This window comes from Scatophagus argus, chromosome 15 (assembly GCF_020382885.2).
Source record: "Scatophagus argus isolate fScaArg1 chromosome 15, fScaArg1.pri, whole genome shotgun sequence".
NCBI classification, from domain to species: domain Eukaryota; kingdom Metazoa; phylum Chordata; class Actinopteri; family Scatophagidae; genus Scatophagus; species Scatophagus argus.
In genome coordinates, this window is record NC_058507.1 from 10,537,749 (window position 1) to 10,826,106 (window position 288,358).

The following is a 288,358-nucleotide window of genomic DNA, read 5'->3' on the forward strand; positions in this document are numbered from 1 at the left end:
CATATGTGCATAAGCTATTTATTTACCTAACTCACGCAGCATTCAAAGTTTTTGTTTATTTGTGACATTTTTACTTATTTTAAGTACACCCTTGATCTCATACGCTGTGAGTTATTAGTGTTTCAAACAGCATGCCTGGCAATGTATTGAGTTTTTATATTAGCCAAACTATCCACTGAGCAATATTTGCAACAGTGCCATCAACAAACAAGACAAATAAGCAAAAATAGAGGGTTGTAGTTTGTGTACAAGATATGAAATTAAAGGAAGGTTTTGGTTCCAGTTGGGTGCTTTTAATCAGAGCAATGGCATACAATATTCAGTCTATATTAATATTCATGCAATGAGTTATGTGGCAGTTGTAAAAATACATTTTCATTGATTATTTAAAAAAAATATATAGAGGGAGACAGTGTGCATTTTTTTTCTCTGTCCTCTGTTGAACTAAATCCAGGACTGTAAGACAATCTCCACCCAGTGGATGAAAGATGTACTGCATTGTAAGAATTTCTTTAAGTGGGATGTAAAGTTAGTCGCTGAGGCTGCTCCATAGGCCTGATTTTGACTGGAGTTGCATTGTCCTAGATGGAGCACAATACCAGGGCTGCAATATTCAGTGAAAACAGACTGTGCTCCTGTTCAAAAGGTGTAGACATATACTGTAGACATATATCTAAGCTAAAATTCATGGAATAAAGGTGAATGTTTCAATGTTCTGTTGGTGGTCCAAGTTCAGCTTTTGGCATATACAATATTAACCAACACTAGGTATCACACTAGAGTTGTTAATTCCACAGATAAAATAAATACTGAATAAATACAATGTATGACTTGTTATTTCTGCAACAAGAGAGGGAGAGGGAAAAAAGAGAAAAAACTCTGCGTGTTTTATGACCTATGAAAATTTCATTTCATTTGTCGCATCAGTTACACTTCAAATATACCATATCACACACTGTTACAGTTACAACAGAAGAACATCACTAGGAAAGGCAAAATGCTTAAGCAAGACATCAGATATTGAAACTACACATCAGTTTTAACTGATGTTTTTAAGGGATATTTATATGGACTGAACCGCTGGGGAATCATATAACTATATTATTTTTCCTTTTGGGAAATTTTGAAATCTAAGCAGGGAATTAAACGTGGTGGTGAGGACTAAACACACTGGCATATAATGCTGAGCTTAATTAATTGACAGTTTTGCTGTGACATGATTATCATTTAAAAATAATATATTGTTTAAACACATAAGACATGATAAATTAATTACACTTGGCAACAATATGACAAAAGCAAGACACTACATACTAGTTTCATGACATTTTCATTTTTGTAAATCCTCTATGGTTTAGTGCCATGATTAATAGAAGTTGTCTTACACCCCTGGCTGCTATTGTTTGTGTTTTTTTAGGCGATGAGTCCCTCTAAGAAGAGGAATTTGAATATGCATGAAGCACTTCTCCTAATAAAGCACATCACCAGTCCCTTAAGAAATGAATAATTAATGTTGAGATGAATTATGCATTTAATTGACCAGGACTTGTCTGGCATAAACCAATTAGGTGCCATTGTTGGTGCAATCTCTGGTTACCTTTGTGGTAAACAATTTAGACAGCTCTGTCTAGCAGTGGACAAGCAGATAATCTGTGGGTAAAAAAGAAGGCCTGCAAATGAGAGATATGGCTACAGTGCAAAAAAACAAAAAACAAACCAAAAATCAAAAAACCCACACCCGGCATCCAATGCAGCTTCTGCAGCCACCATGGAAATACCATTTACCTATCAGAACAGCTGTGTTTTAGGTTGAGGTTAGGTTTAGGTTTAAGTTTAACTTCCACTAGACAGGAAAAGTAAACATTTGGAAAGGCATGCCATAAGAATGGCGACAAGAAGTCATGTACAGAGAAAAAGGAGACAAAACATACACATCTGTAAAAATAAACTAAGTGGACGCATTTTCTCGTGTCTCTCCACAGTATGACACATTTTTATTTCATGAAAACACCATATGTTATAGATTCTATGGGAGGGGATGATCAAAGATGCTGGAGAAAGGTGGTGTTGACTCATCACTATATGCAATAAACTTTGTCAGGCCATATGGGTGCGTGCTAACGGCGCTCATCAACATCCACAAATCAATGAACAGCCTCTGGTGAAGAAAGCTTAAATTCTAATATGGAAAGATCCATATACAGACATTTTTATATTACATAAATGTCTAAGGAGTCAGTGAACCAAACACAGGCTAAAAATGAGCCAATATTGGACTCCAGCGTGATTTTCTTTCACTTTATTGCCAGATGCAGAAAGCAGTCGCTTGCTTAATAAGGCGATATATGGTACACTGTATCAGGGCTTGTTGCTGCAAAATTGTTAGTCTTTACGCTCCAGAAAAGTCAAAATTATTTATTGCAAGATAGCCTTGTTATTACAATAACAAGGTTATCTTGAATAGGAAAACTCAGCCCATACAAAAAGCCACTCTTCAAAACGCAGGTCATCCAGGACTGTTTCATAATCTGTTTCATTTAATGAAAATCCCAGACACATAATCGAATTTTCCCAAACCACACATTAAGACAAACAAATAAACTAAACACTACCAAAACAAATTCAACAAGACTCAAATGTATATGTCTTAGATCTGATATGACTGCTAACAATGCTGACTGCCTTGGAAACACTTGAATTTTGGAACCAAACACTAAAATAACGTTAGCTAGCAGTTTGCAGACAAAGGGAAGAAACTAATCAGCAAACCACAACACAGAAGTTGGATAGGTTTCTTGATGATACACCTCTCAAGTGTGAGAATTGGTTTCCATATCAGATGTTATCTCCAGTTACGTCTCCGGAGGCTCAACAACACCTGCCACTGACACATTCACATTGACACCAAGCGCCATTATCGTTTAAACTGCTTCTGTTTGAGAGCTAAATATGGCGGCCACAGCATACGGAGGTGACCTGCCGCCGACAAAAACAATAATTGTCTACAGGAACGGAGACGCTTTCTTTCCCGGAAAGAAAGTCGTTGTGAACCTGCGGCAGGTGGCGACCTTTGACAATTTACTGGCGTCTTTGACCAGAGGGATTGAAGCTCCGTTTGGCGCCGTGAGGAGGCTGTACACTCCCACAGAGGGCCGCAGAGTTCAGCGTTTGGACGACTTGAAACATGGAAGTGTGTATGTTGCAGCCGGAAATGAGCAGTTCAAAAGGCTGGAGTAGGTACCATGCTGTAAGGTGTGTCTGTATTCGCGTGTCTCCGTGTGTGGCGTGTTAATAGCACGGAGGTCAGGTCACTTCAAACGAGGACAAACTCCACCCTGGGCTGCGACAGGGATCATTTATTTCGGCCTGTAAGCTAGCTGTAGGTGGTATTCTCTGTAATGTGTGCTTCTTGTGTTTGGTGGGCATTTGACCGACTTGATCCTGCGTAGGCCTTGAAATATGTGTCAATATCATTAGCCTAAGTGTTTAAAGGTTTGAATTAACTATATTTATGCACACAGCCCCTCAAACAAATCTAAATGTGTGCTTACAGTCTCCTGTTGTTGCGGTTTAATGAGCTTTCTTTTGGACCCTTATTCTTAGAGGTAGTTTAGGCTAATGTCTTAAGCACTTTCTATTCAACCCTCAGCTGTATTTTTTAATAAGTGAATGTTATGCTAACTTTGATAATCAGGTCTAGAGATGTCTTCCCTGTCTTCTTTATATTTAACTGTTCTAGGTTTCATTTAATTGGCTTTTATTGTCTTCCAGCTATTCTGAGATAACGAGTAAGAAGCCGCAGAATAAGAAAAAAGAACAGGTAAGACCACTCTTTGTCTCAAATGGTTAAACTAAGTGTAACCTTTATTATAACTTTCATTATATTACTGTATGTGTGACCATTCTGTGTATAGAGAGCAACTCTTTAGTGGGAGGTTGCAAGTGACTGAAAGCTAAAGCTAGGCAGTGCTGGCAGGGTTAAAGTTGAAGATGTCCTCCTATCACACATAACAGGCTCTTAAAAATGCCTCATTCCTTATTTCCTACTGCTCCATGTTCATTTTCTGACCGCTTGTTTTGTAAATTTTCAGATCCGACCTGTTGTTCACAGCAGAATAGTAGTGTCTGCTCGCTGGAGGAAAACCACTGATGAGTCTTGCACTATAAAGTGAGTGTTGATTTTAAGCTGGATGCAAAATTATCCTGAGGTACAAAGGAGAATATTCTTTTTCTGGATTACGTAGTAAAGAGATAGTGTTTTCCTTCTGTTTTGTTTTCACTAATTCTTTCTGTCACCGTTTTTTTTTTGTCTTGCTTCAAAGTGTCTTTACCAATGGAGAGATCTTGGTTCCTCCAGCCCGAATACGGATCCCAAAATATACTCTTAGAAGTTGGGAAAATGTTTTAGCCATGGTGACAGACAAAGTGCGTCTTCGCACCGGTGCTGTGTACAGGTAATGTTCACCATCACAAAATTAGGACCCCTCAAAGTTCATGTACTACTGAGGACAGTTTATACAAGGGTATAAACTGTACATTTTTGCATGAAGAAACAAGTACTCGACTTAAAAGAATATGTATTTTATGTTTTGTATTTTTTGTTTCAAATACACTACAAATAATAGCCTTAATTATGTTTTGCTTTGTAATCAACAATTATGCAATTATTTTTTTGGAAAATATGGTACAGAATATGCAAGAATTTGAAAACACATATTTGGGTGGATGCTTCTCACTCAGTTTATTGGCAACAAAATTAGTGAAGTGGATGGATTTTTCTAACTGATTAGTAATTGTGACCGTGTCTGGTTGTTATGTCCTCAAAGAAGTTAATTCAAAACTTTCCAGGCGAACAACACTTTCATGAAGATATGCAACACATTAAATTTAACCTCTTGAACAATATCAGAGTTATCGATGTCTCTTCAGTATCCAAGTATAATTTGAACTGTCACATAGCATCGCCCCAATTTGTGGTATTTCTTTGCTTTTCCAGGCTTTACACATTAAATGGGCGTCCTGTGTGCGGTCCCACTGAATTGGAGAATAACCGACATTATGTTGCAGTTGGTGCTGAAAAGTTTAAAGATCTACCATATGAGCAGTGTGTTCCCTGCAGGGATTTAATCAAGGAACACAACATATTGGAAGGGTATGAGACCTGTTAGTTTTTTCATCAACATATTTTAAATAAATGCTGCATCCCTATTTTGATTTGAGAAGGAACGAGAAATTATGTTTGTCAGTTTTATTTCTTTTTTGTCCCTCCAGCCAAGACATCCAGCCTGCTGTTAGAAAGACAAGACATGCAAAAGATGTGGTGAGTACCATCGCTCCGGTGTTGGGTGCAGTTTGCCATCTGGCCGCTCACTTTCTCACGACATGCTAAATCCTCTCTAGTTTATTGCTGTAACACCTTGGTAGCATCACAGTTGAAAAGCGTATCTTTGCACACACAGCATTTCAATTAACATTTCCCATGTGCAAGACTTGTTGGGGGAGTGCAATTCGTTATGAAATAGCACTATCATCAATCACTGTCTGCGAGAGGCATCGAGTTACCTTTGGTTTTCACTTTGATGGGTAATCCCCACAGAGACGGACTGGCCCACTTGATCAAGTGCAGTGAGCCTCATAGACAGATCATATGCACAAGGGGGACTTCACCGACTTAAAACCAAAAAAAAAAATCTCTTATTCAAACCAGAACCGGGACAATTTGTATTGTGATTAAGTAGACAGTGAAGTGCTTTGAATCCATATGAGGATTGTGCTGCTGAGGGCCCGAGATGAACACCAAATCACACAGTGAAGATGAGAACATGCACCGTCAGCAGGTTGAGGTGGAGATGGGGGGTCCTGTGAGAGATGTGTCTGACAACTGATTTTTCTAACCATGAAAGATGACAATGCTGTGGCAGATGCCAATTTTTTATTTTTTATTTTTATACAGATTGAGAAAAATGCCCTATGCCTCATCTCTAGCTGTGTGTTTGACAACGTTTATATTCAGAAACATGTTGAATATTTATTAGTGATATATTAGAAAGAGTCTGTGGCTTTCTTGGCTTTTCTTGCTTTCTTCATCTTATTAAAAAGCATGAAACAGTACATGGAAATCAGACTGTTATCAAACTTTACTTAGCCGAGGTACAGTCTTTAGGTCGGAAAATCTGAATCGACACTGTGAAGACCACAGCCTTTGCCATTTCATGCACCACCATGAGGTGGAGACAGAGACAGAGCTATGACTGTTTTTTGCATCCACCAGCTCATTGTAGTATTAGTCATTCAGTGGACATGATTCTGCCGCATTTTACTCCCTTTGCATCTGTGCCTGATCCTCATGAATTTGTAAACATGATTTGACCAGTTAATAAGGATCGTTCAGAGGGGAGAGGTACATGTGACAAAAATTGCCCACTCTGTCTTGATCTGTCAGCTGTTTAGCTTACTGATGGCACATGCATTTATAGGGTCATGTCCATCATTAATTTCAGTTTGACCTCACAAAACAACAGCAGTCTTGTCTGAAATGCCTGTAAAAATATCCTTTAAACATGCCCACTCAGGCTGTGTAAAATGTAACCTTGCTCTTGCAACAACGCTGCATGGGAAACTGTGTCCTGTGCTGTCTGCACCAGCAGTGGAGCGTTTCTCCACTGCTGAATGGGACATCTGGTCTGGAGCAACCACTGAAGTCTAAACTGACGGCTCCGCAGAGCGCTGTGTTCCCATCGGAAGCAAGCATATATGCTGAGTTAGGTGTTCACAGACACATGATGAGGTAGAAACCTTTGAGGTAGACATGGCAGAAGGAGAAGATTAATATGGGGGAGAGGAATGCAACAGAAACAGAGAAAAAAGAGAATAATTATGTGCATCAAAGCAAAATACTTTAATATGAGAGTAATAATAATAATAAGCGGTGCAGTTGTGCGTCACGTGTGCTTCACACAAACAGCCCAGAAAGGCTGACTAAACCTTTTATTAGCTGCTCCCCCTGACATCAGCGATGACTCGCTACTGCTCCCCATCTCTCTGCTGTTTCTGGATGATCTCATTGGTGACGGGAAGTAGCAATGCCCTGTGGAAAACTATACCTCCTCACTGCTGCCAGCATGTCTGCTCAGTGAGGACCCGGCCCTGGGAGAGGCTCCTGCTGATACCACAGCCTGGCTGGAGGCTGGTCCGTCCAAATGGTTGGGACCCCCGTTTCCCCCTGGCTATCATATCACTGTGTCCTCCTGTTGACTCCTGTTCTCTGCCACTTGAGAGGGCCGCAGATTACTTGCTGCTCGGTCCCCCTGAGCCCCCTTCATACCAACTCTCTTTCACTCTCCTGGTCTCTCTCTCTTTTCTCTCTGGGGCCTCCTGATACACACAGTTTTCTGCTCCCCCAGGACACGGTACTATAGATATGTAATTCAGAACGAGAGGCAAGATGACCTCAGATTTTCCACTGACTGTGTTTCCAGTTGTGCTGATACTTGTACTGTACTCTCCTGGCTCCAAGGCACCCCTTGTCCTCTGCTTTCTCCTCCCTGAGTGAGACAGTCTTGATTTAAGTTTGTTGATTTAAATAAGATCTATTTACATCTCACCACCAGGCTGTACGCGTGGAAAACAGGCTGTTCAATTTTTGATTGCCCAGATGTATTTTGACTCTGAACTTTATTGCAAAGTTGTTAGACATCGCTCACTCGCAGACGAATCGAGGTTACGAGACTGAATTAACAACTTACCGCTGTGACAGTGCCACTGCTCCTCTGTCTTTGATCTCGTGTGGTTATGTGGACACTGCTGCGCTAGAGTGTGAACTCTGTTTCAACTCCCCCTCGCTGAATACACCAGGCAAACTTCACTCCACTTTTTGTTGTTTTATTTTTCTCCCTTGGCCCACCAACGGCTCCAGAAATTCAAAAGAATATCAACAGAGTTTGCTTCTGCATTGAAGAAAGCAAACAAGTGAAGAAACAACGCCGCTATTCCCCGGAGTCCATGTTAGTGAGCTTGCAAACACCACTGCCAGAAGTGTATTCTGGTGGAAGCCCGAGATCACTACACTATCCCCCCAGCCAGCCCAGGGATCCAGCCAGGCAGCTGCACTAAAGAGCACTGTAGCTGAAAAGAAACATTAAGTCTGCTCTCTCCTGCTCTCTGTGTCTGTGTCTCTCATTCTCTGTAAGGGAGACATACCTCACCTTGCTACCTACAGAGGGGATGAGGAGCCTGCGAGGAGAAAATTGCCTTTTGTGGAAGCATTAATTCAGATGTGCACCCTGCTGTCTGAACATCATTCTGAACTCCCTTCACTGCTCTGTCTTTTTCTCTCTCTCTCTCTCTCTCTTGTTGTCTCTCGCTCCTTCCCTCTCTCACCATGCAACCAAATCCCAAGCCTCTTTTTTGCTTCCCTCCCCTCTCCATCGATAACCTTCTGCTGTCTACTGTTGAAGAATAAGTTATTCCCTATGACCCCCCCCCCTTTTCCTTTAAGCTTGTTTGGATTTTCATTGTTTGATCTGGCTTGATAAATAAGACAAATGCAGTTAGAAATTCATGGCTGCCCCATTTCATCAATAAATGATTAGTTTGCCACGCTCCCCAGTGATTGATAGGTTGTGCACGGGATGTATTGGAACCAGATGAATTCAATGCAGTAGGAGTCACGGGGGAGCTACAAAGCATATCAGCTCATGAAAAATTGAGGTCAAAAAAAAAAAAAAAATGTTGAAAAGAGAGGAGAAACAAGTTTTGCCCTGATGTGTTTTGTCTTTTTTTTTTCTTCTTCTTCTTTACAAAACAACAGCAAAAAGCTGATGATGAATCACAGAGAAATCTGAGGAAATATGCCTTAATCTGCGGCCCTGTTTTCCCCTCTCTTTTGTCTCTTCATGTAGTTTGCTCGTACAGGCTTTAGAGAGGACCTTGAGCACACAGCCAGGGGCCAGATGAAGAAACACGCAGCCAAGCTGGAGAGAACCAAACAACAGAAGCAGGTGTCCAGAAACCCAGTTCTCTTCTCAACAGGGGGTAAGCAGAGCACTTCTATAGGACTACCTCTCTCCTCATCTCTCTTTCCAGCCTCCCCCCCTCTCCTCCATGTGTTTTTTTTTTGTTTTTTTGTTTCCTACCAACATCTTCACTCTTACTATGATGATATGAAGAAACCTGTTGGTGTTCGAAGACAAATTTATATGTGTGTACATATGTAGGGTGACATTTGGCCACACATAAAAGCATTTCCATTGTATGTGTGTGTATGTGGAGGAGACAGAAGTTTAGTGTGTGTTGGGAATATAGAGAAAAACAACCATTTGTTTGGCAGGTGAAGGAGGCTTTTTTTTTTTTTTTTTTTTTTGATTCTGAACTTGTTCAAACAGGACACGGTTTCCTGCTCCTTAAAACAAGCACTAGTCTTTTCTGTGAGTATTCAGCAGAACAAGACTTCAAACACTGTCAAGGAGGTTTAAATCATAGATGAATTTAACCAGGCAATTTTGTTGAGTAAGTATGGAGAAAGCCTTGGTAAATACATGGAGGAAAAACAAAATGCTGTAATTTTCTCATGATGTTGGGATAAAAACAGTATTAAGTTACTAATTGCAAATAACGCAAACGCAAGATCATAAAAGTGACAAAATACTCCTTTAAATTGATGGGTTTGAACATAATGGCAGTTATGCTGTTTAAAAGTGATCATTAATACACAGTAATTGGGTGTTTGCTTCCTCTTTCAAGTTATTCAGTAGTTGTCTTTTCATGGACGTTCGTTTTACCATCTGCTTGGGATGATTCAGCCAAGATAGCTGACATAGTTGACATTATTAAGCCAAAGTGACTTTTTAACATGCTTATGATGACGGACAGGCGGACAATGTTAATCCATCATTGAGCTTGAATTGTTAACAGCCTGTGTTGATAAAATAAAGTCCAAAAGTAAAATGCGCTTTGCTATTAAAAACAAACTTTATCCAGTGAGCTCTTCTGTCCTCTGATGCTGGGAAACAATGGGACAATTTGTTCTGGTTATTTGACATTGTGTCAGTTAGTTTGGCGCAGAGTAAATGTTCAGTAAGTCAGGCCCAGCAGTCTCCATTAGGTTGGGTGTATTCAGAGTTGGTATAATTCCTATCTTACAGTCATATAGTCTATGAATATAGACAAGTTATTTAAACAGAAAAAATCTATTAATTTTTTTTTCATTATCAATGTTATTTCTAAGACAATTATCATTCAAAAATAAATAAAAAAAACATTAGGTTGACGTAAGCCCCTCCCACCCTGGAAAAATCTGAAATTTTGAGGCACTTTCCCGCTTATGAAGGGAACACCAGGGATTTTCCAACCTATTCCAACCTAACAATTTGGTCAGACAAGATCGTATTGCCCGGCCACTTGAGAATGATCTGGTACATGATCAGCTCTTTTGGCACCAGATTCCCCTCATAATTTTACTGGAGATGGTCTAGATAGAGATCATAATGAAAGTCTACCAGTTTTGTAGCTGTATAATTGCCTCTTTGAACTAAACCTATTAACCAGGTACATTTTCCCATCCGCTGCTCCTTTTTGTTGTCACTAATTAATCTTCTATGGTTTGTTATTTATTATTTAAATTAAATTACGTAAGGCTGTTGAAGTAGATTCAAGCTCAGTAGTGTGTTTAATTATTCACATTCCACCCCGTAACAGATCCAGCAGCCACCGATAAAAAAAGAAAAACAAAAAACGTTTGTTTACAAGGAAAAAGAATATGCTGTTGCCATATAGGGCAGTCCCCACATGCATCAAGAGCAACCTGTCACTGTCAGAAGCTAACCCTGGACTGAAAGTTCACGCTGGCTGGCCATTTTCGGGTCAGGACAGCTGTGGCTTTCTGTGGCCCTTTTCGTCTGTGGGACCACTCTAAATAAATAAATGGCTTGACAGCAACATTGATCTCTTGTGAAGTTGAACAGGAAAAGCAGAGGGAGAGCAGTGAGAGATGGGTGGGTCTAGAGAGAGGGAGAATGAGTGTGCAGAAGAATGAGACGGTGACTGCCAGCAGAAGAGGTAATTGTGATTAATCACTTTTCTCAGAGGGCAGTGTGTTTAATGCACAAAACAAAAGACGTGAGATGGCGGGAGCAGCAGAGGTGCAGGAAGATTGTCATCTGATCGTGGACCTTCCAATTGACCAGGTGAAGCACAACATCATACTGCTCTGCTGCCAGATGAGGTCTGTTGCACTCAGGCTTTTAACATCTCCTGTTTATCTGACGGAAAGTAAAAAATGGTTCCAGTCTAAAAGCAGTATTGACAACATAAGGTAAAAGAGATAAAAATATACACCACCAGGGCAGGTGCTGATTACATTTTACCTGAACATATTCTACTCCTCCAGTAGTTCTCATAATTTTAGAGCTCATCAGGGACGACAAGCAGTGGGACAAAAGATAGGTATAAAAGGTATTGAAACATCAAGTAAGCGTAGCAGCATAAGCCTTAGCAAGCAAGCTAATACTTACTAGCTCAACAGTAAGAAGGCCAGCTCAGCTTCTGTTTTGCAGCCTTTTAAGTTGAAAAGCTTTTTACAATGTCCATAGAGGCTGCTGAGCCTGGTTCCATTACTCACTCACCCAATCTCCACCAGCGTCCCCCACTCTGGGCCTGAAAACCTTCTCTTCCTAGCAGCCCAAAGCTCCTGTCCTGGTGGTGTGAACACCAACAGGCACTGCTCCAAGCTCCCAGCCCAGTCATTCATCTATCTGCACTGTTAACTGAGCCGGCTAGCCCACAACAGGTGCAGTTAGCGGTTACTTAATCAAAGTTATCTGGAAAATTATTAGGAAACTCCATAAATTTGAGAGTTGAGGGCATTAGAACGAAACCAGAAAACATTTTCTGATGTAGTGCCGTGAAGTGTTATGCAGTTCCCGTGGGGGATGAGTTTGAAGCTGTTACATTAAGGGAAAATAGTTACATAATTATACATTTTTCAGCTTCAGAAGGAACAGAGAATATAGTACAGTATAATATTTTCCACTCAGAATAAGGCTTGTGAATGCTCAGCTGAACATGTTACATAAATATATAAATATTTAGCAAAATCAATATAGCAGTACGGCACAGTGTACGCCAAGGGAGATCTTGTTTTTTCCTTCCCTGCAGGTTGAGGCCAAGATAGTTGACGAGGAGTACGAGGATGGGAGTTGTTGTGCAAGTCCCTGCAAGGCCTCCCTCCATGATTCAGACCACTTGTGTCTGCAGAGGTCTTTGTCTGCAGGTTCCAGGAAGGATGTAAGTACCCCTATTATGGGGCTCATGTAGTTACTATTTCACATTTAGTTCATTTTTACTTTATTATTATATCCAATTTTTGGATTAGGTCACATGAAAATGGTCCAACCAGCAATTATGGTAATCACGATTTCCATTATTGCAAGAGCATCACGTGGACTTGCTTACAGCAACTATACTTTTATATAATGTGTGTGTTACCTGTTTTTCTGTCTCCATGGTTCTCTCTGTGTATTGTGGGCTGTGTATTTACCAGCCTTTCTTCAGGGCTAGGAAAGTCAGTGACAGGTTCAAGGCATAGTACTGGTACTGGAGACACAGGATTACAGATGCTTGAGCAACATTTACAACTCTGTGCAGTTTATAGAGCTTAGCTGTAGCCACTGAGCTTAGAAAATACACAGTGCTGTGGTGCATACTTGTGATTAGAATAGAGTCCCATAATGGTATGTGGTTGTATTTGATGTCTGTCCTTTACTCTATTTATTGTAAATGTTCACGGTGATGAAGTGAGGTTGAGATGTGTGTACAGATGTTTCTGCATGGATCTGTGGTTCCTAGAAATTACACTCATTTAAATACACTTATTTTGCTCTAATAATCCTCGAGGGACAGCAATATGAAGCAGTGTAACTGTGATGAATGCACACAATAGTTGGGTGATATTACTATTCCAAGCAATTTCACTCGGCTTTGAAATGAGAAGATATTGAGCCTTATTTAAGCAATCAATAACCTTGAACATTTTGTTTTAATGAAAACTATAATTTCAAGCAGTGGCAATTACACCATAGGGGAATGTTTTGGTGTGGTGATGATTTTGCTGCCGTATGCACTTTTGCAATAGAGATATTCTTATCGGGGTAATTATTGACTTCTGGGGGCCAGTTATGACCCTGGCTAAAGACCTCATCAATAGCTTAATTCATTACTTATCGCTTTTAGTCATACATGAATGTTGCTGATTCAGATTGGCTGCGGATTGCAGGGAAAGACAATTAGATAATGGAAAATAATAATAATAATAATAATCCCTGGTACAGACTCAGCAACTTTACACAATCAGCTCACTAAACAATTTTTGATTTGTCATCTATCGAAGACTGACACAAATGGAAGGTAGTATTTTTTTTTTTTCATTGCAAGCTCTCCAGCTGACAACAACAAGACTTAAATTCACCAGAATTGTCAAATGGTATCTTACCACCATGTTACTTTACAGCAGTTTTGTTGCATGCTCATTCATGTTTTATTTCTTTCTAAAAGTTGTCATCACACCTGAGATAATATTGCTGCAGGTGAGACTTTCCTAACTTAAAATCATTCATGCATACTCTCCTCTTTTTCCCTTTGAGGCCAAACAGACTGCCGCTGTCTCGTTGTCACCAACCTCATCATTTAGAGGGCTGTGAATAATTATGAGAGATAACTGTACTGCTATGACTCATACTGTGAGACACCCCACACAAACACACACACACACACACACACACACGCACGCGCTCTTGTGCTTCAATCCACTTGTGAAATGCTAGGCGCACGCCGTATATGTGCGCGTCTATAGTACATATTGATGACCAAATTCAATTACATGATTACATTTTCAGCCGAAGCTTTAAATGATTTATTGCATTGAATTTAAATAGTGAATACATTTACAGACAGTACACCGGTGTGGCGGTTGTGTGCTCGCGATATTGACCTGTGTGGTCCAGGCCAAATAAAGAATAACGAGATTCAGCATCTCTGCCAAGTGGAGATGTCCGCTGGGAGTGAAGGCAGGCTATCTCGGTGGACGAGAGCGGAGGATGGCGGGCTGCAGCCTGATGCACATTTATCAAAGCTTTTCTTATAATCACTTGACTGACTTTTGTGGGGCTTTTTGAAGGTTGGGTTTTCCTTTAGAGTGCACTCTGTTAAGGAGTTGATTGATTTCATGGGTTGCGGGGGGGTGGTTGTCCATGCTTTAGATGTCATACACTTTGAGGAAACGTGGACAAGGGTAGAGTTGTACTCACTGATATGGTTTTGTGTTTACAACTATCATTTGTTTTGATTTAACAATATTGGCTGATTTATCAACCAGTCAGCTAAGCATTTTTTCTTAATTAATATTGTTAGAAATGCCAATACGACTAGGGATGTTTGATCAATTGTCTTCCTCTTTGTAAGAATTTTGTGATAAAAAATCGAATCGTTATTGACCACGACATTGATCCATCCCTTTCCTTTTCCAATGCGAGTCCATTTCATTTGTCTTTCCAGTTGTTTTTCCTGTGCTCCTATTCCCCGAAGCTTAGGTTAGCCATTTCAAAGGCCTTATTCTCCCCATGCAAGGTCAACTATAATCAACTCAAGACAATGTCACCGCCTTGCATTTCTAGAGAGCTAGACTAGCAAGACGACTCCTCTGGGCTTTTAAGGACCTACTGCGTTATACCATTCAATTACTGTTCATTAGACAGTGTACAGCCATTAATCAGACGGAGATGTTCCGCTAGTCCTCAGCAGGGACGATGAACTGGGGAAATTTATTCTGGCTTCCTGTCTAGGATACCGTTTAGTGTTATTCAGAAGGATGACGCTCTGAAATACACTGCAGCTTTCATTGCAAAAGACATCCTAAATTGAACTGCTGCTCCTCTCGCTTTGTCTGTTTTCAAGCGAAGTTCTCTGCTTCACGTGGCCCCGTCTTTGAATTTTAAGAAACATAAGCTTTGTCAGAGATTTACTGCATGTGTGAGAGAGTATTACGAATCTGATAGATCACTAAAAGGTGGGAAAGCTGACAGATTTACCGATTAGAGCTGCATATGCATTGAATATGACTAGATGATGATATGAGAAACTGATTTATGTTTTTCAGGAGGCTAAAGACAGGGAGGTGTCTTCCAGGCTTCCCAGAGTACGGTCACGGATGTCCCGGTTTTTCAAGGGTAGGCTCATCAAAGCGTAAAGCCTGGTAGTAGCTCACTGGCAGCAGCGGCGGCCCCCGCGTTCCCCTCCACAGCACCTAATGCACCCATAAAGAGACCACTAATACACTCTGCATTACCAGTTCCTCCCTCACATTGCATGTCACCAGATCCGCAACCACCTCTCAACATCTGGGAGAGCTTAACGCCACGCTTTATGGAGACCATCTGGTTGAGTGGGGTTTTTTTGCCTCTCCAATCTCAGATGACTTATTCCAGTATTAAAGGCACCTGCACATCAAGGTGTGCCATGCTGTGAGCCTGGGATTATTCACCGCTCTTTATATTTCCCATGTCGTTTGTAATTTGGAACCACTCAGACAGAATGAGAGGGATATGTACTGTGTTGTTACTGTGAAAATCCTTTTTTTTTTCTTTTCTCGGCGACTTCTTAGTCTAAGTAGAATTGCATGGTTTGACTTATTTGATTGATCTGGAGAAGAACACATCTGAAAAAAAAAAAAAACCCTAAAAAAGTTCTATACGCATTTGATTATGAGGGAGGAAAAGGTAACATAGTGTTAAAACGCAAACCAAAGCACTGATGTAAACTAGACATTCTCCTTTGTTTGGAGGGAATGTGCCTTTCAGCAGGTTCAGGCAATTTCAGTCTAATTGCCAACAAAACATAGTCTTTCATAGTGAGGCCCATTCAGTGGTTTCCCGGCATCGTCAATTGTTCCGTGTCAAAATTCCAAAGGTGTCTAAATGGAAACAGGGTGTGAATCCCTGCACGTGGTTATCACCGTCTGCCCTTCAATCTGAGGTTCGCCCTGTCGGTGTGACGCTGGGAAAATCACTGCATCCTGAACTAACAGCAGGGTTCCTGCCTCACTCTCGCGTCATCCATGCTTTCACAAAAGTACAGCAATTGCACATACATGTATATGCACAGAGAGAATCAAACAGACAACAGTTTCTTTTCTCATTCACTTGTGCATTATTTGTACATGGATACAAGTATTCTCTTTCAATTATCCTCATATTGACGGTGCTGGAGGTTGAGGTACAGCCTTGCACGTCCTAGCACTGGCTGTGATTTCCCTGCAGAATATCAATGGACACTGCAGGGGGCATTTGAGAAAAATGACAGGACATTATTGCTTGCGGACTCCAGACCAACGTACTCATTTTTCTGTCCCTATCACATTATATTGTTGCTACTGTTTATGAATGGTTCTGCATCATTCATGCCTCATATTCCCTGGCTGTCATAGTGGATGTGCAGATGCAAAGCTTAACAGGAGACTGAGAGCCGTAGTGGAGGGAAATGGCATATGAAAGGAAATGCAAGTGATCTCTAACAGAATCAAACTCGCCTGCCGCCTGCTTTGCATCAAAGTGTCAATATCTGGGCCAGTTTTTATCCTTGAAAGAATCAGCTGAGGGAAAATGGGAGGCCTTTTTCTAAAAGCAAATCTACGATCACTGCACTTACCCTGCTTCCTTCATATACGTTACCAGTGGTATTCCTTGACTACCATGTATAAAAGTGAGAGATACTCCTGGGTTCAGTTCGGCTGAGATTCTCCTTCAAAAGTTATTGGCATCGTGTACAATGGCCTTGTAATTTATGAGAACTGTTAGGGCCTTTGACAGAAGTTGTAAAGCATCTTGACTGATTGGGTAGATGTGGGATGTGTGCAGTCATGGCATATTGTTGCCTGTATGTGCGGACGACATGCAGGGAGTTGCATGGCTCGCTCTGGCGCAGATAAATTACTCCGCACAGTCAAATTAAGTTGTTGTAAATCACCTTACAGACCCGAGACTAGTCCTGAGTGACGACCTTTACGCCTATTTGACTTTAAGTCTTATTTATGTTAATCACATCTGTATTATACCGACAGTAAAACTGTGCCATATTCTTAAAGGTCATTTGTTTTGCAGCACAACATGTGACAGGGACAAAAAAACACACTGGTTTTGTTTACTGCAAATTGTTAAACTTGACTGAAATAACTTTCTTTCTATCCTATCCTTTTCTTTTTTCTTTTTTTTTTATTTACAGAAAAATGTAAACATAAACTACTTTGACCTGCATTACGTTTCAGAAGGTATGTGCTATGTAAATAACATAATTAGATGTCTCAGTGGTTCAACTTGTAATATAAAATACATTAAACATAATGAAGACTGTAGTAGATCTCCTTATAAAGCACAGCATGGCTCTTCAACCATATGGGGATACAGCATGTTCCATGTTACTGTAACAAAATATTCTAACTTGTGAGCATTACAAATGATTGGCATGGATATTGAATGCTCATGACACCTCATGAAATCCCTCTACAAAAAGCTGCACGATACTTACAACTCTAAAGTAATCAGATGTTCTATGTACTCCACTACAATACAAATTGTGGCACAGAACATATATTGGCATTTTTTTTGAGCAAATGGTATCCTTGGGGACGGCTTCCACTGAGGGAGAATGAGAGCCTTTGTTAACTACAGTAAAGTTGGAAGAAAATGTATGCTTTTCTTCTCATTCATCATATACATGTCATGAAAGGCCTTCAAAAGGCAGCAGCTCCCAACAGCAATAAGCCTCTCCTTATATATATATATATATATATTTTTTTTTTTACATTTACATGGTAAAAAATAATAAGTTCCAAAGACCGCGCGTCGAAAATCAGCCATTATGATGTGAGAGAGGCGTCTGTGTGTGATCTCCCCTGCACTCAAGTCGACAGGCTCTGTGAAGTGCACCACTGCCCAGTTGCACATTAGCTTTGATTGCCAGTTTGTTCTGTGCGTAGCCCGTAGCTTTGAACTGCGTCTCAAGATGAAAGCCAACCTTGTCCACAGTGTGTCCACTGTAGACTGCTGCTGTTGCTTATTTGCTTCAGGCACCATCAAGGGCTTCTGGACTATTTTTTTTTTCTGTTCTATAGTTCTGTACCATGCTGGATTGAGCATTATGTATAATTTATCATACAATGCATCCCAAGACAGCAGCCTGTCTCAACTCCATTTTAATTTAATGCCTGTTCTTTCTTTCTGCATCATATATTGAGTGTGGTCAATGTGTGATACCACTAAGGTATGTCTTTGTTGTGTCCACCAGATATATGTAACCTATATGTTACTTGATTTATAGTACAGTTGAATATTAAGCAACAGTTATTTAATTGTTGAGTTATTGGGCTAGTGTCAGAAGTCTAAATTCAGCTCTAGGAGAGGAGAATAAAAAAGAGGCAAGAACCAGGAATCAGTTTTTTTTATTTGACACTTTGCCCGTATCCCGGGAGCGCGACGCAGTTCAACAAAATTTTAAATTAGTGGCTCCCATAGTGAGAGCATCACCACTCAGTGCTTCTCTCTCTCTCTCTCTCTCTCTCTGTCTATCTCTCTCTCTCTCACTCTCTCTCTCCCTCTCTCTCTCTCTCTAAGAGCCAGACCATAGAATACAGTGTCAGACTGCTAAGAACCAGACGTCCTTGTTCTCTCCTGCCTCCAGAAGCCAGCTGCTCATGTATAAGATGAAACAGTGTTATAAACCAAATAAAAATGTCTTGCCTCTTGACAGCCCCATCGTGAATATATAGCCTCTTATTTCAATGAATATATTGCATAATTATGTATGGTTATGAATATTACATGGAGCCTCACACTGAGTGCATGGTAAGATGCCTAATTGCAGAGTTTAATTATTAAGAAGCAAAGGTCCTGTGCGGGTTTTGTTAGAAGCACTTTTGATAAATTATTTTTTTCAGTTTTCTGATGAATTATTTTGGGGGCCTTGTGTCTAATCAGCAGGCGTAGTGGACGGCGTAACTGCTCTTGAGAGAGACTTATCTTCCCATGGAGAGGAATTACTATGCTGATTAAATCCACTGAAATCAACTACTAACTTAATGATATTGGAGTGGATCAAAAGAATGAATCACTGCCTCTCATAGTGGTGGCTATGAAGAACACAAGGGCACAGTGATGGGTAGAATGAGGGCTGTTGCCATTGACCTCGGGGCATGGCTTTAATATTTCTGTGTGACATGAGAGAGGAGGACGGAGAAATAGGAGCGTGTGATGGTATGCACTAAAGCAAACCAAAGCACCTCATATTAAACACATTGTAGTATTGCTTTACTTTATACTTCATATGAAGTACTTCAAGGAAAAAGTCCAGAGAGGCTGACTAAACAAGGAATAATAAACTAGATCCCCCTCAAGTACTGCCACACTAGACACAGCTGCTTGTATAACTCCAGTACTATTGCTTCTCTTCCTCTACAGCATGTTCTATAACTGAGGCGCCCACACAAAAATATTCCACCATAGTTATGTATTCAGTTCAAGTGCACTTAGTATGCAGAAAAGTTTAAGGCTTGACCTCAGTTTTGTGTCGACAAGAAATCTGCAAATGAATAAAACAGGCTTCTCTGCATGTTGCTTCAAATATAGAACTGGCGTGCATGATGTATCCCTCCATAAAAGCTAATGGCTGTAATACAGACAATAAGAACCATTGACCCACTTAATCGCAGTTCTATGCCACACTGTCACAGTGTGCAAAGTTAGTTCACCACAACTGTAAGATCAAACACAGGGTAATAGCTGGGCCTCCTCCGTTCCCCCTCCTGCAAAATGCATGTCGGTCTAGCACTTATGAAATGCAGTCGAGCTGCTTTTCGCGAGCTGGCACAAATATGTGAATAATTGATCGATATCGATGAGAGGACCACATTGGTGTATCCAGTAGTTGTTAGGTTTAGAAGTCTCCCATGGAGGAAGGCAAGAGTCCGACCATCTGTCAATAACGCATCGGTTTTCTCACATGGCGGGCACACTGATGTGCTCAGATGATTCAGTAAGCAGCTAAGCAGTCATTCTCAACATGATGTTAATTCAGCTGTTCTTTTCTGAAAGGAGACTTGAAGTTAAAGTGTTGCAAATCTGCCTCAAAAACTGGAAATAATGGCCATAATAGTGATTGTAGTAAACATTTCCTTTTTATGCCTTCTTGCTGGAAGTAGCCTTCGTTGGAGGTGTTGTGGTTTTGGACTGTCTGTATGTCTGCCCGTCCTTCTGTGTGGATTCACAAACTTGGACTGATTGGATTTTAGTGATCAGAGGTCAACGTCACTGTGACCTCACGTCCATCCCATCCGCATGAAAGTGATACTTCAGGAACACGTAGAGAGAAGGTCATTCTATGTCAAAAGCAAAACGTGTTTTTGACCATAACCCAAAAATTCATATGCTAATTATGACAAAATTTCAAACAAATGTCTAATAGAACAAAAGAATGAAGCGATGACATATCCAACAGGTCAAAGGTCAAATTCACAGTTACTTCAAAATATTCGGAAAAAGCACCTTTCTGGCCAATATTTAATATAACTCAGGAACAGAAGATGACCATATTTTGCATATGGTCAGATACTAAACTGATGACACTAATTTTCAGTGTCCACCTTGAAACTTCTGATCGTATAGATCTTCTGTGCTGCCGAGTTGAAGACGTGTGTGACGCATCCACATTTTTGAATTTGTAGCTACTTTACAGCAACATCCATATCTGAAACATTGTAGTCCAAAACACACTCATTGATTTTTCTGATATTGAGCCGAATGAATGAATCTGGACAGACATGGACGTAAAGTGCAACTTGGTTGATGTGTGGAGGCATTCAGCTGGAGGGCGTAGTTCTAGTTTCACCCAGATAAATTTACACCTCTCTACAACAATTGAAAAAAAAAATCTTTTGATGTATAACAGCTGTTACAGCCTTTTGGACCGCTCTTGTACAGTTGAAGTACGGTGCCTTGCTCAAAGGCACAAGTGACTTGCTATAGAAGTGTTATAGGACTCTCCAGTCGCAGGCTGAACAGAACAAGACTCAATGAACTTTGGTATGTTGTGTAGGTGGAATGAAAATTGTTGAAGGTCATTTTATACAGAGGCTCCGCATGCCTTGAAACCTGTGTTGAGCCTCCATGCAGACAAGATGGACAGGTGGTGTTATAAAAGGACCTCTTTCACCATCGACATCATCTAGAGCCACCAGGAGGCCATTCCCGTGCGTCCCTCCACCCCTTCACCCCCTCTCTCACTCTCTCGCTCTCTCTCTCTCTCTGTTTCTCTCTGTTCCAGCCTAGTAGGTACCCACTGCCTGACACTAATGGCTGAAAGCACAACTAAAAGCTCTCAGTGTGATAAGGTAATGTGGAGTCAGGGAGTGAGAGAGAGAGAGAGAGAGCGGGGGAAAAAGCGTTCTATCAGTGGGACCATATATACTGATTATACAGTGATGAGGAAATGGTCTAAAAATAAAAACAAATGGAGAATGCTCGATGATATCACTGCACCCAGAACGCTGACTGCAGTGTTTGGACTCATATCCAGATGGTTATGAAGCAGGGATGACGGTGGGAGCTGAGACTTACTGCTGTCCTCTCAACTGACCTTCCTGATGTCATGCTTGATAGAATAAAAAAGAACCGCAATCTGTTTAGCATATAATGAATTAAGAACAAATGTGTGAATATTGAATTGAGAACTTTATTCACATAAGGTTCCTATTGTGCTTTCATCTGTAGTAAAATTGTCACAGTGATGCTTTAAAGTAAAGCTGGCTCATTCATTTAGTAAGATTTCAGCTTTTTTATTGACTACATACTATTGTCTTGTTTATTATCCACTGTGGGTTTTTGACTGATCACAGCTGTAGGAGAGAAAAAAAACTTGCTTTTCATGCTTGTTTAATTTGTTCAGCATTCACTGTTTGCAGATGGTACCACCGGTCTCGATTACAGTTAAACCGACTGCTCCCTTCTCTCTTCCCTCACCTTGTCTTCACTCCTTCATAGCTACCCTCCACCACCAACTTTGCACACACACATCCAAGTTTGTTTTTCCATTTCTTCCCTACTGCTTCCTTTTCTTACTTCCTCTCTTTCTCTCTCCCCCCTCCCTTGTTTTCCTTTATCTGTTCCCAGACTGGCTGTCCCTAGTAAGATGGATATGTGCATTCCCAGGGCAGATGGCCCTGTTGTTACACTGTGTACCCGGCTCACACTTTAACACCCAGCCTCCTCGTCTGGCCTGACGGGCCAATGCCTGGGGAAAGGACTCTACTTCTACACTGTGCAGCAAACATGTGTGTTGTGCAGCTAACCGCATGGGTGCTCACACCTTTTTTGTAAGGGAACAGACTCCAGCAGACCATGTGCCAAAGGCACAGATGGGTTCTTTCTTAAAGGATCACAGATTTTTTTTATTGGAAAGCTTCAGTGTACATTAATTTACATGAGTAATTGATTTTGTTGACATACACCGAGATGTTTTCAATATATTTATTTCCAACCTTACGTAAGTGCTTAGCTAGTCTAAGTAGAGGGGTTGGTACTGCCGTTAGATGGTGAAAAGTTGTATTTTGAACTCTGTTTACTTTACCCATGAGATTAGATTAGTGACACCTGCTGGAAGTTCACTGTAATAGTCCTTTTTGTTTTGTTTTCTGTGAGATAATGGAGTCCTCCAAGATGCAACCTGAGCCCAGTACCCCAAATCAATTATGTTTCTGTCAGTTGCTTAATTCATCAACTCCTTGTGTCAGAAAATAGCTGTGCAGGTGATACCTCCCAGGGAGTCACTTTCCTGTGTTCTTCACTCGGTGGTAAAAATACATTTTTAATGCGGAAAAATAAAACATTTCATCATATATTACAATAATTTAACTTGTCACAGTTACCCCACATTGATTTAACACTTTGTTGGCTGCTTAAGGTTAAGGTCTTAAACAAACTGCTCTGACCCGAGCAAACTGCATAGATGAAAAAAAAGATACTTTCTTACTTGGACTGCTCTTACCAGATGTGTTCAAATGCCTTTCTTTACTAAACAGTCCCTAATTCAAGATTCATGCCTCCATTGAATAGCCTATGCTCCAATGCTACCTGTTGATATTTCAAATTCTCTAACTGCCTTTTGTCTTTTTGTGGGTTTAGTAAATGTCATCTTATCTCTATGGTTGTTTAGCTTGTGGGACAGCTGTGTATGAACATTTTTGATGCCACTACATGTGCGTTATCCTTCAATTCTCAGCACATCTGGGATGGTTCTTTGACACTAAATTGTATGAAACCTCCCGTTTCCTTTTTTTTTTTTTTTTTGAAATTGTAACTGATTCTGTGATTGTTTTTTAACAAAGAGTGCTGTTCCTGCGTGCATGTTCTACAACTCACACCGGATAACTACCTCTGATTGGACCCCATTTTGCAAGACGGCAACCTGTGCCTTTTTGATTGATTCGTTCCATTTCATTGCCATGATAAACTTTTATAACACCTATCATTTACTGGCAGCATGTGTGGACCTCTTTAGGAGATCAGTGCTTGATTTCTACTTGGTGATCTAAGGATGATAAATCACTGGGCACACATAAATTATATCAGTGAAATCACATGCAGTATAAGCCTTCTGTGTGCACATATGTAAATCCAGCCAAGGATGTACTGCTGTGCGAAATTGCAGTCTTTGTCTACCCTCTAACCATACAATTTCTTTCATTTCAATCTCAGCACGCAATTGGAATATTGTCCCTTAGCTGCTCCTATCATATGTAATGAATGTGCTGCCCCAAAGGTGGGAGCCATAATTGATTAAAAACCATAATGTTTTTCCATGCCTCACTGTAGTGAGTGATAAGGATGTCTGTGATGTGAGTATGTAGGAGTCCTGTATGTGTGTTTGTGTGTGTGTGTGTGTATGTATGTCTGCGTGGACTGGACGGGACATCAAAGTGTGCTGTGGCTCTATGTCATCCTGGCTAATGAAGAAGCTGCGAGTGTGCTTCTGGGTCACAGTGGGAATATGCACAGCGAGGTCACTTCAAAGGCGGGATAATGACGGATTAAGTCTAAATCACGAGCGCGCTTTAGTTGCTGTCTCACATCTAGCCTGTCGCTTTGCATTTTATTAACAAATCATTGCAATATGATCTGGTAAAATGTGCCTGCCTTAATTTCCCGTGTCCATCTTACTCTGCGCAAATCCTCTATAGCCAGATTAGTGGATCGTGGTGGGCAGAGTGGTGGGCCTTTTATAAACCCTTGATGGCGAAATATTCTTTCATTAGCGTCCATATTTCTCCCCATGTATTCATTTTTTAATGCGCTGCTCTCTCCGCAGTTCCTTATTGCTTTGTGTTGAGACCATGACAGTGATACAGCTTTTCATTTATGGCAGCCCTACAGCTTGCAAGCAAGGTATTCTATCCTTGGCTGGTTCTGTTCTGCATTTTAAAATTAACCTACCCACCCACGGGCCTTAGCTCTTAGTCAATGAACAGGCAAAGTAGAAATGTCTGAATCATAAAGCAAGGAGTCATAATACTCCAACCCTTCGAACTGTATGTGTACTGGAAATGGTTTGGGGGGGTGTCAACACGCCGAAATTATTGAGCTCTTTGTATGCTTATGTGTAAGAGGATGGCACATGGATATACTGTTCCACAGCTATTCATCTTGTTCAGAGTGTAACCCTCATGATCTTTGCCCCCAAGCCTGCTGTGCATGGGAAGTTACAGGTATGTAGGAAGCACTCAGGGAGGTCTAATTGCCCCTAGAGTGATTTATCCTCCTGTAGACCCCCGAAGAGCACTCAAACACCCAGATACTCTCATCATCAACACTTCCAAGGGCAGACTGACTGTGGGCCAAGCACCAGAATGCCTGTTTGTGATGGAGAGGTGCAATGTCAGTAAATATTTGATAAATTTCAGCAAAAGTTCGGACGAAATGGGTCTGGTGTTCAAGGTTCAAGGAGACTGTGTAAAACTTTTCCTAAATATTAACAACTAACAGCTACTTAAACAGTTATTTTTCAGTTCTGAAGTTGTTCTCGACAGCATGGAATGTTCTGGACTAAATGGGCAACAATGCACGTAAAAACTTTTGGTCTTATTTATTAATGATTTAAGGCTCAAAAACTCTGTCTTGGTGTGGTTTGATCTGGTGGCATAACAAAGCAGTTATAATGAAATTTTGGTTAATATTTGTATGTATGTGATGTCAACTTTTCCCATCCAAGCGATGCACGCTTTTAAAACCAGTCTGAAGCAAAAGTACAAATACAAAATCTCTTGAAATAACCAAAACTGTTCATGTAGAACCCGAGAGTAAGAAGCTGATAGAGGAAATAGATTTTCAGGGACTTTTAAATCATTTATCAAGCAAAACTCCTCTTAAAGTGAGTGAAATGAGTATTTACTGCTTCTCTGTTTTATATTACTGAAACTGAATATTATGAAAATATATTTATGTTTGAAGATTTCACACTGGCCTGGAAACTTGAAACATTATTTTTTTCACTATTTTCTGACATCTAGTAAACAGTATACTTAATTACTTGTAAAAATAATCTATGCATTAATGGATAATAAAAATAATCGTTCGTTCACCCTAATTCGGGCTATCCTGGATCTAAATGTACACATTCCTTCTAAATTAATTCACCCAATACAGACACATAATCCAGTACACTGTACATACATTAATAAGATATACTGTATAAGTGGTGAAGTGAATACTTAGTAGAGGATTACTGGAGCTGAATCTGGGTTGTCCAGCCCCTGTCCAGAGAGGGAATCAGCAGATCCCCATTTGTTGGAGGCTCTGGCAGCTCCCATTTCACCTGTGTTCTCCCATGTTTAATTGGCCTCATTATGTGATTAACTTAGCAAATTTACCCCTTACCCTCAAGGCACGGCTTTGAGCGCTGGCAGACCACAAACCTTCCCAGAGTCATTCCATCACTGAAACCACAATGTCAGCATTTGGACCGACCATCACATTCCACTGGGAAGTTTTCATTTTCCAGCAGAGATGCCTGTTTGCCTATATTAACCTCTACACCTTTGACTCAACACACCGCTTTTAAAAATGCAGTAATTCATTCTAGGATGATTACCAATATATCATTGTTTCCTAAGAAATGCTCAGTATGCATATTATGTTGCTTATCACACTTAATATGCTTAGCGTGATTTCTGCAAGCCCTGTAAATTGTTTTATAACCTACGTGCCTGTGTCGTATCATTTGGTTTGGTGTTTGCATTCAGACCTTAGCCTCACACTTTGAAAAAGCAAGACGTTTCTATATATGAAACGTAAATTTATTTAATTTCAGGGTACAAAAAAAAAAAAAAAAAGAGCACAGTGCAACGCAGCAGTCTGTTCATCTTTAGGTGTTTGCTTCTCAAATCAAGCACGATCATGGAGTTACTGGAAATAAACAACAGATTGTCCAATCCAACACGCAAAATCTAATATTTTGAAAGCTCCATTCATGTGTTTGTGGGTTCATAGATATTGCTTTCATTTTGGTGATGTCCATGGAGAACAGTATGGAAAATGAAAGAAAGATGAAAAACAAAGTCCATGATGATAATCTATCCTGTCATCACTGAAATCTCACTGGTCCTCTGTGGGTTCCCTGACAGTCACTTGAAATGACCAGTAAAGTGCCAATTTTACCAGACCACTTGTTATTTGCCAGCAAAGTCATAGGTTTTCTTCCTTGTCTAATAAACAGTGGTGGAGTCTGTGATGCGCAGGGAGGTGGGGGTGGAGGGTGTGTATGTGTGTGTGTGGGGGGGTTCTCGTGTAGGTAGGTAGAGGAGGGGCAGTAGGCTAGAGGAGAAGTTTACAAATGGGATCCATCATTTTTCATGCACAGAGGTGACATCCCTCCGTCAGCCAATTTCGCTCCGATAGCCCAGTCCCTTGGTTCATTGATATCTGCATTAGGGACCTTTGTTAAAGGTCTCATCTAAATGCATTGAAAAACGCCTTGCTCCCTCTGTGTACCTCCTACTGTTAAAAGTGTGTGCGTCCATGCATGTTGCTTGTGCAAAGATTTGCCGACTTGGCTTTGTCTATATTAAGGTTAGTCTTTGTGGCACAGCAGTGTGGTGTCACTGAACCTGGAAAGGGGTGAAAAAACACAACTAGAGAGAAAACTGTCAACAAAACCACAACAGAAGCCAGCTGCTCAGATCGCTAGGAGTGTTTTCTCACTCTGTTGTCACTTAGTAACTCTTCTCTGTCTGTTCATGTTAATAATGTAACGGATTTAATGAGTCTATCCAAATTAACAGCAGAGAACAGAGCACAACCTTTGAACTTGTTTCGAGAATAGGGCAGAAGGCATTATGAAGGAGCTTGATTCAAATTGGTCTAAATATGACAGTGCTTTCCGTATGAAGTTGGTTGGAGTAGGGCCATTAACCAAAACACTTCATAGCCACTTCATTTTATCCCACTAAAAACACCACCCTTCATGTCCTGCTCTTGTACAGTCCTGCAGTTCAAGCCAACCTGACTCTATATCCCTTGCTACTATTAAGAAGATTTAATTTGCTATTCCTGTCCGTCTATTTTACAGAGCCATAGTGTGATACAGCAGAGGTGCTGAGAGGGTAATGTCACTGTCAATCCACCAGCCCCTTAGCCACAATTCTCATGGCTTAATTTCCGCACGGATCCAAGTACCCTTGTGCCTCAAGAGGTCTCATTCTCACACTCGAATCAAATTTGCCCCTAAACTCTCTCGTCCAGTAATTTCACAACACTTTGGTTATAAGCAATGTTGCACTTTGAACAGTTTCAGCAGGTATTACTTCATTTTGGTTCGTCAACTTTCAAGCACGAGGCGAGCTACGCGCACACATAGCCAATCTAGTATTTCATTAATATATTTAATGTATGTAGAGCATTCCATTTGCAGCTTTTAGGTAGTTAGGCTGTATCTCCTGGCACTCTCATAAGATATATTAAGAAAAGTAATTAATAAATTTGATCATCTAAAATTGACTAATAATTTGGTGCTTGAGGACATCCTCGCAGTGTGGTCCCATAGGGATCCCATTAAAAGTCCTACTGACTGTAACCTATAGTTGTGCAGTTGTGTTATATGATTCAACCATGTCGTCCTTGCAATAGTATTGAAATCCACTTTCAAATGACTTTGAAATGAATAATTTATGTTAAGTTTATAGACCTTGTGGTGCATCGCAACAACTGCTCCTAACATGAATGTGTCCCAGAATGTTTACAAAGAGAATTGCACTGGGAGCATCTGTCACTGCCTGTCACTAGTCTGAAGAGAAAATGTGAATGTTTGACACATGCTGTTACTGTTTTGTTGTTGTCCCATTTGCAGACGTTGTCCAGGAGAGTACAGGTCTATGTTAATGTTCTTCGGTGAAAGCTGTTTGGTTTTCTTAAGATGAATTAAAGTGCGATTAACAGCCCATGGGCCTTGACCCTTGCTTGAATAATGCTCTGTGAATCAAAGGGAACGGTACCCATCCTTAATGCTCATGGTGATGCCGCTCATGTTCTCCTTTAAATAAACTCAATGCCGCCGTACTCTTTTATCATGTGAGACGGAAATGTCAGCGCCAACTCAAACAGGCTCAGCCAAACCTCCCAAACATGGTGAGATTGGATGTGAAATCAGTGCAAGGGTCACTGACAAAAGAAATTGGGTTTTATGCAGAGCGTGCCTCAATAGACAACATTCCCAAACCTAAGGTAAATGCAAAGCCCTCACCGGCTATTTTCGACCCATCATTATTTCTCATAAATCCCAAACTAGCCCAGACCAGTGCCTTTGACAGCATGACTGATGAGTTTGCCGTCGTGAATGTCAAGAGAAATGGTCTCCTGCACCTTATCTCGCCTATTTCTCATTGTGAGTGAGACTTGGGGTTTTTATGGAGAAAAGCCATGGCCGTTGTGATGAGCATTACCCGGTGATAATGAAGGGCACGCTGCTGTACTGTCAGCCTCTACAGACAGACAGGCAGGCAGGGACCTGCTGGCTGCTGGGAGGCGTTGTCCATTCATGCGTTTATGTGCCCTTATGTCTTTATCTTGAGACCAGGATAAATGAACATATTTATATATTTACACTGTGTCAGCGTAGTGATTGCCTTATCTACTACTGCCTTCATTCATGGAGGGAAATGTCAAGAAGTAATCAAGTCAAATGTGCCTTTTGTCAATGCTATTCATGGATCTCAAATTGTATATTGAAAATATTTGGGTGATGGGTTTGTAAAGTGCTCCTTTCTGACATATTCGATTTATCAAGAGATATTTCCATACTGTTTGACTATTCATATGATCACCTTTAAACCACATATAGACCATACATACTGGGAAAAAATAGAAACCACCATTCATACTTAATTTTTCACTGTGGAAGTTGCTCATTGAACAATTATGGTTTGATTGTGTGTATTCAAAGTTTAAATCAAAACTCACAAGTCAAGTATATGTGTGTTTGTGTGTGTGTGTGTGTGTGTGTATGTGTGTATGCATCGTACATATAACATATATATATTTGCCCCCCCAAAAAAACATGCATATACATATATATATATATATCTATATATATATATATATATATGTATATGTATATACATGTGTATACATGTATATAGGGGAAAAAAGGGAAAACAAAAATAGCCCTCTCCTTTGATGAGTAGGCTTTGTAATCCCAGAAGTGAGCCCCATATCCCACTGCGGTTAATGTTAAGGGGCTTTTAGTGATCCCGCTTGTGACTTGGCGTGCAAACCTGCCAGTGCAGACGAAGGATAATGAGCTCGGACCTGGGTCTGAGCAGCGTCTGTGTGAGGCAGGAAGCTGCATATTTATGATGGCTTAAAGATGCATTTATTGCCCAGTTTCCATCAGAAACGCAGTCTGCAGAGACCTGACAGCTTTCCTTAGAGATTATTCTTAGATACCCCCTGTTAGGTGGCAGTCTGGCCAGTTCGCTCTCCCTGCTGGTCTGCTCTCTCTCTCTCTCTCTCTCTCTCTCTCTCTCTCTCTCTCTCTCTGTTTTTCTTTCCCCTGTCTTTATCATTCTTCTTCTTCTCGCTCAATTCTTTTCCTCCTCCCCACTTGTGTTTCTTTGCCTCTTTCTCCCACCCCTTTCAGAAGTTTTCCACACTTTATGTCATGGCATGTACTCTGGCTCCACTGATACAAATCAGGGTTAAAACATTTGTTTAGTGTGAAGAAGGGAGAGAAGCAGCGCCATGCTAAATGTCAAGGATGATGAGGTAGGTTCAGGCTGGCAGTGCTGTTGCGATTATGGCTGTCTTCACACGGCATCATCACAAACTCTGACAGCTGCGCATCGGCTGCACAATTTATGCTCGGGAGGGCTAAGTCTTCCAGTTGTGCTGTTTCACCAAGAAATTAAATTCACATGTTATCTTTGAAAACATCCTTCCTCTCTTCCCTCCAATACAAGTGTCAGGGGTAAAGGAATATGTGGTCTCAAACTGTGCCATTTAAACCAAAGAAATAATGGATTCTGGCATATGGATTCATTTCTGTCTTTCTGGGCAAAGCCACTTCCACAAAAGCACATTTATCTGCTTACCGCTGATGTCTGCTTCCTTCAGCAGTTAACCAGATATGTAGGTACTAATAGGCTTTCAAAATACATAAGAAAAGTTTGATGTAATTTTTATGATTTGTAACCCGCAGAAAACCAAGCAGGTTGTCAGCTGTTTGGCTTGTGATATGACAAGCTCGAGTATGCTCACACCTACACTCCACGCCTGTGTGTTTGCTGAGCGCCTTGTGTATGAGCTATATGATTCTTTCATGAGCTGTGTGGTGGCTGGCCTTTCATAGGCGTGCTCTCATTGAGCACTTAATCAATACCTGTCATCTTGAACTCATCCTCTAAAGTGGGCCCCTGTTCTTTGTCTGCCCCATAATCCATCTCCATACAGCTATTTGAATTTGTATTACACACTAAGAGGACCTTTTTCACTATCAGAAGACTTAACAGATTGTTTAAGGACCCTTGGTAGGTATTTTCATAAGCACAAGACTCAGTTTATAAAAATCTATGCAAGGGACTGAGGACCTGGGGCACTGTGGCAAGCAGCGTAAGCCAGGAGCGTGTGGAGAATCTTAGATTTGGAGGAAGGCAATTTCATTGTCTTGGTTTTTCTGATTGTTTTGTTAAAGCTGGTTTTATTGCTGTTGCTCAGCTCTTCTCTCTGTCTATTTGCTTTGGGTTTAAGGAGTCGCCAAAGGTAATTTATAGTATTTCCCCCCTAGGAGAGTATTTGATAAGACACTTCTAAAACCACCAGGCTACAGGCTCAAAAAAAAGGGAGAAGCTCGCTTTGGAGTCGGCACAAGTATGGTTTCTAAATCACTGACAGCTTCTTGTGATTGTACTTTTGTGAGTCTATCTGCAGTAAAGACTGATAGTACTCTGGGTGCAAGGCTAGAGCGATTGTAGTTTGTGAGTTTATCTGAAGCAAACATTGATAGCATTGGAAGCACAAAGACACTATGCATTTGTTTTTTTGTTTTTTTTTTTTCCCCTTTACTTAACTTCTGTGTTCCAGTCTTGCAGCTCAGTCTTCTCAGGAACAGATGTGCAGCGATCCATGCTCTTAACACAGTTAAGAAAATAGTTTTTCGAAAATTGGACCTTGAAGAATTCAGAGTGGGTGAGTAATTGGAGGTCAATGGAAAGCAATGCTCCACAACAGAGCTGAACCCTCAGAGAGAGAAAGTGAGTGAGCGAGTGAGATAGAAAGAGAGAGGAGGAGAGTGAGTGGGGGGGGGGGCAGAGCCAGCAGAGTGTCAATCAGTCTGCGTTTTGCCCGCATTGCCCCTTAATTTAATCACTGTTTAATTACTGCTGTCCCCTGAGGGGTGCTCTGTTAGGTTCAGTTACTGAGCCTTTTCCCTTCCTCTGCCTCCATCTCTGGGTGCGTATTTAGCCCTTGGACACTCTCTCTAAAGCAGGCCACTCTCTCAGAAGCCTCAGCAGTATTTCAACCTTACCTCCAGGCCCCTTGCACAAATCTGCTGATGATAATGTCAAGGGCAAGCACATATGCATATGTGTAATGAAAGCTGCCTGCAGGAGGAGAGACACCGCCAAACACACAACTTTATCCAGCAGAGCAAGGGCAGGAATAGCTGGGAACATCTTGAAGAACCAACCACCCACCTGCTGCCTACTCCCTCAGGACCGTCCCCTCCCCCGTGTAAATCTCTGCACGCAGGTTTGGATGTAATGTGAAATCCAAGAGCTGTGCAACTCATCTTTGAAAATCACTGCTGGAAGGGGTGGTCAGGTTTACATAAATGCTCCCTGGCACAGTATAATGCGTACTGTCATATCTATGGCCAAGCCCAGAGCGCACATGATGTGGTTTCTCTGGATTTCTGGCGGACCACCACCAACAATCCAACACAGGGACCACGTCGGGGGAATAACTCACATTTAGCTCTTAAGCTACAGCAATCAATATAAATTTAGCATGGTAATAATCAGGTGCAGGGGGGTGTAAGTCTCCTGTGCCTCCCGCCCTCTCTCTCTCTTTTCCTGGTACTTGCCACGGAGCTCTGGCTCCCAGAGGCCCATGGGTAACACGGCCAAGGCTCCGAGCTGCACGTCAAACCTCAGCTGAGGATTACAGCAGGGGAAACAAACAAATAAGGCTGTCTCAGAGTCTTAACGGCAGGCATAGGGAATAGCAGGGTGCCAGTAATGAAGCCAATGACTTACAGACAGACTCACACACACACACGCACACACACCTGAGCAGCCCTGAACCCGCCACAGTTCCCTTCCTGGAGCAGCAGAGGTATTTTAGACTGTGTTAGGGATATAATGGGACAAATAGAGATGATGTGATGAGGGGGCTGTGTGTGCATGTGTGTGTGTTTGTGACTGACTGATAGATGAGATGCTGTCTCTCAGGAGAGTGTCCGTGATGATGGCTATCGCCAGGGGAGGAGAGTTGAGGCAGTGTGGCTCCTGGGTATTCAGATTGGAGTGTTGACAGGTTTATTATTGAAGTTTGTCCCCCCGCACACACATCCTTTCTTTCACTGGACGGGTAGTGTCAGGGTGTGATAGTTACTGTCTTCTTTTGTAGTTTCCTTCTTGACAGACAACAAGTCCGCTGTCTCTACACCAGTCGGTCTCTTGTCTCTCTGGCAACCATTTCGAGACACCAGGAGGAGACCACATCAGAATCAGAATCAGAATCAGAATTCCTTTATTAATCCCTGGAGGGAAATTCTTGTAAAAAAACAGTGAGAAAGATCGGGAGCGTCTGTAACAGGCTGCACACGTATCGACGCATGCGCACTGTCTCATGAGACGTTGTTGAGACAACAACAACCTAGATTAATTAAACGGCTTAATGTTTTGTCTATTTTTAAACTTGAAGTTGTAAAGTATTTTACAGTGTGAGATGCAGATCTGATCCAAAATTGGCTGGAGGATTGTGCCAAATATAATCCCTTTAAGATCGCTTGCTGGCCTCGTTTATGTCAAACAGGATGCCTAGCCAGTGTACCAAGGCCTGTAATGCAATTGACGACCTGCTGCCTCTGACATTAATAAAGATGGAACATGTACAGGAAATTAAACTCTCACTTTCCTATTGTAATGAGATCTTATCCATCATGATACTGTTTACCTCACAATCAGATAAAATGATCAAATTGAAGCTCAATCAGGGTCTCACGCAATGCCATCGCTGTAACCTGCTGGCATTACTCTTCTAAATGGATGGAAAAGTGAATGAGATTTAAATAAAGAGTCTATATGTTAATGGGCAGGGTTTAGCTCCCCTGGTGATCCACTTTCTACAGAGAAAGGGAAGAAGTGGTGGGGGAGGGAGGATGGAGTCGGCGCTGAAGATGAATGTCAGTAGAGTGTTGTTGTGTTATACACATTTCTAATCTCCCTCTTCTTGCTTTAAAAAATGCAGGAAGGAGGAAAGTGAACATGGTGACCTCGGCAAGTGTCTCAGGCATCTCTGTGTCCCAGTTGGCCACAAGAGGGAAGTAGCTCGCTACAGAGACAGAAGGCAGGCCACAGGTTCATAATTGCACAGTAGAGATGTGAGATATTTTAACTAAAAGATATTAACATCTGCTTTACTTTTATAGATCACTTTCTTCTTGTCATACATGAGCCTGTGATCTTTGATATAGAAGATGGGGAAAGTGCTGCGGACGAGGAGATGAGGCAGGCAAAACGTAATGGTACTGGCTTTTATAGGTAATAAGGGGACCGCTGATCAAAGGTTCACAGTACTCAGAAGCAGCTAGGTTGCACTCAGGAGGGGGACCAAGTGCTCTCCAGCCAGATCAGCTAATCAGAATTCAACTGGAAGATGTAAGTTAGTGGAGACTAATTGAAGACAGATTTAAGGGGCATCTGTCTCGATACGGCAACCTTCTCCCGCTCTCCTTAGTAATTTCTGGTGAATATTAATAATGTTTTTTATATAATAGTGTATGTGTGGAGAAGGGAGGGGAGAAGGGTTTTCCAAATGAAGCCCCTAAAAAGCCTCAAACGTACATGGTAAAATTACTCAGAGGGTATCTCAAGTAGACTATCCATTTACTTGCCTTCTTTGCTTCTCTTGAGCACGGGGAGGGTGATGGTGGGGGAGCCGCGCACTTGAAAAACATTGCATGTGGGATGTTATCAGCACCTGCTCAACATGGGTATATGAGCCAATTAAACAAGTATGGGTGTATGTTGTCCTCCTCTGCATGATTAGAATCACAATCCCTGGCTGTGTGGTCCTGCTTGACCTGGTTCACGTAAAGATTGAATATTTCCTGGAAAAAAAAGGTTCACTTAATGAAGAGTATTAAGCCACAGCCTGATCAAGAAGTAGGATGCAACTGCAGATTAATGAAGTGGCAGAGATAAGAGTGGCTTGCATTTGCATAAGACACTCAACAAGAATTAATAGCATTTTACAGTATATGTGCTATAGGCAGTGTAAATGCTACAGAATAATTGGACTGGTCTTAGACTGTGAATAGTGAGGTGCACTACTGCAACCCTCATTTGCACTAAAAGAAATAAAAGTACTGAACTCTTTGGGTTGATAGTTGATAGTTTTCACATTAAGGTCAAACAGCAGTAACAACATCTTTATCTTTGGTAACGTGACATTTCTGATGAACGTGAGAGCATTGTTTAGACACGATTTAATTCAAATTCTTGAAGGTAGGGTTGCACAAAATGGTTTCTTTTCAGCTGATAAGATAACTTCATAACCTGTAGTTTGTGTACACCTGAGGGTGCAAAAGGCTAAGATGTAGTGAGCAAACATGGATGATTTAATATTCTTTAGTTTGAATGAAATCTGTTGAAATTGTGGAAACTTTTTCATCCTCTCTGAACCCTTGTGGAACACGTTTTGCAAATTGCAATTGTTTTGTCTTCCTCTGAAACATCCACACTGGCGATGATATGTTGGGCTCTCTAGTGTACAACTTACGTTCTAAGCTCTACTCAGGTGCAACAGTTTGATTGTCTTGAGTGGAGTGTATAGATGCTGCTCAGTGAAAGAAGTTGGGCTTCATATTTGTGATAACATAAATATCCCACTGAAGGGGCCATTATTGGGCTGGCAATACATGTTGTGCACCCCTTGTTGAAATTTGATTGGACTGAGACAAGTGAATGTGATTTAACAAATAGAGTGCAATATGGAGCTGTGCGGTGATTCATTCATGATCACCAACACTGTTGTTATGTAGATCAGGATGAGGAGGATAAGGCTGACATCAATACATTCTTTAGAAACGTAAACAGCATACCATAGTTTTGATCTGCCAACTACAGAAGTGCATTTTGTAAGATGGGAGGTCATGAGCTCAAGGTGACTCATCATATAAAATAATTTTACATTTGCTGCAAAGGTTTTTGATAAAAATCATTTGAATTTGACTCATATTTAGCATGTAACGAACAATGCCGTTTTTCTTCACATGGTCTTCACATGATCCATGTTTTCAGTTTTCATGGACGCAGTTCTGTCATCCTACCACATAATTCCTTCCTTGTGTTTCCGATCTTACAGTGACAACACTGGGGGAAAAGAACGTCGTCAATATGGCATTCACAACTGCTGTTATTTCCCCCAGGACTTGGAATCACACATTTGAAACAATCCTCCAGGGACACATTTAGACAACAAACCGATTCAAACTGCTGGTAACTCACACCTTGCTGTCACACCGCTGCTTTTAACACACTTTAAAAAAGGAGAAAGATAGATGTATAGACTCTCAATCTAGTTGAATAAATACAAATTTTATGTATGTTTAAGACCTGAGGGTCAACTGAAAGAAGAAGTCTGTTTTCATTGTTTTTGAGAGAGACATGTTCCTTTTTACTATTCCTCAGATGTGATCTCTGTATCTGATAGAAAACTGTACTGAAAAACTGAGGAACATGCTGCAGATGTATTTAGACAAAATGATAAATCCACAAAGCTGTCATCATTGTGCTGATTCCATTTAAGGTATGATTACTGTCCCAGATGTCAGTGATGATGGAGGTGACAAGGAGGAGCGTTATATTAGTCCCCAGTGCCTGACAACCATAATACCTTTCTCATTTTACAACCTAACTTTCTCTTACTCCACAAGGAGACATTTTCACTCTGCTGCTTTGATATGCCTGGCTGCTTGGTGGCTCTTGTTGAAAAAAAAAAAAAAAAAAAAATCAAAAACCCACCGTACCGACAGGTGTCTGATTTCTATTCCCATGGCAAACACACGCCACAGTTGGATGCAGATTGCATGTGGAGATCGCCGTTTGTGCGAAATAATAGTGTATGTGGAAATACTGGCCCTGGTACAGTCTACAGGCCTTCAGATGAAATGTATTTTTGAGGGGAAATGATACAACAGCGAGAGAGTGATTACCGTAATGACAGATCCCTAACCAGACATTTTTCATAAATGGAAACTTGCGTTTAGGACTGAAAAGAATCAAAAAAGGGTATGTCAAAGTGTGAAACAAATTTACAGAAAATGTTTTTGCACTAAATTGCTGCATCATGGATGCTCGGGATGCTTGAAGGTAACAGAGTTTATGTCTGGGCACAATCAGTCCATCCATGAAAGTTTGGAAAGATTCTTGTTGACAGTCTTGAAGAAGTTTGATCAAGTTTTTCATCCGGCTTATCTTACTTTCTGATTGATGACTTTATATGTGACATAATGCACTGCTGAAGCATGAATAAATGGAATAATTCTTACATATATTTAACACTTACAGCATATCAAGGCTTTCTTTCAATGCCATTTTTTTTCTCTGGTATGCAAAATGGAAGGTCTAACCTGAGGGCATGACGATATGATTAGAATGGGAAGTCATTCCCCTCTATCCTCACGGCCACTGTGATAAAAATATAAGAAAGTGATTAGGGGTGTAGAAAAAGCTTTGGTTCATTTATATTTCATACATTTGAAAAAGTAATCTGACCTACAGACACTGTGCATCATACTGGATATGGAAGTAAGGAAGTCGACATCTGTGTAAGACTGCTTAATTTCAATGGAATTACTGCATTATTTACGTCATTAAAAACCAACCGAGTACAGTATAACCCATATTCAGTGGACAAATGCATTAATACAAGGTTGGAGATGAAAATAAGGTGACAGCATGGGCACTTTGCAGAAGAATATCTTAAATCAGCCTGATCAGTCTAGCATAATGCGATGGTTATTACATTTGGGCTGTATATATCTGTCAGAGGATATGGCATGCTGTTAGTGCGAGATCACATCAGATATAGCTTGAGAGTTTGACATCAGAAAGACACTGGTTGAATTCCATACATTATTAGTGTCGGGATGTCATTTTCAGTTTTCACTATAGTGCCCTGGTGCTTTTTTTCATTCAGTTACCAACAATTGATTTCAATTCAACAATTATCTTTTAATCAATAGTTATGAAACTTAATTTTGAATTTTTAACTCTGAACTTACTATTACTAGTAAGTAATACTATTATGCTATACTTACACTATTAATGTAAGCATTTTGTTTACAGCTGCTTTAAAGCATTCACATACACTCTTTTTTTTTTATACCTTAGCATACATATATGGAATTTTTTTTCCAGTTTTTGCTGTGAACTACTTCAGCGGTAACACACAGTACAGTCCTGTTTTATGTAACCTCCACAGTGTTCAGTATTCCATTTTAGTGTTGCTACCCCCCCCCCCCGTGCATATACTGCTCTGCATCACCAAACCAAGGTGAAGCAGGATACTGACATGCATTAACTCTGACCCTGCCCAAACATTTACATACACAAAACACAAACCATGTCTGTTGATGCCCCCATAAACATGACACATATGTGACGTGCCTGTCACACACAGGCCATGTCACTGTGACAGTGTGACATTGTGACGGAGCTTGTGTGGCTGTGTGCAATTCTGTGTACAAGGGAAAGGTGGAGACATGGGGAGGAGGTTGCATTTTTGGGCTTTGATGAGTGTGACTGCATGGGCGCATTTATGCTGCCTCACTTTGACAGCGCTGGTCTGGCTCCATCCTGCAGGTCAGCTGGGGTTTAATTGGCAACCTTAAATATTCATGGGCACATTGAGTAGATAAATGAAGGTATAAGCACACTGTAAAATTTTCAATAGGTCAGGTGTCACTGACTTCAGCGGATACAATTTACTGTATGATCTGACATTCGCTGTAATGCCAATTAATATGTTAAGAGCATGAAAAGAAACCATAATGGCATTTTCCATTTATGCATTATGAAGTAATCTACAACGAGATGGATACCTTTTAGACTAAAGGTGCACGGCAATAAAAAGGAGCACTTTATGAGGGTGTTTTATAAGGGTATGAATCTATATAATTCTAACATAGACTCAAACCTTTGATGCTTCCAGTCATTACTTTTTACCTGAACATGTGTACCCTCTTGATAATCTGAGCACAGTGGTCAAATTATTTTACAGTTTATCATTATATTCTTGGACAAAAGTGATCAAAGCAAACTTTAGTGCAAGCAGGAGAGATTTTTCGTACACCCAATAACTAATTTGACCGAAAAGTGACATGTTAATTAGAATATAGTCAAAATACTGGACTGACCCTTCATCAAAATGTTAAATTATTTAAAGTGAAAATATTGTAAATTACATTTCACGCACACAAAATACAACCAGCTATTGGTTATCACATATTCCCTACTCTTTCAGTGCATGAATATTACTATGTCAGAAACACATACACAATATAGTAGGGTATTGGGAAAGTATTGGGACACCTGCCCATTACACCACCAAGGACATCTTTGCAGCAATAACAGCTTCCACTCTTCTGGGAAGACTTTCCACAAGATTTTGGAGTGTTTGTTGCCCATTCATACAGTAGAGCAGTAGTGAGCTCAGGCACTGATGTTGGACCAAAGGCCTGGCTCACAATCTCTGTTCCTGTTCATCCCAAAGGTGTTTGATGGGGTTGAGGTCAGGGTTCTGTGCGGGGCAGTCAAGTTCTTCCATACCAGACTCATCCAACCATGTCCTTATGGACCTTGATTTGTGCACTAGGGCACAGTCATGCTGGAATAGAAAAGAACCTTCCCCAAACTGTTGCCACAAAGTTGGTAGCATAGTATTGTCCAGTATTGTCTGTGGAATGGTATGCTGAAGCATTAAGATTTCCCTTCACTGGGAGTAAGGAGCCCAGCACGACCCCTGAAAAACAGACCCATAAAGAGGTGTGTCTGGATACTTATGTCTATATAACGTCTTTCTTCATGCATGCCTAACAAAGTTGTGCGTATATTAATAAACCGTTGGCAGCTTAGTATATTGTTTGCTCACCTAAAATAGTCTCTTATTTAGTCAGTTATGTTGATGCTTGTGATTTTACAGTAGCTTCCTGTTTATGTAGTCGATTATTTTTGATGGAAAAGCACAATTATTTCCTTGCATTTCCAGTACATTTCTTTTAAGGCCAAAACCTACTTTAGTAAATAAGTATTTTAAACAGAATGTAGTTTTTTTGTCGCTGCTTAAACTTAACACATTAAATTGGATGGTTCTACATTTAACTGTTGCAACTCAAGGGTCCAAACATAGTCAAATCATGTGATGTGAGCTGAAAATGTGAATTTTAAATATTCTTCAGTCTCGTCAAAGTGATATAAAAACACAAATAAAAAGTTTTTTCCAGAAACAAAATTTTTTACACAAATGTCAACATGTTAGAATCAGTAGCTTAGCAACACAAACAGAGCCAGCCTAACCGAACTCAACCACCCATCTGTCCCCCTCTTGCCAAGGTTAGCATCCCCTCATCCTCTGTGCTTCCATCTTTCTCCTTAATGGCTTATTTGATGATAATTAACCCTGAATCCTACAGAGACAGGCCAGTGAGAGATTGATGGCCTCGTCGGCTTGCTACACCTGTTCTGCTGCAAGGCTCACAGTTACCAAACCATGGCCAAATATGACTGCCCTGGAGCCCCTCGTGTTGATGTCAAAGACAAACACAGGTCCTCCCCAGTGGCCTGGGTGTTCTGTATAGGGCAACATTGTGACCACAACCTCTGATTGCACTCATTATTCCACGCAAGGCTGGCTGCTATAAGAGGGGCGTCCTGTGGTCCCTTTTGTCCCAATTAGTTGCACTGTCCCTTGTAATGTCTATTCATCTACAGCTATCTTCTTGCATACAGATGTTCTGACTTACTGGAAGGCATATTACACCAGACCAGTCAGTGAATCTATTTAGGGCAGGAAACAAGTGTGCATTTGGGAATTTTGCAGCACATGGGGACTGTATAATTGACAGTTGAAATGAAATAGGGTCAGAAGTTCTTTGATTTTAGCAGTTGTTGCTGTTTTGCAGACCCCTCTCTTGATTTTATATTGCGTTAATATGAACATTCTTTTGCTCTTTTGACGTCTCGCTTTCAAACATGGATGTGAAACCACAGCTCAGATAAATATACTAACACATGTAGCCCACTTGATTTTGTTGTCAGTGTTTATCAAACTGTTCTTTGCTGTGGTAGATTACTGCTGTGAAAGCAAATCATCATGCCAATGCTGAATGGCATTTACAGGCTTCACACATGTGCTTGCAATTACCATGAACAGATGTTAATTACTGCTTCTTCGTTTTTTTTTTTTTTTTCACTTTACTTGAGATGTTCCTCACCCCCATAGATGGAGGCCCCGGTCTTCTTCTCAGCATGTTGGGGTGAAGCATGGGCCTCTGTCATGTTTGCTGCAGAGGGGCTTTCGGGAGTTGGGGAATAATCGAATGCAGAAAAGTGTTTAATTTTTCATAAACAGAGGAACCACTGAATGCACACAACTAACAATGTACCCCAAAGCAGATGTAGAGCGTCTTTAATTTATGGAGAACTGTGCGAAATGGGCAGATGGAGCAAGAGGAGGTGGAGGCATGCTGAGGGACTCCACTTTTCTCTCTTCTCACCTCACAAACAAGAGAAGCCTGTGAGCGTGTGCCACAACGCACACAAACACACTCCCACACACACACACACACACACACACACACACACACCACTCAAAGACTCGAGCACAGGCACAAACGCAGACATGTACCACCCCCACCATTTACGTGCAGACTTTGCCGCTATACCTCCATCAATACCACCACACACTGATACACAAACACACACACACACACACACAGATCCCCTCTTATTCCAACAGAACCCCCCTCTCCCCTGCAACCCACAACAAAACACACACAAATTCTCCCACTCTCATGCGCATATACAAGTAAAAATTATCCCAACCACCATCAGCCCCTCACAGACACACACACACACACAGGCAAATCCTCCGGGTTTGACTGGACCTGTTTGAGAACGCTCAGTAATGAACTGCCTCATGCGCTCTACAAAGTCTGCAGCAAGTAGACAGGCTTCATTCTGGCGGGCCATATGTAGGTATGAATATGCATGGGAATCTGTCATACAGGCAACAAGCACTACATATATATGATGCCAAAGGTCACCAATGTGAGGAGTGAAATATTAGCTATCTGTTAGGCATTTGGAGACATGAGACTGGAAGGCGTGGGTGGACTGTGAATCATGCAAATGTGTGAATATAGTCCTTGGCTCACATTTAGAGGACGACATTGATTGAGAAGTTTGGCCACTTTGTAATATCTGCTTTATTAGAGGTGGAGGAAAATGTTAGTTGGTTGTAATTACACCAAGGCTACACTAGAGATATGATGATCCACTAATTTGGATGTGGTCCGTGTCTTCTTGTTTGTACAAGCTTATTTGCTGTCTTGAAAGCCAAGGTAATGCTGCATTTAAAATCTTTATGTTGTGGTTAAACAAGTGCTTAAATTGGAAGTCTCTACTGTATGAAAATCACAAACACAGAACCTCAGGCTAAAAAATATCAGAACTCAGAGGCATAACACGGTCTTTCAGCAGTTGCTCATCTGTTTAATGAAATTAACTCACCTTTTGGGTATTGACTATGTAGGCCGACGGATAGTGAATTTTTAAAGGCTAATGCAATGATGGTTTGTTGCAGGAAAAAGAAGATAGCCAATTAGTCAGCCATTATCAACCCTCACAAGAAAAGTTTAACACCGTCCCTTATCTAAATGCATATACAAATTGGTGATGTGCATCCCCACTGTAAACTTATATGATGCTTTATGAGAAGAATGATTCAAGGTCATTGATCTCAGTCCCTCCTCTAAGATGGTTGATAAATATCAAATTATAAAACTTGTATTGCCTTTCTTTTGAAACAAACGTGCACTGAGTACAATATCCTCACCGTATTGACATGATGCCAGTCACACTGACAGAGGCTGAGTAGTAGTTTTGCTTTATCTCAGCATCTTTTTTCTTTTATTGGCATTTGATTGAACAACTTCTCTCGCAGGCTCTGCTACTTGACATGGTTTTGTTGGAGTAAAATTTGGCCCTATTGTAGACGTGTTTCATGTCTCCCAAATGACTTGTCGCTGTATTTCTAAACCCCAAGTTCTTCTGATACAAAAAAAAAGACAGAAAGATATTTTTGTGGGCTAGACTCCATTTCCAACAAGCACAACTATCTCCAGCTTGTTAACTATTTATTTGCAGTGGCATTAGACTAGCATTATGCTTCACCAAAACACATGTGTCCCCAGGCATGGCCCAGACGGCCTCACTGTCCCACAGTCTTTCTGCTGTAAATTCCCCACTTAAAATTTCATGATCTCCGCTCGGCAGGATACCACTTCCATCATGAAAGAGTTCTCAAACCTAATAACCGTTACTACTCTGGCGGAGCCATCAAAAACCTATTTGTTTCAACAAAAGCCCTCTCCCCCATGCAATGCTGCTGGGTAATAATGCCAGATAGGTTTTAAGGGCAATGAATTGTGGAATTACCATTTTCTCCTCTCTCTGTCTCTGTCTCTCTCTTTCTTTCTTCTTTCTTTCTCTCTCTCTCTCTCTCAAGATCATTATATTAAACACTTAATTATTCATTGGTAATGCCTGTCATGGTGAAATATTGTCCTCTGCCAATCTGAATGCATCATACTGCCGAGGCCTGCCTCTCTTCCCGAGGTTAATGGCACAGCCCTCACTTGCATTAGCTTGGCTAAATGCAGTGCACCTCATAAGTCAAAGTTCCCTAAGTGAGTGGAGAAGTCATCACCTCGAGCGCTCTCTTTTTCTTTCTCCTTCAGCACATGGGTCAGTGAGATCATCTCCACACAGGCACTGGCTCTGAATACACACACACACAAACACACACACACACACCAATACATATGTGTCCACACTGGATCTTTATTGTTTTATCTGAAGGATCGTTTGGGCTTGATAGAGCGGTCGCAGCTGAATGGGGCTTGCCATCAGGGCTTTTAAAGGTGAGGGGTGAATGGATCACTATTCATGCAGTGTGCTCATGGACTGAGCATCCATAGATGGCCCCTATAGGGTACAGAGTGTTATGACTAAATTATGAGACTGACATTAGTCATTCCATACCACATGTTCAATTTGGATGGATATAAACAGTATTAAACAGATTATGGGAGATACTGGTGACAAGGATCTCTCAGGTTTGATGCGAAGATGCATGGCATCCTGCTTGTGTTAATACACTCTGGCATGCAATGTTTCGTCAACAAATATGCAGTGCTAACAAAAATTATAGTTTTGTGCACTTAAGCAAATTACATGTTGATTACATCTTCCTTATATCAGTAAAATGAAATTCCACTTTATCATTGGTTAACAGGGTATTACACCTAATAAGAAATCCTTCCGGAATATTAAAAAAAATGTTTAGTTTTGTGCCAGTAATGGAAAATGCTGACATATGGGTAAACATTTCACAGGCGTTGCAGCATTTCTCTGTGGCAAATACCAAAAAACAATTAATTTTATTTGAAGGGAGGTCAATCTGTTTTAACCCTCGCTGAATGAAGTGGCAGAGAAAAGGGGGAAAAAAGGATGCCGGAGATTAATACCTTGTCTTAAAAGCCAATATGTATCATTATTTTACAGCCTTCTATTACCTGGTTAAACATGTATGACTTTATGTCAGCACATTATTAAAGGTGCCTCCTTTGCTGCCCTGATGCTTACCTCACCATCCCAGAGAGACTGCAGCTAGAAAAAAAAAAAAGTTATTGGAAAAGCTTGCAGTTTTTCTCAGCAGATTGTGTACCCACAATAATGAATGCAACGTGCTTGCATTTGTTATGGATCTGCAGGAAGTATATAAATTACTTGTGCATTGTTCATTTCCAGGTATCGTTTAACATCTTTACACTCATAATATCAACATAATTTTTTGTGCATATGTGGATTTCTATTGCAAAACACTTGACTGGACACATTGTCCAAAAATCAAATCTACTTATAAAATGCAGCAACTCAGTATTTTGCTTTCACTTTCATACTTTAGAGGCTCATTAAAGCAGAGGGGGGGAAAAAGAGTGGAAGTCTCAAGGGGCCAACCGAAATACCATAGCTGGTTCCTTTAAATCATTTGTTTGTTATTAGTTAATGACTCCTGAAATCCAACAGCACATTTGGGTGATGAAATTTCTGACCTTCACTTCACAGTTGACTTTCCTCACTGTAGAGCTCATTAGTGAACCATCTAATCTCATTAGACAATGCTGGGGTAAGGTGGCACTGCAACAAAGTAACCACCCGCTCGCTCTCTCTCTCTCTCTCTTCCTCTCTCCCTTCCTCTCTCTCTCTCTGGTTTGGACCCAGAGCAGAAACAGGTGTGGGAGCGGGCGTGCGAGTCTGGGCCGGCGGAGTCCTTGCTAACCCTTCTCCTCTAATTGCTGCCGATGCCAGAATGCTCGCTCTCCGCGCTGCGTTTCATAACAGTTGGTGTTTGGCAAGAGGCTTTTATGTTTGTTTTAGCTGATGGTTTGCTACTTATTGTGTCTTTGTCAAAGGAAATACTTTTGCATCCTTAGTTGAACATAAATATGTGCGCGTCCCTCGTGGATGTGGATGCCAACTGCTCATCGACTCATTGCAGTGAAACTACCACTTTTGAAACTTCCAGCGACAATCTGATGTTGATTTAGCATTTTTCTGTAACTATTTACAAGAAACTTCAGCACATAGAGACAGAGAGGGAGGCACTGCAGCACCAGCTGTGCTGATTAAACAATGTATGAGCAGCCCTGCCAGTTTTACCAACTCCTTAGGCCTTAGGCATACAGGGCCAGTTATTTCCATGTTGACAACAAAGATAATCAAATTTTGGCTTGCTGCAACATGTTAAAGTCTTAAATCAATCACATCATTTCCTGTTATATTATACTTGAGCTTTGTTCTGGAGCTCTAATCTCATTATAACAATGAGCTGGTTTTCTGATATACCTTATTGATATTTTTCATTCTCAACATCAGAAAACCGCAGCTCCAAACTTGGAATTTACTCCTCCGTCTGCACATTTTCTCTGTGAGGCTCGTATTCCAGATCATGTGCAGCCATATTTATTGTCTCAGCTTATTTAAATAATCACCGGCATGTCAACGCACATTATGGCCCTCTGTCAAGGTAATAACACATTGTCATTGCTGTTGGGAAGCAAATATTAAACCATAGATCAATGTTTAACAATGCATAATGGACTGAATCTGCATGTTCCTGCTTCCATTTCAGTTGGCCTTTGGCTATATTAGAATAATTTAATGCTCCAAATAATATGAAAAAAGCTGTTGTTATTATTGCTTTTTTTTGATAAATAGTTAAGGAAATCAGTGTTACATGTATTATAGAATATGAGGTTGTTTGCACGTGACAGTCGTTTGAAGGTTTGTGAGCTGTGCCTTTGTAGAAGCATCAGAGTAACAAAAACAGTGTAAAGCAAAAGCTCATATATAACCTGTATATATGAGTTATTCTCTCTGATTTATATACGTCTGTGTACAGTGTTGCATGAAAGTGAAATGAAAGTGTTTTTTACTATTTGTCCTGTGGAGACCATAGAGATTTGCTTTTTGGTAATGTCATACTTTGGGCACTCTGGCACATGCTGCACCAGATCCCTGGAATCTTTAATGTTATTATTTTATATGAAATGACCTTTTTCTTGGTCAGCAGGAACAAGCAGTTATTCAGAGTTGTGTTTCTGGCCACCTGGGGAATGTATGTCTAATTGTCACTCTGTTGTAACCATGTTTTCACTGAGAGCTGAAGGAAATATCTGGCTTTATAAATATATCCTCTCACTTCAGCAGCTAGTTAATAACTTTGTGCGGACTGGTTTAATCAGAACTTTTTCTCTGAAAACAGTTACCTGCTGCTTCAAAACAAAAAAAAACTTTTCTGTGAGAGAAGATTGAACTAGGAGAGCAAAGTAGCTGACTGGACAATATAAAACAAGTAGTTGGAATTAATAACAGCTCATCAGGGAACTGATGATAATTCTCTGTTACCTCTTACACACATAATTAGTCATGTGATCCTTGAAAAAAACATGGAATATAGCTCCTTTAAGTTAGCCAGTTACTTGGGAGGAGAAAAAAACCCCATTCATTAGAGTACAAGGTAGGATTGTACCAAAAGCTACTTCTTTCTTTATTTCTCACCTATTTTATGCGTACTTTATTTCATATTTGGAAATAAAAATGTATCACCTGTGATTTTGTACATGCGTAAATGTTTATATGCTACCAAAAGAAATTTAGATGCTGTATTTTTTGTCTTGTGATCCAATATGGGTTGGACCAAACTTTAAATTTAATACTAATTCCAGATGCGTATGCACACACATACATGCTCCCCACTTCTTTATTATTGCTAAGTGGTGATTCTGCTTGAGATTCAATGAACCATCAGTTGGAAAATCTCCCCCCCTGGCTGAGAATGAGTCAGTGTGTGTTGGGTGCCAGGCCTGCGGCATTCGCCCCAGGGATTCCTTTTCGGATCAGCTGTTGCTAGCTGAGCCAGCAGCTAACAGAGCCCTGGGGAGCTCCAGGTGGGTCTGATTAGCTCTCCACGGAAGAGAAGGGGTCAAGGGAAGGCATCTCGGGTTACCTTCACAGAGGAGGGAAGGAAGAGGGGAGGGAAAAGAGGAAAGCACCGTGTCGCGGACAGGCAAATGAGTGGTTGTGGGGCACAGAGTGGGGAATTAGACACATGTCGGCCTGAGGTCTCAATTTTCCTGCAATCAGCATGACACCTGGCCTTGTCTTAATTGGTCAAGATACCTCACCTAATCCATCGCCTGTCCTTCTCAGTGTCTGGAGCCCTCTAAGCTCCATTCGGTGCTGAGGTGAATGGACAAAAGCCAGGGATGAAAAAGGGGCCTCCCTTTGAGGCCTAATCCAATTAGGTAACTGTTAGAAAACCATGAGGAGAGTTTCATGTCCCTTAAAGGTAGACCTGAACTCTGGCAACCTCTATGACCTCAGAGAATGCCATCTTGAGTCGCAGCAGGGACCCCTATCCCCTCTCCCGATCTCCCTGACCAGAGGGTGTGTGTGTGTGTGTGTGTATGTGTGTGAGAAAGAGACAGCGAAAGACGGCTAAATGGTCCTGACTCATATAGCAGCTAGTCTACATCTCATCCAAGTCTAAAATAAATCAGTATCTGAAGGATTTCTCCTGATAGTTGTGTAATCGAGCTTCTGTTTACTTTTAGTTTAAACTTAATTAACTCTTTAATACTCTTAGGTAAACACAATCAAACAAAATAAGACAAAACAACACAAGCCAGTCTCGCATATAAAAGTGCAGAAACTGCACTACTGGGACCTATTTGATTTATTCGTATTTACAGAGTGATTATGATTGCCTTAGGTGATCTCTTTGCCAGTAAATATATGAATATGTATCGCTGCTGTTTGAGACATACTATGACTTACACATTTCCCACACAACTCATTTTTATTCATGCAGAAAAGAAAAAAAAAAGACATAAACATTTCTGGAGCTGCATTACAAAGCCAGCATTTTCCATTTCTGAAACATATCTAAGTATCGTAAATTTGTGATGTGCCCTGGCAAAGTGGCGCGGCCTCAGAGAATGCCCCTAAATGTTTGCTAAAGGGGTGGGGGGGCACCGGCTGGTCCTCGTAATACCCCATAATGTCCCTGCATAGTGATCAAACAATGAAATTTAATCAGTGGCCTCCAGTCTACTTCCCATAAAAATGTGTTCTCTAATATAAAGTTCATTTCTATGAATATTAAAGCAGCATATCATCTGTTGAATATTTCATTTGATCTCCACCTTTAATAATGCAAAATGAGGAATTGAACATTTGCCCCTTTTCCAATAGATGATGACTTTGTCCACTATTGTATATATCACATATTGCATTACATGTGCTGGTACCTTTAATATAGGTTAGCTAAAAATGGTACCTTCAGCACTGGATATTACGCCACAGCTTAGGGCATTTTTGCTGTCAATGAAATGTAGTGAGTCAGAATGATGAAGGTTTAAGTAAATGTCTAAAGTGAAGCATTGCTTGACACTCGCTCACTTTGAATATTAACTTTGAATTAGCTAGGTGGCAGGAGACAGGCAGAGGATATTGAAGGTGGTGTAAGAAATAAAGATACTAAAATAGTTATGTAAGGGCTGCACAAGCGATGTGTGCTGCTTTGGATGCTAATCTGGTATAATTGTGTGACATTATAAGGATGCAAATGAAGTGTGTAGACATGGCAACCCTGTTGGAAAAAGCCTTGAGGCTGTCTCCCCTTTGTTTCCTTCCCCTCTCAGCCATGTTCTAATTGTATTATCCCCGTCATTTTAGTTATTTGCTTCTCTCTCGTTTTCTGTCTCCCTCCTCTGAATGTCTTTGTATGGCACCATCATCAAGGTGATAATTGCATTGCCAGTCCCCAGTAAGAGACATTCTTAATTATTTCAGCATTAGGCGGTAGTTATACAGGCTATTAATGCTTGACTTCGCAATTATATACTTTGTTTGATTGGCTTTTATCAGCAGGATACAATGGGCTTATTTGCGGCTGACAAGAGGAGCACCACAGTTTTATACAAAAGATAAGTGATGTGACATTCCCTGTATGGCTTCCATTCACATGCAAACATCGCATGTTGCGTTCAAGTGCTTTTAATCTCACAAACACCCCACACATGAAAATAGTTGCATGGAAATGAGTGGCCGCTGAATGAGCTGTCAAAGCCATGAAAAGCAGTTTGGGTCAGTCTATGCTTGGGAGGACTTGGTGCCTCACTCGCCAGTCTTCTCCTTTCAAAATCCCAAAGTCATTATCCAGTTGAGTATGCTCTAAATTGTTGACACATCCCTTTGAACATGTGTTTCTTGCTCATATGGTTTACTCAAGTGCAATGCTTTTTATGTGCGGAGTTGTTTGACCCTTTGTACTTTATTGCTAGCTGATGTGGTTTCTCTATATCATTCCTTGAGTAGCTGCGATCTTAGTAACAGTAACACACTTAAAGTATGTTGCAAATAAGTGACATTGTAGTTTATATGCTGCTTTTTAAATTGATTCAGGCCTAATTACACTGTGGTATACACCTGGCACTAGCCCCCACTAACACATTCCACTGTCTTTAAAGTCTTGGCCCAGGCATCAAAGCTGCCTGGTTTTGATGATATTTTGGCACTGGTCTGTGTTGGCTGCAACTTAAATGGGATTAGAGTGTTGCACGTTAAAAAAGGCCGCTGCTCTTCATCTCAGCATAACAGGATATTATAAGCACTTTCCAATGTCAAAACTTACAGGAGAAATTAAAGGAAACTGCAGAACAGAAAAAGGTCCACAGAGCTTCTAAATAAAATACATTCAGAAGCATGTCATCAGTTCCTTCACCCTTGATATTGTAGACTTATGCACCAGACTAGATGTAGCACCATGTCTTTATCAGACCAGTCCAGCAAATGTCCAATCAAGTGTACCTCTTTGAACAGCACCTTAACTGAATGCTGTTTGTCGGCCAACATTATTACAAGCTAAATTGGGTTCATATATTGCTAGTCAGAACACCACATGTCTAATTCAATGCAAACACTTTCCATGACACCGTGATGGCATGGGCAGAACAGATAAGTGAAGGGTAGAAGCCAGTATTCTAATGGAAGTGATTTCAGTACACGCTGTTTGCTAACCGCCAGTTCATTGCTTTAATTATTGTGTGTAACTGCCAAGCTGGGCTAGTTTTTGGGTATCATATTGATCAACGATGAGGCTGGAACAGCAAAACGGAGCCAACATGAACTACTCTAGATAAAAACAAACAAACAAAAAAAACAAACAAACAAACAAACAAAGAAAAAAGATCTTTTTAAAGCTGCATTTGGTTATTTCTGACCAATAGAGGGCAGCAAGGCCCCAAAACGAGAGCTCAAGCACAGCTTGATGCAACTTAACTCAACTTATTATTGCAAAACTGATTAGGGATCAGGCTAGAACAGCACTACTGATGCAACTTGAGGAATTTTCTGTATCATAATCATTAAACAAATGTTTTCTTTAAAGCTGCAATAGATGATATTTGACCACCAGAGGCCACAAAGACAACTCTCAGAAACACAGCCTGATGGACCACTGGCTCGTCACGCCGTTATGTTATGCCAGAGCTGTAAGAAATCAATGAAGCAGCCAGGAGACAACATGAGCATCCTATTGCAGAAGCATTGTAGTCTCCTAACATCGTAGTTCTTATCTGTTCCACCAACTCAAAAAAAAAAAAGCAAAAAACAACAACAACAAAAAAAAACACACACAAAAAAGGCCTCTTTGGTAACACTGTTAATATTAGTACTTGTATTCTTATTTTATTATAGTTACAGTTTTTATTGTCATGCTTAACACATGTGTCTTGATGAAGAAATTGTCATAATGATTAAGTAAAAGCAATACACAACACAGTAGCGATGCTTCTGCTGGGAAAGCCAGAGATGAAATAACCACAGATCCTGTAACTGCATAAGTAAAACGACTTCAAGAAAGGAATGCTTGACTCAAATGTCTCTTCTGTAATTTAATGGGGAAACTTTTTTTTTTTTTTCACATAACAGGATCTTATGCATGCTTTATATTTACTGTCATCATTTAGTCTGTCAACAAATTTTTTCCAGAGTGATAAGAGGCAAATAGGCCAATCAGTAGTGAAACATTTTTATCGTAATTATTATGCAACCCATAGTTTATGTAAGCAACAATTAATGTGATTCATTATTGATAACAAAGATCAACTAGCTTCCTGCTGTTTTTGAGATGTTCTGTTTTAAAGCCAGAGTGGATAAATTGTTGTGCTACAGACATTTCTAATCTCTCTGATATAATTATCGTGGAAAGCTAAGTGATTACACTGATCTGTAAACATTTAATTCTGAGGTAATTGATATTTGTCACTACTATAAAAGCAGTATTGCAGTTGTCATTGGACTAATGTGATCTTCTGAAATGAACTTCGTTAACTGAACTGAACAAGCACACCAAAAGGACACATGCAAAGGTCACTGTAAGGAGGAGGTTGGAGTGAGTGAAGGGCTCAGCAAAACATTGCACTTTAACATGGGAGGCTGCTCTTCATTTTCAAACGATAGTCGTTGTTTTTTTCACAGCATTATCATGATTGGTCCAAATCTTAACCACGTGTTTATAGATGATGACAAAGCTCCTCCAGTGCTATTAATAGTAATTAGTGCCAATATCATTACTGTTTATTTACATTTTGGACTGGATGTCAAACAGGGCAGTTGCTTGAGCCACAGTAGCCACTATAATCTGCACCTTTCTGCCTGACATCTACCCATAGACAAGCCCCATGCACACTGGCATCCACCCACCCACACACACACACACACGCTGCTCTGACAAACACATGCACAGCAGTCATTGCCCATGCAGCAGGACATACATCAAGACCACCGTGTGGACATCAAAGATCAAATTACACCTCCCAGTATGAGACACATTGATAACCCCGATGTCAGTAGGAATCCAATCAAAATCTAAATTGTGCCCCACTAAAACGGCCCCCTTGATTAGTTCTCCAATAAAATCCATTTCCTGCCCTCGTGCCTATTTTAGGCAGTTTATTTCCCCTGTGGCATCAAGCAATAGGCCCTACCCAGGACTCCCATCTCAGAAGGCCTGGTGTGATGTGTGTCTGTCTGGAGTGCTTTACAGGAGCTTGATGCTTCTGTCCGCCCCCCGACCATTCCCAGTGATTATACAAACCCTACTGTTAGCTTTGCCAATATTCACTGTTGGCTCAACCTTTTGTGTCCATCCTGAGCAGAACTAAATGGGCAGAGCTTTCAGAAAATTGTGATACTTTTATCTTGCGGTCCTGAATTGTAGAGCTATCTTGCAGAGAGGGAGAGAGAAATGGTACAGATGTAATGCAGATCCACCTAGTCGCTCTATCACAAGGATGGTGCTGTGATTCATTCACCTACAAAAAAGTCTTATCTCTTGAAAGGTAGTTTTATATTTTAAAAAAATGAACAGAAATTACATCTGGAGCTGTATTGCCATTACTGCATGCTGCAAATTTTATGTAACTTCAGCTACTTCAAGTAGTATTTCTCTTTGGTGTGTTTTCATATTTATTACACTAACTTTACCTTTGTTAGTCCTCTGGTGCCTACATTATGTTTTCCTTGGAGAGTGTATTTACCATTGATGCTTCTCTTCATTCCTGACTGTATAAATCACTGTTAAGCACAATTTATGTCATGAAATGACCCCAGAGCACAGATTGACGGTTCAATCATCCTTCTTTCTCTGGAAGTAAAAAAAAAAAAGAAAACAAGATGTTAGAGTGCTTGAAAAGTGCTTGACTGTTTTTAGTCTGTGTTATAGTGTATAAGTCGGGTACAGTTCAACAGTGAATACACAGTATACTGCAGCTTCTCAGGATTACAAGTTACACACGGTGCCAAACATACTTTCAGCTAAACTAAATTTATTTGATTAGGCTTCAGTTTCCTTATCAGTTGCAGGGTACGACTATGAAAACAAATTGGATGATCTGGAGAAGGTGGTGCTTTTTTTTAATGTGGGCATTTAGAAGGCTAATGGGATACATTAGTAAGATTTAAAGAATCCAGTGTTAGAGATTTACCAACACTAGTAAATAAAAGTCACGTAATTTTTGCCTCTGCTGCTTTGATTTTGACTGCTCTCTTTTTTAATCCAAGTCCCTCACCTTTATGGTAGTGTCACAGTAATTTGGTAACACTCACACCAGACCTTTAAGATGCATTTACCAATGCTCATGTGCATTTTCCTTTCTGTATCTCTCCTTCTTCTTCTTCTTCTTCTTCTTCTGTTATTGGGTTTGTTCATTAGACAACTATGTCAAGCTGGTTCTGGCTTCTAATTGACCCCAAATATAAGTAATGTCACTATGTAGGATAACTACTTTTTTGCCATTTGTTCATGTGTAGCTCTTACTAAATACAAAACATAAAATATTTGTGATACCCGAAAGTATGAGGAAGTAAAGCCAACGTCATCAAAACGCAGGATTTGAAAATGTTTGATTAAACCAAGTTGTTTGAGATGATTTAACACCTGAAAAAAGACCAATTACCAGACCAATCCACTAATTTCTGTTACTTTGCCCAGACTAAATTTATTTTGACTAAAGACAGAAATACAGTTTTCTGTCAAGCATCACCAAATACAGTGTCCTATTGACTCTTATCTCTTTAGAAGCAAGGTAGTAAAGGGTTAAATGCCATTAATTTTCCATCTAGGGGAGTGATTTATCTTTGGACTTGACAAAAGGTGATTTGTTTACTCATAGATCCGCCCCTTTAGTTATACATCCTGTCGCCTGGTCCAGATTCAATCACTCTCTGTCCGGTGAAAGTATGTGACAGCTTGACATGTTGACGCGTGGATGTAATTGTGTGTCACGCATATAAAGTTTACTAAAATGGAAATTGACCATCCAGGGATGTTTTACAGCAGAATTACCTAATTTACTGTATTGACATTATTGACCCCTTTACAGGCTTGAGAAGAGATTCTGGTGACCTCAGCCAGTAAACACATTGGGGGAGATCAATACGACAAAGTCAGAGTTCACTTGGCTCCCCCGACCAGGCTGATTGCAGAATGAACTCCATTAAAAGTTTCCAAGGCTCAAAAGTCAAACATCATTTGGCTCAGACGTCACAAAACGTCCATAGGAATACCAGAAGACATGCTGGTGGTAATGGATTTTGTTTTTGGGGCTTTAATTGCAGGTGCACTCATGCCAATAACTCAAAGAGTTCTGAACAGCAAGAATTTGTTAAAGGGAACAACTGTGTCTGAGATTAAAGTCAAAGGGCTAAACTTCACTAAGCCCTGTCCAAGCCACAGATTTCTGGGCCGGTGACATCTCCATCTCCATTGACAGCTGTCCTCTTAGATCTGTGGCTGTGTCGCTGCAGCAGAGCACAAAGCTCTGAGCCCATCAGCACTCTGCAGCTCAGTGTTTTACCCGTCATAGCCTTCACACTTAGAGTGAAGTTTTTTGGTGACACCGTTTTATATGGGAACACCTGCCATAGTCATTACTCTAATTGTCTGTTTTGTCTCACGAATGAAGGGCATACAGAATGAAATTAGGCACTTGAGTCGCCACCTTAGTGTTGATTCGATTCAGTAGTCAGACTTGGGAGGTCTACAGTAATTGCATTCACAAATTGAGCTACCCCCTTACCACCACCGCCCCCCTCACCCACGCACACCCTGCCATCACCTCCTGATTTCTGGAGCTATTCCCCCTCTGCTGCCACTCTGCGTATTCTTCCCGTTTTTATCCACCAGCCACAGTTCTACATTCCCCTCATCAGTCACCTCACCCACTTCCTCCCCTTTCTTCTCTCTGACTCCTCCATCATCCTCTTCATCCCTCCGTCTGCAGCCGGGACTCACTTTCCCCTCTATTTACAAAGATAAAGCCGTAATGGCTCTCTTTGTGCTACTGACGGCCACTCGGCCGTGGCAGCCCAGTCAACAGATAAATATTTCTTTTCTTCGCTCTCCTTTATCATGAGCTTGCTTCAATTAGCACAAGTTACAGTCATTTAATGAATTCCCTCTGTGACCCTTGCTCTGCTCGTCTCCTTTCAGGGATCTGACTAATTTAACTTTGTCTGAAAGGTTTGCCTGTGGATGTGTGCGTGTGTGTTTGTGCAGAGCTGGTGGGATTCAGGATAGGGGGCGTGACATGTTTTGTTTGCTGACTGATAAATGGATGTATAATGCTAGTAGATAAAGGTTTGCAAAGGGGATGGGGCAGGGACTGGAATGGCAAGAGGCAAGGAGAACATTTATACCCCTCCACCACCACCTCCACAACCAAGCTGTCCAAAGCCGTGACATGTGGGCTGACACTCTGTCCCACTCTTCGTTTCCCTCTCTCTGTCTCCTTTATCCCCCTTTCCCTCCCCCTTTTTCTGTAGATAGATATTTTTATTCCTTGGCACCTTAGTATAGATAGGCCATTGGGCTCCTGTCTGCTGGGGCAGCTGGCTGGGGGTTGGAAAGGGATGAAGGATAAGTAGATTCAATCGGGCGTTGCAAATCAACTTTTCCACCAGCATCCTGGGAAGACCTGATAATACAGGTTTCTAATATCTGACCTGTCTGGCAGAAAGAGAGAGAGAGAAAGTGAGGGGAAATGAAGAGAGGGAGGGACGGGAGGAGACCGATAGAGGCAAGAGAGAGCAATGAACACATTGATTTGATGCGGCTAATAGTTATGCAGTTGATAAGCGCACTGGCGCCAGTCACAAAAATGAAAGGCTTTCAGCGGAGTGAAATAAATTGGGTCTAGCTTTTTTGTCTCAGTCCCGTCAGAGTTTGGACACGTATCAGAGGGGTTTGGCAGACAGGGCATCAGGAAGGTTTCCTGTTTGTGTCTCTCCACCTGTCAGCCTTCATCCGCTCCCCAATCGGAACACTGTTATCATCGCTGTTTCAAAAAAAAAAAAAAAAAACTCAAACACATTCAGGGAGTCAAACTCAGATCTGTGAAGGAGAGAAACAAGACAATCTGAAACATTTTGTAGGAGCTGCTGTTGACAAGATGGCAACCCCGTTAGTATGTGAGGGACACTCTTTTTCCAACAGTTGCCAGAATAACATGCATGTCACATTTTACATTCATGAATTTGACAAACATGAGGCCATACAATTCTTGTATACAGTTCTTGTATGGCCTCGCTCAGACAAGATTCATAAGATCCTGGGCTTGTGGCGTGATGTTCAGATATATTTTCAAATGGTTTCATATTATCAGTTAATGATAAAGATACTGAAGGAACGAAAATGCCTTTCTGGACATCCGAGTACAGACTGTTGTCAACACTGATTCACTTTACAGCAGTGATTGGTAGCAGTTTTAGACATCATGTAAGAAATGATATTGTCCTTCTGATAGAGACATCTCATCAGAAAATGTTTATATGTGTCACTCTGGAGGGCATGGACAAGTGGCTTGTTTGTGGCTTTAAATCTGTGCTGTTTTTCGTGTAACCTCATAATTTTTCTTATATATTTTAGAAAAAAAGAATCTTTCTACAACAACATATTTGTGAACTTAAAGTTATCATGCTGCCCCCCCCCCCCCCCACAAATTTACAGCCATATGCTTTGAAATGATTTTTGAACCCCATTTCACAAGCTCTCCCTTTATGTGAGCCTATACATTCATCCTGTCTGTTAAAAAATGTTTTCTTCTTTAATATTTTATGTTTACAGCTGACAAATTCTAACCTAACAAATTCGTTTCTCTACGAGGTGTTTGTTTGAAATGGTTCAGGCCTGTCCAGACAGACCTGGCAGAGCCTGCTGTGTCTGTCCAGTCTGTGCTCAGTGTGACAGTGCAGACACTGCCACTCTGACCTTTCCTGATGCTACCAGCTACGACTCAGCCAATACCTAGCGCTAACGAGACACTGACATGGCTTGACAGCCAGGGGTGGCACGCAATTATTCTACCGAAGAAAACTGGATGTCGGTGTCTTTGTGTGTGTGTAGGTGAGGTGTCTGTATGTGTGTGTTTGTGAAGCCAGGGAGAAAGACTCAAAGAGTGCATGTTTGTGTCACCATCTCCTGCAGGTCCCTGTCAAGCCAACAAAGCCGCGTTCTTCTTATTAATGATTGATGCGTCCAAATCTCGGTAGAACTGCTCTGTCAGATCCCAACGCAGGTGAATTTCATCAGCATGAACTCAGTCACCTAGAATGCCTTGTGTTGGGTTAGGGGGTTCTAATCTCAGAAAAGCCTGGCCTTGTCTGCACCCAGTATTGCCTGATGTGACCCATTTATTGACTTTGTTGTCAGCTGCGCTGTTTGAAGTCAGGGTTTTGGCCATCTTTTTTTCCACACTATTACAAAAAGCCCCAACCTTGAGGAGAATGATATGTGAGCTCACTGTATCCACGTCAGTGTTTAGATCAAGAAGGATGTGAATGGAAGGGCTGGTTGTACCGGTAACCAACACACGCTTGTATTGTTATAAACACGAGTCATCAGAATTCACTTTTTGTTGTGCTTTGCTTGATATCAGCCGTTTTTGTCAGAGGATTATTTCATGATTCATCTTCATCTGATTAACAGTAGTTAATTAGCTGGATAAGCTCCTCATCTGCGACACGCTGGTGTTGTTCTTCTGGAACATTTCAGATGAGGTGACTTTGAGAATAGTGTCAGTAAATCAATTAAGTCCTCAGTCAATAAATTAAAGTGGCAGATGATAATAAGAGAGACTGTATATACAGTAGTGCCACCACCTACTCCAGAATTTGACTTTGACAAATTGATTGAATGGTAAAATCCATACCTTTAAGCAGATGACAGTGTGCAGGGCAGTTTGTTTATTTGTATTATTTCTAAGTTGCTCCTCACTTGATATATTCAAGGTTATCATTAGCAGCAGTGGATAATTTGTATAATTTACAACACACAGCTCAGTGTTATCACTGTGCAAGTACAGCAACTTGATGTGCTGCAAATAACAGTGACTACAAACGTTTTTTTTTTTTTTGTCTGTAAATTTGATAAGAACAAAAAAGAGGAAAACGAAAAGCTTTGTGTTTTCACAAATTCCTATAAAGAATTGATGCTTGTTTGACATATCCAAAGCACAGATACATTTGACACAAGCTGTCTGTTGCGCTTCCTCATCTGTCAGGTCATTGCTCCATCAAATTCCACACTGACTACAAGTTGCACATAGTTATTACATCAAAGCAAGTGCATAGAGTGTTACAATCATCCGAGAGAGGGGGAGGCGAGCATCAAACATGGAGGAAACTGCAATAGGGAAGTGGGGTCAGGACCTTATGTTGCTGCCTGGATAATAAAAGAAGGATTTGTGCTCAGAACAAAGGAAGAGAGGTGGAGGACTTGGAAGCGACGAGGCCTGAACAGCATCCAGCTTTCAGTCAGCCTGAGATGACTAAAATACAATACATGACAATAAATGATTTTAAGAAGACAACAGAGTTAAATTGCTTCCTATTGACGCTACATCTGGCGGCACAGTGTGCAGCCTGATAAACATGGCCCCTCTCAGTCTCTGCGCTAAGAATCGAAATTGAGTTTTATCAGTTTGAAGGAATTATAATCAAATGCAGAATAATCTGTCTCATATACTTTGATGTGTAACTCTTTGCAAATTAAGGATAACAATTTTGCCTCACATCAGGCACTTCAATCAGATAGTTAGACACTCTTTGGTGGGAATATGAGCCAACTTCCAAGGGCATAAATCAAAGGAATAAGAGGGAGTTGCTATTCCTTTGTTGCAAAGGCCACTTGGCTCAGACACATCAGTGGCTGAGCTTACTGCAATGCCTTAGAGGACTCAGTGCTCGGCGTTGTTATTGATCTGTCTGTGTAAAGTTTCTGCAGAGTGATTCCGTGTATAAAACAGCTATGCATTTTTAAAGGCATGCTGGAGTCCAGACTGGACACGTAACATTCATCTATACCCCATACCCTAATTATAGCAATTCCACACTTGACAAATTGTCGTTTTTTTGAACTCACCTAGTTTATTGGTGTTCTCATATGTCCAGTTCTTGATGCTCTCAATTTGCACTCATGCGTTTGTGATTGATGAAAATTTCAGCTTGTGGAATGGGACAGGACTGATGGGCGGCAGAGGTCACTCCATGGATTGTTATTTCAAATACAGCGTGAGCTCTTAACATTCCTTCCTCTCCCTCTCTCTATAAGTGCAGTATATTCTTAACAGTGATCCATTGTGGTGCCTATGACAAGAAAATAATGTATTTCTACCAGAGTCTATCAGAGAAATGACTTTGGAGGTAGAGGGAAGAGGAGCTAGATCAATATGTTTCAGGCAGCTGTGAGTGTTTTTTGAAACTGAATTTCCACCTTCCTTTGAGTTGTTTTGACCTTGATCTCCAAGAAGATATGTCTCTGCTGCTCCCCAGCTTTCACCACTCTGTGATTATCCTGTACACTATGAAAGATAACCTGCGTGGTGAGCTCCACTTTTCCTGGCCCCCCTCACAGCAGCCTGCACCATTATCTTGCCAATCCGAAAGGAACCGAACAAAAGATGTCACCATGCGGCCATTGCACACCTTCATCCTGTGCACACCCCTCATTATTATTATTCCCTTGCTGTCTAACTGTTATCTGTGATAATTGAATTTAAATGAAGAAAAGGCAAAGGAGAGTGTTCTTTTTGTGCCACGTTAACATGCTGCCATTAAAAGTGCTGGTTGTTTTAATGGGCCAGGTCTTAAACTATCAAGACTGTAGAGAACAGGAGCGAGAGAGGTAGAAAATAGCAACCAGAATGAGAGAGAGATTAGAAAATTGGATTATAATTAGTTTACTGCAAATTGCTCAGGTTCTGTAGCATTTTAAAGCTGCAGGGATCTTCAAATCTTCTGGCTTGTGCGTGGTTCAGGCCTCCGTGTGTGCATATTCTATTTTCAGTCTAGTTTATGATGACATGCGGGGATGCTACTCGGACCAAAGGAAATGGGCATGAATGCATGATGGGATTTCTGCCAAAATAAACATCCGGCGTTGTCCCCAGATGATTGCTCAAAGAGAGGTGCTTGTTGAGGCATCAGCAGACAGAAACACATGTTGTGACAGTTCACACGGAGTGATTCGATGCATGCAAAAATCAAATGATATGCCACAGCCAGGGAGCCCTTCCAGTGAAAACAAAATCAGGGCATTAGCATGTTTCAGCTGTGCTTCAATCAATGTTGTCTGTGGTCTCTGGTTTTCATGTCCCTCAGTAGGACTGGAGACAGACAGAGCAAAAAGAAATGTGGATATTAGATGGGGTTTTTTTTGAAAGAATTCTCCCTCCTCAATGCACGCTCTTTTCAACCTAACTGGTTAGCCAAGCAAAAAGGAAACATCTACGGTTCCATATGGTCATGCTGTGCGAAGATACAGGAAAGAGCATTAGTCCGACATGGACTTTGATAGATGCATACCACATATTGGCCTCAAGGTTGATAGACATTTGGAATTTAGAAGATACACCTACAGTAGTTTTTCTTTACGGTAGTATTTCAAGTTCAAAATCAGAACAGCCATGATGTGCTCATATGAAAAACTTACCAATGCAATAGAAACCTGCCCTGATGATGCAGCTAAGATTGAGTCGAGAAGCTCAAAAATAGGTTGAATTGATTTTTTTTTTTTTTTTTTTTTTTTTAAGAAATCGGGAGAGTCATTTCATACATAACAAATGCTGGAATTTCTCCTTTGTATGTGCATCATGTCTAGGAACAAATTGGGCAAGTTATACAAGTAATATTAACAGAATCAGTTCTGTGTAGTGTGGTAGTGATGGCAGCTGGAGCCCAAAATGCATTACATTTTCATTATGACCAGAGCAACGCAGCACATAGTAAGGTGCACTCTTGGTGCACCCCATTTATTCTGAATGAAGAGGTGGCTGCTGCAGTTCAATGACCTCTTATCTGATGGTGTGCCTCTGTCATTGAAGCCATCAGAGTGAAAGGATTAAGCTTGGCTTATATCGATATAAGTCCTGAATGGACCTAAACACACACATACATACATGTACATTGCACACAAACACACACACACAGATGCAATATAGTATGTCCTTCTGAAAAACATTAGAAAGGCATATTAGGTCAGAGCTTCTGGGTAGGAAGATATGTTTTCATCTTGGGAGCAGATGAGGAAAAAAGGAAAGTCAATAGATTTCTCTCAGCTAGATATTAAACAAATCAGCCTCGGCCGCTGGTCCATCCCTGGATGTCAATAGTACAGTGACATCAAATTAAATGTGCACCACAGAGCATTTACATCATATGTTGGGAAAGAACTGAGCCGGCGCCTGCTTTGCTGCACTGATGGAGAGGTTAGGGGACAGCTAGTATGCATTGATCACCATTTGCAACTGGATGCAAATAGCTATTATCCTTCTACAAGTGTGAACACTCAAGTGCATACTGTAGATATGTGATGTGTCAAAACAAACACATCTTCACAGTTGCTTAAGACAGAAAGTGACTGTTCTGTCAATATACATGTTGCAATTCCGTTGGCTTTTCTTTAGAATACTTGACCCGAATGCCCTTCTTTTTGCTTTATTTTCAGTAAACATGAACATGTGCTGACAACACACTGTGCTATTTTCTTATATCGGGCTTCCTGTGAACCTTGGGGGGATTTGTTTCAGCAATGAAGACTCAGTCTATCTGACAATTAGATCTGATGACCTTCAGACTGCGTGCTTCTCAAGCACAATGTAGCCCACATGCATCACTCCAGCAGCATATCAAACATTTATGTGCCCTGAAATCCTGAAACCCTTTGAAAGCAGAAATGATGAGTTGACCTGATTTTAATATTCGGTTCAAAACCTGCTTTAATGCTTTGCCATTGTCACCTCGAGGCCTAATAACACAAACAGTCCGGTGATTAAACCAGCGCACTGTAATGCTATTTGAAGTAACCAGGAGCTTGTGCTTCCTTGTTGATCTTTTCTGTTTCAGCATGCGTGGTCATAGTTGCGTGTAGACCTGCCTTTGAACCTACCTGCTTTAATGTTCGCTAATGCAGAGTTTCATCAGATAGGGCCAAATTACCTCTCTAACATGCATAATGTATTGTTATGTCTTTACACATCTTGCTCAAGATCAAGCAAATGTACGTATGTGAAAGAAAAAGGGTCAGCCCTTCATGCTGACTTCCCAATTTCTGTAACCTATTGTGTTCCAGTCCCTAATACACTTCTATTTCTGATAGTAAAGTGATTAAATGACTTAAAATCTTACAACTGGAGTTAATCATTCAGTATTTTGAATTTTAACTTGTTGCAGCTATTCTGCACAGGTGCTGTATTGTGATTTACGTGCATATACTCCAGCACTCCAAGTCCAAGGTTTGTGTTGTCGTCCAAAATAACTATTAAACCAACCCTATTCTAAACAGGATTTAAGAACAGGTTTGAGTTAATCGGGCAATACTATTTGACGTCCACCTGTCTGTCTCTTCTACAATTTTAGACATTGTGGTCTTACAGTGCTCACAGTGGTCTTAGTTAACCGTGAATCCTATTATAATGAATTTTGCTCCTTCACTTTGCTGTGAAATCAATTCAAAAAAGCTGACATCAGGCATTGGTTCCACTGGGTTCCAACTATACTGATGCCAAGTTTGTGATTCCCGTTTTATGATACTGCGCTGTGGATCATGTTGCCTGTAGATTAGGTGTAAAGTTGTGTACCTCAATCAAGATTGCTCATCAGCTTGCTAGTTCTACATTCCCCACTTAAATTATTCCACTTTCAAAGAGAGACATATTGACTAAGACAGAACCTTATGGTGTCATAACTAATAAGTCAGCGTCTTGATTTACCATCCATAATTCACTCCAGCAAGGCACTTACTGTCTTGGAATAAATTGGAATATTTAAGCAAACAGATATATGCCTTGTGGCATTTAAATAAGTAATACATCTCCCTCCCAAGTGTTCTCAATTCTGAAAAAGAGTGCAATCCAGTATACAAGTTTGATGCACCGCGTACCAGAATGAGTGTTTTATTTTTCATGCTTTTGCCATCCATTAGCTGTGTTTTTGAACCAGGTTGACACACTTTGAAATCCAGTTATTCAAAATGTTGGAGTCAAATTGAACATTCATTTGCCTTACTAAGATATGGTATGCAACGATGCATATGGATGCAGCGCGTCACGAGGCCTGCGGAACAAGTGAGTGGTTAGATGCTACTTTCCATCCACTTGGAACAGCACATGTTAGCATGCTGTCGGAAAAGCCTCACTGAATATAGGACTTTCTTTAAGGATGTTATTTCTGATCACCCATTATATAAACAGACATTATAGCCATCACTATACTGTAGTGTGTTCAATTTCTTGACACACTCCGTTGACCTTTGCATAACCATCCATAATCTAAAGCAGCAATAATGCAGATTTGACTCCACAACATGTTCCATCCAACAGACCTCTGCCTGGAAGGTGCTTAAGCCTTTGGCCTGTGTGAGGTGGGGGCCTCCACCTCCTCCAAGCTCTTAAGTCACTCTCCTGCTCAGACCCATGAGTTACTCACTGAGCTGGCTCCTGCCTCGCTTTTTCAAATGCTAATGACGAGCAATGCTGAAAGCCTCAAATTGGGCCAAGCAATTCAGCGTGTGTGTTTGGTGAGGCCCTGCTCATGTTGGAGACCGTGGTCTTTCCCCTGCACCCCCCTTCCTAGTCTTTTGTGTGCTGCAGTAATAGGCACAGATGTTCCTCTTGCCTCACACAGGGCCACTTTCCCCTAATCGCCACCTTGTATGCGGACGGCTTTCACCTGCCCCCAGCAGCTCTCTCATTTTTCCCCTCCCTCTCTCTCTCTCTCTCTCTCTCTCTCTCTTTCTCTCTCTCTCTCCAATTCTCCCCCCCTTACTCTCTTTCTGTGTTTTTTTCTTTCTTTCCATCACTTCCCCTACCACTGTAAGAAGGCCTTCCTTGATACCCCCTAAAATTCAGACGCTACTTCTCGCTTGCCTGATTGTTTAAACATTGAATTGTGGTGTTGGAGAAAGGGGAAGGCTAGAGCCGCATGGATGAAGAGTGCAAAAAAAAAAAAAAAATGAAGCCTGGGGTGATTTTTTTTTTTGTGATTTAGAAATGGGCCTAAAAAGGAGAGGGGCGAGCCTCCCTTCACTCCAGCTGGAGAGAATTTGGAACATAATACTCTTGTAGCAGCTCAGCCAAACCTCAGTGCTGATGGTGCATTTAGGCTGCCTCCCTGTATTGGGCCAGTGGATTGAGGAGCAAGAGGGGAGAGGTGCAGGGGGTTGTAGCCAGGCTTAAAAATTGGACCGAAGTGCAGTTTGCTTCATGGCCCCTGTGGTGTAGTGTGATTTATTATCGTGCTTTCAAACTGAGTGTGGAAATGTGTCAAAATTTGGTCTCTGTAGGGACCCCAGAAAGAAAAGTATCATACCCTCTCACCGATGTTTTTCCATTTTTCCAGCAAAAATAAATTTGATAAGTATCTTAATCAGCTTGAAATGAGACCATGGCAGGTGCTGGTGAAGTGTAATGGCACATTTGCTGTGCATCGTTAGCATTCAAAGTGGGAAAAGGACACATTTTGTGGTACCGTTTAATAAATAGCAGCAGTAAAATAATAATAATAAAAAAACAACAACAACACCTTATTACTTCAGAAGATTGTATTATATCATATTTTCTTTTCACTCTGTATGTCATATTCTCACTCGTGACAAGGCCTCACAAGCATTTAGATTTTCAAAGCTTCACTTCCTAAATGTGCAGGCTTCTTTTCACAGCTTCATAGCACTGCCTGTATAGCACAGCACGAGTGCTACAGTTAAAATCAGTTGTTATCCTCAGTCTGCAGAAGGAGCCTGACTCTCCCTCAGTTTGGTAGATGACGGGAGCATTAATGCATAGATGAGGAAGAGCTGCAGTTGAACAGCTGAGGATTAAATCACAGGATTGTCTTTGGTGGCTTAGTATAGTCAGTATCGACTTTGTACTGTATTGCTGTTAGGGGAAAGAGGCCTCTAAGAAATGCCATTCTGAGGCCAAATAATTGATCATTACTGTGCATGGCACTACAGCAGAACCAAGGGATTTTAAAATCAATGTAGTTTTTCTGTCCTCCAACACATATTCATTAAATGAAACATTCAGTCTGTGTCAAGTTGAGGATGTGATGATTGCTTTGAGAGAAGAGTAGGAGAAAGATTGTGAGTCTTTTTTTGTTGTTGCTGTTGTGATGTTACGCATGGTGAATCTGACACTTTTGTGATGTATCTTGACAGTTTTATGGTTCAGCAGAGACCTCTTTATTGCGTGTCTTCGCTGAGTGCATCATACTGTAATCATAAGTTAACCACGACCTTGGCCCAGCTCGGGTGGGAAAAGGAGGCTGTAATGTTGCTTATGATGCAACACAAGGTGAGATAGGAGCTCATGGAGGTCATTGATTTGGTTTTTCACACAGCCGCTTAGCTTTTCTCTCAACTAAAACAAACATGAACCACAGAAAACTTTAACATCCTCGCTTATATCAGAGTGCTGAAGTCAGTATTTATTACCAAACTTCATTCATCTACGGCAAGAGGATTTTACCCTGGTTAACCCTTAAGGTTTTAATGTTATTCCTAACAGGCATCTGACAAGCTGTGCAAGCTTTACTGGAGTTGATGCACTTACTGTGCAGTATTCAGTAGCTTACACACAAACACGTACGTACATGTGCTATGCCCAGCACATTTAGTGCATGTGATTATTCAACCTTTCGTCAGCTGTTTGATTGCTTCTCTCAAAGGGCAAAGCCCTGCAGTAACTTGCATGCAGGATAATTAGTGTTGTGATTGTACTCAATAACCACGGGTGCCTGTCTGCAAGAACCCATAAGCCACTTTGGTCAGTTTGACTTGATGCACACCAGAGGAACTTGCACTCACTGAGCCAATCAAGCAAATTATTGCAGGTTACGAGGGTTTTGATGATATATTTATGCAGCATATGTATGACAAGACTGCTGATTCTGTAACAACAACAACAGCCGCACCTTCCATCTGCTGAATAGTCTGATTCATATTCTGCGGAGGCCTGAAACTTCCAAGGTTGCAATACAAAACATTGTCATCTGATTACTTTTCGCGTGCTTAGTTAATTAGATTTACCGCACTCATACAATGTTTGAGTTTAATTGCAGCCCATTATTTAGAATTGAATTTCATAAATTGTGCAAGGATTAACTAAAGATGCAATTTATAAGCTTTTCAGAGAACATCGCCTCTTGCGTGTATTTAAGCATCCCGTCTCTGCCTGTAGCCACTTTTGGTGCCGACAGACCAAACAGCTTCACTACACCTGAGATGTGTGCCAATATTTGACCGTGTGCTTCCAGACGAAAAAGAGAAGGTTTGTTTGTCTAGCAGACAGCAGATTTTGGAATGGCTGTGGAAAAATAGTGTTTAATAGTGATTTTTGTTTTTTTCTTCCTGGGGTGATGTTGAAACATGAATCAGTGATATTTCAAAGTGCGTTTTATTCAGTAGACGTTTAATATCAAATATTCAGGGAATTTTAAAATGTCTGCAGGAGAAAAGGTAGAGAACATATGGGGAATGGATCTGAAGTGTAATAAAATATCCAGTCTTTTTAAATTTTTTTTCTCCTTGAAAAGAAAAGGAAAACAGAGAGTGGTGTCCACTTTGCTTCACAGGGACAAATTTGCATTGCGTGATTAGGTGATCGACATATTTCTCTGACATCCTTGTGTCAGACAGCACATTTGCAAAGTCTTTGCAGGCCTTAATGAATATTGAGTGGTCTATCTCTTTTGCCTCCCAATTAATGAATAGATGTTGGTAATTATTTGACCAATGCCTCCCTCTCATGACATGTCCCATATCCATCACTAAGTTAAAAATAAATTAAAATCAATACACCCGGCAGACTCTTAGGACAGTGTCAGTGCTGCCTATGGAGGGACCATGCACGTTTGAATAACAACTATTGATCCTCCTTGAGGAATATTCTCTTTTATCACCTTTCCTCCTCTACATGCACACGCATGCACACACACAAGATAAGTGTTTCTTTTCCCTCTTTTCTCATAGTTACATACATTGTCAGCCACCGACAAAACCCCATCTTGTTTGTTCTTATCGGCCCTATCCCACGATAAAGAAAGCAAAAAGATCGGAAAGTCGAAGACAAAAAGGTAGAGTTGTTGCCGATAAAAGCTGGCACGGTTGTGATTTATATTTGAAACGACTCCCTCTCCTGTCCCTGAGCCTCTGTCCCCCAGTGTGGTAGGTGGCCATTGTGTAAACAGCTCCTTGAAAAACAAATGGCTCCCTAAATCGTTGTAAAGAGCTGTGGCGGCTCGATCCGACCGGAGGCCCAGGGAGAGAGGGGACGGGAGATAACGTGTGTCAGCAAACATTGACTGGGCTTTATCACAATGAGGTTTCTGTGTTGGAGGACCTAAGAGGCTGGCCAGCTAATCGTCCTCCACAGAGAGCACACATTCCTGCAGGTCAGGGCTCTGGGTTATATGTATGTGAGTGTGTGTGTGTTGGTGTGTATATGTGGGCAGAAGGACTTTTGGTATGTTTATACTCAGACTCAGAGAAAAATGCAATTTTGTCAGGTTTTTTTTTTTTATTTTATTTTCTTCCTACTCCATTCCCCCCTCCTGTCTCCAGACCGTCGGCTAACTTTGTATGCTGTGACCTGCGATAAGCCAGACAGAAAAGCGGTGTTTGCAGTTATAACTGTGATGACTATTTGTTTACCCTTATCTAAACTGTGCAATAAATCACAGACTAAAAGTAACATCTGGCGCGGTAGGAGTCAAAGAGGAGAAGAGGACTGTGTGTGTGTGTGTGTATGTGTGTGTGTGTTTTAAAACAGAGGGGTCACTCTCAGCTGCCAGGATAGGGTGAGAGTTTACTGCTCAAGGACAGACCAGGGAATTAAGTTTCACACAAGCATGAAGGGGTTTACTCTCTTAACAAACGACATCCGACGAGAAAGACACACTAAAAGCACTCAGGATGATTCCGCTTCAGCTGTGAGGTTAGCCTCGAGGCATCTTTTCATCTCGGTTCATGACTTGGGAGTTTTGCCCCTTGTGTCTCTTTAAGTGTTTTCTACTCTGTTCTTTTAGGGCACCGTACCTCAGTAGCAGTAACAACCCGTCTGTCTCCCCCTGCTTGTCCACCAAGAACCCCTCAAATGCAGTTACAATCTCACGCCAACAGATGTCAGCCTTTCCAGTTGATTTCTTTTTCAGTGGTATCGGTTTGAAAACAGCAGTGCTGTCAGTGCATTCAAATCCACAGTCTCTACTGAGATTTAGAGAATAAGCAATGCAGGAGACAAGCTGGTCCAAGATTTACTTTGATATACATCATGTATATTAATGTAATTCTTTATTGATCTCCCCCAGGGGAAAGTCTCTTTTTTTTCTTTGCCCCACAGGGGGAGGTCAGAGTGCGGGGTCAGATACAGCATAAACCCCCACCTCACCCGGAGCTGGTAGGGACCCAGTGTCTTGTTCAATGACACTTAAACAGGATGAATTCATTCTGACATGGGGTTTTGAACCCTGGACATGTGATTGAAAATAGCCAATGGATAATGCAACCTTTCCATCACAGGAAATGAAAAACAATCAGTGGTGTTGAATGTTGAGTCTACACCGCTTTTCCTTAGTGGGGGTCAACTCTGTCCTATCCTTAAAAAAATATTGCCATTCACTCTTTGCATTGCATAAAGCCGACCGTTTAATCCTGTTTAGCCGTCAGGCCTGTGATACCTTCTGGGGAATTGCTGCTATCCTTATCGTATTTATCCAGTGATGACAGATTAGTGGGCGTTAAATTCACTTCACATACAGTAGACATCGCCTCGGATTGGTACAGCGAGTTTCAGGGAGGGAGTGCTCAGACACAGAGCATCTTTTTTTTGCTGTCAGAAAAGATGAATGAAAACCCGCTCACTGAGTCGGCCGCATACTGGAACAAGATAATTCTTGGCAATAAGTCTCAAAGTGAACACCGTAATAACTCAGCCGCAGTGCACACACAGATAGATGCAGTGTTCTCGGTGACTGTTGCCTCTGCTGAAACCCCTGCTAAAAAACGAATACAGTTGCTACAGTTGCGACCCTTTTGATGGAGAAATATTCTATAGTCTGTTGAGGTTTGCACAGCATCTGTTGGTTATGTGTGCTGCGAAGGGTTTAAAAGGTTCCAGCACCTAGTTGTGTACTTGTGCTGTTCATTTATGAAAAAAGCTGTTGGGATAATGCTCATGAGCTCACACACACACACACACACACACACACACACACACACACACGCACAGATGCGCACATTAAGTAGCTGAGTGTGCAGGGTGAGTCTGTTCCTTCCAGGCAAGGGCTTGTCTGAGAATCTCGAGGCAGGCAGGAAGGCACAAGGTGGAGACCTCTTCAGATCTGGCTGCTATTAACAGTCTTGTGATCTGCTCATGTTTACCCACTCTCACAACACTGGTACTTGGGGCTGTGTGGAGCATGGGACGCGGGGCCCAGGTCTCTTTGAAGTGAAGTTGATCCCTCAGACTACGTTCTTGGTAATTGCACCTCTCTCCCCCTCTCTCTCTTTTCTTTGCCCCCACCCCTTACCTTCTCTCGCCTTCCTTTTCTCTCCCTGTTTTCTTTCTCACAGAGATGAGATTTGGAGGATGCAGATGGAGAGCTTTTAATGTGATTGTATCCCTCTTCATGTCCCTGCTCTGATCTAAACCAAATAAAATAGCAAAACGGATAAACATGCAGCATTTCTAAAGGGTGTTTTTAGTCATTTTAGTGGGAAAACTTCTTACTTATAAATGCAGTGGTGAAAGATTTTCATGTGAGAGGGCTTATCGGCATCACTGTGACTCCCTGTCTTTTTTCTGTGCTGTAGAGATTAAAAAAAATCATGTCTTTCCTCTATAATTCACTCTACCAGATTTAGATTATCATAATTGAAAAGTGGAAGCAAAGCAATGTGAACAGACGGAGCATAAAATGTCCATGTTAAGCAGCAGATGACAAAAAAATGCCATTTGTTTGTGCACTTTCTGTCTGTCGATAAAGTAGCTGTAATGACACTTGATTTGAATTTGTTCCGTTTTATTTTATTTTATTTTTTTCCTAGAAAATGTTTACTCCATCCACTATCACTGATGTGCGCTGTGTTCAGTGGCGTGCAGCGTGGAACACCTGTGTGTTGTTGTAATTACTTTGATTATACCTACTATGGGGTATTACAGCAGTCTGGAGAGAGAGAGTCCAATTTAACCTGCGGTGAATTTCAATTCTAACTGAAAACAAGAGAAAAAAAAATGCTTTCTGAAATATTCAATCAGTGGAGAGATATTCATATGGTTACATGCTGTGAGTTCTGGTGTGTGTTTGTGTGTGAATATAATAAGCAACGGGGATGCATATTGGACTGTGAAGTTCAAGGGTTGTATTTTCCTTTGCTTTTGATCAGTTTGCTGTGATGGGTATTGGTCTGCATCCAGACATATGACAGTCCAGGGGGCCTCATTGGTGAAGCCTGCACTCCCGAAAGATGCCAGGTGCCTGATTCGGAACAAATGCTCACAAACAGAAACACAAACACACCAGAGGGACCTCGTGTGTGTGTGTGTGTGTGTGTGTGTGTTCATCTCTCTGACTAGTAGAAAGGTAAGGTAAGGATGGCAGGTATTGAACTGCGCTGAAGTAGAACGAGCAGCCATGGGCATCTCCCGGTTCATGACGCTAGTCAGAAAACTGACAAACCAAAGCTGCTTTTTATTCTGCAGCTACAATGTAAATGGAGCTCCCTCCTGTCCCTCATGCAATCACCCCAGACTCACTAACTGTACAGACAGTGTGTTGGATTCCCTCTCTTTCTCCCTCACTTTCTCTTTTCCTGTCTGTCTCCAGCAGTGTTTAGATACTCTCTCTCTCTCTCTCTGTGTCTACTCTGCTCTGCTCCCTCTTGTCTAGTTAAGGGGCAGATATACATTTCTTGCCCGACAGGAGAAACCTATACTTTATCACTGCCACAAATGGGGAAAAGTATTTTCTCCCAAAGGGAAAACTGGCATGCAATTACAATATTCTAGTTGCCCCAAACATCCTTCACAAAATATATAGCATCCTGTTTTTGACTTACTTACTGGGTTTATGATCTCTTACATGGCACCACAGTGTTGCACATCTACTGAGGGTGTTTCCCCTTTATGTCCCCTCATGGCTGATGTACTCAGCTGTGCAAAAGCTGTTTAAATTGACCTCAGTCTGAGAAAGGATTGTAATTTTTAGACAAAAAACAGTGTTTCACAATCCCTTTTCAAGGGATTTCAATGAGATATACTGAAAACAGCTTTTGTAATTAAAAAATATTTCACTTCTAAACAACATTTGCCTTTAGTTTCATGTGTGTTTTATCCATATGAATATTCTCACAGGGATAGCACAAACACACCTGTGATTAGTTGTGGTAAATTGCAGACAAATAAATTGACTGGGTAAATGCACAAAATTACAGATGACAGCACTTTGAGATGTCTGGAAGCAGTTTCTTTGGCTGTCATACTAGCCGCCTCTCTACCATCAGAGTGGTAAAGTGGGACAGATGTTGAGGGTTAGAGAGACCCCAGTGGGAGAGTGAGAATGATGGTTTGGCAGGGAGTGTGGGACTATAAAGGGAGGAGACAGGAGAGGCCAGGGTTCTCCTTTCATTACACCTGACCTGCCCTGAAATGAAAGAAAGGTGCCCTTTGTCGTGCCCAACACCAATTTACATTCACACTCAGAACAAGAATTCCCAATATGTCTCATGACAACGAAGAACGGCAAGACTTCAAAATGCTGGTGAAACCAAATAGGAGAGTTGGTTTCAAACATTTAAGAGGTGCATGCGTACAATAACATCCCCTTAGAAAGATGAGGAGCGGAGAGCTTCAAAGTGAGAAGACATAAAAGTGCATTCTGAAGTGTCCAGTTATCAATTCCTGATTCATTGAGGGATTGGATCAATAACTGTCCTCCTCAATTTCAGGACAAGCCTTTGAAGTAAGCAGTGGGGTTACAGTAGGTGCATAATACTGTATATTTTGTTTTCCTGGAATTGTTGCTCCACTGACTTTATAAACCAGACATCAAACCTCACAGGTTTTTATATTCCCAGCAGCGCACCAAACATATCTAATAAATGCAACATCGGTTAGTTCAGTTTGGATGTCTCAGTTTGAGCTTAAGCTTAAATTTTGATAAATTTAAAATAATAGAAATGGAAGCTGTAGAATAACTTTTCTTTTAGTGAGCAAAAAAGCATTTCTTTGGAGTGTGGAAAGGTGCTGGTTTGTCAGATTGGTATTGGAGTTATCGCCGGATGCTGCATAATTTTAGGCTGCAGCTGCCAGAGCACAGCAGACCTTCCATTGGTTTTACATTTTATGAGAGTTTACATACGCTATGTTTCTTCAAGTGGAAAATTGTTTTCTGCATGAGGCCAACAGGTGGACTCATTAGAGAGTCAACATAATCATGGCAATCATTCCTCTCTGCAATTAGAAATATTGATGATTTAAATATTATCCCAGGCCACGCTTGAGTTTCTCGTTTTACTCAGTAATGTTTATAAAGCCAGCGTTTGTAGTGAACAGCAGTCAGGGCTTGTGTTAAAGACTTGGGCTGTGCTTTGTCTTAGAATGAACAATTGAACACAAATAAGGAAGAGTGTTAGGAAACATTTACTTTATGTCTCTGAAAATATATCATGGATAGGAACATAGCAGCTGACATTTTCACAAGATACAGTGTCTTTCAGTGGTTTCCAGTCATCTTAATTGGGGCGTCAGAGAGAGAAAACCATATCTATCTGAATGGCTGTAATAAAAATATTTATTATGAAATGAGATATGACGAGACCATGATGAACAGTTAGAGATGGTTGAGTTAAAAAAATCTGCTTGAAAATCTTGATTTGAACAATTTGTACTTCATAGCCTATCTACACTGGAAGTGGTATTGTATTGCATTTTGTAGGTGAACACCTTGTATTTGAGCCAAAATAATAATAATAATAATAATGAATAAGGAAATAAAGAAGAAAACCACCTTGTGTTTTATTCTAGTCCTCATCAAATACTAATATATTTGTTAGAAAATAAGAAAAATGCAGTTACATGTGCTCTCCTGACGTTAGTACATAGCTAAGTGAAGTTTAGTAGTTTAGTAAGTTTAGTTTATGTACAAGACAGTTCAGTGTGAGGCAACCAGGCACGGTGCAAGCTGTCTTAATGCTCAATTGTTGTGGTCTGGCCAGCCAAGCTCGAGTCCACTTCCACCCTTTTTGTCTCCCAACCCCAACGACTTGCAGATGTTGACCAAGGCCGAAAAGGTTGGCTTGGGACATCTGAGTTCACTGCACTTTGTTGTCTACCTCTCTCACTGTGAACCACACCTCTCTGGCCCGGCCTCCCAGGTCAACCACAACATTGACTTGCTCCCAGCTTGTCAACGTGTCAGGGTGCATGCAGGCGTGCTGGAGAGGATAGAAGGACTGAGGAACAGGGAAAGAGACAGACACAAGAAAGGCTTGCATGGAGACAGTGCTTGGAGATGGCCCTCTAAAACATTGTTCACATTATGCGCTGCCTAAAGAGGAAAAAAAAGCAGTCCAGTGGAAATGAAATGACCCCTCTGGACCTGCTGTCATGTGACATCTTTGTTCTCCAAGCTGGCGATCCAGTCAATGTGTAGCACAAACATATTCCAGCAGCATGAATCAAATTTCCTCTCCTAATCTATTTTTGACTGTTGCGCTTGCTTGAAAATTAATTAATTAGACTACTATACACACTTGACATCCGTGGATCATCATGTATATTCTCCCAGAGCTACACGTAGCCTGCATTTCGCTGCAACCCCAGTATCTCTACAAGTGTTAGCAGACAAATTAAAACTGTTCTCACAACAAGTCCTGTCATTCTGCTTCATCCGAAAACATTTTCAGTGTCACCTCCTATTAGATCACCGAGCAAAAGAGACACCGCACTTTTAAAACATTCCTTTTTTAAGCACTCCTCTTCTTGAAGCCGGGATTCGAATCGCGCAACGTTTAAAGAGGATTTCACCACAGGGAAACAAATCCGTCTTTTTGAATATGTCTGTTTAAACTTGTGCTATAATAAGTCCTGGCCTCTCATTTGCACCACAGTCACACGGAACAGAAACAGATGTCGTCCTGGCCAGTAGGGACAGATGTACTAGTGGACGTAACCGATGTGTCCCCTCTCTCCATACAGTTTAAGTCACTGTCCAAACAGGATTAATGCCAACTTCAAAGTGTCAAAGCAATTACAACAGTGACATCAGCACGATTTGGGGGTTATGCCTGATGGAGATGAATGCCTACCAGCTCTAAGTTGTCACCACCCACTCTCTATTCCCATCTGCCTCTTTTTCTGATGTGTCAGATTTTTTTTTTTTTTTTTTTTGGGGGGGGGGGGGGGGGGGGGGGGGTTTACAAAAGATCCACTGGTCCATCAGAGTGATGGGAGTAAAGGCTCCAGGGTTGATTAAAGATGGCTGTTGGTCATGAGAAACCCCTTTGTTACCAGACAAACAGTTTTCTCTTATCTGATTTGGGAGACAAATAGTTGCATTAAACAAATGACATCTGATGCAATCAAACCTTTGTAGTGTTTAAGGTGCAGCCTATGTTACAAATATCCGAAAGTAATGAAAAATAACCCCCTTGCTTTTTATTTTTATTTCTAAAGAGGAGACAAAACAATAATTAAAAACTGAAACGTGTTGCTTATTCAGCAGAGAAGAACATTTTTACTGTTTGCATGCCTCAGTATACTAATGCTGTCAGCATCTACAGAGCGTGCCTTTGTTTTTTTACCTCGGAGCTAATCTAACATACACTTACGATGTGGTATAGTACAAGACTGAAGCATTTCTTGATATATTCGGCGGGGGGAAGTGAGTTCATCACTTGATGAAAAATGAATTGATGAAAAAATTTTGCTTCAATGTCCTGGACAAATACATCCATAAGCCACTTACGTAGATAAGCTAAGTGGCAAACCTTACTCACTCCTTTTAATATGCCTCACTGGCGCTCAGAGAAAGTGGGAAAGCAGTACAGATATGACGTACCCTCTTGCTCCCCCTCATTAATCTTAATAAAACAATTGACCCCTGAATAGCTTATTCCTGCCCTGAACCATTAGGCTGCATGACCGAGGCTTTAAATATTAAGCAGGCTTTGTAAAATTTGATAAAATGTTTAGTAAATGGCATAAGGCAGGGTGCACTCATGGACTCTTTCTCTTACCCTTGTGTTGTAAATGATAGATATGTTTTTATTAGGCAGAATGCTGTTTTAAGCAGCATTGTGGTATTGATATTTGCCTTCAGCTCATATGATTTAAGATGGCACATACATACAAGCCCATCAGGCTTTTATCTCCAATACCTTCCACAACTAACTACTCTGACATAATCTAGCTGTGAATTTTCATGATTTAAAAAGACACTGACCATCTTCACTGTCTGCCTGCAAGGATGCTATGCCATTTCTTGTCTGTGTAATGCTGCTGCACTATTTTTGCCCCTTTGCCCCCTCAGACCACAGCAATGTAGCACAGTACATCACACAATATACAGTAATTTGTCTCTGATTAAAATTTCTGCTGAGCTTTGAAGCCCATACTGGTGTTCTGTGCTGAAGTGGTCTTCCTCGTCTGGTAAAAATTGAAAGCCTTTTCATCCCAGAGGGCTTACAGGGTCAAAGGAACACCAAATAACCCTCCTTGTTGTGTTTCTTTTTTTTTTTTTTTCCTCAGAAGCTTGTAACAAACTGCACCTTTGTCGGACGCGGCCTCTGTCAGGCCGGAGCTGGGGGGGGACTGCCCTCGGGTTCAGGCTTTGGAGACCCTGTCAGCTTCAAAATGGGGTCTGCTTTATTTCACCCTCTGACCTCAGGCCCAGAAAGAGCCACGCAGGAAAAACAGAGATATATGATACATCAAGGCCCAGTGAAACTCCATGGCTGGGAAATGAGGAAGCTGCAAACTGCAGAGTGAGCAGAAAATGAAGGAGCTTATTGTCGGAGGATTTTTTTTTAACACCACAATTCCTATTTGTGGGTGAATCAAGGTTGCTACATTGTGAGATTGAAGGCAGAAGTTTTGCTTTTTGATACGCATTGTAAAGAAATATATTGTTGCAGTATAGCTACTCTGTAAATAACCTGATGTGAAAGTGAGGTTGTTTGCCCGAGCTTTGCATATAATTTGCAGCTTCCTTAGTTTCAGTCATTTACTAATAAATAAATAGATAAGACTGGAACAGGAATGAGGTAAATTCATTAAACAAACTGAGAAACTGAATGCCGTTCAGTTTTCTTTAAGTGTAAATTTAAAGATAATAAAGTGCAACATTTGATAAGCGTTACAAAAAAGAGCATACTCATTTGCACCTGAATTGAAATTGACAAAACCATTACATGTAAGATTTTCTATTTTCTGCCAGAAATTGAGATCCATGGATAAATTCTCAAATTTGACTCATCTGCATTAAATGAATGAAATTGATTGACTTGAAGATGTTGCTGCATAGCCAATCAATCTAAAGAGGGACATCCCTGGGGGTGTCCATGGGGATGTGCAGAGGAAGGGCCTCCTATTGTTTTGGGGCCCGATGTCAGCCAGTCCTTGACCTTGGGGGGTGGGGGGGTGGGGGGGGGGTCCAGGCTTCTGCACTCAGGCCTGGGTGAGAATGCTGGGACAAGGGCTTGGATGCTCAATATGGGAGAGCCAGGCTTTCAAGCTCAGGGTCGCGGGGTCAGCGTCAATGCTCAGGAGTATTAATGAGTGACCTTCGGAAAATGGTGGAGGAGGATGGAGGGATAGAGGGAGGAGGTGAAAAAAATGAAGGAAAGGCGTGGGCGGGGTGAGTGGCAGAGAGAAAACTGTAAAGCCCTGAGAGAATGGAGGCTGAGACCTGTTTCTCCAAGATAACAGAGATTGGCCTATGAAAATGCATCCATCACAAGGCCACTAAGCCGGAGCCTTCTTTTGTGTGTCCATGTCGGCTGAGAGCGAGGGCTGGAGCGGATGGGGGGGCTGGGCGTAGGGTGATGGTGGTGGGATGGGGGGGGTCAATCTGTGTAGATGGAAACAGGGGTTAAGGGAGGGGATGATGGGGGGGAAAAAGGGTAAGGGAGGGAAGGGTCGCTCAGGCCTGCCTGGTGTGGACAAGTGAAGTAGAAACCCTCCATTGCTTATTCAACAGGGAGGAGATCTCTAAGAAGATAGAGGCCCACCAATCTTTTGAATGTTGGGGGGGCAGCCAATGTGTAGGAGATTTCTAATTTCATCAGTGAGCTCTTGGCTGAGAGGATGGGACAGAGAGGTCTGGATGAGCAGAGGATGGAGCGAGGTGAGGAGGAAGAGCTATCGCAGTAATGCTCTTTGTGGTTAAAGGCTCGGGTACTTCCCTTTCAATAAGGCTTTCAGAGTATGTTCTGAGGAATATATAAGCGTCAAGTGCATGTAGCAATTAACCTGCTTTTATCTTTTATTCCTTTTTTTTAATAAGAAGCAACTCCCATTTTGTCATTGAATTCAAATAATTTTTCTGCCTTGTGTTAGAATGAAGCACATATTTCCCTCTGCTTTTCTTAAGTTTTGAGTGTAAAGCGCACCGCTGGAGTCTTTTTATCACTTTTCTTTTACAATGGTGAGCTTGTCATTCAGAGTACAGTGCACCTCCATCTCCTTTTACATCCCAGATCAATGCCATCTGCGGGAGTGCAGAAACAGTATTGCCCGCTTTATACTGACTTGTATTTTCCTACCATCAACCGCTGCGCTTTCCAGAATTTCCAAGAAAACATTCTCCCTCCCCTCCATGTCGCTGTGTGTTTGGTTCCTGACGTGAAGAGCAGGTTGACACAGACGAGCAACAGACGAGAGATAGATTGTGCAGCGGGTGGGGGTGGGGGGTGAGTTCCATGCCTGTGTTGATGACTTCTATTTTGCATTGGAAGTAGCACAGCGACGCATTCAAATTAATGTGCCTGCCTTCAACTTTTCACTTTTTCTATCTCTCTCCTCTTTTACCCTCGGGCTTTTTAATTTTCACTGGTCCTTCTTCTCTGTGGCTTCCGTCCATCCTGGAGACAGATGCACCATAGGCGCTTTAAAGCTCCGTAATGTATACATTATTCATATCACTCTACAAAAGGTGCTCATTAAACTTTACGCGGCCAATGGAGTAGGCAGCCATAGATTGAAAGTGTTGCCCATATCACAAATGTCACAGTGGATTGACAGAGAAAGGCGAGAGCATTGTTGGGGGTTTGATTTGAAGATGGCTTTGATTTAACTCAAGGGTTATTTGCATCCGGCTCTACCCATCCTCCTTTTTTCAGTTCACTGCCTATTGTATTCAGGATTTGAGTACTACATAGAATTTAAGGATAAAAATGCTAATTTTATGTACAAAAATACATTCAAAACCTAACATTTACTGAGTATTATTAAATAGAAATTTATATGTTTTGCCAACCATGAAGTGTGCAGAATAATAATATACTGCAGGAAGGAGCAGATCCATACAGTACAGAGGGTTCATATATGTATGTATGTATGCATAAACCCCATATACAGTAATTCAACATCAAATGCATCTTTAAATGCGCCTAAAGGCCAGCAGGGTTTCTCACAGCACAAACAAGCTGCCGTGGAGGGCCCTTTGGGTAGGACCTACATGCTTTCCTTTTCTTGGCCTGGGTCTCAGCAGAGAATTCATCCCTTAATAATACAACACTTAACCCTCCTGTATTGTCCATAAAAGGCCTGGCTGGCAGGTACAGTAAACTGGTGGGACTAACAAAAGCTTGGCGCCGAGCTGAGAAAAACATCCACACAGGGAAATGAGCTGTCATTACAGTAGCAAGGCGGCACTCAGGCACTTCTCTGTATGTGCTCATCTCCTCTGCTTGCTACCCCCAAGGTCCTCTTGCGCTCATAAATACATAATTACGCCCACCGCCCGCCATGATGATTTCTGTTTTCATCAGCTGTCAGAAATGACCTGAATTACCCATCACTGTTTGACCCAAATGCAGCCGTCAGATATGTTAATCACAGCTTACATAACCACTCAGCCCTCTTTCCACCGACTTAAACTGTGTGTATGCATGTGCCTGAAACCCCTTTAAATAGCACCTGTCACCAACAGAACAAAATAAAGCGAAAAAAATGAATAAAGGAAATTTAAAACTCCGGATGAGCTATTTTGCATCCATAAATTAACCTTGACTTTGACGTCTCTCGGCGGGAGGCGTGCTAAGCTGTACCTTTTTAATGTTTAACATGACAGAAAAGACAGAAAAACAGGAAAGGCTGATGTCTCTGAAAGCTATGACCTGAACTTATCCAGTATGCCAAGTGAGGAGGAGGAAAACAAGATAAATGTTACACCCAAGAAATATTTTGACAGCAATAATTTAATATGTATTTATGCAGATATTGTGGAGATAGTATTAAAAGGATGTAAACAATTCTGTTTCCATACTTCCAACAATGATTTTAGCAATTTATTCCATGCATCTCTTTATTGCATAAAAAATTCTGCCAGTACAGTATGCAGTGAACTGGGAAGACCCCTTTGGATGCCTTGCAGCCTCATGAGAAAGCAGTACGATGCAAAGTTTGCCCTCATTCATTTTCTATGGGACATGAGCAAAGCTAACACCCCACCATAACCTTACTTGAGTAAGGTTAAAGCCAAATGTGTTTGACATTTTAGTATTTGAACTCATGTAAGCTGGCTACAAGAAAACTGGTCTCCACAGACAAAAACATTGCCGAGGTCACGGTGGGATTTGTAGGTACAATCCGACAGGCTGCTTGCATTAATATTTCTTCGTAGCACATTTATAGAACCGATCTTAGCTTTAGCCATGAGAATTTACATCAATATATTATTACAAAATTATGTGCCTTTTCAAGTCCACATAAATTCATAGCCAGCAGTTATTTGTACTGTGTGCTAGATGTTTGCATAGTGAAACCCAGTGATCATTTTGTAAAAGTACCAGTTGTTCAAGTACATTACATTATCTCACTATTATATCTGGTGTATGCAGTTGTAATTAGAGGCAGAATTTTATCAGCTAATCAAGAGTAACATACAAGTAAGAATTTTTGCTGTCAGCGCAAAAGCATCACAGCAACAAGTTGCAGAAAAGGCTTTTTGCAATGTTATCTCATTAGCGGTAATTATAACAGATATCATCTTGTATTATTGTGTGAACCAACATATCCCCAAGCTAAAGTCCTTCCCACAGCCCAGTGTCTGTTTCCACATAACACGGGGTAGATTTCGCTCTGCCGTCTTTTCTTTGCATAAACAGTGCCTGCAGTCAGAGTCTGCTCTGATCAAAGGGACAAATCTATCCAGGAGCAATCAGGTTGCTGCGCTAGACCGGGCTGCTGACAACTCCAGGCTCTTTGATCAGAAATACATCATCTTCAGCAGGCTGCCTGCCTGGATGCCTTTGTCTGGGGCCAGGAAATAGGGGAAGTGATAGCTCCCTCTTGGTGCTCTTCTTCGCTGCTACGCCTTTTGGCAGGCAAGATGAAAGCTACCCCAATTATAAGTGAAAATACCCCCAATGAACTGAGCTGAGCTTCTGGCGTGTAGCTAGAGCCACCACCTCCTATATCATCAGTAAATCTCTATACTCTGTCTATGCATGATGGTACAAAAGATATTGTCAATTTCTCTTTTCTCTTCCCCTGTCTTTCGTGGTGAAATGAGACTTTGGCTGAGATAGTGTGCCAGTGCAATTGAGGTCACATCCAAAAGCATCGGTCTCCCTCCTCCCAATTTAGTAACTGCAGTTCTAATAACACGGCCTTCTCGGCAAGGAAAAAGAAAAGTGAATGTCTAGGCCTCTAAGCACACCTTCTTCGCTCCCCTCCCCTGCTTTCAACCCCTTGACTGTGAGCTAAAGCGATTTTTTTTTTCTTCACCTAGCTTCAAGAGGTGGAACAGGAGATGTTGAATGATGGACAGGTGTGCAGGCATTGTGCTGTTCTGCGCTGCACTGAAGGAGATCATTGATTTGCATTACAGTCCCACACATAAAACACAACCCTTTTCACACACAAACACACACCCACACACACACACTCTCACTGTTCCACCCCTATGACTGCACCACCTCCCACATGGCAGCCCACACCCTGGCTCCTAATCAAGGAGCGAATGTTTATCTCACTTCCTGTCTTTTATAGGGGTGGAGTGTTATCTCCGGCCTGTGGTACCAGCTCACCTGGGCTGACCTGAGAGGGAAAGCTATCACGCCTCGACACAAGCTTTACAAGCCTGCTCAGATGATGTCAAAACCATACATTACCTCACAGAGCATATACTTCTGGATGTATTAAATGAGGGTTATTGCAGGAGACTTAACCTTTCCACTGTCAAATCTGGCTCATATCTTGGCTCAAACAAATCAAACCTATTTCACTTTGAATAAATTACCCAAACATGTTTTGTTTTCTGTCTTGAAGCATGCAAAAAAAAAAAAAAAAAAAAAAAGGAACAACACCCATGGAAGCCAGTGCTGCTTAAAGGAGTAATCCCTGCGTCAACAGCCTCAGAAGCATATCAGGTGTCTTTAAGCTCATCCACCTGTCAGTGAGCTCTTCCAGCAATTACACATCTGTCAAGTGTCACCTATCTCAGCTCTCACTGACAAGGGTTATGTCAAGCAGTCAGCCATTACGGCGGCCCAAATGGAGTCTGCATTGTTTAGAGCCTGCAGGAAGTGGCTCTGGCATGGAAGAGTGAGCAGGGTCTCCATAGTGTGACTGGGAAGCCAAGCTAACGGTTAGTTTCGGAGATGGATAGAGGGGGAGGGTCTGTCCAGATCTCTTTTTTTTTTTTTTTTGCATCTCCTCATATTTCTCAGAGCTGGAATGGCAGCAATAGGGTTTTTTGTTCACTACACCGAGCCTTGAGACTCATCTGGGCTGGTTAAATCTTAGCCCAGGGCAATGACTTTTATATGCATGAGCTTGATTTGACCTGTCTTAGGGCTGTGAATAGGGTTATGCAAAAGAGAAAACTGGCAAAATATTAAATATAATATAAGGTTCAGACTTTCCACATGTTTAAATAGTATATAACAGTCTTACTGTTGGTATGAAATATATACTGTATGATTTATATACTTTATGATTTTTATTTCCCTCTGCAGTTTCTTTTGCCCTGAGGTGGAGGAAAGACACCATAAAGCAAGAGGAAGCTGCCTCACAGAATAACTTTTTGCTAGTTATTTGTTAATGCAAAACTTAAAGCATTAGTTGAAGCAATGGTTTGACATTTTGGAAAATATATTTTTAGATGATGATTTTAGATGATAACATTGATACAACCCTCATGCCTGCTTCATTTCTAGTTAAACCTAGTTTAAGCTCAGCTTAATACAACAACGAGAAAAATGAGGAAACAGCTAGCATAGCTTGGCCTCTGATATGTGTTAATGTATTAAAAAAAACATTGCAAAAAAGTGTAGAAAATGTCAAACTGCTCTGCAGATTGTAGATTGAAAACCCTGAAACACTGTTACAGTAACTTGAACTAGACAACCGTTGCATACTGTTAGCTAATATTGTGCATAAGGTTGTCACACAGATTTTTTTAAGGTCTTCAAAAACTACTTCTGAACACTTCTCAGCTCTCTTGAATATTTTATTGTATATTACAGTCTGAGAAGATCATCAGGTCGTGTCTTGTCTCTGTGGCCTGTTGCAGTGGCTGTTAACACCCTGTCTTTGTTGCCCTCTCAACTGAATTTTCTATCGCAGGTGCTATACTCTGTGTTAAAAGCTTGAAAGTAAAGAAAGAAAGATTGAATCTGGGTCACTTTAATGCTTTCGTCCGTCACACCACTACATCTCTTCAGACCTGAGACACAAGGCACGTTGTCAAGTATTAATGAAGAAAACGTCCCTGTAGGGCTGGTGTTTGTCAAACCAAATTACATACATTCAGTTGGAAAGGTGAGGATTAATCTTTCAAATCCCTTCTGGATGTGTAGGATGCACCATACAATCCCACACTGAAAATAACTCCCCTGATGCTGACGCGAGTTGGCTGAGCAGAAGCATTGTGCTGTTATGGTATACATAGTGCAGGACATGATGCCAGTAAACTAGTGAATATGCTGACAGCAATACAGTCCCTTCTATATAGTAGCTGCAGTAGCTGGTAAATATGCACAAAAACTGGGACAGAATATATTCTAGCGGTGTGCCACCAACTGTTTGGTGTTTTCATTATTTTGTTTTCCATTTTGGGCTTTTCATTGAAATGAATAATTCTGACTGCCAATGGAAACATAACAGAAGAGCAATGCTGAGTGTGAGGAAAGCTGTAAAATAATACAAATAAAGAAAGAGCGCATATGACAATAATGTCTTGCCTAGGTGGTCGTATGGCAGCAGTGCTTCATGGGAGCTTAAAGTGATGCAAATATTTCTTTCACATTTATTGCAATCACATGAACAAAGAGTGCATGAAAAAATATATAGTCAAATCTACTCATATAAAACAAACAAATAGGCAAAAACTCCATTCTTGCATAGCCAACTGTATGTTAATAGCTGTGTATTATTTGTGGCAGGAAAACCGCTTTACAATAATGGTTGAAGTTTTCGTCCCATGTGGTGGTTTTATTTGGATGCAGAGAGGAAAAAAAATCATTCTTAGTCAGTTAAATGACATTGATGATACAGAGACGGGCTGCTGTGAGAATGGCAAAGCAATCTGCATCCTCGCTCATTTATGATGGGGATTTGGTCTACCATGGGAAAGAAGAACTGGAGGTGGATCTGCTGAATTCCCCCCCACCCCACCATTCCGCATCCTCCATCTCTCCTGCTAGTGTCTTGCTGAGATTTAAATAAGCCTAAAGATTACTTGAGGGCCTTTAAATGCAAATTTTGGCGAGTGCGCAAAGCCCCTCCTGTAAACCTCAGCCTTATCATTTGCCTCCCAGATTAGGGCCTGTCTGAGATGGGAAGCTGGCTGCAGGTCCCCCAATAAACTGCAGGCCAGGGGCCACTCCACAGAGGGAGAGGGAGAGAGAGAGAGATGGATGGAGAGAGAAGGAGCTTGCTGTGGTTATGTGAGCCAAGGTCATTGGTGGTTGCATTCGCAATAATCAGCAAGTATCAAGAGACTTACATCTGGGGTTTTGCTTATCTTACTGTGTGTTTGTGCGTCTCTGCGTGCATGCATGTTTGTGTTTGTGTGTTTTAAGTTACTTGAAACACAACCCGCAGTATGCTCAGTCACAAGGGCTCTGAGCCAGGCTCTTTGACAGATTATGCAATAATCAATTAACAAATTAAGTAAAAGTAAGCAAAACTGCCTTCTATCCCATGTGTTATAAAACACTTTGGTGCACAGCTACAGCAATTGGCTGGGTGTCCTGTACTTTTTTAGCAGGGGGAGGGGGGGGGGATAACAGATGTTAGAAATGGCTTTGATAGGTATATTGGCTCTGAAGAAAATCCAAGAGTATTTATGGTTTGAAACATGAAAGGATCCTGGCTTGTGGATGCGTTTATATTTGAATGGCACACACTTCATTACTTAATGATTTGAGAGGGCTGTTAGGAAGCTAAGCCTGAGCCAATGAACCCATGACCCCGCTGAGTCAATGTGCTAAACAGATACAGGTTCTGCTTCAGGCAGTTATACTTCTCACACCATGGAAATGAAATAAAGGAGAATATATTGGATTAAAATACACCGGATATTGCAAGAATTAGATATATTGTATGTATGCATAACATTATATAATAAGATTGTTAAAGAAGCTATATTCAATATTTCATATTGTATCAGTGGATCAAATAACTGTATTTTTATAGTTAATTTTTTATTTAAAGTGAAAGGAGTTGCTGGTAATGACAAATTCAAAGAGAATTATTAGCAGTTCTGAAGCTCTCCTCTGCTCTTCAAAGCTTCATAGTGTCTTTCAGGTCAGTGTTTCAGTTTCCCACTTTGCAAAGGTTCCCAACATGCATTGCAAGAGAAGACAATAGCTTTTAAGACCCAACTTTTCCTGTTGCCTTCGGTATAGACTACACAGATTTCTTGGATCCAGCACCTACCAGTCATAACTAGAACTGCAGCTTAAGGCAATTCTGCATTGGCTTCAGTGGTGAAACGTAATGGTTATTGCTTACTGCAAAGCGGTATGACTCAAGCAGTTATGTTGCTCACGGGCACTACCATGGTAGCTATTTGGTGTGCATTTACTTTCCCTGCCCTGATCTTTCTAGCTTGGCTTTTCATTCCCCCACTTCTCAAACCACCAGCCTGCAGTCTCGAGTCTGCAAAGCTATCCATTTTACTACATATCAGACTATCTGAGGCACTGAGGTCACTGAAGTGCACCACTATTCTTCACTGTGCGTGTACGGTATAGTATTATGTCACTCCACTTTCTGTGCATCTGGCACAGTGTGTAGGCACAGCTGGTGTCAACAAGGACCTGTGCTGTCAAAAAGCACCAAACTCAGGTCAAGGTCACAGAGGGAAAAGTTAGTGATGGTGGGAGGAAGGGTGGTGGCAGTTGTGACTGATGTTGTGGTTGACTGCTCTCTGTCTACAGCACCACCCTCCTCCCCCTAACAAACACGCACACATAGACACACACCCACACACAACTCCTTTCATCCCCTTTTTCTTTACTATGTCCCCTTGTCATACAGCACCCCCCTCCTCCCTCCCAGGTGCTCAGAAACGATGTGGATGAGGTCGAGGACATGAGGAGCCCACCGGAGAGAGAACAGATGTCACATGCCTCTTGCACCATGCTCAGGGATAGGTGTGTGTGTGTGTGTGTGTGTATGTTCTGCGCTGTGACAGGTAGCGTGCCGTGGTTGAAAGGTAAAGAGCCTAGGCCCTACTCCCAGAAGGAAATGGAATGAAATGGGGCCCAATGCAGGGGGGGAAAGGGCACCAGGATAAAAAAGAAATGTATGAAAATAGGACCTGGTGTGTGAACTCTATAAAAGGCTGCCATTTGAAAAATAGACTGTAAAATGGGATGTTTTCAAACAAAACTTAAAAAAATCCCCAATTGTCAGTAAATGAACAATTAAATATTCGTTTAATTTGAATCGCTCCCCCAGAGAGAGCTATTGTATATCACTGGGACAACCATCACAGAGTGCAAAGTCATTTACTGCTGTTACAGCTGACAAGACAAGGTCTTTTGTCATGGCAGCATGCATGCTTTCATTTATCATTCATGGGTCATATTGTTCTAGATTGGTGATTAGACAGTTGGCAGACTCAGAGCTACAAGTACATTGATGGCCTAGCTTATGCACCTTATGCACTACACGTTGATTAGAGGTTAGCTTATTTTATGTATGAGCCCTGCACTTTTTAGCTTACTTATTTTGAAAGTATGGTAAATTCAAAAATAAAGTATATTCTTGATCAATATGATCAATATATCTTTTTTTCCCTCATAATTTTTTCTTTTTGTCTTACACACACGCATACACACACACACACACTAAATGTACACTCACCTGTGAATTATCTCATTAGGAATCACGCTGATAACAGACACGTCATGTCCAGCCATGTCTACCACATAGAGAGTGATCCAGTGCATCCCCTGTGGTATCTCCCTCTGTGATAATGTACATATTCATTATTCAACATGGCCTGTCAGATTAATAGACTGTTCGGTAGATTAGCTGGTTAGCTGTCTGGTGGTCTTGTCTTTTATCCAGAGACTAGAGTGCCCTGACTAAGCACATCATAATGGCAGCAATCCCAAGTGGTGTGTAGCACAGGTGTAGACCTACTTTTGGCACTTGTGATCTGGTCTGAGTTTCTGAAGGGTTTGGACAGATTATGTTGTCTCTACATCTCTGCACTGAACGCTGATCATAACTACGTTCATGTATGTGTATGAATATTTACATGCCATGTTTTTGCCACAAGGGGAAAAGGATTTATCCTTCAGTTGGAGTCAGAGGTATTCTGTACCTTCCAGGTACTGAAGCCTATGAATATCCGGTAGAGCTTAAGTGTTCAAAGCCACCTTCATGTTGTGGCTGGTGAGTCCTGCATGATAAGCAAGCATCTGTTTCCTGCAGCAAAGTTCTCTGTTGGATGATGAAGAAATCAGAACCGAATGGGCACTGCATCCTAGAAGTGCACGCTGTTGTATGTGTTGAGGTAAATGCATGCATGTGTATTTGTGTGCGTGTGTTTATTCAAGTGTGTTTGTGTGTGCTAACCAAGCTGTTTAATCTGAGCCAGTCATTGAGTTTAGTATGGTTTTGGCAGCTTTTCGTCTTTCGTTTGAAGGTGACATCACTCTGAGGATTCTCCACATGAGTGTGTATGCTGTGTGCGTGTGTATGTTACGTGAGTGAAGCTACACAATGTGTGTATGCTACACATATGCTGACAATTATGCGTCAGTTTCCACAGGGAAACCAGTGGGCTGGATGGAAAGTGTATTTGAACCTACATTACATAAGTCTACAATCAGTGGGTATGGTAGTGATTCAAACTATGGTAAATGTGTTGGCATGAACTAATCAGGGACTCTTTCATCTTCTAGTGTTGCAGTTTATTCATCATTCTGGCACAGTGCTCTATACTGTAGCGGCTGTGTTGAGGTATAAGCTGTGTGTGTGTGTGTGTGTGCGTGTTAAAGAGAGAGAGGCCAAAAGAGTCTGAAGGTGAACAAATGTGTCTATTCCCATAAATAATTAACATCATCCATTTCACAGCAGCATTACACTCCACAGCTTTTTTTTTTTTGCAGAGCAGATGAGGCAAGATTCTCATCAAGCTCCATATTCCAACAAACACTAAGGTTAAAATTAATTGGTGGAGCGGATTTTATTGGACAGCACTTTATCAATGTTTTACAAGAGGATTGCCTCATTCTTAAATTGCCATCGTGCTGATTGTATCACTGATTTGGCCTTTGGTCTGAGACCAGTGCAAGACTCTTCTCAGTTCCATTTGTCGGGCCCCTCGAGTGTTTACAATTGCCTTCCCTTGTAAAAATCAGACTGGTCTGACTCTCCCTGCGGTTGACTTTTGTTAACTATGAGGTGCCACGTCCCTGCTCTGTATATAAGAGAGAAGCAGCCAAAAAAGCACCGCAGGGGCATCGTAAAAGAGCCTCACAGGATATTGAAATAATGACCGTTGTTTGCAAAAACAGGACAGCCCAACTCAAATCATTTCCTCATGTATTTGTCCTGAGCGATCGTAAAATCTTCCGAGAACACTCAAAGTTGTCTGCGGTCTGCTAATCCAATATGGAATGGGGCATATAGAAAAGAAACATTGCCTCTAACTACCTAGTTATCTGGCTGAGTCTGCCAGGCAGCCTGAATCTGTTCTGGTTTTTGGCCTATCAGTCTGGAGAGTGAGGGCACAGGCAGTGAATTAATGGTCAGGAGATTTATTTGTTTGGTGTAATAAGGACTGTAAAACAGTAAGAGCTCTGTGCAGCCTTGCAGGGCCCCTGCCCCGTGGGTACAATCAAATGTTGCCAGTAAATCAATAGAGCTGGAAGAGGTTTTTATAACCTGAGTTTAACACCAGGCTCTAAGTGCTCCAGGTGGCAGGTCATTTGTTCATTATCCCAACTTATCACAATAAACAATGGCAACTCTGATTGGACTACTCTGCTACCACAAGAGGAAAAATTGGAGAGAAAAAAGACAAAAATCTCAGGTGGGCAAGGGAGGGCTAATAAGGAAGGCAGAGAGTGGGCAGGAGACAGGGGAGAACCAGAAGATTAACCACTGTAATTACGTACAGGAGCACAGAGTGCTGGGACAGTAGGAGTAACAGATAGTGTGAGAGCTCTACAAGCTGTCAGCCTGTACAGATGACTCCTCTGATGCCACGGTTATAATCGTATCTCTCTCTTTCAGTGCCGCCAACAGGTTTGGGCTTTTAATATTGTAAATACAAGCAGTGGCGCCTGGCCTTTCTTTGTGGGAGCAAGTGTGCAAATGTACATCTCAGTTGAAAAGAAAAAAAAGGAGCTTGAGTTGTGTACAGAAACAAGATTAATTTCTTCAATAATTTTGTAGTCTCTTTAAACATGTCTCAAGCTGGTCCTGAATTATATTGCGAAAGTGGATGTGTGTGGATGCAGAGTCTGAGCCAGGAGTGGTAGTGGTATCATGGCGGTGAATGACTTCACAGAAACAGGTTTTAATTCAAGATTTCAGGGTGTCATGAATTGTTTTTAAATACATTACATGACATTGAATTGCAAAAAACATAGTATTTTTAAAAAATCTGACCTTTTGGATCACATATGATTAGAAAAAAATGTTATTTGATACAGCATTTAATACTGTGTTAAAGTACAACCACCCTTCAAGCTCAAACACTATAGAAAAGAGAGAACTGAACATGCTTGTGTAGTAGGCAGAGCAGTTGATTAGGACTGCATGCTGTTTGCAGACTGCTTTACCCAAAGGACCTTACAGTAAAGTAAGTGCATTTTTGTGACCCCACTGGGAATTGAACTCCTAACCCGTGACAACCACATGCTTTATCAAGTAAACTACAGTGGGACACATGGTTCTGTACCTTGTAAAGTTGTGTGGTGTGTTTGCAAAAGGCACCCCAGCATACGGGAACCCCATGGAATATCAGTCTCATGCAGCACAGCGTAAAAGTGCTCCACTCTTTAGTTATTCAAATTTTGTGTGCTTAATTTATGACTCCTGTACAGGAGCATGGCAGCTGGAGTTTGTAATTATACAACACACTCCACTCTTTCTACTCTGCTGCAGACACACTACTGCATAATTTACATGTCTATTAGCTCATCAATTACAGTGTAATTACTTGGATGCACAACTAGCTTTTTACCATATTATAAAGCAAGTCATCAAATGAATAAGTGAACAAGCAAACAAACAAGTAAACAAGGTGATAAAGAAAGAGAAAACAAAGAGATGTAAATTGAAAGGCTGGATTTTCAGTATGTAACAAAAAGTCACCACGGTTCCTACATCATTACTTGCCTTCGTATTCCCTCCGTCTCTCCTTCCTGAATTTAGTCCGAGAGGGCCTTATCCTCATTTTATAATCTGCATTTGTTTACCCCTAATTCCACTGTTCTGCAAACTGTCTCATGATTCATTACTGTGATTAATAAGCCTATCATGTGAAACAAAAATGCTGTAGTGTTGCATCTCAAGACTCATTGTCTGTCCCTAAGCTTTTTCGGGGATGCATAATCTAGTATCTGTTCCTGCCTCTGTCTCTCTCTTTCGCTTCTCTCACCATCCCTCTCTTTTTCACTTTTTGATGAATTAATGACAGAGTGATTTTAGAAATGCATAATGCATGATAAGAATTGGTTTGTAATGGAAACAAACAGAGACACTGCTGTAGGTCGGGGTGGCAAATCTATTGACCATCAGCAGAGTCTCATCCAGTATGCATTAGTTATAGAGGTTAGATTTGTTTTTGTGCTGTGAATACTAAAACTCGAGCCGGCATGAGAAACTAAAAGTGCTGATGAGCCCTTTGCCATTTGGCCGTATGGATTGAACGCTTGTCGTTTCAACAGCCTAAGAAGAATGTGACAGTAAAACAGGCTCTCTGGGAACTTTAAACTGAAATGGGTTGTGTTTGGGGTTAAGTTGGGAACATATTTTCTTTCCATTTGTGATTGGTTTCAAACAACGTGTCTCTTTTATGTGGATGGAAAGGGATGAACGAGAAGTAACTTGGAATAATCATGGATGAAGTTAAAAGAAATGAATGGCAGTGATCCCATCATCCATTCACTTGGAGCACAGTCTCAGTCAAAGGCATCTTTCCTGCAGCTTTCCCATGTTGCATTCGTCATTCTTTCTCACAAAGTCTGAATCACATGCAGATAACACTGTCTCGACTCGGGCAGTTTGCACAGAGGGTATCCTTGAAATATACCTTTAATAAACAAAGGCCTCATTTTCTTTGCAGCATTGGGCTTTTATTGAACCTATACACAGTCAAAACAGCCCATTCAGCATTCAGTGCATTCATGCTGCTGTTATTTTGGCTGCTGCAGGTCATAGTGGTGATAAATCTGGGAAAGTTAGCCTTGGTAATGGACTCCAGAAGGGGTCTGGGACTTAAACAGTGATGAGCAATGGAAACTGTGGTCAGCAAGAGAGCAGCTGTAACCCTCTAACAGGCGTAGACAAGCTGGGAGGAAGGAAACAGCCAAACGTTCAGAGGCCCAGCGATGGGTCTATTTTAGGAGAGGGCTGGTGGGAGAGGAGGGAGGGGGGAATCCAGCCGAGCAGAAGTTGAGTAGCACATGTGGGGATATGCTGCAGGCCGACTGTTGAAGGAGCTGTAAGAGCTCAGCAGGAGAACAAGAAGGGCTGGAGATGAATAGCTTGTACAGAGACGCCGTTAACTCTAAAAACTAGTTTTTAATGTTGGGTGTGCCTCGAGAGTTTGTGTAAAGGGTAAGCAGAACTACACAAGTATAGCCTGGGAAAAAATGTGTGGCAAGCCACCGTTGCATAATCTTCTCAAGACATGTTAGAAACTAGCAAAGGGAAAGAAGCTATAAAGAGGAAGAGGTAAAGAGAGAGAAAGAGAGAGAGCCTGCTGCTTGTTTGTCCTAAGTGCTGTCTCCGGTTTCGGTCCTCTCCTTTTCACCTTTGACCCGAGAATGATCCTCGATTAATGCCATTTGTTGAACACAACGGATTCTTTGTGAACATCCAAAAAGAAATGACTCAGGTATTGATATGTATATTGGCCCCTGTGGGCTCAGTCTTCTCTGCAGCTGGACGATTCTTATCGATGACTATTTGCTGCCACCACAAGTTATTGTCTAAATAATTGATTTAATTGATCGGGCTCAATGGGAATCAACAAAATGACTGGTTTTAGTGTGTGAAGATGTTTCTTGGGAATCAATACTGATTATTACTCAAAAGGGCCAGACTGTTATTGCGAGGTCATCTATGAGGCAACCTTAACTGTTTACATTTTAAACTGCCTTTTATTTGTGTTTTGAGTCTGAAAGATTCTTGCCATAAGGCTGAAAGCCCCTCGTCTGGCTTGTGTCTTGACAAAGTAAATAAATGACTCAGTACCCTCGCCAGTCGGGTTGGAATGTCAAAAGTCAAGGGGTCAGAGCTGCAAACAGCCAAATTAGGTTTGAGGACACCATAAGCTCAGTTCCCCTCTATTTGATTACTGTCTACTCATGTGCCCTAGAACATGGACAAACAACCCAGACACAGCTTGCTGGAGAGTTTAATGTTGGAAATTTGAAGGAGAACATACAAGCATAGTAATTCAGGTACCTTCAACATCCAGCACAACTTTTAAGCACAGCAGTCTTGTTTTGATTGAGACCTTATGTGGTTAAAACAAATGCTGGGTTGGAAGAAAAGCTACCATATTGAGATGGTGGGGTAAAGTACGTGGCAGTGCGCAGCGTCTCAATGGGAAGAAAACTATGTACTATGTGTCTGTTATTGGTGAAATGTTAGAACTTCTCCTGTGCAATCTGTCATTTGTTTTCAGGGCAATAGGAAACCCATGGGATATGACTCTCATTTCAAACATTAAAGAGATTTCCAAGGCACTTGAAGTAAACAAATTAGACTTGGTGGTTCAGATGGCTCAAATGACAATATCTCTATAATTGGAAATGATGAAGAACATCTTTGATATGTTGGAGGCTTCAGCATGTCTAGAAAGCAGTATGAAGGGAAGCCTGTGGTTTCACTCAAAATCTCAGTCTCATTATAAATCTTCACAGCGATACATTTTTATAATGCTGTGTTTGGCTGAATAAACAGTTATGATTTGGCACAAAACAGACACTGTGGACGCCTGATCTCAGCGAGCTGCCAGCCTCTCTGCGTACACGATGGAAAGCAGGGAGCCAAGGAGCCTCTCTGTTGGAAATTATGAATATAAAGTCATGCATTATAGATTTGCTGGTGAATTTATTTATTCTCCTGCAAAAGTCGGAAATGTAAGCCAGCCAAATCAATGTGGGAGAGTTCATCTCTGTCCACCTAATCATTTGCTAATGGCTACTATCAATTGTCTGCCCACGGCTTCTGCATCCAACACTGCTGCAATTAAAGTCAACAAGCACATACTGTACTGTCAGCTAAAGGTGCTTTAGCATGGGATTCCAGGTTAATGTATTGATTATCTCCTGCATGGTAAATTGGATTTATTCCACATCATCAGTCTTGTTTATTTATTTATAATCACTCTGTAATTTATCAAAAATGAAAGATTTTCTATCCTGCTGATGGCTAAGAATGTTAGCTGTCAAGGTAATCAAATGTATTATTTTATTTTTAAGTATTACACGCTCAAGTCTTTTGATTTATGTGCCAAATGCTGTTAAATAATAAAACAAATCTGAGGAAACAGAATTTGTTGAGACCAAAAAAAAGCAAAGCGAGTCCTGAGAGAAAGAAAAACAGACCTAAAGGTGCAGTGCTATGGTAATGCAACACTGGACAGCACTTGTATGTCACACAGACTTAACAACAGCTTGCACTTTTTGAACATGTTACTTATTTATTTATTTGCTTGCTTGCTGGCTAGCCCCACGCCCTCATCCTTGTGCTTCTGCAAGCGTCGACAAATACATCACAATTCAAAGGAGTGCTTGCTTTTGGAGTATTATTATTTATTCATGATGCCCTGCAGTCTCCCTGTCCATTCCAGACATTGTTTTAGTGTTTCTGTCACTGTTTTTGTAAAGACAGTGACACTGGTCTAACTACATCTCCAGATCACAAAAGGGAGGTAGTGGCAGTTGTGTATGCTGTGGCGCATATACTGTATAGTAATGTCTGTCTGCATTAGTGTGCCTGGTCTTTTGTTCTGGCAATGAATTCCCTCCAACAGGAATCCATATGGTTAACATTTAAGTCACAAATAAAGAAATGCAAAAATGCAACAAATAAACAAAATGCCCTTTTTTTTTGCATTTGTAATACAGATCAAGCCTTTAAAATATCACAATCGGGATAGTGAGCAAATTTAATAAATACGATTCATCTACCTGGGGTCAAATTGTCCATAGTTTTCGTGACAGAATGAGATGAAGATGGAAAAGGATTTAGTATTTCACAAACTGATCTTTTATTAACATATAGGTGAAATCCTAACCTCAGCCAAAGAGCCACAACCAGGCTTCAAACCCTGAATTCTGATATGAGGGTATCTTTAGGTGATCCCAGGCTTCCTAAGTCACACCCAAGCTCGGAAGAGTGTTTGTGTGCATACTAGTGAGTTGTGCCCCACCTCCCCTTGGGTAGACCTGTCTGGATCATCTCATAAGAATCCCATTCATTCATCTGTCCTGTAATAAAATGGCCTTAGCAGCGAGACGCTATTTGATTGCTGTCGGCCAGCAAGACGGCTCTTCACCATAATATAATATTCCCCCTGTAGTCTGCACTTTAAACCTGTCTCACACTGACAAGCATGCATCACCCCATGGGGTCAGTGGGGTCTCCCATCACTGTCCAGCCACCTAGTCTGACTGACGCAAATCCTTTAGAATTGCCTGTTTTGAACTTGCGCATACGTCCCCTGTTGACACTTTCAGCACGTCTGTGGATCTCCAGTAACAATATCACCTATAGAATCAATCTCAGCACTGTGTTTGATGCCTATGGAAGCCATTGATCAGCTCTTTGATGTCATGGCCTTTCATAAATTGCGACCTTTTTAGTATTGGCACACCCCATCACTCCTCCAGACAGTCATGCTTGTGATTCTCTCCAGTGGGCAGAGCAAGAGACTGGGAGTCCAAGGCAAACCAGTGCAGTGTCACAGGTGTCAATGCAGCTGCTCCTTATTGACAGTTAGGCTCCCCTGGACCAATGAAATGAAATCGGAAATGACAATACCCCGGCTTTGATACTGAACTGACACCTCATCCCAGAAATGTGTAATTGTGGCCCCTCTAGGGAATTTTTTTTTTTTCGTTATTAAGAAATAAAAAAAGTCAATGTTTGGATGGACTATATATTTTAAGGGAGCTTTATGAGGAATGACAAGATTGGTACTGTAGTGTCACTCAGTAGTCATCCCTATATATTTAAAAAGAGATGTCCAACTGGCAGCATCATGTGTTTTATAAGCTCGGGGGCCTTTCCAATGACACAAAGTCATCTAGTGCTTTTCTTTCCTCTGCGATGCTCCAAGCAGTGTGGGTTTTCAGGAGAATGAAGCAGTACTTTAGCTTGTTAAAACTGACCATAAACAGCTCATTGTTTTAAGAGGGCCAGACGCGGTCATTTGATACCAGCACTAGACTGGCTTCTTGCCCCTTAGCTGCCCTGTTATTTCACTCTAGCAGACATGGAGTTCTACAGATGAAATATTGCCAGTATAAGGCAAGCACATGCTGCTTGGCAAGGATTTGTATGGAATATTCTTATAGAAGGGGAAATGTTAAGAGCTCAGACTCAAAGCTCATGGTAGATATTAATGTTACAGTGCGTTATAACAGCTTAATTTTGCTTTCATGTACCAAAATGTCAGTTGTATCAAAGGTATCAAAGATATTTTTTCACTGTTCCTTTCTCAGTTTGCATTTTTCTTTGAATCTGTTCTGGTGAAGCAAATCAACTTAAAGCAGCAAGCAGCAAAAAACATGATCAGAAACCAGTTAAAAAATAAAACAAACATTTATTATTAAAAAAAATTCTGAGTTGTTTGTTTGGATGAATGCAAAATTTTTCTGTGAAGATAAAAGAGACGGTGCTTTCTGTACCCCACCTGTCTCTTTTCCACGGTCCTCTCCCTCCACACCCTCCTCTCTCTGTTTCTCTCTTTCATATTCAGCCCATTGTCGGTCTGCCTGAAGGCAGTCTGACGTGTTCTCAGCGTGCTCCTTTACATGCACATGTCAGCGCAGTTGAATGAGTCACCCGAACTGACAGCAGATGGTGCTCTTTGGGTATGAGAGGCCTGATCCGTCCGCTCAGCCCACTCTCTATGCAATCTATCATCATTCTCCTTCTCTGTCTTCTCCCCCAAGACCACTGAGGGGACTCTGGACCACCATCCTCTGTGCCATCATTTACCTTTGTGCAGGGGAATGTCAGCCGGCTCAGCCTTGGGCTTTTTATCCAGGGAGCTAGCGGCAGCTAGTCGACGTGCAGTGTAGACAGGGATCCATGGGGCACTTCTTAATGATGTGGTTCAGTGATAAACCAGGGAAGACTGACTGACGGAAAATTGTGTCGGTGTGGTAGGAAAAGCAAGAACGAGAAAGAAGCGTATTGAAGAAAGACTGCTGGAGGACAGCGTAGTGAAAAGGGTAACTGAAGTTCAATTCTTTAAACTTTCAAACTTGTCTCATTCTCCAAATGTTTGCATTATAAAGTGTATGAAAGATAGTTTTCCAGCAGCAGAGACATGCTTTCAATAAACCCTCAAGTGTTGGAGGCTAACTACAAGAACATTATAAAATAAGAAAACCCTATTGATTAGCATTCATTAAATCTGCGCATGGAGAGACACTTTATCCAGACTGTGTCTATAATGTGATATAAAAGCCATCATAAATTAATTTGGGAACCTGATCTACAATCTGTAGGATTTAGTTGTTCACAAGCCCTCTCACCCATTTCTGCAATGCAAATGTCTTAATATGCTGGAGTGTTGCTTGCAGCCAATCAGGTATATTGCAGTGATTAGATTAAAATCCGATTTTTCCGTCAACTCAGCAAAGCTGTATCGGTAGTCAATTAAGATCTGTCATAATGTGATGGAGGACAGTTTGAAATGATCCCCTGCTCTGCTAAATGTATGACAGGCTACTACTAAAAGGGTCACTGCCGTGCCCTTGATTCACCAGAGGCTTTAAATACACAATCTGCTGGTTTCAGCATATGCAATATTTCTCATAGTCTCCAAGTGAAACGTCAATGAAGTGTGTCTGCAGGCGCCTGTGCAGACAGTTCTTTATGCAGTTCCCATTTTCCCACACAATAGAAATCAATGCACAAGTAATTCACATATTCATTAAGAAAATATGTCCACAGTTCTAAGCCTATTTGTGAATTAGCTGACAAATTATTCCTGTTCACATTAGTGCTTTGACCGAGTGGCAGTCAGTGGGACTCAGACTTGGACACTTTTTTTTCCACCCTGTTAATAGTCCTACTTAATACTCATCAATCATAGCAGTCAAAAAATATTGATTGCTGGCCAGATTAAATCAGAGTTATTCCACTGCGATGGCTATTACGAAGTACAGCTATTACAGTGAAACACTTCTTGATTTACTGTGAAAGAGGATCTGCTGCCTTGTTGTAGTGTATTGTACTGAGCTGTGTGTGTGTGAGTGTGTGTATGTGTGCAGTTCAATCCAGCTGATTTCATCATCAGTAAATTTTCATTTTCCTCAGCACGTATCTGCTTTTCCATTCACCCCCTGGGGATTTATTACAAAAAACTATGCATAAGAATCAACTTTGCTGTGTGAACGCAAGTTATCGGACAACCTGAGGTAGATGTTACACTGTGTGACTCCATCTTTGCATAATGTGGGTGACCCATAAGTGTGTGTGTCAGACATGATGTCATCAGATATACTCACGCTCGAGGGTAGTGAGACACAACTGAACAAATAATCCACTCTGTGCGCTTAGAAAAAATGATATTCCCTATATGCCACAACCTGTTCTCAGCCACACTGAGTGTATGAAACCACGCTCTGATGGAGATGTACTGTCTGCCGCGTTTGACCTCTGTTGACTCCATCACAAGGGAGTTACGAAAGTCCTGTGTGTAGCGGGCCTGCTCTGTGCTGCAGTTGTGTGAGCTAAAACGCTTTCAGACAGGTGCTGCAGAGTGTGCCTCAGTGCACCGAAACAGCTGGGGCCGGTCATCAGCGCTCACCAGAGATGACATCACCTGACAAGTGTTCATCTGACTCATCTCCCGCTCTCTGGCTCCGTCTCAGGCCCCTGACACATGCTTCACCTCGGAGGCACTCGTACAGGAAAGGAGGGCTGGACAGGACAAGAGCTGGTCCTATAGCTGCAGGCTACTAAGTTCAGTCATGCTGCTATACTACGCCAAGACCATTTAAAAGGGAGGTGAGGTAAGAGGGCAGAGGCAGGTGATGCAGTCTCACTCATCATCATACTCTGACAGGTGCGATGCTTTGCTTCAGTGCATCAATAGCCCTTTAATACCCCCAAGAAGAATGCTGCACTCAATGTATCATTTATTAGGGTAGTTAGAAAAGAAATAAGCCGGACACAAAGGGCAATTAAACTAGAGGAGTCAAGAGTAGGAACAAGGCTATTCCAATTTAGTGTGTAGGGTTGTGAATCAGGGAAGGTCCATCCCTGCCTAGGACATAAAACAGTGATCTCTTTAATTACCTAGCATAAAATCCACAGCACAATATTCTCACCCCAGTATTATACGGGACTGAGGTAGTATGATTCTCTGGAGGTGACTGTCTTGTACTGTGGCAAGGGGAAAGATGAAGGTAATGTAAATGGATGGGCTCTTTTGTAGGCTGCTGTAAAAAGCAATCAATTAATTTGGTAATTTATACATTTCAGTAGAAGGTGAACTGGATGGAATATGTGATTTGCCATTAAACTGTCCAACACATCATTCTTAACTTTAGATGGCTTTGCACGCTCTGAATATCTGGTGAACATGCTCTGCATTTTCACAACACATTTACAGCTGTGCTGCCTTTCTGTGGTACCTTCGTGATCAATAATAAAGTCTTCCAAAGTGAAATGACAGCATGCTGCCCAAACCTGCCCTGTAATTTCAACACATCAACTGAATTAACAATAAAATAACCAATTTAGCTCAAAGTAAGTAACGTATAAATAATAATTAAGTAAGTCGTATAAATTGATATATAGAGAAGTATGCTGTATGTGCAAGAGAGAGTACGATAACGATTGTTACGGTAATCATGCTTATGATAAAGATGATGATGCCTCATAAAATCATAGAGGAGGTGTTATTACTGCAGCCGTTCTTCAGCCACCCTCTTTCGTAGCACATCTGATAAGTGTGTGCTGGTGCCGCGCAAACAGCATTACATCATCCTGCTCCTTCCCGGCAAAGTGAGCCGTGGTGCAATGAGATCAGAGCCCCCTTGTTATCCCAGTAGCAGAGCAGACTGCTGCAGGACCTAAAGGATCCGCTCCTCTTTGCAGGCAGGGAAATATGTGAGACGCTGTTTGTCTGCAGCCCACACAACCCCAAAAAACAGATCTCAGCTCAGGTTCATCCACAGGTGAAACCTCTATTTCAGGTGCAGAGCAGAGCAAATCTGTAGAGGGCTTTAAATACACACAAATACCGACAGAGAGGCACAAATATGCAGAGACACTCGGAAACTTACAAATCCCCAAAACACCCCATGGTGTTTGCTGTGTGATCACAGAGCATACAAATCATTTTCTAGATCAAAGACTTCTTGTAACTTTGAGAGCTTTTTCTGTTGAAATCTTTTTATATCTTTCTGAATTACTCCCAGTTTTCCTGCAAACACAAATCCAGACAGAACAGTTTTATTTATTGCTTAGAGTCACTTTGTTGTGTAACAAAAACACATTTCAGCCACATAGCTGGTTGTCAATGAAGATTTAGCTTTATCAGATGTATGTTATTCTGGGCACTGGCCTGTGTCCTTTCCCTCTGGGTTACCAAGTGCTCAGTTGCCATTTGGGACTCAGACGTATGAAGATGAATGGACAGATGATGTGATTCTTGTGGACCTAGGTGACTCCTGTCCCGGATGCGGTTACACAGTCTCCACCCTCACCCCGTCTCCCATTCTGCTTATCCTGCCTGTGACACCGTAATGATGACAAAGACTAACAAGTAAACAGCAGCATCCAGCACCACAGAGGACCCTTTTATGGCGCAATGAAAGTGAGGGATGAAGCATGGTTGTCATCCGGGGGAGCTCCAGCAAATCACTGCACAACGGTGAACAGCCAGGCGCTGGAGTGGCGATGACCGTGGCGGCGCTGGCATTGAGTTGAGCTGTTTGTCAACAATCACTCGATCTGTCAGCGTAATGCAGCGCAACAAATCAGCTCAGCCACCAGTCTCTGTCTGTGGCCAAGTGCTGGGAGAAAAACAGAACGGTGTCACGGCTGCCGGAAGCTCAGAACCTCCTCGGATACCTTAGTATGATTTGGTTCTGTTTTAAAGTGAACGTTGTAAACAAGTTGTCTACTTGTAAGTGCCATATTAATACCTTATTAAGTTAAAAAGTAATATGAATACATTTGTTTTGTTTAACTTTTTGGCCCTTTTATCTTGATACGCTAGTGCTTCAGACCACCAGATCTTTCTTTGAAACACTCTACAGTGGATAAATTAAAAAAAAAAAAAAAAGCAGCCTGACAGCTTGTGTCTAACCAAATGTTTTTTTTCACGCCCTAGTTGCCAATGCACTGAAGCCTAGTTCTCCCTTTTGTTACCAGTCTCATGCCAACTTTCAGCAGCTGTGACAACACAGGGACCAGAGACTTAAAGAGATATATTGTTAAACAGAAACCTGTCATGCATGCTGCCATTCAAACGCTCGCTTTAACTAGATTATCATGTTGCCAGCACTCTGACCACTACGACTTACATACTTCTCTGTTATGTGGAAAAGGAGCAGGGGACAGTCTGTTGACCTCATGCAAACTGACTGGCATCTCCTCACTGCACTCAACACTCACAGAAGCACATGTGCAGATGAACACACACACACACACACACACTGTCTCTTCTTTCTTCCCTGTGCATGAAATCAGTGCTCAGACGCTGTGGCCACGCTTGCAGTTGTTCCTTTTCACTTCTTTTACTATTGTTGAGTAAAGCACCATTGTGAGTCCAAAACGGATTAGAAAGCGGGGAATAAAGAGCAAGCTGCTCACATTTTCAAACTTCTTTAAGATGCTGCCCACAGTGATACAATACGCCACTGCATGTACACAATGTGAGTGGGAGCTTTGGGGGGGAGATGTAATCCCTCAGGTCACCAGTTACACATGGTAAGACATTCTTAAACACACGTACACACTCAACCTTGTGTTTTGTAGCGCGGATGTGTGTGATTAAATCTGTATTGTCAAGTGCAGGGTGGCACATAGTTATCAATATTAATCATCAGTGGAGCATATGGCCCTCAATCACTGCTTGATTAATCAATATATTGACATTATCACACCTGCGCAAGATAAATCACCCATGAACATGAGCTTGTTTTGCAGTTCATTCAATATACATGAGGGAATCATTGAAGAGGTAACATCCCTGTGGTACAGCTGAGGACGGCCTGAAGGTGATGCAGCATGTAGGAGGCGCGTGTGTGTGTGTGTGTGTGTTCATTTTACATCCTACCAGAAACACATGCACACAATCACCGGAGCAGACACTTGCGCACACACACACGCGGCGCAGGAGACAGCATGTAGAAATGGTGTGTTTCACTCTGATGACATCACCATCTTGGCTAGGTAGCTGAGGCATTTTCCATAGGCTGTCCTCTGTTGCTGTGGAGAGGCCTCCACCAATCCCCTCCCCTTTTTTCTTAATGTATACAACGCCGGCTCCGTGAATGATCTGTGACATCGCTTCCTTGGGCTGATCCAAAGACAACATTATGTGACCGTTCAGAACCACCCTCCAACCCAGCAACACCATCACCACCCCCCACCCCACACACACACACACACACATATGCAAACCCCCTTTCAGCTTTCAAATTGCCTGACGCAGGGTGTTTAGGGCTATTTGTCGCCTACTGTGTGAGCAGAATACTGAGCGGGCCTCATGAGGGCCTGATATGACATGTGACAGACCATCATCTGAGGGTATTTATGTTAACAAAGCATTTCCATTTAACGGAGTCTTTTGGTCCTGGCTTGTACATATAATAAAGGTGTTCCACATGTCAATTTGTTTGAGGATCTTAAGCATGATACAGTAAACACTGAATGCAGTGGCCCGGAAAAGAATTGACCAGCTTTGTATACAGTCTGTGATTTAACACTGAACAGAGCTCATAGGGAAAAAGCCAGCCAGAGAACTGCTGACAACACTGTCCATTACTCTCGCCCCTCTGCAGTCTATGCACAGTACATGAAGTGTGCATGCTATAAATCCTTGGCTGTTTTGCACGATACCCACACCTGACACCAGCTGAAGATCTATACCTGTCTTGAAATGTCTCTCTACCCCCTTGTCTCAATAGCCTTGTCCCTTGGTAGACATTTAAAGAGGCGTGGGCAGCTAAAGCATTCTTTCTCTAGGGCTTTTCTGAGAAGAGAGAGTTCAAGAGGTCAGAGATATGTGTTATTTTCCCACTGGTGCAACACTCAGGATGTGTCAGAGCCATGTGTCAGGGAATGACAGCGAAAAGAAAGACGGCAGGAGAGGTAGATCTGGTAGACAAAGGCCAGACTTCACACAGAAAGCTTGAGATCAATGGATCTGCAGGCTATGCACCCTGCGCTCACAAACAAGCGCACAAATGCACAGTCCGAGAAATGCATGATGCTGCAGTCTGATGGCAAAATTGATCTATCAAGGGCCCGTCAGAAAAAACTTGAGAAAGACATACTGACAAACACGTGAATAGACAGAAGGAAACACACGAAAATGAAAGACTTCCACCTCTATACCTCGCTGGGTACATTCGCGGTGCTCCTCAACAGTCCCCCTCCTTTGGCTTGTCATCTTGACAAATGGATTGGGGTAACTGTCAATTAAAATGAAATCCCATCTGTGGAGTAGAATGAGGAGGACGCATTCGATGAAACACGCAAACACAAACCGCAGATGTGGGGACCAGTCTAAGCTCCTGCCCAGAGACAGGGGTTGATTCACATGCTGAGACTCATATGGGCAATACATCAAACAGACAACATTATCCCTGACTACACCTCTGAAAACTTCAACGTGATTAATTATAATTAATTAGCAAAATGCTACATGTTGGGTAATTTATCATATTTGCATTATTCAAAACCCATCATCAAAATATAGCCAGCAGCAGGCCTCCTGTAATTTTTTTTATTATTTTACAACATAGTGCTAAATCAGCAAGTTGCAATTTGTGCGTTTTTGCTCGGTCCCTAGAGATGATCCCAGACAGTCGTTGGTAAACAGTTTAGTTTCAGCCTTTGTGGAGTTCCAACTTGGACCAAATTAATCTGTTTTCAGTGTGTGTGTGTGTGTGTGTGTGTGTGTGTGTGTCTGGCTGCTAATTCATTTTAAAGCACATTTGTCAGTTCTATTGATCACTGATTGCCATCTTGCAACCTTGCTGAATAAGGTGCATATGTCAATTTGTGCTGTTTAATAAAGCAAAGCATTTACATTCACATCAAAGTTTATTGTTGAGACTGTGTTCTTCAAAGAAAAATAAATCATGACGACACCATCATAAAGATTTGGGGATATTTACCAAAGTATTGTCCAAGCTTTTCTTCAGGTTTATAAAGAATCTGGTAAACTGTTTCAAGTGTTCTCCGTTTAAAGCAAAGCCAAATGACAAGCATGCATTACTAATGACCTCAAATGGGACTCCAGCCAGTCCCCTTTTATGCAAAATCATCACTATATGATTGAGACCAAAAGTGGTGGTGAAAGTCAGTATGCAAGCCTCATTACCCCAATTAATGGCAGTTCTTATTGCATAAGCAAAACTCATCTGAGGGTGGAAGTCAATACCTTTGTCATGGTTATGATAATAGCCTTAAATGCTCATCTGTAGTGATATGCACAGGGACAACTTTGGAGCCTGACACTGAAAGACATCATTGCTGCAGTATAGGTAATTAAAATGAGTGCGTCTCAACCATTGCAATTAAACAGGGAAAAGTGTGTCAGGGCTTGTGTATGATTTGTATCATTAATTTTCATTACCAAATGTTTATTAACCTTTTTTATCTTGTGCAGTCCTGATGGCGGTCTGCTGTGTGTATATAATGACCATGGTTGTGTGTGTGTGTGTGTGTGTGTTTGTGGGTCTCCTGGTATTTTTCACCTCCAACAGAATGTTCAGAAATTTCACGTGCGGTCCAGGGAACTGTAAATGTTTTTAATACACAGCGCATTCATCAGCAGCAGGAAACTGCACGGCATTAGCAGGCAGTCCAGTGAAGGAAACGTTATGGCTCATAATTAAATTTGAAATTAAGTGATATTTCATCTCTTCCCATTAATTAGAAAAGAGGTCTTCAGTGATATAATTATTTATTTCTAGCAATGAGAGAGGACAATCGTAATCCTCTGAGTGATGTCAGGTGTTATTACACATCAGGTGAGGCGGAGTTGTGCATAAATTTTCTGATATATTTGCAGCGGCATGCTAGTTCCTCATCATCTGCGTGTTGAAGTGAGGTTCCACAGATTTTCAGAGCTCATTCATGCTTGATAACTACAAGGCCAGCTAGGTGTATTTTAGGTATTAACAGACGTCAAGCTGATATCGTCAAAGCTGTTATCTTGTTTCAGTAGACTCGGCAGACTATACAGGACAAAAAAACACAATTGAAGGGGATCTGTGAGATGGCACTCACATTAATCAGGATATACTGATATTACCACTTCCTTTTTGTGCATGGGGTCGGGGGGGTGCTCAATGATGATCACTATCGAAGCTTAAAGCAACAATCCCTGTTAAAGATGCATAGAGGTATGGATAGGGGCTGGTAAGGGATTAAGTATACGATCTCTCATTCCGGCCCCATGCATTCTTGGTAATGTCAAGAGGGGATCTGGAGAATAAATACCTTTGCCCAGATACATGGATACCAATGCCACCCCAGTCACCTGGTCTTAACTTTGATCAGTAATTTTCTAGTAACGAGATTTCTCTGATTTCATTAAATAGTCATTTCGCACCTGGAAGCCCAAGGCTTTGCCGAGAGATCAATGATCTAATCACGTTACCGTTAAGCCAATTGGCTCGAAAGTCCTTTGTGATATCCCTTTACTGTTTTAATGACTTAGTTCAGATTAAACAGGTTTTAGGAGCCAGGGATTAAGGGACACAGCCATTGAGGTGGAAAAAGCTTTTTCTGATGCATAATTTATTGCAAAGAAAGGGAAAGGATTAACAAGGGCCATGTGCCCGCCACTCAACATCCACTGGTCAGTGATTAGAATGGAGACCTCAGGACATGAGAGATATAACTGGCCTTGAGAAATGATTTAATTCTCCTTTTTAGTCAAAAATAAGATGCAACATTAATACACTATAAATTCGAAATGTGTTTCAGAGCTACTGTTTGCCACTGGTGGTTCGTGATTCACCACTTCCCCTCCACAGAGCAGCATGTGATGTGTTCAAAACCTTAATGGGTCAACATCATTAACCAGCAGTGCTAAACAATGAGTTACTAACCATATACGGTGGTGGGTGATGATTGCCCAACTCAGTGAGAGATCCACAACATCTAATTTGCACAATTAGTGTTTTATTAGTCACATACCTAACTTACTTGATGGCTGCCTAAGGTGTTGCAATTAATCCAGAAATAGATTGCTTAATAACATTCTGCTTTTCTAAATGTTTCATTCAAATACAAGGGGCAACAACTGACTAAGACAAATATTGTTTTCAGAAATAAACAGCTTGATTGTCCTGTCCAAGAGAGCATCCATTCAGCTATACAAATGTCTCATATGTACGGATGGCTGCATTTCTCCTGCAGACAAAGTGTGTGCTTGTCGGCCCTCTGGCAACATGTGTTTCCTCAGACTACCTCATGTACGGCTGGCACTGAGAAAACATGTAAATAAACATAATAAAACACAGCAGAGTCACATCTGCCAGTGAAAAGGAATAGCTCTGCTGGCACTAGCCCCACTCCCGTTGCTTTGTGAAGGTTCTAAAAAGTTAATTATGAATTGGAGACATGTGGTTGAACACTTTCCAAACATATTTTGTCTCTCGCTGCCCTGCTCTCTCTCCTCCCTGATTTTTCTGGCTGTTGCTTCATCCTTTTTACCAAAACTGTCTTTTTCTTTTCAGCCCTGTTTTATTTTCTTCACCGCGGTAATCTTCCTGAGGCTCCTCAATTATGTGTCCATGTGCAGGAAGAGCCATTTGCTCCCGCTTGAATACCATGAATAGCAATAATGGTGCTTCAAAAACACATTACCAAACACAATTAGAGCAGACAATGCTTCTGTAACCTGCTAGGCCACTAACTCACAGCCCTGTAAACACATATTTACTTTTAAATGAAGTTTATTCTCTGTCTCTGCTCGCAGGGTTCTTTTTAAAGTCTCTATGCATGTGTTTTCCTGTTAAGAGTAATTTTTAATGTATATGTCATCGGCTGGAGTGGGAGTCTTGGGGAGGATTTATGAAATAAGATGCAAAAAAAAAAAAAAACCTTCAGGTATGATGTTTAACAGAGCTCTTTTCATGCACTTGCTGTTAGTAGATGAACTGCCATTCTGTTGGCCTGAGGATACCAAAGCTGAGGTTTTTTATTGGTTCACCTGGTGCCTATAAAAGCCACTGGTAGGCTCTTACTGTGTCAGTGACAAACGGCTGATTCACCATGCACTGACTAATGCAATGCAACTGAGAGAGAGAGAGAGAGACAGAGTGAGGGAAGACCTGAGAGCTTCATCTCCTTCAGATGCTCTAGTAAAACACTCCAAACACAGCCCCTGGCTGTGCAGGAAGCGAGAGCTATGAGTATACACTCTGCTTTGTCTGAAAGTGCGCTGAAGCAAGGAGTGGAAGTGAAACATGAAAGCAGTCGTAGACTTATTATCCACGTCTAAATGTGTGAGCCTTTTGTTATTTTTGACACAGAGATGGCAGCTTCACGTATCATGTCTTAAAATAACAGTTCGTATACTGAATAGGGTGAATACAGCATTTAGATAAACTTTCATTTTATAGCTACTGTGTTAATATCTGTGAAAATTAACTCTCTGTGCACCCTTACGTTATAGCTATTATAACTAGTGAGTATTACAAATGTTTGTTTTAGATTATGTTCATTTTGGCAATGAAGGCTATGACTTGGGAAGTGTGTACAGCCTTTTTTCTTGAAATCCATCTGTCTGTCTGTCTGAATCAAACTGAATCAAAATCAGGTGCCACAGTAAACACTGCCTTAAGAAAGTAAACAACAATTAGTTACATTAATTGAAACTATTCATTGTAAGAGTAAACTATGTAAATATAATTGTTTAGGCACAGGTTTAAACATAATTGTGCAGTCATAAGTTTTGTGTATTCTTATTGAATTGCTATCCTGTTTACATATATTTTTATGGGACAGCGTTTATATATTTATATTTTGCAGTAATGTTAAGTAGATATTATGGTATCAGGTGCTCCAGCTAGTTACTGCTCAGGTACTTTGTAGGTTAGAGAAAAGAGAGATTAAGAAAGAGGAAAGGGAGGGTGATTAGTTAGTGAGGGAGAGCTGATGGGGAATGGGCAGGATAGGGCAGACTTGACCGAGTTTTGTTTGTACCGCACACATGAGGGAAACCCAGGATGCACTGGACAGATTTATTCTTTCTCATCCATGTCACTTACATTACTGCAAAAATAAATAAATAAATAAATACTAAAGCACATTACCTCAAATACATTCTGATTGGGAACTTAAAGTGTTCCTCAACTGAAATGACTTACTTCATAAAAACCATTTCTGTTCCTAGTAAAACCATAATTCGTTAAGACCAGGCTTAATCCACCTCAGGGAACACAGCCCAGGATGTACTGTTAATGGAGGCATTTTTGCTGCAGGGCACACCTGCTAATTCTTTGTTATCTTACAGTGTGGGCGATTGTCCATCTGCATTATTACACCTGTCTGAGGAGCAACATACAATAGACGTGTAAGCTGCTGCAGACCACCTTCTGTCTTAAGCATGTGAGAGCTCAGCTTATGATGATTAATTATCATATCCAGACGTCCACATGTCAGTGTTGACTCCGAGAAACAAATATGAGTGTGTCTTTGTAGTGCTCCAGAGTTTGACTCATGCAGTGAAGTTATTAATCTGCTCTCCCCAACTCATCTCATCGTCCCCTGTATAATGACAGTCTGTGTTAATTGTGACTGTTTATAAAATGGAGCTCGACGTTGGAGCCAAGCTGCGCTAATCTCATCATCCTCGTTTTCTTTCTCTGCACCACTAGGTTTGAAAATCAACTATTGATGTTCCTTATTACATTAGGTGAGCTGCTTGATGGCAACACACAGCTGCAGGCCGTTTGTATGGATATCCTATCGATCTGATTTACATATATAGAGAGTTTGTTGTTTGTTGCTGAGCAGACACTGTGTGTGTCTGGAAGTGAACTATTGAAAATGTGACATTCACTTTGAAGACTTTTTTTTGATACAAATGTTTCTTGACAAAATAAACTAAAGCCACTATATTGTAGGAAAAAAAAGTATCAAAACGACCAAAATTTCCTTGTTTGGCATGTTTTTAAAATGTACATGGATCTGTTATACCAAATCAACACGTCAAACACACTATATTGACAGAAGTATTTGTACAGGGGTTGTTTTTCAGGGCTCGGACTCGGCCCCTTACTTCCAGTGAAAGGAAATCTTAATGCTTCAGCATACCAAGACATTTTGGACAATGCTATGCTTCCAACTTTGGCCCTTTTCTAGTCCAGCACAACTGTGCCGCAGTGCACAAAGCAAAGCTCCATAAAGACATGGTTGGTATGAGTTTGGTGTGGAAGAGCTGGACTGCCCCGCACAGAACACTGACCTCAACCCCATCAAACACCTTTGGAATGAACTGGAACGGAGACTGTGAGCCAGGTCTTTTCATTCAACATCAGTGTCTGACCTCACAAATGCTCTACTGCATGAATGTGCAAAAATTCCCGCAGAAAAATCTTCACATTAATGTCTATGTGGATAGGATACAATGTAATGATTAGGTGTCCCAATACTTTTATCAATATAGAATAGTTAGGAAAAGTAAGGACATTATAATAATTTCAGGGGAGAATACTGTTTCAACAGCTACAGCTTATGCCAGACTTTGGGCACCAGTGACTAACATGTTGTCATTGAATGCTAATAAAGCATGAATTTAACAGAAAGAAATACAGATGAAAGCCTCAAATGACAAAGTGGAACTGAGGCCAGCTAATAGAGGTATGAAATACAGGAAGCAGAGAAGAAAGGAAAACATGAGTAGAAAACTCTAAACACCAAACAGTGTCGTTTCAGCTAATAGAATATACAAGGCCTCCAAACATGTGTTCAGACTGAACATGACTGCTGGAGTTTTTCTGTGATATCTGCAGCAAAACAGCCAGAGCAGTCAGCTAACAGATGTTTTCCTATACTAACTAACGCCACAGACTGCATGTCTGTGTGTGTGTGCGTGTGCGTGGATGCATGTTCTTGTAGTTGTGGGGACAAAAATCTGCTTTCACAGTCACACTGTGAGGACCCGCCTTACTTATGGCCACAAAGTGCAAATCTCCACGACGTAAATCATTAAATATTAGGGTGAGGACTTGCTTTAAGGTTAGGATGAAGTCAGGATTAGGTTAAGGTAAGGGTTAGGATTATGAAAGTAATATTTATTGTTATGGTTAGGTTGTGGTTAAGCCTCCAGGAAATGAATGTAAGTCTATATGATGTCCCCAAAAGTTATGGAAACACGACTACATTTTTCCTACACCCTCTTCTCTTTCTTTGTACATTCATGGAGGACAGATAGGACACATACCGTTGCTTCTGTGGGTCCCTTTGGGACACTCATGAACGTGTGCCATGTGTTGAGAACTTTCCTTTATCTTTGTAATTATGCTGCCTTTTCTTGTTTTCTAGCCCAACTTAGTGGATAAATCCACTAATATTGTTAGATTAAACATAAACTGAGCCCTGTGGAGCTTAAACAGTCTTGCATAGTGATGATTTGATGATCATCAAAGAGGTGCTTTCTAAGAGATAATACAATAAAAGGAAAAATAATGTAATATGAATCCGCAAACAATTTTAGTTTAAAGCATTCAGCTTGTGATGATGTAGCACTTAGAAAGTAAAGTATTGCACAATATACTATAAAGACACTTCTAGAAGCATTTTTAACTTTGCATTAGTTTGCAGCTGTGATCTGGTGCTAGCTGTAAACGATGCTGCCCTAATTTCGTGGCTTTCCGGGGCGAGCAGAGGAATCCTGCCTCATTTGTCTCTAATTTGTTCCCAGTGCACATATGAGAGGGTTTATAAATACATTAGTCCTCTCCATAGCGCAGCACGCTGGGGGGCCGCCGGGCAGTCAAACAGCTTGCTGTACGTATAGCTCTGCTTTTTACCCAGTCCAACAGTGGCGCCGTGGAGAGGGGACAGCATGTACCATCTACCTCATGCAGTTACTGTGAGCAGGTTGCACTGTCCCAGAGGTGGGCCGCCTACGCTGTGCACTAAAGCCTTGAGTGTTGGACTGATCGGATGCAAGGCGGTGCAATAAAGGGAACTGTGGGCCATGCAGATACAAAACTACTCATATCTCTCATCCCCCTGATGCAATCCACCTGTGGTTTGAGTCAGTGGTGCGGAAACATCAATTAAAACATGACGATTATCACTAAATTTGTCATTAGCCCCGAGGAGGAAGCAGTTACGGCCACAATTTCTGTCTTTCCTGTTACAGACGCACACACACACACAGAGTATTGCCTGCGGGACTTTACAGAGTGAGAGATAGGCCTTAACTTGTTCTCCACTTGGGAGAAAATCAAATCCTGGTGCATTTTCATCAGCTGTCAGTTTCAGACAGATATTTCTGCTGGGCTGGGCAGGAAATTAGGCCATTAAGCTTTTCACAAGGCCCTCGTCATTTTGCCTGCTTTCCTACAGATGTTCTATCAAAGTAAGTCACTGTAACCATCTATCTTTCCCATGGCTAAATACCTTCTTTCAACAGACCCAAAATGCTGTTCTGTTCTCACCCCTCTTTTTTGTTTTCTCCTCTTCTGCTGCTCTGTCTCGCTTTCCACTAATATCTTCACTTAATTTGTGCCTGCTTCGGGTTCAAGCGCAAAATCAATTCCAAAAAGGTCAGCAGGGGTCAATGGGCAGGCCAGAGCCTGAGCAAAGTGGATTACTGATTATCATGCAGGCAGCTTTGCTTCCATACCAGGACATCTACAACCTACATATCACATCTGTATTATGCACTGTTTGAGAACCTATCACAGGATTTGTAATGTGGGAGTTCCTGTAGCATGGAATACCAAAACACATTCATTCAAACCTTGTTTCCAGCCCAAGAAATGGATGTTGTAGTAAGATTGTTCATTCCAATAAGAAGTAGGATGGCAGATGTATGAATTCCCAATGCTTTTAATGCTTTAAAGCCCTCATGTTCAGATGTTTTGTGTGTGTGTTTGGGGGGGGGGGTCTATAAATTCACTGCAAACAAATATTCTGGAATAAGAGGTTTTCAAACTGTGATTCTAACTAACTATCAAAGAAAACTGTCACCATATATTCACACATCCTGTCATTGACTGCGACACGGGAGACAGTTGGACTTTCTTTGTGCTAAGCTAAGCTAATCAGCTTGTGACTTATATCAATCTTCTCAAGTTAAGTTCATCTCCTTGAACTTATTTAAAGTAAGTAGGCAGGCTACTTTGACTGTCATTCTGAAAAACAACATAATTTTCCCACAAAATATGAACAAAATGAGACTTGACTTAAATTATTTAGACAGGTCCTCTCTATGGACAGTCTCTTCATCGTCATCAGCCATGTGCGAGGTCTGTCAGGAAGATGCGATGTTTGACATCAAGTGCTCCAAGCATCAACAGTATGATATGTTTGTAAATGTAAATTTTGACATTCTGTTCTCTGATTTCTGTTTTTATGAGGGAACATCACAGACATAATGAAATGTCATTTGAAAGATTTACACACATTCACATGCCCATCATTCCTCCTATTCCTCAGAAGCCCTGACATGCTTACTTACAGCACTGTTTTCTGCATGTGCTTTCATACAGTCTGTTTTGTAGGCCACAAACTGGATAATTGATTTGCCTCGCTTTTTATTTTTAGATTTGAATGACATTCCAGGGAATTTTTCCAATTGTCATGATCTCATTTGTACTTCCTCCTTTGCTTGCAGAGATGTCGATGGGGGATCTAGATGTAATATGGTATTTCAAAAGGGGGCCACATTACGCAGCACTTTTATCCAAGCTTGATGGAACAGCTGCTGTTCCTTGGTTTCTTTTTCTCTTTATCTTCTACTCCCCCTCTTGTCAGAGACCCTCTCAACTAATCTATCATCCTCTCTCTCTACTTAAACTTGACTTTGTCATTGGAAGGAAAAGGTAGAATGAAAGGAAAATATGATCTCATTATTTCAGACCCACCGCTCACTCTGCTCATGATTGATCATTATCAAAAAAAAGCCCATTTGGAAGCAAGTGATTTCTGCTTTGGAAGAGAGAGAATATGTAGGCCTATTTAAAAAAATGATATTCAAAGTCCTCACAGAATAAAAGAAATTGTACTTTTCCTCTGCGCAGGTGCTGTGATGGAAATGATCAGTCTTCCTCTATGCACATAAAACATACTTTTCAATAAGGCTGGTTATTGTTTTCATGAATGTTAAAAAAGTTCTTGCAGAAGCAGTGCTCGAGTGTGCATTTACTAAAGTAGTAGATTAAACTACCCAACACAGTTAAAATTAACTCAGCCTTAAACTGCTGCAGAATGTAACATGCACGTTGATGCAGCAGTAATATTAATCCAAAACTGCCATATATCCACTAGTTAAACACTGACAGGGAATATTTTACCTGAATAAGTACTTTTTACTTTATATATTGCTGATACTACTTCTTGCTGATTCTACTTCTAATTCTTTTACTTGAGTACTGAGTAGGAACTTTGGGTGTGTCATTGTGTTTTAGGGCAGTCAAAAAATTATGACTAAGAAAACAATAATCAACCAATCAATTTAGAGTTAAACTGTGCTGCATCTGAGGGTGGTATACACTGTGTGCACAGCATACTATCTAAATGTGATTTTATGGATAGAAGAACATTTCACAGTTGTTGTTTTTTTTTCATTTTTCCATTTAAAAGTAAAATCCTGTTATATTTATCTACATTATTTCTTTATATTGCTTCTATGCACAGATATTAGAAAGCATAAATTTTAAAAACACTGGCAATGGATGTGAGAAAAATGTCACAATTCCATGCAATCAGTGGTTTTTCAGTTTCATCCAACATCAGCATTCTTTTCTGGCAATAGGGTTAGACCAAGCAAAGCTGCTAAAATTGCCTAAAATCTGCAGAGAACTGCAGACTGAGCTCAGAATTATTTGTTTCAGTGTTTACTTTAAAGTCAAATATATATGCTAAATGGGGCTTTTTCACTGTGCTGCGATTTAATCTGTAATCTTAATGTAATGTTACTCATACACACCTCTGCATACTAAAACTGAAAGGACTGTCTTGGTTCTCAGTATATTACTGCCAATCTGGGTCGCATTCAGATTCAGATCTGCTCTTTCATCATTAGTTCCCATATTGATGCTGCCAAAAGATGCAAGACATGGCAGTAAAGAGTTGGCTGTAAAGCCAAAAAGTCATATTTTCCAGACAATCTGAACAGAACCATGACCTCTGTTTCTCCCTTAAAGCCAGTATAGAGAACAATGCGTTCCCAAACTGTATAAGACATCAAAGCAGGGAAGACACTGATGACAACAAAAGACAAAAGGCCATGTGAAAGAGCAGTTTTGTAAGCTACTCTGTGCACTCTAACCTGTCAGACAGGGTTTTGGGGGTCTTAGCTTGTCTGCCAATAGATATGACATGCCATCAGGGAGCACGCCTTTTGGGAACAGTCTGAAACTAGTTGGAAAGTTAGACATACATTTTCCCTCTACACTGACACTGACAAACTGTAAACAGTAAGATAATAGCTGTTCTTGACATCAACAATAACACTGTTTTCACATTACAAAGTAACCTTTTTTAAAATTAGGGTAAAAACACAATAGTTTTGGAACTTTAATTTCAAACTACAACGTAAGTCCCGAGCTATAAGGATCACTGCCAACTGCAACTCTTAGCCTCAACGCCTACTGATATACCCAAAAGTGGATAAGGGGAGGTATTAAATGATCCATGGAAATGGGGCTCATGAAATCCAGAACATAAGTAGCCTCCGGCATGCCACACACTTGCTGACCTCATACCCTGCGCCGCACCCCAGACACCGCAAACGCACGCTCATTCATGTAAGACGTGTGCCTTCGGTGCAGCTTAATTTGAGTTCCCTCAGAGTGAGCACAGTGGCGGAGGGCGCCTGGGAGGGAGCGACGCACCCAGGTGACTGTTCGCCAGTTTAGTAGAAGTTCAAGCCACTCTGGGAGGGCATTTATATGCGCTCAGCACATCTTTATCCCACAGGCCAGAATTTACAAATAGATTTCAAATTGAAGCCTCTGCTTTAATTTTCTAATGCAGTGACCCATTCTGCAGCAGTGTAATAGCGAGTCCCAGTGTGACAATTAAAATAAATCACGTCTGAACAGAATTCACCGTATGTATTCATGCCTCATCAGTAACTGAATTGACGCAAATGATTCATCCCAGAGAACTTAAATACCACTGCCCATACCACATAGGGCTACCACCCTGCAAGTGCACAAGTTCTACTTGCTTTTCAACAGCCCTGCTGTGAATAATGACATTGACTTGTCTGAGATGAATGAATGCATGTGTCCAGACAGACAATGGTGGTTTTCTTAACAGTCTGAAATACACATACCATACCAAGGATAAGGTTAGCACAATGCTTCCAGATACAACTTGTTGTTATTTAATGATTTTAACACAATGGTCACTTGATTTGTTTGCTTCAACTTGTCTTTATATTTGACAGAAAATGTACCTTTCAATCCAGCTAGAAGTTCTTCAACGCAGAAATAGACAAAGAATTGCTTTTTCTTCTGGCTCTAAAAAGAGGCCACTTGCCAGCTAAGAACCACCATAATGAATAGCCCATATTTGAACCTTACTAGGCTGAAAAAAAGGTGTGATTCCATGAACTACCATCACATTTTATTAAAAATGGCAGCTATAGTATGTAGAAGAGTCCTTTGATTAAAGCGGAGAAGCACATTTTGAGCTCTAAATATCATTATGCTCTGATGTGAAGCTACTTACACTGTTTTTAGTCAAAGATCCCAAACGCCCCCAACGGCCATTAAAATAATGTGAATATGTTGCCCACTGTGTATAACTAGTCACCTTCCTCGTGATTTGAACATCCTCATCCTCATGCGCCGCTTCACCCTCATCAGCTTTACTTTCTGCGCTTTTGATTAATCCTGTCTCATTTGAGATTTTGAAACTATCAATGGGAATTATTCAAATCCCCGAGGTATGAAATAGCTATGAGGAGACTGTGGAAGACACTCATTAACCCCAAATGGAGGGGAGCCCACAGTAAATCTCGATGAATTCTCTCTGTTATAGAAATCTGATTAGTTACGGTGGCTGTACTTAATCCCAGTTGAAGGTAGAAGTTAATTTTGTCCAGTGTATATGCAATAAGGAAAGATATGAAAAAGGCATTATGTTTTCTGCAACTGCTTTTAAAGTATATATCACTTGGAGTTTTGTAATAATGAGTTTGTGTGGATGTTTATGGAAACAGAGGACTTGAAAGCCTGGGAAAACACAATTTATCTAAAAAAAAAAAAAAAAAAAAGGAAAAGAAATATTAAGTTATCAGCAAACTCTGTGACAGTTTGTTATATCGGAATGAATCCAATAGCCCAAGATTTGAACCAGTAACGGGATGCACTTCTATAGATTTAATCACTGGAATGTAATGGCTTGTTCAGATGCCTCTGCAGATCGCATTGTTCTATCGATTATTCCACTGTAGTTAGTTCTGCACTTCCATCCTCAGAGGCATTGTATTTATCCTTTCTAAAGTAATGGAGGATTTTTACATAGAGTCATGAAATGCACCACAGACGCCAGCTGAAGACATCAGAATCTTGCCATATCAACCAAAACTAGACACTCTTCCCTGGAGGGACTTGTTTTAGCTGTAGCATCACATCCAAATTGGATCAACAGCTGCTGTATATGATTCCATAATTTGCAGCATAATATGTTCCATTAATGCTGGAGCACTCACAGGCATTAGAGAGACAGTTGATGCAAACCTCTCAGGATGTGCTCTGCTTATTCTCTGCCTTATTTCCCAGAAACATGGCACAGACTGGTGCCGCTGCCATTCTCTTACATGCAGATGTCAATTATAGAGGTGGCAGAGAGTGGTGAGCTGTGCACATCTGCCTGTGGGTGATGTCTCCCGCTGCACCGTGCAAGCCAATGAAGCATAAATCTCAACCATCAGCTGGCAAGCTTCACCTTAACAATAATGTCTGAAAGACAATGCCAGGCCAAAAAGCCTGTCTGGTGTGCACCGGTTTTCACAATTAAGAGCAGCTGAGAAAAATCTAATGTGCTCTATTATTTTTTTCAGTAAAACAAAGAGAAATCTTTTTTCTTTCTTTGTCTTTCTGTCTTTGTCTTTCTTTCTTTGATGTGCAGAGAAATATTCTTTTTTATGCCTTGTCCTTCATGGGTCATGTGGCCTGGAGGGCATGTGGGACATGTCTGTATGTCTTCCTCTGGGGTTCTGATGGAGGGTGGGGGGGGGGGGGTTCCTCCTCATCACACCCAGACCTCTGCTGCCCGCTGTGTTATTAAGCAAATACGGTACATTAGGGACAGACCAGCTCCACCACTGTTGTCATCCAAAACATCTAGTTATCGCATCTTGTGCTCAACCACCTGCTGAGTTCACAGAGCTATCAGCATCCCCCATGACCCGCTTGTGTCTCTGTATGTCTCTGCTGGAGACCTTGGATATGTTAAACACCTCCATGTGGCCGAGATCAAGTTTTCTATATGCAACATCTTTCTCAGCAAATGCTTGGCAGTACCGCTCATTCACGCCAACACGTGTACACACATACACACAAACAAACAAACAGGCTTTAATTTGGACACTGTTGTGAACGCAGCCTACCTTCAGTCCTTGTGCTGACTTGTACCAGTCTATTTGTGCTATACTGTATCAGAAGCTGTTTGTCATCATCAACATGGCTGTTTCCAAAAGCACCGGGCTAAGTGTGTGGATTACAGCGGTATACATTTGTATAATGCCTGTGATAATGGGATAAAGCAGCTTCCGTGGGAGAAATCTGTATGGAGAATGGATTATGCCAAAGCTCTGCCTATGGGACGTTGAACCCTGGAGTTATCACAAGCAGTCAGAATCTCAAGTGGGTGCATTGCCTCAGAAAAGCGTTCTCATGCCGCATTTCATGTCCACATTCTATTCTCTGGAGAGAAAACATGAGATGGGGAGGCCACAGTTGTATGTTTTAGTCAGTAATTACCATAGGAGCACTCGAAAGGATGAGATATAGTAGCTCCATTTCAAATTTGCATTTGCTTTACATTAGGACTCTGCGCATGGCCTGCATTTATTTATTGTTCTCTTGTCCATGATACAGGAAGCCACTGAACTAGTTTGTGTGTTTCTCTTGATAGCCATTATAGAGGAAAATTAGCATTTCCATGCATACAAAAGCAATTACGTCAATTTATACACATTTCATAGAAACATGTCCTCAATTAGAGGGCCATTTTGGGAGACTGATAAGACAAGCAGCTCTCACATTGAACATCTGAGGTCTGGACAGACGGCGCGTCCGGTTTTCCCTCCGATCCCTATCTCTGTTCACAGAGTATGAGGACTTCAGTATGCGACTCTCACTCATTTCAAGCACAGCTAATTTCACCCTTAATAAGGGTGCAGTGGTGAAAAACAAATGTTGCTGTGCTGATAGCGATGCTTTGATATTAGTGCAACAGCAATTGGATAGTCATGCAGGCCGGAAGCCTTTATTGTCTACATCAAAGGCAGTTGTCTTTTTTTTTGTGTTCCTCATATGTTTATAATAAAGTTGCTAGTGGATCTTAACAAGATTTAGAATAATATGAATTGTGTATGAACTGTATATTCTCTAATTCCTTTATTGACTTAAATGGCTTTGTGCAGGTACACTCGGGTGCCCTTCTTCGGTATGTCCTGTTGGTCATTTACAGGGGAGAAATCTCAGATGACATCGCAGAAACTTCCCATTCATTAGCCTAAACAGGCTTATCTGCTTAAGGGCTGTGGCTAAGACCCCATTCTCACTGAGGAATGACTCACCTCCATATTGCCGGGTTATTCACAAACAGCGACAATTACGTCACCCTTTTACTGGCTGTGGGAGATTATGCAGTTATTTGTGCAAATCCTCTTTTACATGATATTAAATGCTCTGGCTGAGGTTTTTACACGGGGACAGGAGACACTTAGCCTGTCTTGGTTCTTGAGGAACTTGAGCGATTTAAGGAGTTTGCTGATTATAAATACAAAAAAATGGAAAAGAGAAGGTGGTGGAAGGAGAAGATAATGATGAGATGGATGACAATGGCGCTGATATCAGTGAGTGAATCAGAGAACAAATGAGCATAAATTTTTCATTCAGTGCAACAAATGAATTTGAAGGAATAGTAAAGTTTGACATTTTGGGAATTTGGAAATTAGGATATTTGTTTTCTTGGTGAGAGTAGATACACTCACATATCTGCAGTGTTTGGGCAGCTTATTTTCAAAATGTATTCCATATTACAAGTTACCGTCACTGGAAAGTGATGAGTTACTTACTATATTACTGTCTATGTAGAGTTTATTTATTGGTGGGTCTTTTATAAGTACCCCTGACACAGCACATCTGTCTTAAATATGAAGCTACAGCCTGGAGGTGGTTAGCTTAGCATAAAGACTTAAAGCAGAGGAAAAGAGCTAGCTCCGGTTCTGGAAAAAAATCAGCCGTATATACAGCTCTAATTAACATGATATGGCTCTTTCAGTTAACCCGTACAAAAAAATGAAGTGTAAAAACAATAAATTAGTGGTTAGTGGTTTATTTCCTGGGCTGTTTCTGGGTCAGGTAATTTACTGGATGTTGTCATTACCATGAGGTTGCAAGACAAGCAGGAGGAACTTACAATTTTTAGTGTGCTGGACTATTTCTTGATCCATAAATCTTCATAAAACCGCAGTTTATTTTTGCTTTTCATTTTTGAACTGGTAAAATCAGGTACATAATTTTTTTAACCTGTGAACAGATCCAAGATAGCTGTTTCCCTTCCAGTTTTTCTGCTAAGTTCACTGCCTGCTGGATCTACAGGTCGTTTACCTCGCTGATAACATCAAACTAACTCAGCTATATTTATAAGCATGTAGAAATCGAAGCAGATATAGTAAAATAAAATAATTAAATAATACTATTACAGATAATCTAATCTGCACTGCTGTGGATGTATCCTGAACTGTTACAGCTGCTCTATGTTGGGATCTCATGATTCTGCCATTTATTTATTTGGGAACCATATATATTTGGAAGGAATGGCACAGGATTGTGAACTCAATCACAGTACGAGAGGATGTCAGTGCACAGGGCACTCCCCGTGAATCACACACTGAAAGGCTATCACCCAAACCTCCAAGGTCCACTGCCAACTCATCAGTCATCGCGGACCAGACCAGGCCACAGACCGATCAGCCATGCACACGTTCTGGTCACTGGGGACATTCGCAAACTCAGCCCCTCTTTCTCTCTCCTGTATATCCATACCAATATCCATACTCTCCTCTGAAACCATGGCATAACATATTCCAAGGTCTGAGTGTGACTTTGCCTTTCAAAATTCTGTCACTCTGCCTAGATTGTGTATGAAACTGAAGGCCACAGAGGCTTGTTTTGTCACACTGCCTGCTCTTTCTAGATGGATTTCCATACTTTTATTTATAGCTGTGATGTTTTTAGGTAGCAGTTACTGAGTACTTCTCTGTTTGTCATATAGGAAATCCTTCAATTATAAAATCAAATATAAATTTCATGAAAATCGAGAAACATTACACAGTTTTTGGTGTTTTTAATTTGATATGTTTCATATTTGACTGACGTAGTATGAATAACGTTTGAGTGCAACATGTGAGTGCATTAGAATGATTCTGAAACTAATTGTTGAATCATACTGGCCAGACTTGAAATATGAAATAAGACGATATATACTTGTCGATATCGTTTTCCTCCATGCAAGTACATACCATGTTAGCGTTTCATGATGGTACTCATTACACACCAGGGGAGCAAAAACAATGTATAGCATGCACATTTAACATGTTAGCATAGCATCAGTCCCACAGTATTACAGGAGGTGGTTGGAATTCTATCATTAATGTAACTTATAAACTGCAGTATTTGACAAGTGGAAATTCTGGCCTGTGGGTGGCGCTAGATGAAACATCAAAAGCTCACCAAAGTCACTGGCCTTCAACCTCTGGGGGTCACAAATGTCTGCACTATCTTTCATGGCAATCCATCCAGTTGTCTAGATCTCAGAGTGACTGACTGATAATCCCCAGATAGTGTAACAAAAACACATATTGTATGTTTTAAGCAGTCCAACATGATGTGGGCGATGAGGTACGAAAAAAAACATGCATAAATGAGTGACAAGAGCTGTGCGGGACATGAGGGATAATGCAAATTTGCATGATTACATGGACAGATGAGTGATTTACCTGCGCTTACGTCTGACAGCCATTTTAGATGAAGGACGTATGAGTGGCATCTAATCCTGTATTCTTTAACTATAGCCCCCCTGAACGAAACTCGCATCATATCCTGTAATTGATGTATGACCGTCACGAGGTGCAAAATCCAGGGAAAGATGTTTATCTAGCAAATTTCACCAGTGGGACACAGATGCATTATGGGATACGCAGTGAGGTTGCTCTAGGGCTTGACACAAGAAAACTATTTTGTCATTCAAAATACTTTAAAAGTATTATATGCTGAGTTCAGTCTGTCTGGCTTATTCAAGCCCACTGCCCCTGTGCACTCTGTATAGCACCTTCTCTGCCATGCACATCGCTCACATTTGGCACACTCATGCCTAGCCTAAGTCACATTAGAAAATAGGTGATATGACAATTTCACACACATAGCGTTATCCTTTGCCACACTCCGATTCACCTGTGGCAAAGCAATCTTCCTCAAGTAAGCACAATAATAAGTAATTACCATAATGTTTGAATTTAAAAAAGAGCAGAGAAAAAAAACTTTGAATGGAAGCTGGAGTTGTGGGGGGGGGGGAATATTTGATTAATCTTCTTAGCACGTTTCATGTGCAGATTCTTTGAGTTAATTTCAAGGACCATGCCTAAAGGAGATTACCTCCCCATGCTCCTGCACATTTGCTCATGAGTGATTTTGTTTATTCATGTTTTATATTATAATGCTCCTCCTGCTGTCTGCAGCCACAGAACCAACGGCAAAAATGCAATTTATTTCCCGCTCTGCACACGATGGAGACAGCTGATAATGTCACCAGGAAATATGAAGACTGCTGGGACGGGACCAAACAGCCTACTATTTATGTATGGAATATAAATAAAATATTTGGTGAGGGTTCTCTTAACCCACACATACACCCAAGCACACACACTCTTCCCCTAAAAAGTTGCTGCGGTTGGTGTCATTGAATTTTTTTAACCTACACTTAAGGCATCGTGTGTGTTCTTCTGTATATTGTGATTTTGATTTACATATCTGTCATCTGACAGTAGATCAGCGTGCATCTACAATAACATGGATCATTACAGAGAGTCATATAAAAGGTCAAAGATGCGTTCAAGTTCTCAGAGGTTGCGGATTATGCTTCTGCTCAGTCGCCAATCACACTTATCATCAACAGCTTATGGTAAACTCATCCCAGCCAGAGTATGTGCCTCCCTCATATGAAAACCCATCTACAGTGTGTTGTCATGACATATATGACACAGCCCACTCATATTTCATCGACGAGACTCCGATGCGAACATGCATCAAAGTCCCTTTCATCGCTCCTGCTAATATGGATTTATCTGTTCTGCTGGCAGTGATGGGATGGCTGACGTAACTGTTTACAGTGATTCCTTTGCTCCCCCCCTCCCCCGAGATGACGAGGACGATGATGAGGACGACCGGCGCTCTTTGCCCAGCAGACGCTTGGATGGCAGAATTTATGGCCTGAGGTGCCCATCCTCTGCACAAAATGCATTGTCTCTGGGTAGATCGTTCAGCCTGTCCTTGCTTTATTGATCTCACTCCTCACAAGTTCACAACTTCCGCGTTCCTGGTGCATCACTTGACAGGAGAGAGATTTAGTGGAGGGATGAGGTCAGATAGAGGAAGAGAGATGGAGTGAAAGGGGAGAGGAAGAGGGATGGTGAGATGCGGAAGGTGGAACGAAAAATAGAGTGAGTCAAAGGCAATGTAGGAAACGTAGAAGGAGGGGAAAATAAAGAGGAGCTGTGAGAGAAAGAGATAAAGGAAGCCGGGAAGAGAGATGGGAAGTGATGGAGGAAGAAGGAGAGAGTTACTTCCTCCGGGAGGATGAGGCTCTTGGCCAGGTCAGAGAAGATTGATATTTGGGAGTGTGTAGAGGCCTGCAGAATTAGTCCCGAGAACAGTGGAAATCCACTAGTAAACACACGCAGCAGCTCTCAAAGGTGTTCACATCAATCTCAGCACTCTTGTTTTACAGTGTGCAATGTATCCACATATACACTCATATCTCTGAGTGTTTGACTCACTGAAGTGGTCACTGAATGACTCTGCTACTGCTGCTGTACAGTGAAAACAAACATCACTGAGTCTGACTTCAGCACATGTTCCATCATCTTTTCACCTGATGATTTTCCTTTTAGCACATTTAAAAAAAAAAAATCCCACAGAGACACTCTCCCCCCAAAGCTTCTTTGTCATGTACAAGATGTGTGGACAAGCATGTGCAAACATGTGCTGACAGACATATGAAGGTGACATACAGTATGTTTCAACCATTCATCTCTTTGGGAGCCTTCGGTCACAGTGATACCGCAAAATCCAGTTTCAGATATGACTTTGAATGACCTCCACCCATCTTCTCTGCCTTTCTCTCTCAGAGAGCTTTGGCCTTTTTCCCCCGAGTCCACGAGATTACATTAGAGACAGTGACTCTGTACTGTTCACAAAGCCCACAGGGAGTGTGAAGAAGGCAAAGGAGGCATCTTACACAAGGCCAAACTCACAACCCACCAGCCCTAAGGGAGGACTAAGACAAGGCTCTAAAATGTTTATGTCAACCCTTGTACAGCCTAATTGGCTTGGCAGTCATGGAATATGAACTGTGTGTGTTTCAGTGGGTAGGGGGTGGGTTTTCATTTGTACATGTCAGAATTGTCTGTGTATTTATATAAAGCACTGTACATTTGTTATATGTATAGGTACACTATTCATTGTTAATGACTTGTCTGGTGCCTCATTCACCAATTCGATGTTGGAACATTCATTAGCAGTGCATAAGGAGCTTCTCTGCAGCAGCATAACCTGTTATCTTTAGAACTCAGACACTGTGATAAGGATTTCAGAATGACTGGAGATCACAGTGCAACTCAATTCAATTACTTCTCTGTCATTTGCAAAGGAGACAGACTTCCAAATGGAGCCAGAGAGCCTGAAATGTGAATCGGCATGCCATTCTTTCCAGAAAAAAAAAAAGTTGGGCATATCTTATTGAAGTAGTGAACAGGAAAATAAAATGCGAATGAAATGTGGCTGTCGTGTTCTGTGCACCGAAAGGCTTTGAAAATCAGAGTTTTTATTCTTTCACTGAAGTTAGTGAATGCAGAGCATACAAAGAGCAGCACGCAGGAGAGAGGGGCAGAGAGATTTGGGGTGCATGATCCAAAAACGAAATGGGTCATCAAATTACCCCTGTGATTGTGTGTACCTGCCCAATTATGATTGATCTTTGCAAGAGAAAACAAAGTGGTGTATTTTATTTGCATGTTAAAAGATGCTCTCTCTCTCTCTCTCCCCCTCTCTCTCTCTCTCTCCCCCTCTCCCTCTCTCCCTCTCTCTCCCCGCACCATAATTATCTCAAATGTGAAATGCTATTTAGGTATTCAGAATTTATTTCTGTGTGGGGAGGACACAATAGACAAGCGTGCAATGCTCTGCCAAGCCCCAGATTTTTTTTTTTAGTTAATTGAAAATCTCATTTGCATGAGGAGAAAATCAAACACTCATTTCCATACATGAGATTATAAAAAGATAACTGCTAGTGTTTGTTGTTCCATATTTGATCTGAGCATTTCCACCTAATTGCTAAATGCTGCAAACAGGGCTGGAGTGTAACCTCCAAACTAATGTTCACAAGGCGACTGATGTTATGTTTCAGTTCAAATGCCGCACTGTGTTTTGCAAAGTTTGTATGTGCAATCAGCCAAATGTGTATTTTTGTAAGAACTCCTGTGATTCCATATCAGAAACACAGAAAATGCATAGCTGGGTATGTGCCAACTTCATAAACAGCAGTGCCAGCCCAGCTGGATGTTGTGTAGTGAGACACCCACCCACACACACACACACACACACACACACACTCACACACACAGAGCAGACTGTAGCAGTCAGAGCCACTGATCTTCTCTATGATTTGTGTATGAGAGATCAGAGGTGTTCTGTTTCACCCGTTACAAACCACCACATGTATTCTTACTCTCTCTCTATCACTAACAGACTCACACACACACACCCATACATACAAACACAACCCTGTCTATTCCAGGCGGACACCATTACTGACCTGGCCTCACTCTCTGTTCCCTACTTGAAGCTCATTAATGTAACCCCCAACATGTTCAGACACCAGGAGATGTCCAAACCCTTCCCTCCTCTTCCTCCTTCCCAGCTCCTTCTTCCTTTCCCCGCCCAAAAAAATATGATGAATGAGGTTTTATTTTGGTGGTCTGAGCCTCACATTGCCCGACAGGATTTGCGCTGACGTGTTTGTCCCGAGCATTGTGTATCAGTGAAGGTAAATTCAGATGTTAAGTTGTTGTCTGATGAGAGATTTTGTAAACATATAGTCTGAGGGGATTTGCTGTAGATCCAGCACGATACTCATGTGGAAAATTAACATTGTAGTTAGCGGTCTTCTTATTTTAGATGTGACTCATTTTGTTTGTTTTGACATTTTCTTTTTCCCTACAAAAAGACAACTGCATGAGTCTGTCTTGAATGTTTGCAGTTTTGAATTGTTTTCTGCGTGGCATGCTAGTTAGCACCTCCTGAGTGTCTCTCTCACCTCAAAAGTCATGTTATCTATTAACAACTAAGCGCATTCAATTCCTCTGTGTGCTCTGTGTCTTCTACCGTATGCAGTGACAGGGTTAGGAAGTTGTAAACATTCAGGTTCTTGCTGATAATGATTAGGTTACAATCTTCATGTGTTACTTGTAGAGGAAACAGAAACCTAAACCCTGTGGTTTTCTCACACAGGTGCTGATGAGGTGATAAGGGCTATGTTGTATTTTTTTTTCCCCTGCTGAGGTGAATAATGTAACTGGGATTCTGTGCATGGATTCATACTGTTTTATCTTTTTCAAAGCTAACTCCCAGCACGAATAGCTTGATTCATAAACACATCTGCATTGACCGTGCTACCACAGCTGTACATGTGACGACCTCTATTCAATAGCTGGGAAAGGACAACTGTCAAATTAAATGACATAAGGTATATTTTATTTCTCGATGCGTCTGACCTAAGCATTTTGCCTCAGAAATATGTGCTATGTATTTTCATCTTGGGCTCCAGCGCAGGTAATTGAAAAGCATTGCTCAGTGTAGCGTATGCACTCAGACATGCGATGAGGCCACCATTACGGTTCAGCATGGCCTGGAGGGATGAGAGGATGGAGGGATAGAAGGGCTGCGTGCCATGATAGAAATTTTAGATTAACTGGGACCCTTGCATTCCTCCCAGTGTCAATGGTTAAACTAGAAATATCTGTGTGTACAGCATCTGGTTTCTCAAAACCACGGATATACTGGGTTATAATGGCCATTAAACCCTGTTGTTGTTATTGTTATTATTATTATTATCATTATTATTGTTATTGAAGATTAAACATGCAGTCTTTGTCCAGTGGCTCAAACGGAAGTGTATAGTACATGCATCACTTAATACCTTAAATCTTCTTCTTAAATGACACACTTTTTTCTTTTTTTTTTCCATATGGCCTTCACGGAGAGTGTGCAGTAAATGGGGAGGGAGCGTGAATACTCAGTGCCTCATGTAATAAGCATATAATTAAACTCCTCTGACAATTACATCATGCATTATCAGCCTAAGCCAGATCCATTACTCCTCTCGATCAATGGCTTGGCCACAATAGGCCTCCTACTCTGACCACACCAGGGACTGGCAGCCAGGCAGCTGCAGGGTTCTTTGCTGTATTGCAGGACCAGTAAGTGCTGTTAGTGACATCCAACACCAAGGGTTTGAATGGGGAAAGGGAGGAGGGCTGGCTACTTAATGCAAGGTAAAGAGAAGAAGGAAGAAGGAAATGGGAATTAGTCCTGATGAGGACAGTGAGGAGGTGGTGCAGCTACTTGTCGAGGCTCTAGAGTGTAATGATGAGTCATGGTAGAGTGAATTAGAGTGTGGTCCTTTTTCCTCTGCAGCATCGGAGATAGCTAACTTTAATAATGAAATCCTCAAAGATTACTGAGGTCGAGCAAAGGCTAGTCCAGTGCTGAGTTGCATAATGATTATGAATTAAACATCAGAGGAACTTCCAGACAAGCATGCGAGCTCACAGGGATACGTTTAAACTCTCAGTACATCAACAATTCAGATAAAGAATATTTTAAAATCGGCTCTTTCATACTGTAAAGACTGTGTGAGTAATACATTCCGGGTGAAAGAAAGGGAATTAAGTTGTGCCATGGCCTCAAAGTCAAGCTTTCCTTCAAAAGATCATCAACTATTATCACATATTCAACGGCATCACTGGCAGGAAGAGCGCAGGAGCGCGACCACATGCATGCCATCTGCCAATGTGATGTGAGAAGGGTATGAGATTATAATTTTGATCAGACTGCCAAGTCCCCTCTGCCTGTCAGAGTGGACTGAGAGGAGCAACCGCAGGCCCTGTGAATAGATTAAATCAGCCCAACCTCATTCTGGCTCCATCTGCTTTCCACTCTTTCCTTTCTCACTCTTTCATTTGCTGCCTCTCACCCTAACCTCTATTCATCTATTCCCCTACTCATCCATCCATTTCATCTTTTTTCTTCCTCCTATGCTCTCCTACTCCTTTTCACCAAAATTATTACATTACACATCCAGGGAACATCCATTAGCTCAGAACATATTCTTTCTTTCTCCTTCAGCGTCTCCTCTTCTCTTCCTCTTCTTCCAGGAATTGGCTAAGGCAATGTTATTTCAGATTATACAGTTGTTAAAGCTCATTTTAAGCTAACAACGGGACATCAAAAGCGGTGAACCCCGCACAGAGGGAGAGGAGGAGGTGTTGATGGAGTTTCTGGGCAGGTGAGAAATGGAGAGGGGCTGTGAAGAAAAGACCTGATCAGATGGAAGAGGGAGATTAGAGAGGGAATTATTAATGGGGCCAGGGCCCTTTGGAGCAGGAGATTTGTTTGGAGGAGGATGCAAAACTGCATGTGAGATAATCGAGAGGGAAAAAACTGATTTTCTTTCCTTTTGGACAATATGAAATTGGAAGATATGAGGATCTGGACATAATGTATCGTTATTACTCTTTCTTCAAGATCATATTAATCAAAGAATGCAATATGAGCAGTCATGAGATTAAAAAATTACACTAAAGTGATAAATGTAATACCTTGATAACTTGCTTTGTGCAGGCTATGTTAGAAATGGGCTGGAACAACCTGCTCCAATGCCATTTTCTGAAATATGTGCTGGATTTTTTTTTTCTTTTTTTTTTTTTTTTACTCTGTATTCTTTCCAGGAGCAAGCGGGTCACCCCAAAGGGAGCTTGAGTGATTGATGCCCTGGTGTCGTGCTGATTGACTTCATGGTTGCATACCCTGGAAGAAGGGATGAGGTACAGATGAGGTTCGCTGTGGTGGGGCAATCACAGCCACACAGGACATACTTCATTTCTAGGCCTTTCTCCCCATGGATCAGTCCTCCATCCACCCACACACCTTGCAGGTTGAGCGGGCTAAAGGCAGGGCGGTTCTCAGTGTGAACTGTGACCCCTGCGTGAACACACTTGTTTTGGTTTTGTGTTTGATGGGGAATTTAGGGGTCAGTTGATCTTGAACCACGCTCTCCCAGGAGGTCTGTATGACCATTGTGTTCTGACATGGAAGGGTTGCAGACTGGGGAGGTACCTGTGGTGTCTGTCTGTCATTCAGTTTGTATGTGGATTTAAGGGGAGTATAGATTGTATGAACTAAATGCACCTCTGGCTACGTTCCTGTTTTGTGCTGTGATCTTTGGGGATTACTTGCTTTAAAATGCATTTTAAGCTGGAAATCTTCTAAAATCATACATTATTGGAGTTACGCTGTTCTGAGGCTGGATCTTTAACACATAGTGGCCTGTGCACGGGCCTGGTACTGCATTTATATTGGAGTTTCACATGATGAGAAACAGATGGAGTGTGTCAAAGATAAAAGGGAAGGAAGTATGAAGTATGACTAAGGTTATAATGATGGGAAGCCAAGACCCATGAGACCAAATACACATTTCTCTCTTTCTTTCTCTCTCTCTCTCTCTCTCTCTCTTGCTCTCTGTTTTGCATTTGCTGATTTCTTTTTCTTTTCTTTTCTTTTCTTTTTTTTAGCCTCAGACCAGATTCACACCAGATCAATCTGTGGTACCACAGAAGAATAACTCCCCTCCTGCAGTTATTGGTCCGTGCAGAGATGGGAAAAAGCTGTAGCAAAGGAAGAATTAAGTGGCCGAGTGCCGGCTGGTGAAGCCAGACTAATATCAGGCTCATTGCTCAGTTCTTCAGCCAGTATCGATCTACCATAATGTATGTTTAGCTGATCCTGTTCTGAACTCCTTTCAGTAAACAGGCTGCAGTCAATACTGTCACACCATGTTTGACTAACACCTCCATGCCAAGCCAACAACCAGCGCCGCACTCACTTGCACTGCATGTCAAATGAAGCGAGTTAGAACAAGACTTGAACAACCGGCAAACAGCTACTTAAAAATACCCAGCATTAAACTATGCCAAAATGGAAGTGGCGGCAGTGGTGGAGATGCTAATGGGCAACAGAGTCCCAAACTGTCATGTAGCAGTTGTTGTTTGTGTCATCTCTAAGAGCCAGCCCCCCATGTGCACCTGCTGCTGGTGGGGTTCATTATGGATTTCTCTAATGGCTTTTATAGTTTTAATAGCAGGGTTTTGCATGGAGCGGGTAATGAATAACTAGATGTCGTCCCTGTGCCTAATGAGAGTGCCCACTGTTTCTCTGAGACACAAGGAGGAGATAAGCATGGCAGGCAGCTCCTGGAGTTGTCTTTATTTATTCATTTGTATGTATTTGTTTGTGGGATGGATTATTTGTGCAACTGTCTCATTTTTGGGGGAAACACACACAGAACCTATCCAGTCTTATTCACTTGGTAAATCCATTTTTAATGCCTTTTTTGGTTTTTGTTTTTTTGTTTGGTTTTTTTTGAATGGTTCTTAGCTCTCTATAGCAGCCAATATGCTTCCCTCACAAGAAAATAAATAAGCCAGGGAACATCGGGGGGGAACAACAGGGGAGGGTGATGGCATTACACACCTGTGGTCCTAATGAGGCTGACTGCTCCAACATCAGTCATATCCACTAACTAGGTTTTCAGCTTCCAGTTTCTTTAAAATAGGAAAATTAAGTAGGAAAAAATAATCAGTGGCTGAATTTGAATTCATAATGTGGAGTGATCTTCCAACTTGTAACTTAACTTTCAAGGGAATACAGAGGTTATAAAAACTGCTTTATATTCTTATGCTAAGTTTGTCCCAAGAGTTTCCTTGTATTCTCTATCATTCTATTGTCAGTACTGTCAGTCTCTTCAGATAGTAAAAGCAGGGGTTTACCTCTTACAACCCCAATCAATATGACCTCTAGAAAACACATTGGCATAATCAATCACATGTTTTGAAATTCCGTCTTTCAGCAGCGGATGACAGCATGGATTACCATTAATACCACTCATTCACGTACCCACGCACCTCTGCTTCATATGGGGCATTACTTCTGAAATGTTTGATGAAAAATAGAAAGCGGAGGGAAGAGTCTGCTCGTCAAGCACTTTTTTGATGAATCACTGTTATGTTGGTGGTGTTGTCTCTTCATGGAATGAGCTGGTTCGATATTTTCACTCTGTCTCCTCCAGAGCAATAGACAGCTGTCTGTTCTCACAAATTGACTGCAGGTGCTGATGTAATGAAAGCGCAGCAGCACTGGCTTCTGTGGAGAATAAGAGCAGAACGACGCCCAAGTAAAGGTCATATGCAGAGATGATATAATGTGCATAGCTCAGTTGAATACTGCACACCAAATGTGTGAAATGATAGGGACATTTACTCCTTTCGTGAAGAAGTCCATTGAGGTAAATGTAAAGTAAGTGACTTAAAGCCATTATCCCCTTTTGATTTCCTTTATTGGATCTGTACCAATGACAGCAGAGGAGATGTAAAGAGAGAAAGGCGATGTTCAACTTTTGGGAAAACCTAATAGTTGAATGTGCATATTCAGGAAGGTGTTACTGATGATTTCTACTTCATTTGAAGTACATAAAGCTGCAGCAACAGTACAGTAGAAGCTCTGATAGCCAACTGTAGGCACTTCGAAGATGGGAAATTCACTACCTGTCATGGAATTCAAACTAATGCTGTACCACCGTCGTTTTCAAGGTGAAACGCCTACTCCTACATAATGCATCACCTCTCCTCTTGGTCTGGCAACAATCGCTCCTGTAAATATCGACCCTATACTATTCTAATGAATGAATGAGAATAAGGCTTCCTTGAAAGTGCCTTCTTTGAGACGTACACTCCACATTAACTAATGTGTGACATATAGTGGCATGGGCATGTTGTTCCCCTGTACAGCATGTGCACTTTGTCACAAGAGTTTTGAAATCAATCAGCCTGTGTGAGTTATTCACAGTCCAACATCAAAAAGGCATTACTTATCTAAGGCTTTTAATTTCCAATTCATCTGTCAAGCCAGTTGAAATATGGAATCTCATTACTTTGAACAAGTGGGGAGGGGGACAACATAAATCATTTTATTTTCATCTTACCCTGACAGAGTCTGTTTAGAACTGGACCAGAAAGAAATGGCTGAAAAAGTGGGAGTTGGAGAGTGAAAGTGACAATCGGAAAAAAAAAGAGCCATCTAAAGTGACACCGGAAGGGACAGAGACTGCGTAGGGAAAAAAAAGTATGATAAGCTCTTTTAAGAAATATAACCAAACAAGAAGAACTAGGCAAAATAGATTTTCTAAGACTAATAAATAAAGAAATAATAATAATAAAAAAAACCTAAGAGATTGTAATGTGAAGAGGTAAGTATTTATCGAGAAGGTCATTCAGGACAGCAATATTAACTTCCCTTACACTTGAAAAGACTCACAGGAGGGGCCCTTTTCTACTAATTATTCATGTCACCAGGGGAGGGATTGAGACACAAATTGAGTGTAGTGCCCCTTTAAATCCATCATTGTACCATAGTCTAATAATTCATGTCTATTACAGACCCTCTAAATTATTCATTTACCAGGATAATGAAAATATGCTAATTAGAGAAATGCTATCAAAAAAGAATGCATAACACTCCTCAGCCATCATAATTAGTAATTATTTAAGCATTACTTTGTGAAGTTGAGTTATTAGGCCCTGTCAGGTTCTAGTGAAGGACCAGAACACCAAATTGTGTTTGATTGAAGGCATTTCTGATGACTCATTTTAGGAATTGCAGTCCTGACAGGTTTCTGAGTGTTTGAGTGAAACGTGTATAAACGATTGATACTGCCAGCAAAGTACAAAACGCTGTTGCATGCAAAAAGCCACATTTTTTTATGCCAGCAAACATTACTGAACCCCATTGTTCTATAACGGCTTTTGCTTTGGTCGTATAGGTTTGGAAAATAATTCGAAACACGGCCGCAAGAGTGAAACAGCACTTGTTCCCAAACTGTCGGCCTTCACTCAGCTGCTTCTGATTAAGCAAAGGAAACCCTTCAGTCGCTCTCGCTCACTCTGCCTTTTTTTCCTCTTCTTATTTCTTCTTCTTTCTTTCATGATGGGGCCGCTGAGCAATTTCCAACAGAGAACTATTCTGAAAGTTTATCAACAGCTCCTAGTCAATTCGTTCCTCCTTCTTTGTGCTCCCTTCTCTGGGGTCCCTTTCCTCCTTCCTCCCCCTCGGGGCCTGCTAGAAAGGAGAGCTCTGTCATGGCCCTGAGGAGAGAAAATGGCGGAATTCATCCCATGCTGTGCTGGTGATAACACTCCCGAGCGTGACACATCCCGCTTCAGATTACAAGCAGAGGATTCATTCCTTGCATTCTCCTTGTCACCTCGCCTTCAATGCAGGCATTAAGTAATTTGCCATAGAAGAATGGGCTCTATCAAGTAAGAGGCCCTGCCTGCAAAAGATTGGCTGTCTGTGCAGCCGTCACGTTACACGAATGACATTCAATGTGGTTTGCGAATGTCGGCTTTGTAAACACAAATGTACAAAAGCACACGCATGCATGCACAGGGGCTGATAAAACAAAACATGCCACGCTGAACATACATCTACGTACAACCTTGCTATTATAACCACTTTAGAGAAGAGAGAGAAGATTCTGTATTCAAGCTTGGCAATAGATAATGTGGCCGCTTTGCCCCGAATATGACTCCATAAGTGACCCAGATTCTAATAAATGACACTAACTATGAGTTATCAGCTGATCTGTGAACCCACCACCGGATGCACCGCGGTAGCTCTTGCCAGAGAAAGAATACTGCTGACTAATGTCTCTCTCAGTGTGCCTGGCTGGTGCCAGAGCTGATGTAACTCTGCCAGGAAGCAGTCTGTTAACAGATATTTGAGTCGCCGCAATTGCCAGCCAAGACTGAGTCACTCTATTCTTCAATGGGAATTTTTTTTTTTTTTAACATGCAATATCTGCTATATGAAGATAGATAACATTTCCAGACAGCAACTAATAAATGATGTCATTGACAGAAAACAGAACACAGTAAAATAACATGTTGTATGTTATTTATGTCATTGAATGCAGCATGTAAGGCAGCTTCTGCATGTTGCTGGTTTTTTAGACTGAATTTTAGTGCTCAAATTATAGTATTTATAATATCTGTTTAATATATTTACACCTGGAATTAATGCACTATCTGTATCTGGACATCCTATCTGGTTAACGAAAATACATGTTAATGCTCTGTGACTGCATTGTGATCAAAACGGCCAGACCACATTTGGAGGGGGTCAGGCTCACACTGTGATCAAATTTCAGCCATGTGTAAACCTATCTCTGCCACTTCCTATTAGTTTAAGCAAGTCCTGCAAAAGCTACAAGTAGCAGCATTGGCCAGAAAGTCTTCCTTTGCAAAAAAAGAAAAAGAAGTGATATAACTTTTTTTTTTGCATATTGAAATCTGAATGCATTTTAATATGAGGAGCAAATGCAAATTCTCCAATCAGATGTCATTATCCTGATAATGCATCTGGATTCAGATTACACGTTAATACTGGGCATAAATGGGTGCCATTAATTTTGAATGCTGTCAAATTTGGTGTGATTGTGGTGTTAAACATGTCCGCCTGTGGTACGTTGCTGAGTAACTGAGTCATCAGTCATCAATAATGAGTCATCATGAATACTTTGGTTTATGCTTGAAAACTTATGACATCCTCACCACCACCATACTTGTATGTGTTAATATAATACACTAATCTAAGAAGGTGAACATTATACCTGCTAAACATCACCATGTTTGCATCGTCACTGTCACCATGTTGCCATGCTATTGTTAGCATTTAGCTAAAAATTATCACCCCGCCTACAGACTCACAGAGCTGCTAGTATGTAAACTCTTAATATGTCCCACCGGGTCTTCCTGAGAGCAATGCTGTCAGATTATCCTGATGAAATAAAGTAAGTTTTGAACTTACCGGACGTACCTATTAGCAAGACAAAACTATATGATTGCTTAGCTTGAAAATAACAATCCTTCACTTTTTTTCACAACTCATAAATCAACTGAGCTCAACCCCCTCATCCTTCCAGACAACCAGTTCAAGCACCATAATGAACCTATTCACACTTTCACTCCTTGTTCTGTTCCTTTCATTTTAATACCAACACTGTTTCCCACCTTCCTTCCATCCCACAGTACTCTGCTTAACAACAATGACCTTTGCTGACCCTGACACAACCTCACTGTCTTTCTCTGAGTAGCTAATGGCCAGCAGGCCTCATCTCTCCATTGACCCCTTGCCCATACCGAGGTGAATTATAGCACCTGAGCAGCGGTCTAATATAGCAGGTCCTGACACAGAGACATCAGTCCAGAAGGGCCGGTCCAGGCAGACTAACGATGCAGGCTTTGGTAAATGACAGACAATGTCAGAGAGAGACGGAGACATACTGGGGGAGAGAGAGAGCTTATTAGGGCTGATTGCCTCATCATTGTGTAGGGAAGACAAGCAGAAAGACTGTAGAGTTCATTTCTCCAGGGTGACTGCTTCTGCCCGACTTCATTTCAGGTGCTGATCAATGAATTGATTATGGACTTGATATGAGAGCTGATTGCATATCTGACGGCTACGAAATACTGCTGTTGACTAGCTGATGTGACAGTCTTTTGAAGTAATGTCACACCTTGCCTTGCTTATCCGTGTTTTGTTTGCACTGCACAGATAATGTGGCCTGAGAAAGGACTTTGAAAGTCACTTTTTAACGTGTCTGGTCATGTTTTTAATTTGAAAGAAATTAGATTTTGCATCACGCTCTCTAAAGGCAAATCACGTTTGTTTATTGGCTGCTCCAGTCCCTGTTTTTCAATCACAGGCTACTGTAGGTTCCCTGCAGGGTTAGACTGCATAGACTACACGCTTCTCCACTGGGATCTGAACACATTCTGCCTCCTGCTGTCAGGCTTGGGAGACCCACCTCCCGTCACCTTCACCCCATTTCCTTCTCCTTCTCATCCCTCTTCTTTCTCCTCCTCCTCCTCCTCCTCCTCCTCCTCCTCCAGTCCCTCCTCCTCCCTATTAGACCCTCTTTTTCCTGGCCTGAGACAGAGGACGTGTGATGACAGAGGTGTCAGCACAGGTCACAGTGATCCTCTCCTACCGTTCTGTTCCCACTGGCCCGGGAGTCGATACATTCCTGCCCGTTCTCGGTCTCCATCAGTCTGCTCTCTGTGCTCCCAGGATCCACATTCCTGCCCATCAAGAGCTTCCACTGTCCAGCCGTACAGGGCTCTGGTTACACTGAACTATTGTCGGAGAGAAGTCTGTGTGAACATTTCTCCCTCTAATCCTTTGTCTCTTTTTCCAGTCGTTCAGGTTAGTCATTGTGTGTGTAGCTCTCCTTTTCTTTTCCTCTACTTGCTTATCTGTTCTCCCTTTCTGGTCAGTGGGTATTTGTGCCTCACTGTCTCTGCTCATGACCTTCTTCTCAGTCTCTGTACCGTCCAGGTCATGCTAAATCCTCCACATATGTCCTCCATAGGTCTAGTGTAGTGAGGATTCAAAATTAGCACCTGCCAGGGTCCACACAGTAGAAATATTTATCTTGAGGATAAATCGGCAGGGGTTGCTTAACACACTGTAACTTTTTCTTAAAATCGTATTTTAATGCTTTTGATTGCATTTTTTTTTTTTTTTTTTTGCCTTTAGCGTAACCTTAATGGCACATGCACTGATATCTGAAAGCTAGCTGTAAGATTGTTGAACAAAAAATGTACATAAGTCATCCATCCATCTATTACTGCATATTCTGTTCAGGGTCACAGCTGCTTCATTGAGCCTATCCCAGCATGCACTGGAAGAGACAGCTCAAGCTGCCTGTCTCTCACAGGGCTCACACATAGAGGGACAAACAAATTCACACTTATATTCACACCTACAGGCAATTTAGAGTTTCCAGTTCAGCAAACCTGGATGTCTCTGGACAAGCTGTTTGCACAGCTCCTGCTGTATATCTGTGAAACCCTGCATGAAGCAGGGTCAAAAAAGGCACTTTCTCCAGGTTACTCAACTCTGCTTAATGGATTGTTTATTGGCTTCCTACTTTGCTGACTCTGTAGATAGACGTTGTCCCTTAACTTCTACAAGTAGGCCTATTTGTTTTCTTTCAATGCCTGAATATCTGAATATCATTTACAAGTATTTGTGAGTATAAAATACTTACAAATCAACAAAATATGGCAAGAGCCAGTGAGTCAAATGATGTAATGCTAAATGTGCTGTTTACAGAGACAAACTCAGAGAATTACTGTTTTGGTTTAGTTGTACTGCTCTAACCAACTTCTTTCAAGTCACAGAATGGAGCCATTGTAAGCTAAATTTCTCTGCTAATCCTGCTGTACACTACCATCCCAGCACTGTACAGACAAAAGTAGTGACTAGATGGCGAACATAGTGCAGCATTTAGCAGCTAAAAAACAGATATTTGGCTCAGGAGTTGGTTGAGACCAAAACAGAGCTAAAATATGAGTGAATGTGGACTTTTGATTTATATGGTGGCCAGAAACCCAAATTCAAATGGAAGCTAATATTGTCCCATGTTAACTGGGTAATTATCCTAGCATATTCACCACAACAACTTTAGAAGCTAATGATATGTCAAGTGCGGTTCTCTTGTTCCTTACTGTTGCTAATTTCTGTTGAAAAAAAGTCAACAAAATTTATTTAGAGGAAGTTGTAGCTTGTTGCCTTCCAACACCAACTTTTCATATTTTATAAAGTTATAAAATAAAAAAAAAATAAATAAAAAATATCGTTATATCCAATGGGACGGTGTTGTCTTTTCAACATAACAACATTTCTCCGAGTTCACCGATTTTGAGCCTCTTCGCTTCAGCAGGAGGTTGTGAACATGTTTTATGCATAAAGAGTCTACATGTCTACAGCTGTTCTAAAGTTTTATTCAACTTCCATTTCTTTCTTACTCCAGTCTTTTCCAATATTACAGCCTTGCACTGTATCCTCTCGCCCAGGGCGATATTAACGACAGTCTGACAGACGGTATTAAACAAGAGAGCTAAAATCTGATTTTTTCCTCCCCATGAGTGTTCACTTTGCTAAAGTTCTCATTACCTGAGGGAGACAAGGGCTGGAGAAGTCTCATTTTAGCAAGATTTCAGAAGCTGGGCACCCAGACCTTATATCTTTATATTCAGTGTTTCAGATGCAATCTCCTCCACACCTTCTTCTCTTGGTTATGAAGTAACTCCTGCCAAATACATTGGCTTTTCTCCCTTGGCTAATCTCACATCATCACATGAGGCCTGTTGTATTGATTTCAGGGGAAAGTAGTCCTAAATTGCTCTTCCTTTGTCAATCTGAGGCTTGTTACCAGGCAACAGGATGACCCCCCCCCCCCCCCCCCAAAAAAAAAAAAAATACACACACACAGACACACACACACGCTCAATTACACTCTTGACATAGTGCCAAAAATGCAATCTGAGAATACGTTTCTCCCTTCTAATGTGAGATGAAACAGTGTTGGTGACAAGTGTGTTTCAGCACATGCAAACACCAAATCAATGTTGGAAGGCAAAGCCATCTTTTTACTGAAGGTACAAAATTACTTGACTTGACTTTTTTTGCTTAAAATCCTTCTCCTTCAGATGTCTTTTTAAAAGGAAACTTTCCCTAGCAAAACTTCAGCAATAATGTGCTGAACCAGTGGCATTAAAATATACCAAACACGCACGTCTCCTAATTTTGATTCAAAAGTACCGTAGAGACTTTGTAACACTTTGATGAATGATGAAAATAATGTGAGCTTTTCAGTTCAAAACAAAGTAGAGTGTGAAATAATTTAATAGCATGAACGCTGTGCTTGAGGCCATTTGGTTAAATGTTGCGTTTCACATTAAAAGTGATGACTGTCAAGCCAAATTTCTGAGAAGAATTCTAGCTGAGATAAATTATCTCTGGCTTTTTGATAAATTGAACAAATATTTAAAGACAATTATTCAAATACGATTCTTCATATTAATCACATTTGGACAGTGCTCTTCTGTTCTCGGCACCCATTTTTCATTTGTAACTGCCTAAACCCTTTTCAATTGAAAGTGGGGACTCATTGGAGTAATTTCTGTCTGATTCAAATATTCAATCTCTGATGCACCAGATAGATGTGCACACTGAGGAGGCTGCATGCATACAGAAATTCACAACCTCAGAAGGGGTGGAACAGCGTCAGTAGCTGGGGGGAGATGTGTGTGTGTGTGTGGTTGTGTGTGTGGGGTGGGGTTAAATTGTAGACCACCTGCTTCTATCACCTGGGACATATTTTACATGATTGAGCCAAGTGCTTGAGATTGGACACACATGACAGTATTCAGAGAATTAGACTGGAAACAAATGTGCATTTTTGGCAAGAAATATATTTGTGTCTCTGCACCCCACCCCCACCCCTGTATTATCTTCTTTATGTCTCTTACACCAATAAGTTATTCCAAACAGACAACTGACGGATAGGGATTGAGGTTTTAATGAGAAAAAGACAGACAGAAGCGGAAATGAAACACTGGTTGCCCATACAAATTGCTGTAATAACCATATCTACATTAAAGCTTTGTAATAACTTATACAGCATTGCTTTATTGAGGTGGGGAGGGAAAAAAAGAAAATAAATGCCTATCTGCAGTGTTTCTGAATTAATATCTCATTATGTTTCCGCATCATCATTTTTTGGTCTCATTTTAAAAAGGCAGGGGATTACACACTAATTACATATTGCATGGTGGGGAATGTCTCCGCTGGTGATGAATAAAAGTACAACTGCTCATGGGGAAGTGTTCCTTTTTCACCGAAGGGCAATGCTGCACTTTATCAATCAAGCTGGCTTCACAGTAAAGAGGATAATGAATCAGAGTAAGACCTCTTGATCCCAGTCATTTCTGTTTATTTGTCACTGTCTGCAGAAACTTCTTTTTAATCGTTTTATTGAAAAAAAGAAAAAAAAACCTCTGTATGACTTTTTAGGACCTTAAGATATACCAGCATGAGTGGCATTTCCATATCACTGGTTTCCATCATAATTCGGTCAAACTTGAAACAAATTTCCTTCCTGTATTCATTATAAGATTTCTGTATTTCCGCACGTTCACTGACTCCTTCATGTCACAAGGGTTTTATCTCCTCTTCCCTGCACATATTCAAAACACAAATGTGAAAAAAAAGAAATCCCTTGCCATCACATCTTTCCACTGATGAAATTGGCTCCTTTTAGAAATGATTCCAAATGTGTCTGTGTCCGTGTATGTATGTGTGTGTGCTCGCATTGCAGGGAGGCTGCAGTGATAGCCTCAGGCTGCACTTCTCTGTATGTATCTGATCTAGGCCTAATGAAGCTGAAAGCTTGGCAGTTGTGAGGAGCATCTGCAGAGCCACAGAGTGATGGGCATCTCATTCTGCAGCAGTGTCCCAGGGGGGCCGCACACATCTGAGGACCCTGCCTGCTGTTTGCACAGTGACTCAGTGCCCCCGTGTACCCATGCTGCAGAAGGTCATGCCACATATGCTGTGAATGCCATCTGGAAGGTCTGCTTGACTGCCACAGCAGCTTCTCATGCAACCCTGAACTGGTGATATAACTGGCTCAGAGACTGACCAAATACATGTTTTTGGAAAATGAAATTGTCAAGTTTTTTTTTGTTTGTTTGTTTGTTTTTATTTCCATGAATGCCTCCACATCCAGTCCAATGCGAATAGTCAGACTGATCCTGGTGGCTGTCTGTAGTCTCTGTCTTTGCTGTGACAGTAGACAGATATTACCATAAGAATCAGAACACCCAAAGAGGAAAAAAATCATTACATGAGTTTATGCTGTGTATATGTGTTTGGAAGGGAGTGACATTTTTTACACTGTGTCTTTCCACACATAAACACAAGCACAGACATCCCAAACAACACCAACAATTGGATCCGTGATACTTGATGTACACATGATATACTCGAAGAGACAGACGGCTGTAATTTTGATGAATTGAACACCGTTCATCTAATTTTCAATTTTTTCTACTCTCTTTTGTGCATGCAAAGAGCAATTGTTTGGTTTTTTCCCCCCTCTTTTGTCTTTTATTTATTCTTTCATGTTGACACTCCCCAATTTCCACAATCTGGAAATGATTAAATTACAGGCATTAATATGGCAAGTGAGCCCCATGCAACAGGGCCTTGGCTGCTATATGCCCATACATCTAAATATAGATTTAATAACAGTGGCTGTTTTTTCATCAGTGGCCTGAAATGCTTACAGTGCAATCTGCAGCTCTCTCTCTCTCTCTCTCTCTCCTTCTTTCACTGTGCATATAAACATCAAAATACTTGTCTGAAAAGGACAGGAGATACTGTGGTCCTCTCTCTCTCTCTCTCTCTCTCTCTCTCTCTCTCTGTAATGAGAAGAGTGCAGAAAAATGAATGTCTGACCATTTGCTTTTCGAGCTACATTAACCACAGAGCCAGAAGAGATGCTCCCTGGCAGATTTCAACAGTCGTGTAATAAAAAAGGGACCTCTAACCAGTGGTGTACTGCAGCGAAGGCATTTAGGCAAAATGACTAACTGATAGGCCTCCTGTCTCTTGGCTTCTTTGCTGCTTTGCCTCGACTAAAGCTTCATTTTCTGGCAACTATACAGTGTTCTTTTGTTGCTCATCTGCATTGCCATAATGATGAAAGCTCATGTTTCCAAATAGGTGAGAGAAGGGACAGACGTATCAGGGAACTTGAGAGGCGTTCATAGTAGGAAGATGGCATGTTACTGGATGAGATAGAAAGGCTTCTTCAACTAAAGCACCATCACACAGGGCATGTGGTGATGTATTTGCTCCATTCTGACACGTTGAAAACATCTTCCCGTGAATGCTGTGCCAGGAAGCTTTAGCATCAGTGTGTTGCTCACTCAATTCTCGTGTCAATTAGTTTAGATTACCTCATAGGAAATCAAATTACCGCACTGATGTGAAGGTGTTATTTATCAAAATTTGCACACTTGCAGCACAGTGAATTCATAATAGATCTGGCAAAAAGTACTTCATCTCTCTTTCAAGCGCTATATTCCTGTAGTCTCTCTGCTTAGTCTGCAGGCAGCCAGTGGTTCTGTTTGTCACTGTGCAGCTTCCATAGGGTATATTGAGTGTGTCTGACCCACTGTCTTTTATGGAACGTCTTCCCGTGGTTCCTAATTACCTTTGGTTTTATGGTCAGACCTGTGTCAGTCCCCCGCTCAATTTGTTCCCGTGAAATATGGCTCGGCCTTGGGTTCAAGTAGGGGAGAAAACACGGCACATTGATTAATCAAGGCATGCAGGTTCAACCTCTGTTCTCAGAGAAGTCAATTCAATGACAGGTTTTCACCTGGGGCACATTCCAGAAGTCTGAAGTTGCCTCCTCTTCTTAATTAATTTCCTTATATCTTACCTTCACCCACCTCTCTCTGTCCTCTGCTTTCCTTGAAGTAGAAGTTGAATTTTTAAAACCATAAAAAAACTAAATTATGCAAGCTGGCAATTTGTAAGCAAAAGAAGACACACACACACACACACACAAAAAAAAACAAAAACGATTTGAGACTGGCCCCAGAACAGTAGGACTGATGATGTTTCAATAGAGTCGGGAAGTGGTGCCCTGAGAGAACAGGAGAGGAGTGTTATATGTGGTAAACAGATTGTAAACATGATATGTTTTAGTATAGATGTGAAAATTACAGGCCTGGTTGACTTTAACTGTCCCATGCTAACCCTAAAAGTGCTTTACATTGTTGTTGCATACAAGAATAGTCACCATATTGCTTTACGAGCTTAAAAAAAAAAATCCACACTTTACTGTTGAAAAACAAAAGAAAAAAAGACTGCAGGGAAGACATTTTACATTTGTCTCTTTTCCTCCTACTTTGCAACCTTTCTTTTGAGTGCACAGAGAATAATGATCAAATAAAAATAAAACGGATACACTCCACATTGATAAAAACAATCAAATGAAATGGGGATAGTTTCTAAAATTTAAAAGTGAAAACATTTGGTGGAGCAATTTTACTCTGCAAGGTTATCTGAATGCCTTCGATGTCTCCTCAGTTTGGTTTATTAGGGAAGTATCTAGCTTACCATGAGCAGTGAGACAATTACAAAGACAATTTCACGGGGAGGGTTTCTATAATCATCTGTGCATGCTGGGAGCCCATATCAGAGTAAGTTTCATTTGGACTGAAGAGAATTCATTTGTAGTTTATAACTCACAATGCAGCCATTAGCAACTGCACTCAATCAGAGATTTTGAAAAGGGAGGATGAAAATGTGAAAACAAGATGCAAATTAAAGCTTTTGAGCTCAAGTAATGAGCGACTTAAATGATTTATCCAGTGCACATTAAGTGCTGCCTTTTAAGTATGCATTGTTGAGTCTCTGGACTTAGTACAAAAACCAAATTCATAATACTTATTAAATATTTCTTTCAGGGCAGTAGAAAGAATGTCACGACTGCTACTTAATCCTACGATCCCAAACTTTACTTGAAGTGAGCACGAGGCTGCGTTAACTGAGGTTGAACTTCTTTTTTTTAGCTGATGGTTCAGAGAGAAACTGGAGCTGGCCAACACCAGGCTACTTACAGTAATCCCCATTATGCATGCTTACATCAGGCTGCAGTGTTGTTTTGATGAAAACATAACGAGTCATAATGAATGGAAATGAATGTATGTTTGTGGGATCAAAATAGCACATAATTACACTATTACCCCTGACGATACAGGTATGCCCCCATCTAACACCACAAACATCAAGGTCTCTCCAGCAAATATTTCCTTGAGGTTAGTTTGTAAACAAATTAAATTCATTAAAGCGGGGGTGACTGGAGGTAAACACCAACATGCTTTGCGTGTTGCTTGTAGTCTATGCAGGCGATGAATTTTTCCCCACTGAGGTAAATATAATGCAATTCCACACAATGTCATTGGACTTAAAGCATAGCAGGTGATTTTATATTAAAGCTAGATGATGCATAGCACTGATTGTTATTGGTTTAAATTAGGATACATTCCCCCTAAGCTTAGAGTTTATTGTGTTTAGAATATCATTGTGTTAATGATGGTTTATGATGAATGAGTTTGTGCCACACCGTGATAGACATGGCTATTAGGGCTAAAAGGAGATGGGACCCACACCCGCAGGAGCCACAGCAATTAGTTTCAGCCAGATCAGAGGGTGTTGGCATAATGACCTGATTCTGGCAGCTTATTCTATTCCTGATCTCTAATCATGGTTGCCACTGGCATCTTTCTCCTTCTCTTTCTATTCCTCACTGCCTCTCCCCTCCTGGTCTGGGGATATGCATTAATGAAATAATAAAGACTAATGCGAATGTTGGCGGGCCGAGTGACCACTCACACGTGGCTCTCTTGCTTTAGCGAGTACAATTACACAGTAAGTTTGATCGGTGGTGATAGACAAAACAGCAGGGGCTCATAAATATGGATGGAGAGTCTGAGAAAATAAATTAACAGGGCCTGGCCTCTCGGCTGCCCCACTTAGACTGTCAATTACGGACTTGACAGGAGCCTTGCGAAAGAGCCACACAAGGATGTCTCACAACCACACACACACACACACACACACACACACACACACACATGCACAGTCATTAAACTGTGCATATGAGACCATTCTGCAGCCATACAGCAGTCACCTGCTTCATTATCAGCAGACAGAGTTCATGCTTTCTGACATGTATCAAGAGCTTACAGTTATTGAGTAGTGTCAGCCGGTGCAAAAATCCAAGTCAGGGGTTGATACAGGAAAAATGACAGAAATTGCCATTTTCACATAAGGTATTTTTTCTTATCACTTGAAGCAGATGTATTGCTTGTTTTTAGGGCTTGTGCAAATACATTTTGGAGGCCAGGGGCTAAAAAAAAAAAAAAAAAAAAAAAAAGAAAGAAAGAAAAAAGAACTCTACATCTTAAAATGGGCACATCAAGGAATGTTGCACCTTTATTGAGCAGGGTCAGTGTTCTTACATGTTTTTCTTTTTGCTTCATTTTAAACATGGCAGTGATATCAAATTAGGTATGCTGAGAAAGTAGCCCATTACAAGAGGGCAAAGAGTGGAAGGACATACAGGCAGGAATTCAAGACCTTTTCGGACCGTGTCTGTGCACATGACTTCTGAATTCATGCTCTGTATGACAGTTTTGATACCAGCAATAAGTCCCCTTCTGACCTAAAAAAATTGGCTTAGAGTAGTTGGCTCTGTATATGTCATACTCTAAGACAATTTGTCTATTCAGATTATATGAGTTGTTGTTTTTGGTTGCCAGCATTTAAAAGTTTCTCCTTACGAAAAGATTTTTTTTTTTTTCCTCAAAGATCCTGTTGTTCCACAGATATCAGCTGCCATAATAATGCTTGCCTAGATTATTCTCAGCCTGTGCTGACAGGAGAGAGTTGTGAGAGTAGTGCGCTTGTCTTAAACCACTGCTCCACTTCTGATAGGAAATACAAGTTCTTGTATACCTCAAGGGTCTGAGTTGTATTCTATTAGCAAGTCCAGTAAGGAAAAAAAAAAGTACTGCCTTTAGCTACTGCAAATAAGAAAATAATTTGCTTCTAAACATTTGAATAATGAATTTTACAATTTACCTTACCCACCCAGGCTCTGAATAAGCAGTCAGGTGCGTGAACACACCAGCCACCAGAGTATTACACACCATACAAAACAAATGCATATTGACTCTCAGCATCAAGTAGCTGAGAACTTTTAATTTTCCTTAAAATCCCTATGAGGGCATGTGACTTAAGGTATGGAAAAAGTTAAAAATGCAGTGTTCACATTTACAAGACGATGTGTGTTAATGATATAGCATGTCAAGAGAGACAGATTAAATTAGAATCGAGGTGAGTGCTTTGTTTTGGAAAGAGAATAATTATTTTTGTTTGTTTGTTTTTTCCAAAAGTTGACACACACCATTATGGCTTCAGCCAAACAACCAGGAGAAACAGGATACGTGAACCGAGAGAGAGGGGTGAAATTTTGCAGATTCAGCTAGTTCCATGTTTTACACAGGCGCTGGTATAGTGAAACAGAAGTTCTTATAAAACAGGGTCAAAAAACAGAACAGACAGTGTCCATGTTGCATCAGTCAATCAATCAGACAACATAGTTCTGATAAAGTTGATCACCTGGCAGAGAGCAGAGGGTTTAATAAAAACTTACCTCTACAGCTTCAAGACAAGCGAATATGTTGGTCCAAATCAACTCTAATATCATAATATGTGGCAGCAGTCAAACCGGCAGCGATGAAAGTTAAAATAGGCACCTCTGTGATAATTTTCCAAAGATATAAAATCCTGTCTCTTAGTATTACCAACTGTTGTCCTGTGTTTTTGATGCCTTTAAGCCTTTAAACGCATTAATCTGTTACTCCAACTGGATTTCCTGGATCGTATTACATTGTCTCCCCCCCTCCCCATCAGCGCAGCCCCCTTCATATTTTTAATGCAGGACTGTTTTTGGTCTGAATCTCTGCTAACAGTAGCCATGGCTGTCACATTCCTTTTTTCTAAGAGCTGATAGGATAAAATGCTCAAACAGGATCGTGGTTTAAAATGGCAAATATTGCAAATATTGATTTTATTTTTAGAACTCTCACTTCTTACTTCCGTGAAAGCAATTAAATTATTCATAATTAATATCCCAGTAAACAATTAGCAGACTCAATAAAGAGATTCCTGTAATGTTTGTTTCCCACAACCACAGGGTCACAGAGCAGGACCAGTTTTTAATAATAGAGGTGACAGTCCAGAACCAACTGACAATCTCCAAACCTCAGCCGAAAAAGGCAGATTCAAACAAGTGCCTCACACCAAGTAAAATTATTTCATTTTGTTCTCAGTGCATTCTGTGATAAGCAGACAGCTCTGGGTTGGTATAAGGTCTTTGTTGTCACCAAGAGGGAGACAGAGATCAGCACCTGGAAATAGAAATGAAAGCATTAGAGATGAACTGAGAAGCTGCAATGCTCTGCCAGTTGTCCATGATTGTTACCTCATTGACAATTTTGTCGGCAAATTATGCGTATTCTGCGTCAGGTTTCCAGGCAATTTCCTTCTGAGCTATCAAGTTGTTTACCCACCATGATCGCTGCTTAAACAAAAAAAATTGTTAAAACACCCTGTGAGGGAAAAATCTTTATCCTTTGTTTGGTACATTACTGAGAAATGTCCATACCTTTACATTAAGTCATGCATTTACTCTTTGTTGGGTAAAAAGGTCTTAGGGAGAGATTGCTGAAGTCCATATTGGATACTGAAGACTATTAGTCTGGAAGACAGCAATGTTGACGATGTGCTGTATTGATTGTGCCACCTAGAATAAGTTGCCATAACGGGATCATATTGATCAGAATCATTGATGGTATACAGTAAGTTTCACTGCCCTGTGGACAAATTCAATTGTATTGATGAAAGCATGTTGAGAGGATCAAGTGCATACCTACACCATACTGCATGTAGGGAGAATAAGAGAATAATGTACAGCCGATTAATCAAGCTGAGTTACGCCCACAGCAGTCTAGACTGCCGACATTCAAGTGGTGTATACAACAAATGCAAATCACATAAATGTGCTGCAAATCTTCCGTACGTTCCTGATGTTCCTTTGTATCTTGCAGGTTTTCAGGACAGAGAATCTGAATCTAAATAAAAGAAACAAAAGATAATATGCAAATTTTAATATCTACAGAAGCTCCACTGTATGTTGTGTGAATGAATGGGCAGATGGACAGAGTTTAGTAGCTGCAAACTAAAGGCTAGATTAGTGGTTAATCTTGTTGTAAGGCTCCTTCTTTCACTCAGAATCATTCCAGGAAACACGAGCAGATTTGAAATCCATCCAAATCTAATTAAAACATGCAATACAAAGGACTGTGCTTTTTTGACACTTTGATTGGAGGGATGAGAGGCACCGTGAGGGAGGGCCTACTGTAACCATTTCACAGGAGGCTCCATGCAGTGTTGTTCTTTAGAGGGGGTGCCTTTTGTTGTTACTGGAGACACATAGGCATTCCTGATAAATGTGAAAATGTGTCAAAACTCAGGAGGGAAGCCGGGAATGTACCAGAGGTAAATTTGCCCTACTTGGGCATCATTACAGCTATTGTGTGACTGTCAGTAAGTTCAACCATATTGTACAGTATTTTTGCTGATACAGTGCTTGTGTAATAAATTACCCTTACTTGTGGTGTTGCTATGCAGTCTGGACTTGTCTAATATCTTCTGAAATCAAGTCAAACTTCATTATAAGTTATTAGTTGTTTTTTGTTTTTTTTTTCATTGTTTTTAAACACAATACTTCACAACATTTTAATAACCACTGGTGAACTACAGACTTCTAAATAACTGGGCATGAAGCCACAAGGCAATATGAGAGAGTGGCTTGCTTCACATAGACAGGACTTCACATGCTGTCTGACCACAGGCAACAAAAAGAGAAATCAATATTTCTTTACTGGCCTGGGAGACTCTGAGGGCTTGCTTAACGCCCTAACAACATGCTTTAGAGCACTGTCTGTCCCGTAAACCTATCGGATCTCTGCAATCTCCAACTCTGCCCGGCGACAGGCCCTCCCAGGCCCCCGCTCATACTTTACTGTCTGGCCCCTGCAGTCCCAGCCCTTGCAACCCCCTGTCCCAGTCCCTGCAACCTCTCGCTCCCCAGCCTCTACAGCAGCAACAGCAGTGCTGTTAGCATTGTTAATGGCTATTGTTATGAATGAGGACCTCTGCTCCTCTTTCTTCGTTGGCAGGCCCCGGGCAGGCAGATGGATAGGCTGCTACTTCTTCTCTGCTATCAGGACAGCCCAGACACTGGGCCCAGGACTGGTGGAACAAAGTAGGAGGAATGATGCCCCAGTGGGGAGGAAAGGGCGAAAGGGACCAAGGAGGGAGAGGGAAAGGGGATGAGGGAGGAGAGTCAAGGGAAGAGGGCGACAGAGAGAATAAAAAAAAGCAGAATAGGAGGGGGCAAGAGACAAGGGTGAAGGAGCAAGGGAGCAGGTCTCTCCTCCCCTGAATAAATTTGGAGCTCCATTGTAAAGGGTGTAAGAGAGGAGTGTGGCTGCTGTCTATGGCAGAGGCCTATATTCTCAGCAGCCTGTGGAGAAGAAAAGAGGAGGGGTGAGGGGCACACACTGCCCCGTTACTGGCCCCCTGCCATAGCCCCCTAACCCCCCCCCCGCCCCCCCAAACACACATACACACACGCGGCACCCCTGCCTGGTGATGAATGGTGGTACTTGCTGAAAGTGAAGCCTGCTGGTGAGCCTTGGCTCAGGCTGGGAGGCAGAGGGATACTGCTTGGAAGATCACGGGGACAAACTCAGCAAAAGGCTGCCCTTCAGTCGTCCATATACTTCACCAAGATGGCAGGCCCATTGTTGGCACACAACCATAGAAACAGATGATGATGAGGAAGAAAGAAAAAAGGCGCCGCCCAACGAGTCTCTTGCTCTCCATCAGAAATGGATTCAGAGTCATAATCAAATCCACTAAGGCACATTTTGGTTTTGTGCGTTCTCCAACACCGTGTGAGTGAGAACTTCTGGAAAGGCACAACACTTGCAATAAACAGCAACTGTTACCATATGACTGCATGCAGTGAATTATTCCTGTATATGTTTCTGGTGTTGCATCTAGTGGGTCAACTATTCTTCACTATTGATTATGATCTCAACCTCCATAAATTACTTACTGCGGTCAGAAATGTGAGCCAAGACATTTGCTGTAACCACAAATATGGAAAATACTAATTGCTCACTCAAATAACAAATGCACTATTTGCTGACTATCTCACAAAAGATGCTGTTCTGTAAATATGAGATTTTTTTCAGACAGTATATATAAATTAATCTAAAACAGCACTGTTTTCTTGCCTTCTCTCTAATGAGTGCTGCCTCTGGTCCTCACTATATTCTTCCTTCTCACTCATTTTCTCTCTCTTCTCACACACACACACAAAGTGCTCCAAAGCAGACCTTGCTGTATTAGAAAAAGAGACAGGGAGATGGAGAGAAAAGTAGGAGGAGAGATGGAGGGAGCCTGGGGGCTGGCCTCTGTCCCGGCTCCCCCAGCCTCCCTGGATCCCAGCCATCTGCCACAGCTGCTGCCTGGCTTTAACTGCCACTCTAATTGACAATGAACCCAGAGCCCTGTGATAATTGTGGCTGCTTGGTGACTTGGGCAGGTAATGCCTCCCTTTCAGGATTTATCAGGCCCCATCTGTTCCTCGTAGTGCTATATGTGGCAGAAAAGGCCCCCTACCCAACCATCAGCACTCTCGACTACTTCATCCCCTTCCTCCTCCTCCTCCTCCTCCTCCTCCTTTAGTACACCATCCCCTTTACCCCCCTTTGCTGCTCCATCCATCCCTCAGTCTGCCCCCCTTACCCTGCTTGGTCTTCATGTGCATTGTCATAGCCAACCAATATCCTGCTCCCTAACGGCTCCTCCATCTCCTCCTCCAGTTGCTGTGCAAATATTGGGCTTTTTTTTTTCTTTCTTTTTTTTTGGTGAAAGGATGCTTATTAGAGAGCAGCTCCCTGGCTAGGGGCAGCCACACCCACCAGAGGGCACAGCTCTGAGGCTAGGATTGTTTGTTCAATCATTAACTAAAAATAAAAGACTGCTTGTGGTTGCCTGAAACTCCCCCTTTTCCTCTGTTCTGTGGCAATGTGAGGAGTGTTGTGTGTGGTGAGTCAAAAACAACTGGAGGGGGGGTGAGGCGTAACCCTGTACCTTTCTAACACCGCACTACCCCTTCTCTGCAGATGTGGTAGTACCCATCTTTCTCACATGGGGGGGAAACAATTGAGATCTCTGCAGTGTTAGCAGGTGTTGTGTCCAACGCTGTTTGATTATTGCTATGCTCAATCTTTATCAAGTCTGCTTACCAGCAGTCCCCCATGTTCTGAACTGTCACTGTCAACAACATTGCACATTTAGCATGTCAGGAATTGTAATGCTGATAAATTGACAGATAATTCTCATATCATTCTTTATGTAAATAATTGACAATTCCAATGTGGGGATTATGAATATGCTCAGTGCAAGAGTGCTGAACTTCCAAGCCTGCAAGTTTAGCACTTTTTCTCAGTAAGTCAACAGCTGTTAGTTATTATTATTATGACAACAGGCTGTCTTCACATTCACATGAAAATCAGTTCTGAATGCCTTTCTGAATCCAACAAAAGCCAAAAAAAAAAAAAAGTGCTCCTAAATAGAGTATCGTTCGAAGATGCAGACAGGAAGGGCACAGCACTACGGGCACGGACAGCCACGCCAAATGCTTTTTTCTATTGCCAGATTAATGTCAGATACTGGCAGATAAGTAGAAAATATGTCAGCTTTACTTTCCAGAAAAGGACAGATCTTGGCCATGTGCTGCCTAATTGTGGGCAGTGTTTTCCCATCTGTTAGGAGTAGATATAATCTTCAGACAGCGTGATCAGATATGGTACACATTTACTATCATCAGCCTAAATGGAGAATATGTATTTATTTATTTATAGCATGATTTGGAGCTACTTCCTTATTCAAAGGTTAGGTATGATGTACACTCGCACAGCTCATTTGGATGAGATCCACAGTGTGTTTTGTTGCCAAAATAAGACCCAAGAATGCTTCAGTGGTTTTTGATCAGCACAGAAATCAAGTCATAACTGTTTATAAAATTATTTTCCCAAGTCACAGCAGGAAACTAGATCTTTTTTTTTGTTCTTCACTTAATTATTCTATGTTGCCTAAATTAATGGTAATTATATTTCATGGAATAACACAGATTCCAGCATCCTTCCCTGTTTGTAAACTACGCATAGAAAACATGTTTTACAAACCATTAAGCTCACAAATTTATTCACACAAATAAAACCAGCCATCTGTAATTTAGCATTATTTCAGTGCATTAGGAACAGAACATTTAACTCAGCCATAATTTTAGGCTTTAAATTAGAGCTTGGATGAGAAGGCACTCTAAACAGGAGTGCCGTGTGGACACAGGATATCACACAAAAGTGGGAAAATGTCATGTGGAGAGTTTATGAATATGAAACAGGGTTACATTTGAGAGACAGAAAGGCATTCTGTGTAGCTGACATTCTATCATTTAACTCATTAGTTCTAGAGAAATTGATAGTTGAATATGGATGTGATGGATGTGCTGCAATATTGTGAGTATCCTAGAAGCTGCACATGCGAATGGGAATAATGTGTTTTTTTCTCTTTCTGCCAGGCTTATGACATGAAATTGCTTCATTCTCTGACATTTACCAAACTATTTGAGACCTAGACCTGATTTACCTGTACATCCCTTTTTTAATACCTCATCACTTGCAGAGCTGATTCCAGGATTTCAAATGCAAGGACATCTTTAGGCCATAAAAGCCTCCACCCACCAGATTCAGCAGGCATTCAAAACGGAAACAGCAAGATTTCTCTCTCTGACACACTCCCAAACATACACACAAACACACACTCACTCAGAAATGCATCCTGCTGACAACCCACCACTCCTAATCCCTCGTCATCATGGCTGCCTGAGCCCTCGGGGCTCCAGTCATTTGTTGTGTATCTACCACAGGATACTGATGCTGCTGCATTGCCTGCTCAGGTGCAGGTGTGTTAGAGTATGTGTGTGTGTGTGTGCCTGTTCAAAATGTGAATGCATGATTTGAAACAGGGATTAGTTGACTAAATACCGCAATAACCATCAGAGTGCTCACCTGCAAAGTCATCTTAATGGTCAACAGAATGGAATTAATGCCTCTGATGGTTCAAAGATTTTTAGAATCATCAGTGACTGAATGGTTTATGAATTTTGGTTTAAGAACATAAGTAGGGCTACAGTGGAGGAAAAACTCATAAATTCTGAAACCGGATTTGTGCAGCATCTCCTCACCACATGCGCATGCACTCGACCTGGACTCCCTCTCTCATAGTTTTTATTGTAAATCTACGATTGCCCATTTTGTTTTCCGGTTTGATCATTCTATCCTCATGTCAGCACCACTCTGTCTTTTTAAGACAGAACAAAAAAGCAAGCTGCTTTATAAAAAACAAAAACAAAAAAAAACAAGAAAAAACAAACCTTCAACAATGGAGTTAGCAGGAAGAAACAAGATGACTGACATATGACGTTAAACATGTGGCATAAAATAATAATCTGCAGTATAAATGGCCATGGACTAAGTGGCAAACTAGGATCACATAAGTGATGTTAAAGTTATTTTTAAGTTTGTTTGTAACTCTCTAGTTTATTAATGTAACTTGGTAGCTCAAGTTAAAATGTGGGCTGTGCAAATTCTTAACGCTGCGTATTCCCCCAACATTAAACTACCATGGCTGTAATAAATGCCATGCAAGTGAAAGTGCTGCCTCATGTAGCACTAAAACAGAAGCTAGAGTGAGATGTAGGGTTTACCCATGCTTATTTTAACAGCACGGTCCTGATCAGAAGCACAGATTCCCACAGACAGAATTAATGAACATGCATTTTCCATATTCCACTTTACGTTTTTAAAGCAGATGCGTCCTGTAAGGCAAGAATCTGTTTAATAGCTTTGAGGATGCTACGTGTTGGATCAGGCTAATTTAACACAAAAACTGCTCTCAGCTCTGACTCACATTATAAGTGAGGACAAAGGCAATGACATGATCTTAATCAAAATGACAAGAACATTAAAAATGTAGCATTGCTCAACACAGGCAAAGATAAGAATCGATTTGGGCTGCTGATGATGGTTATCACCATTAATTATTGAACTAGGTCTCCATCATCATATAAGTGCACTGCTGCATCCTTCAGGGAAGGGATGGGAACATGTTTCACTCTGCTAATGTACAACTGGAGTTCTCCTCTACCATTCTACATATTGCCCCTTAAGCTAAATTCACACTTACATGTTGAACATGTAAACATAACAAACTAATTATATCTTCATGTAGACTAGCTGTCTGATTGTGTTGTTTTCTCTCCTCCTGTTGGTCTTTATCTCTCCATAAAATGTAACAGTGGATTTGACGCCAGCAGTGTGATAGCACACATCTCCAGCTCTCTCGTAATAACCACAGGGTCCTGTGTGTTATGAGACTGTGATCCTGTGAGCCTACGGCCCTTCAGAAACACCATGTCCCTCTAGGTGCATTAATCCGACAGGCAGGGATTGACGTTTAGGGCCGGGGCCGAGCTATCTCCTGCCTCGGCCTCCCAGGATGGCCCTGCTTAGGCAGAGGAGCTCCCCACTGACCCCCGGGCTACAGGGGTGCTGAGATTAGCGGCTTTGTAACTTTGTATCTGTCACAGGCCAGTGCTGTGGGGATGGACAGGCCTGGATTAGCACAGGGGAGAGGAAAGCTATTCTACATTTCACACACAGCTAAGAGGGGATTCAGGATTCCGATCACTGCCAACTGGGAGATGGTGTGTAGATGAGAGTTTTGGGAGATACCGCTTGCATATGTGTGTGTGTGTGTGTGAGGGTCTGTTTTATGATGTTTGAAGTAGAATTAAAATAAAGATTAGAAAGTTAATCCCGAGGTTTGAGAGATATACTGAATTGGCAACATGAGCTTAATTCACTAGGGGAGATGTCCTGTCACCTGAAACTCAGGTGCACACCATGACACTCAAGATGTGGCTTTTTTTGTGTTTATACAAAATCTTCAGTGATTTTACACATCATATGAAGGCCTTGGTTTTGTTAGCTCAATATAATAAATTCTGGGCTATGTTTTCATAAATCAGAACACAATCTCTAATAGCTTTGACTAAATAATGTAGCGATCCAAAGCTAATACAGAATGTCCCAAAAGTGCATCACACTAGTTACTCTATTGAAATGCACCTCATTCAAAAAGGCACAATAGGTTGTGGGTGAGTAACCCAACCCGCAAACATAATGCTAATCAGATACTCAATCATCCTAAACAATACACGGTAGACACTGAATATGAAGATGACTGTACATTTCACATGAGTATTAGCCCTGCAGGATCTAGGTGTCATTGATAGCGGAGCATTGTGAAGTTCCATTACCATATGTTTTAGCCATTGTCATTAGCCTGCTATTTGTCGGTCAAGGGACCCTGACACGATAGAGAAGGAGCACTCATTTATCATAAACATACAGCAGTGATTCAGGCACTCACAATGAAACCTTGTACCTCACCATTCATCGCTTCATTGGAATTGTTGGGCTATCAACAATACTTTTATCTTTTGTCTTATTTCTCTGTTTCAGTCTTAAATGCTCATGATTTTCCCTGTAATTTTTCTATTATGAGAAGTCTTTTTTTAGTCTATTTCGTGCCATTCGTCTCCACTTTGCATAATGGTGTCAAGGTTAATAGCCTTAGTAATAGTGCTTACACTGCATGTTCCCAAATTCCCAGGCTCCAGCAGCCAAGAAGATCGCTTATTCTTCAAAAGGAAGCATCCAAGAAACACACTTTAAAGTTTAAACACAGTCCTTGACATTTAGACAATCATCATCCACTGTCACTGCATATATTCGGCTTGCTGCACATAAATGTCAATATAAATCCTGCACACTGTACATAATGTATATTTAGCATATAATGTACATAATCAATCCACCTCACGAGAATATATTCATCAAGTATTTATTTCTTACTTACTATTACTTCTTTGCACTATCTGTAGTGTTTACAGTATGTGGAACAACTGACTTGTATACAGACTTTTATAGTGTTGGCCATTTGGTGATTATAAAAAATACACACCTATGTTGTTTTCACATGCTGTTACTCTTTAGAATTCTTATTTGCATTGTTTTTGGTGTCTTCATTCCTCGTGCTGTAACTATTGTGTGTGTAAGTACACTGACAGCAATGTAAAATTGGCATCATATTCCTTGTATGAATACACATACTTGGACAATAAAGCCAATTGTAACTCTAATTCTAATTCTGTTTTCAAGCTATGGCATTCGTACAAATACTTAAAAACCTGTCTAAGTCAGTGCGAGAAACTGTCGCAGATGGAAGGACAGACAGATAGTACAGCCTTTCAAGCGACTTGGCTTAGGCTCGCTAAATGGCTTCCGACAGCCAAATCCATCAGTGGCTCATCTGTGCTGTTTACACTGTTAAATTGTTTGACAGTTCCTGTTTATGCTGTGTCACTTCCAATCCTCTCTCCTTCCATTAAACAGTGGAGCTTTCCTTCAATAAATGAACAGCATCTGAAATTTGCCAGTAGCCACACTACTGGATGTGATCAAACAAAATGTGGCTGTCCAGCTTCCTTTAGGCGTCACTCTCATATGCTGGAACTGAGGCGAGGTCAATCAACACTTAAGGCACTATTTGTAGTGAAGATGTGCATGTGTGTGTGCATGTATATTCATGTGTGTGTGCGAGTGAGTTAGTCTCAATTCCCCTGCAGCTGGTTGGTTTTTGCCAGACATCTCAAAGTGGGAGGCCTGATCGAGAATCAGTTGAGCCTTTGAAGTCTGTTATAAATAAGATTGTTAAGGGGACCTGCATGGGCAGTGATCCTGGTTCGCTCCTCTGTGAAGCTTGATATATATGGGTCATTGACTTAAGATGACTTATTAGCACCCACACGCTGCAGGTAATGGAAGCGTAGTTATACAAGCTTGCACTTTGCATGCCATGACTATTCAACCTTCAACAGCTTCTGTATAGCCAAGAACAGTGGACTCAGGGGAGAGAACGAGTGAGCGAGACTGAGAGAGAGCAAAACAGACAGCCAGAGGGTGGAAAAAGAGTTGGTGGAGAGAGTCAGAGAAAGAGGGAGAGAGTGCATGCCTGCAAAGATGAAAGACAATGCAATCAATAAGATATATAAGATAACAAATAATGCCCTGGGTATCTCATTAATCGTAACATAGGCTTATTATGCTGAGCACAGGTTTATAAAGCTGGGTCACTTTGGTTCTCTTTATTGAAATATCAGCAGAGGTGAGAGGAGGTAAAACACTACAGAGACTAAAACTTGCAGTAACTTCAGCAAAATACGTGACAGAAGGTCACCCACTCGCCGACAGCATGAGGGGCCTGTTGTTCGCTGTACTCAAACATATGGGGACCATTTTTGCAGGGAACAAGCCACCGGAGAATCTAAGATGACTTTTTATTTCAGTCCATGCTTTCACTCCGTGTTTAACTGCTAATAGCCCACGATTTCATTGTACATTTAAAACCAGACAAACTATCCCCGACAATTCATGTAGGCTGTAAAAGCAATTTGTTGTTCCATATCAGGCTGTGTGTGTTGTTCCATGAGTTGTGGTGTGTTATTGTAGACACTGTGATGACATTGGACCCTCCGTCATTCTTCCCTTCATGCGTAAGAGGAAGAAAATGATAGCTTATCCCTCGATGCCCTTGAAGGCAAGGTGTCTCTACATAGTATATCCATCACAATCAAGACCAGATCATTTATATTAAATGCCTTCTTTTTTTTTTTTTTTTTTTTTTTAAAGCTACACCCCATAATATGTTGTTGTGAATGGAGGTTGAATTTAAACAGAGCAATAAACAGTGATTGTTGCACACAACTTGTCCTTCTAATTTACGGCCTGGAGCTGGGCACTGGTCTAAGGAGAGAGGAAGGTTGGGAATCTGGATGCATAATGGCCTTACACATTTCCACCTGATCTCTATTCTCGGGGTGCCGTGACTTTCTGCCATAAAGGTGCATAAAATCCATTAGCGGGGACCACAGTTTACAAAGAGCAATATTGTAATTTCCATAAATGCAATGTCTGTTGGTCTTTCCATTAATCTTGATGACATTTTAGCATGATAATTTATTTATATATACGTATACACATCACGACTTTTAATATCAAATTAATAAAATGAGCGGTTATTAGCATAAAATATGACTTACAGAACTGATTGGGATTACAGTCTCTTGGTGGCCAGGTCAACACCTAGATTAATCCTCATTTTAAATTGGCAAAGCAGTCCGCTGTCAACTTGTCGACGTGTTTGGAAACCACTCAGCTCAACACACGTATTGCATTTTCTCTCCTGTCTGGCCTGAAGCTGATTTGTTCCTGAATTACTTCTTCTGTGCTATTATTAATTATTTCATAACTCTTGTATATTTTTCTTTCATCTTATCCAAATGTATCCTGATGCTTGGAAGTGAGTATGAATAGCTCAAGACATAATGAGCAATCGGGAATTAAAGTGACTGCGTTGATGAAGTCCTAAATTCAGAGAAAACCCAGTCTCAGTCACAGAAATAACAAAAACACACAAAAAAAAACATGTGGTAGTGACGTGTGTATCTACATTACAAAGCGTTCCAGGACTTGGATTAGCCAAATTCCAAAACTACCAAACACATTCTGCATGTGAGCCTAGAAGCAGCTTAGTGACTACAAGCATGACATCATCTTGTAGAGTAATGCTGATTCACACACATTCTAGAGCAGCACTGTCTCTCTCCACAAATCACTAAATCTTCACAAATGTCACCCAGTGCTGTGTACCGAATGGCTTTCCCCTTCACATTAGTCTAACTGCAGACGGAGAGAAATGTTACCTTCGTCAGACACTGATCAGTGAGTTCCACAACATTGCCCCCAAATGTACCTGTGCATGTATATGTGGAACCGTTTTCATGAATTGGAAATTTTCCATCCCTGAATTTTCATATGACTAATGGCATATTGTTTTCTGACTTACAAAGACAGATATGGCCCAAGCATTGCCACTGCATAAATAGGTGAGCCAGACGTGGTTCATTAATAAACTAACTCTCACATTTTTCTTTTTCGTATGTGATAGGTTGCTGTTGGTTTTATCATGGGATTTGCTGCTTGAACCAGCAAATAGCAAGTGCTAGTATATCTTCAGACTGCTATATAATTAATTGAAATCCGGGACTTGTCTTTTCTTGATGGCTGCAGACATGAGCTGTATGCAGGACAAAGCAAGGTTTTGACCCAAACCCTTGACATGTTGATGCTCACCTATAAAAATTTCCATGGATGATTAATACAGGAATCATGTCAGCTTATTAGGGCTCAATTCAGGATTCAGTCGAGGGGTGTGAGCATGCATGTTAAGAGCTATCCAAAATAGAACAGCCTGGAACGGGAGGTGAAGTCTGGATATGACTTATGCGTACACACACACACACACACACACACATAGAACCAATCTGAATCTGGTCTACCCTACCACACCATTTCACTGAGCATTGAAATGCTTGAATGAAGATGGATAGGATTTCCTGGAATGTAATCCGTAGGAGGCTGCTGGTCATTGCCGGACCCCATCTTGGTTTCCGTGTATGCTGTCACTTACTCACCCAGCCAGTGTTGGGTCTAAATGCAATGGGCTTTACGTGCCCTTGATTCCCCTACAAAGGGAAATTACCAGGGAGGCTGAATATAAGCCAGCCATTCATGGTCATGCCTTTGCAGATGTCCAAAGTCAAGGTCTCGGTCACTTTGACTTTCTGCCTGTCCCTTCTCCAATTCAGCTGATCAATATGTCATAGAGCACACCCCAATCAAAGTGAAATATCCAGGACACGCCTCCTAATAACATATTTGCAGCCATAAATGTAAAGATTAACGATAACAAATGACCAAGCCCACCTTATGTATGCCCTGACACTCTCTCAATGCATGAAATTTCAGGCTAGCCTGCTGCTTGTCTTCAGGTTCATTACCTCCACACGGAGGCATGGGGGGTTTCAATCATACCACCCCAAAATATCACCCCCATCCAGCACACAAACAGTCTCAAACACACATAAACACAAATATGCACACACACACACCACCTCCTACTCTCATAATGAAAACATAGGTTAGGCGCACATTAATCAATGCAGACACCAAGTTCTATGAAATCTAAATGGGGTAAACATCCCCTGAGCATTCATTACCATTTTGTGTCAGGCTAAAGAAATGAAATAAAAAATAGAAGAAAAAATACATTAGTACATTGATTCTAATACTGTTTTTTATAGGTGTCAGCTCATACAAAAAATGGGTTGTACGCAAAACCTTGCGATCCCATGCATTATAAAAATACTCATGACTTTGGAGTTACTGTTACAAGAACATATATAAGTGAAATAGGCCATTTAGTTTAAGTCCATAAATGCAAATTGTGACAAAGCGCAGATATAATGTGAATGTAGGTTACAGCTGGGTCGTAAATATTGACACAGTAAAGTGTAATATGTGTTGAAATGGAACCTTGTAAAAGCAGGGGTTGGGACCCTGATTGTAAAAGAAAAAATAAGACTACAAAAGAGCACATTCCTTCCCATAATAAACATTACAGCAGATCTCCTTTATATTTTAGATTGAGAACCCAAATTCAGACCCATCAATATTATTATATTAACATCTCGAGATATTTCATTGTCACAGTCCTAACTGTCCACTCTTTCACTTTTTACGCCAATTAACATAAAAGTTTCTTCCATCTTTCATCTGTTTTAAACATATTCCCTACTTGTGACTGTTGCTGTAGGGCAGTGGTAAGTCATAGCACGACATGCAGATATTAGAGATGCAACAGTCAAGGCACAGGGCTGACCCGAGGGATAGAAGAAGAGAAGAAAGGAGGACAAGGGGGAGGGATTGACATGCAGAGGCTCTCAGTGCTGTTGGCCTACAACTGAAGAACCCTTAACCAAATGAGAGGGCTGGCCTGGATGGCTTCCATGAGCCTCTGTGGGCTTCAGCAGGCCAGGAGCTGGATGAAAGCATGCTGTGATGTATCCACAGGCTCAGACAGTTGAAAACATCTGAGGTCTAAAATAAGATCCCGTACTGACTCATCTTGTCTTAAAGGGGAAAATATTGCAGATTTGAAAAGGATATTGTGTGTGTGTATGTGTGTGTGTGTTTGAAACCAATTCCGCTGTGTTTATCTAGTCGACCAGACAGTGGACACTGGTAAAGGATTAATGTCATACTTGAATAACTCATGTTGCATGTATGTGGAACTTGTGGATTGTTGCTGATCTTTATGCAGCCTTGAATTTAACTCAAATCTTTTCTTGCACAGCACAACTAATTCTGTGCTGCTGACGTTGTCAATGATGTGGCCACATCTCTGAAGAGAAATTCAGACCAATAAATAAACATCAGTCAGGACACAGAGCACTTATCACTGCTGCCTGCAGCCATGATGAGCCTACGTGAGAGACAGTACCAGTTGCCCTTTACCGTGGTGCAAATTACATGCAGAAGTGGCATGTCAGACATGTGTGACTGTTGGCCTATGAATACATAGGCAGTAATCAACATTGTTTAAAATGCTCATTTGCATACGCATGCATCATTAATTCTATGCAAATGAGGCAGCAGGGACTGCACTAGTGTGACTCTCCTTGTAACCCAATAGTATAGCTGTCAAAGGAAGGTTACAAAGGGAGGCAAAGTCATTAGTTTGTAACAGTTCTCCCATATAGATTCAGTCTTCCTCTTGATGATTAATGAAGAAAAGTAACAAAAGTAAGTTTCAGTGATGTATGCTCTTTGGTATGCTCTTCTATGTCTTTAGTGGTGCACGTGCAGTGATAATGGTGCACATACAACCATGTAGCCTCTGGAGGATAAACAATAAGAGGCTGTGTGTGTGGGCATTTGTGCCATAAATGCATCCACTCATCATGTTTGACCTGAGTTTATCCCTAAATCCATGGTGATGTGTCTTTTTTATTGCAATTATGCAAGCGCCACTTAAGAGGCATAATTTATAAGTGATTATTTATTTTCCTTGCGTGATCCAGAATGAGCATCTTCAGTCGACCTGATTTGCTAGTGAACAAAGCAATCGTGCAAGATGTTCTGTCTCATTTTTTTACAACAACAATCATGAAGGAGGCCATATAATCAGTCACAATGGACCGAACATCTTAATAAGAAATTTGTCTTTTCCACACGCAGTAGGTTCAAATAAAGGCTGAAATGGTCTTATACTTATCAGGATTGGTAAACGACGATACTCTCCATGAACTTCGTATGCATAATGCAGCAGAGATGTTCTAATAACAAAAATACAACATCAATAATGTATTGTGAGAATGGACTCACACAAACTGCTCTCACACCTACTACTGCGCTTATTCCACTGTCTCCTTTCTGCTCTGTAATGAATCCGTCTGGCACCGGGGAAAAAAGGTGGCATCAGCAAATATAGATGAGAATGACACCTTCTGGAGTTTGAGAAGTTGAGGAGGCATCTAATAACGCTACTCCCCACCCCTCCCTTCACCATGCATCCCTTAGCTGATGCGATACTTCCGAAGGGGCCCAAGAAGACACACGATGACAGCCATGCTCAGAAGAAGATGGTAACAAGATGTGATGCATAACACATGAGAGAGGCTGGGGTGTCATTACGGAGGGATGAGCAGGCTTCATCAAGCACATCACAAATACATTTTAGATGACACCTCCACTTGTGATGTTCTTACTTCAGAGAAAATAACATTTATTACCCTGTTATGTTTATTGGAAATATGCAGATATATTAGACAGCTGCAGAGGTCCTGGGGTGTATATGAATTACGGAATTCCCATTTGTTTTACATAAACTTTTTCTATTACTTTAAAATACTTTTCCTTTGTTTCTTTTTTTCCCACAGAATATGGATATTAGTATTCTGATGCTGATAGACTGTCCCTTTTCACTGCTGTGCTCAGAATAAATTTGATATGCCTGAGTGCCTGCAGTAGACTTTGTTTTGGTTCCAAAAAGTGGTTATAGACTCAGTAAACATCCAAGCCTCGCATTCACCCTTTTTTTTTTTCCAGTGAGAGAGCATCCCAAAAACTGTCATGATTGCTTTGGAAACAAGCCTATGAAAAAATATGCAAATTTACTACTTAGTGTAGAATGCTCCTCCCAGTGACATATGGTTGTGGCCGAGACATTAAATCATTGTAAAGTTGTAAATCACATGTTGGCAGTTTTGAAGCTGGGGAGTTTTGTTTTGTTTTTTCTTTTTTTGTTTGTTTGTTTTGTTTTTTTTCAGTTACTGGCAGACTTTTTTAAAATCTTTAAAAGTTTTTATGGAAATTTCTGGAAGGGTAAAAAAATACATATATATATTTTGATGGTTAGTTACATTAGGGATAGACATCGATAAAGTTATTTGACAAAATATGTTTGGTTAACTATCTAATACATTTAAATGAGGCCAGTGAGTTACATCTGGATCAGAATAAATTTGAATCTTTTGTTTACACAATTTGTTACACTTTTTGGACCTGTTTGTGTTTGGACATGTTTGCCAAACTGAATGTCTAGAATGTTAAAACCATGCTCCTCCAACTTGCTCATCCTATAAACCTGTGCATCTTCAATTACTTAAGCACTGTTTGAGAAGAGTCTATTTTTGTATTTCCTATATCTCAGCTCCAGTATTCCCTTGCTGAGGTCTTTAGCCTTCTCAGTACTGTACAGGGATGATGCAGGGAAACAGCATAGAGGGAAACAAATATATGCTGATCTATTAAAAGTTTTTATAGAAAGTGAGAGAAGGAGGGGCGATACTGGTTTCCTCTCCCCGCCTGTTAGCTAATAAAAATGCTTACATACAATGAGAGAAATACACAAGAGCAATCAATATTTTATGTAACAGCTCAGGCTGGGCCTGCAGTGGTGAAGGGGGAGAAGTCAGGGAGGAGATGAAAAATAGATTGCATTAACTTCAGTGCAGTGATTTACAACAATTATGTCATCCATATGATAGACAGAGAGAGATAGAGAGAGAGAACTGAATAATTTTTGCCTCTCACTTTATTTTATTTATATGGTCATGAGTAAAAAGCAAGACTCAGCTGCCACACAGATACTACACAGATCCTAGATCCTCAAGCCACCAAAAAAAAAAAAGAAAAAATCTGAGGAGGGAGAGGTCTGGAGAGAGGAGACAGAATGAGAAAGTGCCACCTAATATAAATTCAAGCAAGCCCTGCCTCAGCCTCCACTCAAGCCCCTTCCCCTGTCCCACCCCTGAAGCTCTGTGGTGCTCCGCCACACTCCGCATCATGTCACCATCCACATTCTCCTTCTCTGCTCAATGTTCCATGACAACAAGGTGAGACGGACAGCAGAGGTTAGGCAGAACAGCTGCTTCCTGGGTTGGAAATTCCAGGCATTGAGGGCCATCTGTCTATATGTTCACTGACGTATATGGGAGCCATCTATCAGACTGCTAGCCCTGCAGCTGCTGGGGCCGTCACAGCCCAGTCTGCCACCCGCCTGCCTGCCTGCCTGCCTGCCTGCCTGCTTGCTTGCTTGCTTGGCTGGCTTCTCCCAGCCTCAGCCTCAATACAATGAGAGCTCCTTCTTCACTTTGTGTCACACAGAATGGGCTGATTTGATTAAGTCCTGGGCTCTCATTATGTTAGGTAGGGGTGTAGAATTTCAATGATAATCCATAATGCATGACCGGGGGTTTTGTTGCCATGGTGACATAAATTCAAGGTTACCAGCTCAGACGCATAATTGGGTGCGCATTGAGCGCTGAAGAGGTGCTGTTAAAATTCCCCTCATGAAAGTGGAGCATCAATCATGCTGTCGCAGATTGCAAAGTACTCATAATCAGATGAAATGCTTGGCAGAGAGAAAACGTCACAACAGGACAGGGCTTCCTACTCTTTGAAAACTAATGTAACATTTGAGAATGGACTGTGAGACAACTTAACATATTTTTGCTTTTGTTTTCTTTCGTGCTTTTCCCCTTGTCACTCCTAAGACCCTTTCTCTTTAGCTTTTTCAGGCTTTTTTTGTACAGTAAGTTGGTCTCAGTTCATTTGGCCCTTATCTTGCTCTCCCAGGCATGAATATACCCTCAGTCTGTACAGCTCCCCCCAAATGATGGAAATCAATTCTCACAAGAGATCAGGACCTCTATGACAAGCAGAGCCTCCAGCTTGGGGCTCATCAGACCTATTTGAGCGGCAGACAAAAGCAAAAGATTTCTGCCCCTTGTGCCTTCTCCTGAAATCCCATTGAAAATCTGCTCATGCCTTCTCCAATCTGCGCCACAGTTCTTTTATTGATGCTCTTTTTTTGGTGGTGGTGGTGGTGGTGAGGATCGACAAGGGGATGTGCTCGCTTGGAGGCGTGTGCAGGATGGGAATGGTGTTGGTCCCCTGGATAAAACCTTCTCTTTTTTCCTCTCCCTCCCTCCCCCTTTTTTACTTCTACTTCTGGCATCACTAACAATAAAAAATCGAAGAACTGATGAGTGGCTTGAAGCTACTTGTTAGTTGGGGAAAGTTTTTTTTTTCTTTTAAATAGTGAAAAGATTCTCAGGAATAGAAGTAAAAGCTGAAGTTTTATAGGTCAGGTTTGCAGCTTGTACTAACCATAGCTGCTTACCGTATCGGTAAGCTGGCAGCTTGTACCTTTCGATCACATGAGCTCTATCCTGAAATACCCCCCGTCCATCAATACAGCACTACTATAATTCTCCCATGGTTAATAACCATAAATCAAATGGGATTCATAAACCATTAAGATGGTGCTTATTATCTCTTGCACTAGGTGGTTGAGATATTCATAGCCTAGAGGTACGCGCCTTCAAACCAATAATCTGTTCTATCTATGCAATATTTCCCTCTTTTTATCACATGAATTATGCTTTGTGTCATAATTTAGCAGAACATTTCTCATCACTAGAGTAATGTGCTTTACTGAATTAATTTTCACTGCTTGTACACACACCACCATACACTACCTACACCCTTTTCGAGAGCCACTTCCCTCAGTCAGAGGCAGCGTTACAAGGTCAGACATCAGTTGCAGAATTCAGTTCACAGGATACGGCGCGAATCATCCTTTTGGAGTTGGAAAGTGCAGTGCCTATCTTTAGGACAGGTACATGAAAAATTGATGCAGTTTACTTTAACTCAAGTGAAAGTCTACTCTTTTCAAAAGGAGACAACAAACACATAGGGGAGTTTCAGCAGTGCTCAAGCATCAAATTAAGGCCCTACAAGAAGACACCCGTGTATGCCAGTCACGGCTCACCTTCAAAGGCAACGTGTACAACTATAGAAGCTATTTTGTTTGAGAGTACAAAGGAAAACAGGTTATTAAGAGGAAGGCTTTCAAAAATGGAGAGACAGACATACCTTTTCAAGTCCAATTTTCCCCTGCTACTGTATTTGCCACCTATCATTCCGATGAGCGCGTGGCTTTAAAGCGACTCAACAGGGTTTCTGCTGAAGATCTGAATCAAGTTTTTAATGAGCCCCATCATTCTTGCGCTGCTGTCACAGGTGTGGATCTGCTGATGCCGAAGCTCTGTGGGACTTAACATGGGCCTTACCCAGTCAATTAAGGGGTACAAGCTATTCACACAGAACAAGAACCAGAACTAGGCACTGAGTAGCTTTGTTTTTCCCTCTGTCACTCTCTTGAAGTCAGCAGCTTGTGGATGACAGCGTTCAGGCCTCTCGTCCGAGGAAAGACATTCAGATTTTAATCAGACAGATATCACTTGCATTTCTTTACTAGTCAGTGTCATGAACTTATTCACCTGATTTCCAGGTGTTCTGTGGCCCTTGCTTCACGTTTACATATTGATTCCTGAATTAATTCCTTACAAGTGAAATGCAACCACCCAACCAACTTTAAATTTAATTAAGGATTGGCTTTTTACATTAAGATGTTCTTCTTTGGGATTTTATTTTTCCTTTTTGAGCAGTCCAGGGAACCCTCCTCTGTGTGTGTGAGCATGTGTGTGTCTGTGATCAAAAGAGACACACGCACACACACACAGCACGTGTGGGAGAGGAAGGAAGCCTGTAATTCCATGTCCTCCACATGAACCCTTGATACTGTCCCATATGTTATTTTCACCCATTTCACTTGTCAAAGAGCTGATGTGTGGCTTGTACGGAGAACAAACATGTGTTCCAAATGTGTGTCAGTAACGCTACGCAGTGACCTGACCATAGTGTGTATTTATGTGCATGTGCCGTACCATGTTTTATTCCGAATATAAGCAATATTTAGCTGGGCTGACAATGTTTAGCGGACTCATGGCTGCCCAGGCAGAAACAAAATTAACCAAAAGAAGTGCAGATGCCGAGTTAGAAGCGAATGAGGAAGGAAGCATAACAAGGTAAAGAGGAGAGAGGGGAGGGTGAGGGAGAGAACAGAAGAATGCATTGGTCAAGCACACAGAGTGTCAACAATGCAGCGTAAAGACTTGTCACTCTTGGTCACTGCGCTCACTGCTTGGCGACTGGAGAGGAATGTGCTGGTCATTCATGCTCCAGAATAGGCAGTGCTCCTTTGCCCCTTCCACCCTGTGCACAACTATTGTATCAGCGAGAACATTGTTCAGGAGATTCCTTTGTCCCTTTAGATTTTTGGAGGTCTCTTTTCAGGACATCCACGGAGACCCCCTGTGCAGTCAGGCCATGGCTGCTCCCCAAACAGCTGTCCAGGATCAAGCTGAAGTCACTCTAAGCTGGCTTCCAATTGAACCAGTGCATTACAGATGTTTATCCTTAGGAATTAGACTGCTGGCTAGCTAGCTGCAGGGAAGACGATAATACAGGCCTGTATGTGGCTGACTTGGTGCAGTTATGTATTTCCGTGTCGGGGTCTTAAACCAAACTGACCCCTAGTAAAGATTTCTCTTTTCAGTCCTTTTCCAATGTGATTGAATTCAGCCCCAGCTTAGGGGCCATAATAAGCCCTTCCCAATGCTCCACCGGGCAGATCTCCAATGCACAAACCGTGGCCTCCCCCCATTGTAGTGTTTACAAGGTCAAGGTTGCAGGGTCAGTGTTTCTGGCTTAGTTAAATTGGCATGCTCTTTTTGGTAATGGATTACAGACTTGGTGATGGCTTGATGCTTAGTGTCAGTTTTATCAAGGGCAGGAGAATAATATGGGGACAAGCTAAGGATTTAGGGCCAAATGCAGACAATTGAAGCATCTCAATAGATATCGAACACACGGTGGTGGGGATTTGCATAACCTGGTCGGAGGCAGATAGGAAAGAAAACACTCTCTTGGACCTGACAGTCTGAAGGATCATTTGAGTGATTTATGCAGGAAATTGTATTTGCAAAGCAAGGGAGATAATTTAATAAAGCAAGGTCTGGCCTAGTCCTCAAGAACAGGGGGCTCTTTGCTGAAAAATGATACAGCCTCCTGTCTGAGGGGATGGCAGATAACGAAGGCCAATATTTACTGTGGATTTGTGCTCCTTCTATTTCCTGCCTTGGTCTTACTATTATCTTGCCTAGTTTCCTGAAATGAGCAAACATATTATATGCATACATATAAATGTTTAATATATGCAAATGTAACCTGTTTCATTTCCTTTATGCAAATGTTGTATCATTATTATTAGCAAAAATGACGAGAATATCAGTGAATCGAGAGGCAGCTTTAACTACAGTGGTGAATAATCACGCTATTACAGAGAGAAAAGAAAGCACCAAGAATCCTGATAAGTTCATGTACGTCAGCCTCATAACATCAATCCTTGACAGATAATTAGGTCCTTTATTTAAAACGTTTCTTTTTAAAACAGGGTGATGAGGGACATCAGTAGTCTTGCAAGCACATTCCTGTAACAAGACAGCAGTCACATCGTGGAAGATGTGCTAAATTGTGCTGAAGACAACATGACCACTGCTCATGTTGCAGCATAGAAATGAAATGGACAGAGCCTCTGCTGGACTCCTCTTAATAGAGTGCCTTGAGACCTTGCCTTTACTGCATGTAAACAAGTGTACAGAGCCATATGCGTGTACTATATAGACAAAAGTATTGGGACAAATTTCTTTTGTTATTGAATTCAGGTGTGGTATGGGACTGTTTTTCAGGGCAAGGCCCTTTTCTATTCCAGCATGGCTGTGCCCCAGTGCACGAAGCAAGGTCCACAAAGACATGGTTGGATGAGTTTGGTGTGGAAAAACTTGACTTACTTTTTTATCCATCATCAGTGCTCGATCTCTCTATTGCACTTCTACATGAATGGGCAAAAATTTCCACAGAAAATCTTGTGGAAAGCCTTCCCAGAAGTATGGAAGAAGTATTGCTGTAAACCTGTTTATGTGTTTAGAATGTGATGTCATTAAGATAAGATAAGATAATCCTTTATTAGTCCCATAACTGGGAAATTACAGAAGTGCCTGTTGGTGTAATGGTCAGGTGTCCTAGTACTTTTGTCTATATAGTATATACGTCTTCGGTCAAATAACTGATATATTTATTTATTTTCACCTTATCAGTGTGCTCCTGAGCTTAGATTTTCCCCTGCATCAACCCACCACATGCATCGTTACTTGCATCTGCACACATAGGGCCTTCCTTCCTCCATTGTAAGTATGGAGACGGAGTTAGTCCCAGTTAATGTTGCATGTCAGCAGAGTAAGGGTCTCTCTCTCTTTCTGCAGTAGGTCTGTTAATGTTTAGAGTCAGGAGGCCCAGGGGACTCTAAATCCCTCGGACACAAAGAGCCTCTGTGTGCTGGCGAGGTCACATCTGCCCAGTGACTCTGTGTGCATATAGGGAGCACTCTATAGGCCATCAGAGGGGCCTGCTGCAACTGCCCCACTTCCATAATACTACTCTGTGTGCACTACGCTGGCCAGTAGGGTTGATAGAGCTTGACATTTCTCCACACGCGCATTTAACACTCTGTCACGTCAACCCATCCTCCTCGAGATGCTCTGAAATACGTAACATCATAAAAGGCATCTTAGGCTCATAACTGTAGTGAAGCATCAGGACAAAAGCATAAAACTCATATTTGGGTCATAACGTTGCATTGATATGACAGAAAATAAAGAATTGCGTCATTACAAGTCATGGCTGGCATTAAACAAGTGTCTGCATACGATTATCTTAATGAAAACAATTTCATTTCAACCCACTCTACTGGTCTTATCTTTTCCTGAAAGGCACCCCACCTATTTAAATCTGACATACAGAGTCATGAAAAGGAGAGTGGTGCACATTTGGTTTGACATTATGTCTTTCAATAACAGATGTTTACTCAGTGGCTCACATTTGGTGCTCCTTTCTTTAATGAAGGTCCTTAAAGGTGAAATGAAAGCTTTAGAACTAATTCTTGTCTCAACGTCATTTTTATTAAGATAAAAAAAAAAAATAAAGCACCAGGAGGACTTGTTCTTGTTTATCGGGACTCCTCACCCAGAGCTGGAATATTAACACACCTTCGAAGTGATTAGCATGGCTATTGACATGGTAAACAGTGATTAAAAATATATGACTTTTAATGGGGCCCAGCTTTGCCAATCAGATAGTGTGCAGGCCAGTCAGTGGCGCAATAAATCATTAGGTCTGGCCAGAGGAAACCAGGGCTATCCACTGAATCCAGGGTTGACTCGATATGGAGATATCAATGAAAGCCTTTGTTTTGTCCACCGCAGCAAATTAGACACGCCAGTCTGCTCGATTAATGTACACACTGCAATCTTCCCTGACCTATGCAGACTGAATTTAGCACTTGGGATTTCTCATAAAGCAGAAGTTTCATTCCACTTGGCTACACAGTGTAAATGTGGCCCAGATGATATGATGGCTAGAAAGGCCATCAGCTGGAATGAAAATAATCTGTTAAATGAGACCGCAGTGTTGTCATACGGTTAATGAAATGACACAGTTGGAGTTGAGCACATTAAGAGTGAATTAGTCTGTATTTAACCGACTGTAAACATTGCTCAAAAACATACAAAAGAAAAACTTCCAGTCCAGTTGACCTTTGACCTTGTTTATATTGCTCAGGATAAAACTCTGAAACGGGCCAGTGGCCAGTAAAATGTACTCTGCCTCCACCATGCACATCGAGAGCAGTTGCACTCTGGGGACAAAGTAGAGGGGACCTTTTAGGAGGTGACAATGACAGGAGAGGTTGGATGAGGTCAGGGTGGTTTGATACCATCCTATTGAGGCCTTAATTGCTCATAGAGAGGCTATAGGGGCCTTCTGTGCATTCACTGTGAAAGGACTGAGCCAGGGAAGGTAATTTATGACTGGCAGGGTGAGGTTACAGGGGGGAGCGTCTCCTTAAAAGAGAGGTATGCATGCCTGGTCCCTCTCCTGAGCTCAAGTGGCTCAATAGATGGCAATTGAGCTACTTGGGAGGTGGACCTGCAGTCTCTTTCTCTTTCCAACTCTCTCATTCTTTCTGTCTTTCTCTAACTCTCTCTCTAACTCTGCTCTGCTGCTCCCTCCCATGTCCTAGATCTGCTCATCGGGGTGTGCTGCGGCAGGATATCAATCTTAATGAAGCTGCCAGGCCAGTGTCGTATCAACTTTAGACTACAGGCCTTGATAAGCATACCAATTCTCCGTAACAATACCCAGGGTAATAACCAGGACAATAAGGTCTCACAAAGGATGGAGTGTGGAGACATCTGAATTTTATGGGTGCCGTGTGTGTGTGTGTGTGTGTGTGTGTGTGTGTGAAAGAAAGAGTGCATAAATTCTCAGTGTGTGTGTGTTCGAGTGTGTGTGTGCAGAAAAAGCACGTGTTTAAACTGAACATGTACATGGTGCATGTGCATAAAATGGGAGGACTTCCGACTTATTCAAATCATATGTCTTCATGTCACATATGTCAGATTCACATTAAAGCAAGACCACATATGAAGCTGTACGCTACAGTGTGGCTCAAAGCCATACATTACTTAAATATTTGGGTAAAGTAAACTTTGTTGCATAAGCTACAGGTTACTCAGAGAATATTCTCCAGTGCAAAAGAGCTATTAGGTTTCCCTCAGCACTCAGCTTCCCAATCATGTCTCAGAGATGAGTCAAATGTTATGTTTACAGTATGGTTTTATCTCCACAACCAGATAGGTCTGGAGAGGGGAATGTGGGCGCCTGCCTGCTGCCTGCTTCTGGTTTGGAGGGCGTTGGAGGACAATGTGTGACTGTGTGACCGTAAGTCTATTTGTATCTGGGGGGTTTGGTCACACGAGGCCAAGATGATCGCCTGTGGTCTTTAATTTATTGTGGTGGGTTTATGTGGCTGTGACTATCACACACATTAGCAACATTACTCTGCTTTCATCTGCTGAGTTTCTCTTGGATTAAAATGAGGAGAGAAAAAAAAAAAGATGCTAACCACAAACTTATTTAAGAGAGGGAGGAGGGGGATTTCCATCCTGACTTCCTGATGAGGGCAGGCAGACATGTGGTTGGATGTTTGATGTCAGCCTCAAGGAATTTGTTTGCACAAATGGCTCATATGCTGACTGTATTGATGTAACTCAGCTTTGCTGCGCTATCTTGCATCACCTTCTTACTAACACCTAATCACGGCAACATTGTTGGAATTCAGAAGTAGGTGCTAAATCTGCTCATGATCATGTTTTTCATATCCACTTACATTACCATTCAGAGATGTGCCTGCAAATAATCCACATTACGTTTGAGGTGAACACTCTTCATGGTTTATTGTGGATAGATTAAAAAGATAAATCCTACCGAGAGCAGACAGAAAGGGGTCATTCAGGAGCTTTAACAGACCAAGAAATGTGATGATGCCTCTTGATTTATCCCCTAGATAAGAGCTATAGGACACACATGCTGCGAATGAAGCTTGGTTGTCACAGACGGAGTTTTGAATGGCAGGTCCATTCTCTTGCGTGAAGGCTTTTCTGTTAGAACTCAAAAGAGCTAATTAAAAGAGATTATGGACCAGGCTGTAGGGTGTTTCTCATTACAGTCACATACTACAGTATAGGCCCTAACCTGAATTTCTGCAGGTTAAATATATGATCGTAATAGATCACTAGTACAGCCTTGCAGGCTCATGGCTCTTCATCCTCATCTGTTTGACGCTGATAAAGAAACAATAAACACATCCATTCAATACGTTTACAGAAACAATTCACACATTTATATGATCAATGGGAAGATGAGTAACACAGGGAGAGCATTTTATTCTGCACATCCTGAATCTGTGAGATCAGTTAATGCAGTTCACGGTGTGGACAGTCTGGCTCAGCTGGACATATGAGATATTTATAGATTTGGCTTCCCTGTGGAATGGTTGTCTGGTGGGTTGTCCTTTATTGATCCAAGTTTCAGGAAACAAACACACCGCGGGTCAGACATCCATGTACACCTTGGGAATGTGGACACTGAAAATATTGTTCACAGGTAAGGAGAGTGGCAGAGGGGAAGAAGCAGTAGCACATGGGTACAGTATATTTGATTTAGACTCTGTATGCAATGTGCAGGGGACTAGGAGGCTGACATTCAATTAGAGTCCAGAAGCAGAGATTTAAAACCAGATAAATTATAGCCTTCTGGGCAGCTGAATGTCCTACACATGGCTTTCCTTCTTTCTCTCTTTTGTTCCCCCTGATGTCTGGAGGCCCATCTTCAATTGAGGGTGTGATGTGGCACCATGTTGCATTTTAATTTCCCTTGTTTTTAGGCAACAGACCCCATCACTGCCAATGTCCAAATAATAATGTTGTATTGGTGCACGTGGTGCTGCTTGCTGATGTTACCCAGCCATTAAGATGAGGTAGCAACAGAGACAGAGAGAGAGAGAAAGAAAGGCCTCAGCCCCCCCACTCTAGCTATAATTTAGGGAACTCTTATCCGTGCCATCAGCTCAGATTGTAATTCAAGAAGCAACAGTGTGGAGGGCCTAGTCCTTTTTTATGCACAGCCATTATTGTGGCGGTGAGATACAGTAGTGGCTTTTAGCACAGGAGAGGCCAGACATAGATGGGTCGTCCAAGTGTTTTACAATTGAATGTGCTAAACCATTGCCACCAGGCAGCCACACAGACAGCCAAGGATGGGCCCTGATTCAGGTCTTTCTCTCCCCCCCCTCCTGCTGTCCTCTGCTCTGGGCCTCAGTGATGGGCAGAGAGGACCGGGCTGTTATCCCCTCTGGTAATTACCACCATTAAAGCTAATCCTGGTCCAATTCAGGCTGCTTTTGTTTTGAGCTTTATCTCTTCAGTGCTGGAGAGTTTCTCCTTTCAGAGCAGCACACAAAGACACAGTTTTTAGAGTTGGTAATTATCTGTTTTATCCCCTCTGTTGGGAAAAGGATGAAAAATACTCGAGATGGACAGAGGCATATCTGCTCTCCCTTTCGCTCGTGCTGCCACTCCCATCTTCCCCTACCTCTGTCTGTTCTCACTATTTCTCACTTTTTTCTCATCCTCTTTCTCTTTCGCCCCCTTTTTTCATTCAGTATGACAAAAAAAAAGATAATTGTTAAATTCTGTGCTGAATGTTATTGAGAGATTAACGAGATTGAGCATGAATTTATCAATCTCTGTGACAATACTGAGATAAATGTAATTATATTCGGTACTTATTAGCATGATGGTAATGCTGGCCCCTAATTTTCCGCTGTAATTGCGGCTCTATTTTTACGAGGTGTTAACTGCTATTAATCACATTGATGATTCAGTAAATGTAGCGCAAAGATTTCCATTCAATTCCATTTCCTCTGACCTATCTCTCAGCAGATCTGTCTCTTATCAAAGGAATAAAAGATCATTGTTACATAAAAGAGGGGAGAGAGAAAGAACGAGGTCTCCCCATGCAGAACTTGTTTTAATGGATTTTTTTCATCCCTTTCCTCAAATCAAGCTCAGTGTCATAATTTTCAATTTGCCTGTTTTCACGGTCACCATTTTTCCCTTTTTTTATTTTATGAGCTGGCAAATCGTCAGCTGTCAAAATTAAAGTAGCATACCGCTGTTAGAAATAGACCAGTCCTGGGTTAAGAATAATATGAATATGTCATGTCTGTGTGTGCGTGCGTGTGTGATGGAAGGTCTCTGTTGCGCTAATCAGTATGAGTATTGTGATACCATGTCTTGTGAGCTGTGTTAATGCCGGTAACAGTATTCTACGCATCACGCTAGTTGGCTATCTCACACACACATACACACACACACACACACACACACGCACACAGATACCAGCCTTCTATCCCTGTATGAGAGGAATAGCCTGTGCACATCTTTAATAAGCACCATCCGACTACTAGAATCAACAGCAGAGTTGGTGTGATAGGCAGCATGAATCCAAATGCCCTTGTTATATCCAACACCACACTCCACCAGCTTTTCTCCAGCATGTCATCAGTTTGTTTCAGTTGCCCACTCACAGCTCGTCCTCACTCCAGATGGCGCTTCACTTCCTGGTCCCGGACCTGCTGTGCTGGGACCTTCTCTGATTGGTCAGCACACCTGATCCCCCCCACTGCCTGAGACATGATTGACAAGTGCCTTCCCCAAACAGAGGCCCTGCTGCCGCTGACATTCTGTTGTTGAGTGACAGCCCCTACGGTGTTGGACTCCCCACTGATGATTCTGGGCATGACATCATTAGTTTCTCTCTATCAAACAGCTGTTCCTGATTCCTGGTGTTCATAAAATCAGGCGTCTGATTCTACAGAGTGTAAATAACATTAATTAGGCTGTGTATGCGTCGCACAAATCAAAACTGGCTGAATGCATTGCATGTCTGTTGAAGTGGTAAATCAAGGCACAATTTCAACACATAACCTTATTCATATGAAACAAATTACAAGGATGAAGTCAGCCCCACATTTGTTACACTGAGCAATTTCAGTTGTGCAACAGGTAACAACGGAAACCCCCCACATGATGCTGCTGAGACCAAATGACCAAAAAATAAGAAAATATTACATGTTCTTATACCTTATACCTTATACTTTTTAGTATTAAGGGTCCACTGAAATATAGTATTTATATTGTAAAATCACCTGAAACTAAGATCTAAGAAAGGACAAATTAAATCCACATTTCTATGAGAATTAGACTCACAGTTGTTGTTTTTTTCAGTGCTCGCTCACATAGTTTATTCTATGAGAGATTCTATCCCAAACTACAACCTCCCAAATGACATTGTGTTGAGTCAACAGTCTCCACAGGCTATGTATTGCAGGACTATTGTAATGTATTACACTGCATTACACTGTACAGTAGTGTCTTTTTTTACTGTATGTAGGTAAAGCTCCAAGATTCTGTCAGGCTGCTTTTTCCCCAGTAGAGTAGGAATAAAAGAATGCCACCTGTGCTGAGGCCTCGGCTGACGAGGCTGAGTGACAGAAAGAGGTCTAAGTGGTCAGACCATTGGAGGCTGAGGCAGCATGGTCCTCAAACCTTGGCCAGATGGTAGGCTTCAGGTGTGTTTGCGAATGTGTGGCTCAGGGATCTCTGGAAAGGAAGGAAAGCAGACATAAGTGTCTGTGTATCTCTGAGGAACAGTCTACACAGGTAGCTAATGGATATGCTGCTTTAGACACCTGAGGGCATCCTCGGGCAATGCAGTGGCACAGCGCCAGCAAGAATATAGCCTGTCATAATTCGGGCCACAGGCGGAGGTAGGCATAAGGAGAGTATTTAGGGTTGTTTTTTCTTTCTTAGTGTTTTTTTTTTTAAAACTTATTAATTTCTTTATTTATTTTTGTGAGAGGCTGGCAAGCCCCACATCCTGTCCCATTCCTAGAAAGAGAAATATAAATAATAAATAAATAAAACCTTGATTTTATTTCTGCAGTCACCCACTTCAGGCAGACCCTTCACCAGCCCTGAAAACACAAATTATTCCAATTTGCAGGGCCAGCCTCGAGCACTGGTGTCTCTTTTGCAAGCTAACTGAGACTATTCCGGTGTGTCTAATTACTGAATCCGTTTTGAAAAGAGGAGACTTTATTTTATGTTGTTGTCACCTCATTGCAGGCAACTTGTGACCACAAGGCATTTGAACTATTATGGCGTTGGTGTATGTCCCCCCCCCCAAAATCTCTGTGTGATTATAAAGTGTGTTTCTTATTCTGCCGAGATTAGCCATCTGGCTGTGGGATGCAGGGAGGGAATCTCTCTGCTTGTTAGTGACTGGCTTTCACAGCTCTCCCTCCGCTGAGCTCAAAGCTTGCTGAGTGACACCGCTGCCCACTCACACAGACAAAAATACCCAGCTAACTGGATGGCATATGTGAGACATTCACCACAGGGTACAGCTCCGCGTGTGTCAATGCATGTACAACAGAAAGACAGACCGTGGGTGAATGAAAAAGAGAGACAGCAGGGAAAAAAAAGACGAAAAGAGCCTTTTTTTTCCTCTTTCCACAGAAAAACCTTGTCAACTGGGGGTGTGGAGGGAGATGGGGAATTAATTTACGTATGGTCCTAGATAAACTGAACCCCCAAGTAAAAGTCCAGGACATCTTTCCCTCAGAGGGTTATGTGGGAAAGTGTGAATATTTGTCCAAACGTGGTGCTGAAAGCTGTGAGTAGTGAGCACATGTGGGAAAGGTGGGCTGAAATATGCTGGACAAATTGGACTTTGTCAGCTCTGCCTGCTAAGCTCTTCAGATGGTCTAATTGAACCTGACATGGCTTTACATCTGTGGCTTCCTCTGTGGCTCAGCCTCTATTTGTCTTCTCACTCATGTTATAGTCATTAGGCATGTTCATCTCATTGTCCTGCTGTGCTGCTAAAACACATATCCACTTAATAAAGCCTTCATTGTGAGTGATACAGTAGCACCTCTATGATCGAAAATAAATTGCCTTTATACTGGAAAGTGTGAAACTCTGCTGGAAAGTGTGAAATCTCCACAAATACTCATGGAATTATCTGAGCCAATTTAATGCCACAATGAAGAATTCATTTGGCTGTCATCATATTTTCAGTCTTCTTACATTGCAGGGAAATTATTAAAACAATTATTTTTTAAACTTTTCTTGCTTGTCAGACACATAGTTGTTCTTTCTTTGGGGTGTAAAAAACAACTTCAGCAGACTCGGAATACACTAAAAACTCCTGTCAAAAAAGCATTATTTAAAGCCAAAAGATGCCTTCAAATAAATCATAATGTCAACAAACTGGCAAAAGGGAAACAGCATTTCAACAGGGGGCGCCACACTGTAAATCCAGTTTTACTGTAAAGCACGGTAGAGTGAGGAAATGAAGAGGCAGCTGGTGTATTCAAACACACACACATGCACTTAAACACACACATACACACGCGCACACACTCTCACCTCACACACACACACACAAGGCATTCAGTGCCTGCTAAGAGTTAAAAACAAGTCACCTCTCTGACATTTACGCAGGGCTGCTGCTTCTTTTCAGATGCACTGTGGGATATGACAATACCCGCGGCAGGAGAGGCATTGAAAAGACTTCTGGGGAGACAGGAAGCCTCCACTAGCATGGTGCACCTGGACTACCTAAACAACCAGCACAAAAAGACCCACTTGATTGAGTGAATGTGGGAGGACAATGAGCACAATAAAATAAATGGAGTGCTGAAACAATGCCAAATGATGTCACCTGGCAGTCAACTGGACCCCTGCCACAGTGCTGGTTTGGTTTGCCTATGCTGTCTGTTACACTTACTCCTTACCTTGTTTATGCTCCAATTTCCCCCACCACAGAGCACCATTTTCCAAATCTAGATCCTCCCCACCTCCCATCACTGAAAAGACACAGTGAGCAAATAGGCTTTAATTCTTGCTGTTTGGATGGCTTATCAATGCAATTTTTCAAAACACACTTCACAGATACTACTGGTGCCATCAAAGACCCCCAGAGGAACATTAGCATAGAGGAGTGTTTATACTTTGCATTGATAGTCCATTTATTCTGGCAAACATCAAAGAGCAGAATATCAGCTTTTCTGAATGCCATTTACTGTGGCATGAGATGCTGTGATAAAACAAGCTGCGTCTCATTCTTCTTCTCCACTGAGAGGAAACTGTAGAGAAATTATATGGGCTGAGGCTACAAAACAACATAATCAAATAAATAAAAAGGAAGTTGAACTTGACAGCCTCAGCTGATAAGGATTCATCCTTGCCCATAAGAAAGAAAAAACTCAACACAAGCTTAAAACATCCCTTTCTGTGTACTGAATGGTGCCTGCGAAGAACATCATTCACGACAAACATTGACTAACATATGCCAATACCATACTAACATACTAATCCTGAGGCAGCTGCTAATCACTGCAACCACATTCTCAGCACTTTGCTGTTCTGCGTCCAGGTTGGCTGATTTGATGAGTATCAGATAGCCCAGACCTAAGCTTCCTGTGTTGCCTCTCCATTTGGTTCCCATTTAACCTGTCTCACAGCCAATAAAAGACCTAGTCAATTACAACTAACCGGGAACTTCATATGCAGGAAATAGGCCAATTACATTAAACCCAGAAAGCTCCTGCGGACAGTGAGCTAGGGGTTAAAATGAAATAAGAAAAAAAAAAAAAAAGAAAAGAAATATGTTAAGAGGCAGGGAGTCAAGCGGGAACGGCAGCAGTTTTGGGTTTCAATCTGCCAGTTAATCTTCAAACAGCAAGCTGGCAGTGTGCTGGTCACTGATAAAGGCCCTGGTCTGTCATCACACAGCCTCACCTCCAGTCACTCAGCCCTCCTGTCAGGACGTCATCTGGAATCAGGGAAACAGCTAAGGGCAAGGAGAGAGAGGCCACAGGGAGACGGTGGGTGGGGAGGTGGGGTGTGTGTGTGTGTGTGTGTGTGTGTGTGTGTGTGTGCATGCACGCGTCTACTAAGCTGCCGGTCCGTGCACGGTAGTGCTTGCGTCTACGTGCCTGTCTGTACATAAATGTGCTGTTTTTGCTCGTCCGTGTCTGTGGCACGACCCTGTCCAGACCTCTCTCTCTCTCTCTCTCTCTCTCTCTCTCTCTCTCTCTCTCTCTCTCTCTCTCTCTCTCTCTCTCTCTCTCTCTCTCTCTCTCTCTCTCTCTGTCTCTGCCCCCTCCCCTTCCTTTCGCCTTTGCCGGCATGCACTATACATACGCACAGCTCGTGTCTGAGTCGTAAAATCAAACGCTGATTGTGTGATCATGGGTAATTGTGTGAGGAGAGGCCATAAAGTCTAAAAAGAGGGTGTATTAGTGTTTTGTGGCTGTGTTTTATGGGAAGGTGTGCTTTTACGTCTGGGGATGGCTGTGCTGAAAGGTGAGAAGGGGAGGTATCAAAGAGCTGACTTTGTTGTTTAAAGGCAGTCCCCCTGAGGTAGACTGCTGCTGAAAGACAATGTTTACTGCCTGCTGATTGACACTGTAAAGGCACCCAGACGGCACTGAAGAACTAATTGGATATGGCAGAAAGAGTCACCAGTCTTGATGTCTGTAGAACTTCATTATTAATTTTGACAGTAGATGATTTAAGGTTCACACGTCAGATTTGGAGAACTTCATTCATTCAGTAAATATTATTTGAAACACAAATTGCTGTGATAATTCTGCTGACTAACCTCTCAAAAGATGCATAATTTCTGCTCAGTACTTGGTGTAAAATGAAAAAAAGCCTGCATGTTTTGAACTGGTATTGCTTTTCTGTCAATTGCACTCTCGTGTGATATGTTCTTCATATATCAGGAATCAATACACTCTCCCTCACTGTTCATGCTATTCTCCTGCATTTACTGTATTACTGTAACTGAAAGCCATAGAACCACAGAGACTATAACAAAGGTGAAAAACACGGAACCCATATTGCTGATTTATAGGCTGTGTGTATTTGTGTGTGTGTGAGTTAGTGAGTAATAATACAAAATGATTACTGCTTCCTCTAATTATTACATCTAACAATTAGGTTTTTCTATTTTTCTCTTTATAATTTTCTATTCATAAGCACATGAATGGGCACTTTTATGCCTGCGGTTTGCTGCTTATACATGTAGCCTATTTGCATTCAGTCTGCATTAGCTGCTTATCCTTGCTCTGTGACCTCCAGCGTAAACATTAATTGTGTGATACTTTGAGAAGTACCAGTCAGGTATGGACTCTCCAAATCATGGTGCAGCATGTACAAATGATTTATATAGTGAAACCAAGGTTGCTCAGTGTGTGTTCTGTGTGTAATCTCTTGCTGTGCATATATAATTGTACCATTGGCAGGGGGTGGGATAAACGCTGATTTACTGTAAAAGATATTGAAGAGCCATCATGCTGCCACAGGAAGTATGACTGACCTAGAAATTTAAATATTGAGTGGTGTTTGTGTATTCACATGTATGCATGTCAGTGTGTACAAGTGCAGATTTATATGCAGGAGGTTTCATCTTAAAAGGCCATCAATATAGACAATCTAAGTGTGTCTTACACATTTTTTTAAAAAAAGATTCTGATTGTGCAGCTTACCCATATAAACAATTACCTGTAATATGTTTTCTTTCTCTGTGTGTGTCTTTGAAAGCCATTTTCCCATACAAAATCCAAACTTAAATGTGACACAAATTCCGGTCTTCTCTGCACTTCCTAAATCACAGAGTGATCTGAAATAAACTCCAAGATTATCCTAAGTCTGGCTCCATGTCAAAGCACTGGCACAACTAGACACAAACAAATCTCTTTTCATTCCATTGTGTTATTCTGTACCACAGACCCAAGGTTCACTTTCTGATTAGTTCACTTTACAGCCCTGCATTCAGACAGTGTTCGGATGTCCTTTTTTCCTTCCCTCTTAAGCTCCTAGATCATTTCCAGGCCCTGCATCCAATAATATTTGGTCGAGCTTACATACACGCTGGCATAGTGAGGTGAGTCAGTCAGTCAATCTTTCATTAGGCCTGAGGTGAACAGGGTCACACGCCACTCCCGTACAGCCCAAGACAAGCAGCACATCTGCTATGAGGTTGATGCTTGGAATGATAATGCCTCCTTCTCCTCCTATTTCGGTCTGTCCTTCCTTCTCTCTCTCTCTCTCTCTCTCTCTCTCTTACCCTCCCCTGCTCTCTATCTGTCTGTCTCTCTCCTCATCTATCTATCTCCTCTCATCAGGAGGCTACCATGGAATAGGGCAGCAGCATTGTGTGGGAGGTGATTATGTGTGATCTGCCGACTCAGACTTGACCTTTTCCATGTTATCCGTCAGATTGAAACCAACACTCATGGACTTGCCTCCTCCCCGTGCTTGTGCTCTGTTCATATTACTTTTTTGCTGTTGCTTTAATGTATCATACATATTTCGCAGAGAAGCGAGCCCTGACCACACGCCTGCAGTAATTGCGCTGTTCCAGTCGCATTCCTTGGCAGGTTTGTGGTTTTCTGTGCACATGCATGCGTGCTTCTGTGTGCACAAATTTAGTAACTGTGGATTATAATTACAGGTGTGGCCATTTGGAGCAGATTATAAAATGAATAAATGATCTTAAATAGTAGACTTATGCAATGGAGAGCCAATTGGTCTGAGCATGGAGGGACGTCAGTAAAAGTGTCTAATTTTGTAAAAGTGACTTATTTTGAATAGTATATTCTACTAGTAAAGCTTGTTTCATGGAATTACTTTGGGTTTGTGTGTAAACAACAGAACAGCATTTACAAGACAATTGCAAAGATGGAGTAATTCTGAAATGGAGCTCTTAGCATAATTTGAACAATTCATTCACTTTTAACAGGATTTTTTTTTTTCCAATGTTCTTTCTGATGCTTCACAATCCGAAGCAAATGAGAGCAACTTGTGTGCAGTTCACTCTGTTGTCACGTCGAGATGGTGAACGTACCTCTCTCTCTCTCTCTCTTTCTGCAAGCTTTGCTGTCGCAGCAGTTGCTGTCAGTTTGAGTGGTGCCTGCCCCCAAATATAATAGGGTTTTCTTGACTGCCTCCCCAGGGATTGACTGGCGGTGAAGAATTCACCATGGCTCATTTGGAGCAGTGCTGGGACTGGGCTTCATAAAACTAGCTCCTCCATGTCTCCAGGCAGTTCTGTGGCATTCCAAAGAAGGTGTTAGTTTCACTGATAATACTTTCACGGAAAGACACTTAGGTTTACCATGTTGTCCACCGTCTCTGGCTGTCTGCAGCGCATGTCACCAGACTCAAGAATGAGACAGTGGGGTGTTGATGTAGGTGCTGTTACAAGGACTGTGCTGCATATAAATGAGGTGTCTGCTAAAAACACTGCAGATCTCAACCACTGATAAATGACTTTATTAGCTACCACAAAAACAATGATTCATCGCAGGGATCATGATCAATTAAATGACAGATCCACATTTTTTTCAAATCAATTTTAGAAGACTACTCACATGCCCACATGTACACTAACTCCTGTGACTTAAATCATTGCCTGCTGTCATTTTCTCCTGTCCACAGGGCCATTAAAACTAAGAAATGATTTGGTGACAAAATCCACAGTCCTCGTTCTGTGTAAAAGTGCATTCTTAAGCTCAGCTGAAGCTAACACGAGGCTTCAGTGGTCTTAGACAAATTAAATGGGTATCTTTCAAAGTTATGGTCTTTCAAGCATCAAAAATCCTCGTTATGCTTCCTTTAGCTGCACTGGAGGGACAGAGAGAAAAAGAGGTAATCTGGTATTAAAAAGACTGGTAGTCGCACACAGTTTTTCTTCAGTTTTCCCCATTAGCTTCAGTTGAATTTATGAAAGCACTCCCAAAGCACTGTGTAGGATTTTGTCACTCATCACTTACACTGAAAGCCTATTTTAAATGGATGCCATGATGGCCAGTACAGGAGGAATGATGAGGACTGACTGTGACTAAAAGCTGTGGTATATATGTGAATTGGGCAAACGTAAACCCACTCAGTTGTTTTGTTTTTTTTGATTGATGATATATATGATAATAAATGTTGTAAAGAAAAATATTCTAAGAATAAGTATGACTTTCTGTGATGCAGGAGTTTCTCCACCTTTCACATACCTACTGTCTCACCTGGTGCGACATTTATCAACAGCCCACTTTCACAGATTCAAATCCACATGTTCAGGCACACAATGTGAACCGCATTCACGCTCATACACACACTCCCTAACCACAGGCCAGTATCTGTGGTATGAGGGGTTCTTGTTGCTAGACAGCTGCATGCCTTGGCCTCTTCACAGCGGTCGACTGAGCTCCGAGGAGCTTGACAAAGAGGCTTAAAGTCCTCCCTAAGTCTCCAGCCCCTGGGTCGTCTGCATACCCTGAGCCCAGCTCTGGAAAAGGCCTGAATGCAAGTTTAGCAGCTATGGTTACACCCCGGCAGACCCCTGCCGCCGCTCTCGCTTGCATTACCATTTTTTCCCTGAGCTGCTTCAGTCTTATAGCCCAGCAACAGGTTCCTCTGGTGCTCTCCTCTTATTTCATAACATGATGAAAGAACTGACAGACATACTGCTGCTACCGAGAGACTCTACTTTTTCTCCTGTGTGTATGTGTGGGTGCATATGAGCATGTACATCTGTGCTTGCTTCTAAGTTTCTAATACCCAGACAGTGGTGCAGTCATGTCCTTTGGCAGCGATTCGAATCTGCATTCTCTCTCCTTGTGTTTTCCCCTTTTTTGTTTGTTTTGTTTTGCTTTGCTGGAGTTTCCTTTGGTGTGAGTGGTTTGCTGTGAGGTGTGTTTTCTTGGCTGGTTACCTACTGTACTGCAAGACACATTCTCTGTGTAGAGACTGGAGGGTCTATTATGGATATGGACAATAAATCATCACCCATATCCACTCTGTCTGGGGGCACAGACACTGGATGTTAGATGAGGGTGAAGGGACCTGCGTGCATGCAGACATGTAGAACCACATTATAAATGCATCTAAAGGCAGGAGAAGGACAAATGCACAGGCAACGAGAAACTACTGAAGGCATTTCAGTAAATGAGGGAGGTATGTGTATATGTGCGTGTGTATATGTGAGTGTGAGTGTGTGTGTGTGTGTGTGTGTTCTATACTGGACCGGTTTATACCTGTGAGTGTGTGTGGGAGGCGGTATTCAATGTCGGCAGCTGGAAGTACTCAAGCTGCTGCTGCTGCTGCACAGAGAGAGAGAGAGAGAGAGAGAGAAAGTGAGAGAGAGAGAGAGAGAGAGAATAAAAGAGAAGAGACGCCTGCACAAAAACGAGAGGCTAAGAGAGGTACCAGCACAGGCTCCCTCTGTACAGGACCTGAGCTCTTGCAGAGTGAAAGCCCCTATAGAAAGAAAGCAGGGTCATCTCAACAGCTCAGCAGTCTCGCACACAAACACGCACACTCCCTCACACACACACGCTGGAGCAGAACAACACCAGGGCCAGCGTGAGTGCACAGCAGTCCTCCTCAGGAAGCGGGTCTTGTTTAGACTTACAGCTATGTGCAAAGAATAATAAGGACCAGGACAATGTTGGTACAGACATGCAACGCTCCCCCGTCAGCCTTTAATGTCTGCAGAATCTCCCTCTTCACTCGGACAGATACTCCCTTTGTGCGATATTGTAGATGAAAGAGGATTAGGCGTACCTATGTTATGGTCAGTGCCGAGTCTCCCACCCTGCGATGCCAAAACAGTCAGATGAAAGATCTTGTGGTTTTTGAAACTCACTGCAGGTATTTTGCCATGCTCCTTCTGGAAGTTATTCAAGTTCACATCCTTTCTTCCTCCCTTTTGTCAAATGCTCGCTGTCGTTCCTTCTTTTTCCCCTCCTGTTTTTTTTAGAGAAAGGTAATGAAGGGGAACCGAGTTACTCGGCTTAGGAGTGCCAAGGCTGTGATTTTCACTGTGAAGTGTTAAAAGTTACAGTGCACAGCTGAACTTGTATATTCAAGCATTTGGCAGAGTTACAGCTCCCCAGCTAAGCCACATGTTTCAAAGTTTCAAACTTAACAGGAATATGAACAGGTGTCCCAGACAAGGTTTCTGTTCTTCTTGGAAATATGTGTTTGTGGACGTGCCTTTATGTGTGGGTATATACTGATCTTCTCTTCTCTCTGTGACATTAAAACAGGTCAGTCAGGCTAAGGGCCCCTTATTTTCTTTCTTTTTACACAAATCTTCACTGCAATGGACACCTTTAGTTTTGCGAGGGGGAATACAGTCCCATACTGTGTGCTTCCCCTTGACAGAAACATCAGTGAATCAACCCGGCGATTTCAGTGGGTCATTCCGGAAGATTCTGTTACCTTTCAACAAGCAGAGCGGGCCCCCAGGCTGAGGCCAGGGAGAGGCCAAAGGAATACAGGCAGACAGAGAGAGAAGGAGCAGAAAGAAACACAGAGACAAAAGAAGAGGTGGACAGGTTTTGATCAAGTTTGAAAAAGGGAGAAAAAAGAGGGGAAACAAGGTGGGAGTGTAACTTAGAAAGCTCAAAGGAGAGCGAATAAGAATATCGCAGGGCAAGAGGAGAGATCTTGAGACATCGTGAGGGTGTGAGAGTACTCAACTCAGTAGAAATCCTTGAGTTCATACCGTGTTCCAATCAAAGTCCATTGACCTGGCAGGCCTGTGACAAATTATCCCAGCGGCTCTACATATGACTCAATCAGCATGGCGAATAGTTTTCTGATGAGCAATAGGTCCTGTATATCAGCTAAATCACCCCCTGATGACTTCATCAACACGCAGCCTATGCTTCCCTAAGTGGACGGCAAAGGCAATTCTTGAAATCAACTCTTACAAAGGTACCTGTTGTCTAGAGAGCACCTTTAGACCCATGATGCACTTCATCCTTTAGTCACATCTCCACAGTGGAGAGAGACTAAGGAGTGAAATGCCAAAGCTATCTAAGTCATAAGAATTTAATGACCACATACAGAAACCATGTTTCCATCTAAAGAAAATGAAAATCAGGTTCTTTTCCATCACCAGCTTCGGAGCAAATAAAGTAGACTATGCAAATTGTAGTTCTAACAGAAATTGGCAGTACAGGCTACGTGACATAGGCTACATTGACTGTCATAAACCAAGTAGAAAAAGTACTTGGTTATAAACCGAAAACATCACTATTTGTTTGCCAACCACCAATAGAACTCAAAGAAGTTGCACTTCATGGGAATGTCTAATAGCTTATTTTTCTTCTTTCAACGCCGAGACAGCGGATCAGTAATGTGAGCTAAATGTTTATTAGGCCAGAACATATTTGGAAAAGGCCCTTCCATCACCCACTAAATGCATTAACTCTTTTTTGCCATTTCCATCAACCTTTTCTAATGTAGCACTTCAACATGTGCATAATAATATGTTGCTGGAAACGTGACTACTGGCTGGTAAGACGTAGTGACTGTGAGCTTTGGGTTGAACCTCTGTTAGCCATCCATTACATAATGTCTAGATTGAATGGATATTGGATGCCACCACATCAAGCGAGTCTCATCTGCAGCTGCGGGGTAGGTACACACCAATCACACATGAGAGACAAGTCAGAGGATACCTGATATGCCGCTGAAGCCAAGTGGATGGATTTACTCTCCAGAGCCAACAGACCTAGCAGAGCTCTCAGCCATGAGTAGTGAACATCTAAAGGCCCACCTCTTCTCTTGTAATTGAAAGTGCACTCACTAGCAGAGCATCAAGAATGTGTATATATATCTTGCTTGAGAGATTCTCCCGGGAGGTTGTCTATGGGGCGTTTCATTTTAAGTTGCTATCTGTCACATGGGCAAACTAATCAGAGAGACAGATGAAAGGTGGGGGCCAGAGGAGGGGTCAGCTACTCAGTGATGACTTCCTCTGATGGCTGAGTGACCCCTCACCTCTTTTAGAGGATCCTGGGTAAGGGATAAGCCATGTGTGATGATGAAACTCAGAGTGCTAGCTCCTGAGGCATTGATGACTTAACCCAACCTGCACACTGGGTCTGCATAAACTTTATTTCTACAAATTATTGTCTTTGTTTGCTTCAAGAATTGTTAAGTTGTTGCTTTGTGCTCCTACAAGCAATTATATGTTTGATGCTGTTAACCTTTAGTGTAGGTGAAGATTAGGTCATTGGATTTGGCGGAACACTGCATAAACAGTAGCTAGACACGTTCATGTTTCCCATGTAGGCTCGTCTGGTGTTTTGAGTTTTCCATCTGCCTTCAAAGCTGGAATCTAGTCATCCATTTATACATTTATAATTGGATGTGTTGCATAAACCAGATTCCTGTGCTCAATGGAGCCTTTCATGGCACACTAATCAGACCAGACGCCACCAGACAACAGCTATATTTACTTGTATCATGTTAGAACAAGCCCCACTTGAAACAAACTACTCTTGCATTTTGGATTAGGTGTCTGCGGAAGGCAGCAAACAACAACAGCCTGGGTCAGGAAGTTCACCGCCATGATCAGTTTACCATCACAGCACTGTCTCCACATTGCTGGTCAAATGAACCACCATATTTTTACAGCTTCAGCTCTGCAACAGAGGAGTTGTAAAAAGTTGAAAGAACCCCTCCCCATCACCACCACCACTGAACGAAAAGTGGATTTTCTGCCTTTCTTCTCTACATGGAAGCAGTGTGAACTTAATGCTCAGCTGAGAGGACATTATACTGTTTACGGTTTATTAATTGCTTCTAAGGGAGTGGCAGTCCAAGCGTGACCTGCTGTTAACGACCATATAAAACATCCACATGTTCACAACATCTGGGGGCTTCTAAGTAAACAATAAAGTGAAATATACTTTCAACATATAACATTTTTTTGGCGCAGGCAGGAGGCACGTCTGCCTCTGCAGCTGCTTGGCCTTTTTAACTCCCTTAGTCGTGTCAGCACATGTCCACTGTCAGGGAGCGGTGCCAAAAACGACCACTGTGTTCAATTATATTTCAGTAATTGTGTATGATACACATTAATCAAATCTAATAATCAGTTTTCAACAGCATATGGTTAGCAGGGCTGTGCTGTCAAGTGGAGAATATCTGCAAAATACCTCAATGCGTGAGTAAGTATTCTGAACTTACAAATACATTAAGTTAAAATGTCATAATCAAGTTCATAATTACCATAAATATAATTTCAATGCCAGCTGGGGCTTACAGATGCAAACCAGCATAGTAAATGGTAAATAGTTGGTGTGTGTTTGTGTGTGTGTGTGTGTGGCATGAAACACAGAGGTGGAATTAAAATCTGATGTCATTAAAGTCTGGCAGAGTATCACATTATTTACATGATGTAACCTTCCTCTGCCAGGACGTGTCACTCAGGACTCCATCTGCTGTGAGTGCAGCGCAGAGCATTACTGTGTGCATGTGTGTGTGTGTGTGACACAAAGGTACCGCAGTGGACCTCTAATACGTGACCTAAGCGATGGCCTAAAGCTGTCAGCTCCTTCCTGCGGGAAGAAGAGGGCAGCTAAACAACTGATTATCTGTTCCAGTCACCCACAAATACTACTGACAATACCTCGCTTCCAGCAGAAATTGGCCCAAATGTGACCAAGGTAACTTGTGTGCCTGTGCGCTATAGATCTAATTCTATTCACATTGTTTCACTTTCTCACTTTGTTTGGATCGACAGTAAAGCAGTGAGGTTTGTTAACAATAGACTGTGATTTATATTAAGGCAGCTTGTACAGGTTGTGAGAATTTATCCCTCCTTAGCATTTACATAAGACTGATTTAGAGTTTCAAAGGACTCTTCTTTTTTTGCAACTGGGACTAACTTGAGTCAAGAGGCATTTATCAATTGATTGAGACTTCATCTGTTGGAGCTTTGATGTTTTCCTCAGTCTTTTTTCTTTTGTATTATTCTTTCATCCTCCTCCTTCCTTTTCTTATACCCTCAGCATTAAATAGGTCCATGAATGGGCTTCTTCATTGAGAACACCTGTGCAGCAGTTAAAATAAGCAGGCTTATCTAATATGTCTGCCATCTCATGTCCATCTTTGAGCTTCTTCTGTTCCAATATAATCAAACAGGAAGGCACACGTTTCCTGTCTTTTGGACATATGGACTGGAGGGTAACCATCAATATATGTCCACTCCTCACACTTTTTCCCCCCCCATCTTCCTTTCACTGTCTCCTGCTTACTCACTCTTGTCTTTCTCATTCTTTCTTTGTCTTTGTGAGGTATGCTTCTCTATGTGTGTGCGTGTGTGTGCTCATTTTCAAAACAAAAATAAAGGTAACAAAGTTTGCTAGAACTTTGAGCTTTCCCTTGATCTGAAAACAAAGCTCCAAGGCTCATGTTGGTTCATGTTTGGTTTCCACCGCAGCTCAAAGAGCTAATTGTGTTCAGTAACATCACAGTGTGACATGATGGCTGACTCATGCATTAGCCATCACCGTGTTTGATAGAGACGCAAACACATGCGCAGAATGCCCGGTGCTGCTCATAACACACCTCGCCTCTTGTGATGGAGCTACGGGAGCCTTGTCGTGGCTGTTCACTTGTTTTGATGGTGGTCGGTGTCACGGATCGTTCACATGTTGTTTTGATCCCTGCTGTCAGAGCCCAGTGAGCTCACGCAGACACAGCTGGCTTGGGTGGAGCTACTAGGGGTGCATAAGGAGTTGAAGGACATGGATCCTTGCCAACACATTTCATACATAGCGCATATCTTACAAGTGCAGCTGAGAATTAGAGACAGGGGACCCTCGCCCCTCACTGCCCACCCTACCATCTGCCCGCCTGGGGCTGGGAGCTCTGTGGCTCAGCTTCGATATGACCAGGCATGACAGCCCTGCCCTCAATCAACCCCTTATACGCACAGACATACACCTTCTCTTCTCCTTCACTATTTTAATGACAGGAGTATGTTAGTGTGAGACTTGCTTCTCCTTAATGTCAGTGTAAATGAGAGATTACTGGCCTTTAACAGCAGCAAAGAGGAAGGACATTATTTTGCTCTAGCTGTCTAATTTGGAGCTTGCTTGGAGGGGACTGCGAGGCCAGCAGAGGTTAAGTCTCTGCAACAGTGTGTGTAGATGTTGGTGAATGTGTGTCAGTGTGTGGCTCGATGTCTCAGTGGAGGTTACAGGTCTGCGAGTGGATATAATTAGAAACTTCCGTGCGGCCTTTAGAAAAATAGTCAGCTTCCCCTAGCCTGTTTTCCTTTTACCATTTATCTCTGTTCTCTGGTGACATGATCAGGGAGTTAACCACCATGTCCATCTTTGTGTCTTAACTTGCCCCAGTTTTTCCTCAGCTGGTGTAAATCTCACATCCTGTTCCCCATCAGCCAAATAAAACAGCAGGACTGGATAAAACACATGGAGGGGATTCCCCAGAATCTGCAATACATGAAGCTTCACAGAGCTTAATTCCTCTTTGGGATAAAAGCTGGTTAGAAGGGTGAAATGCTGATATAAGAAACAACTGATTTTCTGCAACTCATTTAAACTTACATAAACAAAGAAAATCAAACATGAAATAGCTAATTTTAGGCCATGTTTTGGCATCACTTTTTGCTTAAATTAGCTATTTCCTCGGGTCATGTTTTGAGTGGTAGTCTATTTTGTATATCGTTACTACGATCTTTAAGATGTGAACATCAGGTCACCCTGCCAACATGAAAGCCCCTATGCATTTACAAATGACAGTTATTAGTAGAAAGCTGTTGGCAGATAACTAAGAGAGAATTCTCCAGTGCCTTTCATCCTCCTTCAGTCAGCTATAAATAATGGCAGGTTACTAAGGATAGGCTGAGTGACTCATACACCTTCTTCTTGCTGCCACTGGCCTGTTTCTTCTCCTATAGCTGTCATAGAGGGCTTAAGGGGCAGGGTGCTCAGTCAATAGCTTCGGAAACCCCCTCCCTCCACAGGATTTGGGAGGTCTCTGTCTGACTGAAACTGATGATCTGACATTCATACCCACTTTATGCCATGATTGGCCAGGTGTGTGGAGGTGAGATCGGAGAGTGAACTCCTCTTATTCATTGTACAACTGTTTTTGTCTCTTCACATGACGTGCAATGTTAGTGAAGTGCAATGTTATAAATGATATCACGGCGTTGCACGAGTCCGAACGCGTCGGACATCATAGTGTAGAAACTACTTGATATACTTGACTATACTTAAAAATGTATAGTTTCACATCATTTCACACATTTCACTAGTAACAGGCTGCAGTAGATCAGCAGAGCAACAGTTAGCTCCTGACACCATCTGATGTTTAAGATCCCTGCTGTTCCACACACAGAGTAGAAGGGATGTTTTCTCTCCTTTCTTTAGCTTTGTATTGCACTTTAACACAGCTAATTAAACAATTTAATCAAGGCTAGCACTGTATTGATCTCAATTCATGCTAAGGACGGTTTAGTGTTAACTATACCACTCTGATTATTCCTGCTCCACTAGAGCTGTCACTCACCCTCCCAATGATACCATCAGCTCTCCCTCCTGCCAGTGTCAAGAGAGAGGACCAGTAAAAACAATGAGTTGAAGTCATTCCGACTTATAATTAATCTCTTGTCGACTTCTATTGACACGTCCACTCTTTGATTAAATAATTACCTAAGTGCCATAAGCCTCCGTGATTGAGTCATAATCCTGAATAAGCTGTAACCAACTATGGTCACCTCCTTCGCTACGATTAGCTCATCATTTGCTTGGCTGCCAGAGCAGCAGCTCCCCCCATCTGTTATGCTCTGGTTCTGGGACAGCAGTTTTGGGTTTGAGTGCTTATGGAGCCTGGTAACAGGTTCTCATTTGACTCTCTGCGCAGTTAAACTCACAGAGTGTGTGAAGGTGCAGACATGTGCGCACACATATGCCCATGTATGCAAATAAATTCACACGCATGTCTGCACATTCTGACAAGTGCAGTTTCTCACATTATACCACTACTCAAACCCAAGCACAACAAAACACACACACACACACACACTTCCCTTCACACATGCACTCGCAAACACATGGGTGTCTACCCACCTGCCCACCCAGCACTCCCACACCTCACACATAAACAGCCTGGCATCTGTCACCGGGGGGGTCACACATACACACACATGCATGCACACATGCAAACACAAAAACACCCAGACACACAAACACAGTGCTGTTGTCTGCAGTGAGCGCACCCTTTTGACCCTTTGACAGGTACACGGAGGATCTCAAAGTGAGAGGAGAAGCCTCAGAGCAGGTCTACAAGTCAGAGACGTGCCCTCTCCATAGGTAGCTGTCGAACTCCTCAGGGCTCCAGGGGACGGCGGTGCCTCTCCCAGGAAGCTATAACTCTCCTCTCAGGAAGTGAGGTGTGTCTGGAGCGTTATCTACATCTGTCTGGGAGAGAAGCAGGAGGACAAGAGGTCAGACAAGAATGGGACCACTTATATCATGTTTTATGTATGACGTGTGGCATGTGTTTGAATATTTACATGTGTCTGAAGGTGATGCAAATAGAGAGAAAAAAGAGCGAAGAAGTTCAGAGAACTGTGTTTCCTTTGTCAACAAAGACTGTCTGTAAATAGTTGAGCATGATGCAATTCCAGGGCTGAATCAGTAACACCCATAGTGCATATCATGTATTGATCAGAACTCCCCATGCATACCTTAAGGTTTTCAAAATCAGTGATCAAATCCCTGTGCACTATTCATAAAACGGATGTCCTACTCAGTAAGACTTGATGCACAGATTTTCAGAAATCTTTTGTTGCATTGAGTCATTTAAGTATTTTTCTGTCTGATCATGTCCTTTAACAACAGCCGTGACCTTCAAATGCAAACATTAATTTCAATACTTTCCTTCTTTCTTACTTCTGATGATTTCTCAAATTCCCTGCGGTCCTAGGTGTGTTGTACGACCCCTGAAATAACACGCTTGAAGAATATAAATGATCAGCCCCCACAAAGTCGAGTTAAAAGCTTTGGGGGGTGATCCTTGCGAACTCTTAGAACACTCCCAGGCATATAATTAAAAGGTAGTTTCTAATTTCTATGAGAGTAAATTAGCGCCTCAGCTTCATTGTTAAATCATAGCTGGTGGCACGTAGCCTGGGGAGATGGATTGAATGGATCAGAGAGGGTTGGACAGTCACTGGATAATTTTGACAATGGGGTTCAGGGGTATCATCCATCACTCAAGAGCATACATGAAAGTTTTGACAGGTAGAGGTCATGGCAATGTGGCAGGAGCCAACGGAGATGGATGCCTTTAATTTGGGTAATGAAGAGTTAACCATCTTGGGAGAGCAAGAGGAGCGTTAAATGGGAGAGCCATCCGCCATTAAAAGAAAGTCTTATTTAATTCCTCCAACCCTAATGAAAGACATCGGAACACAATCCTTGATTGACAATGAGGCCCCAGCTGTAATTCCCTGCAGACAGTTCACTTAAGTTCCCTCCCTTGTTAATCTCAAATATAATGAATTGCAAAACTAAGGTTAAATGTGGCAGCCTGAATTCATTATCGCTAATACATTAGACCATAAGATGATTTACAGTGCGGTCTCTCTCTTATTTTCATTAACAGTGAATAGCTTTGATTTAGCCAGGATTCCGCTGGCCCGTTCATCCCCACCATCAATCTCACCAGCTTGGCCATTGTCCTCCTTTATACCTGACCTCTTCACTCAAGTATGGAGGAAAGAATGAAAATATGTAGAAGCAGACACCTGGTCAAAAAATTATTATTATGATTTTTAGTGTGAGTACAAGACCCCTCTTTATCGCTGCCTCAGAAATTATATTCATCCTGAGCTGTCATTCAACTTCATCCTTGACCCTGGTCTTATTGTTGCAGTCTTAATAGTAGTGCTTTCTGCAAGATAACAGTTAATGCTCTACTGTCTACCAGCAAAGGCCTAGAAAGACTATCTCCCACTAGAACACCAGGGACCCTATCTGCATACTGAGCTGATAGCTATATGGACATTGGAAATGCATGTCCGTTCCCCTATCATTTATTAACCAAAATAAAGGTATCTGAAATGCATGTTTCACTCCCAGGTATAATTCTAATACACCCACTATGGAGTATATTGAATGTGGCTTAACAGTTTGGGCATTCCATGGCTAGGGCATATTAATGCTCAGAGGAATGCCATACATAAATCAGCCCATTACGGTTTTACACCCGCAAGCAACAGGCCCAATTTGCCTCTCTGAAAATTGTATATATATGCATTGAGTTCCTGTATCACCATTTACTTTCTGAAATCAATGTGGTGCATGTACCATGTGTTAAAATCTGCATGACTATTGTGCATAAATGTGACAAATTGTACCAGTGCACTAGGTAGAGGCTGCAGCAGCTCCCGGTGACTGACAGGAAGGTTACGGGCTCCTAATGACAGGGTTTTAAAGCTATAGCTACTGCTAATTGGGGTGATGTGTCCGTCCCGTGTCCCCCCAAGACATGTCTAGCTACCAGGGATTAGCCATGATTAAGGTACTGGTCTTCCTAGTGCTTTTAAGACCTTTAACAGTATTTATCTGCAATGGTCAGATTACTCCAGTGATGGACAGATAGAGATCGCAGGGGTCATGATATATCTAGATAGTTAGTTTGAAGCATATTATAGCCACCTTCAAGCTGGTGTGTCCTCGAAAGTTACATCTATCACCATATGCGAGATGCATTGTGGGCTGCAGACAGCGAGCCAGTGTAATATTTGTGCAATCAGCTTGTTATATAAAAGTAGTTCAAAATTAATGCCTCAGGATATTTTTCACATTTCTTGTTAAAAGAAAGGGGAGGCTGTTCTTACACAAAGAAACATTCTCTGGGAGTAAAATCATTATGTCCTGTTGGCTAACAATTTAGTGTAGCATCACACTAAGTGCGCAATAATGGGTCTCTCCAATTAACAAGACACTCAGTTATTTGCTTCTTCTACAGGTTTATCTGGAACACAGTGCTTCATGAGGTACCCTTTTCTTCTTCAGCACTTTCACTGCAAAACCCGAAATCTTAATCTGTATTAATCTATACTGATATCAATATGAAAGCAGGGTAACAATTCTGAAACAGTTACACTGATCTTAAGGGGATTAAAAACTCGTGAAGTGAAAAATTAGAAGCAGGTTTCCATCTAAAAGTCACAAACCAGAATTCGCAGCACTGACTCTCAGCTGTGAGACATACAATGGAGGCAATAAAATTCAGCATTATTATTTGATTATAGTTTTTTGTTGGTATTTTTCACCCAGGAAAACTCCAGGCTCAAACCTCCTCTTATTCATTATACTGTTAAGCACTGCGATGGTCACAGTGCACACATTTCCAAAGAAAGCACACTTGTATTTTAAACTGTTTTATTTCTTTTAGTCATGGTTTGAAATGATCAAAAGTGCTGAGCCTTATTCTCTTGTCCTTGTTAGGCTGTGCCTGTTCCAGATGAACCTCTCATGTGTTTTCATTTGAGAAGGAGCCTGTGAATTTAACGGGAACAGGAAACTCTACCTTGTTAAAATGAATTGTCATGTATGCTTGACAGACACTTGTAATGAGATTAGCATAGGGATGTATCAAAGAGGAAATGCTGGAAATAAGAGAAGAGCTAATCCGCTCACACTTTTATGACTGAATTCATTCTCTCCGCGGTTCCTTCAAAACTTTGCATTCCTTTTCATTTTCCGAATTGTCTTACAGCTCTCATCTTGTAATCCTGAGCTCCTCTATTGACACTGGAACTCGGTTTAAAAAGACCCCATGAGACTGGAATAATAAATGCAAGATTCTGTGTTGACTGTATCAGGTTTATATTAATATTTTATATAAAGTTGTGCTTCATTTTTTCAAGGAGGTAGATTACTTCCACACATTAACATAATCAGTAGAGAAAATCATACATACATATTAACATAATCAGTGTTTAATCACGTTGCTATGTGCAATGAGGGGTGAGAGGGTGTGACTACCAACAACAATATCTAACACTTGACATGAAGTGCTGAATATTCTTACAACAATCTAAAACTTTGAAAATCCAGATGGTAACTTATTCACTCTAGAAAGACAACAAAGAGACCAAAGTCTGATGGAAGCATCAAGCTTCGCCACACATGAGTTGGTCTGTGACTGTGATTTGACACACTCATTATCAAACCTTCTATTATTGATTTCTAGATAGTTGCTAACACTCTCCCGTGCACACAGCTTAGCCTTTTTTTTATATCCCTAAGTCTCCTCCAGTGACCTTTACTGTTAAGATAGAGATAGCTCTCAGCGCATACAGAGGGTTGTGGAGGATTTGCAAAAGAGGACATTTATGAAAATCTTTCTTGAAGCCTGTCTAAGAAATCCTTAAGAGACATGAAGGAAAGGGCAGTGAGTCAGTATATGGAGAGGACATAGTGAGGCTCTGATATGGATGGAATGCTGGGGAAAATACCAGTCTATATGTGCATATGTAATGCAAAGTAAAAAGGAAGTCACAGGACTCTACTATTGAAGTTTTCTCCTTTTCTGCGGCACCATTGGTCTCTCCAGACATACACTCAGAACATAAATATATTTGAAGAAAACTTTACTGGTGATTCATCCGGCGCATAAAGGTTGATATTGAAATGACCTTCTCTACAGACTAGTTGATATTTAAAGAAGTTCGAATCTACATACAAGACAATACTTTGTCTAGTACTGGCCAGTTCAGTTATGTCAAAATGAATGAATGAATGTGATGAATGATTCTGTCTCAATTGAGAATGGTGTGCAAGAGTTGTCCCTGTAACTGGGAAAAGGGGATGTTTTCATATGGCCCACATGATTATGATTATGTTTACAAAGTCGCACAGTGTTTGCTTGCCGTGTTTTATCGCTGTGGAGGAGTAACGGTTCTTTACATCTTTTTCCCCTTCAGTCTTGTTGGTGTTTGACTGAAGCTGTAGAGGGATCAACTAATTTTGCTTCAGTTTTAGGAGGTTATTTGTCACTATTTGTAGTTTGAGGGATTGATTTTCTCCCTCCCACTACATTGATGAAACCCCTCCTGGGGATTCCTCTGGGAATTCATCTTGTGCTGATAACTTTGGGCTATCTTATCTGGTCACTGTTCAAACAAGAGTGAATGCTTGGATTTGCTTCAGGTGTTTGTCTCTCCATGGCTCCATTTCTTCTTGTTTTTGTTTTCAAGGTTAAAGCCTGATTGATGCCGCTGATTTTTGCAGTGCTGTTTTCATCCGGCTTGTGACTAAATCGCTTAATTTATCTGCTGAAAATGTAATGCACAAGGGATGACTGACAAGCAAGCCATGATATTCTTGTACTCATTTGAATAATATAAACTCATTGTGTTAGTTTTCAACAAATCAAATGAAATTAAAGGATAAAATCTGCTTTCAGGAAATTGCCTTTGGAATGCATGTCTGTGGTTGTTCTGGAACATAAAAAAATTATCAGATAGTAATGGAAATAAAATAAATGTGATCATGCAAGAGTGCAATGTGTGACAGATGCACTGGATTCTGGATTACAAGTGACATGTTATTATATAAGCCTTGAACAGATTACAGCAATTAATTAACATTAAATATCAATAAATGGAATGTGAGGATGCCATCAATAGAAATTGAAATTAACAATCCCCGACTTTAATTCTGCATTGTCCTACCTGCTTATTATGAAATCCTAATAGCCTAAAACAATGCTGTCTGAGATTTGTCCACAGGGCATAGATTCTCAATTTGTCATGCTGCTTTGAACTGTCACTATTCGACTGGTGGTGCAAAGATCATAAACCAGTAAAACTTCAGAGCACAGGATGCGACTGAGGATGACTAACGGGTTGTCTATGCTAGAAAAGAAACAGTTCGTATGACGTGTTGTCCAACCATGTCAGAAATAAAACACGCTCATACATGATCCAAACAGTTACACATAAAGGAGTGAAAAGACAGCTGGTATGGAGAGTGGGAAGACTGTCTCTGCTGAAAAGCATTCATAGTGTTACACTTTGTTGTTCGCATGAAAAAGTGATAGAAATAGTTGTGTAAAGCATAAAACGAGAACTGGGGGATAACTCCTAACCCTGGCTTTTTTCTCAGCAGTGGGTGAGGTGGGGGCGAATGTCTCAGAATGACTCAGAAACATAGGTTTAGGGTTGAGAAGGTTTCCTAAACTATTCAACCATTTGACAAGCAGTTCTAAAGGAGTATACTGGCCCCTTAAGCACAGCCATGGCCCCCCACCCATCAACACAGAGTGGTCTGTCGTCAACACTATCTTATCTAGTTTGGGGGCAAGTCTGGGCTGGTCGGCAGGGGAACATAGCCACATGGCCTCAGTGGGAACTGTCCCATACTTCTCAGAAATCAACCGCTTGAGTGAAACGTGATAAACAGATCTATTTCTCTGAGACTGGTGGTGTTTCCTCTTTATATTTGACCACAGCAACTCAATTTTATTGATGAACTATTTTATCCCTCTGCCAAGCTAGCAACTGTAAACAATGTCCTTCTTTTGTATTTCGCCGGAAATGATGTGTAGCTTTCACCTCGCTTGTATTAACGTGGTAATAATAACTTTGTGTTGGATTGACGCATGTTACGTTGTATAATATTAAGAATGAAACTTCCCCTTGCTCCTTCCATAGTCTCCAACAAGCGTGTGAGAGAGCAAGACCTGACCTGCAGCCATACAATCCATCAGCATTAGTCCTACAGAGTCTCCAGACTAAACACACTCTCATTACAGTGGCTGTGAACGCCTGCAGGGCCCTTCCTCCGCACAAGTTTATTAACACAAGATACAATGTACAACACAAAACTAGGTACACTGGACTCTTAGAGCAAACACTGCTTCAATACTACTGGTATATAATTAAAGGATTTAAATGGCCAGAGCTTATGGGGAATGACATGGCAATATGATTACTGCAGAACACACTGTACTGTGAAAGCCAGAGTTGCTTCAGGATGATGTCATCTCCTTCAGGCCATTGTGGATTCCCGCTGCTTTGTGGGGCAGCGTCTGTGCTGTGAAGAGAGAGAGAGAGGGAGAGAGAGGAAAAGACAGACCATGAGACAGGAAACTCTTCACGCTTTCTGACAGAATTCAAACAGTTGTCACCTGTATAAAGACAGGTCATGTGTAGACAACTAATAAAACTCTTAATTCTCATATCTTGCATTCCCAAGTGCAATAATTGCACTAGTGACAAAGTATTCAGTTGCAAATTTACTTGCATCACTACACCCACACTGATCCTCATGTCTCACACTGGCCAAACTTTATAGTCTCCCTCAGGCTTTTATGCAAGCTGGAGTGGTTGGGTGAGTGTTTGTTGGTGGGGTTGTTGAGTTTGGTTATATTATCAGTAGCTACGATGTGTTCATAACCTTAATAAAAAAAAGTAGTTTTATTAGCTAAATATACTAAAAGTATGAAGAATAAAAGTACTGATTATGTGAAACTGTAGGTTATTGCTACAGATGATGCCATGTGAATCTGTACTGACTCCAAACAGCATTTAACAGCAAATTTCTTTTTTTATTTATTTTTTTAATGTGGACCCTTTGTTTACATATTTTGGTGTGTAAAAGATTTATATTTACCAGAATGTTTGGAATTGATCCAGCAGATTGCCTCAGCCAGAAGCAAGTGTGGCTGCGCAGGTGTAGTAGCTGCAACGTAATCCTCTGGGGAAACTCCAACCATCAAAGCTGTGTCAACTAAAAGTGCTTGTTACTCCAAATGTCTGACATCATGGAAAGGATCCCTACAGGGATAGACCTTTTTTAAAGAGTAAAACTCCAAACTCCTTACTCCAACTAGGAATCATGTTTACAGCATTGTCTTCTGGCAACATCTCACCTCTGAACGATACATGTGGTTCTGGTAAAACACAAAAAGAATTTACTCTTTAACAAATTGGTCTATCGCAGTATAAATGTTGTCAGACACTTTCATGGTTGTAGTCGCCCCAAAGGATTACATTGTAGCCATTGCAGCAGTACCAAGGCTGCCAGCTGAGGCCTACTGGATCAATACCAAAACTTTTAGTTTTTGGTATGACTCATTTACACACCGACATATGTAAATATACGGCCAAGAATTAGCAGCATTCCCTTTTAACAGTAGTGGGTTGTAACAGGTTAAAGTGTGGCTAACTTTGGTACTTTGTAAACTCTTTCTTGGTTCATTCTTAACAATAAGATTTAAAAAACATTTTTTTCAAAGTAACTTAGTATAACCTATACATGAGCACTGTTGACAGCATAAAATTAACATACTCAAGTTAAATACAACCTCAGTTTGACTTACTATTTAGTCCATTCCCACCAAAAAACACTATAATATTATTTAGAAAACTGTTATAACTTCCTCTCTTTTTTGCAAAAGTGAGTGAGAGTGAATGTGGAAGATACACAAAACTTGCTATCAATTTTTGTATTGGCATTATAGAATTCAATACAGTGAATTGACTAAACTTGGGATAGTGTTTGTACATAGAGGGCTGATACAAATACAAGTGTAAGTGTAACCAGCAGCTTTGGTCTCTGACTGTATTTGTGTGTCTTGTTACAAACATTCCAGCACAGTACTCAGACATCAGCTGTTTACACTCACGAAAAGATACTCCAGTCTCAAGTATCTGCTAAGCATCAGACCTTGAGAGACAGAGGCCACATCAAGGAGGTCAACAAACAATCTGACACCCTGGAGATACATTTGCATTGAGTCGAGAATGTTAAGCAACAGGGCATAAAATGGCCTCGGAGGCACCAAACACTTAAGTGGTAAAACAACAACCTCCAAACTGCTGTGAGATCCTCCTCATTGTCAAAGCTCTTCTTATCTTGAGAGAGAGGAAGACAGCATGATCTTTGAGGAATGAGACCATATAGCGACAAGCGGCCAGCAAAACAAATCCTGGGCCAGCTGACATACCTCATTTTAGTATCATCTAACAAGTTAAGGCAACAGAATGGGTTGCAGTACAAACCTACAAACCATAAATCTTCAGATTCACAAGCAGATATTATGTTTCGCCTCTAGCCAGTTTGGATAGAAAGGACTTAAAGTCTGTACAGAAAGAGACAAGGGTGGCTTTACCTTACACTTGCAAACTGCTGGAACTTGTTACACAAATTCTATGCATAGCACTAGATTACCATTAAGTGACTCCTCTATATGTGCTAGATAAACACCAATTTGCTGCGTGGCAATAAACATTGGAACCTGAGTACACAGGAAACTAAAAAAAAAACTGTCTGTCAAGTGAAAAGTTAATTTGCGTTTTTATGTGCTACCATACCCCCCCCCAACCACCACCACCACCCACTTTAACCCCCACCCACCATCACTCCCCCTCCCTCCTCCTCCCATTGTGAAGCCATCAGATAGCGGCTTCCAGAAGTCCACACCTGTCTCAGGGCTATGCAGAGGAGATGGATCCATGCATTTTGAGCATCAGATAGCCTCTAGCCAGGGTTAGTATTGATCTAACGCTTCACTGGTCCTTTGTGAGAGCAGCAGCTGCTTTGGGGGGCTTTTAGATAAGCAATGCAAAGGGAATTGTTTCTCCTGAAACCCTCTTTCAATGTTCGTACATGAAAACCATCACTTAATTCAACACTCCATCGCTCTGGAATAAAATGTCATCTCCCTTGACACGAAAGGCAGCAAATAAGCATTAAAACATCTGCCTTTGGGGCATTTGAAAGCATGTGGTATTAGAAATCACACAGTGATAATGCAGCTCTCTGGATTTTCACTCTTTAATCATATGTAATCTCTAGAGTGAAAATGAAATGAAAACACAAGATATTTCAGTATCCCGCAACTCTCTCGTCTTCACTCTCATCACAGTCCCAATTACTGAATGAGGCAGTTGAGGTGGGACGGGAGGGAAGGGAGAGGGGTTATGTTACTGTTGCATCTGTGCGAGGCAGACATGGCGATGAGACCCTCCCTAAGATGACTCATAGGCTGTATGGGCTGACACCAGCACCTCATTCACAGCCAATAATGAGCCATGCTAATGAGCAGGACAGCCACCCTGCATGCTCATCATTAAGCAGTCCTGTGATTCATGTCCAGCATGAAACCATCATATAAAGAGATAAGGCTGGCTGGAGCGGGCTAGGATGAGATGTGCATAGACAAGGGACAAGTGGCAGAAAAAGGTTTAAGCCCTTCACTGCACTATAACTATATACACTATAATTTTTATGATGTAACTGATCAATATTTTCTGAATGCTTTTGCAAATGTCCTTTCTGTGCAAATCAGACCCCCATGACAAAGTGCTTTAGCTCTTTTCACTAGAATTCCACACAGATATACAGCCAATGTGTACTTGTGAATTGTGCCTCTGTATGATACCATACAATCAGTTCATTTGAAATAACCACCTCTGCCTACATACTGCACAGATCAGATCAAAAGCCGTTCAAATGAATCCATCAGGAAAAAAAAAAACAAAACATGCTGACAGTAAAACATGCATTTGCATGCGCCGTCCTCCTGAGACTCCTGCTCTGACACATATATCCGATAAGGCTTAATCAGCACGGGGTGGTCATGATAAAGCATTTCAGCCCTATCTCTGTCTGAGAGAGAGACACACAGACACAGACAGGGAGTTGCCTCTCCAAGGGTGGAAAGGCAAGAGTCCCTCCATCTCTCAGCGTTCCCCCCTCAAACTCAGTCTCCTCACCCCGTGTGCCTTTTTCTCTTCCTTCCTTCCTGATATCCTTTCTCTTTGGCTTTCTAGCCGCTTCTCTCCATATCACTGGAGACACTTCTTAAGCCCCAGCTGGGGAAAATAAGGTGGCTTGGTGGGGGGAGGGTTTCAAAAGGGTAAGTGATTGCCCTCTAGGGGACGAAGCAGAGAGAGAAAAGCAGGACGCCTTATCGCCCCAGCCTCCAATAGCACTGCTGGCTACCACCCAGAGCCAGGAGGGGAGGAGGGCGGTGGGGGTGTAGGAGACGCCAGCTTGATGCTACACTGCCTCTTGACACAGCAAACTCAGCAGGGAGCCTTCCATCCATGCCTGGCTGTATGGGCTCAACTCTAGGCTGCACAGCCAAATGTTGCCATCTGAATGAGTGTTATTGCTTTACTGGCATGCTTTATATTGTACTGCATGAGCATAAATCCACATGGATGAAAAATCATAGCACGTGTTTGCGCTTTATGATTCTGTTTTATTTCCTGAAATTGATTTTTAGATGGTAATGTTATTACAGTTAAATAAATGAGCAGTGCGAAGTGTTTCCTTTAAGCTAAGTTCGTGAGGATCTATGGGACACTGCAGATGTGTTTTGGGTGCTCACACACTACAAACACGATCTGTAACGCAGAATGTGCTACTGACCTATTTCCTTCCTTCAAATGCCGGCATGGAGACAAACAGGGGGAAAAAACGGAGAAAAAAAAAACGTGACAGCCCTTTCCTACTCTCCTACTGAGATATCCGTGAAATGCACCAGGTTCTTCTATAGATAATGACAGCATCGAGTCTTCCTCTAAAGCCATTAACAGCTGTTTCAATGCATCCTTCTACGGCAGGCAGACAGTGAGTTGGACGCATCGTCGCACTCACGCGCCTGCAACAGTGTCCAAGCGCCACCTTCAGTATCCAACCTAAGGGAGGGAAAAACAATAATCACATAGCCTACATCTTACCCTCCAGACACATCTGCACAGAGTAGCCGTCTGTCTGGAGAATAACCTCTCCTCTAACGTGTTTTTCTTCTCTCACTTTTAAAATAAGTGTATAAACCTTAGTGTTATGTGCGCTGTGGTGCGTGGTGTTCGTCTCGGGAGCGCATAGTGCTAACTGTGTGTTTAATATGCCTGTCTCGCCCGGCGTGTTGCCCCAGACACTGTGTACCACAAATCCCCACCTCCACTCCAATGAGAGCTCGGGTGGGAGGAATAAAAGGGTTAAGGAGAGTCTTATATGGAGTCTGCTGGGCGGAGTGGAAGCGACGTGATTGGATGGCTGTCTGTGACGCAGGGGACATGAAAAAGCTGATAACTAGTTAAGAAGGCAGTTTGTAACTCTGGAAAAAGAGTGCAGAGCTTGAGACATACATTAAGCAGCGGACGCGGACGAACCGGCGCAAACAGAGAGCTGAGCCGCCTTGGCAGAGTGGGGGCTGATAGACACTGCAGCGTCCGGACTCAAAAGTGACTTGAAACAGAGGACAATGGTGCAGCACACAGACAACAGCGAAACGGACGGGAGCATGTCCAGGGAGGCTACCGATTCGGAGGAGAGTGAATTTATGGCATGCAGCCCCGTAGCGATAAACCCGGATTGGTGCAAGACAGCCACCGGCCACATCAAGAGACCCATGAATGCATTTATGGTCTGGTCCAAAATCGAGAGGAGAAAGATTATGGAGCAGTCGCCAGACATGCACAACGCAGAGATTTCCAAGCGCCTTGGGAAGAGGTGGAAGATGCTCAAGGACAGCGAAAAGATCCCGTTTATCAGAGAAGCCGAGAGACTGCGGCTAAAACACATGGCAGACTACCCCGACTACAAGTACAGACCCAAGAAAAAACCAAAGCTCGACAGTTCAAAATCATCAGCACCCTCTCCGGAGAAGTGCGGAAAAATTGCAAAGACTCCCAACAAGAAGTGTTCAAAGATAAAAACGAAGAGCGGCTCCAAGTCCTCTCACGGCTACGGCGAGGACTGTGTGTTTCCCAGCTTAAAAGTTACAAAGACTGTGAAAAGTGAGCTCACCGATGAGGACGATGACGACGAGTACGAGGAGGACTACCGGATGGGGATTAAGGCGGGGGACGAGGAGCGACTGAGGCCGTACAATGTAGCCAAAGTTCCCGCGAGTCCAACTTTGAGTTCCTCGGCCGAGTCCGAGGGGACGAGCATGTACGAAGAAGTGCGGAACAGCAACAACAGACTGTTTTACAACATCAAAAACATTACCAAGCAGAGCACATTGCACGCTGCTTCTGTCTCACCAGCATCCTCCAGGTCGGTCTCCACATCCTCCTCCTCCTCCTCCTCCTCCTCCTCCAGCAGCAGCAGCTCCTCTTCCGGCGAGGACGCGGACGATTTGCTCTTTGACTTTAGTTTAAATTTCGCCCCCAGCGCCTCAGGCTCGGAGCTGGGCAACCCCAATTCAGGAAACCTCTCCCTGTCTCTTGTGGATAAGGACCTGGACTCGTTCAGCGAGGGCAGCCTGGGCTCTCACTTTGAATTCCCAGACTATTGCACGCCAGAGCTCAGTGAGATGATTGCCGGGGACTGGCTGGAGGCGAACTTTTCCGACCTGGTCTTCACATACTGAACTGAAAAAAAAAAGAGTTCCTCTAGTAATAACAGAGAAGGGAGAAAGTAAATTATATATGTGTCCTGGTCAAGTTGTCCCTAGCCCTGCCTCCTGTGGGTTTTCTGAAGGGTCCTGGAGGGAGGTGGAGGACCGGGAGGCGAGGTGAGGTTTGAGGAATGAGATGCTTATGAAGCTGGTAGCAAAAAAAAAAAAAGCAAAGTCTGCAGACGTTTTTTTCTGGCAGCATGACAGGGTTTTATGGATTTTTTCCCCCCGTGGGTCTGCATTTACTGTTCAGCTTAAACGGACCGCAAAAGGGAAAAATACGTGAACTTCTATGCATCTTATCCTCTTAAAAACAAACAAAAAAAAACTGCAGGGAGCTGAAAACGGACTGTGGACTGACTCAAAGCAAATCTGTGAACTGACAATTGTTCAGGATGTTACTTTACAACGGTTTATGTAATTTCTAAATGCCGCAAATGTTTGTTTGTTTTTTTTGTAACTGATTCAGTTTACCTCCTGGTTTGGAAAATTAAGCAGCCTAAACCTCTGCAGAATACAGGTGTGGAGGAAACATTTTGATACATAACAGACCTCATCTTTTTAAAAGAAAAGTAAGATATTTTCAGGCATATTTTTGTACAGTTCAAAGGGAATGTTCTTACTGTGCTTTCAGTGAGTTTCAGGCACTTCTTCCCTTTATCATTTGTTTTTAGCATGCAAGGGAGTCCTGGTTTTAAGGATTAAGTTAAATTAAAACTTGCATCAAAAATGCCTTGTGATTTCAAACTAGGTTTTGTACAGTTGTAGAGCAGATTTGTTGAGTATTTGTAGACGATACAATGGCATCATGGGGAACACATACCTCAGAGCTGGAACTAGTTTCAAGATTGTATATGTACTGTAATATAGTAAAGTTAGGAGTTTATGTATATCATACTCGTGATATGTGGATGGGTCCCAATCGCAGGTGTGAAACTGGATTTTGGTATTTTTTATGGCACATACTGTTTTTCCCCCCTCTCATTTTTTTGTGCAATATATACTCTTAAGATACAGACCATCAACAATTGTAGCAAGTGATGGAAAAACAGACTTGTGCACTGTCAACATCATTTCATGTTATGATGCTGAAGCCTGTCCAGGCAGAAAAATAAACAAATCAGCTGGAACTGATACAAAACAACGTAATATGGCCTCATGGTGTGATGCATACTATATAAACAAATTAATACCATAATTTGAATGTTATTTGACTCATAAGCATAATGGTCATATCTGACACCAAACAGCTGGAATTTGACTGAAAAAATTAGGGAAAAGGAGTTGTGCAAAAGGGCATAGTCTGATACAGTGGTGGTCTGGCATTAGTTTAACAAGCAAGCAAAAAAGAACATTCCATAGTCCTGTTTCATGAAATGAAACTTTATTTTAAAACTGAAGACTGCCTTCTTTTTTTAAAACATTAACCATAAACCTGTATTTTTTATTTCTTGCACTTAAAAAAAAGCAGATATTGTTTATTTTTATGTGGGTCTTACATATGAAGTCTGTTTGATAAAAGGTTTTTGGAATATGACCTAATTATATGCCGAGACATTTTGTTGGAAGTTCTAGGCAGTAGTTACTTCACATTCCAAGTGTGAATCTGTCTTTGACTCATCTTTTAATAAATAAGTACCTACCACCATTGACTGTCCTTTCAGTTTGTGAATATATGTACACAAATGTGTTATTTGTTGCGTTTAAAAAAGGATGTGATGACAGAATGATGCCTATTTTGTATATAGGCGGATACTCTGAAATGGATGGGCTCAAACTAACATGTGAATTCACATTTAATAAAAAGGAAAAAAAGGAAACCTTTTAAACTGCAGTGTTGAGGTGCTTTACTGTCCCCGTTCTTAAAATGTGCAGTTTTTGCTGAACTTTCTTTCACAACGCCTCCCTTAAAACGGACACTGCGGCTTTAAGAAATCGAATTGCCCGCTTGCCTGTGCCGAGCGATGTGATTGGTGGGCTTGGTGGTCCCCTTGGAGACGGCGCAGGAAACAGGAGCTGCTCCTCGCAGTGTGTGGGAGCTCTCGGTCTGTCTGGCCTCCATTCAGAAAAGTAGCACTCTGTCCAGCACAGAACGGCTTGAGAGCCGAGCGAACAGAGGGCTGAAAAAATGTCTAAATGTGACATATGTTCAGTCAGGGATAAGAAAAACAAAGGCATTTATTCCAGTCTGATATTGTTTAATCTCTGAAAAATGTGGAGGGTCGTTTTTAAAGCATAATTTGTATATGACAGCACTAATCCTCCCTAAAGTCACTTGTTAAATGCATATGGACAACAGGGGTGGTAGGTCAGTGTGAATAATAAACAAGGGGTTAAAATAATTATTCCCGTGGTCGTTCATTGTAGAGCACCACAGCGGGTCTCTCTTATCAATTAGCGCCTGATTTCCGTGTGGGATTTCAGATGGATAAAAGTAAATAGCTAGTACACAACATTTGCAAGGATGTGCAAACAGCTGAGGTAAAGAAAAACACAGGGGTGGGTAAAATATATTATAGAAGAAAGACTAGATGGTATAAACGTTGCATACGCTGAAATAATCATGACACAGTGCGCCACCAGACCTGATTATGTTATGATTCAGACTCAGCTGCAAGGATGTTGTCGTATTGAGAACTGCACCAAATTTATCACAACATACTCATATGAAACTTGTTTATTATTAAAAAAACAAAAAACAAAAAACAAAACAAGCAATAGTACAACACATCTTAACAATATATGATGTCATATAAAAGACAACTGGTGTAACAGACCATTAATTCAAGGTAATAACATTTTCATGGCGTTGGAGTGCCTGCTGTACGTCTCCGGAGGACTACAGATGCATCCTTTTGTCTCCTCTGAGACCTGGTTAGAGAGACGCACCTTTAACAGATCACATATAAAGAAGCAGAGGCCTTGGCCACTGAGAGATTTGTGTTCATTACAGCAATAGAATCTAATGATGAATATTTGCCATGCATGGCTGCACAGGTACTAGCCCCCCCATTAAGTCAGTTTGCAAATCTGTAATAAAACATTTATCTAGCTATTACTTTGCCTGACCTATTGGTCAAAGTTGCTAATGGGTTCCAGGGCTATTCCCAATAGAAGCTCAACATTGATTTTGTGTTCCTCTGAAATATCTGCTCAGGGCTAATGCCACCGGTACATGTTGAAATGAAATTAGTGACCCGTTGAAATTTCCTTCTATTTCCTCCTTAAATAAATAAATGGAAATCTAGAACGCACAGGAGACACCGAGTGAGATACTGTCCTCCCAGGAGTCCAGCAGGAGGGGTAAGGTGTGGAGGTGCGGTGGGGTGGGGTGTTATAGCGACAAAAGAAAGTAATACCCAATCACAAGCATTTAAATCATTCATATAACCCAGGATGTCACAGTCAAATGCTGTATGTGACACCTTTACAAAGATCCCTGCCACATAGTGGAAGACTAGAGGCTGATCTCCCAGTTTGTAAGTTGCTAAAAATGGACATCAAAAATGTGCCAATGCTGTCACAGCTTTCGAAGCTACAATTCCTCTGTGACCTGTATCTGTCTCAATCTACCGATGTTAAATCCAGTAACAATAAGGCCAGTTATAATTTCCTGACATGCTTTTTTCCCCCCCTCCGTACTGACTCTCACCCAGTGAGCTCAGTTGCATTACATCACTGCTTAGCTTATGCTGCTGCGCAGTAAGATTCCATGTTGTGTCATCGTTGATCCACATGTGCTCCTCTTCTCCCAGCGGGAGGCTGCCTAATATCGCTATGGGAATACTGATATATTCTCTCCATGCTGGAGGTTTCATAACAGCAATAACAACACCATGCCTAAATTTAAACCTGTTTACTGTCTGTTAATTGACGAAGGGCAGGATTTATGGTATCCGCTCCAGATCTGCTCTCTGAGATCGGGATGGTGTTGACATCTCCTTCTGTCTGAGCAAGCCCCCTCACTTGCTCTGTTACACAAGCATGTCATGCAGTTAGACACTGCCAGTGCTTCACAGATCCTGCCAAGGAGTGTGACAGAGTATAGAAATGACACTTTATGCAACAGTGAGTCCTGCTTTATGATCCTAAAACAGGCAAAAAAAATATATTTGGACCATAAATATTATTTATTATCTTATGAATCCAGATGACAAAACTATAAATTTACTTCTGGGAAGCCTGTCTAGCATAAAATCTTAAATATAATGACCTTAAAAGTGCTCATTCCTAATGTTGTGCTCATAGTCAGGGTGAATTTGTCTGTAAAATTGCCTGCCTGAGCAACAGTCCGGTCCCTGTGTCCTCTACTCCAGTCTTGGCCTGGGGCAACTCCTGCTGCTGTTGATGGCTATCCATTTGCTCTGCCCTCCCTGAGTATGGGAGGGAGGCAGAGAGGCAGCATCGGCCCCATCTGCTGCACTGATATTTACTATCCCTTCACATTTGTGAGAAGGAGGGGGTGGCAAAGGCCCAATTCCCTCATGGTGTTTTAGCATGCATGCACACACACACACACACACATTGGAAGTGAATCAGAGAGAGAGAGACAAGAGGAAAATGGGTAGAGCTGAAAAAGTGATGTTCATATGAACCAGAGTTAAACTAAGTTTTAACTTTATGTGGCTTGGATATAAAACAGGCTGTGTAAGTGATAATAAGTGTGTAGCTGGGAGCAAGCAACCCGCATGGTCTGCTGCTGCCTAATTTTCCATTCACAACTTCATTGCAGTTTTTCATTATTTAGCAAAGGCAATGAGACACTGAAAATAAGTTTAGAGGAGCTGCTGCGCTGAAAGCAGACACAGCAGGTTGTCGTGAGCGGTTAAAGCTGGCAGCGTTATTGTCTCGTCGACACAGAAACAAACAGTTCAATCACTCCTCCCAGAATATGTCCTGACACTTGGTAAGGTTTCATTGGGAGAGGGTCACTTGTTTTTGTGGGGAGCTGCTGGAGGTCACGCATCAGTCATGTGAATTAGCTGTTGAGAGGGCAGGAACTCAGCTGCACACCTGCTTCTCTTTTCAAACGCGTCTCCGGGTGCTACATTAATTGAATGGAGTGTCCTCGGTGACATTTTGCAGATTTCGGTTCAATATGTGCTATTTGGACATTCTGATTGCACCACTCAATGTGTGAGAGAAAATAAAACGAGCCTTTTCAGTTTCAGAAATGCCACAATAATGGGTTCAGTGTAATTAGTCATGACATCTAGCTCTGTTTAAAGAGCAATCCCACAAGTTGCTTGGCCTGATTGCTGTCACTTTAGGATTTACATAACCTTGTTTGGAATTAATTGTGACTCTAAGCTAGATATTTGTCTTTGAGCTTTACGGCAGCTGCAAGAGCCCCTTGCACTTTCCAATAAGAAAAAGGGCATAAGCCCACTATATTAGTCCGATGGGGTCACATTGGGCCATAATGTATGCAGCATGTTAGTGGTAAATCATAGTTTAATCCAGATTAGAACATTAGAGTATCTGTTCTTATTAAATTACATACATTTGGCTTGGTTTTTATTGCTTCAGATAATTCAGTAGTGCATATGTGTTTATATGTGGTTGTTGACCAGATAATGTTGTTGCCCTCTAATCAAATGGAGTGGATCTTGCGATATTATTAGAGTTCAGTGCTCTGTCATGACATGTGTATATCTGCTGAGGAAAGTCTGCTTGGCTTTTTGCCCAGATGCATGTATTTAAGACCACAGTGTTACCCCCTCCCCCCGGGTGTGTGCAAGTGGCTGTTTTGTCTGTGAGCTTATACGATTATTAATTTGTTTTTTGGGGTAGCGAGTTGCAGAAACTTAGCTGGTATTTACCATTGTTCTAACCATTGAGTATGCTGGCTTTGATCATGGCACATACAGTATTTCATGGTGCTGCGGCTGTAACAAAAAAAAAAAAAAAAAAAGAAAGAAAGAAAAAAAAAACTCTTGGAAAAACTAGGAAAGGTGCCCAGCTATTCTGCAAGTCTTCAATTTAATGATACCAGCAACAGACATTCATGACCCCCTGCCTACTCACCCCAGGATTAAGCCTGACAGTAATCTAGATTCAAAACTGCAGCTCAAAGGGAGCCCTTGCAATTTCCCCCTTAAGCTAGAGCAGAGCCAGCAGTTGGTCATTCATATGCATCTGAAATCTAATACTCTGCTGCTGTGCCCCTCAGTAGCCCCACCTTTCCTGACTCACCAGTGAACCTCGACTCCTCCAACGCACTCTGACCATTATACACCCTGTGCTTCTTCCCTGTCTCGCTCTCTCTCTCTCTGTCTGTCTCTTTCTTGCCCTCCCCCGTCTCTCCTTCAATTTGCATGTTACCCAGGTTACACTGTCAGGGTACCCCCTCACAGTTAGACTCGACACAGGGTCTCATTTGATAGTCTTTGCTGCTTCGGTAAATAATTAGCACACTGAATCCTCAGGGGCCCTATACAGGAAGCATGGCTTGCTTACCAGGGGGGCTGAGGTTGTAATGATTGCTATCCTGCAAGGTTTTTGATAGCAGGCCCTCTGCCTCCTCCTCCTCCTCCTCCTCCTCCTGAACACAGCTTATGTGAAAAACACAACACGTACACTTCTAGGATTAATGATGAATGTGAATGTGGATTTACATTTTGAGAGTTTTTTTTTGCAATAAAATTCTCAGTGTGGGTCTGGAAGTTTGTGCTTGCGAGGAAACTGATGAGAGGAATATTCTTGAAGACAGATGTTTTTAGGTGCTTTAAAGACACTTATTTTGAATCACTTTTACTACTTTACAGCTCTACTCTTCTGAACAATCTTGTCCTTCTGGTAAAAGCAATACATATTTTACCAAACCAGGAACATCAAACAACTGCCAGATGGATGCTTGACCTCACTGATTAGCAAGGGAGACACTCAGACAAAGTAATTCTCTCTCAGGATTGCATCTATAAAATGACAACTCTTGCCAAAAAGTCCATTAACTGCATGTAGATTTTAATGGCTCTGTACCACTATAGACACAGAGACAACTTCAGATGTTATTGTAAAAGATTGAGAGACTAAATGAAAATGTGCCAAGACCCCCTGCCCCCCCTTTGCCCTCCAGTGCATGTTGAACCCCCCCTCCTCCAAAAAAAGATGGAGAAAACAAACATACTGTTAAATAATTCATATGTATGCAGATGAACAATTCATATGCATCATGCTGACTCTATATCGATTATGGAGAAATGTTATATAGCACAGCAAAAGCTACATCTGAAAGATTGTTGAGGCACAGGCAACCAAATCTGTCTCATATTGAGTTAACCACAAAGTTGTCATCTTCTCCTAACAGGATTCAAAGGTTGATTTTCATAGACTTTGAAGCCTATAGACCACAAAACAACATGTGGCCAGGTCAAGGCGACAGGCAAGGGAGTATATAGGCGCACATTTTACCGACTACTGGCACGTATGCAGTGCACAAAGCCTCTGTAGGAGGTTCTGGGTGGTTGTAGATTGTTTGTAGCCAGTGGGGACTGGAGCTATAGTGTCTGAAGAAATGTGACATGTAGCCCCACTCCTCACGACAGATACACACAAACACTGCTCACACACACATACACACACTCCTTCTGTCTCTGCTTCTCTCCTGGCTGGTCAGAGTTATTCATTTTGTTGAGCACCTCAGCCGCCAGCAGAGAAATGCTGTCACTGGGTCATTACAAATACCCACAGGCGGTTGAGAATGTCCTCACAGATACAGGAGACAAACGTGGGCCTGCATGCCTCTGCCTGACTGCTGCTGTTTGATGGTGTTCTGAATGACCTACATTTCCCTCCTTAAGATATTTCATATTGGACCTGATGAAATCATGGATCACTAATCCGAGACCCCACAGAATAGAGTTATTTTGTCTCATGCATCAGAAGACTGAAACACACAGAGATACCATAGCAAAGTCCATTTCATGCATTCAAAACCCATCTCTAGTTGTGTAGTGTGGTTTTTCTTTTGTTTAAGAAGTGTGTGTGTGTGTGTGTGTTTCAGTTGAATTGTCTGCTGCCTCCTCAAATATAGTTCTTTGATTTGATTTAATTTAATTTAATTTAATTTGATTCAGATTACTGGAAAACAAACTTAATGTTCTCAGTTTCATCATAAGGAAATTCCATTTGCATATTATCAATAATTAACTTTTTAAAAAATCCTTATGTTTTGTTTAGTATGTCTCGGATCATTTTTATAATTCGAATCTGTTTCTGATCATAAATAAATAAGCAAATATCCCGATATTATGCAAGGTCGTGGTTACACTGGGCATCCCTCTGGGGTGAATATGTGTAACTGATATCCTTTTCATGCACTCCTCATGAATGATAAACATTGACTACAATTTCAAGATACATTTAATCATTCATACCCGACTCTTGGTCAAAAGAGGCTATTGCTTCTCACACAAGACTCAGGCTTGCAACTCTACCCACGTAGATGATGCGTCGTATGTGGCTCATTTCTGTGGCTGGATGGTCATACACCACTTTTTTTTACGGAGCGGTGAGATAAGGGACACAACTGTGATCAAAAGAGGACTGCTCATTGATTTTCAAAACCACACATTATGCTGCAAATATATATCAAAGGGAACAGCCTGCATGGACTCTGTGATATGCTCAGCATGATTTAAACATGCTAAGGCCATGTTTAAGCCTCAAGCTAACACATTTTAACTCTGAATAACAAGGTGTTACTCCCTCCATGCTTGCACATGGGAGCCACTCATGAAAAAAAAATTGAAATTGGTATAGAGGGATAGAAGGAAGAAGAGAGAGTAACAGAAGACGTTGTGCCACTGTGATTCGATGAATTATTAAACTCCCCTTTACAGGTTTCTTAATTAGAGAGGGTAATCCAGTAATTAAAATTAGGACCAGATGGCTGGTACATTATATCACTGAAACGTATAATCCCACCTCCAGTATTACAGTGAGCTATGAGCTCCTCTCTCGTAAAAACTCACTAATAATCCCATTAGGTCTTACTACAGAAACTATAGTCTACTCATCTTTTAAGCACCAGCCTCAACCGTGTAATTGCTGTGCATTTAAAGCAATTTGGTCAGTGGCGACAGAAACCTGCTTACTGCTGAAAAGTTAATGACTCTGAAAGCCAATACTGAACCCCAACCACTTAGCCCTACTGTTTGACAGAATTTGTCATTACACAGTTCCTTACTCAAAAACTGATGGGTTTTACATTTGTGCTTAACTCTCCCTAATGCAAGCAAGCCAAAAGAGAAAACGTTACATGGATGGTTGAGACTTGTTGTCCATGAAGGTAAGACCACTGAGGAGCTGACAGCGAGTGGCAACAAAGACGTGTTTAGATTGTGTTTAAAGAGTGATACAAGGCATCAAAGTGATTGAATGGTCACAATAGCAGATTTAGTTGTTTTTCTCCAATTTCAATCAGGCAGCTGGCTTGTTCCTGTCATGACAGAGTCCCCTAGCACATTAGAATTGCGTGACTGATATCTCATACACTAGATTTCTCACTTCAGTGCACCCTAGAATCCAACCTCTCCAACCCTATCACCGAGCCACCCTCACACACACACGCACACACTTCCTCCCACCCACTCCTGCAACTTCCATTCCCAACCCCCACCTCATCCGCCCAAACTAAACCACCTTTATGGCCATATTTCTGTAAAGTCTGCTGCCTTGATTTGCTTTGGCATTCCTGTCCTTATTCATCCAGTGGGGCTGTGAGCTGGAATAATTAGGAGAACGCCATAAGGCTCCTGCCTCCTGACAAGTGATCAACAAACAATGATTTATGAGGCCATCTTGTATCAGGGGATGACCATTGATTTAAACACACAAAGAAAAACACACACACACACACACACACACACAAGTTCTGACACAGATGACCATACACATAAATCAGACTCAATGTCTCTACATTTTCAGGTGGCGATGTTTTATGCCGACCTATCCTATTTACCTGTCGCTCTCTTTAATAAACACCAAAACTCATAAGCCCACATCTTGATATGGAATTGACATGTGATCTGACTAGGAATATTGGGCTCCGTTTAGAATCCCTTGAACGCTAGACCGAACCTTCTACAAATCAATTTTGTCGCTCCTTTACTTCATAGATGCTGATTCCACATATTTTCTAGCTGTTGTTTTAGGTATTGATTGTCACAGAGGCCTGGAAGAAATACAACAATGATGCAATGTCTCTGTTTCACTGTTTGGAATGCGTCTATGGTATCACTTTGGCCCGGCTGTTGTTTCGGTATGCCTAGGTAAGTTTGCTTGACAGACAACATGCATACTGTGTTTTATTACTCTGCCAGCTGCAGGGTCATTATACATCGCTCTTCCTGTGAAATCGTGAGCTCATATTTCTATGTGTACTGGGAAGCGGTAGCTTCAGATACTGATTAATGAGTAGTGAAATGGCTTTTAGTTATTACAGGATGAAAATATTAATATGAGAGATGCTGAGTGAGAAGAAGGGCGCCTTTATTATGTTACGAGTCTGTTCCATCATCTCTTAGATCTGTCATAGGTTCATGGCGTCAAAGAGATTAAGAAGCCATATTAGTCATCAAACGCTAAGTGATCCTGTTCCTATTAGAATGGGCACAGGCTGTCATCATCATATAAGACTCTTTTTAGTCTCCATTCAGTTTGAGCTTATGATATGCTGCCCTTGGCAAAAAAAAATCCCAAATAATTTGCTTTATAGTCAATAACAGATGCATTTAATTGACATTAATGCAATAATTTTGTGTTACCAAGCACACCAATGGGAAATGATTATTGTTTTCTACAAGTGAAAGACACATGTTATGTGCCTTGGAGACATTATGTGGGGATGAACTTGACATTATTGTCCTTCCTTACCACAGATTGATCGTCACTGCAGTCAAGTCGATATGTGTCTAAACATGATGTTAATAAGGTGACTGGACTGACGGTCTATACCACAAAACCACAGAGCAAGATGATGCTGAAGTGAGTTTATGTGTGAGAGATCACAGGAGTGAGGTGGAGATGTAGTCTACTGCCTGAACGCCATCTCCCATCCTTCTTCCTCCTCCTCCTCTGGTGTGGGGTACTATGAATGGGCACCATTATAGTCATCGCAATTATACTGTTGTTAGTGATTGTTGTCGGTCAGAGGCAGCAGATCAAAAGGAGTGGATCCATATTGATTAGCTGCCATTGTAAGGGAATAACCGAGTCGAGCTCCCTCACACTGTGGCAGAACCTGTGCTCTGTGTGCAGTGATTGACTCCTCCTCTGCTTTAACTTGCATTGTGGCAGTGGAATAATTGAGCATGCATCCAGTACTAGAGATTCATGTGTCTCCCACCACATCTTCCTCTCAGCGCTCACTTCAGCTGGCGGATGATTGAAAGGCCTCTGGTGCCTCCCTCCCTGCTCTATGTGGATAAGCAGTTGTCATAGGAAACATCGATACTTGAATGGATAGACAGTTTTATACATTGATTAAACACTGAGTGAATGCACGAGCGCTCGCACTCGCAGAGACCGACGTCCATGCCAGTGACTACCCCTCCTCCATTTTTGTGATTTAGGGTACATTTGTGTGATGATCTCTAAGTGTGGTGTCACTCCCTTACCTCACCATATTTGCAAGAGCATAATCAATAACTTCATTTGAGCTCCACTGCGTGTGGAAGGAGAGTCATGGTAGTGGGGAAAGCAATGTTTTATACCGTTGAGCAAGGTCAAGCCCATGTTTCGCCTGTTCATAGAATTGGTTCGGAAATAGACCCATCAACATTGATGAAGCAATGACAAATGGGAATTATGGTTTGACAGGTCAAAAATTGCCACTTGGAAAATTCTAATCAATCACAGTTTCCCTCATTTTACCGCGCAAAAGCTGCAAACTGTATTGTCGGATTTTCAGCAGCCTTAACAGAGGAATGCTGCACCATTTTAATATTTATTTTTAATCTGACTATATAGATGTGCTCAGAAACATAAGGCTTATTATTCATGCCAAATTTAAAATTCTAATAATGCAAAGACAGGGGGATAGCGTCTGACTGACACTTGGGCCTCCTGTAGCGCCTGGTCCAATAGGTCTCTTATTATGTTAGGCATCTCATTCAGATGGTCATTAGACAATCAAATGAGAATAATCTGCCCGGATCTCAATTAAGAGAAAGCCAATTCTCCTGGTGCGCCGATGGCCTTTCAGAGAAGCACTGAGCCTTACCAGGTGTGTTGCTCTTACATTGATTGCTAATTTTTGCCCGGGAGATCTCACTATGTGTGAATACCCTTTATGGTGGCAAAGGAAAATGCCAGAGGGAAAAGTATTGCACATGAATGTGGAGCAGAAAGGGTAAAACAAGCACAATTGTTTCCTGGATTTCATTCAAGGCTTTCATCATTGATAAGCACGCAGGAAACACTCATAACTTCACAAGTTGTTGACAGTATAGGAATGTGTATTTGACTCAAACAAGCCATAGTTCAATCATATCTTTTACACCATAGGTGTTCAGTTTCTATACACCATTTCCATCTATTTCACATCCTCTTCATATATTTTCTTTTTTTATTTCATTTTTTGCATGCTATAAATAGATCAGCTACTGTAAGCCAAAAGTGACTCGGATGCCCTCTAACAGTTTGAAGCATGTTGTTTTCAAGGGTGTCCATTTGCTCTGTCCGAGGCCAAAACAGCAGTGGCCGTTGCCATCAGCATTAACCCCTGCTGGCTCCTAGAGGTTAAAACCCCTCTCTTGATTTACAACAGCCAGTGGACACAGCGACCATTAAAAAGATGTAAATTTGGGCTGTTTGTAGAGAGAGAGGTGCATGAACCCAGTGACAGACCACCCACTCTCTCTCTCCCTCAAACAACACTCACCATGGCTGTGGCTCACAAATCAGGGGGGAGCTTTCATTTGGGGAAGGTCACAGCCCTTTTTATCACCTCCTTAAGACACCCTTTGGAGCCATCTCTCATGTTGCACAACTGGATGCTCCATATCCTTATGGTGTGTGTCTACTGGACATCAGTGTTTGTTGCTCAAAACCAAGAATTCGCCTTTGCTAAATAAACACATGAAATGTTATCAAATTCAAATATGTTGTAAGCAACATTAGGCAGTGTCCTTTACCTATATTGAAATTCTGTTGTGTCACTAATCAACTCAGTGTCTACATTTACCTCCCAAACAGTACACACACAAGGTTTAAGCATCCTTGACATCTGCCTCTTGGCTCAAATGTGATGAATGGATTAAATGTCACCTATGCCCTGGGTGTTTCCGGCGGTTTCTGTATGCTGTTGTTGTGTATGCACTTGTGATGTGTATGAGTCAGATGTTCATGTTGTGTCTGTCAGTCTTGCTGGAGCCTCTGCTTCTCTTGTCCTGACGTGCTCTGATGCGTCTTGCGGGCATTTGGCAGTCTCTCAGCACTCTCCTCCTCCTCCTTTGCTACACACACAGTCACACAAACACACATCCACAATTAGCCAAGATAAGCTGAGATTCAGTGACTTCCTGCAGATTCCTCTTCAGATAAGGGAGAACAATTTAGAAGCCCTGCACAGACAGTATAAAAGAGCCTCTCTGGAAGCCTAAGGAAAAGAACCACACATACAAAAGCCAGAGCTGCCAGGCCCTCGCCTGTCGACGTGATGATTGTCCTCAGTATCATCCTGTCATACTGTATTACTTTTGGTTTTTGCACTCCTCAACAGCACTCTTTGCTGAAACTCATTTATCACATAGCAGGGGACAGGCACCATCGTATCACAGGGTATGTTTCTCAAAGTGTGACAAAATACTGTTTTGGAAAGGCACACACAGTGCTTATTTGAGTCTCTCCAGTAGACATTATCACTGTAGGATATAAAAGCCTATAGGGCTCGAAAGGGCACGTGATCTCGCGGTCGGCATTTTTGCAGGCCCTGGACCCTGTTCCAAAGGCTTGGTACCTCTAAAAAATTTGTAAAATTGGTGGAATTGATCCATATGAGCATGTGCAGTGATATTTATCTGGGTTTGCACATTGTGTTTTCATTTGTTACCTCATTTGCAGTGTCATTTATCTGTTTGCACACAGTCTTTTGCTGTTGGCACCTTATTTGCACCGTTACTGGAACTTTAACAGTGTCACTGCACTGCACAATAATGTTTGTAATAAACTGAAAAGACTTTCAAACAAGAAATGTTCAGACATTATTGTTTGAGTAAATGGCATGGTCTCACAGAGGACTTCTTATTGCTCAGTTAAAGTAGTTGGAATATGGTTTCATATATTGCTACTGAACTACAATATGTGTTATTACCATCAGGCATAGTTTTATTAACTTTCTTTGTCTTTTGTAGGCCTGGTGTCACCAGGATATGTGATATTTTCCTGTGCCTGACATATCAATGACATGTTAAGGATAAATAGAAATAAGCAGAGGAAGATTAGCAGCCATTCATTTTATTTTCGGAAAAACAGCAGTTAACGACACAGCACGTTTGCTCCGTGTTTTAACTTGTTAAAACAAAACAACAGAACACAAGAGAAGTGTCACGCATGCAACCGGCGTAAACACACTTTTCAGTTGCCCGCAAAGCCCACAATGCATGGCGGTTTTCCCACTTCGCGATGTCACACTTTCGAGGCCTATTAAAGGGTTTGAAATGCATTAATTCCTCACAATACTCGGTTCTTATCATTCCTTTTTTGAGATAATTATCATACTGTAAGTTGCTGAGAACAGCCTTTTGATGGCAGCATTTTTTTTGAGTTTTCTCTGAATTCAGGACAGTAACTCTGGGTATAAAAATACAATTTTGTGGAAAGTTGGCACAGCCTTAAAATCTTTGATGTGAACTAGGTTTGGTGTAAAGCAGCTATAACACATATTATTATATTAACAGTGGATCACATTACTGCTTATGGGCATTGTCCTCCTTGTCTTGATGAACCCGTAGAGAATTATCCCCAAGATCATGTTTGTTTGTGTTTTTTTTTCTTTAGAAATAAAACTCCAGATTGATGCTAATGTCACAACAGCATCTACTGGATGTTTGCTAAATTTTGAGAACAATTTTGTGAAAATGACCAAGTGCATCTAGACAAGAATACAAGGAATAAATCTTAAAGATTTTCCCTACTTCATATTGATGCATTTTGTATATGGTTGTACATGTGTGCAAAAGACTGATGACGTCCGTACCTGAGATAATGACTGGATGCGATAAGGCAATAAACTCTTTTTTTTTTTTTTTTTTTAGAAAGAGAATTCAGTTAAGTACTTCTTTCTTACGGTACTTAAATAAGAACCTAAAGTAGCTCTGATTCCTGTGAAGAGGGGTCTGTTCCTCCAGTGTACAGCATCTCATCATCCTTATTGCTGCCTAGAGTGCTGCGACAACACAAGTGACAATGGATTTGATCTCTCCTGCCATGCTAGTAATACTATGTTGCTGCGCCGAAACATGCACAAAGGGCTGATCGTTGCTAGTATTAAGTATTTTCTTATGCATACACATTTTCCCTACAGTTCTCAGAACTGTCAGGAGTAAAGAGATAAAGAATGGGCAGAGGGGGGAAAAAAGTCAGCCTTGGTGTGAGAAGTGTCTGCCACCACGGCGTCATTAACACCCAGTGGTGCTGGAGTAAGGGAGGGAGAGCAGACGGGGCCTCCGAGCACTAGGAGTGAAATTGCAAACCCAAGGTTCCTGATACAACCTGTTATTATTTTTGACACAAGCCATTTACAATAGCTATGAAGGTGGCAATGGAAAATGTAATATTGATTGTATGCCCTCAAGGCTTTGCTCCCCTGACTTCTAAACGTCACACGTCTCACATATGTTGGATGTGATGATATGTTTCTCTTTTTTTTTTATTTTGCTTTGTTTTCCCCACTTCCACAAATCCTATTTTAGAGGCTTTGTTGATAGTTTATTTGATGAGGTAATTACATTGGTAGATTGAGAGGCTAAGGTGATGTTTTGGGAGTCAAGAAAGAAAATAATAGAAAGCCACATAACTACGGCAATGCGATATGATATTGGTGTGATGTGACAGGTGTTAATATACCCAATGGCAATCTGTATTTCATCTCTTTTTCATGAGGGTGCTTACTGAATTGCTTCCAAATGACGTTTATGAAACATTAAGCTACTGTTGCACCATGGGAAAGCAGTGCTTCATTTCAGAATTATTAAGATACATGTTAACATATAGTACAACAAAGACACACAGGGAAAAAAAAAATCTAGTTTTCTCACAGATGTGCAATATTCTTAGAGTCATTGGGATGTGTTTGTGCAGACATGTAGGCTCTGAGCCATAAATGTAGGCATTAGAAAGTAGAGGAAGCTATTAAGCTTCTGAAGCACAGTGACTAACTAAACAAACCATGGAACAACTGGGAAAATAGCTGGCCTTTGGAGAACCCCTTCTCTGTCTGTCTGTGACAGAAACCTGTCAAAACCAAAACAAACATGTTTAACAAGGCCCTCAAAGGACTGGAGACAATTGTGCGAGCCTGTGTGAGGTGTAGTGGAAGTCTCAGTGTCTGGGGAGATTGCAGGGGTTATCTGCCAGTGTGTTAATTGCACTAGGGTTTTTCTCTCTGGTAAGTGTGACAACTTTCCTCTTGTTTCTAAAATGAATGTATGACCTGCACAGCAACCCTCCATGTAGCAAACCACTGATTACTGCGTTAAAAGCTATCTTTGTGAAAAGTGCTGTCTAAGAGCACTTTTTCCCTGCTGGTCGGCACTTCGGAACGCATCGTTATGGACTTGCATGATGATTTAGACGACCCCATAAAAATGTTCCTAATAAGTAAATATAGCAAGGACAAAACCTTTGCGTTGTCAAGTATTCATCATATTTGATTTTGTACTTAAAATTCAGCTTTTTAAAAAGCATTACAAATTCTCAGTTAAACCTTTGATAGTGGAATTTTTAAACTACATTATCCACATTAATACATCACACATCACTGAGATTAATCAGGCTGCTGCTATCATTTTTTGTCATTAGAACATACAATGTTGAGTCAGTTCATATTAGCATTGCCAGTGTTTGTCTGCCTAATAGCACCTCTCATTCTCCCATGTACAGTGAGACCGACATGGTTTTATCTCTGTCATCACATTAGGTTGAGTGGAGGAAAATCACTGTTAATGACACAGAGATTATTGGCTTTGTGTTTTGGTTTACCAGTAAATGCTGGCCATGCCAATGGGATTTCCCTGCATAAGCCTTCACTATCAGTTTACCATCACAACCATCACATTCTGCTGCTATCCACAAGGATATCAAAGCACAATACAGCAAGTCTGTGCTGCTTCACTCACTGATATTGTCAAGCAATAGTCCTGAAAAAAACTGTATCCTGCAAGGGTGGACCCAGCAGTGTTTTTACTGTCACAGAGCAATGTACGTGGTAAAATTAATACTGATGACTAATTCATCTGCAATTACTTTGTGGCTTTTAACTTCCCTTTGTGCTCTCTACAGGAAAGCCTCCCCACCTCCACCATAATTTTGTTTGCAACAGTGCTACAAGCAGACAGGTGTTGTCTGCAGCAACTGTACCTGTAGAAAAGCCGCCCATCTGCGTGGCAGTGATGCTGACGTTCCTAAATTCAGCAGCTATTTTGTCAGTTAAATAGCCTCGTTGTATACCTGTAGGTGTCTACCAGATCATTCCTCAAAATCAAGCAGAAATGACATGATATTCAGTGATAAAACACTGAAAGCCAAAGCGCTCAGGGCTCTCAATCCATGCTAACCTGTTGTCGAACAGATTATGTCACGTTCAGGTGCTACATCTAACCAATGCAAGGTGAATTTAACACTAACACAAATATAACAGAAAATGGAACTTCAGCAACAAATACACTTTATAGACAAAAGTATCCAGACGTACCTCTTTATAAGACTGTTTTTTCAGGGGTTGGGCAAATCTTAATGCTTCAGCCTGCCAAGACATTTTGGACAATGCTATGCTTCCAACTTTGGCCTTTTTCTATTCCAGCATGACTGTTTCCCAGTGCACAAAGTAAGGTCCACAAAGACGTGGTTGGATGAGTTTGGAGAGGAAGAACTTAACTGGCCAACACAGAACCCTGACCTCAACCCCCCACTGGACACCTTTGGGATGAGCCAGACCTTTTCGTCCAACATCAGTGCCTGACCTCACAAATGCCCTATTGGATGAATGGGCAAAAATTCCCCGAAAAACACTCCAAATTCTTGTGGAAAGTCTTCCCAGAAGAGTGGAAGCTCTTACAGCTGCAAAGCTGTCTATGTGTTTAGAATGTATTAAATTCATTAAAGTCCCTGTTGATGTAATGGTCAGGTGTCCCAATACTTTTTGGTATTGGTATTTGGTAAACTAGCTTTGGAATCATGTTTTAAAATTCCAAGGTTACCAAGTGACAAAACTAGCTTGCATGCTAAAAGTGCTTAAATGAATACAGAGCTGCACCACTGTGAAAACTGTATCCACAGCGACTCAGTTGTCTACTAAGTAGCATCTAGTCAGCAATAATTGGCATCCAGATACTCCCACAGGTCACTCACACATATATGCTAGTGAACCAACTATCCAATTAGGCCGCCTATACTGGTAGAATAGAGATTTTGTTGGTCCACAAACAAAAAATAAGGACATGATTTTCTTTAAAAAGTCAAAAAATTATGCCAGATTGATTAATGTCAGCGTAGTCGACAGTAATATGAAGTATATATATTGACCTGTGTTTGACATGCACCATTAATATTTAATAATATGATAATTAGACAATTTGAAAGCTATTGTCTGATTTTAATACTCTCCAACACTGATTACTTGTGATAATTAGAGACCTCTGTAAACTGCGCCTTAGATCTGTGATTCTTTGGATGCTAAATGAGATCGATTAAATTAATAGATTATTTAATGCCACTTTAAAATGACTGAACTCTTGCAAGGGCACACAAATGATTCATGTCGTTCACTAAAATAGGGATGACAGTCTGATGGGGAGGAACGGCTTTTAAATATTGCAAGAACTGTTTGAAGCATTGCTGAATATTTAGAGTTCCACTGCTTTCATGTGGCTGGGTTGATGTGAGGTTCAGCGCCTATTCTCTCAAGTATCCACTGTCACAGATGATGACTGTTTCACGGACACAGAGAATCACATTTGCGCTGAGGCTTCCCATGGCGAGTGAGCCAAGAAGTTTTGATGAAAACCCGAGAAAGGCTGTGAAAGAAGAGAAGATCAAATCAGCAGCTCTATCGGCCCTCGTAAGTGCTGATCCCCCCCGAGAGAGAGCTTGTGGGATCACAATACTTCCCATAAAACAGCGGGAGCTCGGCCAGCCTTCTGAAAGGGACCTGCCTCTTACTGCAGTGAGAGAGCACTGAACTGGAGAAGGGAGCGAGTGGAGGGAAAAGAAAAGTTTCTCGTATACACAGGTTGAATGAGGGTCTTAGTGGTCAAACCTATAGAACTGGAGCAGGAATGGTGGAGTGGGAGTTGGTATGTGAGTACAGAAGAAGGAGGGGGGGGGGCTTGTTGGTCATTATATGAAGCCTAAGTACAACACCAGCCTCTCATTCTCCCACTCCTGAAGGTTCACGTCCCTGCTGTGTTTACCACAGCCCCCCTATGGATTCTCTTAAATCAGACACGAATAAGAGGCAGGGCTGTGCACTCCCACTGCCTCACATTTACCTGAGGCTTACCCTTTTGACCTCAGCTCTGCATGTCTCTTAAAGGAACAAATTATATTCCCGATTAAATCTGTGTGTCTTCATCATAAAATGTTATATAAACATGTTGTTGACTAATTTGGAAGAAAAGAAAGCTGTTTATATGCTTCTTTTTACTGTGTATTACAAGGCTTAGTAAATCGCCCAACTAGAAGTGGGATATTTACCATGCCATTTCACTGCACACTTTTACAGCTTCTTTTTAAGCAGTGTGTATTTGGGTTTTTAAAGAATGTAGTTATGGGCAAGAGGTAATTCCCTGTTCATTCCCTGCAGTGAGATAAAAACATCAGGTAAAAACGTTGTTGTACAATGCGGTATTCTGAAACTTGCACTTAAAACCCAGAACTAAGTGGGGAAAATGACTGAGCAAATGAATCATTTCAAGCTGTATAGCTGTTACTTGGTTGAAGGGACATGCAAGTATGAATGCATGGAATAAATATGTCGCTGCTTTATGAAGTGTGAAATGGACTGATGCAAAGTCTCTCCCTGTGCTGCTCTGTCTGTTGCTCATTGTGGAGGTGACTTCACATTTATGGGCATTTACACCCCTGAATCTTGACAGTTTGGAAAACCAAATTTATAGGTCCACTGGCACTTAGTATTTTACTAGTAAAAAATATTTCAGTAGTTGGTTCATTCTGATAAATTTTTATTTAGCCAGCTCCTTAGGGTTAAAGCAAAACCAAAATGTTATTTTCATCCAGATGATGGAAAGGAATAATGATGAACATGTTAATAAAGTAGCTGGGTTGGCAATTAAAATAACACACAACCCTGAGTTCTAGTGACCAGTCTTGGACCCTACTAAAATTTACAGATATTATCATGCTTGGTTTATCAGAATCTTGTACATTGACTTGACATTTTAAATGCCCCTTTAGAAAAAGTTGAAAAGGGTAAAAAGAGGAGGTGGTTGGCTGGGAGGGTTGGATGAGCAAAACACAGGACTTCCCCAGAATGGGGAGAAGAAGAATGCAGAATGGGGTACTCTGCATAACCAAATGTCAAAATTGTCTTTTTTTGGACTTACTTTACGTAATTTACATGCCCATCGCTACACCCCTTTTACTGGGACACCAGTGGCACCTGCCCCAGTGTTCATGTGCTGTGCCCCAGTAAAAAGTGTGCAGAAGAGTGCAGTTTAAAAATATAGTAACATGATGTGACAGAAGTAAGTTTTTAAATGGAACCATTTAATCTCATTCTAACTAAAACATTATTGAATAACTTTTGTAGATGGAAAAAAGTAAAATTTTTAGGAGGAAGCAGGGACAGGAGAGAAGAGGATGAGGGAGGCCGAAGCTGTGGGGTGTGTTTTAGTTAGTTTGAGGTGGTATTTAGCTTGTGAGAGGGTTGGCCATGCATTTAGAGTGACGCCATGAATCTAACATCTAGTCTAGGCTACATTGCAAATATGTGATAGAAGAGCCATTCAAAATAATAAGTTTCTTGCTAGCTGGAGTTGAAAATCAGCATTAGTCTATTTGACTGCGTTATAACATATAGTCGTAGCATATCACAATGTGTGAAATTTTTCTCAGTAAGGTTTATTTCGAAAACCTGACCGGATGTTGGAGTTTTATTATTGGTAACTTGATTGTGGAGCCTTGCGGAACTTTTAGTGGGGTAACTAAAAGTGTCAGAGTGTGAAGCTTAGGGCCACTATTTGATGAGTTGGGAATGAGAACACATTGGATGACTGATCATAGCAGAAAAAGTATCCAAAAAGCAAGTTTGTAATGCTTATGTTGTTAGTCTCTTTCTGATCTTCTCTCTTTATCATTTGCCCAGTTCCTATACCCCATTAAGAGCATGGCTGCTAAAGACCAGGACCCTGTGTCCATTGATTGTGTAGGATCAAGTCACATCATGGGTGACCTTTGATCCCAGCATCCACTCTGGCTCTTGGCCTTAGAGTGCAGCTGTGGGGAGAGTTGGCATTCCTCCCCTGTAGGTCAGGACACCATTAGCCCTCACTGTAAAGAATGCAACACCATTTGTAATGACTGAACAACTGACAATAACAATCTACATGAAAAACAACCCATGACCTCTTTCTGCCTTTTTCTAAGTGGTAAAGCTTCAGTGGTCTGGAAAAATGTCATTTTCTTTAGTTCCCACCAATTAAATCTTCTCCTTTTTAATCTTAAAATTTGAGTTATGCATTTCATGCCTGAAATTATGAGACTGATCAATTGTAGCAGAACCATTAAATGTCAAACGGTGTGCATCTTTATGCACGTAAATACATCATTCACGGTGAATTTACATGATAAATGATTCTTAAACTCTCAGAAAAGACTTACGATCTCTGTTGTTGCACTATGTAATGGGATTTTAATGGGTCTGATAGCCAAAACACATGTTGCAACAAAGCTACTGCATGTAGGTTAAAGCTTGTCAGTGTGACCAACGCACATATGGCACCCTTCCTCCACATCATCTGAGACTTTCTCTCTGGACTCGGGCTGAAGTCCAAACCGTTTTTATCTAGGCTCCCATCATCGTCTTGCTCAAGTCCTTTTTCTCTCTGTTTACTTCTACCTTCCTCAGCCTTGTATTTTGGCACATAGAATCAGACTGATATACTGCTGTTTTCACCAAGCTCTTATGAGTGGTGGTGAAAAGACAAGAGACATCTTTAAGCCTTTTGGGACCCCACAGCCACAAGTGTCTGCAGGGCTGTCTGTGCTGGAGTCTGTTTTGTTCAAGTCTGGGAAAAAGAAAGACCTCATAGTTCCTCCAGCCCTTTGAAATGCTGTTTTTGTGATCGATCCACAGACCAATTCAGTAAACCCAGAGGAGCAAACCCCTGCACATATGCTCCAGGGAAGATCAAAGTTTTTGAAGCTGATCGTATTTGCTTTTTATGCAGAAAAACTGTGAAACATGTTGATTTGTCCTGGGCATCCATTGCTCCACAGGCTTCAAGATGAAGACGTTTGCTCATACTCTGAACTCTTTGCCAATTTGTCTCACCGAGGGACAGGCAGTCTTACTGTTTTCCCTCTTATGTTTTTCACCAATCCTCTATCTTATAACTTGCTCAGCTAGCCCTCCACCATTCTTAACTCCACTGCTCCTCTTTTCCTCTTTTTCTCCTCCTCTTCATATAAACTTTTTATTATCTTCCCTTTTTCTCTCCTTCTCTTCGAGCTTTTAAGCTTTTTCTGCATACACTTCTACCCTCCAAGTAAAGTGTAGCTTTCACAAATTTATCAAACTGACATTTGGGGGAAAAAAACAAAACAAAACAAAACTTGGACCTCCTTTGCTCTCGATGTGTAAGGCTTGTTCCTGTCTTGCCAGTGCAGATGGCTGTCAGACGCTGCAATCCCAAAGACTATGTTCAGCTGGGGTATGTCTTTGATCTCTTTTGACTAATAGTAATGGCTTGTTTTTGTCTGGGGGGGATCTTGGGTAGCTATGTCAAACAGAGATTTCATCAGGGCAGGCGATATGTCTTTTTTTGTATTGTTTTACATACAGAAACTGGCTTAGTTGAGTGCTGAGGGGAAGAACATTGTAGAGACAGTGACAAGATGCATGACCACTTTTTGTAGCTTATCAGTGATCAATGTTTGAACTGCTAATCCCTTGTGCACTTACAACACTCATATCTCAGTGACTGACTTGATGCATACACACAAGCCTGAGAACACTGCAACTTTATTATAGTTAGTCAGAGAAGGAGAGAGAGTGGGTAGATTGAGTGGGCTTAACCATATAAACTCAGACAGAGCAAACCTCCAAAAAAAACCTTTAAATGTTACGAGTGTTATTCCAATTTTTTGGATGTTGATCACACATTTTTACTGTTGGCACTGCTTCTAAAGTGTTTTAGTTGATTTTGCCCTTGGATCTTTCAAGCTATGAAAGCCAATGCACCTGTGGTAAATACTGCCTGTTATTATCACTCATTGAATCAATTAATTAAATCTTCCTAAAACATTTATGCCACTCGTTACCACACTGATCCCAGAACGGGGGGATGGATTACAGGTGCTTCCTGTAGCCAGAAGGGGGGAAAAAAAAGACTGATTAAAGAGGAGTGTGAGGTGTTTTCTTCCAGTCCTCCGCCCCTCATTCCTCCATTCTTATGCTCCTCTTGGAGGCTCCCACACCAGTTTGTTTGTACACTTGACAGACACTTTTCCAGATTCAAAGAGGCCACACAGGGACATTCCCATGTACAACCTCTCAGCAACCAATGTGAAATGATAGTGTGGGGTGTGGTGAAAAAAACAAATTCATGCTAAGTTATTTCTCCATGAAGGGAGCGGGGAAACAGCTGACGGGGGGCATGTTTAGACAGTTGCACTCGGGTAGGGCATTCCTCACCCTCTACCGACGTGCACACAGACACATGTGCTGAAGTCCTTTTGGATGCCACCACACATTTAAACAAATATACAGACACAAAATATTGGGCAGGGTTCTTGATTCATCCATTACCCTCCACGAACATGTGCACACGCACATACCAAATGACATTCCATTTCCTCTGTCAATACGCCAAGGCTCTGAGCTTTGTAGACACACATGCACACATGCACACACACACTAGGACTAACATACAAACACATGTGAGCTTGATTAGAAAGCTGTGGTCGGTTGACAAATGGCACGGTGTTCATATTTTGCCTCTGGCATGGCGGTGGTAATGATTCCATAATTGTCCTGAGCGCTCAACACTCACTTCCAATCAGCATCCAGAACAGCTCTGCAGCTGGCTACCCACACTTCTGGAACCTGCAAAGACACACACTTTACACACAGACTCGCACAAACAAACAGATTCAGTTGCAACTGTGGTTAAAAAGAGTCACGAGAAGAATGCTTTTCATTTCAGTGTGTTCATACCTCTCATCTTTTGCTCAGGCATTTGCTATGTGATCCTATCTGTTATTGCACCTAGAAAAATGTCACTGAGGGTGAGAGAGGTCTGATACATTGAACAAGGCAGCTCTGTGCCATTGCAGTCATGCCTGTAGACTAGAACAGATGGGAAAGATAGGGACCAATGACTTGTGATGTGTTTATGCTCTTAACTTGTGATTCCCACTTTGGCACACTTGAATATATAATTAAGGAAAGGGACACTGACTATGTTATCCTTGGAATAGACTCAGAGAACTGTGTGCCTGAATGTGGGCAGTATGAAGCTTTCTGTCCCTGCTCCATGTGCTGAACATTCATAGCTCTTATGTTACATGTATGATCATGTAATAGCAAGAACCTTATCTGGGTCACCATGTGGAGACTGGTGCAGGATCTCTCTTGCTCCCTATTTGCACACAGAAGGAAGAATATATTCAAACAAGTAATCCATTTGCCATGATATCATCCAGCTCCTGCTAGGGCAAAACATCTTGTCCAAATCATAGGGCTATTACTTTGGATAGCGGGGTTAGAGATTCTCTGAGAAAGAATCATCCCTGTACCTCATGCAGACTTTAATTAGTGATGAATTAAGCCTCTGGTCTCGACTTGCTGGAGCACAGTTCCTCTTGAAGGTTAGCTCTGCTCGAATATTTTAGGACTGACCTCTCTGAACGGCTGCCAAGAATGTCAGAAATCCTAGTTGCGTGGGAGCGTCTTGCTGAGTTTCTCCTGGGTTGGTTGGTAACCTCCTTTGCTCTGTGTTTCTGCTATTAGCAGTGCCCTCTGCAGGATGCCTGGACCGCATGTGATGATGTAAGCACATTTCTCCTGTGCTGTGCAACTGCCTGTGGCTGTGAAGCGATGCAGGGCAGACGGTCTTTTAACTCTCTCTCCCTCTCATCTCCTTTTTCCTCTTGCTGCAAATACAGAAACCCTGATTCCTTGGATCTGTATAAGTTTAAGAGTTAAAAAAAAAGCTACATCAGGTGTAAAAGCTGAATCATGTATAAAACACTGCTCAGTTGCAGACTATTTACACTGTTGTTTGCACTAAAATGTGCTTAATCACTTAAATGTCATTTGTTGTAGGAGAGAGTATGACATCACCACCAGCTAAAGATGGTGTGTCATGGAAAGACAGTCCAACCAGCCTGTATCCATGTGTTATTGTGGCTTTAAGCAGCAGGAAGCTGGCCTACAGTGAGCCAAAAGCTCTGACAGCACATGTCACAGTGATACTGAATGTACAAATTCTCTGCCTGTGTCTGAATACAAAACATGTCACTGACACTGAATGCATAGCTGAAATGTGGAGGGTACTCCAGAAGAGGTGAGTGTGTATGTGTGTGCATGTGTGTGTGAGTGACAGATGATGGTGTAGGCTGGTTACATGGTCTATCTATACTGCACTACTTAGTAAAGCCTTCAAGGTCTGCTGGTTGGTTGGAGTAGGTCTATATAAGGCTGCTTTGGAAGGCCTTCAGGGTCTTCTATGTTAATTAACTAATTACTTTGCTAATTGGACACGTTCAGTGTGCACCCCCCCCCCCCCCCCCCCCCCCCCCCATGGCCAGCCTCTTCTTCGGTATCTGTTCCAGAAGCCTGGTTGCAGCCTTTGACAACATAGTGAATTTCCCTCTTATGGAGGATGGGGAAGTGGAAATATTTAAAAATCCAAACCATTACTGGCAAGAACAACAACTTAGTTATTGATTTGAGTTGTTGTATTGGCCTATAAGTGGAGCAACACAGTCAACTATCTCGGGCTTAAGTGAAACGGTTGGTAGTTGTAACAGGCAGTTATGTATGGGATGTTTGATTTCCCAGACACAGATTAAGCTTAGTTGAAAAGTAGTGTGTTATCTTCTATGGAGGCTCTCCATTGCGGGGAATATAGGCCAGGATTTAGTTTAATCTGTGCTTAACCTGTGGAAATTTTATGGTCAGTATGCTTTGGAGTTGTTCACATTAATGTTTGACTTCAATTCAATAACTTATCAATAACTTTTTTTATTGGAGTTGAATGACTTTGTACTGGGTGATTGTTTGCCTTGTTAAATAGATTGTTACTAATGGCAAAACTGCAGCTACAAGTCTACTGTGAGCTTTCTATTTTTCACCCATTAATAGGTGAGAAAATCTTGGTGTGTATTTGAGAGTGTGTGTGATTGCTTTGAGTGTGAGTGTCTTTGACATCTTTTCTCCCTTTAGCTCTCTGCTATTTTCCTGTTTTGTTTTGTTTTTTTGCTCTTTTCCTTCCCTCTCACTTCCATTACCTTTCTCCTTCCCATTTCTCACCTCCTCCTCATATCCTTCCAATTTATTTTGTCAGCTCTCTCTCTTTTCCCATTTCTACTGCTGTTCCCACTTTTTCCTTGCTGATTCTTCTTTTTCTTCTTCGTCTCTCTCCATTTCTTTTCTTCCACCGACCCCCCTCCCTTCTCACCCTCCTTTGGAACAGGGAGTTCTGGGTTGGGCGACAGCAGCAGCTGCCGAAGGAGCAGCTGCTCTATGTGTGTGTGTGTATGTGTGTGTGGGTGTACATGCCACAGCTTGTCCCCTCCAACAGGCTGCTTGGGCAGGGTTGGTCCCAGCAGGGTACCACAACCCTGCCAACACCCCACAAACCGACCAGGCACATGTGTGCTGATACACACAAATCACAAACACACGTGCACGAACACCACTTACAGACATACCAACCATATGCACAGCCATACACATGGCAATTTCACAGACACATTCATATTCAAATGAACTCTTATTCAATGAGAAATCTAGTGAAGCACTCTGTTGTGAGCCTCAGAAAAAAATGTATGGAAATATGCGCCCACAACTTCTATGAGTCATCCATCCCCTGACGGAGTTTGTGACAGACAGAATGCAATTTAAAAATATTTTGTGTACAATGTAAAGGTATGAATAATGAGGCAGGTGTTTTTTGTGAAAAAAGGAGAAAAAAAAACAGTGAGTTTATAACCACACACTCTGGAGTCCTTTCACACTGCAGGCTCCAAGGTTTAGTGCCCAGGGCAATGTTAAGCTGAACTCTCTGTGTGTCTGAAGGTGAAGGGGGATCATCAAATTTCATAGTCAATGGATAGTCCTCAGAGGCTTTCATCCTGTACAGAGGCGATTTCCATTCGCCCTCCCTGCACAAGTGCACCAACCCCACCTCCCTCCCCTCCCTCTCTCTCTCTCTCACACACACACACACACCATCATCACATTATAGGCATTTTTAAAGTGTTCTCAAGTTGCTGTTGTCTTTGTTTGGCTGCTCTAATGAGAGATCGCCCTGAGGCAGTGATTTTTCACAGGTAAACAAACAAAGCTATAGGCTAATGTTTGTTTTAGATGGCCGCTATGCTGTCTGTGTAAGGGGTTGATGTGACTTCAGTGGGGAAAAAAATAAAGGTATGAAAACAAAAAAGGAAGAAAGATATTAATGACAGCGAGACACACACAGACAGAAAGCGAGAAGGGTAGCGAGAAGAGAGAGATTGGTGCTATCATCCAGTTAGCGGCTGGTGCTGAGGGAATACTGTCCTGTCATCGGAGCCAGCCATGCAGAAGGGGAAGCAAGCTCTTCTATTGCACCTTGGCGTCTGCCTGTGTCTGTGCTGCACCATCTTATTGCCTTGTCGCTACTTGCTTCGTCTGATCACGCTTCCCCACACTTCCTGCACCCTCAACCTACTTTTTTCTGTTTTTAACTCTCTGCACCCCCTATCCATTTATCCCTCACATATGTTCTCCTTTCCGATTCCCTACCTTGTGTGAAGAACATCCATCTACCACTCCTCCGCTTCATTTATTTTTTTTCCTTGCTCTCTTCGAAACCTCACCCTCACGTACCCCAGTTAATTTACCCGACTTTCTATCTTTCTCTCTGCTCCGTCGTCATGCTCGAGCGCTCATGTGGAGCTCATGGGGAGCTCATGGGAACTCTGATATATGCCTGTGGTGTTGTGGCCTTGGCGGGGGGGTGGGGGGGTGGGTCACTTCTTAGGCCCAGAGGGGTGCTGCTTCTTTTGCCTCTGAAAACTGGGGGCCACTGGGCAGTGTGCTGGACTGGAAGGATGAACAGCTGGAGGGTTGGAGGCCAGTGGGGTCCAGCAGAGGCCACGGAGGTCACAGCCATTCAAAACCTTGGCTCCCAGCTCAAAGGTATGGGGTGAAAGAGGATCATGCTTCTGGAGCAGAAAAAGAGCTCTTGTTTCCCCGTAGCTCACAAAAGACACAGCCATGCAGCCAGCCGAGCCGACTCAAACAACAACCCCATCGTTCTCTTGTCATGTGATTGCATTTTCTGTGCTTCTATGCACAGCAACAGGAATTATTACATTTGTGCTGCAGCATAGCAATAATATATGGTGTTTATTTTTAATAAACCAAGCTGTGTCTGTACACATCTCCAAAGCCATTGTTGGGGATATATAATACTTGGCTGTGGACTGTTCATCTTTCACGTTTATGATGCTCATATAGGTAGGGGAAGAAGTCAATAACTTTCAGGGTCTAGTGCAGAGCCACTAAGTGATTCCCTAGTCTTGTGGTATCGAAAAAGCAACTTTTTTTGATTAGTAAACAGTAGAGCATGCCCTTCAGGGTACTTCCCGGGACTGGGAGGGACGTAAAGGTTAATCTTCAGTTTATTGCCACCAGCAGTCAGACTGATAGTATCTTTTAAAATTCCTCGTCAGGCGCTATTGATTCACTGACGTCAGAAGCCCCCAGACATGACATTTCTTGTTTCCCATGCTGCCCATACCATTACATGACTATCTATGTTCACTATTCAAGAAGACCCTCTGCCTCATCCAGTGACACCCGCCTAAATACCCCACAACCTGGCTAATGAACTAGCTTCTCGGCATTTTGAAAAGTAGCAATGTTGGCATCAGCTGAAATCATCTGTTTACATTTAACTTCATTCTTCCTATAAATAAAAGCAGCCAAGTCAGAGACTGGAGTGATAAGGCACCCTTTCCCATTGAAATGAGCCGCCTCTCTGCATTACTGGGCCTATTAATCTGAAAATGTATTTTATTTGAGGAAGACAATAGGGTCAGTGATCAGACTGGCGAATGCTCTGCTTCTCCTCTTCCCTCGCTCTCCACTCTGCGTCTTCTTCAGATGCTGGCCTGTGATGGGAAATCTATATGGTGCGAGAGGCCAATTTAGGTGGCTCCAGCGGTGTTTGTTTGAAGAGTGAGCAGCCAGCGTAAACACAGTGAAAAACGCCTCCACTCTCTAAATGATTTCAGCGTGAGGAGATGTGAGAGGATGGTATTTTTCATCAGCTGTTTTCCCGAGACATCTGTGATGTGGGGGAGAGAAGAAACTCGAGGAAGTTTTCCGCTGCTGCTTGCTACTTGAGGCTTGTGTTGTTTATGCCATTCAGTTATCCGTGTTCTTGTACCTGTGTGTCAGTGAGTGGCAAAGCCTGCATGTACAACCCCGTGAACTAACCAGGCTTTTCGATCAGATGACCAAAAGCATTCCCAGAGTGTTTGTTTTTGTTTATTGTGCACAATTTGAACAAAATCACCCTTTTAGTCCCTTTTTAGTTCGGACTACAGCACTTCTGATCCTGCAACTCGTTTCTATTTAAGATATGGTGTATCAGGCTTAGTGGGCTGCAATTAATTCACTGCCTCCAGGGCCTCTCTGGCTTTGTATGAGAGGTCAGACTGGGTCATGCCAGATTTTTTTCTGAGAGTAAGCAGCACTAGGTTTGTGTTGGATCAGATGAGACTGGGCTAATTCTCTCAAGCAGCTGGTCCTTTTCGCTTTACCCTCCAGTGCAAAATCTTCTGCTTTGCTCTGCCTGCCTATAAAGAAATCTCTTTACATTTCAACTGACCAAATTTAACAATCCTCTTAATTAAAAGCAGAACTGATGCTGTCTTTTTTCGGGGTGTATTGATTCAGTTGGGGGCATTTGGACTGAAGTAAGCAAACACTCTAGATTGGATTGGGTTGAATCTAAATTGAGTTGTGTCATGTATCTTCAAGCCAAGCCACTTCTTTGGTTTCTAAGCCCCATCATTATCTCTGGTGTCCCTTCTTTTGCCTCCCCCCTCTTGGCAGATTTAACTGAAGCTGAGCAGCTTCTCTGGTCATTTGGTTACTTGCTTGGTGGGTCAGCCAGTTCTCTGTGCTTTCTGTGGCCACCACTTCTGCATCTGGGAGTTGTTTTCCGAATGCTGTGTCATCAGAGCTTTGCTGTCTTGCCCCAGAGCAAACTAAGTCTAAACACAGCACTTTGTGGCTGAAAGGCCATCTGTCACGGGGAGGGAATCCGGCTTCTCCTCCAAAAAGCATAAACAGGGGCGGGCTGTTAAGCCGAGGCGCAGCTCACTGTCATGGAAATGCCCCATCTGAGTAAGGCTCAGACCCTAATCCTACACCCTCCCATCTTCGCAGCTGCTTTTTAGGGCTCTGTGGCTGCCTGCGCATACTCGCTGCCTGTTTAGTCGAGAGAGAGGGCTCTTATGAATAACATTCAATCAGAAATGGCTGGTAGGCTTGTTAGCTGGTGGTTTACAATCATTTGTATGCATGCTAAGCGTGTCATCACACATACTCTGCTCTACCTTAATGGGTTTACTCATAGATAGATAAGTGATGTATCTAAATGTATATACAGAGATTTATCTGATTATAGGCTTTACCGGACAGGATCACCTCTTGAATCATTTCATATATAGTTCAAATTTAGAGCACATGGCTACATGTTTACAACCAAAACAACCTAATCATTTGATGTGAACATCTGTTTGTGGTAAACCCACTCGGTTAAATGCAATTCAGTCTATACTTTGTTTGTATGAATATGATAGATAAGAATTATCAGTATGTAATTTCTCACGCCAGGGGTCTCTCAATCAAAACAATAACAAAAGGGAGATTTTAATGCCATCTTGTAGTAGTGTGGGATCATAGGAGTTATTGTATTCACCGCGAAAGTGCAGCAAAAAGCAATGAATACTGAAAATTTAACACTGTTGGGTACATTTGGGATAACATAGGTCTAGTTGTTTTAATCGCTGAAACGTTCCGTTTATTTATTTATTTATTAATTTTTCACGTATGGACAATCTACAGCCTTAGGATAACAGGTCTGCAGTGTTTATGATAAGTCACCTTCTATTCTCTCAAACCTAATCCCTCCTTTATCAACCACAGGACAAGCGTAGTCTGAGCCCCAAAAACAGCTACTGGGGGGGAGCAACTGAGGGACAGACTGGGAGCAGAAGATCTTGACATTTCATATGTGATTGCAGAGATTTACGTGAGGTAATTATTGAGGCTGTGTCTGCCAACCCAGTTGAAGATCAATTCTTTCAATCAATTCTACTTTTAAGAGGATAGGCCAGATTACCAGGGCTGAGGGCCGATGTGGACAAGGGGCCCATAATGCTCTTAATAGGTCACTAAAATGTGTGTTAGAACCTCTGGTTGAGATCAGCCATTTTTTCTTCCCATTGCTTCTTATTCTGCTGCCCCTTGCTAAGTCACACCTCCCCATTATTGAAAAAAATTATGAAGTAATATTTGTCTTTAGTAACTTTATTGGCATGTTTGCAAACAATCAATAATTTGTTTTACAATTCATTTCAAGTCAATAACAGCACAGATCCAATTTTCCATTGTTTTGGTCAAGAGCAGGTAATGGAATTGTGTATGATATCAGGCAAAAATGCAATGCCTTCTCTTGACTTATCCATACTATAAGTAATTTGTTGAATCTTTTTTTTATTGAATAACATAATTACCCTGAATAGATCTCTGAGGGAGATATCTGTTTTCTATTAGTGACTGTCTGGGGGCTTAAAAGTCAAAGTGCAGGGGTTATGCAGGGAAACTTATTTTAATTATTTTTTTTTTCAAAATGTCCACTGAATGTCCCTCTGAGAATGGCACAAAAACATTTTAGAAAATTACCTCGATTGTTGAGAGCTTTGTGCATTGACGTGAAGCAGGAGGAGTGCCTATGTGTGTGTATGGAGTGGGGATTTTGCCACATAGTCCAGTCTCTGGCCTTGCATCAGATAAGGGTGAGGAGTAGTGACAGGATAGAAGGGAGAGCTAGCCTAAACCCAGCCGGTGTTTATTTAGACATAGCAGCAGGCTGGAAAGTCAACAGTGGGAAGGACAGCAAATGCACACCAGCACCAGAGAAACCTGAGACCAAAGACCTAAGCTGGTGTCAAGCATCTCAGAAAGGGATTTCTGGCCCCAGATCAGTTTTGTGTGTCACCTCAATGGGAGTGAACCTGCACAGAATTGGAACTGATTACTGATCTCAGATCTGCTGCCCCACTCAAAAAGACTTGGTAAACACAGTCCCTGACCATGGTAGCCTGTCCACTGTTTCTAGCACTCACTGGGGAGGAAGGTCACTGAGGCCCTGTCAACAGTGGAGGCTACAATTCACCTCAAGCCTTGTGTGAACAACAAAAGAAGGAAAGAAAACACAGCTAAAGGGGTGAACACAGGAGACACCCCCCCCCAAGCAAATAGTCCACAGTTCTACATCGACAAACACGACCCTACTCAGTGTTGTGGTAATTAAGGGAATATATTGATTAACATCTAGAAGTGTTGTGGAATTTGATTTCAACTAAATGACCGTGTATTATATATCTGTGAAGGAGTAGGTGCCATTGCCTTTAATGTAACACATTTAGTCATATTTTTAAGCTATTTTCTTTTAAATTTATTTAATAATAAGTATTAGCATCTGAACTCATTAACCTGCTTTGGATGCAGAAAACAATGAAATATAAGTCTGTGGGGGACTTTCTGTAAAATGCTAAATGTGCATTTCATTCATCTCTCACCAGCATTTAGTCCTTACCGTACCACCATACAATTAACTGGGTCAGGATTTAGTGCCTGGCCCGAATGCTGCCGAGAGCACTTCCTTCAGCAGTGGTTATACTTTCAGACATGTTAATCACAGACCCTGATGACTCTGCCATACATTTGGTATAGGACTTCTGTCTGGATAGTGCTCTGCACGGCTGTAAATAACTCCTGAGGTTTTCTGGTGATTTTCTGGAAAGTTCCAGTGATCACGGAGTTGGCTTCTTGCAGTGCCAATTTGGAGCCACCTTCAGGAAGGCCCCTCTCCTCTTTTCCCTCGCCACATGAAGGTGAATTATTTTCGAACATGTCTTTTTTTTCACATGGTTGATTATATATGAGTGATGGCAGCTGGGGCGCTGATGATTTTTCTGTGCATTTGATTTCTTTTTTATTCCTTTTTATTTTTACCCCCTCTCTGCCACTCCACAGTCACCGGCACATACCTCTGAGACATCTGCAGAAAGGTTGGCATTAGCATGTGAAAGGGTTCATGCAGACAATGCTATGCATTATGTATTCACAGCATTTGTATGAAATGCAGTTGCTGTCATTCTTACTAGCCTGTAATCTACTGGCAATATTTCAGGCAGAGCAGGGAGAACAATCTAAAGAAGGCACATGGGCTACTAGTATACCTACTGCCATACGCAGCATACATGTAAAACTCACCACGACCTCCATCCCAAGAAACATTAAATGCAAAGGAGTGTCTGATCTGTTAGAAATGGCTGAGACAACTGTCGGATAAGATACACCACCAAGTGGCCTGTGTTAATGAGGAGAAGGTTGTTTTTCTTCTTGCCCAGAGGCAACACAGGCAAGCAGTAAACAGAGCATTTGATCCCCGAGACTTGTTGTGTAGTTGTCACTTGACAAAATCAGTTACACATTTTCAGCACCATCCCCTATATGAGTGTGCATAAATACTGGATTGTTATGGGAGCTATGATGAATGAAAAAAATATTTCATCTTCTTGTGATTTCACTGAATAAAGACCTCATACTGCGCCGCCATTTAGCAAATATCTGACATACCCGCAGATGTAAACTTGTACTGTAAAGTTATGGTGCATTTGTCATTCTAATAGACTATTTATTGCTTTTGGATTGCTTAAACACTGGCATCAGCTTGTTATCTGAAGTGACTGTTCGTAAAGCATATGATGAATGAACTGTTTATGTAGTCTCACTGGGCTCACTTGTACAGTTTCCACTTCCCACTTGGTTATGGTATATCATATAAATATTTGGCAATAACAAGCAAAAATATCCATTGCAGTCACAGCTGAACACTTTGTCTTAATCATCCACAAGAACCACACAGTTGACTCTGTACAGTTTGGCAGACGGATACACAGTCTTCAAGTCCCTGAGCTTGCCGGTGTGCTCTGGTTGCCTGTCATTAACCCATCATGCATCATAGTAAACTTAGCTTTCAGTGTTGGTAGTGGCCATGGGCTGCCACAGCTGCTGCTGCTGCTTTAGCAGAGCAACAGTGGTGTTTACCCAGACAAAGACAGCGACAGGGTGGGCCAAAGTGAAACACACAACCCCAAATTGCCATCTAGTTTTGCATGTTATTCCATTCTGTAATGCTCACACAGTTTATCTGTTGCACCAGCTCCACAAACTCCAAATAGATCTGTCAGCCCTTGCTCCTATTCGTTCATTGTGTCTCTCTTTATGTGCCTTTTCAGTTTGAGGTTCTTTCTTCTTAGAAGCAATGATGGACGGTTTTGAGCCCTTGGATTTTAGTGTCACAGCTAAATGTGTGTTTGCATGGCTATTAGTGAGGCCCACTGAGGGATGAGTTTCACACACTCTTGACCCCTGCACAGTCAGTGACAGAGCAGTCTCTCTCTCTCTCTCCCTCTCCTTCTCTCTCACCCTGTGTTATGTGGTTTAAATTGTTCAAACTAACCATCATGTCATTGACAGCTTTCCGTCTTTGCATGCGATTTGTGTTTACACGGGATTGAAAACATCATGGAATGCATCATGATGTCAAACCTATAATTACAAGCTGTGTGTTGATTGTAATTTAAAAAGTGAGGAACTTTTTGCATTGCCAGACAGGAAGAGCGTCAGTTTTATTGTGGATGCTTAGTGGGCTGAACATGCATGTGAAACACATGGCATGCCGGTCTAATGTCTCTCCCAGGACCCCCTTCCCCACCCTCATTACCAGAGAGCTGCTTAATGACAACGTCAATATTGATCACATCGCTCAGCGAAGCACTGGAGAACCGTGTGGTTAGTGGGCCAAGCAGGGCGAGGACATCCAATGATTTTCTTTTTTAAACTTCCCTCATCCCTCATGCATTCCATTTTGCATCCAGGAGAAAAGCTCAGACTCAGCAGTATTCACTTTTTACCTTCCTGTACTTCCATCTCCCTTACACCCCTTTCAATTTCTCTGCAATTGCTTCCCTCCTGTCGTGTTGTGCACTAGTTTCGCAATCTTTACTGAGTAAGATGGCTCAGCATGGGTGTGAACGTGTCTTGTTTTGTCAGCCTGGTGCCTATGCAATCTTTAGTCAGCAGATAATTGCACAGTAGTGTGGAGTAAACACGAGTTTGAGAAGCTAAGAAAGAGAAGAGTTCAATATATAATCTGTTAGGAGGAAAGTGTCCCACATAGAAGAAGCAAGTCAATCTGATTAAATTACCTCGCATGTAGCTCTGTAGTAAACAGAATTTCCTCTTCACATGCATACAAGTCCACAAATGTTCTACCACTCGCACCAAAGATAATGCACCTGCGTGTTGATCAACGAGTATTGATTATCTCTCTTGCTAATTGGGCCCAAGTTAATTACTAGCAATTAAAATCATGAATGATACATTAGCGCAGATGCAGTAGATGTGGTGATGGGGGCTCTCACATATGTAAACACGCATGCATTACATTAAGATCTACGTTAGTTGAGCAGATATGAACTCTCACATATACAGAAATAACAATATTTTATTACCTGACATTGTGACATCAAACTGTGTGAACTCACAGTACCAGAGAGACCATTTGATTTACATCGATTTCAGCACGAGCCGTTTTAGCTGAGGTTAAGAAACAGTGACAAAGAGAGAAAGAACAAAGAAAAGGGGTGACTTTTGTTCATTCCTGGGAAAACACGGTTTCACCTGAAGCTATCTGGTGCCTGGGATCTTCTCCTCTAAAGCCTCACTGCTGGGCCGATAAGCTCTGCTGCCTCCCCGAGCCCAGGTCGCATTCCTTTTGATCAAGCCTGAAGTTCAGCCGAACGTGGCTTTCACCTTTTAGCCCCGCTGTCCTTAAGCTGGTTGGTGGCTGCTTCTGCTCCCATTCTGTAACAACAAGAGGAAATGAAGGAAGTTTCGTTGACTGGCACCTTATCTGGTCAGGGTCAGTGCAGTGATCCCCGCAAATTAGCCCCGGACCTGGACGAGTGTGTGTGTATGTCTGTATCCCTGCTGCTCCACAGCCTCCGACATTTGACAAAACGGTCAGGATTTTGTGGTCAAACATCAAAGCCATCAGATGAGGAGTAAAGATGCTCTTCTTGCAGCAGCATATGCTTGCAGTTGGTCAGACAATTAAAATTTTTGGAGCGGGAATGCAGTAAACCATTGAACTTCATGAACTGTGGATTTTGTGATTTGAAATTGTCATGTTTCCTAAGTGCTGTATAGACCACCGCTCCTTAGAAAATAGTTTAATGTCTAAGGTTTTCAGGATTGTCACCCATTTGTCACCTTACAATTAGCACTAACAGTACAACTCAGAATTGGTTCAAAAATGTACATCAGATCAAGGAAATTCAATATAGGCTGTGACAATATGAATGTTTGTCCCAGGATGCCTTTCAAAGTGTCTAAAGATTCCAAAGCTTCTAAGAGCAGGACCCAAGAATCTGCATTCCACAGCTAATAAACGACGTGAAGTGGAGCTGCTTGAGGAAATTGGACTCATTACTCCAGCCGCTGATCGAGGGATTACTCCCTGACTGATACCTGTCCCGACTCCTTCATTCCTTCTCTCTTTGATGCCCACCATTTCTTGTCTTTTTTCTGTTTTTCATTTTTGCAGTTTTTCTCCTCCACATGCTAGATGGTATATTCACAGTGTGACTGTTGATCAGCGACTGCGCTGAGATGACACGGAAGACAAAGTGCTATGAAAAGACTGTGCTAGTCCCCTTTTCACTGGGCTTTTCTTGGCTAATTAAAGATTCATGCAAAGCAATGTGGCAACTTTGACAGATCAGTTGCAGACGCTCCGAGTAATGCCTTTTAAAGCTTCTTTTTGCTGCGCATTTTCTTCCTAGCAAGGCCCGTAAAGAGGGGCAGCTCCGACCCCAACAAACAGAACTGAGTGAAAGATGATTGATGTGTCTCGGAAAAATCCATCCCATATTTTCACCTTTTCACCTTGGAGAGGCTTCCTCCAAAGACCCATATTAAAGCTTAATTCTGCCAATGAGGAGCAGGCGGTGTTTTAAAGAGAAGAACACATGTCTGTGAGGCCTGTTCCTCCTTATCTAGCTGCTTCAGCCACAGCCAAAGATAGATGTCTGCCATGCCAGCATGTTTATTTTCCTTGCCGATTAGCTTCGATTAAAAGCAGACCATGTTGTCTCTCTCCTCCTATTTGTGCATTTGTGTGTGTGTGTGTGTGTGTGTCTGTGTAAGTAGTCCTCCGATCCTCCCTGTGCGGGTGTGTGGGTGTTCGTGTGAGAGTCTCCGTTATTTCATCTCCACTAGGCTGCACATGATAATTAAGCCATGGGGGGCTGGGAGAGGGAAGGTGGGTTACAGCTTACAGCTTTGAGTAATTCTGTGCCCTACGTCACCCCCCTCCCGACCCACTCTTCCTCTTGTCTCCTTACAGCCTACCTTAACCCTCCCTTCCCGTCCCACATCCCCTTCAACCTCAGCTCCAATCCCACCTCAGGCTGTGGGAATTTTCTTTAGTCACACTCGGCTTACCAGGTAAACAAGCCTGAATGGGGAGACGCGAGCAGAGTCCATGGGAGCAAATAAAACAGGGGAGGATGTAAATGGATTTATCACTGAGCCCCCTCACCCACCTGCAAACCCCCCCCCCCCCCCCCCCCCCAGATCCTCCACCTCTTTTCTCCTGAGCGAGGTGGCACTCTGCTAACTTGGCAGTCTCTTTAACGAGTCAATTGCAGACCTCTGGAACTCAGGTGCTGGGAGAGCTCAGAATCAGCGAAGTGGAGACTTTTTCTTTAAATATATTTTCCATTCACTCTTATCCGCATAGGGTTTTTTTTTCTGCCTCTCTCTCACTGCCTCTCTCTGTGTCTCTCCATCCCTCTTAGTCATTTTGCCACAGAAACAGCAGTGGTAATTCTCAGAGGCAGCTGTGTCAACTCTGTGTTCAGTTCGACTGCTGAATGATAGCTGTGCACTACCTGTAAGCCCTTCAGCTCAAGCAAACACACATTCCCCACTCCTCTCCTCCCTAAATTATCTGCCACTAATCCAGATCAGAAAGTTAAAAAGCAGGTCAAGCGTGAAAGCCTTATGCTGAGTAATGAGAGAGGGACCCATGTGAACTCATGAGTGTGTATGTGTGTGTGAGTGCACACAGAGTGCTCGCAGGACATACTCCCACCAAAGCAATCCAAGGCCTCGTTTTCAAAAGAGTCTTTCAATTTGAGGGCAGGAAGAGCAGACTTAAACCAAGACCACCATAAACAGACTCTTCTGTTTTATAACAAGCCAAGCCTGCCAAAAAGGTTTCCACGCACGATGAAGGGGAAATATGGATTCAATAGCAATACAGTTTGAGGGTCATGAAGGAGGAAAAAGAAGGGAAGAGACAGAGAACCAAATTTACGTCCCCCTGTTGACAGCATTCAGGTGTGTGCAAAAGCAGAAAATCTATTCAAATCGATCTGGAAGAGCAAGGCTGAGGCAGAGAGATTGGGTTGTACACTGCTCCTGCTCCTCAAGGGAGCCTTGATCACGGTTATAGCCCCCTGTGTTCATTAAGGTGCTTTGACATTTCAGCATTAGCCTGGTCTCTCATCTTGGCACACTGGCAAATCTTTTCCAGGCTCCTGAGAGCTTGTGTTGGGAGGGATGAAAGGGTGTTATGGTACAGTTGTTAGGAAGGGGATGGGGTGGATGTGCGACCCTTGATGGTGCACTGCTCACTGTCTCTACTTGATCCTGTGCATATATGTGCATGAGTGCACCTCTGCAGTGTGCTGCAACGGAGACTACTGCTAATCGATTGATCTTCCGAGGCAGCCTTATCCGTCCTAATCCCAGGTTGTCATTAACACCCACAGTGTCATTTGTTATGTATTGATCTATTGACCCATTGATCAGATGGTATACAAATGATAACAAACACAGTGAAAAGCAGAGAATGAAAGTGAAGGAGAGTGACAGGAATTAATGAGGTTTGACTTTTCCTTTCTTAAGTAGTTTCTTTAGCTAAGTGGAAAGGGAAGTACACAATACTTCACTGTATCCTAAGTGAAACTGGAAGTCAAATATTCTGATTAGTCCCAAAAAATATTCACTGTACATGATTTATAGGGTCACACGTTCTTTAACACCTGCATATATTAGAGGTGGGCATTAAAGTGTCTGCCAATACTTGAGTGATAGTGCTCTCTCAGTCCCCTCTCTATGAGCACCTCTCCTAACTTCAGTTCATTCCGTCGTTAAGACCCGGGGTTTGCTATGCTTAAGCTATACTAACATGTTGTCCAGACTGCCAGATGTATTAAGGCTCAGTACAGGGAGAGTGGAAAACAGACACCATTTCAGACATAGCCGCAAGCTTTGGATTTCCCAGCTACGCCTGTTTCCTTTTTCTAAACAACCACCGACATGCAGGATGGAGGAAAATATCCTTCCCTCTCAGATGTAAAGTGCTGTGTAGATTTAATTGAAAACTAATGTTTAAGGTTCTTTGCATTATGAAGCTTATAATAATTTAAATGCATTTTTAGAAGGCAAATAATGTGCTAATGCTTTTGATTTGACTCAAGAAAACCTTTATAGGTAGACTGTACTTTTGTTAAGTTAAACTATGACTTACCCATGAGGGACTAATCAAGAGCCATTGCTACAGTAATTGGTTCTATTTGGAACTCACAGTGGATTGGTACATGTGAAATTCAATAAGACAGTTTCAGTTGTTCATGTTCTCAACGGGCTTAAACAGTCCATAATGGTTCTCAGAGGCATGTTATGAGGCTTTACCTAGACGCTATCTATGGGCTTCTGCACTGCTGTTGAAGAGTCGTGCATAAAAGTAATGTTTTTCAATACTGAGTAGTATAAAGGAGTGTGATACAATAATTACATTGGATTTGGATGGAATTGTTGGTATAGAATTGTTGTGTTGTGTTAGTAGGCTAGTTAGCCACTGCTAAGCATTAATTTAGGAAGGTTAAAAGCCTTCAGTGTGCTGTGCAGTCACTGAAACAAAGGTGTTTTTCTTTAGCTGTTTTTCATGGTTGTAGCATAAGAAGATGATGTTTCTGTTCTTATTCCCACTTGTAAAAAAACTATTTGTCCATCAGTTCTCCAACCAGGAAAAATAACCACCAATGATCACAACCAGATCAATTGTAATCATTGAACAAATTGAAAGTGTGGGTAGTAATTCAGATGTCTGGCCACTGACTGAATACAGTACTCACCTTCATTATGCCAGAAAAGAATGCTACTTTGACTAATACAAAACATGGTTTCAGAAGAAAATGATTGTGTTTTTAACTGAGAAAATAATTTCATTTGTTGACAAAAAGTATTCTCCAGGTGGAAAGGATTCTTCATATTGACACTTTATTTGTTCAACAAACAGACAGGGCCTCTTCAACAAAAAGGTCCTTTTTCTACAACCTTAACCACCTGAAAAGAACTTGTTTACGATCTTGTTTCTTAAGAGCGTATTTAACTGCAGCAGAACTGCACAATCAAGGTTTAATCGGGGCAAAGAAGTAAACAGACAGACAGCCAGCTGATGTTCAACAACTGGTTTAAACAGCTTAAAGTGCTGTTAAGATGTTAAAATCTTCATGTGGTTCTGAATGTGCTCCCATCCCTTCATGAGCACATTTGCTCTTCATCAGAATTTTGATCATTTGACTGTAAAAGCATTTGGCCTGATTGCTGCTCCTTACTGCATGCAAGCAATACTGACACTAGATGGGAGGTCAGGGTGCTGTGATGGAAGGTTTCCCTGCAGACTAACAGCCCCTCAGTGGTTCACATTCATCACTGATGAAGTCTCAACATAAGGCCCTTTCACATTTCCGCACTGCACAGTACCATGTCGTGCCAGCATGGATAGACTAGCCTTTCCATCATACTACAAAATCTCTGAAAGCAAGCCATGCTTGCTCCACAGAATGTCTGAAGCTGCATGGCTTAAAAGTGATCTTAGTCATTAGCAGGGTCCAATTTATGAGGTAAGAAAACATTCAAGGCACTAATCAAGGCTCACACAGTAGGAGTCTTGATTTAGGATCACCAACCACCAGCTCAGCTTTTTTTTCTCAGTTCTTTCTCTTGACAATTAAGAGCTTGCAAAATGTTTAGTCTAAGATAACAGTTTTCTCTGAGCACAGCGTGGAATGATTCAATTTGAGGCACAGAGTAGTAAATGTATTTTGTATTGTTCTATACTTGAGAACCTTACTGACCAACAAGCTGCAGATGGAAATTGAAATGGTCAGGGCTTTCCTGTGGACTGTAGTATTGTAGTAGACCCTGTAATAACTAGTTTAATTTTCTCTTAAGAGTCTCATGTAATCTTATGAAATGAGGGAACGTCAGAAGATTATTCACCCCACAAACTGACCTGCTGCGGGATGTCATCTGCAGGAAAGACTTGAAACAGTAAAGTATTTATTCCTGAGAGCCAGTGGAAAGTGTGGAGGGTGTACAACACCGAGCATTGCACCACAGTTTAAGACAGACTCCCTGTGCAGAGTGCTTTGCAAACTCACTGAGAGTTACTCTCACTTCCCTGCACACGACTGCAGTGCTTCTCTGTATCCTCAGTTGAACGTATTTCATTCAGCTCAATCGGTCAGCCCGAGGCAGATCTGTCAATGTATGATGGGAAAACATGGACGTTCTGCGTACTGTAAATCTCACATCTGCTCTTGCCACCAGTGCTGAGGCCTGGATGTCAGCCGATGTCCCAATATGGCCCCAGACTCTCCCATGACTTCCCGCAACTGGGAAAGAGCAGAAACATCATTCCACAGCCCCAAGGTTTTTCGCACAAGCTTTACGAGTTTACACAGGTGGAGGTCCTGGACTCCAGTCACGTTTGTGTGCAAAGGGTATTAAATATTTACAGCAGTTTAGATACCCTGCCTTTGGAAAATACAATTCAGAAAGGCATTTAGAGAAAGAAGATGAACATAGTAATAACTGTCATTAGTCAGTTATTTGCCTCCAGTTTGGAGGCAAATATAATATCTCATTCAGTGAGCTGAATGAGAGCCCTGACTAGGTATATGATCTGTAAAATTAGTGGAGAATGCTGAATGTCTATCTGTACAATAATGTAGACTGAACACTCCAAGTACCCTTCTGCACTGAAATTAAAGCCACATCAAAATTGCTTTGACATGCATTCTTATGGTAATGACAGTTTTCCCCCCTTCTTTTCATTTAGACGGTCGTCTTAATGACTGCAGCCCTGTAAGTGCAGCAGCAGCATCCAATAAGGCTTCATTTAGAGCCCACCACCATTCAAAGTGAATGAGGGGGAACAAGGGGCCCTAGATGAGGAGTGCAGCGCTGGTCTGATTCTTCATCAGCTCTGCGTGGCTGTGGGGCTGGTAATTACACACATTATCAGTCATTATCGCAGTCTGGCTCAGCGCCTGAGACAGGCAGCGAGGTAGGCCCTGGTGCAGGGGGAGACGGTTGATGGGGGGTGGGGTTGTGCATTGGGGTTAGGGACATAGGGACATATAGACAGACTGCACTCAAGGTTGCACACAGACAATGATGTTGCAGACAGCCAGACACTCATGCAACTTGCAGTACAACATATCACAGCCGTACAAAACCACTGGCTCCATTGAATGAGAAGTCTGTTTTTATAAATCGATTGTGCTTTCTCTGTCTCTTTCTCTCTTGTTTGTATTTTTCCCTTTTTTTGTAAACTCTATTTTGCCTTATCTTTTTTGTTTTTCCCTCCCTATCTCACACCTTTATCTCTCCTGAGCTCACTCTCTCTGTCATATGGGTTCCCCCATGACAGTGTGTTTCCTCCCCTTGGTTTTTTTCTTCTATTCCTCAGCTGTTTTCTCTCTCTCTCTCTCTCTCTCTCTCTCTCCCTCTCTCCCTCTCTCTCTCTACATCAGCCTATTTAGTCTCTCTTTCTCCCCCCCCCTCTTTCACTCTATTTCTCTTGCTCGCTCTTTGTGTATGTCTTCTGGGCTGCCCGAGATGCAAATGACACAAGAAAGTGATAAAAGTTGCATGTTGGCACCACCATAATTAAATATTAAAGACTTTCATTTTTTCCCCTCTTTTTTTCCAAGAGAAGGGATGCCTGTGGATATTGCTTTCACATTACAGCAGCGAGAGAGACAGAGAGAGATAGAGAGAGAGAGAGAGAGAGAGGAGAAGGGAAATTTATGAAGGAATTAATTTAGATTCCCAAGCTTTCAGAATGTCTTTTTACTCATAGATTATATCATAACATATTATTTAGGAAAAAACTGTTTATTTGAAAGTCATGTTAATTGTAAATAGGTGATAAACTGTGTTGACAGGGGAAGCATGATTATTCTTCTGTAGAAACTTTCTAGAGCAGAATCATTAAGTGTACAAGCCACAGTAGGTGAGCAAGTGAGTGGTGACAGATGCCATACTTTGTGCAAAGACTTCTGTGCTGTCTCTTAAATATGCTTGCTGAAAGCTCAATATTTAAAAGTCTTGTAATCTGACTAATTTATCATATTAAGCTATGTTTTTTTTTAGTTGTTCGTGGATTGTTACATCATCGTTACATACGTTATTCTAATGCAAAATGTGACCCACTTTCTTCAGTCGTATTGTTCCTGGGCTTAGCCCCACCAACCCTGTTTTCTATTGACCACGTCAAAATGAGGATAAAAAAAAAATCATTGTGTGCATGAGTGTGTTCCTCTCCTTGTGTCCCTCTCTTGCTCTTTTGCACACACTCTGTGTATTTATGTGTCAGTGTGTGTTTGCATCATCTGTGGGCTGGTAAGTGTGTGTCATGACTGCATCCCAACATGGGGTATAAGGCCTTTCTGCTGTGCTCATCCAGGCACAGCTAAAAAAAGAGATGAGGAGGAGGAGGAGGAAGAGGAGAGGGAGGAGGAAGCAGGGGTTGTTGCTTTTAATTGAATTGTAAATGCAAGTGGAGGGGGAACAGGGCTGCTCCTAGCTGGGACAGACAACAGATGGAAGGCAGGGCCTGCCCTGCAGGGCGAGAGGGGTGAGAGGGGAGATGGGTGGGTGGAGGCAGATAGATGGATGAATGGGGGAAGGGAGAGAGGCAAAAGGACCTGGTGCATGAAAATGACCAGGGTCTGTGGCTTCTGGGGAGACTAACACAGTTTTTTTAAAAACTGAAATCAGCATATATAGTAGTTTTTCTTTAAAACATGATTAAATCCCACTAAGAGGGGGCGATTGACTCCTTTCCTCTACCAATAGATGAGTTTACCTCATCTATTCCCTCATATTTTTCATGGTGTGTGACCTTTGACATCACAAATGCACCAGAAAACAGGGAATAGTCGAAAGCGGCAGATCATATATCCCATCAGCCTAAATCCAGAAGATGTTAGAACTTGTTTTAAAAATAAAGTCTTAATCAATAACATGTTTTTCTGGAGCCCATGATGAAAAATCTTGAGCTAGCTCATTCCCTTTCAACCTCTGTTAAGAATTGTACATGTGTTGTGCTGAACTGGTGCTGACATAGAGGACAGTGACAAATCTGCTGTGGTTATTTTTTTGGGGTCTTTTACTTTGATCTCTTTTTAAAACTCAGCTCAGATTGAAACATGTCTGAGTGCTGCTTGAACAAATGTCAGATTGAGAAGTATTTATGCACCAACGTCTTTAAATGTGCATCATAGTTTTGGCCACTGGAAAAGCGGTTAAAAATGTCCACCTGGCTGTCATGTTAGAACTGGAGCCAATAAATACCCGCGCATATACTGCAAAGTCATTTGAAGCAGAAATGAACGACGATTGTACCCTTTCCCGTTTACAACAAAAGCCAGATGTTTGTGGGAGTTAGTGGATTTTTGGTCCGGTGTGAAGGAGATAAATGATTTCTCTCTCTCTCTCTCTCTCTCTCAGTCAGTCTTTTTTTTTAATCTCTTTTGCTTTTCTTTCAATCTCTTTGCCTCTCAAAAAACAAAGTTTGGTTTTGAAAATGCAGGATATCTAACTACTAATCAATACCAGCTGCAACACCACATTTAGCTCAGTTAAATGTGCTCTCCCTGTTATCCTACCCTGTTAGACAAACACATAGATTATACTCTTGAATCAAATGTAAATAAGTAAATAAATAAAGTGAAATAGATCATTTAAAAAAGTATAACAGAAGACTATGTGACGCCCTGGTACTTGTGTAACCTTTAATGGCATAAGGAAGGATTATCAAAGAGTTTTTCTCTACATTATATCTAAATAAGAAATCTTGCTAGTCATATGAACACAAATGGACTTGCTGTGTAATATAAATGGAGAATTGCTCAGTGGGAAGAAGAAACAGATCCACAGAAAATCCAACTCTCTCTCTCTCTCTCTCTCTCTGTCTCACTCAGTCTCTGTCTCTCTCTTCAAAGAGAGGAAAATTACCCCAGTCTGCCCTCCTCAGGTGAACAGGGTTTAGGGATTCTGTCAATGCACCAAGCAGACTAGGTCAGACACGAGGACACACACGCACACACTCAACACCACTAGGTCAATACAGGCTTTACCCCTTGACTAGATTAAGGGTATTTGGGTTGTTTGTGCATTTGTGTTGATAATAACTCCACATGGGGTCGCTTCTCATTTCAGTGAAGTGATCAACACCCCTGCTAGATTTGCCAGGTCTTACATGTGCACTGATTTACTTTTTTTTTTTTTTTAATGAGATCCAGGAGAGGTTGAAAACCGGAGTGCAACTTCTGTTGTTGGAAAGTAACATCACAATCACATACTCAGCTTGAAATGATGATTTGCATGCATCTGCCACAGGATTCATTTGCTGAAGAAAACATTCTGAATGACAGGAAGTGCGCACCCACAATTATAATATCAAAATGAACAAGCACCTTAGATTCAAATGTACACTCCCTGCTATTCCCTTGCATATTTTATTTTTTATACATCGTTTCAAGACATAATTCTGTTTTTTTCCCCTCCCTCCATCTCTTGCAGACGATGCTTGTGATGGATACTCCTCATAACTGTCTCTGCAGGCATGATGTCACCGAGCTGCCTTAGTTAATCTCTTTCCTCCCAGACAGCATATTCACAGCCTTGGGGCTAGACCCAGCTCCTACATCTATCTGAAGCCAGCACATGCACTGTTGCTCTCCAATAACTCCGCTCAATTGCCCATCATTCCTCCTGCGCTTCCTCCACCACTGCTCTTTATTCTGTTATTAATCTGGGGACGCGTCTGCCAAATAATTAACCTGGCCAAGTTATTTATTCCTTGGGTGATATTTCCCTACCTGTGTTTGGGAGGCAGAGGAGAGGACAATGCCATTGAAATGTCCTCTTGCTGCTAAAGGAGACCAAGAAGGGTGTGTGTGTGTGTGTGTGTGTGTGTGTGTGTGTCTGGGGGAGTGGGTATTTGGGGCCTTGCCTCAACTATGGGCAGGAAGACTACAGGCAATTCATGTGGGGTATTACAAATGCACCAGTAACCTTTTCAGTTAATGAAAAAAGAGGATGTGTTAATAAAAGAAAAAGCTGGTCTGGAGAGGGACTCTTATGACGGGACATGCGGGCCTGTGTGTAATTCCCAGTGCATTTCCATTGACAATCACGTATCGTGCACACGTGGTGTACGCATAAGCACACAGAAAAACACACCCACACATGTATGCCCACCGTACAGACATGCAGATATGCTAACACACACATAAATAGAAACACAACCTCACCCACTCATATACAGCACAGCCAAATTTCACTCCTCGCTGTGTGTGATTATATCCAGGAGAGAGGTAATGTGTTGCGCCTGAGGTGGGAGGTGGTAGATGGAGGAGACATGAGTGCTTTGGCCTTGAATTTCACCCAGGACTGCCTCCCCGTCTCCCCATGCCCATTTTTCACTCTTAGGGGAGAGTTCGCTGTGGGCTGCTGGAAGTGTGGGGCCATGGCACAGTGAGCTGAGTGTTTAGGGACCACCTGAAATTCTCTCCTGACTCTCCTACACTGTAATGAATATCAAAGATGGAGGTAGTCTCTCTCTTTAACATGTCAGCAGCAAGCCATTTGTGCTGGAGAGCTAGGCCTGATGAGTGAAAGTCTGTGAAAATGTGTCCGCTGGTGAAAGCTCGCATAAGCATGAGCATAGTCTAATGAATACCAGCTTGTACCTTTAGCCTTGTTATAACCCAATACAGTGTATCCAAATTTCTCCTTAGTGTTTTTTCGCAGGTCCCTAACTGACATAAGTTTTCCCTAAAAAATGGTACAACTTTAAAGCAAGTTTCTGAAATTTTTGAAATAAAAGCTCAATCAACAGATCAGTTACCATGATGCAGATACACATCAGGACATATGTCTTTCTAGGGCTGTTTTTCAGGGGTTGGGCTAGACCCCTTACTTCTAGTGAAGGGAAATTCCCACAGAAAGAAAATTTTGTGGAAAGCCTTCCCAGAAGAATGGAAGCTGTTATAGCTGCAAAGCTGTCTGTGTATTTAGAATGCAATTTCATTTAAGTCCCTGCTGGTGTAATAGTCAGGTGTCTCGATACTTTTGTCTGTATTGTACATATTGAAGAGGATCTGACAAAATTACTTAATTATGGAAGCTGGCATTTATTTCTTTCCTCTTTTTTTTTGGAATAAATGAAGTTGTTTCTTCTGATCCACAGTACTGTTTTTACAAGTCACTGTAGTGACATACAATTTGGTCCACTTGGACTCAAATCATGTAACACCTCTCTTTCTCTTTCTTCATTTGTTGGTTTTCCAGTGGAGTAAAGGCATGCATGTGCACTGAAAAATCTGTTCTCAGTAGCTTTTTGCATCATCAACGAAGTTTAAAAACCTTTTTATCCTTCAAGAAGTCCTGACACTTTCTATCAAGAAGAAGAAGATAAAATTTAAAATGAGTGAAAAAACCTCAGCCTATCCCTGCCCTAACTCTAAAAACCTGTCAAGGAGCGTGCAATTGCTTTAGAGTTTCTTGATGCTGACTGAGGCCTTCATGTGCTATCATATGACAACATGAAAAACACTCTGCGTGATGTGTTTTTTTATACTCAGCCAAGTCCAGACAGGAGAAGGAAAAATAGCTAGCAATGATTGGACAGCTGTTGGAGGCTGTCGACCTTGGGTGTCAGCTTTTAAGTGTAATTATTTTTCGCTCATGCCATGTTGACCAGATATACATCGCTTGTGTTCTATTTATCAGTCCTCCCGTGTGAGGTGAAGGCAGGAAGTGTAAGCCCATTCACACGTACACATGCACACTCACTTACATGTATCAACAGTGACCTGATTCCTTTGGGTGGGAGTGGGCAGTAGATAAATAAAGAAAATCATCACCCTCCGTGAGCATCTGTTGAGACATACATTTCAGTCCAGATCTGATTTGGGTTTGAATGAGGCTGGCATTGATTCACTGGAATTTCAAGCACAGGGAATAACTCCCATAACTGATTGAATTCAGCTGGTTTGACGTATCTCCACTTGATCATCTTGCATCTCCATTCTTGCTCCTTATTGGCATGCTGTATGGCGATACTGTCAGTCTGTGCACTTGTCACCTTCTCCGTCTGTAGGTCCGTCTGTCTGTCTGAGTCAGGACGTCTGAGCCGCAGACGTCCACTGTCTTCACGCCTGTCCAGCGTGCCGATACAGCGTGGTATCTCATCAAATGTCTCTAAATGCCAGTCGAAGAGACAGGAGTCATATTAAAAAGAGTGTAATTAAAATGGAAAGGAGCAGGTCATGTTGGGTAAGACCTTCAGATAAAAAAAGGCCCCTGAGCAAGCCAAGTAGTTTTCACCCCCACCCCTGCCTCTGCGCCTGCCCTCGGTTTCTCTCCCCTCCCTCGTTCACTCTCCTGTCACCCTGAACAGAGGATTGACATTCAGTCGAGGACACCCCTGGCTGGCGGTTAAAAGAAGTGGAATTAATGTGTGAGTTGAAGAGAGAGTGGGGCAGGGGGGGGCACAGAGTGGGTGGGGTGGGGTTGGTCGGTGGTAGTGAATGACTGACACAGTTTTTGATGGAGTGCAGACACGGCTGACTCACAATCTTTTTTTCCTCCTCCTCCTCCTTTCCTCTCATTCTATTCCTCTCCGTCTATCTCTGTATCTCTATCCTCTGCTCACTTGCCGGGGTCGTCACCACAAACACCCCCACCCCCCCCACCCCCCGACCCCCCTCCCACCCTCTTTTCCTCCCATCCTCTCTGGCCTTATTGTTTTACATCTCTTCATTCAGGCTTTTATGGCTGCTTCGTCCTCGTGCAGACCCATCTCACCACCGGATGATGGGTTCCTCCCCCAGTTATCGCGGCAATTTATTATCACCGTCGATCCACATCACATTTCTCTGACTTTGGGAAGATGGTTTTCACATTGGACCGCTTTACTGACTCGCCATATAACAAATCCGCCGAGAGCCTCACGCAAACACGTGCACGCTCGCACACTAAGTGACGCAGTCGGAAAGGAAACCTCGCATCACTATTTTACTCTGCAGATTTACTATACGCTAAAATGCTACATGGCATTTATTGCTTCATAGTGGAATACTTTGACAGCTTTCCCAGATACGAAAAAGTGTCCCATACTGTGTGTTTTTTTAATTATGTATTTGGGAGTTGATGAACTTTGGTGCTGAGTCACTGATTATTTTATAGAACAGAGACTAATCCATTCCAAACTGCTGATACACGAGTGCATGCATGGCTAAATCATATTTTAGGGAGAATGACTCAGTGGGTCTTGAAGACATCACACAAATAAGAGAGATGTAAGAGGGAGTCTGAGGTGAACGGGCTGTTATCAGGTCATGCCTTTTGAAGTCACTTGGATGCTTCTCTCCGTCAAGGATTTGTTGTGAAACAGTTTTCAGTGCAAATGAAATGGGTTGAGTCTGCCAGCTTTTGATGCTCCATTTCTCACTGCAGCAGCCCCCACATTTTGCCCTGGTTTTAAAAAACTCATTCATGAAAAATTTTATCAGATCATCAGCTCTTTAAGCTTCCCCTCTTAGTTGCCCTCTGACAAATGCAGAGTACTGTGGGTAACTAGAAATCCATTGGCACTATACCTCTGTGAGTCATGTAGTAGGGGGGAACATGTTTTAGCACTTAACCTCTATAGTAGGAGCAGCTGTGGGGCCCAGAGGGACTGTGTATTCAACAGAGGAAGGCCGGCTGTAAGCCTAATTAACTAGGCTGGCTTGATGATACAATAGCATCTTTTGAAATGGCCAATACATTTCTGGAACAGTAGCTGGGGCTGCAGTGGTGAGGATAGGGGGTCATCTCCAGCCTGTATTCATACTGTAACCACACACACACACACACTTTAACAGTTCTTTCTACTTCACAGTAATTACAAATAAATCACTGTGGTTCTAAAAGCAAAACTCTTTATAAAAATGGACAAAATCAGCTTGAACAACGCTTGCAGAGGGAGATTTTTTTTTCTTTTCCAGTCTTCTTTTTCTTTTTTGGACAAAATATACTTTATCAAGTTGATGTAATCAGTGAATGTAGTGGGGATGGTGGATTTGCTGGATTTGAAGTAGCTGAGAAGAGACGAGCCTTGAGTGGAACCCCAGGTAGGGCTCCACTCATTATGGATCGATCCCCCGTCTCCTGTGTCAGGTCCTCTGCAGGTCTGATTGAAGTGTTTTCACCCAGGCTTCATGAAACTGAAAAAAAAAAAAAAAAAAAAAAAAATCTCTCTGCCTCCTATTGATTTCAAAATGTCAAAACTTAAACCTTAAGAGGAGCAGAACACACTCCAAAAGGCTTCAAGATGGGCTTAATGGCTGCTGAAGAAAAACACTTGGCAAAGTTTTTACCCAGTTTATTTTTTCTGTAATGGCTTTCCCTTTGTCTCACTCATCAGAATGGATTTTCCGAGAAGGGAGGTAGGTGAAGCATAGCACCCAGCCATAACGAGGCAGAAACTGTCAGTTAGGATACCATCCCGTCTGGTTCGTTAAGGATTAGGCTGGTTGGGGAATGTTGTGAATTAATCCAGAGCGTCAGACATCACACCGAAGCCTCATGCTGGATTAGTATTAGCTTTTGTTTGATTCATTGCGAATTAACCGACATAATCCACCTGGTGTCAGACACAATAAAAACACACCAACTGACACAGAAACAGGATTAGGTTTACAGTGGAGAAGTGCAGGCTTGACTGCCATCAGTCAGTTAACCTGTGATGCTGTTCAGTCAAATTATAAAAATGTCCTTATCCTCTTCATAAATGGCTTTTTGCCACCTAATGAATTTTGAAGCCTCTTTTCGCAGCAGTATAGTGCTGTCTGAACACCAATTATAATGAAGTGTGCTATTAGTGGCCTTGCTGGAGATGTTTTGCTTTCATTTACTTCATATCTATATCTATATTATGTTCATTCTGCAGAATGAGAAAGAGGCAAAGTTGGACATGGCTCAGGCAAGTCCTGTTCTGCCCTGCGGTAACAGATTGCCTACTGGGTCTTTCAGTTATCCAGCCTGCATGGCAGCAGCTGTGTCGTCCTACCCCCTGGCTGAGAACCTGCATCTGAGGAGGCAGACGTGCTGGGAACACCTGCTGGGTTCCCTGCCTCTGTTTCTGTCCTTGCTTCCATCTCTCTACTCCTCCCTCGCCACCGCTCTCCTGAATCTGTCACTGCCTTTTCTTTCATCTGCATCTACTTTCCCCTCCCCTCATACCTCCAACCCTTCTCTTCCATTTGGCTTCATCCCTGCTTCTTTGCATCCCTGCTCTGCCCAATCACAGGTGTGACAGCAGTAGAGCTCAGCATAAACTCCCTCAGGTGCTGGTCTACCTTACATACAGTGATGTGTCATCTTTGCATTACACAGGATGTGGTAAGAATGACACTGCTGGGCTGGCATGTATCGCCAGAGGACATTATGTTCACACTCTTTGTTTTTACTGGAAATAGACATCTCTACCATGCATGAAATTCCAACATGTCCTCCAACTGTACAACAAAACACAGTAGGTAGTTTGTCATTGCCTTCCAAAAAGGCCCATGCAGTTATTATGCAGATGAGCATTTTTGATCTACCACCACTATGTTTGAGATCTGTGGTCGTTGCAGGGACCAGGTCTTGTGTAGAATAAAAAGACACTTAAAATTTTTTGTCCCCAGTTTGATTAGGTATAAGATCCGTAAACTACGTTACGTAGACGTTGTCACTCTGTTCCCCTGTCATGATTATTATGGTCACTAGAGGTCACCACCTAGAAATAAATGTAAATAAGAAGTTGCTCGCACAGCTTAGCTATACGGCCGTTTATGGTGAGGCCAGGCTGATAATTTGACATTTTGTGATGGTTATCCACTTTCTTGCCAAGAGGTGAATGAAAAGATTGATTTCACTCTCATGGTTTTATGGCAAACACGAAGCTATAGCCAGCAGCCGGTTAGCTTATATCAAATAATCGTTACAATTTATATATTAAAATTTAATTAGATTACTTTACCAACAGAAAAAGTAATCATTTTAGTTTTGCCTCTCAATCCATCGAAGGTGCCTTTAAACTCCAAAGCTACAATAGCCGCATATTCTCTAGTAAACACGTGCATAAATAGAAAATAAGCCATTATGGTCCAATGTCGAATACGTATTTGGAGTTCAGACAGTCAAACTACTTGGTCCTGCAAGAAAGTGTTGACTGTTGGTAGGAAATGGGTGCAAACAACAGCCTTCATGTCAGAGCCATAAACTTTGCACCATTCTCCCCATCTTTTTGCGCTGCTATAGAAATGTAATGCTTTGCTTTTGTCTCAAAGAGAAGACTGTAATTATTTGCATGACCACCAGAGGTCTCTTGTCAGGAAAAAGCAAAAAATAGCTAATTTCATTTGTTGAACCAAAGTGAAAGTCTGCAAAAATACAGTTTTGCAGAAAATGATGGGAAAGTGTGTGTGTGTGTGTGTGTGCATATGTATGTTTACCCAAATGCTTTTAACAGTCAAACAGGACACTACAGAGAATAGCTGAGTGAGGTCACTTCTATTTGTAGGGTCAAAGCCTGCAGATGCAGTCACAGGCAAGAGTCTGAGCACTCAGACTGAGCCCTCTCAAAGCCCAATCTTTCAAAATGGAACCACGTAGTCTCGGACAGGATGACTGATACTTATTGCTGGTTTCACCATCATCATGTTTAGACAACCTCAATACATTATGCACGATCCAATGTTGTGTGTGCGTGCAATATGGTCATACATGTTGTAGACGGGAAGTAGATGCATCACTCACAAAGGGCACGTGAAGGATGACTGGCTGTCTTCCCATGTGTTCCGAATGGAGAAACTGTCATGGATTTCTCAATTGATTACATGTCCTCACATCTAGCTCGTAATTGCATGAGAGTCAAGGCAAGCTGGGTTTCTGACCATAACATTCAATCACTTTTCATCTATTATGAAGCATATACTCAAAACTCAATGTGGAAAGAGACGCTTTATCAAGTCTGAGGTATCATAATGATGACCATGATGAAAAATTGAGCACATTAATAACTTCACTTTCACTTCACTCTGCTTTTGTTCATCTTCAGGTTAGTATAAATCCAGTTCTTGCTATCCAGACATTTTACCTTTTCTACATTTCACTGTCTAGACCTCTTGAAGATGGCCTCATGTGCTCTTGCCTGTGTTCTGATTCATTATGACAAAATAAGGACGTCTCTTTCAATGCTCCAGACTACTTGATGTCTGTAGCTTTCATACTGATAGAAGATGAAAGGGAAATAAAATGTCTGCAAAACAGAATCCTAATACGATTCTCAGTCTGCTCCGTTATCGCATAGATCATAGGGAGACACTCATAAAAGGGCCCAGCACAAAATAAAAGTGTTTTTTCCAAATGGACCACAGCACAAATAAGTGGAGGCACTTTGAAATGCAGAGTGGGCAGTCAGTCAGTCAGTCAGCATGTCCTCCCCTCTCACAAAGTGCACCGGGGGCTAGATAATGTCAGCCCCCACGTCGTTTTCTGACCCCTCCTCTGTGTTCTGTACAGGCAGAAGGAGGCAGGTTGCCAGAAGCTTTCAGGACTGGTAGAACAAAATGTCTCAGCGGGTCTTGTTTTATTTCCCTCATGTAGCATTCAACACCTCCCCATCACATTCGCGCAGACAACCTCCCATTACCATACGATTCAAATCTAACATTGCCTTTCATTCATTGTAAAAGGGCACCCCGAAACATGTAATTATTTTCTCTCTCCCCTCCCTGAGATCAAAGCCCAAACAGGAGTGATTACAGAGAGTCAGGTTGTCTTTGAAGACACTCTCCGGTTCCTCTCTTTCTGTTTGGTTACTGTATAAACAGGGCTGGGAGACGCCACAGTGTGAATCTCTGCTCAGCACGCAGACACTTGCAGAGTAGCAGGTGTGCCTCTGTTTACAGGGAGCCGCTGTTAGCTTGGCGCACTTCAACCTTGACCCATCCGAGGGTCCCTGATAGTTCTCTCTTCCCACAGCTCACTTTCTCTGTCTGTTGTCGAAAAAGAAGCAGCAGGCCCTACCACATCCCTATACTTCTCTACTTGAACCCTGGCTGTAAAACATAGTCTTACGTGATCTGTTTTTGGTTTGCGGAGTTAGACATGGAAAGAATAAAAGATGCACTGATTGCACTGTTTATAAAGGGAGGGTGAAGTATAAGAAGAGATTGAGAAGGGAACCGTGCAGAGAATATACTGTCTTGCGTGTCATACCATTCTGTAAGATTTCTTTTTAATTTGGCAGTCCAAACAGGGCTTTGCCTTTTTCCAGCTGTATATTTACAGTAAATGGATGACTGAATTACAGCAAGGAACAGAGATTCAATTCCTGCTCTCTCTCTCACTCTCTCTCTGTCTTCCTCTCTTCGTCTCTGTTATTTTTAGGTGGACAGCAAACAGTTTTCACAGCTGAAAGTGAACACCATCCAACGTATTTATGCCAAGATTTCCTAAGACCTTCCAGCTGTGAGAGCTACGGTATAACAATAATAAGACAGGGTAACAATCTCTTTATAGCCTTGGATTTACATGTGTTTACCAAGGGAGCACAAGATAAAATGGTAATTATTTGAGAACTGCACATAGCTCAACACTGAAAAAAAAATGCCCCCCCCCCCCCTTTTTCCAAGATGCATAGACACCTTATCTTTTACTGTGCACTTTCACAGAATAAATCCCTCACTGAAAGAAAGTCTAGATGTAGTGGCTGTCTCAGAATTGCTACAGCTGCAGTGAGTGCCAAGTTACGCGTACCATAAACCACGAGCTTATGGCTCATTTCAGGTCCTCAGCAAAAGATTTCCATTTTTTATCACACCTTGAACAAAAGAATAGTTATAACCCACATCTCCTCAAACAGGGCCACAATGCTGCTGACTTTAAGTTACAGATTGTTGCCAAATAATGCAACTTGGCAAGAAGAACATGAAAATGTTACAATGAACACATTTTGTTTGATGCCATAAACAGAAATCAAAGCCTGATGAACTTTTGTGTTTTATGAACATTGGTGACACAAAGTTGCTTGTTTGATCAAACTGTTTTCACCTCAGCAGTACGGCAATTAGCCAGCATCTCCTACTCACAAACGCACTTACTGTGATGGAGTTTATGGTACAGAGTGATGTGTGTGTCAGTAGCCCAGAGCAGCATCTGTAAACATGCTGTTGAACCTGTGAACCTGCACTGGAAATACAGAGATATTACCCCTCCGTGCTGACACACACACACACACCCTACCTCTGCAGGAGAGCATCAGCTGAGTGCAGAAATGCCTGTCACAAGAGGAGCAAGACGCTAACCATTAGCGAATTTACGTCAGCCCAAGCGCAAGGGTCAGCGCGGTCAGACAGACCACCCAACAGCTTGGTCATCAAGGACAAAGACACAGAGAAGGGGAGAGAAGGGGAGAGAAAGGAGGACTGAGGAAAACGAGGGAGGGAGGGAGGGAGGGAGGAGAGGAGTGTGGCTATCTCCTTTCAGACAGTCCTGCTGAAATGTGCTGAGATGACACAAGCTTTTACATATGGTGTGTGCATTGAGTTGTGAAGCCACATCAGCACTGCGAAGGTATTGTTCATTGTTGCATGTGTGAGTGTGTGACTTAAAGCATCTGATTCTATCAGACGAGTAAATGTGCGTTCTTCTGTGCAAGCACAGGGCAAGGAAAAGCATCCTTCAAGCGAGTGAGTTGTTTTTTCTCCCCGCAGAGCGATGACAGCGTCCAGTCTGCTGCTCAAACGCTGAACTGACACCGCAGGCATCACAGGCATACTTTTAGCTTCATATTTTTCAACAACCCCTCGCTTGGGTTATTTGGGTCGTCATGACATGACAGAGTAATTGGTTTGCACAGATCACTCCCCGTATTTGACAACCTGCCCCATTTACTGTCTGAGCTCCCTGGTCAAGCTGCTTATAAATCTTTCACTGACTTGATTAATTGTCTCAAAAGTGCTCCTCTGCCAGGTAAATAAATAATGAGCAAAGTGATGATTTCTATTGTTGTCCAGTCAGCAGGTTGACCTGCTAAGAGGTTGCCCGTGAAAAACACCTCTCAGGGAGAAGAGGAAATAGAATATTTAAAGGAACGCATAGATTGGTGTTTATTTTTTATGGTGTTTGTATGTGAGTCGATGTGTCTGTGTAGAGGAAGGACAGAGCGCGTCCACATGCTCATGTCTGTGTGCAACCATCATCTTTGGAAATCCGGCTCTACTTTTAACTGGAAATACGTTTTTCAAGGATACCTTATGCATGCACTCAGGCCAACAATACACAAAAGGCACAAACACAACTTTCTGTTACAGGATGAATTTCATTTTTAATTGAGACTTAAAGGTTCACCTTGCCTTTTCTTTGCAGTGACAAAGCTTTCAATTCAGTGTCCTATCATTTCTAGCAGTGAGGATATATGAGAAAGTAATGACAACCTGCCCCCTGCTCTGGCAGACCAGCAGGGGGCAGAGGTGTGTGTGTGTGTGTGTGTGTGTGTGTGTGTGTGTGTGTGTGTGTGTGTGTGTGTGGGTGGGTATTCGTGTGTGCTCATGGAGGGCCCACATTCCTCCTCCACCTCCACTTTAACAACATAAGAGAAGAGACAGTAGTTCACTGCTGGAGAGCATACTAAACAGGAAGGCTCTCCCTTGCGCTCATACAGTATCTCCTTGGGTATTACAGCTCAATATGAGGTGTTCTGTTTGGCCTGGCTGGGTTTTAATAAAACCTGACAAGGATTTATCACCTGTTCATGGCTCTGTGTGCTGCCACTATGTCAGACAGTGGTGGTGGTGCTTGGGGGTTGGCTCTAGCATGCAGCAGTCATATTCCCCTCATATTAATGTGTTTGCAAGAGAACTAAACTTGCCTGCAGGAACAAGGCAAGGAGGTAGGCTGATGAAGTGAATGTATTAAGGAGCAGGCCATCGCTTTCTTTCAATGAAGCTGTTTTTTGTGTGTGCATCCCTCAAAAGCCCTCCCTGATTGGGACACGTTCAGTTTTCATGCATATTACCTCTCCTCATCATGGGGGAAAACATTGGAAGTTTATTAAAACAATAACTAACATCTTCAGCAAACACCTGTAGATATAGGACAGTGTAAAAATAATACCAAATAATACCAAATAATACCAAATCTTCACATGGACAATGGCTGCCTCACATCAAAATGTTCTACAGAAAGGTTTCATTATCCTCTTTCCATCTACCCCCCTCCATCTCTCATCATTCTCTCTCCCACCTCCTGCCCTCTACATCCCTCACTCCTCCTCACCGTCATTTCTGTGTGTGCCTCTCACCAGGCATCCCCATTGAGGACTTCCTCGGGACCGTTGCTAGGTGATGGTCCCCTGATTAAAAGCAGCAAGGGTGTGTGTGTGAGTGTGGGTGCGCACACGCGTGTGTGAGTCTCTTTCTCGGCAGTTATCACTAATTGACAGCTGCCGGCCCTCAGGGCTGTATTCTAACCCTGTGCCCCTAGTGTAATCGGAGGGCAGGGCTCTGTCGCCCCCCGTAGGAGAGTGAGGAGGCTGGGGGGCGAGGAGGGGGCAGTGCTGCTTTGGCTCTGGCCTTGTGGTGGGACAGCACACTGCAAGACCTGTTTGGATAAGCAAAAAGATGTGGGGAGGTAAGGAGAGACAGAAGGGAGGGGTAAGGTCTAGACTGGGAGGGAAGGATGGGGTGAGAGATGAAAATGAGATGGGGAGGAGGAAATCACAAGGGCAACAAGGGGCAGGAATAGTAAGATTGGAAAGGAAAAAGGGAAAAATGGTAGAGAGCAGAAGAAGAAGAGTGAGCAGAGGGTGGAGGAGTGAGGGCATGGCATGCTGTCTGAGGGAGGAGGTCCCCAGCTTTTCCTCAGTGCCAGCCTGCCGGCTCAACACCATCTGGAATTATTCTCAAACACTGGCCAACTCTCCCTACTCCAACTAGGACAATCTGATTATTCACCCCCCGCCCCCCCTTTGCAATATAACTCAAATTAAAATGAGATTATTGTGATCATACTCATACTTTGGGCTTCGAGGTTGATAATGAATTAGGGGCACATGTGATTGTGGCTCTATATGAGGTTTGTGTGATATACACTGCAAATGTTTGCCAACTTCGGTCTCAAGTTTGCTTTAGTCTGAAAAGGCTTTCAAATATTTGCTTGGGGTGCTTTGAGTCAAAAATTGAAAAACTGTCAAAGCTATCAGAGAAACTCAGGGTAATTTGAGAAGTGGAAAAACTATGCTATGAAAAATCATCACTGATTATTAAACAAAGACTTTTAATGTGTACTCAATAACACTGTAATCATTTTCTTATCATTAGTGCTTTGAAAGCTGACAAAAATACATTGCACTTTTTTCATTATTGTCATTAGAGTGGCAACAGAAATCAACCAGTAGGTGTCTGCGTGCTGCTATATTCTCAAACATTTCCTTCCTTTTCAAAGGCAAGCAATTAAAAAGGCCCCTTGCCAAATATTAACTGTGCTTAAATATATAGAGTGTGAAGCAGAAATTGCAATGTATAATAATAAATTCAAAGTAATTAGTAAAAAGCTTTTGATGCATACTCTGCTCTCATCGCAGCTTCTCTTATGTAAAAATCTGGATAATAGCACTCCAAAATGTAATTAATATGCACAAAAGTAATTTCTGCTGAATCCTCAAATGCACAGCGTTAGTTTGGCGTAGTAAAACATAGAAGGTACAGATTTAAAATCCATGTGTCTTGTTCAGGAGGACAAAACACTACTGTGTCATCTCCACTCTGTGTAATCGGAATGAGTGATTATTTTCACAGGAAGCATAAATTGAATTACTGTATAAGGACATGTTTGTCTCATGATAAAGCTGCATTGCCTCCGCTGTAATTATCTTCATATTACTGTAATTATTTAAAAGTGTGCAAAACGGATTATTCCCTTTTCCTTGCGACTGCTGCACTGATCCTCTTTCGGCGGCGTCCGGAGTCTGTCACGCGCAGTCTGCCTCTATGTCTTCATGCAGACTTTGACATTGCCAAGCAATCAATAGATCCTCAGCGCAGAAATGCATCTCATCCTGATTATAATGAAGATAGCTGGTCATTTAAAATGCTAATGGCCAATTTCACCTAATAAGAGACATTCAGCCCAGCAGTTCATTAAAATTTAGAGGTGGAAAAGTCTATTCCAATTAAGCCCCCCACCCCCCTGGACCCCGAGCAGCGAACCCATTACGATTTTAAAAAATGTAGAAATGTCCCATTTCGCAATCTTAACACCCTGCTAAGGAAGTGTGCTTAAAACTTGAGTGGAGGGTCACAGAACAAAGGCACCATTGAGGAATATTAGTGGTAGTTAGCATATGACCTCATCTGCCACCACATTTAAGCCGTTGTGCATAACACAGACATCAGTTTCAGGTTTCAGTCTGCTTTCTGCTTTCTTCAGCTGTTGGGCCGTTTTTTTTATTTTCTGCCCTTTAAAAGCCATGATAATTATTACTTCATATTCATGCACTTGTTGTACAGGTTCTACTTAATGATTTAGTCTTATAGTCTTTAAAGTCTTTTGAGGAAAAGAGAAACCTTGAAAGTGGTAAAATGAATGAAACTCACTCTTCATCTAAAGTATGCAAGAAAGGAATTCATCTTTGCCCTACAAACACAGCTGTGCAAGTGGTAGGTGTGTACTTAATTGTGCTGCAAAATTCATAGCAAATTCACACATTCAGTTACTTTGAGCAGATGTAAATGTGTGAGTAGAGTCCCCCCGCATTGTTCAGTTCTTTGGTCTTATTTTTTGTGCCCAATCAGTGTTAAAAAACAGAAAAAGTTTCATTTTGCACAGAAGTTAATTTGTAAGTTAATTCATATTTATGTTGACTGACTACATAGTAGATACTCACTGCATGGATTTACTAGTGGAGATGAGATGCTTTTGCTTTAAAATAGAAACACACAATGTTGCACTACATCTGCATCGGGTAAATCCCATAAAGACGGTAATGCAGCAGGTAAAGACACACGAACACTAAGCTTTATACAAAGATCCTCCATTAACCCAACAGTGCATACATGGAAGTTTCCTGACAAGAGAAATACTTGACTAGAGAAAACAATCCAACGAGAAGACTTTATCGTGCGTTTGTTTCACGTGTCACCCCATGTGGAAACCAGAGGCATGCAGCGGACGTGACAAAACGGCGGTATCTGACGCCCAGGGAACAAGACTGGGCTTGTTACACATCCTCTTATGTTGCACATAAGATGCTTCTCTTTATTCCAGTGTGCCAGCATGCTATCTAAAGTCACACATGGGGCATCATCCTACCGTCATTGTTTGGTTCGGTGTAAAAAAGCAAAGTCTCCGTCGTGGCAGTATTGAGGGATCTCTGTGTTAAAAAAAAAAGGCTGATGTAACATTTTCCCACATGCAACATCAGATCTGAGACACAGCCTAAAAGATAACAGCATCCAGAAGAAGTGTATGAATAAATCCAACAAAAGATATCTATTTTCCTGCACTGTTTCATATTCAATTCCCAGTAATCTTGCCAGTAACAACAGGATGAACTTTTGCTGGATCACAGAAGGGAGGCATATGGAAACCAATAGATCCACAAGCAGACAACCTTGAGTTTTGTCCAAAATGGCCTTGATGATACTGATCACCTCGTTATACGTTCTGGTACATTTGTCTGGAGAGAGAATTGTTCTGTTAATATTGGCTGAGAGGTCAACCTACATGTACAGGAAAATGGTTCCATCTGCAACACAAGCAAATCAGAGGATGTGCGGGCTCGCTGTGGAGCTCAGATCAGATAGCAGGACAAAAAGTAAAGTATAAACACGATCTGAGTGAGTTTGTTAGATGCACACGGAAACTTGTTTTGTTTTTTTTTCCTTGTATTGAATTAAACATATCAATTCAGATGGAGTACAGATTTGCTCAAACAACTCCCTTGTTAAGGGAAAAGTGTAGATTACCAGCTTGGAGTACAGTTCCAGCATGGCTGGAGGTTTTGTTCCTTTCCCTTTTTAAAAGAATATTCAGTGAGCCATCTATGGGTTGTCTACCTTCCTTGGTGATGTTGTATTCATGTGGCCTGACAAGACAACGTTGCATTACTCATTTAAAACTATAAATAATTTGTTTTAGTTTCAATCTGATGCCACAGAAGTGTGTTTTATGCCTTTTTATGTGAGATAAAAACCCTTAAAAATACCCTTAATCATGGTACACATCAAATCCCCAAATAGCAGGGATAGAATTGTTCTGCCAGTGTCTACAAGATTACTCCTCATCATTTTGTCATCTATTTTTAATTAAAAGCGTCATTAGAAATAATTTTTAGCACCATCAAAAAAACATTGCCAAAAGCCTTCTCACACGCACACACAAACTTACGTAATCCAATCTTATTCTTATTCTTCCTTTTATTTTGACACCTAGAGCGAGTTTATTGGGAGAGGCAGATATCGTGCATCTTGCATTTGTGTGCAGTGTTTCAGTGCTCAGTGTGAAATCTGAGAGGAGTCTGTATTAGCATAGTGAATCAAACAAAACAAAGGCTCTGCCAGTGATGTAAACACAGGGAATTAAACCTCCTGCAGTTCACTGCCCGGTCATCTTCAGTTAATTTGACTGTGCAAGAAATCAAGTCTCTACTCAATTACAGCATCTGCTTTCCATGCAGAACTATGAGAGCGGATATCATTTACAAGTGAAGATTTTCAAGACCGTAAGCCCTCTTCAAAGGGGATTTAAATTAGAGAAAGTATATCTTGTGAAACTGTTCTCTTTTCTTTAAAAAGTATTAATATATGTGCATAATACTGATACAAGTGCCCATTGGGATTTCATTACAGATGCAAGATTTGTTCTTTTCTAAGACATTTTTCTTGTTGCAAGAGATGTTTTTTTTTCCTGACCTTTCTGGTCAGAACAAAACCTCTTCCACACTCTTACTGCCGGAGAGCCATTGGCAGGCCTCTTGCTGGCAATTATGCCTCAAACTGCTCTCCTCTTTCTCTTCGCCCAAACTCTCAGAGATGTTGGGCATCTACCACCCACTGCGCTCACAGGATGATCCACAAGCCATCAGACAAAATGAAAAAAAAGAACATCAGCTTCTGAGTTTAGCTAGCTGGTGGAGATTCAACAGCTACCCGGCTACGGTTCCTAAAGTTGTGTTTAATTGACCAGTTCTGCAATTCATTATGTCTGTGTGAAGAAAGTCCTCCTGAAGTAGATGTGTGAAGATATTTAAGGCCCACCCATTACCTCTGGATGTTTTTCCTTTGCTTGAACAGTTTCTTACAGTCTGATTTGTCACTTTTAAGTTGAGTATAAACAAGACTGAGTTTCAGAGCTTTCTTCCATCTGCACAGGAAGACTTGGCTGATCGAACAATGAACTTCCACTTAGCTCACTGCAGCAAATTGGCCAGTTGTATAGAACCTTAGTCCATCTCTAATGAGGCTGAGATCGATCACTACCTGATAAAATCAACATATTTCAACAGTGAAGCAGTGGATTCACTAATGTAGTAAAATTAAATAACTTATAATTATTCTGAGCAGCATTTAGTGAAATTGTCCTATTTAGTTAATCCTCTGGAACTGATTAAAATGACTCCTTAAAGCACAAACATACGTCATGATTCAAATAAAGCCTTTTACAACATTTGATCTGTACTTTTCTCTGAGCAAAGTGTATTAGCAGAGTGGGAGGATTTGGGTTTTCTCTACTTTTTTTTGTTCTTCTTCACACTCTGTAGTCCAAAAAAGCAAAAACACGGAGAGGTGATACATTCCCTGCTGTACTTAACATAAAAACCAGACTGGGAGATATCCAGTTGTATTAGGACCCCTGGACTGAAACTCTCCAAAGAGGCTTCCCTTGTTTCGCTGCTTCTGAATAGCACACAAGGAGTCAGTTAGTGACCTAGTGACCCCATCCACAGAGAATCGGAGCCGGGTGGGATTATATCAACGTTGGCTGGACCCGGGCCGATGCTTAGCCATAACATTCTGGCCAGAGATAACATACTTTTTAATTACATATGGACTACAGCTATGTTAAATTTCTCAGCTGAACCCTCTCCTGGGAGGTCGTCGCTAAACTTGACATAATACATCAAACACAGCTTAACGTCATTACGACGTGCAGAGGTCCGCAGTCAAGTCAAAAGCAACGGGGAAGCTGCAAACTCTTTTGTCTCAGGACAGGTTGTGCAAAGGGCCTTTTTCTAAAACTGTTGTCCCAAGTTGTGTGTGCACACCCGCATGCATGTGTGCATAAATTTGTGTTTACCTGACCTACCTCCAAAAAATAACCATTGTTAATAATATATTTGGAGAAGAGAGTCTGTTTTTTAAGAAGTCATATCTGGATTACATATTTTCATATACAATTACTGCCAATGTAGATTGTTTACACTGTTACACTTGTCAATGTATTGCATTTGTTTTGCCTACAGTATGTCACAAGCAATAATTAATGTTTAATTTAGGTAACTCAAAGGTTACCTAAATGTTTAAGCAGTCATCATTGTTAAATATCTTAAAAGCTGACTTGAAGTACGACAGAAGGGGGCATTGGCTTTGTAGCTGTTTTATCAAAACCACAATTTCCCCCCAAATGTTTATAACACAGGACCCAAGCAGCAGTAGATGGTATCAGAGTCCTCTGCTTTGTACATATTAAAAATTATGCTTCCCACATTGCAAATACTGCTACCAGTGTACATAATGCAGGAAATTATTAAAACAGTATTCATTGTTTTGTTTTCTTTTTTATTTTCATCAGTTGCCTGTTCTACCTGGAAATGGGGTTAGTGACAACAGTGAGCTAAACTAAAACCAAGGCAGTGAAGCTGTAGGCTGTAAAACCAACACAATGAGCTCAAACAGACACACGGTCAAACATCACTCTACAGATGCCAAACGCTCTGTAGTTTGAGTAGAACTGCGAAGCTGTGTGATTCCCTGTGAGTTTGTCACTGTGAACGATATGCAGGATTAGAGTTTAGAGATTTAAGTTTCTTCCAGAATATTTTTGGCTTAATCAAGGGTTGGTGTGTCCACCCACATGCACTTTTATATTTTTCATAATTCAAGGTTACATGAGGCATCTCCTAATTCACTCTAAATCTGCATAATGACTATTTTGAACTGCTTAACATGCTCTCTTGTACTTGGCTACAGAAAACAGTATGAATACTAAAAACTTAAGGAACAAGACAGAGGCAGACCACTACCCTTGATATTGAAGTTGATGAACGGTAACCAGCCAATAATGTAACAGTTGAGACACATTGTGGTGCTAGTGCTCCCCTAAGCTACCATTAATAAATGCTTTCTAGAATAAACAGATGCCCTTTTTGTTAGCATAATGCTCAAAATAGATGAATTCCACCAATCTTGGGTGTGATTTGTTTTCGTCGAAGACCCAACCCACGTATTCCATCTTCCCCTTGTGACAGTACATGGAAAAGTCGTCTCGTCCATCAGGTCTTTGCCATTTCAAGGTAACCTCAAAAGTCTGTGTCACACAGTCAATGCAGGCAGCAGTCTGTCATGGCAGTGATGCGCTCTGAGCCATAGCTCCGAGGCCAAAGGTGTAACAGCCGGTGCATCATCACAGAGAGAAAAATGAAGCTACTGCAAGTACCTGTTCAGCAGGCTCTCAAAGCTGTTTGGGTAAATCACTCTGGCTGTTGCGGGACTGTCTTGTTTTAGTATTTCTCATCATTCTCTATATTCCTCCCGAGCTGTAACACCATAATACTCCGTTCAGCTGTTCGCTTATTCAATCTGATATCAAAATTCACCTACCGGTAATTAAACTACTACTCCTTGTTAAGATGAATATTTTTCTTTAAGCTCAGTAATGTGCCATGGAACTCATAAAGATAAACTCCTGTGCAATGCTGCGCACTGCAATGATGCCTTATGTAAGATTAACTGGATTCATGTTAAAAGTTTGCATTTCAGAGACAGAAATATCAGTTGCATAAAACAGGATAAATTATTCCAGCAATTAATAAATGGTCTCAGTTTGCAGATTCTGCTGATTATGGATGCATAAAAATTCAAGTCAAATCAGTCTACATGTCCATTTTTCTACCCGATTTGATTACATGTAAATTAAATGATGTGGCCTCATAAAGCGTTGTTGGTGTTGTCTCAAATAACAACCAATTTACAGCTAGCTTTGGTAATGTAGCCTGTTAAAACTGATACTATTTAGCTGATCATGAATAATTCTACCCCCATTTCCTCCCAAAAGACATTTTAAATCTAAGACTATGTCTAGGTTTTGGAAGGCCAATTTACTAACATAGGGTGATTAGGCATTTGACATACCTGTGGTTTTTGTATTGTTATTTTTGTATGTATTATATTTTCAGTCATTAGTTTCCAAAATAAGACATTTATCAAAGATGCGTGACACCAAAGTTGAAAGCTGTCAACCATTTGCACATCATCTGTTCTGAGCCACAACCTCCACACTGTTCACCTTGTTCAAAATGCATTAGTTATCCCTAAATTTCCATTTCAGGGCTGAGGTCCCCAGTATAATTCAGCTGATTTTTTGATCATATGAATAAAGACAGTCGGACAAGCAGTAGGATTTGCATACACACTTGTCTAAAGTTTGCATTTATGCCATACCTGTGCACCACACACTAATGAGGCAATTATTTAGACAGCAGGACTGCGAGTCTATTGGAGGAGTAGGCCCAGAGTTTGCAGCTGTGGGATTAACATGGTTAGCTGGATCTCAGGGGGGAAGAGGCAGACAGGGAGGGATTTCCACGAGACCTAATGAAGAAGACTTTTCACTTTTCCCACAAATTTGCTGCAAAAAAGAAATGAGGGTTTGTAAGGTTACAGAATGCATTTTAAGGATACAGCTGTTTGGAGAAGGTTGGTTTTAAAGCCAGACCGTGTGTCATTTGTGCTGTTAGTTCTGAGGATTTGGTGTTTTCGTATCAAATCAACAAAGCACTTTAATGTGCTGCAATTAGCTCTATTGGTTGTAATCATACTGATCAAAATGGTCTATAGATAATAAATTCTCACAAAAAACATTTGACTCTGGCATAATGATAATTACTGATGTCTAAATACCATTTTGGGGAACTTCAAAGAGCAGGGCCAAACAACTGCTGAAGTTTCCTTTAATGACCGTGATGATCAATCGCTCTCCTGCTGCTGTACATTGAACTTGGTGAGGGTGATTAGGGGCTGGAGTGTGCTACACACATACACACACACACACACACACACACATGCACACCCTTTTTCTCATTCTCCCACTCCCTTGCACACATACGAGCACACATGTACAACCTCCTCCAAACAACCTCCAAATTCAGTAAGATTTGATAGCTCTAGTAATCACGGTTGAATAAATTACCTACTTCAAGTGAATGTCTAAGGTCTGGTAGGAGTGAGCTACAAAAAAAACTATTATATTAGGAAAGGAATCATCATGGTTGTTATCATTACATTTTATTATCATTTTTTTAATATAAGACATTATAAGGTTTTATTTATCATAGAGTATTATCATTCAGTAATTGGTTTGTTTGTCTCTTCCTCTGTGTAATGTTGTCGAGTGCAGCAGGAAGGAGAGCTCCAGGCAAACCAAGTGAAATACCAAGATAAGGGCATCACCCGTGGCCTGAAACAGAGAACATAATTTTTCAGCTAGTTACGGCAATTATATTCTTAACATCTTTGTTCCAACGGTTTTAACAGGTTAAAAATCAATTTAGAGAACTTTAGCCAGTTGCAAGATTTATTGTCAAGCAGCCATTTCTAGGCTGCATGTTTGTGAATAATGAGGAGCGGTGAAACATTTGGCGAGATCAATCTGAAGAAAAGACATTTTCCTAAAGCCTGACTAATTATAGTCAGGCCTTCGATTACCGTCTGGAGCAAAAACAAAAATATCAATGGATCATTTTGCCTTCATTTACTTTCAGAAAAGTCAGGGTTAGCACAAAATGACCCATATAAACTTTGCAACCCGAAGGCACATCTATCCCTTTCCACAGTACATTATGTCCTCCCGTTCATGAGAAAGGAGGCTGGCTGTTCCTCATGCAGGTTCAGTTAAAGTTACACATTAATATCCACAGATGACCTTTTGGATGAGCTGCAGCATTAGTCTTGTGCGTTCTAACCTGTCCTGTGTGGACATAGAGTAATGTGCTGGTTGACCGCTGAGCTGACCCTTCCAGGCATTAGAATGTAGACCACATGTCTCGACTGTGTCTACCTCCACTGGAACAGGAGATAAAGTCTAAAACAAATACAGAGCAAATGTGTTGTATGAAGTCTTATCTGCGCTCCGCATACTGTGCTGATGGAGTAGGCTGTATCTGGTTTGCTCTCTTCCGCTTAACGTGCATGGGCAGGCACACAAACATGCAAGCGCCTAAGCACGTATGCACATGTAAACACACAGACAAAAGCACAACAGCAACTCGGCTATGCAGAAATGTTCAACCTTCAAATATCATTGAAACTCTGGATTTGTTTTCGTGAACCCCCCCGCAACAATGAAAAAAAGCTTGATTGACAAGTTCAAATAACTGGAAACATTAGCATCTTAATTCCAGTGACTGTCACATTTGGTTAGCATCTCCTCTTCAAGGATGCAACTAATAAAGGAAAGGTATTCATGTTACTGAACAAGCCCTCCTTTATAACCTAATTGCTTTTGGTTCAATAGCTTAAAAAGTCATTAATTACAGGGCCAGCTTGTAATGTAGGGTAAGGTGGCTTTTTCACCAAGGTAATGAGGCGGTATGCACAGTGGCTGGGCAGATTCTGATGCGATAATAGGAGGGTGAATACCATTTTTCCACCTTTGCTCAATGATGGCACCGGCTGAGAGAAGAGACAGGCCTTTTCATGGTGCCTGAATTAAAAAAAAAAAAAAAATCTAAAGAGGCAACAGATAATTGAATTCCAAACAGAGCTATTTGTATAGCTGGCAGCATATTACGTGTGAGGTGCAAATGGCCTCAGCCAAATGTGGATGACATCAAAATGATATGTATTGTGGTAGCACAGAATGTAATGTGTTTGTATGTGCAAATGTGCATGTCCATTCTCAGGGTTTTCATTATATTTTCAGTGGTGATGGTTGGATGGCTTTCTGTTTGTTTGCTGTTAGTCTTTTGCGTTGTTTTTCAATTCACATCACAAGACATGCTATTTACCGCTCTCTTCTTGGCATGGTATTGATTACCTGCTGAGGATTTCAAACATGAAAATGTACACTCTACAATTGTTATTTCACAAATGTTGAGTGGCATGCCAATCTTCTGCAAGGTTAAACAATGAACATGCGTGAAATCTATATAAGCAGGCGGTTTCGCAACAAAGAAATAAGTTTTAAAAGGCTCTTGCCAATGTCTCTCGAGGAATATGGATAAAGCTTAAACAAAGTGATTTGCGTGTGCACGCTGCCTGGTGCTTCTTGTGAACTACCTTCCATTGATCAGGGCAAAACAAAACACACAGCCTTTCCTTTCACGCTGCCAGACAGCACATTCGACAGAACATTTTTGTCCTCTGACCTCTAACCCCCCAGAGATCTGATGGCATTTCATTGATGGCCTCCACCTTGTGGGGCGACTGAGAATAGAGGGATGGTGAGAAAGAGGGAGGAAGGAGAAAAGGAGGAGGGCAAGGGGGATGACGGTGGTTGCTCAGTGACTTTGGAGGAGATTAGACGATTGAGTTCACCTTTAATGACAGTGGAGATAGTCTTTCAGTAGGGGGAAATGCCAGAGCTCAGCAGTTTGTTTTGTGTAGCTTTGAGAGCTTCCTGTGTCAGTTTCAGGTTGCCTGTCTCTCTGCCCAGCAGAGGCCCATTGTCTCCAAGCCACAAAAGGCTGCACAGTGCTGGGTGATCGACAGAACGGCTCAACCCAGCTCCTCTGCCACGGCAAACCTAACCTCCACAGGGAATTCTTCTGTGTGACTTCAAGGAATCTCATGACAACACATTTGCGTGGATGTGTTCCATTATAAAATGAATTGCCACGTGCTTAGGAAACACAATCATGCACAAGGTAAACTTCAAGGAAAAAGTTATAGTTGTGTGTTGAATATGCGTTATCCTGTCAAGCCTCAAGTGTTTTGTTTTTTTTTTATTGTTGTTTTTATTGAGATACTCATACTGATGCCATACTCACAAATACCACAAATAATAATCTTATACATCAACACACGCTTCAACACATATGTGCAAAGTAACTATCCATGATTGGGCAGCATAAGAGTCATCAAAGTTTTTACTTGAGTGCTTTAAGTGAGATATCATCATCATATTTCCTTCTATCACATCCAAAATATAACACACTAAATAACACATCTTTTTATCTAACAATGTCAGTTTTCCACTCCCCATGCAGTTATGATACAATGACACAAATTCTTAAAATTACATCATGTTTCTCAGGGCTGCAGTGTAGTTGAGTTTTTGGCAAAGTTGATCCAAAATATGTGTCGACTGTGATAGATTTTTTTTGGCTCAGAGAGGTCAGAGAGAGGATGAGGCATCGCCTTGTAGCAGCAGAAGAAAAAAGACTCACGCCTCCTGCCCATCTCTGAAGAGCAGTGGCTGATCCAGACACAGGCCAAACAATCCCAAAGGCCTTTTGCTTTGCAGCCAAATTAAATGAAAACAACTTCACTCTGCTGCAAATAAAAAAAAGGAAGTGCTGGAGCGAGGAAGGTCCAGATAGGGCCAAAGTCCTGCTGACCAGAAAGAGAGACAGCCTAACCCCCCCAAACACACACACACATAGATGTCCACAAGCCTCTTCCTGCTTTGCCTCACTGTCTTTCTCTTGCTCTTTTTCCCTCGCTCCCCCTTGGTTCTGAACCTGACATTCCTGCTGGCCCTGGCTCTTTGAAGTGGCTTGTTGGAGCGGGCTCCCGTTACAGGGGCCTGGACTGGCGAAAGCTGATCTGTCTGGCTGTGGAGAACGGCCCTGGCCCAGGGGTTAATCAGCAGACCCAGCACACTGCCCACTCTGTCCACACAGGCATACACACACACACACACATATATATACAAATTCAAACACTGCCCAGTCTGTCCCCACAGCGCAGCTGTAACAAGACCGGCCAGATTTGGAGGTTAAGAAAGACAGCCACAGCCCAACTGCTTTGAAGTTGACTGGCAGCCACCAGGATTTGGACTCTTAAAGAAGGGAGCTGGCAGAGGTTCAGAAATATACAGGGTCATGCAGTGTAGAGGAGGGTGTGTGAGTGTGTGATTGTCTGCTTTGGGACAGGGGACGAGAAGCTGACTAATCTCTTTTTTTAACCCTCTGTTGAATGGTGAGCTCAGATTGTGAACTCCAGAAGAGCTGCATTTGAAAACACATACCTCATCTGAACTACGTTGATAATGAAAACCAAACCTCAGAAGAAGGTGAAGCGCACTTCTATTAAGAGTCATATGTATGCAAGCACAATTTGAGTAAATAGGAACTCTGAATATACATTAACCCTTTATTATGAAATAATGAAACCATTAGTTGGGTGCATTTAGCGTAGCCATCATGCATGTTCATATTTAGATTGCTTTTATCTTGACTTAATGCATCAGTGGTGTTATTGTGAGGGAGTCATTCCACAAAGTAATCAGTTGGCAATAAACCCTGATACCCACAGCAAACAGCAAGTAGACCATCCAATCAAAAAAAAGGTGTAAATTAACAATTTTCTTTCCTTTTGAAACACTCATTATAAAGTCAAGTGCATCATTACTCTAATAAAAGTGAGGGCATACCAAAATCAATATGAAAAACCTGATGGTAATTTTCAGGTTCCCCATCACATGTATTAGTCTCTGATTATGGAAAGCGCAACTTCTAGGGAAAGCAGCATTATACATGTCTTCTTAATGATGTCTCAAAAATCATTCCAGTTCCCATTTACTGGAGTCTTCATGAGCTAAGCATTCAAATAGGTAGCTAATGTTACATCTTCTGGCCTCTAAAAGCCATTGAAAAAACATTTGATACTGCCAACAGTTTTGCTTTGTTTCCAAGAAACATGCCTTCAGGCTGAGCCAAGTTGATGTCAGTGTAAAACAATCCATAATAAAAGAGACTAAAAAAAAACCCCAAACCCAATCTAAATCACTTCACTTTAAAAGCCTATTTGTGTTCTACTATCCACAGATTCAGGGTGAATATATGGGATCCCTGACAAGCCTGTTCTGTACAATCCACTTATCTCTCTTGTAGCATCTGGGCATGGATATGATGGAGTGGACGCCATCCAACATGGCACCATGACAAAGTCAACAGTATAGTTTGCTCCACACAAGGACGATGGTCTCTCAGTCCGTCTCTCACTTTCCGCTCTATCCATTAACTGTGGGTGCAGTGATGACCGTAATGCCACTGTAAACACAGACAATGACAAGCCGAGAGCACAAAACCAGATAAAGCAAATTTGAAACAAAAAGAAAGAAAGAAAAACCTGGTCTGTACATTTGGTTCTTCATTTCATTTGTTACAGACAGAAATTATCGTTTTTTTCGAGTCTGAAGATCAACTTTTGAACGAAAAGCCAGACTTTGTTTTTTATCGTTTGATAACGTTTTGGGGAGGGGGAAATTACGACAGAATTAGTCAAGACCTTTTGAAAACTGCAGACCAATCTGACAAATGATCTGCAGGTGTCGACAGCTTTCATGACCACCTCCAGTCATCTAGTGTCTAAGTGCATTACCAGACCTGACCCCAGATGCACATTAAATGTTCCAGCATGTTCTGCTCTTTGTTTATTCAATGCAGAGAGAGAGAGTGTGTGTGTGTGTGTGCACAGTATAATTGTTTAATGCCCAGAGACATATTTTGTCCCAGAGTTGAATGTTGTCTGGTGAGTGTTAAGATCATCAGTGCTCTGTCCTTGTCCTCAGGGGACAGTCTTCATTTGTGTCTTTTGTTTATCAAGATGTTTGAATATTAACACGGGCCACTTTTCTGTTCATAATGAAGCAGTGTTGCATATCCTCACATCTGCACATTTCCATACTGCTCAGTAATTCTGCCTCTCTTTGTCTTAATTTCCTGCTAGATGCATGCCATGAGAACTATCATTTGCATATGCGTAAAAGGTCTTCAGTCTGGGGAACCCCTCCTCCTCTCACTCAGTTTCAGATATTTGTTTGTTTACTCTTCATTTGCATTGGGTGTAAACAGCATTAATGTGATGGTCTGTTGCTGTCGCGCCGGTTTAAATTTACATGTGTCGGATGACAAGTACTTGAAGACAAAGATGCTAATCGCTCCCGCTAACCAGAATTCTTGCTCTTCAGCTCTGTCCGATGTCACCATCGGTATCTTTACAGTCCTGCTATTACACTGTGAACTACTCACTCGCCTCATCAGCCATCCACTGCAGTCCCCGACAGGTGCTGGTGACGCTGGTGTTTATACCCCCAATCCCTCTAGCACAAAACTTTAATATTCATGTTGGCCGATAAAGGGAATTACTTCTTGATTGCTTGGAGGAACATTGATACATCTGGCAGATAGAGAGAGGCACTAGTTTGAGGATTCAGATCATGTTTTTTTAGTTATTTTATTGCCTGCACTGAACTTTCTCTGGGAGCAAAGTCTATTAGCAGCAGTCATTTCTTATCTCACTTGGCACACATTTGTTCCTCTACAAGCTCAAATGTGTCTTACAATACACACATGACCTGCAGGGGATTTTAGAAAGACAAGCCAGTGCGAACAAACACATACACACTCAGCAGCTCATGGTGATTCACAGGACATTCTCATGGGGTTGTGCAAAAAAAAAGCAGGTATGGTGTACCACCTAATTTAACAAAGCTTTCTGTGTCCTCAGATGAATAGCATACGCGTTGTCAAAAATCTTTCTATTGTCACATTTCTCAAAGTATGCAGCAACCTGATACAGACATAGTAGCCATTTCCATACCACATGTTGACTTACATATATAAACTAGATAAACTGCATCATCCAAGTCAAAAATGAAAGTTTTATATGGAGTGGTATCTTGAAGCTGCCTGTGCGCCTGTCTGACCCGGACCTGCAGGGCCTTTTCTACTGACACTGGCATCTCTTGGTAAAGAATGACCCTCATTTCTGTGGACACGGCACTGTGTCCGCTCCCCCGGATCTGGGCGCCCATTCCATTTCATGGTGCATCGCCCCTGCGCGTGATTATGCCGTGCTTTCAGGTGCAGAGGAGGAAATGTTTCGTGAAACTGATGTCCCTGTCAGCGCTGTGCGGCTCTCCCTTCTTTTGCCGAGCATGTCACTTCACTGATTGGTGAATTACCATTCCAGTGTGAAGAGCGGTCCCGCCCCTGTCCCCAGCTCACTGGACCCAGCAGCAAATGAGGAGCTGCATATGTTACAGAGGCGATGCTCTCCTGGCCTCATTTGCATTTGCTGAATGGAATCAAATAGTTTAATGCTGAGGCAAAGCTGGTAAATAGTGACAGTGTCAACACATTAAACACACACTCTCCACACACACACACACACACACATCACCACTAAATGTCATATATCCAAGGGCTGACTGAGAAGCAAGAGGATAAAATAAATGCAGTCACATAAATGAAGGAAGTGATCCTGAGGATTTTCGTGGGCTGCTCCTTTAAAACCCCAAAATGACGACATCATTTTATTTCTGAGAATGCACCTCTTTCGAATGCTCAAGGAGGGAAGTTGAACGAGAGCCAAAGAGAATATGCACAGCAAGGAGAAGATTGATGATGATGATTTGATTTGGATATGTATAGTAATTAATTAGTCATTAGTTGATTCTTTGGACAGCTGAGACTACAAAATGAAATCTTCTCAGCAGTTCTCCGAAATTAACACTCAAGCTCTTGCCCACTTGCTTCCATAGTCCCTCAGTCACAGATTTATTTTTAAACCCCGAATCCCACAAGTATTACCTAAAAGTAAAGCCAACGCTAAGCTGGTGTTTGTGCAATTATTCAGAGCTTCTCTCTCTCTACACACACACACACACACACACACACACACACAGTCTTTCATTTATGTGTGATGTCATCACTGGCAAACATTTTAATGCAATATAATCAGGTGCTGCACAAATGCACAGACATGAAACATAGTGAATTATTCTAGTCATTTCATGAAGACTGCTTTCCTTTACTGGCTCAAAACACACACTAGACAGTGAAAAGTAAACGGGTGTGTCTTTGTGTGTGGTGATGGGGGTTGTATGTTTAAGTGTAGTTATGTGAGACATTGTGGCTGAATATGAGCATACACAATCGTTAATGCATGTTTGTGTATGCACTCTATGGTGAATGTGTGTGTGTGTGTGTTGGCAGGATAGTGTGGAGCACTGGGATTCTCCTTTGGGTCTGTGTTGGTCTATTCTTGACCAGAGACGCTGGCTCAGTAGACTGGAATCCTTCAGGGCACCAGGGACATCTGATTCCCTCACTGCCTAAGCACTGAACTAAATGCTCCTGCATTATTCATGTGTATATCACTTTATTGCTGTGCAAGGTTTTCACTCCAAGTTTCTGCCGCACCATTTACTGTACCTACCCCCTCGACATTAACTGCCAAACTTTCCCTGATCTCCGTTTCTCTTTCTCTCTGTCTTGCTCTCTCACCGATCCCTTCCTTCATAATGACAATAAGCTATTGCCTGAAGAAGCACATCCCAAGTTCCTCACCTCCTCAGACAAACAAAAAACAAAACAAAACAAACAAGGCCCAACTGACCTTAAAATTCAATTAAATAATGAGTCTTGCAACAAGAAAGTGTAATTAGGGATTAAAAATCAATGACATTAGGCACTGTTGAAGCAGTTAGAACAAATTTATGCAGGAGTTTTTCAAAAAGGATGACATGTTAATAACGTAATACTGCACAATAAAACTTTTGTTGAGGTCAGTATTTTGTTGTATAGAACACACTTAGAGTGTAGACTTTGTGTTTCTGCTACTGCTGCTGTTTGCAAAAATATGAGTCAAATGGGTCAGTCAGATGGAAAGAATTGCGGGATTTAAAAAGTTTCAAAAGTTTCTCTTAAATTTGTAAAATTAGCAGGTCAACACAGATACAAGGGGACCCTCCATAAACTCTTTTCAGAAAGTGGCGGGATCAGTAGGTACAGGACTCTGCCTGTGCTTATAGAGCATAGTGTCGTAATCTTTCACTCAATCACACATCACATGAAGAAAATCTTTCATATTCCTTTAAGTGAGACACCACATGTCATAATCATAATACTAGAGCTAGTCACTTTCTTCTCTCGCTTCATAGATTTTGTGGGGAAAAAAACAAAAATCGAAAAGAATACAGCTTGCTGAATGAATTTAAAATCTAGCCTACACCTACATTATTTACATTATTATAAATTAATTTTTAGCCAGTTTGTTTACATCTTGGTAAATCTTTGTTGTGCAAAGATACAAAATGATCACCTACTATGATCCTTCAGAAATAAACTCAAATGGACAGGGCATGGGAGATGCCCGGCAAAAGACAGAGATTGGTAGGTGAGAGTTGAGTATGCAGTGGGGCACAGCCGTTCAAAAGCCATCCATCCATCCATCCATCCATTTTCTTCCGCTTTATTTGGGGCCAGGTCGCGGGGGCATCAGCCTGAGCAAGCCGTGTCATAAATTTTCAATTTCTTTCTTCTTTTAATTAATTTATAATAGAAAACACACAGGCAGTCCACTAAGACTGAAGCCCCAGTCCACTTTTGGACTGGGACTCCCTAGATGGTCAACAGGAGCTATGACTGACATGGGTTGGATTGGAGTTTGCTGAATGGAAAGATGAACCTGTGTGGCGAGTCAGAGCTAATACGTTTCCTGTTGGAGCCTTCCAGTGTAAGGTCATTCCAGACATCAGGAGATCTTCTTAATCCGCTCTTCGATTCCCCGTGGTGCAAAACAATGAACGTGGAGATTTTCCAGTCCTGGCAGCAGAAAAACATCCAGGGAAGCGGAGGAAGAGCAGAGCTGACTGGAGAGCTGTTGCCGTGGAGCAGTGTTGAAGATAATGTGGTATGACATGCCGTTTTGATCTGGACTGCTTTAACACAAGATGCTTTAAGCCATACACAGGGAAAGTGCAAGTCTGTGCTAATTACCTGGGTGAGTCAGACACAGAGGGTGAGAGAGAAATAGAGAAATGTTAAGCTCAGCCAACAAACTTCCACACCTTCTGACCTGCATTACCACACAGCCGTCGGCTTTCTCCCTGGTCAACACACTACAGCACTGGCCTGCCCTTATTATGTTGTTGCTCCAATCTGACACGTTTGGTGGCAGTTTGGCTTTGATGCAACAACACGCTTGTAGTCATCCATATACCCTTGCCTGTGTGCTTCTTTTCGTTCCCTCAGTCCTCAGACCACGCACATTCACTTGGATCTGAGCAGGAAAAAGAGAAGAAGGGATGTGCCACTGGGGACGTTTCTTAGTCATCTAAGTTGTCTGAAGAATTGTTGTACATGGCTGGCAAGCTAATTGGACCCTTAGCAAACCAGAGCCTCCATCCACAGTGTGATTCAGATTAACTGTTGATAAGGTATGACAGCAAGGCCTTTAAAATGTCAAAGTAAGATGCCAACACAATGCTTAGTCCACCTTCTCAGAAACACAGCATGTGAATTGTGAAATTACCACTGATAAATATAATGAACAAGACTCCCTACTTTGCAGAGCTACGTCTGAACCTGTGCACTGTCTCTGCTGGGTGCGAAGGCCATAGCTCAAATTGCCTCAGTCAAGGCATCTATGCTCTTTGTGTGCAACAATAGAGGGTGACAACATAGAAAGGACAGCTTTTCTAAAATGTCAGACGGTTGGGGTCCTACTGAAATATCTCCCCTCTCCCTCTCTGTCTATCTTGATCGATAAAGCTACCTTTGACAATGCTGCATGTTGTCACCATGACATTTGGTCACCCTTCTTTTTTCCCTCACCTGGCTCGCTGCTGAATAGGAATATAACAATGAGATTTAATACAGGATCAATAGCTACACTCCAATGATACATTCACTCGCATAATGAATACTGATGGATGAAAACAAATACCTGCATGGGGAATTTGTATTCTGGACTGTGTGTCTGTAATAGCCGTGCCGATGATGTTTCATTACGGTTTTTCAGCTTGTGTGTTCTTTCATTCTTCCCATACAATCAAATAAAGGATATACGCATGATTTAATCAAAGATATGGCAGTAACGTCAACCCAACCTCTTGTGTATTTATGAAGAGTGCTGTGTGTGTGCACTTGCATCTATGTGATCTCATGCCCATGAATATCATGCCATTGTTTGCATTTCATTCAACAGATATGGGCTTAGTGCAATATGTATAATAAATACTGAAAATGAATTGATCTTTACCACATGTCTTTGTGTGTATATTGAGTTATGTTCCTAGGGTGTACATTCATACTGCATGCGCGGATTTGTGACTGGAATATACATGTGTGGTTTATCTGTATTTTGTTATCGAGCCCATATACATGAATTGTTTACTGTACACGTTGAGTGCACTGTAATAGTATGTTTATACTATGCATATGAGTTATGCTGGTGTACATATGCATACATTTGAGTGTGTGTATGTGTGTGTGTATCGATGTGTTTTCGGTTATTGCTGAGAGAATTAACTTCCATTAATCGAATGTGCATGTAAATTACTCCGCGCATAACTTCCTACATTTATGTGAGTGCCAATACAAAACACACCAATGTTCTATCAACATGTCCTACATATCAACATGTGCTACTTACCACATCTCGATAGGCAGGTTAGGGTTAGGGCCAGTCTTATCGATTCACACTACAGTAGCATTTTTCAACAAGGCGGCATAAATCATCAGCACAATGTGTATCCTCCAACCTGCTGTTGTTTGATAGTCAGCTCAGTGCATTGTGGTTTTTAGTGTTTGGGCTTTGGGCCCTGTGTCTGGGCCACTGCATGACTGACGCCTCGAACGCCCACTGTTTAAACATCTCTCCACGTGTTTCCCTTTTGATCAGCGTCTGCCATTCTTACTGATTTTCCAAATCACTGATGCTTGTCAAAGAATTAATTACCTGGATCGTTGCTCCACTGACTCCGGCACCAGCTGCGGGGTTCACCAGAGAGACCTCGGCATTCTCTCAGCATTCCCAGCTAATCACCCACGATCCATTTCAAAGTCAACCTGATTGGCCCACTATCCGGAGAATAATGTGGAATCAGACTGCATCCTGACAGTAACAGTTTCATATTTGCATACAGTATACGGCAGATTAGCTTGCGGGAGCATGCCAGTGGGAGGTGAATATCAGCATCAGCGCCAGTGCTAATGGCAGTTGCCTCCTACAGTTTATTAGATAAGTAATGGTGTAAAGCATTGTGCTAAGCGCACATTCTCACTGTAGCTGATGTGTAGCAGAATGTGTTCATTAACCATGGGAGATGAACATTACAAAGTGCACACCTTTTCAGAAGGTGGGAAAGAGAGAATGATTTAACTGAAGTGATCACAGAACTTCAGTGCCAATGTTGTATCCACACTTTTATAAAGAAAGCCCCTGAATGCTTATACTTGAATGCAGACTTGTGGATTCCACATAATAAACACAACATGTTCAGGATGGGTTTGCCTTCAGGGCACATCTAGCCATGAAGCTTGCTGTAAGGATGCATTGGCGGGGAGGCTATAAATATACCCAGTCTGCTCCTTGGTTTGTCTGTTGGCCTGTCCGTCTGCCTGCCTGCTGGTGTGTCTGCAGGTTTGCAGCAGCATGACGTCATCCGAGCTTGAAGCACTTGCTGACCTCTGTCACAGCAAGAGGAGTGCTGTGCACTCCAGACAGCCATATAACAGTGCAGACGATGCAGGCAGGGAATAAACACAGAGACCGGAGAGCAGAGGGAGATGCGTTACAACACGTTTCAGTACGGTCAGGGACGGACTATCAGAGAATAGTGCAGACAGGCTGACTGGTAGAGACCAGAACTCCATGCTGACAGGTTAAACAAAAATGCAAATCAGTAAGTGGAGAGGAATAACACTGAAAGAGTTAGACATATAAATACAACTCTGAGTTGGTCTGTTTAATACTAGTCTTGCATAGCCAGACCTGTCTGTTGTGTCAGCACTGGAGAAAGGTCTGGCTGCATCTATTATCATTCTGGTGTAGGGCAAAAACACTCTGGTTTGTTTGTATTTCTTTAAACCAATCACAGCTGTTAGAGGTGGTGCTAAGCCCAGGATGCAGCAGTGGTACCCTGGCAAAATACTGTTGAGAGGAAGTTGTTTTGCACATGGAGAGGCGAACCCTGACTTTAAAATGGCTAAATACCTGCAATGGAGAGGCTAACGGCTGTTAGCTTGTTTAGGTTCATGCTGTTAGCGTCCAGGTTAGCTAAATGGTAAATTGCCATTTTAAGAAGGCAGTTGCTGTTCTACTAATGCTTCATCCGGTTTATTTGCTTTGGTGAATTTGAACTAACCCTTGAAAACAATTAAGTTACACAATAACACAAACAATATAACCAAGAGACCACCAATACCCATCTTCTGGAGGATTAAATCACTGCATTTGACTGAAGAGAGCATAGATGGATATATCAGAATCAGTTTCCTGTTGGAAAGGGCTGGCTGAAGGCAAAGTATATTAGTGAGAATATTCTAAATAGAGCATACATTTAAATAATCTATTATTGATTTTTGATTTTTTATGTGGGCCTTGATTAGGTGGCTTAAATGTGTTTTGTTGCCGCCGCCCCCACCCACATACAAACTGGAGGTTGGCCACCATTGACTGTAGGTAACACAAAGAGTATGGATACCTGTTACAACCCTACTTCAAAAGAAGTCGGGTTGTAACAGGTTTAAGAATAGCACAAAAAGCAAATGTTTTAATTGCTGTAACAATTAGGCCTGTAAGCACTTGACTCAATCACTAAACTTAACAGCTACAGCCCTTGTAACTATGAGTCAGTGCGCATGTAAGTGTGTGTGTGTGTGCATGCTTGCATGTGTATCAGTCTGTGTGACATCACTGTAGTCATTACCTAGTTTCCATTCCTACCCTGAAGCAAAGTAAGAAGTGGCAGTCTTTCATTTTGACAAGTTGTCATTCAGGTAGTTTTTCTTTTTTTCCCCCAGTTTCCTTCAAAGGCTGTCCGACATTGCTTTCATAATACCGCAGAGGTTTCCGTCAGTTTTGTGGCTGACAGCAGATTGAGTTTGCATGTCAACAGGAAGTTGGGCTGTTAGGTTTGTGTTAATGAATAAACATTACCTGCCTCTGAAGAGCTCTCAAAACAACACAGAGTACACATGTTCACTCGTAACAAATGGATCCTGCTCATATTTTCTTCTTGCTTTATAATTTAACACAAGTTGAGGAAGTGAGTTTAACTTGGGGCTATGTATGACCTTAAACTGGTTTCGAAGAGGTTTTTGACAACATCTCCAGCAAATGACTTTTGTCAGGCTTTGGAGTCATCTTCTTTTAGCCTTTCATAATTTTAGCTTGCACATTTTATTCAGTGTCCCATTTCCTTATTCAATGTCTAAGTCCATAGCCAGCTCAAAAATTCAGTCTCCTCAGGCTTATTTTCCACTCCAATCCTATTTCACAGAAACACTGTATTAAAAGCTAGTGCATTTACTGGCTCATAAATACCCTCTTTTTTTTTTACAGTATCCCAAATGAAGAACATATTTTGCCATATTTACCTGTGGTTGCCTCAGCACTCTGAGTTCATTATCTGTAAATTTGGGCGATGGAGGGCAGCTTCTCCTCAAAATAAACTCACAGATGGAAGACATCCATAAAGCCTTAGGGCCAAAAAACAGGCCCAAAGTATGACGTTTATCTGGATGCTGCAAGAGTCTGA

General features: G+C 41.7%; 2 protein-coding genes across 28 annotated transcripts; both read left to right on the forward strand.

The window, feature by feature from the left end:
• Positions 1-2,279: 2,279 nt before the first annotated feature.
• On the forward strand, positions 2,280-192,926 carry LOC124071739 (doublecortin domain-containing protein 2). Of its 27 annotated transcripts, XR_006845382.1 has the most exons (14): positions 2,659-3,233; positions 3,772-3,820; positions 4,092-4,168; positions 4,323-4,454; positions 4,997-5,152; positions 5,272-5,320; positions 8,901-9,033; positions 11,083-11,183; positions 12,154-12,282; positions 15,149-15,218; positions 34,050-34,148; positions 34,231-34,342; positions 36,168-36,301; positions 36,612-36,825. XR_006845382.1 is itself a non-coding variant. In XM_046412576.1 (11 exons), the coding sequence occupies exons 1-11, from the start codon at positions 2,950-2,952 to the stop codon at positions 17,488-17,490; spliced, it is 1,164 nt and encodes a 387-aa protein (XP_046268532.1). In that variant the 5' UTR covers positions 2,655-2,949; the 3' UTR covers positions 17,491-18,628. The 27 variants fall into 27 exon arrangements, 19 of the variants coding, with proteins under 19 accessions (XP_046268522.1, XP_046268519.1, XP_046268520.1 ...); XR_006845385.1 differs by having other exon boundaries at positions 34,050-34,159; positions 36,168-36,825; XR_006845386.1 differs by having other exon boundaries at positions 34,050-34,159; positions 34,231-34,326; positions 36,168-36,825.
• Positions 192,927-204,637: 11,711 nt separating this feature from the next.
• Positions 204,638-207,806, forward strand: sox11a (SRY-box transcription factor 11a). The gene has a single exon (XM_046413776.1). It carries the CDS (start codon positions 204,838-204,840, stop codon positions 205,948-205,950), a length of 1,113 nt encoding a protein of 370 aa, XP_046269732.1. The 5' UTR covers positions 204,638-204,837; the 3' UTR covers positions 205,951-207,806.
• The last annotated feature ends 80,552 nt before the right edge of the window (positions 207,807-288,358 follow it).

Bases quoted from the DNA above. Each gene is read 5' to 3' on its own strand.
- sox11a (XM_046413776.1), top strand. From the start codon at position 204,838: ATGGTGCAGCACACAGACAACAGCGAAACGGACGGGAGCATGTCCAGG.
- LOC124071739 (XM_046412563.1), top strand. From the start codon at position 2,950: ATGGCGGCCACAGCATACGGAGGTGACCTGCCGCCGACAAAAACAATA. The intron at 4,455-4,996 runs GTAATGTTCACC...TTGCTTTTCCAG, and splicing joins CGCACCGGTGCTGTGTACAG to GCTTTACACATTAAATGGGC. The intron at 12,283-17,268 runs GTAAGTACCCCT...TTTTATTTACAG, and splicing joins CTGCAGGTTCCAGGAAGGAT to AAAAATGTAAACATAAACTA.